Raw genomic sequence first — 285,701 nt, 5'->3', positions numbered from 1 at the left:
AAAGTATTTCTAGGATGATTTGTGATTTTCCTTGTGACGAGCGCCGCCGTGTTGGTTGTCGTGAAGTCACACATTTGCCGCCAGTTTTGCTTCAGAAAGGCCCTGTAACTTTTATACCCAGAAGCGCTGATTTCCTTCCAGGCTTAAACAATTTAACTAGAGGTTTTTGAAAGTAGTTTTTAATAGGGTAACGCATATTAGGGGGGAGAGTTTACAAGCGGCATTGAAACACTGTTAAGAAGTGAACTGACAAGACACGACTAAGCTCAAGTTAGAGATATACTGTAACGAAACTTCACTTAAGTTAAATGTTTTGATCTACACTCTTTGACTTCAAGTACAAGTTTCCGTGAGCAAATCATCTGAGAACCAAAGAAGTCCAAACGAGGTAGTTTCTTCGGCTAATACAGAAGCTCATCAGTAGGAGTGTTCAACTCCCATAGTAAGCTTATTTCATGCTATTTTTACACACCGGTCTAGTTTTAGGCTTCTTTTCCCGCGAAACAGGTCAGTTCCGGTCTTCATGAGCGCGCATCGGTAACGAAAAAATGGATTTTTTTTCTTTCTAATCTTACGGTGAAATGATGGCGTCAGTTAAAAATTAAGTCCGTGCTTGTGATTGGTCACTGAAGTTTCTGTGGGAGCCTGAATTCGTCGGTCTGTGTAAACGCCATGACAGGGATATATATGCGGTAGTTGCACGCTCCTAGTGGTGGGCTCCTGGTTAATATTATTGTTGTAAAGATCAATGTTGAACAAGATCAGTAATCAAACCATACCCATAACATAGATATTAATGGTCGCTTTCTTCACAATGATCTCTCCTTCCTCATCGGTGGCGTCATTTGAAGCTTCGCAAGTAAATTGAGAGATGTCTTCTAAGCCGAGATTCTCCAGGTTTATTACACTTTCGCCGGGTATTTTCTGCGTGTTTATAAATCAAACAGATAAAAGAATCAGTCCTCCGATGGAAAAAAATGACGGCTGTACATTTTACAACAATACCATGCGAGCCTTACACAGCCCATAAAGTACAAGGAAATAAAAAGCATATTTTGGCAACGACAGTAAAGATTATCGTTGTTGTTCTTGTTGTAATGTTTGCTCTTGTGCTAAAGACATTGTGTATGCTAGTTTTGAAGATTTTAGAGCTTTTCTGTACGTTTTTATGAGCGTTGTTAAAGTTTTCGTACGCTAGGAATTATGGGTAAATGTATCAGTCGCCATTTTGTTTCCAGTACGAAGGATTAAACAATACAAAATAACCAGGCTGGAAGCATAAAGAGTGACTTTTGCAACGTATGGCCACACAAGCGAGACCAAGAATGATTCGCTCTCGACTCTCTTCTAGAAATTCCAAGCAAACTACATCCGTAAAGGACGGTAAGAGGTCCAACGATCCTTAACCCTGCATGTAAGAACCCACCAATTGTCCTGGATATTCTTCGTTGTCCTTGAACCAAACCACAGTGGGAAGTGGAAATCCAGAAGCTGTACAGTTAAGCACTTCGTCATCTCCTTCGTTTGCGGTGATATTTGAAAGCTGGGGAATTTCCGGTGGCACTGTGAACAATGGAAAGGATCTAACTAACATGCAACTAGCAAGTTTTTCTGTTCACAAACCCAAAGAATGGATCGCATGTTCACATTTTTTAATTTCCAAGGGGTACTCCCCTATATGGGCTATATAGGTATGTGCAGCCCCAAAGGGTATGTTTTTCAGCCATTTTGGTCATCAGTAGGGTATAGATTTTGGCCATTTTGGTCTGAAATAGGGTATGGTTTTTGCACTTTAGTCTTGAACTCGGTTTGTTTTTAGAAGAAGACACTTTTTCATCATTATCGATAAGACCATCACTAAAAGCCCGTAACAATGCCTTTTAACATCGGTCTGAACAAGTTTTAAAATCAAAACAGGGTATTGATTCAAGGGTCAGGTCTTAAACAGAGTATCAAATTTTTGGTCAGGTCATAAATAGGTTAGGGAAAATCACAGATCTTGGTCTTAAATAGGGTAAGAGTTTTGGGAAGCGGGGCGCACAGCCCCACATGATTTTTCTGAGAGTACCCCCTCCCCCGGTATCAATTTAAGGCGATGTAAGATTATAAATCGTTTTAGTTAAATTACCAGTTCTTTGTGCGCTGCAATTTAAAGTTTTGTTTATTAAAAAGAAAACTTACTATATATAGCCTGGATTTCGATTTGTCGACTGGCAGTCCCCACCGCGTTTATCGCCTCGCAGGTCCACGGGCCGATATCTGAGAGCTGTGCCTGAGAGAGTATCAAGCTTCCCTCACTGTCAATTGATATCCGGGAATTTGACTCGGAGTCTATGACTGGTTCTTCATCTGGGCCCGTCCACGTGATTTCCGGTTTAGGTATACCAGAAACTAAACATTCTAATTTTGCCGGATAACCAAAGGTTAGATTTCGTTCTGATGGGCGTGTCGTGTCGATCTGCGGGGGGTCTGCGAATGTAAACATGAATGACAATGACAATGATTTCTTTAATGTGGTAATGTTTGAAATATCTTCGACCTCCTTACCTAAAGAGCACACAAGGTATTTCCATATTCAATTTTGACAACTTGGTAGTTACGTACAGTTGTGATCCGTCTTAAACAGTGCATGTATTCAACGAAGCTTCATCAAATATTGGTTACTATCAGCATATATAACAAGCGCATTAATAGGGTGTCGAGCAGTTATGTAAATCGACGTCAACCCGTCCCGGTTTCAGTAGAATTAAGCGACTTGGAGTGTCTCCTCTGGATGTGATAGTAGCATATCGCAGGGTTACCCCCATCATTAAATTCTCCGGGACCCATTTATATACCTGGGTGGAGAGAAGCACTCTGACGTGCAGTAAAGTGTCTTGTTCAAGAACACAACACAATGTCCCCGGCCAGTGCTCGAACCTCCGGAGGCGAGCGCACAAACCATGGAGCCACTTCGCCTCCTCTGGTTCCTTGCTTGGCTCAGAGCAAAAAAACTAGCGAGTAACAATGTACAATTTTTCGCGTTGTAAAGTAAAAAACAAAAGTAAGCTCTTACCAACCACCACGACTTTAATTCTTTCGGTGGTTTCCCTTCGTCTGTTTAGTTGTGATATCCTCACGGTATAGTCCCCGTCATCTTCAGCTGATACGCTGCTGATTGTGATGGTTCCGTCAGGTTGAAGACTATAGCGACTGGAGTTTGCGTCAAATTTGACGCCATCTTTCTTCCAGAGGTACTCAGGAGCAGGATAGCCGACCTTGACACCAACGAAGATCTCGCCTTCCTTGTTTAACCACAAGACTTGTCTTGCAGGAGGATCGTCAACAGAAACTGCATGGTTGAACGTTAGCAACACATGTCTTAACATCCACAAACTGGGATAACAGTACACTTGAAAAAAAATTCCTGAGTTCAGTTGGACTTAGAAAAGGTTTGCAACCTTTTTTTAGCTGGTTCCAACCTTAACAAGCCAAACTCGGCCATACAAACCAAGATGAACAAACTCAGGGTGGTTTCCATTATGCCAAAAATTCCGGAAATTTCGGTCAAATAAAATGGATAGGTCCGTTTCAGTTCCTTCCGATCGGAAGATTCGGGATCAGCTCTGATCTCACTTTGATCGGTTGGACCGGTCGGACCGGTCGTAGCGAAATTTGTCATTCCATTTCGACAAACTGGTTCATTACCCTTCTTTCCAGTAGATCTCACTTAAATGGTGAATTGGGGAAAGGAATAGAAAATGGTAAGAGTCATTCCTCTCGGTTGGCCCGGTTTAATCGGGAAAATGTCGTTCTATTTCTTCGGTTAGTCCCGCTGGTCTCTGACCGCTCGGTCTAGCATAATGAAAGCACCCTTAGTCTGTGAGAGAATCGAGTGAACTCAAAATCTTCTCCGAGACAGTGAGAATGTTGTTTATGGTTATGTCGGCTGTAATTTACTGCTTTGACACTTAGGCCACCTCTTCACCAAGCTTTCGACACCAATGAAACGCGTTTGAAGTACATCGAAGTTTCCTATTGTTAGCAGCACGTTGGGATATTTTGGATGGAAAATGACAATCTGGCATCCGTATATACACCTAGGTGATATCACGTGCAACTCTGCTATTCAGAGAGGCACAAAATGCTTTACCCGTAAATTATCCGTCTCCTCTCTTCTAATTCCATTTCCAAACATAACCTCACTGAAGTCGCCTTTTGAGAGAGAGGAAACCTATCAATTTATTACCAGACGGGTAATGGAGTATATGGGGTACCTACATTCAACGTAAAGCGAGTAAGTTGCACTCGTTTTGCTTCCGCGACAAACATACTCGCCGCCATCGGATAACATCAGCCTCCGAATTACGAGTGAATAGCTGTCGTCTTCAACCTCGACGAATATTCTGTCGCTTGGACTTGTCCCCGTGATTTGCTCGCCACTGGATTTGAACCAACCGAGAAATTCCTGGCCACGAATGAAACAGATGGTTCTGGTACTCTTGTCCATGTCAGCAACCACAAAGTCGCTGTTATGAGAGAGCTGCACGACTGGATCTTTGGGTGAAATAGGAACATTGTTCGAGAAAAAAAGAAGCAATTACATACCTAAAAAATATTTAAAAGAGTTTCATCGCGTAGATGAAAAACGAAGGAAGCAAAGTCAAGGCAATTTAATTCTAAAAAGAGCGGCATTTTAGGTCTGCAACCAACTAAAGGGCGCAGCCATTAATCACAGTGACCGGGATATCCGCATGGTTAAGGATGGTCTTCGCTTCATGAGCTAGACTGAGTATGAAATGATGCAATGTTGAATGTTTTAACATTTTAGTGACTGTTTATTTTGTCTTTTTATTTGGCTCATCACATACGTAAACCTCGTTGAATTGATCGGGCAAAATATTGCTTTGTAAAGATGCGCTACTGTTTGTAAGTCAAACGGGATAGACCAAGTGGGACAGTTTGTCTATTTGTTCAATGTGTGACCTCGGAATAGAGCACTTTCTTGTTTTACCTTCAATTCTCGCTTTTATGGAAGACGTTTCACCGATAACTTCCTCCGACCATGGTCCCATTCCATACTGATTAGCAGCTGATACCAGAAACACGTACTCAGTTCCAGGGGTTAGTAAATCGACAGTCAATGAGTTCACAACGCCAGACACTTGGAGAATCTTACCAGGCCTACCTTAAAGGAGAAGAGCTACAGGCAATTCTATGCTGTTCTACGTGAGTAGTTCTTTAATCATTCGGATTGTCCATAATTTTACGTCCACTTTGAAAGGGGAAAAGGGTAAAATAAAAATAAGTGTAATAAAGGATAAATAAAATGGGGTCCATTTATCATTTACTAGTTGAAAAATGTAATATTAAAGTTTGTGCATTAAATTCTTATTTTCCTTATTTACTCTATATCCTCTAATCCCACATTTCGGCACTAAAAACGTATTCTTTCGTCCACCGTACCCTGGCCACTAACCGTGGACGATGAGTACACTGTGAAGTGCATTCATTGGAATAGGGGGCATTGTCGGAATAGTGGTGTTCACTACGTTAACACATCTAAATGGCGATCATTTAAATGATGGAATTATGCCGGGTGCTAAGTCACTGATTTCCCTTAATACCGGGGGGGGGGGGAGGGGATATGAATCGAGAAGCGGTACCAAATTGAAATAAAAGGACAACTTACAGCTCAAAATATTCAATATTTTAATGCAGAAAATACTTTACCTTCGTTGACGTTAATAACTTTAATCCAGTAAAACACAATATCTTCACTTCCTTGACGGGGTGGTTTCCAGGTTACCTCAAGCTCGGTGTCTGAGACAGCTGCGGTGGAAATATCCACGGGAACACTAGGGAGAATGGTCCGGACTGTGGTAGGTTGGCTCTACAGAATTAATTAAAGCAAACCGGTTGTTTCAGTACCAGGTAAAATGAGCCTACTGAAGACAAGAAATGCAGTAATCTTACTTTCTCTGGTGTAGACGTCTTTACTTCATCTGGCGAAGACGTTGTCCCTTCCTTCTCTTGTGAAGAAGTTGCCCCTTCTTCATCTGGTGAAGACGTTGTCCCCAATTCTTCCTCTGGCGAAGACGTTGTCGCTTTTTCCTCTGGCGAGGACGTTGTTCCTTCTTCCTTTGGTGATGATGTTGTCCATTCTTCCTCTGGCGATGACGTTGTCCCTTCTTCCACTGGCGAAGAAGATGTCCCTTCCTCATCTGGCGAGGACGTTGTCCCGTCTTCCTCTGGTGAAGACGTTGTCCCTTCTTTATCTGGTGAAGACGTTGTCCCCAATTCTTTCTCTGGCGAAGAAGTTGTCCCTTCTTCCTCCGGCGACGACGTTGTCCCTTCTTCCTCCGGAGAAGAGGTTGTCCCTTCTGCATCTGGCGAAGATGTTCTCCCTTCTTCCTCTGGTGAAGACGTTTTTCCTTCTTTATCTTGCGAAGAAGTTGTTCTTTCTTCATCTAACGAAGACGTTGTCGCTTCCTCATCTGGCGAGGACGTTGTTCCTTCTCCCTCTGGCGAAGATGTTGTCCCTTCTTCCTTTGGCGAAAACGTTGTCCCTTCTTCCTTTGGCGATGACGTTGTCCCGTCTTCCTCTGGCGAAGAAGATGTCCTTTCCTCATCTGGCGAGGACGTTGTCCCATCTTCCTCGGGTGAAGACGTTGTCCCCAATTCTTCCTCTAGCGAAGACGTTGTCCCCTCTTCCTCTGGCGAAGAGGTTGTCCCTTCTTCATGGGGTGAGGACGTCTTTCCTTCTCCATCTGGCAAAGCCGTTGTTCCTTCTTCATCAGGCGAGGACGTTGTCCCTTCTTCATCGGGGGAAGACGTTGTCCCTCCTTCCTCTGGCGAAGACGTTGTTCCTTTTTCAGTTAGCATTGAGGTTGTTCCCTCTTCGTCATGGGAAGAATTTGTTCCTTTTTCCTCTGAAGAAGATGTCGTCCCTTCTCCAACTGACAAGGACGTCCCTTCTTCCCCTAACGAAGACGTTGTTCCTTTTTCATTTGGCGAAGACGTTGTTCCTTCTTCATCGGGTGAGGACGTCGTCCCTTCTTCCTCTGGCGAAGACGTTGTCTCTTCTTTATCTGGCGAAGACGTTGGTCTTTCTTCATCGGGTGAGGACGTCGTCCCTTCTTCCTCTGGCGAGGACGTTGTCTCTTCTCCATCCGGCGATGACGTTGTCCCTTCTTCATCGGGTGAGGAAGTCGTCCCTTCTTCCTCTGGCGAAGACGTTGTCTCCTCTTCCTCTGGCAAAGACGTCATCTCTTCTTCCTCTGGCGAAAACGGTGTCTCCTCTTCCTCTGGCGAAGACGTTGCCTCTTCTTCCTCTGGCGAAGACGTTGTTCCTTCTTTATCAGGTGAAGCTGTGGTCCCTTCTTCGTCAGGTGGGGACGTCGTCTCCTCTTTAACTGGAAAGGACGTCGTCCTTTCTTCCTCTGGCGAAGACGTTGTCCCTCCTTCATCTGGTGATGACGTCTTTTCTTCTACATTTGGTGAAGATGTTGGCCTTTCTTGTTCTGGCGAAGACGTCGTTCTCTGTTCATCGGGCGCTGAGGTTGTTGCCTCATGATCTGGTGCAGAGGTAGGCCCTTCTTGATCTGGTTCTAACGTTGTTTCTTCTTGATATGACGGAGAGGTTGGTCCTGCTGGATCTGGTGAAGAAGTCGTACCTTCTAGGATTAATGAAGACGTTGCCATTTTATCTGGGAGAAGCGTCGCTCCTTTTGTTGCCAGTGCAGGTTTGGATGATGTCAATTCTTGAACTGGGAAAGATGAAAACTCTTCATTTGATGAAGACGTTGTACTTTCTAGATCCGGTGTAGATGATATATCTTCTTCATCTGTTATTGTGGATGATGTGACTACTTCTTCTATGAAAGAAATTGTCACTTTTTCTTGCGGGGAGGTTTTTGGTGTCCCTTCATCAGATGTTGTTGGTGTAAGTTCCGTTGTAGTCGCAGCTGTTAAGGTGGTAGGTGTAGCTTCCACACCTGCATTTTTCATCAGACGAAGTAGACATAAGTTATATTTATATCAGAATATCGTAGTTTCTCGCTTTCACCACTTTATTTTTTGTAATACAGATTTAAGAATATCTGAATTACCCTTTCGTTGTTGTTCTATGCTTGAATAAGAAAACATTACATAATTAAGGTTGAAAAAGTTGATTTATAGAGGCACTGTGGGAGTAAAGGTTCTTGCCTTAGAACGTGACAAGGGTACCATAAGTCTTGATATGTCGAGCCCAGCCTTAATTTGGTAGGCGTCTCCTGCGCCAACCATTTTGGTGCGGCTCTGTCCTCGTTTTGAACCATTTTAAAACATCTGTTTTAAAACTAAGATGTAAGACAGCCATTCCTTGGTCTCCTAAATTGCTAAATCGTTCCGAATAACAGCTGAAGTGGCGTAAGCCAAACCACAATTAAACCTGGTATTGTATCTGATCATCTACGTGAAATACAGTTAAAACCCGCCTGTGAGAGCCTACATTTTGTGAAGACTAGCAAAATAGGTCCTTGTATCTTGGAGTAGTTATTGGCAAGTGAGGCTAAGTAGGTTCTTAATTATGTTCTTGAAGTCTATGAAGTAAATATAGTTGGTGATTAACAGAAAAATAAATAAACTTAGGTTTGGTCCTCATTTATTCACAACTGTATTATGTATTTTCTTGTCATACAAATTTGCAATCTCAAAGTCACACTCCTTGGCTAAAATGCTGATTATAATTTAATTGTAACCAACAAATAAGAACCCGCCGTCTTGGTCTTGCTTGGCTAAACAGGTTAATATATTTTTGGGTATTAAAATGCAAAGGTCTGCCAGCAGGTTCTTAAACCACTAGGTTCTTACATGTGTTTACTGTAGTTGCAGAGGCCTACCGAAATTAAAGCAAAAGAATAATAGCAAATAAAACATACCTGGCTGTTTAATGGCCACATGTGGTGGATAGGATAAGTCATTCGCGTGAGGGAAGGTCATTAGCAGGCTTAAATCTGTGCAGAGATAACAAGCTTGGCTTCCACCCTCCCACCACTCGATAGCTCCACATCCTTCACCGCAATAACTTTTACATTTTTCTATAGTTGTGCCTCTGAGGATCAAGATTCGGCCTAATGACGTACACCAAAATGGAGAGTAATCCACCCATTTTGAATCTGCAATATGATGAAAGGTCCTTCAATCGAGTTTCATGCCAGGCGCCAGGTCTGCATGTCATCTCTCCGCCGGGATTCCAAGGAAGAATCGGAAGAATCGCGGTGGAGAGACTGCTCCTAGCCACGAAATACCTAATGATTTATTGTTGCCAAAGCTAGGATCGTTATGTTTCACACGGGCTGCAATATGACTAGGTGGTCTCAGAAACTCAATTTTACGGTGGCAGAGCATTTTTGTTTGTTTTTGTTTTTTTGTTGTTGTAAATGTTCAGTGATTGAAAAACATGCATCAATTGAACTCGTTTACTATTTATATCTATTCAAGATTCAAGGTCAACCACAATCCCTGGTAAATCTTACCCCAGTTGCAATATGATTAAGTGGTCTCAGAAACTCACTGTTATGATTGCGGGGCTTCGAGTTGTTTTTGTTTGTCTGTTTGTTTTGTTTGGGTTTTTGATTGAAAGAACACTTCATCAGTAGAACTTGATTAGGGTTCGACTAAATGGAAATTGAGAGCAGACATTACGAATTAGCGTGCTAGTACATAAATTGAACTGTTCGTGTGCCGTTTTGAGTTAGTATAGTCTGGTGCATCTTCCCGTTTATTTCATCTAAGAACTGTTGTTACATATAAGTTGCCGTTTTTGATCTCGTCACGTACTCCTCCACTACGAGCGACGATGTCATGCACGTTTACAGAGTAATTATATATTTTAAGTATTTTAGTCCAGGAGTTGCCCTTATCTGTTTCCTCTACTAGAGAATTTTATGGAGAAGTCATCTCGAAATTTCTGTTCGAAGGCTACTGATAACAATACGATATATATGATAGACGAGCATGAATAACAAAATAGACCCAAAGTATTCCAGACTGTTTTCAATCAACAAAACTTGTCCTGCGTCTTTAGCCCCCCACCTCTAGATATTGAGAAGAGAACACGCTAAAAATGGTAGTTATGTGGAAATGTTCATCAAGGGAAACCACAAGAATTTTTTCAGGCTCTCTATTTACTACAGCTTGAGCCAAGTTTTCAAAGCATGTTTTGTTCATGCTTCAGCTATGGGCCTTTTCGAGAAGTTCAAAGGAGAAAAAAGATATCCGATACGACCGATCCATTTTCACTCAGCAAGTCGCCATAAAATTCAAGATCAAATACACAGCATAATCATATAACCACTGTGGCTAGCTGTCAGCTTCTGCTGAGTTACCTTTTTCGACTCCCAAAACATATCAATTCTCTACAGTGACTGTAAACAGGACTTTTAAAGTGGGTTCTGAGACTTTGGTGGTTAATCAAGGCGACACTGAACGAATCAACTTTCAGCTAGTTCATGTATATACGCTGCACGATGTAGCCTGTGTCAGACAACTGTCCGCTCTCCTCAAGAAAAATCGGAGAGAGGAGAGAGGGTGGCTGTACACAGGCTAGCTAAACTGCTGCTAATTAGTAGTTTATCACATGACCTACTAATAAGTAGACAACAAATGGGATTTGTTATTTCAGTGATTTTGTACAGGCCTTGCAAAAATAGTTCAGTTGTCGACGTCGAAATGTTCAACGGTGTAAAGTATTATAGATATACGATGGGTTTTTTTTATCTTGAATAAATGTTTTGTTATCATGTTATATTGTTTTCCTCAAGTTTCTTTTTTATCCCCTTCCTTTGACAACTAGTATAATTTTTGCTGACTTTAGACCATCATCAGTAAATATATATAACCCTTATCTCCATGCGATATCTGTGAATATCTGTTACTGATATCTCATCAAGTGACAATTCAACTTGTATTTCGGAATTGTATAAAATATACTTGATGCCCACACACCTTGGCTGGGTGTTAACGTAGGAAAATATGCAAACGCCTTGCTCGTGCAATATTAGATTTGTTAACCCTGCCCCCTTTTTTTCTTGGCTTGTTTACTTCTCTCCCAATTTACACAAGCGCCAAGCAACAACAAACAGAAGTTAAGTACGTAACCTTCTGATCAGGCTACCCTGAGAACAGAGGAAAATTAAGCCTAATAATTAGTTTATTATATTTTGTGTTTGTCTTCTGGCTACTCACAGAAGCTAAATAAACGTCGATCGTGGAAAACAGATGCTAGTGCAATCGTCTGCTTTATTTCTCTCTCCAGGCCACTGGCCTATTTTCGACGGTTTTCTAAATCGGTTTTCACTCTGAGCTGACCTTTCAATCGGGTTGGGAGACCAAACTAACCGGAACTCACGAAGTCGTTTTCCGAATGAGTTTGTCTATGATAAGAATATTATTTCAGACAAAGTAGCTTACCTTTGGATGCGGATAGACAGAGAGGCGCGCAACAGATTAAAACAATGAGCAACTGCAGTGAGAACATTTGCGCCATCTCGACGGTGTACTAGCACTCAGTCTTCTTTCCGAATGTAGACAAGCCTATATGTCAAAATCACAACATATGAATAGAAAAATGGATTAATATAGAAAGAAAAACGTTTCCTGAGCTCCAACCGCAAACAAAAAAATATGCCTTTACCTGATGTTGCTTTTGGAAAACGAAGCACTGATCGGACCTCGACTGAAATGTGAAATGTGAAAGGTTTCGGGCGGTTTGGAATTTAATCCTTTTCGTGCAATATCGCTTTTCCTTCACGAATCCAAATTATGTCGTCATGGTGTAAATTTTCTTCAGATGGAGCGGCTTCCAGGGCTGAACAAACGTTTGTTTTATGTCAACGATTGCTTTTTCAAACCCCTGGTTTGATGCACAATTTATACTAATCCTTTTGAGTCTAGACGTGGAGTAGAATAAGTGAGTGTTCATATTTTGTTGGAATCTTTTTTTCTCCGATTCCTTTTTTGAAATTTCGCTAAAAAATGTAAAAAGTAAGTCGATCGTCGCAAGAAGTACTTCACTTTCTAAGGGTCGGTGCTGTTTTCTCGCCTGGCCTTGAGTAAAACGAGGACTGGTCATTTTTCAGGGAGTTTTCTTGTTTTTTTTAATATTTCTTCCCTGCCGTGTCGTGGGTTCTGACCCAATGTTTGAAGTCAACATGTTGGATTGATACATTAATTATCAGTTCAGCGATAAATGTGTAATAATACATTGAATCTCTCAACGATAATGTCGTTTTAAAAGGCGACATGCTATGCCAAAAAAACATGCAGCTATGTTTGGCATCCACGCGAGAAATTCCTCTTAGGTCTTCTGCATGAGGATTCCTCCGAAACAGTACAGGGTGTTCAAGGGCACAAGAATTCTTCCAACGACAGACAATGTAAGAGAGTATAACTGTTATTCCGATGCCTGATGAAGTGACTGGAGACAGCTTGTATGAAAACAGTTGGCTGAGGAAGGTAATATTTTTCCGTATACGCACAGGGCACCATGAAATAAGGCTCTTACTAAGATTGATTTGCTGCCAGAACTCGTCGTGACTTTCGATCAGACATCTTGAGTTTATTACATATTTTCGTTTATTTACAAACACGGTTTGCTTCTTGACGGTTCAGCCCTAGAATGTTTATTTTTCGTCTGAATGTGTAATTCGATTCGTTTCATTCAATTTGCGAGTGATTGATAACCTAATTAGCCACATATCACACTTCCATCGATGGGCTGCTGGGCTGATACGATTTAGCATGTCGACACCATTATCACTTCCAGCTCAGTAGAAAAACATGGCGATAGCATAAATAGGGTAAGAGTTTTGGGAAGCGGGCCGCGCACCCCTACCCGAAAACAAGCTTCAATTTGACTTTATTTTCTTTAATAACTTGTACCAAAATATTACCACTTACTATTCTAGAGACATCAGTCATTTCAGTTTTTCATCTAAAACTTTCAATTCTTCAAGTCATTATTGGCCCTCTTGCTGTAGTTTCAACAAAGTGCAGTACCCTTCTAAATACTAAAAAAAGTCTTTTATTCTTGGATATATTCAGTACTTTGAAATCCAATTTTGGACAACACAACACATAATTCTTTTAGTATTGTTCAAACTTCCCGATCCCGGGGTCAATATTTATGTTCAAAGTTTGCTAAAATTCCCCACGTGGGGTGCGCACGGACGTTCAAAGTCCCCACCTCATCCCGTGGGTCCCCCCCCCCCCCCCCCCACCGTGGGTATGGCTGGTTTTCACATGGCGTCACTAAAATTCAAACTACAAAACTATTGATCATCCTGAGATTTTACTTTAATGATTAGTGAAGACGTTGCCATTTTATCTGGGAGAAACGTCGCTCCTTTTGTTGCCAGTGCAGGTTTGGATGATGTCAATTCTTGAACTGGGAAAGATGAAAACTCTTCATTTGATGAAGACGTTGTACTTTCTAGATCCGGTGTAGATGATATATCTTCTTCATCTGTTATTTTGGATGATGTGACTACTTCTTCTATGAAAGAAACTGTCACTTTTTCTTGCGGTGAGATTGTTGGTGTCCCTTCATCAGATGTTGTTGGTGTAAGTTCCGTTGTAGTCGCAGCTGTTAAGGTGGTAGGTGTAGCTTCCACACCTGCATTTTTCATCAGACGAAGTAGACATAAGTTATATTTATATCAGAATATCGTAGTTTCTCGCTTTCACCACTTTATTTTTTGTAATACAGATTTAAGAATATCTGAATTACCCTTTCGTTGTTGTTCTATGCTTGAATAAGAAAACATTACATAATTAAGGTTGAAAAAGTTGATTTATAGAGGCACTGTGGGAGTAAAGGTTCTTGCCTTAGAACGTGACAAGGGTACCATAAGTCTTGATATGTCGAGCCCAGCCTTAATTTGGTAGGCGTCTCCTGCGCCAACCATTTTGGTGCGGCTCTGTCCTCGTTTTGAACCATTTTAAAACATCTGTTTTAAAACTAAGATGTAAGACAGCCATTCCTTGGTCTCCTAAATTGCTAAATCGTTCCGAATAACAGCTGAAGTGGCGTAAGCCAAACCACAATTAAACCTGGTATTGTATCTGATCATCTACGTGAAATACAGTTAAAACCCGCCTGTGAGAGCCTACATTTTGTGAAGACTAGCAAAATAGGTCCTTGTATCTTGGAGTAGTTATTGGCAAGTGAGGCTAAGTAGGTTCTTAATTATGTTCTTGAAGTCTATGAAGTAAATATAGTTGGTGATTAACAGAAAAATAAATAAACTTAGGTTTGGTCCTCATTTATTCACAACTGTATTATGTATTTTCTTGTCATACAAATTTGCAATCTCAAAGTCACACTCCTTGGCTAAAATGCTGATTATAATTTAATTGTAACCAACAAATAAGAACCCGCCGTCTTGGTCTTGCTTGGCTAAACAGGTTAATATATTTTTGGGTATTAAAATGCAAAGGTCTGCCAGCAGGTTCTTAAACCACTAGGTTCTTACATGTGTTTACTGTAGTTGCAGAGGCCTACCGAAATTAAAGCAAAAGAATAATAGCAAATAAAACATACCTGGCTGTTTAATGGCCACATGTGGTGGATAGGATAAGTCATTCGCGTGAGGGAAGGTCATTAGCAGGCTTAAATCTGTGCAGAGATAACAAGCTTGGCTTCCACCCTCCCACCACTCGATAGCTCCACATCCTTCACCGCAATAACTTTTACATTTTTCTATAGTTGTGCCTCTGAGGATCAAGATTCGGCCTAATGGCGTACACCAAAATGGAGAGTAATCCACCCATTTTGAATCTGCAATATGATGAAAGGTCCTTCAATCACCTAGGGGCCAAACCACCCCCCTAATGTTTCATGAAGGCTATATTTGCTTGGTTTATATATTTCTGAACCAAGTTTGGCAGATGAGCTTTCTTTGTTGTCCAGTTTATTTTAATTTGGAAGTTGTGACAAAATGTCAGATTATGACGTCATAATTGATGACGTCACCAAAACGTGCTATAATTTTTTGTAAAATCTGATAAAAAGATTATGTCATTGGAAAGACCTTGACTAGAGGAGTAAAATGCCGGAAACCGTTTTTTGCTACGACGATTATTTTTCGAGATATGGTAAGTTAAATATTTTTTTTGTTGTCCCCCCGGAATTTGCTTAACCATACTGTCCTTCTTAAGTCAGTCTCTCTGGTTTACTTTTTTTCAGTTTTATTATAGGAAGGCTAATAATCTAGAAAAATAGAAAGCTTGATGTTGTCAAAAATCGTATGGTTTTAGAAATTTGATTTTCGGCTTTGTTAGGATGGTATTAACAGTAAAAAACGGGTGACGTCATAGGTTATGACGTAACAAACTAATTTTAACGCAATAACGCTAGAGGGATAATTTTTTATTCCGATTTTCTTCTTTATTTTTGCTTTAGTCATCTGGCACATCACATGTGCAACATAGCTGCATTTGCTGGAACAAAAGTACGGCTCCAATTTGGGGATTTTTCTCAAGGGGGGACCCCATATTTTGCAGAGTTATTTTTCAAATTTAAAAATGCCATATTTCATTTAATTTTTGTGATATGGACAAAATTTTTTCAGATTCCAACTCCCCTTGATGTGCTCTTTCGAACACATTGTCAAAAATAGGCATATTAAAAACTTCAAAAATGGCAAAAAACATGACGTCATCGCTGTGACGTCACAACTTTGACATTTACTGACATTTTTCACGTAAATATAATTGGCAATAGGTCTCCTGCTCATCTGCCAAGTTTGGTGTAGAAAGAGTCAATACTTTTTAAGTACTGCGAAATAATGTGAAATACCCAAGAACTGACGAAACAATTCGGGGGTGGTTTGGCCCCTACGTGAATCGAATTTAATGCCAGACGCCAGGTCTGCATGTCATCTCTCCGCCGGGATTCCAAGGAAGAATCGGAAGAATCGCGGTGGAGAGACTGCTCCTAGCCACGAAATACCTAATGATTTATTGTTGCCAAAGCTAGGATCGTTATGTTTCACACGGGCTGCAATATGACTAGGTGGTCTCAGAAACTCACTGTTATGATTGCGGGGCTTCGAGTTGTTTTTGTTTGTCTGTTTGTTTTGTTTGGGTTTTTGATTGAAAGAACACTTCATCAGTAGAACTTGATTAGGTTCGACTAAATGGAAATTGAGAGTAGACATTACGAATTAGCGTGCTAGTACATAAAGTACATAAAGTACATAAATTGAACTGTTCGTGTGCCGTTTTGAATTAGTATAGTCTGGTGCATCTTCCCGTTTATTTCACCCAAGAACTGTTGTTACATATAGGTTGCCGTTTTTGATCTCGTCACGCACTCCTCCTCTACGAGCGACGATGTCATGCACGTTTACAGAGTTATATATGTTAAGTACTTCAGTCCAGGAGTTGTCCTTATCTGTTTCCTCTACTAGAGAATTTTATGGAGAAGTCATCTCGAAATTTCTGTTCGAAGGCTACTGATAACAATACGATATATATGATAGACGAGCATGAATAACAAAATAGACCGAAAGTATTCCAGACTGTTTCCAAACAACAAAACTTGCCCTGCGTCTTTAGCTCCCCACCTCTAGATATTGAAAAGAGGACACGCTAAAAATGGTAGTTATGTGGAAATATTCATCAAGGGAAACCACAAGAATTTTTTCAGGCTCTCTATTTACTACAGCTTGAGCCAAGTTTTGCCGGGTTTGATATACCTTACAGTCCAAGAGTAATGTGATTCGCCCTTTTTCAAAGCATGTTTTGTTCATGCTTCAGCTATGGGCCTTTTTGAGAAGTTCAAAGGGTAAAAAGATATCCGATACGACCGATCCATTTTCACTCAGCAAGTCGCCGTAAAATTCAAGATCAAATACACAGCATAATCATATAACCACTGTGGCTAGCTGTCAGCTTCCGCTGAGTTACCTTTTTCGACTCCCAAAACATATCAATTCTCTACAGTGACTGTAAACAGGACTGTTAAAGTGGGTTCTGATAATTTGGTGGTTAATCAAGGCGACACTGAACGAATCAACTTTCAGCTAGTTCATGTATATACGCTGCACGATGTAGCCTGTGTCAGACAACTGTCCGCTCTCCTCAAGAAAAATCGGAGAGAGGAGAGAGGGTGGCTGTACACAGGCTAGCTAAACTGCTGCTAATTAGTAGTTTATCACATGACCTACTAATAAGTAGACAACAAATGGGATTTGTTATTTCAGTGATTTTATACAGGCCTTACAAAAATAGTTCAGTTGTCGACGTCGAAATGTTCAACAGTGTAAAGTATTACAGATATACGATGTTTTTTTTTATCTTGAATAACTGTTTTGTTATCATGTTATATTGTTTTCCTCAAGTTTCTTTTTTATCCCCTTCCTTTGATAACTAGTATAATTTTTGCTGACTTTAGACCATCATTAGTAAATATATATAACCCTTATCTCCATGCGATATCTGTGAGTATCTGTTACCGATATCTCATCAAGTGACAATTCAACTTGTATTTCGGAATTGTATAAAATATACTTGATGCCCACACACCTTGGCTGGGTGTTAACGTAGGAAAATATGCTCGTGCAATATTAGATTTGTTAACCCTACACAAGCGCCAAACAACAACAAACAGAAGTTAAGTACGTAACCTTCTGATCAGGCTACCCCGAGAACAGAGGAGAATTAAGCCTAATAATTAGTTTATTATATTTTGTGTTTGTCTTCTGGCTACTCACAGAAGCTAAATAAACGTCGATCGTGGAAAACAGATGCTAGTGCAATCGTCTGCTTTATTTCTCTCTCCAGGCCACTGGCCTATTTTCGACGGTTTTCTAAATCGGTTTTCACTCTGGGCTGACCTTTCAATCGGGTTGGGAGACCAAACTAACCGGAACTCACGAAGTCGTTTTCCGAATGAGTTTGTCTATGATAAGAATATTATTTCAGACAAAGTAGCTTACCTTTGGATGCGGATAGACAGAGAGGCGCGCAACAGATTAAAACAATGAGCAACTGCAGTGAGAACATTTGCGCCATCTCGACGGTGTACTAGCACTCAGTCTTCTTTCCGAATGTAGACAAGCCTATATGTCAAAATCACAACATATGAATAGAAAAATGGATTAATATAGAAAGAAAAACGTTTCCTGAGCTCCAACCGCAAACAAAAAAATATGCCTTTACCTGATGTTGCTTTTGGAAAACGAAGCACTGATCGGACCTCGACTGAAATGTGAAATGTGAAAGGTTTCGGGCGGTTTGGAATTTAATCCTTTTCGTGCAATATCGCTTTTCCTTCACGAATCCAAATTATGTCGTCATGGTGTAAATTTTCTTCAGATGGAGCGGCTTCCAGGGCTGAACAAACGTTTGTTTTATGTCAACGATTGCTTTTTCAAACCCCTGGTTTGATGCACAATTTATACTAATCCTTTTGAGTCTAGACGTGGAGTAGAATAAGTGAGTGTTCATATTTTGTTGGAATCTTTTTTTCTCCGATTCCTTTTTTGAAATTTCGCTAAAAAATGTAAAAAGTAAGTCGATCGTCGCAAGAAGTACTTCACTTTCTAAGGGTCGGTGCTGTTTTCTCGCCTGGCCTTGAGTAAAACGAGGACTGGTCATTTTTCAGGGAGTTTTCTTGTTTTTTTTGTAATATTTCTTCCCTGCCATGTCGTGGGTTCTGACCCCATGTTTGAAGTCAACATGTTGGATTGATACATTAATTATCAGTTCAGCGGTAAATGTGTAATAATACATTGAATCTCTCAACGATAATGTCGTTTTAAAAGGCGACATGCTATGGCAAAAAAACATGCAGCTATGTTTGGCATCCATGCGAGAAATTCCTCTTAGGTCTTCTGCATGAGGATTCCTCCGAAATAGTAGAGGGTGTCAAGTGCACAAGAATTCTTCCAACGACAGACAATGTAAGAGAGTGTAACTGTTATTTCGATGCCTGATGAAGTGACTGTAGATAGCTTGTTTGAAAACAGTTGGCTGAGGAAAGTAATATTTTTCCGTATACGCACAGGGCACCATGAAATAAGGCTCTTACTAAGATTGATTTGCTGCCAGAACTCGTCGTGACTTTCGATCAGACATCTTGAGTTTATTACATATTTTCGTTTATTTACAAACAGGGCTTGTTTCTTGACGATTCAGCCCTAGAATGTTTATTTTTCGTCTGAACATGTAATTCGATTCGTTTCATTCAATTTGCGAGTGATTTATAACCTAATTAGCCACATATCACACTTCCATCGATGGGCTGCTGAGCTGATACCATTTAGCATGTCGACACCATTATCACTTCCAGCTCAGTAGAAAAACATGGCGATAGCATAAATAGGGTAAGAGTTTTGGGAAGCGGGCCGAAAACAAGCTTCAATTTGACTTTATTTTATTTAATAACTTGAACCAAAATATTACCACTTACTATTCTAGAGTCATCATGTACAATCGTTCCAGTTTTTCATAGAATCTAAAAATTTCAGTTATGAACGTTAAAGTTTATCCTGGTTCTTTCTTCAAGTCATTATTGGCCCTCTTGCTGTAGTTTCAACAAAGTGCAGTACTCTTCCAAATACTAAAAAGTCTTTTCTTCTTGGATATATTCAGTACTTTTAAATCCGATTTTGGACAACACAACACATAATTCTTTTAGCATTTTTCAAACTTCCCGATCCCGGGGCCAATATTTATGTTCAAAGTTTGCTAAAATTCCCCACGTGAGGTGCGCACGGACGTTGAAAGTCCCAACCTCATCCCCGACGTGGGTCCCCCCCCTCCCTTGGGTATAACATTGATAACTGCATAAGGAAAATATGGCTCTTTTTCTCTTCAATCTTCCAGTGAAATGATGACGTCAGTCAAAAATTAAGTCCGTGCTTGTGATTGGACAGTGAGGTTCCCGCGAGGGCCTGAATTCGCGGTACTGATTCAAACATTAACTAAGAATGGAGCGGTCTTTTAAAACACCGCGGCAGCAATATGGGGCAGTTGCATGCTCCTAGTGATGGGCTCCTGAAGCTATTTATTTTAGTTTGATAAGAAATAAAACGCAAACTGCGGTGATCATGATAAACATGGCAATAAAACGCATGTTAAAAAACAAAGTTCATTTACTTGACGTTTCGTATGTTTCAACATACATCTTCAGAAGTAACCGTTAGGAATAGAAGTAACAACTAAATTTAAATTTAAAATAAGTAACTAATTAACAATTAGGAGGGGGGATGGGGGTGAATAAAATCTGTAAATTAAAAGCAGAAAGCAATGAAAAAGAATGACCGGGAAGAGACTGGACCGAGAAAGTGTCAAATGAATTCGTCCCCAGTTTTCTCCGTGTCATGATGCCAGGCTACTCAGGAAATTTCTTGAGCGGCAAAAAAAACTTTACTCGGGAAATATCGACGTCTTTCACGTTAAAAGTTGGATCAATTTTGTTTCCTTCATCGCATGCGGTTACTTCATTGACATCATTACCTTCATGGAACGATAAAGGCTCTCTGAAGTGCTCTTTTGTGGAAATGTGTGAGTTCTGAGCGATATTTATTCGAAGTTGTTTACCTTGGTCACGAGTCGTCAAGGACCCGAACATATTTGCATCTGGGTTGGAAGACGGCTGAAAAACATCAAATATGAGGTTCAAGACTCATATGCTCAAAGAATCCAAGCGTATCTTTTTTGTTTAAACTGTTAGTACGTCAAGTAAAGAGTAGCTATAGCTGTTTTTGGAACGTTTCACCCTGGTCTAAAAGTTCTGTATTTATACGAATTGAGCTTGGTATTGAGCTTTAACTTAAAGCACTTTGTGTTCTCTTTCTTTAATTGAACGTATCGTTTGGTTCAGTACAAGCAATAAATAGCAGGAATTAAACAAAAAGATGTCAAGTTTCCTATAACACCATGGCTTTATCAAGGGCTTAATCAGTCTTGTGAGATAACTGCCTGTTTTGTGGTGTTGTTACCTTCTTGACTAATGTCAAAACAGATAAAGATCTAGTCAGTTGTGTTGGTTGGACAACTGCTGACGAACTGTACTCTAGCGGGTATGTTAGACTTAGTTGGATTTATTACCCAGTCAACTGCATTATTGTTCTCTGTAATTTTGTGGTGCCCTCTCCAAGACGTGATTTATTTTGTAATACGAAGAAAGTCCTTGTCTCATAGAAAAGGTACCATGTGCACCTTTGCACCCTGAAGAAGTTATCTGATCCTGGACACAGGATGTTTGCTTTTACAGTTTATGTTTTGTTTTTTAATTTTACTTGGTATTTTCATGTATTACTATTTATACCATGCCATAGAAAATACAGCCAATCAGAGTACAGGAAAGCCGCTGTATATTCGACAGTATTACGTCCAACCTTCACATGACATGCTCCACGCATATGTCGTTTTGACTGTGCTGGCCACTGTATTTTCTATGGCATGAGAGCATTGCATAACTAGTATATAATTATACCAGAATAAAGTGAAATGCTATTACTGTACCATGAGTAAAATTGAAATCACAACATATGCATTAATGTTGCACACTTCTTTTACTGTAATTAGCGCCCCCTCCCCCCTCGAATAAGAGCCCCCTTTGAAGAAGTGCCCCTCCTATCGGCCGAAATTTTAAATAAGTGCCCCCTTGAATAAGCGCCCTCCTCCCCTGCCCCTCCATTGTGTGGATGAGTATTGAGACAACAAAGGATGTATAGTTTTCGTCATGTGGTATTAGATTTGTACTTTGTTTCAGTTTGTAAACACATTTAGTGAACACATTGAACACGTTAAGTACTAATGGTGCCGCGATTTAAACTTTAGGATCAGCTTTTTATGTCATTAAACAGCTTATGTTGGTGTTTACACGTAGATGATGGATTTAAAAAAAAAAAAGCCACCATTTGGGAAAAATTAAATAAGCCCCCCACCCACCCCTCGAATAAGCGGCCCGTCTTCTCCTAAATTTGAAATAAGCGCCCTGGGCGGTAATTTGAGGATTTACGGTATGTGATTGTTTCAGTGTTTGGAGTCTATCTACATGTATTTACAGTAAACTTATTTACAGCTGAAGTGTGATATAATTGCCTTGTTGACTGTCATATTTTTGTGTCTACCTGACAGCGATGATCATAGTATATTGAAATGGAACTTGTTATCAGATGAAACCACACAGGTAAACATGCACATTATATTTTGAGTTGATTAGACTGTTTTTTTTCGTCTGATGCATCAATTCAAGTATTACACTTTTTTTAGAATGACTTCTGTTTTTCTTTCTTAATCACAGGTCATTAAATTACCAGCAGAAATCTTCCCAACTGATATACACTGGTTTCCACGAAGTGCTGGAGGCAAAAAACAGAGCCAGTCTGAGTTGTTCGTACTTACCTCTACAGATGGTAACTAAACTGATAGCCAGTATTTATATTTTCATATTGCAATGGATGTCTGTGACAGAATTATAATCATAGTTTTCCATGATAGACAGACTTGACCACTGGAGTGTACAGTTGAACCTCAGCTAACGGACACCTTACATAGATGGACACCTTGGTAGTGGACCCAGCCACATACAAACACTGCATTTTTACCTTCTACACCCGGACATTTCTCTTAAGTGGACACTTTTTCTAGTCCCGAGGGTGTCCACTTATAGGAAGTTCAAGTGTATCTGACTGAATTAATGGTACTTAATCTAGCTTCTGTGCATTTACTGTGTGCATCAGATCTTAGATTCATTTATCATATTAAGCCTTGGAAGCACGTGGATGTCAAAAGCGCCTTACTTTTGAGTTTGGGTTACTGGGAAAACCTAACTTTTCCATATAAGTTTAGGTGCTGGGCACCTAGGATTTCATGGTTAGCAATGCTCGGGCTCCTCAAAATGTTTCTTAGACAACAGCCTTGGCTCTGCTTACTGGAATGTTTCTAAACTGCAATTGGCAAGCATCCCATTCAAGAAGAGCTACATGTGTTATACCTTTGCTATAGTCATGTGCAGAAAAATTTTGAGATAACTTAACTAAGCTGTCTCACTCTGGATGAATCTCCTGACAATTCAGTACAGATCCAACTTTGTATTAAAATAATTTCCTGCAGGTAAATTCCACTTGATCTCTCGGAATGGTCGTATTGAGAAGTCTGTGGAGGCTCACCGAGGTGCTGTGCTCAGTGGAAGATGGAGCTTTGATGGGTCAGCCATGGTTACAGGTGAGGAAGAGTTCAGCTGCCCGAGCTGAAGGTTTCATTGAAGTGATCATTGATTGTTTTTTGTCATGCAATCAAGAAAATCAAATATCTTTTAGTTTTAACCCATTGGCTCCTGTGCTGCCCGTAACTGGCCGTGATGAGTGTTGGCCTTTGTTCCACTTCTGATGTCATCACCTTTGACCAAAATTGGCATTATCTATACTCAAGTTCTGCAGGGGGAAAAGATATTTGCAATGATACGCAGATCAGAGTGATTAACCTAGTGGAGCCTGAAATATGTACCAAAATGCTGAGAAATTTGAGTGAAAAACTCGGAGCAAAATTTCCTGTGGCTACACTTAGCTGTACTCCATGGTAAAAATTGCCCGTCTCTGTGATGCCTTCTCAGAAATTTTTGAACTGGAAGCAAGCCCAGAAGAAGGTCAATCACTGCAGCAAAAAGATAAGAAAAGGAGAAAAAGGAAAGGCCAAAAAAATAGAAAAAATTAAAAAAAGGAAAAAGCCTAAAGATGTACATGTAGGTCACTTTCTTGTCCAAAAACTATCTTGAAATTTTGATTTCTGCATGTGGCCAAGCAAAAATGTTGTAAAACACGATGCTAGTGGAAAGAAAGGCATGCTGTCATGTTGTAAATGCCATTTTGAGTAGATTGGAGCTAATTTGGCCCATATCCAGGCTGAAAATCTCCAAAATGTCCAAAAAATGTGTTTTTGGTAGAAAGCTCCGGGAGTCAATGAGTTAAGTAAACCTGTTAAAATACAAAGCATAATGCTTTGGCATTGGTGGGTGAAATTCTCTAGGTGACCATTTTGCAAAAAAAATGGCAGTTACCAAATGATGTCAAAAATTATGGTAGAGCACGCTTGACAAGCTCAGTCTAAGACCCAAGATTATCTTAGTACTATTTTAAATCTAGTTTCTCTCACACTGATCATGCATGCATGTTTTTAATCTTTTTTGCTCAGTTGGAGAGGATGGTCAAGTGAAGATCTGGTCCAGGAGTGGCATGTTACGGTCAACTTTGGTTCAAACAGGTTTGTGTATTTGTGCTTCTCAAACTTTCTTAGTTTATATCATCAAGCAACTACATGTATTCAAAGAAAAGCCACTAACTAAAGTTACATGCATTTTTATCACGGTGAACTTTCCTAAGGGTTAGTGTGATGGACTCTGGATTGAGCAGGCCATTATTTATAGTTTACACTATGCAGTGTCTCTGATTAGTAAGCTTGATGGCTGGCTAGACGACAAGACACTGTGATGAAGTTGTTGACTTGGTTGATTGACTGAAGGAGCGATTGATTAATTGATTGATTAATTGACTGATTGGTTAAATGAATGTCTTTTGTTGATAACAGTATTTCCCAAGACTGGGACAACATCACAAGTCAAGACAAAACAAGTCATTTTCATGACAATTAGCCAACATATGTTTTTCCTTACCCTTTCCTTTTTTTCCCAGCATATGACAGAATCACCTTAATTAGCAGAATGCACCTATAGTGTATTTAAAATTTACAATTGAGTTTTGTCCAAGTATCACTTTGAATGGTTGAGATTCTGTAATAATCCTGTGATGTCTACAGGTACCCCAGTGTATTCTGTTGCCTGGAGTCCTGACTCAGACCACATCCTACACACAAGTGGAAAGCAACTGGTTATTAAACCTTTACAAGCTGCTGCAAAGCCAGTCCAGGTACATGTATGATCAAGTTGGAACTCATACATCATTGTATACTTATTGTCATTGTTCTCATTGTTGTCATTGTAAAGAAGATTTAAAGTGAATTCCCAATTTTTTTTAACCCCACAAGGAAATCAAAAACTGGTTAGAAAATCAGGTACTTCAAGTATTCAGGGGTAAAATTACAGTGCTCATTGGATGGGAGGGAAACAACTTTTTGTTCAAGTTATCAGAAAGTTAAAAAATTGAGGATTTGAGAAATCGGGATTCCACTGTACTGTAGTTTCTGTTTATTATTTGAAGCTTAAAGAACTGATTGAGCGAATGGGAATGCCATAATGATCTTGTACAAGGCTATCAGGCATGGCAAATAAATCCATTTTCCATTTTATCCATTTTCCTTCATATGAAGTTTTCGACCATTACATGTACCATTTGCGGTTATAGAGTCAACTACAAGCTCTTGCTAAAAATGTTTTGCCAGGAATTTAATTTTAATTTTACATGTAATTGTCTTTAAAGACAATAAATTACTACATAAATATAATCATGGATCTGTACACTGTACTTTTAAATGTTTTTTTCAGTGGAAGGGTCATGATGGGATTGTGTTAAAAGTGGACTGGAATCCTATCAATAATCTAATTATCTCTGGTGGAGAGGACTGCAAATATAAGGTTTGTTCTTGAAATACTGACATAAGGAGACTTCAGTAGGTTCAGTGATAAAGAAACAGCAAATTGCAATATTCAGTCATTAACCTTGATGTGGAGTCATAAATTAGAATTATGTTACATAATAATTGATTTGAAATGTTTTGAAGATTGTTGGGGGCAGGGCCTTAATTAGCTGTTGCGTCTGCTTGAGGATCTTATTAGCCTTGGTGCAGTTTATCATCATGTTTTTGGGCAAAACACAGTACATGTACATACTCTTTCAGTCAGTGTTTCTTGACACTGTTTAGCAGGATCAAAATATACAGCTGTTTTGAGAAAGGTTTTCCTAGCAATGAAGCATGAAAAACATGCCGAAAGTATTGTGGGTGGAGGCTGAGATGGTTTGCTGTTGTTTGATCAAAGTGTACGGCACTTTCAGTGTGAAGGAAGGAGCAACCAGATACAAGTAAAATCATTATTTTTCCGTCATTCATGCTGAAACACCATTATCTTCGATCAACCTTTCGCCATTGCTGGCATAAGCTTTTATGCCTTTGTAAGTTAGACAACCTTTCTCGAAACAACTGTGTTTATAATAAGTGGGTATCAGCAAAGGGTTAGGCCAACTAATTAAAATGTTGGGAGCTAACCTGTGCTGAACTAGCATACCAATCAGGGGTTCAAGGCACAATTTACTTCTAGTCACTTAATGTTATAGCAACCAACTTTAAACGCTGGACAACTTGTTGAGCCATCTGGCTGCACTGATCCCTGGAATTAGCCTTTTTAATAATATTTCAAATTAATATCCTGGCAGGTGTGGGACAGTTATGGCCGAGTGTTGTACTCCAGTATGCTACATGAGTATCCCATCACTAGCATCTCATGGGCCCCTGATGGTGAGTGAAATGTCGTCAAAGTTTGCTGAAACTAATACATTTAGTAACTATTTCTTAATAACTAAAGATTGTCACAGATAAGAAAGTTCAGATCTGTGACATGAAAAGGATGTCTGATAGCAATCTGTCCCTGAAATAATTTTTACAAGGTTGACAGTAATTTTCAAATCATATGCCAGATTTATATGATATATTTATATATTTTGTATAATTTTATTAACTTAATATTAATTTAGCTGTGTGCCTCCACTTTTACCAGTTTGTAATTATTTTGATTCAGGTGAACTGTTTGCTGTTGGTTCTTTCAATACTTTGAGGCTCTGTGACAAAACTGGGGTAAGCATTGTGAGTTGCAAGTATGAGAAGTTATTGCTTGAGAAAAGCAGCAGCTTTGTTTTAATTAGTTTGCACATTTCTAAAATAACAGTGAGATTACTGGACTTTTTGTATGGTGTAAATCTTTGAGACCAAGTAAAGGTCTGTGTAATTCTTTGTTAGTGGTCCTACACATTGGAAAAACCAAATACCGGCTCGATATTCAACATTGCATGGTCCAGTGATGGTACTCAGCTTGCTGGGGCTTGTGGAAATGGGCAGGTTATCTTTGCTCATGTGATTGAAAGGTGAGTAAATATTGTTGGTGTCAGGTTCTCATTCTCTGCATATTTCTGGTGTCAACTAATTATTATAATTATAATGTCAAGCAGAAAATGAAGCTCCATGTTTCTTTTTGTTGTGGCTGATTATCACCACTGTTATAGAGTCTGACTTGCTATGAGGTGAAAATATGAGCATAATATATTATTTTTGCCATCAGAGTTTCCCAGTTCCTTCTTGTTGGCTGCTCAAGCTAGGCTGTACTTGTTTCTATTTCCCAGTGGATAAACTTGAATTTTTGAGCTGTATTTTTTTTTAAGTGTGAAATTCTGTCATGTATCTTTTATAAGGTGTCTTAACAAATGAATATATGAAAGACCATATATTTGAACTGCGGAGAAAGATGTGAAGACATGATTGATCATGGCAGTTTATGCACACAACTTAAGTAGTTGTGAAATTAAAGGAAAAGCCTGAAAAAAAAAAAGTCAGACCTGAAGGGGATTTGAACCCCTGACCTCTGCAATACTGGTGCAGTGCTCTACCAGCTGAGCTATCAAACCATCTGGGAGCTGGTCACATTGAGAGTTTGTGATATACCCGTAGATGATGAAGAATACAAATGAATATATGAAAGATCATATATTTGAACTGCGGAGAAAGATATGAAGACATGATTGATCATCGCAGTTATGCACACAACTTAGTTGTGATATTTAAGCCTGAAAAAAATTCAGACCTGAATGGGATTCGAACCCATGACCTCTCTGATACTGGTGCAGTGCTCTACCAATTGAGCTGTCAAGCCCTCTGGAAGCTGGTCACATTGAGAGTTTGTAATATACATGTACCCGTACATGTAGATGATGAAGAATACAAATGACTATACATGACAGATCGTACAGTCGAACCTTGATTATCCAGACTCGTCGGGACCTCGGTAAATAGTCCGGATAATCGAGAGTCTGGATAATCGAAAACATGTTCATTAATGAGATAGAAATGTAAATAACAAAAGGTATACAGGAAAGAAAACATCATTTTAATTATGAAATCTACACAGCCTGTATGTATTTACAACTAAAAACTTTCAGTGCAGGTATTTACAAAGGTCTAAAATGTTCAAGCATGTTTGTTTGCTTCAAAGACTTGTAGCTTGATCAGGGACTTTTGTTTTAATCCTTCGCTTGTCTTGATACTGTCAGTAAATTTTAGGATCTTGTCTTTGTTCTTCCGTATGTCAGAGATCTGCTGCTTGCTGATGCCAAATTCTTGAACTAAATTTGTTCCTTTCTCTCCTGTATCCAAACGTGAAATAATTATCTGCTTATCTGTAATCGATAGAACGGCTCGCTTTCGCTTTGAAGACATGTTTTTAATTAACTTGAGTTTACGATAAATCGCTCGTGTGTTTACATAACCCACGGGAAGGAACTAATCAAGGATGAAATTCCCTTGGTAACAAAACAATTGAGCCAATCAGATATCAGCTGAATACATCAGAATATTTCTTTGTCTCATCGCACTTGTGAATTTTGAAAAGCGTACAGGATAATATGTTGTTTCAACAGTCTTTTGAAAGGATTATTGGGTTTTTTGCGACTTTGAGTTTTCAAGATCACAACTAATTAATATTCATGAAAAAATTGGGACCAGCAAAAAAAGTCCGGATAATCGAATAGTCCAGATAATCAAGCTCCGGATAATCGAGGTTCGACTGTATATTTGAACTGGGGAGAAAGATATGAAGACATGATTATGGACAAGACATAATATATTATGAACTCTCAATGTGAGCAGCACCCAGATGGCTTGATAGCTCAGTTGGTACAGCACTGCACTGGTATCACAGAGATCATGAGTTCGAATCCCGTTCAGGCCCGATTTTTTTTTCAGGTTTTAATTTCACAACTGCTTAAGTTGTGTGCATAACTGCGACGATCAATCATGTCTTCATTTAAAAGTGTCTTTATTTTCAATAATGCAGCATTCTTGTGCTTGGCAGGCGTCTTGAGTGGAAGAACTTTGAAGTTACTGTCACAGATCGCAAGAGTATTGTAGTGAGAGATGTAACCAATGATGTTAAAGAATCATTAGGTAATACTTTGACCTTGAGTGTCTTTTGATCCTTGTTGCACAATATTTGTGTATTGAGGTTGTATTAAAATGTTCTTTCAGACTTCCGAGACCGCATCATCAAGACTTCACTAGCTTTCAACCATCTTGTGGTAGCAACAACATCACAGTGTTATATCTACAGGTATTTACCTATTGTCAATGAATTTATTTACCAATCAACTGATTTTAATGAGGGTGATGAAGTTTATGATGATTATTTAAATAATCAACAAAAACTTCATTTCCTTTATTATCTTTGTTATCATCATCATCATCATCATCATCTTTGTCGTCGTCATCATCATCATCATAATCATCATCGTCATTGCAATCATTGTCATCGTTTCTTTTCATGCCAGTAGGCGTATGAGGCTTTGAACTGAATGATGGAAATGCCATACAGGGCTTGAAAATAACCCCATCTGCTTGTCCAGGACAACTACATTTTCCTCTCTGGCAAGTAACCTTCCCTGCTTTCATGCCCCATGGGCAAGAGTCTAGGCAAGCTGTTCAATGACTGAATTTTTGAAAACTAATTTTGAAACAAAGAGTAAGTTTTAGGCACATGGGTATAATTAAGTGTTTAATTAGAGAAGCTTGATGAAAATTACAAATTATAGCCTTGTTTTGTTGATTGCATGATGTACATCGACTGTTTAGAAGTGGTTACCCAGGCCATGATCAAACTCTGCCCTAATCAAATTTCTTTCCATGAGTAAAAATAGCTGTGTTTGGCACGAAAATGCTGTGTTAATGTATTAAAAGTTCAACAAGTTTTGCAGAAATTTTCCAGTTTCACTGTATAAAACCACACTCGACATCAGTGTATCAAAGCTGTAGACACTGTATGCAAAAAGACGCCACAATATTTCTACAGCAAAAACAAAGCCCTCTCCAGCATTTTTAATCATGAACAAATCCACAATCATGGACAAAAGCAGTTGAGACACTCGCCGAAAAAGACCTGTTTTGTTGAACGCGCGAGTTTTTTAATCTCCAATTTTCACATTTTGACCCCCTCTCCCCTTTTCAATGTTGTAACCATGTTACAGTGTCCACGGAGTGTATTTCAACATTGAAATGGGGAAGAGGGGGGCTTGACTATGGATGAAAAAGATGTTTTTTGAAACTATGGAAGGACGCCGATAGAAAGCGACTGTTTTGCTGAAATGTGTCAACACTTTTGTCTTAAATTGCCTTTCAGTGAATATAAATAGAAATTGTGCTATATATGTGTTGAAAATGTGAAAATACCATAAAAATTGCAATAGAAACCGTCTAGTTGTAGTTTAGGTCAGTATTTGGAGGCTTAAGAGCTGTGCAGAATAGTTTTCCGCAGACTCGTTTCCAGTCTCTGTGTGTTAGCGGCCGCTTTAGCGCGCTGGAATATTTCATGGTCTCACTAAGCACAAATTGAGTCCACACACGTTAGAAAACAACAAAGCGTGTTTGTAAGATAATATGGTAAAGTAAAGATCCAAATTTACGTCCATGTAGATTTTGATTTGGAAATTTTTCTGAATGATTTTGCTGATAACAAACCCAGTGATTAAACTCAGCAGCAGAAGTCTGGCATGACACAAGCTATCGCTGACAATGTGACAGTTCTCAGGAACAGTTGCCATACATAAAATCCAGATTTTCTGCGTCTGTCCATGATGTTGTTAGCAGAATATATGCCCTGAGGTGGCTTTGCAACAATTCACAACAGTTCACAACGGTTCACAATGGTTCACAGCGGTTCACATAACGAAAATAAGGAATTTCTTTCATTCTCTTTAATTGGGGATGTGAACTATTGTGAACCATTGAAATCTAATGTCTTGCTCATGTGAACTGTAAAAAACAGAATTTACGTAAAAAACAAAACATAATTTTGCCTTTCTACATCAACGGCTCCTCGAAAACCATTTGTGAAATAATTCTTGCTAATAAGTAACCTATGTGACGTAATAATTGCACTCTACTGGTGTGTGACAGGATTTATAGTTTGCTAAACAATGATGCTAAGTGCTACTGAGTAGACGGAACGGTGATGATGCTGGGAAAGCTTCACACTGTGTAGAATATAATTCAGACAATCCTGGACAAAAGCAGTTGAGACACTCCCCGAAAAAGACCTGTTTTGTTGAATGCGTGAGTTTTTCAATCTCCAATTTTCACATTTTGACCTCCTCTCCCCTTTTCAATGTTGTAACCACGTGACAGTGTCCATGGAATGTATTTCAACATTAAAAAGGGGGAGAGGGGAGCTTGACTATCAACAAAAAAGATGTTTTTTGAAACTACAGAAGGACTCCGATAGAAAGTGTCTGTTTTGCTCAAATGTGTCAACACTTCTGTCCATGATTGCAGCTAAATCTCTTCGGTGAGACATTCAGGTTCTCTGGTAGAAATATACTTGGGTGCTGCGGAAATGAAAAGTTTCATTATTATTATTACTATTACTATTACTATTATAATCATAACAATTACAATTTCCTCAAGTGTGATTGGTGCATAAACTGCTGTATTTTGCTCTAATTAATCTGCAAAGTTGTAATCGGACAGTGTATTTGGACAGTTGGCTGTAATCGGATGCCTGTAATTGGACAGTTACATGAGCCAATCATTTTAAGTCCTCTCCACTAAATCCACCAATCACAACATCAATTGTCTATTGATTGTCCAGTGTCCATGGAATGTATTTCAACATTAAAAAGGGGGAGAACATGAACATGAAAGTGATGAACACTAACAAGACTACAAACAAGTCAGATGGGTTTATTTCATTCCAACACTTTTATTTTGGGGTTCATGAATTATTAATTAGTTTGAAAACCTGGGCAAGCAGGGAAGTGACCTGGGTGAGCAAAATTTGAGAATTACTTGCCCCAAGGGAAAACTAGCTCTTGTAGGTAGACATTTTTTCAAGGGCAATGCCACTAACACTGTACAAACACTGTAAAAAGAGAACTTATCAACCTCCCCATTAAGCAGAGGTTTGGGTCCCAACTGGGTGTCCCCTTTATAGCCTGCCAAGACAATATTGCAGGGGTAGATCCAGGATTTTTCTTAGGAAGGGGTGCACCACTAAGGAACGGGAAAACTATTTTCCATCAAGGCTTTAAACAGAGATTGTCAGGTTTTTAATCACAAGTAATGTGATTTCAAGGATGCTATCAAGATTAATCATAACAATTACAATTTCCTCAAATGTGATTGGTGCATAAACTGCTGTATTTTGCTCTAATTAATCTGCAAAGTTGTAATGGGACAGTGTAATTGGACAGTTGGCTGTAATCGGACACCTGTAATTGGATAGTTACATGAGCCAATCGTTTTAAGTCCTCTCCACTAAATCCACCAATCACAACATTGATTGCAATCACCATAGTAACTACTGACTGAGATTGACTTTGTAAAACTGTGGAGGTTTAGTCTCTGGTGAATGTTTTGAAAGAGACTTGACAGCCATTTTGCGAGCTGTTCTCCATATTTTATAGTTGTGATATTTAGAATGACAGTAAAAAGCTCTTTATCAACTGAAACTTTTACTTTTGTGGGAAATTGTAATTGTTATGATTAATTGGTAACAGGACATCGTGTCGTCCAATTCAGTCTGTAATCATACTCATGATTAACAAATCGGACTCCCACTTTGCGGTCGTCCAATTTTGTTAATCACTCGTATGATTACAGACTGAATTGGACTCCACTCAGTCCTATTACCATTATTAATGGTACTGCCTACTGAATCAGGTGCCAAATTTATGCTCACTTCAATCCTCTAGCCACTTCATGTAAGAGTGCCATGAAACTACATGTAGATGCAAGCAATATAATTATTAATCCAAATAAAGTTTTTATCCATGCAGAGGCACATTTTGTATAATTTAGTAGCAAGTTGTATGAGCAATATGATTAGAGTAATGTATGTTACGTCAGTTACGCCGTTCCTTAGTGGTGCACCCCTTCGTAAGAAAAATACTGGATCTACCCCTGCAATATTGTCTTGGCAGGCTATAAGAGGGACACCCAGTTGGAACCCAAACCTCTGCTTAATGGGGAGGTTGATAAGTTCTCTTTTTACAGTGTTTGTACAGTGTTAGTGGCATGGTCCTTGAAAAAAAATGTCTGCCTACAAGAGCTATTCATTAGTGGAAGTTGATCAGACTGAGTACTACAGTATATTTTGATCCTCTGTACAGTTGGTAAAAATAATAAATTATTATTGTTTGTTATTCAATTCCATAGTGTCAGAAACTGGAATACACCTATGATATTTGACCTCAAGAATGGAAACATTACCCTTATTGTCCAGACTGAAAAGTGAGTTTACTCATTAAAATTATTGCATTACAAGTCAACTCTCATTCTTAAATTTGTCATGTGAATAGTTGCCTTTAGTTAGTTTGTTAATATTTTATCATGTGTTGCTACTCAATGATTCTCGATGATTGCAAATTAACTAATTAACTGCCTATTTCTCCTCAATGAACGATCAATATATAGGGATTCAGATTTAGCTTCTATTAACCGTGCAGGAGGTCTCTATGCTATGGGAGAATCTTGACCAAGGTTGTGAGCACCAACCGTGGGCAGTTAGGTCTGTACACACGACCAAGGTCAAGATTCTCTCATACAGACCGACTAAGCTCGGTTAATAAGATGTTTATTACATGTACATGTATATGGCAAACAAGAACAATTTAATTCAGTTAATGTAACTGGTTTGTACAAACTGACATTTTGTTTGCAAGTGGCGATGAGCTGAACTTAATTCTGCTGAAGTTTGCTCATCCTCTTTACTTTTTTTTCTCATCACACTTTTTGGCACTTCCATTAACAAATATTGGTAGAAGAAAATACATTGTACTCAGCATTTTTGCATTTTAGTTTGCAACTTTTCACCACAAAACATTACCAGTCTAGATGCCAGTCTAAATGCTGGTCTAGACTGCTTTCAATATTGATTTCAGCCGATCAAATTTGTGAATTCGGTAGTTCCCAGTCCTTGTGAGACACAGCCATATATAATAAAACAAGGTATGACTAAACAACAATACTAGCCAGTAAAATGAAATTCTTAGTTGTACTATAGTTACAGGAAATGTAAAAATGACATTTAAAGTTTCAAAACAAAAATTATTTGTGATCTCGAGGTTATAGCTATAACTAGCACCAAATGATGAGATACATGAATAAACTATTATTCTCCTTGAAGAAAAATCTTGAGATTGCTTTAATTTGCACTGTTGTTACATTTCTACAGGCATTTTCTATTAGTTGATGATGCCGGTCTTCAAGTTTATTCATATGAGGTTTGTATTTCAGTACTGCCTTATTCCAACCATAAAAAGTAAAAATGTTCAATATTTTTAAAATTTTAATTCACCCATTTGCCCGGGGAGGGGGAGGGGGGGGGGGGGGAGCTGAGAGGGGACTCCGTTTTTCAATTTCCATTTTTAGGCTCGATTTCTGCTGTTCTCTTGAGTCTGGTCTACTGGCTTGGGCTCCTTTCCTGAGCAGTGGCCGGTAATAAAATTAAGCCTATTTTGTTTTAAGAGGTATCTTTTAGGGGTTTAATAGAGTTAGAGCCATGCCCTGATTAGTCTCCTCTAGGGGTTTGATTCAAATATTTTCCGATGAGCGTCCCTAATGGGCAACCTTTTCATGTGGGAGTCCCGCTGGGCCTACATGTATTTGTTACTGGTATTCCTTATATTTTGGTGTCATTGTAACAAGAAAGCTTATGGTGTTTGTAGGCCTGATGTCAGGACAAGGGCAAGCAAATTCAGCTATCCTTTGAATGCATAATCTGTAATAAAAGTATTCATTTCGTCTCCTTTCTTTGTGATTTCTTTGTTAATTATATCTTTTCTTCCTAGAGCTGAGGGTTTGATTTTCAATACTTTTCTTTTTGAACCCTATGAATTTTGTCCTTCTTCATGTACACAGTGAACTAACCTTGGTTTGTTACAATGTACTCTAGCTTAATGATCAAATTTATAGCAAGCAAACTTTTGATATTTTCTTATTCTGTCATCTTTGCATCAGGGTCGTTTAACATGTGTTCCAAAGTACCAGGGTTTAAGAACAGACATTCTGAATGAACAGACTTGTACATTGAGTAATGACACCTTGGCAATCAAAGATCGGAAAGATGAGAAAGGTATTGTAAACAAATTTATATATTAATTCTTAACGATGATAATAATATGAAGTGGAGTTTTATGTTAGTTTTTCTGTCGAAAGTGATCAACAAAATTGAATGGTTCAGAGCTCGAAAAAATGTGCCGTTTGGTCATCCTGGACAAGTAGATTTTCCTGCTGGGTAAGTAACTTTTCAGTCTTGCTTGCCCAAGGGGCAAGGGATCAGTCAAGTCATCTGCTAACTAAATGAAAAAAGTAAACTAAGAGTTGCCCAGGGCAAACAAAAATTGAGAGCTGTTTGTCCAGTGTGAAAGGGCTAGATAGAAGTCAATTTTTTTTTTTTTCGAGCCCTGAGTGGGTTATGGAGCAAATCTCCATGTAATGTGCTTGTTTTGTCATGTGTACAAATAACTGAGTACAAAATTATTTTTAACATTTGTATGCAAATGATTAAATGGTGCTCTCAGAGTCAGCATTGTTTTATTTATTTTGTTTCAGTGATCCATTTATTTGAAGCTCAATCAGGAAAGCCAGTGGGTAGTGGACAACCAATACAGCATTCTGTAAGTATTTAATTCTATAAATACCCTTCAAGGGTTTTATCAAACAGGGTAATGTTCATATCCCTGTACATGTAGATTCACATGCATGTCATTCTTTGTTCATTCAAGAGAATCTGCCATTTAAGTCCAACTGGTGCTATACTCCTCTGACTAAGAGATTGTTGTTAGGAGCTTCTTAGAGTTATGGTTTGCGGTTTTCGACAGAGCCCCAACCAACCACAGATACTTCAAATTACATCTCAATGTCTGTAGACCTGTTCAAGTAAAGAATTTTCCTGGTTGAATCTCAATTCAAATCTCTGTTGAGTGGAGGAAGAATGCTTACATGTATTTCTTTGTGTTGAGTTTCTCCAGCTTAACTTGTCCTAATCTGATTATACTTTTTCTGGTTCTAGCTTGAAGTGATGGAGATTGCCCTTAGCCAGTGTGGTCCAACCAGTGACAGACAACTGGCAGTTATTGACAAAAACAGGGATCTCTATCTCACCCCAATCAAACACATTGGCCCTGCAGAAAGGCTGGTTAAACTTGGTTAGTTTAGATGACTTAACATCACTTTAATCTGTATCTGACTACATGTAGATAGTCCCATTGTGATAATCACATGTAACAGGGTGCCATCCATTTCAATCTGTAGATCAGTAAGTTAGTCTCACTAGTGGAATGCATGGAATAGCATTTCATGTCCTTTAGCTTAAAGGACCCTAATCAGCCTCTGCTGTTTTCAATGCCATCGAAATTATTGATATTGAATAGTGAAGTGATATCTTATTGTTTTTCTGTAAGTCATGTTCCTGAAAGTAAGTTAATAATTATTTTTATTTAGTAGTTTCACAGTGATTTCCTTCATTTCAACATGCTCCGATTAAAATTCTGAATAAGACTCTTTCATGTAAATAAAAACAAAATTCCTAATTTCATGCTTGTGTCAAGAAAAAAGAAACTGTTTTGTAACTAGTGAGACAATCTCAGATAGTGCAGAGTGTAATTTACGGCTCTGGTACAGTGGTCACACAGGTCCTCACCCCTGCTGTTCTCTCCCTTGGTAGTCAACTAGGCCTTTTCCCCATTGCAGAATATGAGCAGACAAAAACTTGATAAGACATAATCTTAGCAGTGTGTGTGTTTCATGTTTGTGTTTTGCCCAAAAATAACTTACAATTACCGTTTGTCAAGATGGTTTTAAATTCATTGTGGTATTTTATGTTGAGTTTCGTTTATTTTGTAGCATTACTTTTCACACCAACGTTTGTAATTTGATACTTTTGTTTTCCTGGCCAATGTATGCAACAAGATGCCTTTGTTTCAACAAAACTATATGAAAGATGTGTATTTTTAACTCACTGCTGAAGATAAATGGAATATAAAGTTAAATTTCTGCTGAAAAGTCGAAGAGGAATGATTTTGTTTTATTCAAAACGTAAATTTTCATTTCACTTATAAACAAGAACTAATTATCAAATAGCCATGTTGAATCGTGGAATAGTGCGTTCTAATTCTGTTGCCAGCTGAGTTGGTGTACTAATACACAATGCTATCGAGTAATAGCATTGAGGAGCATTTCAACAAGAAGTATTGAAGGTAGAGATCTTTACTTGACCGAAATTATATCCCACATCGGTGAGCGAGTCGCCTCATGGACTGATGAAATTAATTGGAGGTTTCAGTAAGTGCCACGGAGTCTGCGGCAATAATAACGAAGTTTCTTTTGTCACAAATTTACTAGTTTTACATGTAACTAACACGTGAAAGTTTCGGCTGAATGTGAACTTTGGGCTCTCTTTTATAGAAGAGGAAACAAACAAGCTGCTAAGGAGAAGCAATATGTTCCCATTCTCTATTTCAACCCTGGCAAATGCAATAGTTATAAAACAGCAGACAACATTTCTTGAATCGAGCTAGGGAAGATTCCAGAAGATACACAGTCACAGTAGCATTCTTTGCACTAAAAAAGGAGAACTGACGTTGCCTGAAATATAACTGCTATCCCCAGCCAAAACGAGAGTGTGATATCACTCATTACAGAAAATTAAAAAAGCATGCATCTGAACTTGAGAACGGAGTTTACCACACTAGCAATGATTGAGCACATGCGTCTGACATGTTATGCTCTACCACAAGGGAAAGCACTCAACGTTTGTGGGTAGTCCCGTATAAAATGTATCTTTCACCTATCATATAGTTGACTTTGACGCTAACTAATTTGCACATGCGTTTGGAGCAAATTGCTTTTGTTCTTAAGAGAATGGCACCACAAGGATAGCATGAGATTTGCAAAACCATGTGATTATATATTTTTGTCATGTTATCAAGGAAAGCAACGTAAGTATGACACGTTTTGCGTAATGCACTCGGATACCTACCCCACCCAGCCCCCCTTCCAGCATAGCTAACTGATTAATTGAAACTAATTAATTAAACAAACATTAAAGTTTACACCTTATGGCATTATGGCATTATTGTGTTAGTGCCTTAGCGAACAACAGCCCCCTAAACCATCACAATAGTGCACTCTGCACTAAAAATGTGGTCTGGAATGGAAAATTTCAGTCTGACATGTCTAAATAAGAAAAGATGTCAGCCTGAAAAGTAGATATAAATCTTTCAGCCACGTTCCTCAGTCTGCAGTCTCCAGTTATTTGTCCATTGTTCCTTCTAGCTGAGGTTTGTGTTTTTGTTTTTGTTTTTGTATTTTTTTTGTTAGGAACAATGATAACCACAATGGCTTGGAATGACAACACAAACATGTTGGCAGCATTCCAGGATGGCAGGTTTATTGTATGGTACTATCCCAGTGCCGTGTATGTGGACCAGGACATCTTGCCAAAAACACTTCTCGAGAAAGATTCCAGGTACACACACATTCATGGAACAAAATCCCGGCCCTCACTGGCAGATGATTATACAAGAATTAAAATGCCCAACTACCACATACATATTGTTTTAAATTATCTATGAACTTGTTTTGAATTATCTATTAACAATTCTATCTGAATTGTGCTTAGTTCTTGGATCATTGTGTTCTGTTTTCAGTGATTTTGGAAAGAGTCCCCAGATTGTTAGCTTCTTGGAAAACCATTGTACGATGAGAAGGGCTGATGGTTCACTGTGCAGTACAATGTGAGTTTTACATATTAAGCAAAAGGACCACAAAATATGTATCGACACCCACCTTGCTAAAATGCCCTCTACAGGCTTTTAGGTACATGACCGTATTCTCAGTCTCGCTATTTTCTTTTTCTGATTTTAAATCTTGGACTCACAAATGGTCAAGGTAACTAATGTGATTTATACATCGCCAGTAGTTAATGTATGGCAGCATTAGCAATGTTTAACTCTTTAAAAATGTTCGCAACCAATTGTGACCACAAATAGTTTCATACAGTTATTAACATGTCATCTCTATCACCACTGCAAGTAACACTCACTTACCTTGATTCTTCACATAATTTTGACAGAATTTCACCGTATCCATCCATGCTTCACAAGTATGCCAGTGAATCTAAATGGGAAGATGCGATTCGACTTTGTAGATTTGTGAAGGTAAAAACAATTCCTGTTTTTCTATGCTCACAGTTTTTGTATACAGTTTTAAAAGTCTAACTGGTATTTCTCAACAACGACAACAACAACAACAATACTTTATTTAACCATGCAACACCTAGGAGCGCAAGCGCTCATTAAAACATGTGCGTGAACTCAAAATTGTGTAAAGGAAGAAAAAGAAGAAATAGGATTATATAATCTATGTAAAGCCTGGAAAAGCTATAGAAGTTGTTAATTTTCACAGCGAATTGGCCAAACTCAGCTTTTAATGTTCATTGTCCCCCATTGTGTCATCTTTTACAATGTGGGTGAATTTAGTCTAAAAGAAAAGGGTAGTGGCAGGCAAAATCATAAATATGCGCATGCAAAACAGTGCACAAACTCTATATAGTACAGTACCGCTCAAAAGTAAGTTACCACCTCTCGTCTCGTTTCTCGCGAGACGAGTCTCGTTTCTCTCGAGACGTTTCTCGTTTCTCTCGAGAATCACTGAAGCGTTTAGTATGGCGTATATTACGCGTAAGAAACCGGTTACGGGTAACGATTGCTGCTCTGCAGTTCGTTGTCAAATCGATGGGACCGTCCAACATAAAATATGCATCGATCGTTTGCTCGATTCATATCGAACAAAGGTAATATCGAACAACGAACGTAACTACAAGTAGAGTTACATGCATTTCAATTCGTGCGATCACGGGGGCAAAGAGTTGATTTTGCGAATCTTGCTCACTCTGAATGATTCAGTTACCTACATTTGCTCGCTCTGCAATAACCGCTAACTCAAACAAACATTTAATTTTGCATAGGAGAAAAACGTTCCGGCTTTCGGCATGCGCCAGCGAGTCAATTGTGAATGGGAGTCATGAAAGCGTCACGGAAATTGTTGAAAAAATGATATCTCCGGTTCTATTTGGCATAAATCGTTCATTCAAACGCTGAAATACGATATCTTTGAAGACAGGAGTTTTTATCAAGGTTTCTGAGATGCGCCGTAAACATTACATGTAGTTTTAAATTTTTCTGCCAGCGCGAGTTTTGTCTAGCGGCACGCGTCGACAAGTCGACAACATACAGTAATGAACTTTTATCGTTCTCCAAAACGTCAAGGCAAACACTAAAAATATATTTCCAGTTCTATTTGGCATAAATCGTTTATTCAAACGGCAAAATACTATATCTTTGAAGACAGGAGTTTCTAATAATGTTTATGTGATGCGACGTTTACAGTAACTCAATGTTTTTGCAAGGGAAAGGTCTGTCTAGCGGCAGTCGATTTAATACGCAGATGAAGTTTGTTTTGCAAAGCGTCGCGGCAACAACATCGCCGGTTCTATTTGATATAAATCGTTTTTTTCCAATGGCACAATACACTCTCTTTAACAGATAGAATTTTTGTTGCTCGACAACGAAGATCTCGAGCGGTATGTGAATAAACATTTTATATATCGGTCGATACAGCGGTCTAGGCCTTCCATAAGATACATGATCCGACTTCTGAACACTGAAACACACTTTTATTACCACATTTGCACATAACTATTATTATCATTGGCCAGCTAGTCTAAGAGTCGTGATCTTTTCTAAATTACATTCATGACAACAGAAACTTTCTCTTCGAACGGCAATACTGTACTTGAGCGCGCTCAAATCCACGAAACTATGTTGTTATCTCTCAATCTTTCTTATATGAACTTGAACACGTGAGAATCTCCGATTTTAAGACTGATGAATAAAAAGTTAGTCGAGGTTTCATGATCAAAACGTGGTTTAGCATTTTTACGAGTATGAATAAAAAGTTAGTCGAGGTTTCATGATCAAAGCGTGGTTTAACATGTTTAAGAGTATGAATAAAAAGTTAGTTGAGGTTTCATGATCAAAGCGTGGTTTAGCATGTTTACGAGTATGAAAAGTTAGTCGAAGTTTCATGATCAAAGCGTGGTGTCGCATGTTCACAAGTTTGAATAAAATGTTAGTTGACGTTTCATGATCAAAGTGTGGTGTCGCATGTGTTCACAAGTTTGAATAAAATGTTAGAGGTTTGATGTGGCAAAAAGCGTGTGAACACAAATATGGATAAAAAGTTGGTCGAGGCTCAGTGATTAAAGTGTGTGTTCAAAAGGTAGTCGAGATTCCTTATGTTTACAAAGCGTGTGTTGTCAAGCGTACACAAGTATGAATAAAAAGTTAGTCAAGTCGGATTTCATGTGCAAAGCGAGCGTTCACAAGTTCGAATAAATTAGTTATTCGAATGTAAAGTGAAGTGAAGTATGATCAAAGCGTGGCGTGCTCACAACTTTTGAATAAAAAGTTCGAGGCTTATGTGCAAAGCGTGTGTTCGCAAGTTTGAATATTAAATTATTCGACGGAACACTTAGCGTCGTTTCATATGTTCGCAATCTTTGGATAAAAAGTTCGTCGAGTTTCCCGACAAATCAGTTGGGAGCGATAGTTGGCAAAACATAGGCGGCGCTGCTGTGTTGACTTGGTGATCTCGATCGCTGCTTTAACTTCCCACACGTAGATCGGGTGACAAAACTCCACAACTTTTATCGTGAATGTATTTACAAAAACTAAACGTTAAGCAAGTCTGGCTGGAATAAAAAAAGGTTTGGCCGATGTATATGAAACAATACTGGACGCTTGAGAATTTATAATAAACACATGGTACACACGCATTGCTGATGAGAATGAAAATCGTGTCTACCACGCTCATCGATACGATACGATACAGACGTCTTATTAACAAAACAGGTTTCGAATACCGACGAATGCGTAGCATTGGTACTTCCAGTGCACTCGCGAGAAACGAGACTCATCTCGTTTCTCTCGAGACGAGTCTCGCGAGAAACGAGACGCGTCTCGCGAGACGGTGGTAACTTACTTTTGAGCGGTACTGTATCTGTGTTTATGTAAGTCACAGTTGTCAGCAAATAAAATTAATGTAATTTGCATCTTATTTCTTTTTCAGGACACCATTTTGTGGGCATGTCTGGCCACAATGGCTGCCTATGCAAAGGATCTCAATACAGCGGAGACAGCTTATGCTGCCATAGATGAAGTATGTAATAAGCCTTTTGTGACATTGTAGAGAATGTGCTTCCAGTTAGTTAATAATATTCAACAACTAAGGAAAGGTTTGACTATCAGATAATCTTCAGATTGTATCAGTTAGATATCTGTACATGGAATTAGTCAGAGAGCAAATGGTTAGTGTGTTAAGATCGAGAGTAATGGGCAGTGTAATTTTGTTTGTTGTTGTTGTTGTTTTTATTCATAACATTGTCGTTTTTTGAAAGTTTTTGATCACTTCCATGGTGCCTCTTCACCTACATGTACCGTAGGTGTATTAGTATCAGCTAATTGTTGACATCTTGGCAGAAGAACAAGGGGTAACGTCTAGTTAAATAGTATCCCATTTAATACAACCCAAATCATATTTTTTTTAATATAATGATACAAGCGTAGTATCTTCACCAACTTGTCAGACAGAGAGCAGTAGATCAGTCTAGTTCTATGGCTTTAACAAGTTATTGACATACATGTAAGTGCTTAATGTTAGAACTGTGTTTGTGATCAACAGGCTGACAAAGTCCAATACATCAACCACATCAAGGAGATTCCTACCAAGGAAGGAAGAAATGCTGCCATGGCTCTCTTCTGCCGACAGACTCAAGAAGCAGAGACCATACTCTTGCAAGCTGGACTCACGTACAGGGCAATACAGATGAATATTGACCTCTTCAACTGGGACAGGTACACAACATGCTATGTATAGTAGAGATATGCTGTCAGATTCTTTTTAATTTCAAGGTTTGTACAAGCAGTGTGCCTTCTGGAAAAATTCAAAGAAAACGCCTTGAATCTACAATTCAACAGATTGTATAGCAGACCAACTTTTTAAGGTTTCTTGTGCCAAAACCAAAGTGGATAATTACAGATTGAAGTAAAAAATGAAATGATGTTCTTAAAATTCCTCTGAAAATTATTGAATTTAAATCCCAGCTAGTTAGCATAAGAACAACTTGATTTACACAACAAAAGTGGTGAGGTCTGCATCAAAACAAGGTCACCCCTGCAGCCTCGCTGCCATTCAAAGGCCAGGTCACTGAACAGACAACTGTATAATGGTCTATTACTACCTTCAAAACTCTTCTCAATGCAGGGGTTTCATTAAGGGCCAGGCACCGAGCAAATTGACCAGCTGTGACTGGGGGATCTTTGCCTGCCTGGTTTGACCATCGGGCAGAAAGTTTTTCTAATAAAGAAGTTCAGTTCAAATAGTTTTGCCCGCCTGTGAAAACTAGTTGCCCTCCTGCTGAAAATGTTAATGAAACCACTGCAATGTTGCTACAAGTCATTCCTAAAATTTTATATAATCCAAAAAACAAGAAACATTTAACGGCACCATTCAGGAGGCAACTAATTTTGCTATCACAGTACATATTTAATATCAAAGAAGCTAAAAAATGGGCTACGATTTATGTTGGAAGGTCCTAGACCCTGCACATCTTTTGTTTTAAATATGTTTTATAGACTATATGCACGAATTACATAATTGATAGGCTTTAGTGCAAAAAGGGGGTATATAGCATTTTGGGCCGATTTTTATTTTTTGCAGGATCAAGCTAATTTTTGGCAGACTGACTTGTTTTGACATGAAAAGCATTGTTGCGTAATTGTTTTTGTTGATTTGTGCTTCGTTTTTGGGAAATAACGTATGCAAAAAAACTCAGTTTTCGGAGTGGTATCTTTTGGAGTGAATCCTTCAAAGGTCGATTTCGACGCAATGCGAACTTAAACGGTTACTTTTAGCAGCTTCGAGAGCACAGTTTTTTTTTAAATAGATGTTTTTATTTTTAAAAGAAGTGGAGAAATAGACCGGAAAAAAATAGACCGACCTTGTAACGAACCGGTGTCATGACAAAACAAACTCGAATCCTACATGGTCAGCGCTTTATTTGTTTGCACTAAGGAAGCAACAGTAAGAGAATAGTGTGATTATATGAATTATAAAACTTCTATCAATTCAAACAACTAGCGGCAAATGCCACACTTCGGTGACTTCATCGTTTAGCAAACAAAAAGTTTCTTTTGTTTTTCATTCAACAAAAGATCTCCAAAAGATACTCTTGGAAAACTGAGTTTTTTGCATATGTTATTTCTCAAAAATGAAGCACAGAACAACAAAAACAATTACGCAACGACGCTTTTCATGTCAAAACAAGTCAGTCTGCCAAAAATTAGCTTGATCCTGCAAAAAATAAAAATCGGCCCAAAATGCTATATACACGCTTTTTGCACAAAAGCCTTCAATTGCAATGCCTCTATTGGTTAGTTGTAGGAGCACACATAACCACCTTTTGTATTTTGCCCAGTTTTGTGCGGGGTCAACCCCCAAAAATAACCAACAAATAACTTTGCCAGGTTTCATATTTAGTTTCATACTTTGCCAACTATTTCCCGCTATTAACTATGCACAGTATGACAGTATGAAAGGAAACAAAACTGTTATCATTGTAAGAGGAACTGACACTGGTTTCTTCAATCAATTTTCAGGGCCCTTGAACTTGCTGTTAAACACAAGACTCATGTGGACACAGTTCTGGCATACAGACAGAAATATTTGGAAAACTTTGACAGAAAAGAAACAAGCAAACGATTTCTGCAGTATGCACAAGGGGTGAGGCTAAATTTAGAGTGAGTTAAATGGTAAACTTGGTGATAAATCTTATGCAAGTGTGATATTTGTCCTTCTCCATAACTTGCCGCCTTGCCACTTGCTGCAGCTCTTATCCATACATTGACCTTTATCTTTCTTTGGTCATTTCTACTTAACAGCTCAAGAGTTCTATTGCAGCCCTTGTCAACTATCACGTGCAGAAATCGAGAGCAAATAATCCATTTGTTTTAGTGTAAACCTTCTAGTCATTCAAAACTTTATCTAATTTTCTTCAGAGACACTTCGAAAACGCAAAGTGGCCGTCAGTTTTTAGGACAGATCTACTAGTATTCTATCATGAATGCTGTTCTCTGATTGGCTACGCTACTCACTATCTATTCTTTTGTAGATAGTGATCAAGTAGCCCTGCAGTGTGCACTTGTTTAATATCTAGTGGCTGCTTCTTTGTCTTTTCAAAGTGTCTGTGAAGAATGTGAATGACTAGTAGATTTACCCTAAAACACTTACAAATAATATATTATTTGCTCATAGAAATCTCGAGTTCAATCTGATTGTTGAATAGAATGCAGTGGAATAGTTTCTTGGTAATTGGTTGGTGTGTTGGTGTGTGCTCCACCTGGATAAGTCCTGTTTCCATGCAGGATTATCAATGTTTACTGGCAAACTGTTATCATGGCAATGAAACAAAATAGTTATATTGAAATTTTTTGATTATGTTTTACCTGCAGGTCGAGGTTGACTGGGAGAAAATAAATGCCAAGATTGATATGGAGTTACAGAAAGAGGCAGCAAGACCTGGGGCAAAACCCTACAATGGCTGACATGGTTTTATTTATATTTGTTTATAGACTGATCAGTATTTTGATGATGCACTGCAAACAAGCTTGTAAATATTTCAATCATCATTTAAGGTAGCACTTTTAGTGCAGAACATGAAGTTTACTATGGTCACAGTATGGCACTTACAGTTAACACAAAGGAGTCTTTGTATTTAACAAAATAGTTCACAAATTGAAAGAGTCCTTTCAAAAGATGCACATGTAACATATTGTTCAGTAGTTGTCTCGCAGAGCACAGAGAAATAACACAGATCTAACAATGAATTGATAGATTGCCTTCCATGATGAAGTATTAGTACTTAGTACCATAGTTTAGAGTGGTTTTCAATTGAGTGTCGAAAGTTATTAGACAATTACTTTGGTTTTGGTTTTGGTTTTGGTTTTACTACGGTTTGAGATCGGCTGGTTAGTCTAATTGGTAAGTAATTAGTTTGGTTTTGGTTTTATGACACTCAATTGAAAACCGCTCTATACATCCTGTAATAGGTCTTGCCTTTCTCTAGCAAAGGATTCATAGTTAAGGGTTCAATTCCAACCCAAACCCTGTCTTTATTTATTTGGTAAAGTTTTGCTGTGATATTTAAAGCAATCGCTGTTCTCTCGGGGATTGTGTAGTGATCAGCAAAATGGAAGCTCAAGAGAAGAACAATATCTGTGTTGGCTTATTTCTCAGGTAGCATCCACTCTACACCAGAGACATTTGAAAACATAGCTTTATGTCTACGGTGGCCTCCCGTCCACACCAATCAGTCACAAAAATGGAGCGTTATTAAAACGCTCTTCAATCCAGGGGAATTTAAATTGCCGGCTGCTTTTCGTTTTTGTGTGGACAGAAATTGATGCCGTCACTATAATGTGATTTCCCTGACTGAGCAGTGTGGACAGAAAATATTTGACGCGTTTTCAGAATGAAACCTCTGTTTTCAAATGCGTCAACGTGGTGTGGATGGGGCCTCACTCCTTGATCCATGAAGGAAATTAAAGGGGACTGTCCTGATCAGTCTAATGGTATAAAGTCTGATGCAATTACAAGGTGAAAAATATTCATCTTATCTTGAGTTTTCAAAGCATTGCTCTACTTTCACGTGTAAATTACTTGATAGTTGGTAAAACAAAGAAATAAATAACACAGAGAAATGTAACAGTTTCTTTAATGTTTCTTGTTTTTTTTATTGATAATTGGTAATAATAATAATATTAATACTGTTGCAGAATTATCTAGCAAACAAAATCCCTATTTATTTAACACTGTTTTCTGTTTACATGCATTTCTTCAAAAACTGCTCAACATTTGAATTTATTTACTGATGGAAACTTATAAAGCGATTTTCAAATGCAGACCAGATCTTTCTGACTTGAAAATAATTCCTGTCTCTGATTTGCATATACAGTTGTTGTAGCAAACTTCACCATGTTACACATTATCGCACCGCAGCAACCATTCTTGACTTGAGCATGTGACCTCTTCTCATAGTCCTTGTTTTATAGAATTCCAAACAAAGGGCTGGAAGCCATTCCTCTAACAATTACCTCTACTTGCATGACTCTTAATGATCTCAGACTATTTTGTTGCAAGTTTTCAATTTGTTAGTGAGGGTTTTCATGGCGAAGTATCTCCCAGGTCGTCAAGGGATAAATTCTGTGTCCATTCATACAATTTATCAGCTTGATCTTCCCAGTCGTCATCCTCAAATATATCCTCTACAGGCACTTCGACCTCTGGCGTTATTCTTTGCAGGTTCTCAGTCTGCAATACAAATGTAGATGTAAACAGCAATGAGAAATGGAATGTGTCTTAGGAGAATGTAGCCTGTGTAACAAGTGTTACTGAACAAATCAGATTTTTCCTCATCTAGCTATAGGCTGTACAAAGGTCTAAGCAAGGGTGAAAAAAAGGGATCAGGAGAGGTGAGGAGAGAAAAGAGAACAACATGGTTGCTACAGATCAGGAAATGGTCAGGGAAAAAATTCTTCAAGGTCAGGAAAAAGTCAGAGAATGTTTTTTTTTTCTTGAGTCAGAGAAATATTTTCAAGAAAAGTCAGGGAAAATTGAAATAATTTAATTTGGCTGATTTAATACCATTGAAGGCTGGAAGAAACATTTGGGGTCACTGTGATCTCAACGATATTTTTCCTTAATGAAGAAGAAAAACTTGTTGAAAATTATTGCTCTTAATGAATGAGTGGAAGAAGAAGCTGCTGCTAGACATCACATTTTGCATTTCTTTGGTCAAAAATGTTATTTTTATCAGGGAAAAGTCCTGGTATTTTGAAAAGGAATGTCTTTAACAACCTTGAAAAACCAATAATTAAGTTATTTATAAATGCTCTTGTCTGAATTTTTGTGTGTGCATGACCAGTGTTTAGGGCAAAGCTACTGACATAGTAACTACAAGGGATTATGTACTAACCTGTTTTGGAGAATCCAATCCAAACATTTTTCTCATTTTTGCAACTCTTGCTTTAGCTTGACGCGACCTCCTGATGGGAGATGGGTTATTGTAGTCTATTTGTGGCTTTTTCCTGTGTGTGAAAAAAATTCTGAATATTTTTTTCTTGGCAGTGGGGCACTGTAATTGAACAGTTATGAATATTAACATATTTCAGATTTGTCATACCTGTACATAGGAATAGCTCTAATACTGGCCACTTGAATTTCCTGAGTAGCTGGTCTCAGTGACAACAGATCTGGACATTCTTCTACCAGTCTAGGGGTTGTGACACCACATGCCACAAAACTAAAGATATCATGCACTATATTCTGCCTTGGAATAGCTACAATGAAAAAAAGTAATATTACACCCATCAGAGCTGAGTATAAAGATGATATCATATCCTTTTTGCACCCTCAAGTTTTCACTTGCTCAAAAATCCCCGAATTGGTTCAACCCCCATAAGATAGCTGTCATGTAAGAGGACACAAAAAGAAAACCTGGTATAATAATTAAAACTTAATAAAGGAGCATTGAGCTAAACGTACCATCAAGAGTAAGTCTTCTCCATGTGTTGGATTTTCCTCCAGTTTCCGCTGGACATTCATCCACATGGCTTAAATACTGACAAAAGGAATATAACCAGGAAGAAGATGAGATACATGTAATGGGTTACTGAACACATAATTTATTGAATTGGCTGTTTGTTACTTACTACATGTAAGGGGGGAAAATGTTCCAGCCAGAAAATACTTTGCTTCCAGTTTGTGATCATGCTGTACAGACTGAAGCACAAGGCAGAAACTGATGTCTAAAGAGCTAAACCAACCTTGGATCAAGTCTGAACAGATCAATTTTAAGCTTATGGCTGGTTTACCATAGTTGATATCAACACTGGTATCCCGATGGATCAAGACAGTGGTCCAATCCATCTAAGTTTGAGGACTACAGTAATCTTGCTGGTTGGGGCCTTCTCTAGTGAGGAAAGGCTCTATACTGACCTAATTTACTCTAGATTTCAAAGTGCCTCTCTGCCCACAACATTACATGTACCATTCACTGGGTTGAGGCGAAGGGGTGCAACCAGCCACCAGGAGAGATAATTAAATTACTGATTTAGAGTCATTTCATGCTATACAGCTAGACATCAGAATCAAATAGCAAGTAATCAAAGCATTTGAGCTTTTCTTTTCCTCTAGTACAAAAATACAGTCAAACCTCCCTTAAGTGACCACCTGCATGTACATGTACAATGTCAATGTCAAGCCTTGGTGGTCGCTTATGAGAGCTTGGATCATATTGGGTCAAAATTTTGCCTCAATAGCATATGTTAATTGCAGAGACTTACACCATGTTTTAAAAGTTTTATTCATGTGAAAAGTCAATTTTGAGAAAAAAAGATCTGATACTTCCTAAGTTGAGACATTTCTGCCTCTTGTGCTATCCAGGAATATGATAATGTTACAACACCTTATAATCCAATTTCTGCTCTATTATCTGTCAAATGGTTGCTTATGAGAGGTTAAAAACAAAAGAAAATTTCAAACTTTGAGCTCTAAAAGTGGTCGCAGTCGCTTCCAAGAGGTGGTCGCTTACAAGAGGTTCCAAATATAGTGATTTGAATTGGAAACTTTTGGTATTTTGGTAAACTGGTTGCTTGTGGCCTTTTGCTCCACTCACGAAGGAGCGAAGAGGATGAGTGAGTGAGTGGTCGCTGAGGAGAGGTGAGTCACAAGAGGTGGTCGCTTCCAGAGGTTTGACTGTGGGAACAGAGTGAAACTCGCCAGCCACATACCTGCATATAGTCTTTCATTGTCGTCACATCAATTTCATCTGTTATTCTGTCTTTCTCATGCTGACACATGTCGGCTATTAACTGATCATAGAACTTTCGATTTCCCATGAGTCTCAGGGAATCACTTGCTGCCTGAAACGTAGAAAATGGAAAATCTTTAAAACACCACTTGGGTCCTTGAAATCTCTTTAAGTATATTGTGTTCTTGACCTAATATACATTGTATACTGGACATTGGTCGCAAGTGGATTTTGTCTACAATCAAATGTAATTTGTTCTTCTTTCATAGTTATTAAAAAACAGGTTTTTCAAACCTTCAAATTTGAGCTGCAGTTAAAGTAAATGCAAAGGAGCTGTGCCACGCTTTGCGCATCAAAAGTTTAGCCTAATATTTTTCAAGTTTGTTGTTTGTAATCCATGTCAATCTTCTCCATCCTTAACTATCCTTGTTCCTTTATGGCTTACTATCATTTTTTTATTTGGTGTTTTTCTCTCAGTAAACTGCTACAGTATTTTCAGGTTTCCTATACATTACCTCAGATGCTGGTTTAATGACCTTTTTACCACAGTAATACTTGACACCTTGCCCTCCACTGTGAATGAAAATCTTAAACATAATAATGGGTGGAAATTCTGCTCCTCCAAATCTGTACAAGAGAAACAAATAAAGCATGCATGTATTTTATCATCATGTCTCCCCTAAAGACATACAGAGTTCTATATACGTCAAATTGAAAATACAATACAATGTTCATGTGTTTTAAGATTCCTGGACCCACTCATAAGATAAAATCATCTATTTTAATTAGCTCACATTTCACGTATTCCTAATGAGAGTACCCAACTACCGAAGTAAGCCTGGGGGATGACAGGCCAGGGTGATCAGGGGTTCCATTAAGGGCTGGGCACTCAGTGGGCAAATTGAGTCGCTGTGAGGATGATTTTGTCCACCTGCTATGACCATCTACAGGAGAATTTTTCTTATAGAGAAGTTAAGTTCGAAAAGCATTGCCCCCCCCCCCCCCACCCCCATGAAAACCAGTTGCCCTCCTGTTGAAAACCTTAATGGAACCCCTAGGTGATGCCCCTTGTCATTCTACGAAGGGGTCTACAGTGTACATGTACCCTTAAGGAAGCTGTCCCACTAAACCAGACCAAGAAGTTCGCATAACACAAGTTTCTTCTTGGTCTGATGTGATGCAAAGTTTAATTAATCTAAGTTAATACCTAAACCTCACTCTGGCCTGGATCACAGGATCCCGCAGAAGATCTGCTTCAAGGGGCGACACTTTTCTCAACACTTCATAAGTGAGAGAATGTTCCTACAAACAACACGTCAAAATGTTAACTTTGGCGTGCAAGATCAACAACAGTTCCTTTCAGCTTAAAATTATAAATTTTTATACTTATTCTTAAAATCATTCAAACTTAAAAGTTTCCGTCTAACAAACCAAAAGCATATTCTGAAAAAACGGATCAGGATAAGATAAGATAACCTTAAGATAAGAACTTTATTAATGTGTCGAAGTCGCCACCATACAATGTAAACTACAGAAGATTTTGTCCACTTACCGCTGCACATACGGCATATTTAAGCAACTTGAACATTTGTTTGTCACGATACGAATACCAGAACCGCTCGATCTTTCTTGTTGCTTCAATTCTAGTAAGCCTGCAAAAAGATCGATCACACTGATATAATTTCTGAAAGCTGCTGAAAGCAATACGCTTGTATTCTGTTATATTCCATTCAATGTCGATTGAAACCCACCGTGAATCGGGAGGAGCTTCGTTAACATTTTGCCCCATATCTTTAGATGGAATCCACAAATCAAGAAAGTCAAATGCTCAAAAGTTTTGCACCGAAAAACATTTAGCTTGCAAGCAAATCAGTCAGCCATATTTGTTATTGACCCACAATGCAGCTGGTTACTATGGAAGCGAATGCAGGTTCATGTCAGCGTAAGAGCTGTTGCTCGGGAATCACTTTATATACCGTAAATTTTTTGTCCTGTTTGTTACAAAATTCAAAATGGCGTCCAACATTGCTGGACCTTTGGGACGTAAATTATTTTGCCGTTTTCTCGGCGCTAACAGGTATATGTTAGCTCTGAATTCAACATCTATAAACTTTTATTAAATGCTTGATGTCTGATTGACATGCCTTTTGTTTGATTACAAGTAGAAAACAACTTTGGTGGACTATCGGTGCCCAGTACACCAGTGGTAAGTTTCTGTTCAAAAGTTCAAAAATAATTAGTCCACGAGTAGTCCCTCTTTCGCTTAGTCCGTCTTGCAAAAATTGCCGCACGAACTCTTGGGGTGAGAAGCACGCGAAAGGAGGGACTACCCACGATAAAGCCAGAGGGTTTGACCTTTCACGGCCGAGTGATTTTCAATCTCGTTACACGTCTCCAATACGATTCCTTATCTTGACGTCCTCTCATTGTCGCCTGGCTGTTCCGAAAACGCGGAGTGCGAAGTGCGGAGTGTTAAATTAAATTTTAAAAAAATGAGAAAAATAAAGAAATAGAAATAAAGTAAAATTTGAAGGTGAATTGAAAGAATAATTTTAAAAACACATAAATAATCTAAAAATTGAATTTTGAGAAATACATATGCTAAAGATGCATTCTCCTTCTGGACGGAAAATGTGACCACTAGTGTAAAAACGGGCAATGCGTCTTAAGTATAAAAACGGCCATTCCAACAGAAAGGACATGGACAAGCAGTGCTGTGTGGTTGAATAGCTTTTTAGGTGAAATATTCGTTATAATTTGTTTTCTGAAAGTGCAACTTGACCTGTGTATTTGTATTTGTTTCTGTATTTGTCAATCTACAGTTTATCTTTTTTATCTTACTATTTTTTCTAATTTTTCAAGTCAACTGGGCTGTACTTTACTTTTTCCTAAATGTTACCTTTTACCTGTTTGCGTAATGGTTACATTTTACACTTAATTTGAACAGCAGAATAGTGACATTAAGTATTCAATTCACTTTCAAATTTTATTTATTTCTAATTTTTTAAATTTTTTTAACACTCTGCACTCCGCACTCCAGGTTTTCAGAACAGCCCAACATTATCACCTGTTGTCAATAACCCCGGGAAACATCTTGAAAATCGCTGTTCTCTTCAAGAAGCAATGCAAAGCCATGCCATGAGAAGTAAATCTTAGTTATGGTGTTTGTTAAGCAATTTAACTGCTATTTAAGAAGTTTTGAAAGAAGACGGCAAAGGAGCATCTTGTAAGGACTTTTGTGGTGTCTGTAGGTTTAAGTCTAAAATTTACTGAGAGATTTTCAAATGCGAAGTTTCAACCCTGAATTTACATGTATGTATTTGACATAGGAGATCACCCAAGTGTGGTGGCATGTTTACCGATAGCAGTGGAAAGTTTCTAGTGAATGCCCTATATCAAGTGAAAGTCCGGTTCGATCTTTCAAATGGATGGCAGAATGGCCAAGCTCAGTCAATTCATATTTACAGAATGGTTCTTCAATGTTGCTGTTGACCCGGTGTTGAGGTCAAAATGAGTAACACGCTGGTATTTGGGTTCGAGGCGAAAAGCTTTGCCAAACAAAGCACTTGATAAATTTAACTCTTTCCATAGCCTGTTGGCAGAATTGCAAGAACATCATGGGCTGTGAGATACGATTCCAACATTTTTATTAGCACCAGTTCCAAAGCTTTCTATTTTCAGAGAGTGAGATAAACATTCCTCCAAGATGTCACACATATCTCAAATATTGACAACGTGTTGTCAACGCTCCTAACATAAGCCAATCATATTTTTTGCATTGTGAGAGCAATAGATAATTCAAACTCTCTGGCTTAGGCGGTAGTCCCTCCTTTCGCACACATCTTGCCCCGAGCATTTTGTGCAGCCGCTTTGTTCCTCACAGTTTATTTATGGTCTCATTCAACAGACTACGTGAAAGAGAGACTACTCATAGTCTATAAAATAATAAGTATTTTGCTTTACTACCTTGCTAAGCTAAAGGTAAAATTAAATACTTTATTCAAATTTTGTTAAGAATCATCAAATATAATTTAGAAATTATACTGTCTAGAAAAAGTTTAATATAATTAAAAAAGAAAAAGAAAAAGTTAAAAAATAATGATGAGACTTAGTTAATTAGCAAATAATTCAGTTATAACATTAATTCAAAACTTTGGTCAGTTCTTATGCAAAATTCATCTGCATCATTAGTAGATTATTTCATCATTTTACTGGAGAATTTTATAAATTATATTTCAATAATAAATAATCATTTATCAAGTATAAATTTTGTTCATGTTGACCTCACACTTGGTCGATAACCTATTATCTTGTATGTTGTTCAGGTCCAAGAGCTATCAAGAAGGTGGTTGTAGCCAACAGAGGAGAGATTGCTTGTCGTGTGATGAAAACAGCAAAGAAAATGGGAATAAGAACTGTGGCAGTTTATAGTGATGCAGATGAAAATTCCATGCATGTAGATGGGGTGAGTTAAATGCTGTGTAATATTTTGTCTCAAATTACTGTTAATTAGTAAATTTTCTATCTTGCATTGTGTGGTTAGCATTGGTGATCTTTTGATGTTGAGGCTTGTCAACTATATGTTATTTCTGGTTGGGAGGTCCATATAGTGAAAATCTTTGACTGAGGTCTGAGCATTTTTAAGTCCGAGGCCACAGCTTTTCACTATACGGACCGAACCTAAGGTAGTATGTAACTCAATATTTATTTTTCTTCTCTCTCTCAAATCACTTTTAATTAATTTATAACTTTTGACCTTTTCCAAATACATGCATGCACATTACTATGACCGTGGTCAGAGATAGGAAAATCCAGACTGCACTAAGAACCAATTGGATTGCAGAATTGATTACTGTGCCCTCTTGGAAAAAAATAATAATAGCACTTTATTATGCTACCAAGTACAGCCTGTGTTCATTCCAGAAAATATCCATACTCCTCCCACAGAGTTCTGTTCAGATTGATCCATCCCATCCTGCTAGAAATTCCAGTTGTGGTTCATACTTTTGCTTTTGAGACCTCCCTCCTCATTGGCAAATTCATTTCACAATAAAAAATTGTATTGTACTCCAGGCGGATGAAGCTTTCCACATTGGAGCAGCAGCATCAAGGGAAAGTTACCTCAAAATGGAGAAAATCATTGAAGTTGCTATTCAGAGTGGAGCACAGGTAATGAACAAATTAAAGTAGACACCTTCATCTGAATTTTATTTGTGTACAGGATAAGTTTTACTATTGTTGATTAAGAACTACTGGTAATTAAGAAGGTGTACAAATTAATATACCTACTAGACTAATATTTATAATCACACCCTCCTCCCTCCTTCCTCAATGCAACACACCACCCTGTATAAGTCCAATTGCAATTAGTAAAAAGAAACATTCTCATTCTATATCAAAGTAAGTATTGCAAATTACCTGATTCTATGTGTATTGATCAAGTATGTGTATGTTAAGAAATTTTCATTTTTTGGATAATTATACTCTGTAGGCTATTCATCCTGGGTACGGCTTCTTATCAGAGAAGCCAGAATTTGCAGAACTTTGCGAGAAAGAAGGTGTGATATTTATTGGACCACCAGCCTCGGCCATCAGAGATATGGGTATTAAAAGGTAAATATTAAGTGATTTCCTTACTTCCTTGACTTCCAGCATGGGAACTGATGGGATACCTAATTAGAAGAAGACTATTTTTAGTGGTCTATTTGACTCTACTCTATGACTAGTCAGAGTCTCTAGGCATCCTAAATTGATTCTTCCCCCACAAAGAACACTTCTTTTCCCCACAAAGAAAGACATCTACTCACTTGGTTAACTCTCTCCAATCAATGATTGTTAAAATTGTTAGATTTAGCTACAGAAGATATCCATACCTCCCTCATGGAACGAATTTCGTCTAAGACCCCCACTCCTCTGGATATTTCAATTGAAGTCTCATACATTTCTTTCCTCCCGAAAATTCCATTCCCTTCTGTGGGGGGTGTGGATACAGTCATGTATTTTCTGGAACAGCACAATACATACATGTACTTGAAATAGTTACACTGACTAACATCAAGTTTAGAGTAATAACAAAATTATTATTAATAATGATTTTATAACATTTGTTTTTGTTAACTTGCCATAATATTATCTATAACACTTCATATATTCCCTTGTTTTGTTATTGCAGCACATCCAAAGAAATCATGGGAACTGCTGGAGTGCCAATCATTGAAGGTTACCATGGTGAAGACCAATCTGATGAGAGATTAAGACAAGAAGCGGAAAGAATAGGGTGACAGCAACTTACTGTGATAATAACAACTCGCTTTCTTCATTTTTTTTGTGCTGAATTCCATGTTAACAATGTTGTTTGTAATTTTTTTATTTCAGATATCCTGTTATGCTTAAAGCTGTAAGAGGTGGTGGTGGAAAGGTATTATTTTCTTTATTAACATTAATTACTTGCGGCACTTATTATTCATAAATCTTTTTACTACAATGACAGTCCAGTGCCACATCATGTACATCTCGTCAACTGATAAAGATTTTATTCCATCTTGTTTCAGGGAATGAGGATTGTTATGAAGCCAGAAGATTTCGATGATGCTCTGGAATCAGCCAGAAGGGAATCTCTTAAGTCCTTTAATGATGATAATATGTTAGTGGAAAAGTTTGTCGACACTCCAAGGTACTGGCTGGCACTTCAAACTAGAATCATCATCAGTTGACATTCTACGTATACATGTAGGTCTGCAATGCATGCTAAAGGCTACACCTTTTTAATGCTTGGCTTGCACTGCAGCTGTCTATGTATAATGCTGGCCAATATTATTGTCTTTCCTATGTGTATTTCCACTTTGCTTTCCCCACTTACTGTGCAGTAACCCCTTGAAGGAATCTCACAGTAATATAAGCTTAGGCAATTTCATTAATGTTGAATTACCTTGAGTATAATTGCATTAACTGTCTGAGAGTCTTCTTCTACCCATAAATTTACACCATGAACATTATTTAGTTGGAGGACAAACTAAAACATTACAATTTATGATGGACTAACATCCTAGCCATGTGGACTGGCAATATTTAGGTCACTTCTTATAAATGGTACAGAAACTGGATGTTTTAGATTGTCATGTTCAAATCTCTTTGTTTAAGTTTTATTTATTCTTACTAATGATACATGTTTTAATACTATCTAGTCATCGAATCTTTTCGTCTGATACTCTTTCCAGACATGTAGAGGTTCAAGTATTTGCCGACACCCTTGGGAACACTGTTTACCTGTTTGAGAGGGACTGTAGTGTTCAGAGGAGACACCAGAAGATCATTGAGGAGGCTCCTGCTCCAGGGTTATCCTCTGAGGTGCGGCAGAAGATTGCTGAAGCAGCAGTGAGGGCAGCAAAGGCTGTTGGCTATGTTGGTGCAGGTATGATATGCAACTGACTCTTCATTTTCATCAAGATCTTATTTCTCCTTGTAATTTTAATATCTTGTAAAAACAGATGTGACTCAGGAGAATAATGCAAATCATCATTGCATTGTAACTGTTGACAGCAGGATGGGATGACAATGCAATCACAGGTTCCCTTACCCTCAAGCATTTTTGTGAGTTTGCCCTTAGACTAACAATTTGCCTTTACTTTGTTTCGTCACCTCTGGAAGAAGAGAGGAACTGCAAGAGCTATATGCCCTATCCAAGAGCGCAATGCAAAGTTCTTTGCCATTTGCACTCACACTAAATTGACACGCACTGCCTAAAAGCTTGTCCCAGTTTAAGTCATTTAGAGTACTGCTACAGTCCACGGGAATGGGGTGCTAATTCTTCACTGGCTACTCTCCCACCCCTCCCCTCCAGCATTTTGTCAGTTTGCTAGTAACAATTTAAGAGGCACTGTGAGAGTAAAGGGTCTTGTCCAAGAACACATTATGCAGTGATCCCAGTCAATGCTTGATCCCAGACCATTTAATTCAGTCTGACACCATAATATTGACAAGGTGGCTAAAGTATATAAAATAATGAGATGACTTTGTGGTGAATAATCTGGGTTTTTTTCTTTAGGTACTGTTGAGTTCATTATGGATAAAGATCAAAACTTCTACTTTATGGAAATGAACACTCGATTACAAGTAAGAATAATGCACTAAATGCTATATTTTTATGTTTGGTACTGATAGTTAAACTATTTAATTGCAGACAATAAACAAGATGCAACAAACAGTGAATGATTTTTAATTTTACTTTAATTTTACTCTCAAGACCTTGTATCTCACTTTATCTTCTTTAAATATTATTATTATCCTAATGTTGAAAAAGATCTTTGACTTAACAAGGCCATTTTGTGTCTGTTAGGTTGAGCACCCAGTTACAGAGATGATCACAGGACAGGACTTGGTTGAGTGGCAGCTGAAAGTGGCGTCAGGAGAACGTCTACCACTTGTACAAGAAGATATTAAACTAACGGGGCATTCTTTTGAGGCCAGGATTTATGCTGAGGATCCTGAGAGGTGAGGCATCTCTTTTTTACAAGCAACTTTGTTATTTGTTGCCCTCAGAAGTGGGTTAACAAGATAACAGTGGCAAGAAATGATGCCAAGCAAAATGGGAAAAGAGATTAATGTAAAAATTGTAATAGCAACACCTACTACTTGGAACTGGCTACCGATTGGGACATAGGAAGGCAAAAAGAAACTGGCAAGTGGAGCTGAGTTGTGTTAGAAACAAAAAATTTCAACATGACATTCGCCATTTTGGGTTTTAAACATGCCCAGCAGAGCTAACCAAGTGTGATCTAGGATAAGCAGAATGTGGCTAGAGCAGTGCAATTCTTTTTTTTTTTTGCACTTGTAGGAGCCTGTTCACAGGCTGCCAATAGCTTAAATGGTAAGGCATGCAACAGATGTGTAGAGGGCCATTTTATGCTAAGTCCTTTGCAACACTGATTGATTGAATTCTTTCAGGAATATGGTTGATTTGTCTCTTTTACATGTAGCTTCAAGTCAGATGTTACAAAAAAATGTCCTAACTTGACAATTTTTTTTTCAGTGATTTTCTTCCAGGAGCTGGCCCTCTGTTACATCTTTCAACACCTCAACCATCTGACAGAATCAGAGTAGAAACAGGAGTAAGGCAAGGTATAGTTATACATAATTTAGTTCTGATTAACTGAGCGGAAGGTCTGTATGGGAGAATCTTGATTGATGTCATGAGTACAAATTGAATGCAGTGACAGGATGAATTTCAAGTCTAACAATCCAACCCTTTTAGGTGTCTAATTCTTCCTGTCTCAACAATGCTTGGTGGCTTCCTTAGGAAGTTGAGGTTAAGTCTGCATACGAGCCAAGTGGACTATTAACTGGAGCTTATCCCAGTTGCTGTAGCATGAAGCAACTAGTTGTATTTCTACTCCTCCCTGGATGGGATGCTAGTCCATTGCAGGGTTACACCCCAGCATTAAACTCACTGGTACGTATTTGTACACCTGGGTGGAGAGAGGCGCTGTGAGAGGAAAGTGTCTTGCCCAAGAACACAACACAATGTCTCTGGCCAGGGCTCGAACCTAGACCGCATGATGTGGAGTCAAGCACACCAACCATAATTTGACCGTGCCTCCGCAGCTTCCTAAGGAATCGTCCATAAAATGACCCTTACATGTCTTTTCGGTGATTCTATTTCACTGTTATCTTCATAGGTGATGAAGTATCAGTTCATTATGACCCAATGATTGCTAAGCTTGTGGTGTGGTCAGAAAACAGAGAGCAGGCCTTGAGTTTACTGAAAGAATCTTTACAGCAATACAATGTACGTCAACTATAACCTATTGATCCTCGACTACAATCAATTCCTTACTTCTGTTGACTTTATCTTCTTAGTTGCACCACGGAGGCATGCAGCAGCACCATGACCCACCCTGAAAATCACTATCTCAAATAAATTTCCCGGTGGGCACTCCGGTGTGAGAAGGTCGGGGATGCTCGTTGGAAAATTTGAATTAAACCCCTAAAAGACACTAATCTGGGCGTGTTTGGATCTTTATTTGACCCCTAAAAGATACCATTACATTCAAGTGCAACTTCACAAGATACCTTGTCGGTTAAAAAAAGAAGTGTTTCGTCCTGAACACCTTATAGGGGACTAAAATCCGTGACTTACATCCCAACCTTTTCACATAATTATATATATGTTGTTTTATTTGTTCATTCAATTTTTGGGTTATATTTTTTCACGTTCTTGATGTCTTTTTACTGAAGTAAAGTGTCGTTATTGCGATTTCATTTGATTCAGTGAAGGAGTTAACTCTACGTAATGGGCGGTTTCCATTCGACCTAACATTTCGTAACTTTCGAATAGACGAAGATGGTACGGAAATTTCCCGAGAAATTGTCCGGAAGATCCACGAATTGTTGAATCTCCGAAATGCGAACCATTCAACCAAAATTTCCAGAAATTCCGGGAGCAACATCCAATGGAACGGAAATTCCCGAGACGTAATTTTCGAAAATTGGGGCGCCCTTTTTTCTTGAAATTCCGGAAAATGTTGTTCCATTCCTCCCTGGAAATTTCTAAAACTTCAAACCCCAAGTTTTGGTCGAAGGAAAAGCGCCCAATATGGTTTAGTATTCGTCATTCATCAAGGAATGAAAATTCTTGCCGTAAGATTTACATAGCCTGCTTTATTTTTCACTGCTGCAGTTTTTGGGGAGCTAGTGCATCTGACTTCTTGCTTTTATTTTTTCTTCACCAGATTGTAGGATTGAACACAAACATTAGCTTCTTATCAAGTCTGTGTGAGCACGGCCATTTTAAGGCAGGAGACGTTCACACTGACTTCATAAAGGTATCTTCAAACAAACTTCTAACTGCTGAAAATGTGCTGCTCTCTTTACTATTGCTTTCAATTCTTGTAAATGCATTTGAATTGTAGAAGATGAGAAGTCCTTGAAATCATTTTCGGACAGGGGAATGTGAATCAAACTTCTCAAACTCATTAACAATTCATCAAGTTATAATGAAGAAAATCCCAACCGTGAAGGAGGTTTGAATACCCGGTCTTAATTAGCTGAGCATAGATTTTGACAATTTTACTTCTCCGTTTACTCCTTAGTTTTTGTTTCGATGGAGGAGATATACAAAGTCATGTATCAAACACTCAAGACAGTGTTTCATCGGCTATCCAAAAACACCTCGAATCTAGTCAAAACTACTCCGCTGCGCGTCGTATTTTCCACTCTCTTCTCCCTGTTTGGATATCCCGATGAAACACTGCCTCTCGTGTTTGATATATTACGTGAAAACCTGACCAGGAGTTGTTTTTAAGTGTGTCCTTTTCAACCCATCCTCAGGTAAACCATTAGTCATTCTTACTTTTTGATAAGTTCTTCTCATTTTCTTTAAATTGTATAGCTGTGATCTGGCTGTTCTAGAAATCGGTTTTAAACCGATGATCATTTTTCAATGCCTATTCATACTTAGTTTCTAAACTTGGCACTTTTTCTATACTTGGTAATTTTATCAACAATGACAGTGACTTTTAATCTCCTACTGCAGCAACACTATCAAGATCTGTTCCCTGCGAAGGTACCGCTGAGCCATGAGATGCTGGCTCAAGCCAGCTTGGGACTTCTTCTCTTCGAAAGACAAGAGCAAGAAAGTCGAGCTGCACTCTCGAACGGTGAGGATAGTTATAATTTAAAATTGCACAGGAAGGCAATAACTGTACAGTTATTTACTTTGACATCAAGTCGGGGTTTTTTCAACGAGTCGATAACGATATTCTGTGGATAATCACTTACCAAGTGTATATGCATTAATTTATTTACAATATTTGGGTCTTGTATTTTTTTTTTTACTTCGTTGGTTATGATGAGAAGTCCCCTGTGCATAGCCCCGGAACGTCTAACTTCTGGTCCGCTTGAAATGCGGTTTAAAAACGCGTCCAGATATTCCCAACCTATAAGAAACGTCCTTGAAACACTTTTAACTTATTTGGAACCATCACAACTTCTCTTTTCTTTGGGGCAGCACAGTCTTGTCAGTCCAGTCCAGGACTGATTCGCAGGTTATGTTATACTTGAAATATTTGTTTATTTATTTACAGTGTCCCCAGTTAGCACATTAGTGCTAAATACATCGACACTTAAATAAGTGGTTATTATTATTATTATTATTATTATTATTATTATTATTATTATTATTATTATTATTATTATTATTATTATTATCGTCCTCACGTAATGTTAACTTAGAGTCCTTAGGGCCGAGACCAAACCATGGTCCTGGGGCACTAGGGGATAGCCAGTTTTTAGCTTGATAGCACCCTCCTCAAAATGTGCGCTGTACCTAGCAAGGTTATCTTTTGTAGTTCACTGATGCTTAATTGGCCGGGAATTCTTCCAAGATAAGTTTCTAGTCCCTTTTTGATAGCTCCAAGTGCTCCAATGATAACTGGTATCGTTTCCGTTCTCATGCCCCACATTCGGCTTGTTTCGATTTCCAAGTCCTTATATTTGGATAGTTTTTCACTGACTTTCACGGATGTGTTTCTGTCTGATGGTACTGCCATGTCAATAAATTTACAGGTTTTCGTTTTGTGGTCTTTAATCACTATATCGGGTCTGTTGGCTGTTATTTTCCTGTCTGTGTGTATTGGCATGTCCCATAATATCGTGACATCCTCGTTTTCGGTAACTGTTTGCGGCTCATGGTCATACCACTTTTCTGATGTCTTTATATTATAGTTGTGACAGACTTTCCAATGTATATACGCGGCTGCTTTATCGTGTCTGTGGGTATATTCTGTTTTCGCAAGTTCAGGACACCCAGACACGATATGGTCAATTGTTTCGTCGTATTTGTTACACATCCTGCATAGGGGGCTAGTACCGTCTTTGATAATGCTGGCGTGGTATGATCTGGTAGCTAGGCTTTGGTCTTGGGCTGCGATTATGAATCCTTCCGTTTCTGCCTTCAGTCCACTGCTTTTGAGCCACTGGTTGGTTTTGTGGTGGTCAACATCTGCCTCCTTTATTCTCTTTGGGTATCTTCCATGTAGGGCTTTGTTCTCCCACTGCTTTGTTAATTTTTCTTGGGTCTTATTTCGTGCCATTTGTTTGGTTCTCTTTGCATATTTGGTGGTTGTTTCTTCTGCTTGTTTATCTGGTATTGTTAGGTCTAGTTCTTGTTTGAATTGTTCTGCTTGCCTTTGTATAGAGTACAATTTCTTTCTGCCATCATGTTCTTGCACTAGTTCGATTAGGGCATCATCAGTGTTCTTTAGGTATGTATCGAGCCCTATCGTGGTTGTTTTGTACGAGGCTTCTAATTGGATAAGACCCCTACCACCAGCATTTCTTGGGAGGTAGAGTCTGTCTACATCTGCTTTTGTGTGATGCATTTTTGATAGGGTGAGTAGTTTTCTTGTTTTTGTGTCTAACCTCTTGATTTCACTCATCTTCCAGTCGATTATGTTAAAACTGTAGGTCACCACTGGGATAGCTAAGGTGTTGATTGCCTCAAATCTATTGGCAGCACTGAGCTCCATTTTTAGGACCATCCTCACTCTGCGGTAGTATTCCTTCCTCACTCTTTCTTTCATCTTGGCATGCTGTATACCATCACCTTCATCCACGCCAAGGTATTTATATGTGTTCTCTTGGTCTAGTTCCTTGATACAGGTGTCAATGTCAAGTTGTAAATCGGAAGTTTCTGTCAGCTTTCCTCTTTTGAATGTGGCCTTAGCGCATTTGTCCAGCCCGAATTCCAACTTGATATCATTGCTGAATGTCTTTACAATATTGAGTAGGCCGGTTTGCTGGCTGTCACTTTTTGCATATGTTTTTAGGTCGTCCATATAAAAGAGGTGGCTGATTGTTCTACCCTGGGCTTCATATCCATAAGCGGTTGCCTTTAGTAATGAGCTCAGTGGAGCAAGGGCAAGACAGAACAGGAGTGGAGAGAGAGAGTCTCCTTGAAAGATTCCACTTTTGATATTGATAGGCCTTGATGTTATTGACCCTTCAGCGTGGTTGAGGTGTAACGTTGTCTTCCAACATTTCATGCTTTCTGCGATAAAGTTGACAGTCACAGGGCAGATCTTATAGATTTCCATGCACTTTATTATCCACGTGTGAGGTACACTATCAAATGCTTTCTTATAGTCTATCCAGGCTGTGGATAGGTTCTTTTTCTTGGTCTTACAGTCCTCCAGAATCATCTTGTTTATCAGGAGTTGGTCTTTGCATCCGTAGCTCCCTCTCTTACAGCCTTTCTGCTCTGATGGTAGGAGCTGGTGTTCATTCAAGAAAGTGTATGTTCGTTCTGCTATGATGGATGTCAGAATCTTATACATCGTAGGAAGACAAGTTTATTATTATTATTATTATTATTATTATTATTATTATTATTATTATTATTATTATTATTATCATCTGATTTTTTTAATGTAAACCTTAGTCTGTTTTTTTTTATGCTTGATGTAAACTTCACACTTGTTGATGTGTATTAGTGCAGTCTTGTTTATTGGTTGTCGCTCTCCTTCTAACAGATCCCTTTTCAGTGTGGAATTCTACCACTAGTTTCCGAATGAACAACGTCGCTAAAAGGAGAATACGCCTCGATGATGGCGAGAAAAGTAAGACAATTATCTGTTCTGTTCTGTTTTACTTTTTTGCTTCGCAAAATGCACATAAGAATTATTCGTATGGTTGTTGCAATTCTAAAAGACGATGAAAAAGTTAAGTAAAGATTTGAAGTGACTAACATGTTGAACGCTGGTAAAGTTTCTTAAATACAATAAACAGTCTCCAAAACAATTAGGGAGAGGGGTGAAACATGAAGGAGCGTTCTTGTCGGTGTAAGTAGAAATTAATTGGACGTCCGCAACAATACTCTACTGAACTAGAACTGACACTATTTTTCCATGTTATATTCTTTTTTTTCTGTTATTTTCCCCCATTTTAGAGGTTTATGTTATTGTTTCTTACAACAAGGATGGCAGTTTTACACTAGAGGTAAGTTTGAACAATGGTGTAGTCTTTTAATTTGTCAACATCCCAATCAAGGCATTTAAAAGTTTCAACATGGCCAGAGTTATTGTCTTTACTCTTACTGTGCCTATCTCCACCTGGTTTGGTTAAACCTTCAATGAACTAGCATTCTATCCAGGAAGAGTAATGCAGTTTTTAATTGAACGTTGTGAAAGTCAAATTACTCTGGCAACTCATATACGACACAGACAATCCAGTAAACCAATCAAAACTTAACGCAAACACATATAGCTGTCGCGAAGCGCGGGAAAACGTGCGCGAGCGAATCATAGTTGATTTTGGTTTTACTTCTCCTGATTGGATGACAAAGTGGCGGGAATTTTTTTTTAGCCAATCGCTTAGCGTAGTATTGCAAAACGTAAAATTACTGTCGACGCTTAAAAGGAAAAAAAGGGCTCCAAAGGTACAATGCCAAAGACAAGTAATAGTTGAATTTCATTGTATGATATCTTTTGTCCGGGTTGTTCAAAGGCCAAAGCTAACTTAGCATCAGTTTTGTAATATTTCAGTGAGGTTTTCGTTTTATATTGTTTGGCCTTTAGTCCATAGCCTGCGAACAGGCTCCCGGCGAGGACGGAAAAAAATTTCGGCGAGCGCGAAACAGAAGAATTCGGAGAGCAAATCGATCAGGACGGGGACAGGGGAGCCCCCTCGCTTCGTTCGGGCTCACCGGGAGCCTGTTCGCAGGCTATTAGTCCAAAATATTCAAAACATAAGCAGTGAGAAACATTTTTATACAGCAAAGTTAATCCTTCGGTGAACTTTTAATCCTGGGTTAAGGTTAACCGGTCTTTGAACAACCCGGCCCTGATCAGTAGCAGCAGGTTGGAAATGTCGTATTCCCTTCTTTTTAATGAGAAATTTCACGTTGTCGATTTTCGGTGAAGGCCTGAAGGTAATTGGTTTAAATTCCTGATGATTAATGGTGATTCCATGTCGTGTTTGATAGATCGAAGGTCGACGCATGCTCGTGAAAGGAAAGCTACAATCAGAAGGCTCAAAGATCAGCCTCAAAGCTAATGTAGATGGACGAATCTTTAAATCCTGGCTTGTCGATCAAGAGGGAACCCTGCATTTATTCACCAAGGTAAATTATTTACCATATCTTAAGGGACGTTGAAGATTCAGCGAGAAATATTCATACCAATGTGATAACTCCGCAAAGATTCGTGAAGTCCCAGCAGGTGGTAGTTACAAGGTTCAATTACTAACCCGCTGTTCAGGAAAAGAGCCTGCACTAGTTACCCAAAACGTAAATAATAGTACAATTGGATTATGCAACCAAAAATGTCATGTTTTATATGGGTGGGTCATATAACTTTCGACCATCATTTTGTCGTGGGTCACTTAGTTTTGTGCCAAATAGACCATTTTACAGTTGTCTGCTCAGTGACCTGGCCTTTGTATCGTAGCGAGGCTAGAGTTGACCTTGTTTTGATACAGACCTCACTGCTTTTGTTGTGCAAAACAAGTTGTTCTGATGCTAACTAGGTGCATTTACATGACAAAAGCAGTGAGGTCTGTATCAAAACAAGGTCAACTCTAGCCTCGCTGCCATACAAAGGCCAGGTCACTGAGCAGACAACTGTAAAATGGTCTATTGAAGGGGTGGGTCATGTGTTTTGTTACCACCACATTTTGAAATGCTCCACCTCCCCCCCCCCCCCCCCCCTTGTACTGTTTGACCAGTCTCTAATGACTTCATGTTGTTTTGCAACTTCTCCGAGACTCGGTGACGTCAAAAACGTTACGCAAAAATAATCACGCACACATCGACTTGGGCTAGATTCTGGCATTTTTTTCTGAAAAAGATTAATGCGCAGATTCCTGACTTAACAGGGTTTTATTTCCGTTTCTGTTCTCAAATTCAGGATGGTTGTCACAAGGTTCGTCGCCCGGTTCCCAAGTTCCTGAGGGGTGGTCTCTCAGTAGCTTCTCAAGGTTCCGCCATGGCACCAATGACTGGCACTATTGTCAAGGTAAGCGAGAAAGTAAATAACGGTAAGTGAGGGAATAATCGCAGAGGTTTAGAGACTATTGAATTTGGAAGGGTTTAAGAACTTAGAGACGATTGGAACCGAATAATAATTATACAACAAGAGTCGGTATCTCCTCGGGTACTTTAAGGAGCAGTCGGAAACTCTTCAGGAAACTCAGTGGATAGTAGCAACCTCCTCGGGAAATTCGGATTCGTTTTGAAAGAGTCAGAACGTCTTCGGAAAAACTCAACGAATATCCAAAATCTCCCTGAATATCTATATGTGACGTTCAAGCTTCATAGATTGCTTTCGGTCTCTGTCCTGTCCTTCATATTTTAGATAAATCAGTGGCTTTCCAAATCGAGCGAGATTTTGGAGCAAGAGCATGGAACACACATGTAGTTAAGCTGTAATTCTTTTCATGTTATATCGTCGACCACAGATATTTGTTGAGCCAGGACAGAGTGTCGAAGAAGGAGAAACGTTGGTCGTTATGGAGGCAATGAAGATGGAGGTATACTGGCGTATTTTTTTGTGTGTGAAATTCTCATTTCAAAGATGTTCGTAATCATCTAGTTTTTGTTCACTCTTGGTCCAGCCGGGTCATAGAGTGAGAAAACAGGCGGCTGAGAAGAAAGGGAGAAAATTGTAGTCTGGAAAATAAGCAGAACAAGAAGCTATTTCTCAGAAAGAAATAGGGTTTCGTTTCCGAAAAGATATTCAAAGTCTGAGAAAGGCTGGGGTTTTGAATCTCGTACATAAGAAGTCCTGGAGTGAGGGGGATATGTGCTAATGTGCCGCTTTGCACCGCACTGATCTGCCCAGTTGCCAGAGCCTGGGGTTTTTCGTCCAGGTGAGGTTTAGTACTTAACCTATTGTAAAAGAGCAAGGGCTAATTAATTTAAGTTCTCTACACATGTATCAGTTATTACAGTCAACGCGCTTCGAAATGTATTTACTTGTTATACTTCACTTTGACTCTGCCCCAGGGGAGGGGGGTGCTCCCTTATATCGGCTATATAGGTATGTCCAGCGACAGAGGGACATGTTTTTTTAAGGCATTTTAGTCAGAAGTAGAGTATTGATTTTGGTCATTTTGGTCTTAAACTGGGTATGGTTTTTGCACTCTAGTCTTGAATTAGGTATGTTTTTTAGAAGAAGCTACTTTTTTCATCGTCGGTAAGACCAGCAACTAAAGCCATTCACAATACCTTTAACATCATTGTGAACTTGAGAAATACGGCAGGTCTGAAACAGGGTATTAATTTAAGGGCCAGGCCATAAATAGGTTCGAAAAATCGCAGACTTTGGTCTTAAATAGGATAAGTGCTTTGGGAAGCGGGCCGCACAGGCCCGCCAAATTTTTCAGAAATTCAAAGTACTGTGTGTGAGGCTAATTAAAGCTAAGAGGCAAAAGCATTTGACGCATAATTTTTCCATTTCTGTGCCGGGCAGTCCTTGATTCGAATGGATGCGGCACTCTACGTTTCGTTGTCAGTGGCACAGTATATTTTTCTTTTCAAGAAGGACGTCTCATGTGTGACGACAGTTGTGCAATTATTCCTCCACTTTCGCTTGAATATTATGAAGCTAAAATACAAATGCTATCGGTGTTTTCATGGAAACCAGCTCTTGAAATGCCGCGGTATGTCGAAATACAAATTTTCTTATTTTTAAAAGTGCGCTCTAAGAAGTAAAACTGCTGGAATTGCAACTAAATCTGCAAATAAAATTCGAGAAATGCAACTAAATCTGGAAAACAGCGACACCTACGATATGAAGAAAACGTCATAAAAAGCCATATTGTGCCTATTTTGCAATATACCAACGTTAATTAAATTACGATATGATGAACTAGTCACCTTCTTCATCGTATTAGCCTGCGAACGCAGACGTATTTCCGGCTGTCGCTTGTCTCCGCCGAAAATAACGTCTGCGAACCCGAGCCAGGAAACGATTTCTGTGACGTAGGCATTTTAAGCCAATCACAGTTTAGCTCAAGTAGCCCCAGAACTACTGCGCGAAGTATTCGCTGCGAGGAGCACTCGAGTTTCACTCTATCATGGAATCTGATCGGCACAAGAGAAAGAAAAGTCATTACGTCACAGAAATCGTTTCTTGGCTCGGGTTCGCAGACATTTTCGGCGGAGACAAGCGACAGCCGGAAATACGTCTGCGTTCGCAGGTTAATATCGTATCGTATCTGTAGTATCGTCCAAACGCTCCAAGTGCGTGTTCTTTTCCCGTAAACAGCCACAGAAAAGGGGCGGGATTGTTATTCCTGACAAGTTTTCTGATTGACCAAAGTTATTTCGCCGTAGTTGTGATCTTAATCACATTTAAATCAAACACGGAAATAGATATCTTCGTTTCTCTAGAATACATCGTTTCAGTAAGACTTAGGAACATTCAAGTCGCTAATTATTTCTGCCTGCATGACATTTTAATTTCCTTTTCTTTCCGTGTCACGAAATAGAATTCACTTTCGAGAAGTTATTTTTGCTGAACATGTTTACCTTGTGAATTACAAGCGTTTACCCTGATAAAATTCATACTCACTATGTCAATAAATTAATCTGAAACGGAAAACAGGACCATTTCTCTGGTGAACTAAACAAAACGAACTGCTTCCATCGGCTTAAAATATCGCATTGGTGGACAAAGCGCGTGGTGTCGCGGTGTCTCTACTTCGAAAGTATATTTCTTTTTCACTATCACTATCAAGTCCAGTTCGCAGTTTTCTTGTGTGAGATAATACCGAGAAACGAGAGTTTCACTGCAATGTTGCACGTGACACATTTTGTTGCGATGCACCGAGTTCTGGCTGAAATTTTGCCGCCGTGTTTACATTAACAATTACGAACTTTACTCTGGTTGGATATTACCCCCACTATGTAAATAGTTCACCTCTGAACTGAAAACAATACCATTTCGCTTCTGAGGAAACGAAACAACAAGTTATTTTTGTTGAACATGTTTACCTTGTGAATTACAAGCGTTACTGGCCGATAACATTCATACTAACTATGTCAATAAATCACTCTGAAACAGAAAACAATACCATTTCTTCGTTGAACTAAACAAAACGAACTGCTTTCATCGGCTTAAAATATCGCATTAGTGGACAAATCGCGTGTTCTGGCGCTCTCTCTACCTCCAAAATAAACTTCCTTTTCACTATTACTATCCGAATAGAAGTCCAGTGTGTAGTTTTCTTGTGTATTTTAATAACGAGAAACGAGAGTTTCAGTCGTAATTCCTCATTTTCGAATAAAGCAGCAATTGAAATGTTCGGAACGCCACATTTTGTTGCGATGACCGAAATTCCACCGTATTTACATTAACGATTACGAACTTTACTCTGATGGGATACTGCAAATCACTGTGTAAATAGTTCACCCTTGAACTGAAAACAATACCGTTTCGTTTCAGAGGAAACGAAACAAAAACTGTGACTGCTAAAAAGAGCGGGAAAACATGTGACGCATAATTCAGTGACAAGGTTCAGTGTTTCTCCCAACTGGCGCCAAACGACTTCTCTGCTGTGTTCAATGAGAACATGATTTTTCTCAGCCAATCCCACAGCAAAGTTTTATCTAAGAACCACTATTTGCGCCGTGTTTCATGTTGTCCAGCGTACACTTTACAAAAGCGCGGGTAATATCGTAGTCAACCAATCAGAACTCAAAGCACTTTCACGTAACCAGCGGCAAGCGCGGGAAAAGGCGCGCAAGTCAAATCACGTGATTATGATTTTCTACCTTATTGGCTAATAAAAAGACCATTGTTGCTGCGATTGGTAAAAGAACTTGTAGCTTTCTGGAAACGGTTAGTACTGTTTTCAAGCTGTAAAGCGCTCTAATGTTATCGTTTTCTCAGAATTCCGTGTGCATTAGATCATATTTTAATGAATTTTGCGCTATATAAGTAATAAAATGATTATTATTGTTATTATTGTTTTGTTTTACTTCTTTAGCACGTCATTAGAGCACCAAAAGCGGGCGTAATAGAAAAGGTACTGTATGATGCTGGCCAGGCCGTGAAGAGACATGCGCAGCTGGTACAATTCCAAGAACAAGGTCAAGAACAAAAGGAGGAGGACGAGGACGAGGAAGCGCCTGAGGCCGAGTGAGAAGAAAAAACAATACAGCGGGTGGACTGGTACAAGGATATTTCGCGGGGAAGACTGTGTTTCAAGAATTTGGTGTCAAAGACAAATTTATATTCAAGACTCTAATCAATACTACGGTGACCTATCGCTTTCGCACTTACTTAGTTAACTTGGACCCTTTGAAAAGAGAAACAAAGCTCGCGAATGAAGTATGAACAAGAGGGGAAATAAATTAAAGTATATTATATTTATATCACGGCAAAGATAATTGAGTGTATCGATGTGTACTGGAGGATTGTAACGAACCATTTGGTCGTAACACTGATCAGAATGCAATTCGTCCTGGTGTTAATGATGCGTGAACAATCATACAGCCAAAAAATAACCTAAGTAACATTATTAACATTGCGTTATAGTTAAAGAAATTCCCTTAACCCCGACTGTAAGACATGTATCGAGACAAATAGGGAGGACTTGTTTGTTGAGTCGCGATTTAAACCATCATTCACATTTTAAACAACACTGAAAATAAATATTTTAAAAAGGAATTGTTATTGGCTTGCTTGTGAAAAACCATATGGTATCTTTCAGCTGTACAGAAAAGTTTTGATGTTCAGCTACCACGAGTAGTCCCTCTGTCTCTTAGTTCGTCATGCATGACGCGAAAGAAAACCACGCGAATAAAAAAAAAAATGGCCGCGCTAAGGGCGGCATGGACCACTGTTTTATAGGTGATTCAGTCAGGAGAGACACGAAAATGATCCCTAAGTGTCCATTTCTGTCAAAAACCTTTACTCTACTCTCCTCACTGTCTGTTACAATAAACTATCCCTTGGAATTCGTAACCATACCATACCGTACGGCTTTTTAAGCTTGTGCTCCCCAGGTTTTCTCCGCATTTCAACCCCTTAATTGTACGACGAGCACCCCAGTCTTTTTTATATGGGAGTCCTCCCCCGGGATCCAGACCAGTAAGCAACACGTTTCTTATTCCTTCGGCTAAATCAAGCGCTTCTGCAAAGGCTGCTTCTACAGGTTCATCGCTGCCCACACTCCTGGACCTTGCCTCATCAAACACTTCATACATCAGTTTGATTCCTTACTAGTAACCTTACTCAAAGAAACTGATACTCGTTAACAAATCTTTCCTTTGCTCCCATTGTTAAAACGTAACTCTGTAGAAGCTCTAGTGCAAAGGCTGTAGTTAGAGATCAACAAGTGGATATTTCTAAGAATAAAACCAGTATTGATTTAGCTACTGTACAGGAAAGTCTTCAGAGCCTCCTTTTCCTTGCACCCAGGCCCCGCCGGCTAAGAAAGACGGGCAGCCCTGGCACTCAAATAGTATTTGCATTGCAAATTAGTTACGTCCCCTCGTTTACACGATGTCTTGGAAGCTTCTTTCTTCAACGCTTTGGCTAATGCTGTGTCTATATCACAAGAAATGTTCCTAAATGTGTCCCAGACGCAAAAGTTTGCTGATGGAACAAACTTATTCAGTAACCAGAAGCAGCAAGCGACCTCAAGATGGAAAGTCGTGTCGTTGGCCATCGTCGGTATGTGCATGTAATGAAAACATTATGTTCTATTGCTACTTTTGATTACTTAAATGGTTGAAAAGACCTAAATATGTTTTGAGACATTTATTTAGCCAAAATAAATCGATATCTCGTGAATTAGATTCTGGATAAAATTAAATCTTAAGCCCTGGCCAATCAGACACTGTAACAATACTTAGCTCTTATTAACCGAGCAGGAGGTCTGTATGGGAGAATCTTGATCGCGGTTGTTGGTACAGACTGAATTTTTTTACCTTGCAAACCTGTTCAACAGTTTTGCCTCCTCATCTGTTTTAGCTGTCACTTTGGGGAATTTGTCCTCTAGTGTAGAGATGTCAGGGCTCCTGTATAATGAGTTCTAAATTTATCTTGATTTTAGAGTTAAGTTTGTTCCTTCATCTAGTGTTCTTTCGAGTGGGGTGTTTAATACTGTATAATTTACTCAAGTCAAGTCAATGATGCCATGGATTTGTGAAAGCTTGGAAAATTGACTTGACTAAATAGAGTAGTTAAGGCTTCATTCAAAAGAACACTGGATTATCTTGATGTGTTGAGAAGGTTGAATGATGAACTTATTTAGCTTTTAAACTCAGCTTGGGAAAGGTGCCTTAGGGATGGTAGAGCCGAGATACAGAGCAGAGCATGCAGGTATCCACAGCAACCTTGAGAGCGACAACCACCAGGCAACGTCACACTGACAGAGTCAGTGGAGATACTTACCACCTCGTATACTTACCCTCACCAGCGAAAGGGAGGGAGGTGAGGGAACAAAAGCTTGCATTCAACAGGCACGAATGGCACTCAAAGCCAAACTGCATGTTCCCACACAGCTGGCAAGCAAAACACATAAGCCCTGCAAAACCCCATAAGAGACCCCACCGAGCATGATTGCCCTGAGAGACCTCTGACCAGCACTGACTCAACTCAAACTTTGCCTAAATTACATTTAGTCTCATGAAACTGCAATGCATTATGGGTTGCTGGAGAAACATCAATAGAGCTGTTGTTCAGATGATTGCCTTTATTGATACATTGTTTTTTAATGCTAGTTTCAATGTTGCTTGTAATAACTTCTACTCAAAAGGAAACTGCAACTAATAGGTCTTTCACTGAAATATTTTCATTTATTATCAGGCAAACAAGAAGTAAACAGCAACATGGGACAGCTAACGTCAATGGAGGAGTCAGATACAGCTAGATCAGGTCAGTTTATATTTCTGGTATCTGCAAATTAAAGGTGTTCGCAAGTTTATTGAATGTGATATTATTACAGACTACTTTACTTATTAGTTGTTATTCCATCAGTTAAATTAAGAATGCTAAACTATACCAATAGTAAGAAATCGTAAGTAACTCAACAGTATGTTGGTATCTCTTATCAAGGCAAACAAGAAACACATAAACATCAAAAGATCAGTGGAGGAAGTGAAATACATCAGACGTAGCAGGTCAGTCTAAGTTTTTCTTTACCTGAAGTCAGACGATTAGTGTATTGTCATTATTATTGTAATCATTTTGAAGAACAGTACCATTATAGAATGGAATTCAGTGTTGCAGAATTTGGTTGAATGGCATTTGTTGGTGTTAAAATTATTTGGGATCTCCTATGCCTTTTTTTGAAGACAAAGAAATGGCGCTTCTTTGTTTCACTTCAAGCAATTAATGGATTTAGATCTAGTCAATTTTTTTTACAAATTTCTAGTTTCTCCTGAGGTTCAAATATGAAGAAGCTAGTCATAAAAGGGGATAAGTGACGATTTTGGTTGCTTTTCTTTTTTCTTGCTCCAAATTAGCTGAATTTTTGCATGTGGTCTTCAATGTAATAGAAAAACGTGTTCCTGTATTTTTGCCGCTGGTTTTTGCTTCGCTTTATAAAGACGCCGCTAGGAAAACCGAGTGGTTTTTTGCATACGCAATATCCTGAAAACGAAGCAAGGTTTAGCGCAAAAACTACGGGACATTGCTAAACATACCTAAACAAAACTCTATGCGAAATTTGGAGCGTTTTCGACAAAGTTCACTTTTGATTAAAATACCTAACGCCCTTTTCCCGCCGAGGCTGCAAATAAACGAAGCCGGGCCTTTGTTATGATAAACAGAGCCGATCCTTTGTTATAATAACCAAGTCAAGCCTTTGTTATAAGTCGAAGTCTCGCCTCGGTTTATCATAACAAAGGATCGGCCCGCCGCGACCGCAGGGACTTTGATCTCACTTAGAAAGCAGCAAAATGTCAATTTCACGCAACGTATAAGCTCAAAAATGTTGATTTTAGGTCAAAAAAGGTTTAAATGTTGATTTCACGTTAACGCGTGACGGCAAGGATGTTGGTTTCACTTAGAAACCAGCAAAATGTCAATTTTACGCAGCGCATAAGCTCAATGATGTTGATTTCAGGTCTAAGTAGGTTGAAATGTTGATTTCACGTTAACGCGTGACGGCAAGGAGGTTGATTTCTCTTAGAAACCAGCAAAATGTCAATTCCACGCAACGTATAAGCTCAAAAATGTTGATTTCAGGTCTAAGTAGGTTGAAATGTTGATTTCACGTTAACGCGTGACGGCAAGGAGGTTGATTTCTCTTAGAAACCAGCAAAATGTCAATTCCACGCAACGTATAAGCTCAAAAATGTTGATTTCAGGTCTAAGTAGGTTGAAATGTTGATTTCACGTTAACGCGTGACGGCAAGGAGGTTGATTTCTCTTAGAAACCAGCAAAATGTCAATTCCACGCAACGTATAAGCTCAAAAATGTTGATTTCAGGTCAAAAAAGGTTGAAATGTTGATTTCACGTTAACGCGTGACGGCAAGGAGGTTGATTTCTCTTAGAAACCAGCAAAATGTCAATTCCACGCAACGTACAAGCTCAAAAATGTTGATTTCAGGTCAAAAAAGGTTTAAATGTTGATTTCACGTTAACGCGTGACGGCAAGGATGTTGGTTTCACTTAGAAACCAGCAAAATGTCAATTTCACGCAGCGCATAAGCTCAATGATGTTGATTTCAGGTCTAAATAGGTTAAAATGTTGATTTCACGTTAACGCGTGACGGCAAGGATGTTGGTTTCACTTAGAAACCAGCAAAATGTCAATTTCACGCAGCGCATAAGCTCAATGATGTTGATTTCAGGTCTAAATAGGTTAAAATGTTGATTTCACGTTAACGCGTGACGGCAAGGATGTTGGTTTCACTTAGAAACCAGCAAAATGTCAATTTCACGCAGCGCATAAGCTCAATGATGTTGATTTCAGGTCTAAATAGGTTAAAATGTTGATTTCGCGTTAACGCGTGACGGCAAGGATGTTGGTTTCACTTAGAAAACAGCAAAATGGCAGGAGCCCATGATGGGCTCCTGAAAATGGTAATTTCACGCAACGTATAAGCTCAAAAATGCTGATTTCAGGTCAAAAAAAGGTGTAAATAAAAATAAAATGAAACAAATAAACATTTTAATAAACACTTTTTCAAATACGGCAACGTCTTCAATGGCTAAAAAATCACGAGATAAAACATAGTTTTCGACAAACGCGATCGTAGCTTTATGTCACGCACCGCCATAACTTCCAAGTTCAAAATGCGCTGGTACCTCTTATGCCTGATGAGGACAACAACTTTGGCGGCTGTTTAGTTTTGGATTTAAGAATTTGATGACTCCACGTGAAAACGCTCTATAAATAGGGCTGACAGATTAACAGATTAACCCTTCTGCGCAACGTACGGGTCTCCATACATCTGCATGTCCCCTGATCCCAGAAGCTCAAAACACTACAAATCATGCCGATTTGAAATAAAATCAACGCAAACTGGATCACAGATCTGTTACAATCGATCGCCACTTGCTGGCCATTATTATGTTTAAATCTAGTTACCAGTTCGAGAAACGTCCGCAGAACGTAATCGCAATGCATGCCGGGAAGGGTCTTTACACCTCGTGCGCGGGAAGACATGGCGGTCGATACAAGACAAATTTTATCACTCTAAAACCAGTTCTCGCTTTCCAAACTTTGACGCTAGCAACGCTTGGCAAATGGGCCACAACTCACCAGAGGGTATTTTTCTTGGGCAAGAACTGCTCTTGGACTTTGCTACCTGGCTCGATCTGACTTCGAACGCCGATAACACGATTACGGTATATCAGCTGCCTTCGAAGTTTCAGAACACATTTTGATTCTTTAAAACGTGCTGATGACTTACGGGTTTATCGAGGCTTTATGATGCCTCTCAACCACCAGGTAGGCACACAAGGTACTTTAAAACAATGCTTAAGATATTAGTTGACAGAGCTCTAATGCGGCACATCTCTTTTTTGTTTGATGGCATTTCGTTTGACGCTCGATCGATTCACGTGTTGTGTTCACGTCACAATAACCGGTGTAAACAATCCGTTCCCAGATTTCCGCTCTATATGCTGTGGGATTTGGTTTTGACTTCATACACTATAAACAGTCTGCCTGTTTGCTGTTCAACAAATAAACTCCTAAAGACATGGTTAGGAAAAGCCAAGTTTTTTGCCTACGTTCTAACTCGAAAACAAAGCAAAAACCAGCGACAAAAATACAGAACCACATTTTTCTATTACATTGAAGACCACATGCAAAAATTCAACTAATTTGGAGCAAGAAAAAAGAAAAGCAACCAAAATCGTCACTTATCCCCTTTTATGACTAGCTTCTTCATATGTTGACCTTCATTAGGAAACTTAACTGAACAGGCTTTGAAATTGTACAGGCTCAAAATAATCATGAATTCTCCCCACTTATTGTGATATTTTGGGGGTGTGAGTTTTGTAAATTTGTTTGCTGTATAATATTTTCTAGTTGCTGATTTTCGTTATTCTCGTCACTTGTCTTCTTGATATAGTATTGATAGAGAGAATTTAATTTCTAATTTGGAATGAGAAAATTATTGACAACTGACAGGTGGCTCCAAATTTTTAAACAAATCATGCTTTTATTTCAACATCCTCACTAACAACTGACTTGTTAACGATTCCAAATAATACCAACAAGTCGTGTTTCCATTGCAGCATCTGAACTAGCTACTGACTGATGATTCCAAATTTTGATCTTGAATGTCCTTATTGAGGACTGACAAATGATTGCAAATTTTAACTGACATAACATGCTTTAATCCCAATTTCTGCACTGACAACTGACAGAGGATTTCAAATTTTAACTGACAAATCATGCTTCAATCTCAGCATCCTTATGGACAGCAGTGACTGACAGATTATGTGTGACAGTTTCAATCTCAACAGCCATACTGACAACAACAGATGATTCCAAATTTAATTGACAAATTATTTTTGATCTAAGCATCCTTACTGACAACTTATGACAAGTCATGTTTTGATCTCAACATCCTAATTGACAACTGACAAGAGTCCAAATTTTATCGGACAAATGATGTTTTGCTGTCAACCTGCGCACAGACATTTGACATAATATATCAAACATAAAAGACCGTGTTTGACCACATTTCCAAACACCGAGAAGAGAGTTGAAAATACGACGCACAGTGCAGTGTTTTTGATGAACTTTAAGATGTTTGGAAATGTGGTCAAACACTGTCTTAAGTGTTTGATATATCTTCTTAATCGAAACCAAAACTAAGGGGAAAACGGAGAAATAAAATCGTAAAAATCTACGCTAATTAAGATCATATATCCAAACACTGTCACGGTCATGATTTCCTTTGTTTAATCTTGATGAATTATCAATGAGATTGATAAAGATAATTCCATCTTGTAACTGACAAATATGTTTTGATCTCAACATCCTAACTGACCACTCATGACAAGTCATGTTTTGATCTCAACCTTCGTACTGACATTTAACAGATCATTCCAAATTTGAACTGACTAATCATACATTTTGATCTCTACTTCCTAATTGACAACTGACAGAAGTTTCCAAATTATATCTGACAAATTATTTTTTGATCTCAATATCCTTACTGAACACAGACAGATGATTCCAAGTTTTTACTGACAAATCCATTGCTTTGATCTTGACATCCTTATTGACAACTGAAAGATCTGTGATTCCAAATGTGATCTGACAAGTCACGTTTAGATCTTTATATCTGCACTGACAACTGACAGAGGATTTCAATTACTAATTACTTGTCAAAACACGCTCTTTACTGACAAGTGACACATGGTTCCAATGTTTAACTGATAAATTGCGTGCTTCAATTTCAACATCCATACTGACAACTGACAGATGGCTCCAAATTTTATCAGACAAGTCATGTTTTGATTTCTGCATACTGACATTTGACAAATAATTCCTAATTTTAACTGACAAATCGTGTTTTTATCACCTCGTCCTTACTGACAACTGACAGATGACAGATTATTCCAAATTATTTTTTAAAACTGATCCATATAATTTGACCACTGACAGGAATTGAAATTTTCAGTGACCATTCATATTTCATTTGTATTGTTGGCTTCGAAGCCTGTGCTACATGTATGGTCTACTTACTCCTCTCTGTTTAAAGAGCAACGAAAAGCAGGAAGTCCTCAAAGCCATTATTAATTTAATAGTTACTACAAATTAATCTTGAGGTTTTCAGATCCATTATTTTACAAAATCAGTTCATTGTCAAGCAAACAGGTGATGAGAATTAAAAAACCATCAATACGAGATAGGATGAAGAAAGCTTTGTGTAGTTGCAAATAAAGTGTCAGTACATTACAAAATGGTACATTACACAGCGAGGCATGGTGGCTTCATGATTGAGCAGGCCAGGGACATGGTCTTGCGGCATGGAGGCATGGATGGTCGTCTCCTAATAAATACACTCTTTTTCAGATCGAGCGGTCTGAGTTTGAGCCATGGCCGAGGACACTGTGTTGTGTTCTTGGGCAAGACTGTTTACGCCCACAGTGCCTCTCTCCACCCAGGTGTATAAATGGGTACCTGCGAATTTAATGTTGGCGGGGTAACCTGCGATGGACTAGCATCCCATCCAGGGGGTAGTAGAAATATTCCTAGTCGCTTCATGCTACAGAAACCGGGATACATGTAAGCTTCGGCCTTATGAGCTATTTAAAGGCTCGTATGTAGACTTTACCTTTACCCTTAACTACATTGCAAAGCTCAGTGTAATATAAATCAAACACTTTTTTCCTCTCTTTTTATCAGGATTTCTTTGTGACGAGACGACTGAGGGAAGTCGAAGGCAAAAGCAAAAGCAAAAGCAAAGACAAGGGCAAGGGCAAGACACTGGAGGCAATATTAAGAAGTCAGGACACTAAAAACAGACATACATGAAGTACGCCAAGGACCAACGTAACACAGATTGAGAGATTTTTCAAACCAAAAAGTAGGACGTATAAGATAGATTTTTTCCGTGGACTAAACGTTAGGATCGGCGATGTTTTCCTCGCAAAAAAACTGTCCCGAAGAATGATTTACAGTTAGGTTTTCGAGAAAATGTTTCGTCGACTTTGCTTTACAAATTTTAATCGTTTTGCCTTTGTTCACGATGCAAGAGCTTGGTGGATTGTGTGACTGACGCGTATGTGTCTCTTGGAAATCAGTGGTGTTGCGTTACACTAGCGGCCGTTGAGAATATGGCATTGCAACGGGAGATTTAACTATTAATGTAGCAAATAAAGATTGGGAAGTGCCTTTTGGTATTCTGTTGGCTTGTTTAGACAAACAGCAAGGCAGCAGGGTGCCAAAAGAAACTTTATTTTCTTTATTTTCTGAGATAGCAGTTAAAATACGGCAAAATTTCCTGAATTTGAATAATTCCCGTTCAAAACTTTTTAACATATTCTCAACGGTCGTTAGTGTAAGTAACACTACTGTTGTTCAATAGTCAAGTACGTTTCTATCATACGATTCACCGAGTTCTCATATCGTGAGCTTCGTAAGTCTTCACAAGTCCTCGTAAATCAAATTTTCTATAGTTAGTCTTCGTGTTTAGAATCGCAACTTTTTGCTAGTTTTCTTTTACGGACCAAAATTATATACAAAATCAGTTTCTCTTGATTATTAAATGTTTTTAAACATTTGTCTTGGCTGCCTAAATTTTACTCTTGAGGTAACCCATGTCAAAATTTTTAATTTTCCCGCCAAAAAACTTAGAAAAAATACGGGCGCTTAAAATACGCATGCGCCATTTTTTTTTCAAAAAGAATCTTTATACTTGGTGTAAGTAACTTGTGTTAAAAAAATTAATTTTCCCCGCTAAAAAACTTAGTAATAATACGGGCGCCTAATATACGCATGCGCCGTTTTTTTTTTTAATTTTCTTTTTCTGATAATATTTTTAAATACTGTTTGTCATTACTCATAACTTTTGTTCCAGAAAGTATTATTTCATTCACTCAATAAAAGTAATACAACATTCAAACTTGTTTTGTCTTCTTTTGTTTCTTTTATTGACATCAAATAACTTTAATTAAATAATAACAAATCAATAAGTCAAAAGTTTTCGTTAATTAGTTTATTGAAATTCAATTCAGTTAATTACAAAGGTGTCATCAAAAAAATTGCCCTATATATACTAAGACTTTTGGCGGGAAAATTGGAAAAAATTTGCACAGCGTTTCCCCTGACAACTTTTTTGACAAAAATTTTAAGAGGGTACCCCCTTGAATTTTTCCCGCCAAAAAAATTCAGCATATACCACCTTGAACACAAACTTACGAAGAAATTTTGATTCCAGTCATTCGAGTTCTTCAAAAACTAAGATTTTGAGTTCAGTAAATATTTGTTTGTGTTCAAGATGGTATATCCCATGGTGATATCTTTAAACAGCCGTGAAACGACGAGCAGCAAGAAACCTATTTATAAAAATGAGAAGAGCAATTTAAAATTTCTACAATTGCAACGTTTCTACACAACGTTAAAAGGGGGAAAATATTTCCAAATCGAAATGTTTAAGAAAGTTTATACAGCTAGGTAACTTGCAACCCAACTACTTAAACTCTCTTAACGATAGCGATTCTAAAATGTCACCATCTTCTCAATGTGGTGCAGAAACATAACAGTTTTAGACATTTTAACTGGCTCGTCTCATTTCTATATATAGATTTCAAGCTGCCCGTCATTCACAGCTTAACTATTTAACGTGATATCATCATGCGATATATTTCAAGAAGATAGCAAAGGCAAGCCATGAACCCGATTATTCCGACGAATTAATAAAAATTACCGCGAAAACTTCAATCTAGTCCTGGCGTTTGAATAATTTTAGAACTTCCGTCACTTTTAGACATAAAAAAGTAAAACCCGACAAATCATGTATAGGACAATTTAAAAAACGTTCATGGTTTGCTTCGTTATCTTCTAGAAATTACTTCCAGCGGGGTGTTAAAGATTAATGTCTGGTTATCAAACTTCAAAATGTATCACTATGTCCTATGGCTTCTGTTAAATATTTTTTTATGAAAACTTGGTCAGCTACCATCGAAAGCAACAACGTTTTAGAAGAATCAGACAATTGAAGCTGCAGCTTTTAAAAGCAATAGTGCTAATAGGAAGTATGTTGTAAATTTTATTCCGTAGCAAACGATTGCGATAAAAATTTTAGAAGAATCAGACAACTGGAGTTACCTTCGTGATAAGAATTTAATTAGTGGATACAAACGATGGCGATAAAATTTTCAAAGAGTCAGAAAATTGGAGCTAAGTGTTGAAATTCAAAGATGTAATACTGAATACTTATAGTAAAAATGTCTGTCAGTTGCAGACGAAAGTAATATCATTTTAGGACAATCAACCAATTGGAGCTACAAATTTTTGAAAAGCAACAGATTTATTCGTGAATATTTTTGGTCCAAATGTTTTTCAGACCAAATAGTAGCTTTAACATTTTAGAATATTCAGGCAATTGCATGAAGCTAATTTCTGATAGTGCAAATCGAAGACAAAACAATTTGAAAAATCAGACAATTAGACCTACATTTTTGGAAAGAGTTGCTCGATGCCAGACATAGTTCATTACAGCCTCGCTGGAAGTTAAACAAGAGGATATATTTGGTTTCTGATTGACCTCTTTGTGCTTATTTCCCTTTCGAAGAAACAAAATTTAATCCGAACGTTTTCCGTACAGAAATGTATAAAGAATATCTGCTGATAAATTAATCTAGTATTTTAAGGGTACGAAGATCAATTCAGAAACCCAATATCCTCTTCTAGAGTTATTTATTTGCAAGGTGGCACTGCATGTCAATACACATTAAACGTCAAAAAATGATCGCGCCTTTTACTATAACGTATAAAACGTAAAAAAAAAAAAACGAACAAAGCGTCAAATGATATGTTAGGATCATGTCAACAAATGTTACAAATATTCAAAAGTGAAGTTGCGAATTCAGATTTACAAACGAATTGTTGATTATCCCTGAACTAATTTGAAATGTTTTATAATTTCATATTGCAAAGAAGGAAATGACAGAGACTGTTTGATAGTTATACTGAACAATTTTAATTAACTTCAATGCAACCTGCAACGTTTTCAGATCATTTAGATCACAAATTTATTTTGAGAAAAGAAATTGCTCTTTTAACATGCACAATTGACACGAGATGAATTAAAAAAGGAAAAAAATATATAAACATTCACGTCTATTCGACTGATATCGAAGAAGCGATCAAAACACTTCTTTAATTTCGTATCTGAAAATGCCAAGATCGACTTGAAAAGTAGAAATAATTCTTCAACGACATAAAGTTTGATAGCTCACTTGAAACAATTTTCCACCACCAGTCATGTAATGTTGCTTTTGAGCCAGGGCATTGCCCTCCAACAGACAATTCACATCATAAATTGAAACTAGGCCTCCGTAAAACTTAGAGCTTGATTAATGCGGTTTTGGAAATCGAGACATTTTAAAATGTTCAGCGTTGAATTGTTTGTCCAATTTTACATCAGAACGGAATTTGCTATGACTGACATGATCACGTAGCCAACAGTTACCATCATGGTTTTTCATTTTCAACATGCAGTGCCACCTTAATAAAATCCTCCACAACGTTTATCGCTTAGTAACATGTTTTCAAACTAGGGAGAGTTGGGCGATTGTAAGACAATTTGGAATATTCAAAAATAAAGCAAAAAATACTCGACTTAAACAAAATACACATAGGAAAGCATGCAAATGCCGAACCGATAAAATATAATTTAATCACGTTGATGATCGCTCGAGCAAAGAAATGAAACTCCCCATAATTTGAAAACATGTACTAAATGATAGCTCGAAAGCGGTTGAAACTTTTCCGTTAAAAATGGCAGGGTTCATTAACAATCACTACCGAATTTACTTTTTTTCGCACCCGAATGTCACTCCAGTGCAACTATTTCAGCCGAGAAAAAATGATTTTGAACTCGATTATATCTCCACTCTCAAGAATGCCATTTCTTATCAGAGAGATTTCAATTTAACCAAATTCTCAAACGCTATTCTCAACTTTGTCTTCATCCTCCCTGCTTGAATCCTTTTGATCTCCTTGTGTTTTCCCGACGTTTCTGTCTCCAGTAGTTTACTCCCTGAAAATAGAATCGATAAACTTACGTAAGGAATAACTTAAAGTGTGGAAACGAATGAGTAAATGAGGAGTAAAGAATTCGCAGCGAATTTTTCAACACGAGTGGGCGTTGACAGGCACAAGACAACGTTTGACAAAGAAACGCTACTTTCAAGAAGAACGCTAAATTCTCGTCGTAAAAAAAACAAAAACTTAAAAGCGTCTCGTATGGTTAATTAAAGCTATATGGTTGTTTTGAAGTTCAACGTGAAATGTAAACCGAGTCCAGCGAGCGCACATGGTTGAAATATTTCTTCCGAAGGTCAAATGCAAAGAAATTGATACTAACCATTAGCAGAAATGGATGTCGACCGTCTTCTCTTCCCCAAACGTCGACGCCATTCCTTCTTCAAAGGAAGAATTTGCTTCTCGTGTAGAAGGAACTTGGAAGTACACATCTTACGCCGACGACAAACATCTTAAAATGACAAAGAAGCACCTCAGAACAGCAATAGTCATCATGAATATGCAAAATGAGATTACACCAATCGGCTAACAAATACGTCACGAATTTTTAACAAACAACACCCTTTGCACGCTTTCTTATGTACAACTTTGCATTTACTTTGTTCATATGGAGCCCACGGAGACCCGTCTGGACTGTATAAACGCAAAATGAGCGTTTTTCAAATTGTATTAAGCGTTTTTGTTGTTGTTGTTGTTGTTGTTGTTGTTGTTTTTTTGCAGTTATCGGATGCCAAGATCCGTTCATATCATGGCTCACTAAAACCGCCGGATGGCCCAAAGCAATGTTTTTAAGTCATTATCAAGACGGAGTCTCGACAAAACAATCAAAAAGCTATGGCTTGATGTGCTTCGTCTTTCGCGGGAAATGCAAGATTTGTTCACATAACATTGGTAGTCCTTGCGAAACTAGTGTCGGTCCCAGGCGTAGAGAGTCGCGCGGTTGCGGCGGGAACCCAAGGGGAAAGCGGGGGGGGGGGGGGGGGTGCGAATAGTGGAACGCAGGGATCGGAGAACTTGCGATGAAAACTTTCATATACATAGCTGATGACGGTTTGTTTTGCGTCAGAAAAAAAAAATATTCAGGTCTTTGATTAGCCCGACATCTTTATGAAATTTGTTTTTTTAAGTCCATTGTTGCCTCTCGTTGTCTTTACAAAGATTCGTGTCTACTTTGCTCTCGTTTGCAAAAGGTGATTCACTCTTTTTTGAGTCTTCTCATATTGGTTACCAGCTTACTCAAATGTCCTATCGGCCGCCTCGAGTCACTAGTTTAGTGTGAAGAAATCCACTGCTAAACCAAACAAGTGTAATCCAAGCATAACGCCAGATAAAGTAAACAGGAGTGCATTTTCATTTCCGGTAATTTTACAATTCGATCTGCCGCGATCTGGCCCGATTTGACCTTTATTGACAATTAAGTTTTGTGATTAATACCCGTTTGCTTATTCTCGTAAAGTGTGCATTACATGTTAGTTTTAGATCAGCTCATTGCAGTCACTAGAGCTTTCTTATGTTTGGGTTACATTTGGCTCTTCGAGACTTCAGTAATTTCGAACCTTCATAAATAGAGTTACCTACATTCTCACCCCCAGTAGCCTGCTTGGTAGCCGTTCAAATTAAAAGAGAAAGGAGAGGAGAAAACTAGAAGCACTAAGTGGGAATCTTACACTGGGCATGCGAAAATTCCTTACCCAGGAATGCAGCAGTCCCTCCATATCCTCGTGTCTCTGGTCACCTGGACACGAGGCAAAAAGGATTCGCGTGGAAAAAGTAATAGAGCATTCACGAGTGCCACGCAAAATGAAACAAGCGTAGAGCGCACGAGGGAACAGAAAAATTTGTGAAAGGTCGAAGGGTCGGAAATGTTCTCAGAAAATGAAGGTGGAAAACATCCGTGAAAGCCAGAGGACCTCCAGGAGCAGTGAAAAACAAGCTGATTCTAAAAATCCAAGTGAAACGCGCGTGGAAACTAAAGCAAAGTAATCGCTTGTAGCACATGAATTAACGCGCGCGGACCTGCATTGAAAAAGCCTCTCAAACTTTAGGTGTGACGCGCGTAAAACGCTCGCAAGAACGCAAAATTTAAAACAGGGGGCCAAAGCTCGCAAGTTGGTGTATGACAGAAGACGTTTGTGACACACAGTTTAACGCGCGTGCATCTGGGTGGAAAAAGCCACAGTAAACGTGCGTTGCCGTTAAATCCCACGTTTAAAGCCCCCCTCGGATATAAGCCCTTCTACTTGCTAACAAAGAGTATTTTTCCGTCCATCTAATGTATGAGTGCGATCCTTTTGCGTTTCATTACAAACACCACAATTTTTAATCGAAGGTTATAGGCTAATAAGGTGATAATAGGGTAACAGCTTTAAATGTAGTGGTATGTTAGCTTTAATTCGTTTCTCAGATACGTTTCATCTCGCCGTTCCGAAACATTTTTTTTGTTTTCCGCTTATATAGCCCCCGGATATAAGTCCCCTGTTTATAAGCCCACCCAAAACCCCTTATGAAGTTATACAAGCCCAGGACTTTAACTTGGTATTTTACCGTATTTCACGAGGAAATGTTTTCAAAACCTTTAAACTTGAATGTCAATATTTTTAATCCTCTGGAGCATAGACTTAACTTGCTTCAACTTATAAAAATATTAGATCTAAAATCACTTTACAGATCTTACAATTTTAACTTTGCGTCCTTTCCGGCCGCCATTTTCCTTTTCAATTATACGCGACAGAAGAAACACATGAACTTTAAGCAAAAGAAAGAAAAGTAAAGTACTAACAGCCTTGTGAAGTCCTTAACCAAGACGTTTAAATGACAACCTGTTCGATTGCCACCGGAAACGGTCATCAATGGAGTGCTTACGTGCCTATTCCTTAGCCAATCGAGAAGCAGAGTTAGTCTGTGAGGCTGAGATGTCAAAGAAACGATACACGTGCAATGGTTTGTGCTTTGATTGGCTGAAAGGTTTGGAAAACCAACAAAAAGTTGTCACAATAAATTAATCAAGGTAGACGTTAAGGTGCAAAGTGGTTCACTGGAAGATTTCAGAAATGAGACAAAAGACGAGCTTTCTGACAATAACAAAAACACATGCAGGACACGGCGGTCGGCTTTAGTAGCGCGTAACATTGAATAAACAAGATCTGTTTTCACTTATAAATTAGTTGTTATCATTTAGTAGATAGAATTTCTATCTGTCTGTACAATTTTCTACATCAGCAGAGCTCAATACTCCCGTATGCGTTCAGTTCTCTTGCGCAGATTCCCCTTTCGCCTCCGTACTCTTAGTATGCCCCGCGTTTGTATCAGCTGGCTTCTCCTCAGTCACAGGCCTGCTCGGTTTCTCATCCGGGCTCTTCGCATCGCTATTTTCTTTCCCCTTCTCTTCTCCCTTCGTCTCCTTTTGTTCTTCTACTACAGAAACGTTAACCTTCTGTTCCGCATTCCTTTCACTGTCTCTTTTACTCTCGGCCTCCTTCGCTTTGTCTTTGGTAGACGCCTCAGGTTGGGCTTGGGACCGCTCTCTCCAGTTGGCCGATAGACTTCCGCTACTCGGTCGGAATTGGTTGCCGCTGTTTCCGCGGGGCCTGTAACCTGACTGTGATTGTTGTCTTTGTTGTTGATTTTTACTTCCGGTTCGTTGTCTGTGGTCCTGTCGGCCATGTTGTCTATTACCGTTGTTTTGGTTTGTCCTGGCGTCGTTGTGGTCGCTGTTTTTCCGTTGTCCTTCGTTTCTTCTGTCATCTTTTCCTTCGCTGTCCGTTCGTCGATTGCCTCCCGTGAACCAAGGCAAAGGTTTCTTTGTCTTTCCTTCTCTTGGTGGAGAAGAGGCTGGAAAAAATCAAACCACAGTAATGTCATTTACAAAACTTCCTCAAACGAAAATATCAAAACTTCTTACCAAATCTAACTACTGTTAGATGTTACTGAATAAAAGAATTCTTTCTCTTTTTTTTTTTTGGGGGGGGGGGGGGGGGGGAGAGGTTCGTTTGCTAAGTTCTGTAATTAATACGAAGTCGTGGAAACTGCTTTTTATCAACGAAAGCTGCCAAGCTATAGAAAACCAGTCACAACTCGTTTTCACGCGTTCTCTTTTCACTGGTCGCTTGTTTTCCCGCGCTTTCTACTGGTTATACGTTTTCCCGTTCTTTTCACCAGCCGCTTGTCTTCCCGCGCTTTGCACCGGTCATACGTTTTCCCGTTCTTTTCACTGGTTGTTGTTTTCCCGCGCTTTAAACCAGCAACTTCTTCCCACCGCTTTAAACCGGTTGCACATATGTTCCCGTGCTTGGCACCGTTTACCTGTTTTGCTCCGAGTTCCAATAGGTTCTTTGCGCTAGTTTAATTTGTTACGGTTGAAAGTCTGAAATGTAAACATTAAGGTTGCGTTTTAACCCTTACATGTTACAATCTCCTCTTTCTCATTTACTGTCTCCCCAGGCTTACTCCTGCCTTGCTCACTCTCCTCAGTCTCCTCCTCCACGATCCCTTTCAGCTCTGACGTCGGTGTAGACGCTCGCCGGTTTCCAGAATTCTGATACAAAACACGGCATTCAAAACATTGCAAAACATTGCAAAAAAGATGTTTTACCATCTGCTAGCCCTGACCACCTTGAGAGAACTGGATCTGGTTTAAATCACACGCTCGCATATTTTTCTATTCTTTTCATTCTGTAGGACGAAGAATTGCACTGGTGTTGTCGGTTCACCACTGACCGCTTCCTAGAAGACACGTGCGACAAATGCTTCTCAACGCATCGGAGAAAATGAAAATCAGAAGCTCGTGATGGTAGCACGAAGCAGATTGAGCCGTTTAATGGGCTAGGTCATTGTATTTGAGATAATTCTGTTTATTTTCGTTAAGTATGAGTTCTAAACGTCAAATTTACAAGGTACCAATCTTTTTTTGGTAAAATCAAGACAAAGAAAGATGATTTCGTAGCGCGATATATGAATTTTTCAAACAAATTGAGATACACTTGCAGACGTTTTCAAGTTGACTCCATTGCCATTTGTGTTAATCTTCTCTAATATGGTTTTTCAGTGTTTCTTTCAAATTCCTCTACAGTTTTCAGCCGTTACCGAGAGATGTGACCATTCTTGAAATTGGCCAAAAATTGTACCCCTCCTCTTCAGCATCAAGAAATTATGGGAGAATCTTTGTTCACATTAGCATAAGCGATACAGTTTTCGATGGAGCTACAAAAACATTAGTTCTGAATATTGAAAGGGCACAGCACAATTAACAGTCTTCTCTGCGCAAAGTCGTATGAGGAAATTACGTAACCAATGACGTCAGCAACGATTCTACTCTATGCATCAATCACGTTTTCTCCAGTCCATGCTATCGACCATGCTTACTCCACAAGTAAACTTCACTTCAATAAACTCACCTTAGAGGACTGCTGTGAGTTAGATTTGTTTTCGGGGGGTTCGGATTCACTGCTCGATCTTATTCGTATAGTCGGCTTGGTTTTCGGGCCGTCCTTCGTGCTAACGAACATCCCTTCGCTCAAGTCCCCGGCGAAACTCTCCGAAGTCAGCGACCTGTCACGCAGGCTCAACATGTTGTCCTGACCAATAAATGAGAGACTCGGCCCAGGTCGCATCTCGGCCGGTGTGGGTATGTACGCGGGGCCTTGGGGCGGGTTGATGCCCATACTTCGGAGCTGTTGATCAAGGCTTTCTTTCTCTTTTTTCATCAGTTCCACGTCCTGCAACATAATTAGATTATTGTTTAACTAGCGCCTTACATCAGGCTGGCGCGCCTGAAATTTAAATTGACCAATCAAGATTCAGCAGGCGGGAAAAACTGTACTGTCCTGGCGTCAACGTATGCTAAGAAGAAAAGCATGGCATTTAGGCCACTTTTCCCACAGGAGACGGCATTAGATATTCACGAAATGGGATTTGCAATTCCAAAAACCATACCAGGTTGTGCCTCCAAGCTTCTAATTTGGCGCCAAAAATGGGTTGCCGGCGTCCAGCAACTCACTCGTAAAAGGCGCATTGCACGATCCGGTCACATGGTACGAAATTAATTAAGCTGGGACGCAAGTTACACCGTGGGATTTCCAAAACAAACGAACTCACATCAGTCCAGCGCGACTTTCTTTTGTTTTGAAAGTCCTACTGTGTAACTTGCGTCCCAGCATAATTAATTCTGTACCATGTGACAGGATCGTGCAAAGGGCCTATTCCTGGCGTGTCGCCAGGTAGGAAAATAGTTATGTTATTCTGAACAAAAGATCTTGTCTCGCGTCAAATTAAACCAAGAATTCCCAAGTTAAGTATTAGAGGAGGCCAAAGAAACTTTAGGATTGTCTCCGAAGAAAAAGACTTTTAACGCGTGGTTTCGGTAGAACAGCACGGTTTTGACTGCCGCCTTACTGCGGACGCAGTCACCGTATGCAAGGCGCGCATTTTACATCACAATCTTTGCCAATTTTCAGCCGCCATCTACCTGTAGCAGACAGGGCTGTTCGACTCTCGCAGAAGCGTTTGATGACATCACCTTTGAGGCTGCAAAACACAGCGAAGAGACACTCATATAATCTTCACTTTACAAAGAAAATTTTCATCTGGAAATGACGGAAACATCGGAGTAATAACGAGTTGATAAACGCCACCTCAGAGTGTGGCTACTTGATCGGCCGAGAGGTCTGGAAAACCACTAGAACGGGAGGCACCGGTATAAAGCGGTTTTCATTTGCATGACGAGAGTTACTTGGTTTTGCGTTACCACGCTACACCATTGGCTAAAAAAAATTGCGCCACTTTGCCATCCAATCAGAAGTAAAACTAAAACCAATCTTGATTCTCTCGCACACGTCCCCCCCCCACCCCCCCCCCCCTTTTGCGTCAGCTAAATGTATTTTACTTCGAGTTTTGATTGGTTCATTGGATTGTCTGTGTCCTTGTGATTGGCCTAATGCCCTCCATAAACACATCCAATAGCTCAATCAAAAAGATATATGTACCTTAAGATGTGACAAATGGTAGTCCAACATCATTCGTGCATTAGCGATGCATTCTTTTGTTCCAACGAACAGGAATGAAACTTCTTTCTAAAAACAGAAAAAAATTTTAAAAAAGTTTAAATCATGATGATTTTCGCGCTCGTCATCGCACTTCGGTATCAGTTTAGAAGTTTTCCCGCGCTTATCACCCATTGCATGTTTTCTCTCACTTGTCACACACTTCACGTTTGCCCGCGCTTGTCACCCACGCTCAATATCGCAATTTTTGCTTCTTGATTGGTTTGTTCGAATCCTTCAGTTTCTTGTGATTGGCTGGATTTGGTTGAAACACACTCATTGACGAGAGCTGCCACAAGATCTCGATAAGCTCCAGTTTTCGGCCAACATCGCACAAGAAAACAAACAAAACCAAACCAGGGGTTAAAGATACCTTAGAAGCTTTTTCTTCCATGGACGATCTTTCCTCTGGTGGTTCAATCTTGACACGGGTAACGCCTGAGCGATCCACAATATCCTGTATAATACGACCACTCTTTCCTATAACTTTGCCTGTAACATGAAATAATAATCCATGCAAGTCTTTCAAAGTTATTCATGACCGTGACGGTGTTGGGATATCTCTTCTTGATTAGTATAGATTCTTTCAGTTTTATCTCTCCGTTTTAGTTTCACTCTAAGTTTCACCCCAGAAGATATGTCAAAGATTCCAAACAGTGTTAAACCACATTTCCTAACACCTTGAGGTTTGACCAAAGTACTTCCCTACACGTCTTTTTTTCAAATCTCTCCTCGTTGTTTGGAAATCTGGAACTGGGTTGCGTTACGTTTCGTATCGTTTGGGTTGTCCTAATGGCCAGAATGCCGGAAACCTAGGAACCTGGTAATCCAAAATCCCAAAAACTGAGAACCGGAATTATCCTAAACCTTGGTTTCTGGCAATCTGAATTTCTGGCATCTAGGACCACAATCCCGTTGCATTGCGTTGCGTTGTGTTGCGTTGTTCCAACTGTTCCAGTGATCATTGATTAATCAAAGACAACAAACCATAAATTGTACATAAATTTCAAGGTATTACTATGGTAGTTATAGGCTTTTGATAGTTTTTGTAATGTGCTTTCTTATATTTATGTTTTTATTTTTGTATATATCTTATTATTGTGTAATCTATGTTAGGTAAAAGCTTCATGGCTCCTATTGACAGCAGAGATGCTTTGCAAGCTCCCTGAAGGGACAACCCTGAAAATTTTAACTTTAGATATTTACTTTTAAGTGAAGGTGTCTATCTATCTAAAGACAATGTGGAAACATTGGCCCTTTTTTATCTGAGGGAAAGATATCTAGATAAAGACTCTCTTGTAAAACACTCAATTTTACTGAACGTTAACGCAAGTCAGGGTTTCGACATTCCCAACCTTACCTACAAGCGGTCTGGGCACATAAACAGTTTCTTCTGCAAACTCCAATAACCTTCTGGCTTCCTTAACAGTTGCTTCACTCTAAACATAAACACAACCAGGTTAACACGAGCTATCAACCTCCCCACTCTACTAGCCCCCCCCCAACCATTCCCCACCACCTCCTCCCCCCCCAAGAAAAAGAAAGATGGACCTCTTGTAGGGTAGTCATTTCTTTGTTAACAACTGCACAGCTAAATCGAGCTTGGCTGTGTGAAATGTCCAGGAGCGTCCACTACTGTCAGCCATCTCCTAGAGGAAGAATTCTCTTGCGGCTGGCAAATCCTGGCAACCCAGCCCCCACGCAGACGGGGACAACAACAACTTATCATACTGATAAAACAGTGGAACGAGTGAGAGGGAAGTGGAGGACCAGCCTATGAGAAGAGATCCCACGCCCAATAAAATGCTCACTCTGATACAACGCACTTTCGTGAAGAGCACTTGGAATCCTGGTGCATACATGTGCATATCTAAACCCCACTGACTGCAAAGATAAGACTGGTGCTCTTTGTTGAAGACTCCTTAAAATCACATTTAAATCCCTATAAACCTTGACTAGAAAGCTTTTCTTTCCAAGATCTTTCACTTATATGTACAAAAAATAAATAACAAAAAAATAATTCGTGAACCTCCACATTCTTCTATGGCATACATGTACTCACATCTCCGCAAATATGGAACGTACAGTTTTCCTCATCAACTTCAATAGAGATAATTCCAGCCAGTCTTCTGGCCTGTTGTATATTGGCACCCTGAGCACCAATGGCAAGACCCATCAGATGATCTGGCAAAGTCAGCATGTCCACCACACCCATCTGTTTCTTTGCCGTCTGGGAAGTGATGAGAAAAAAACAGGCACCACAAAAAATAAGGAACTTCATTCAATACAAAGGCTTCTATCATCTGTCTGATAAATATGGTACAGTGCCTGCCTTTGTTAAAAGGATTATCCATTAGTGCAGGAATGATTCAATGGCTAAAGGGTAATTATAGTATGTTCCAGCCAAAACTGGGGAGCTCTGTATCAAACGCCCAAGCTCCCCCCCCCCCCCCCCCAATTTTCAGCGCATGTTTAACATTAAGCCAGTTTCCACAAAGAACGATATCAAATTGTTAATCACATAGTAAATGGTTTGAACCCAGGAGTATCAGTAGTTCGTATAGTGTGATCGTCCGGGTGAGTGTAGTTCTGAAAAGAACTGTTGTTAGTGACTGACGTTTCGACAACCTGAGCGGAAATCATCTTCAGAGTCAAGTGAATAGCGTTTGTCAGTCGATGATGTTTAAGTCTGGTCCGTTGAACGTGATTGGTCAGTATAGCCATGATGGTATTGGCTGAAAGACTCGTGTAAAGTTTGTCATCAGTCATTGGTGGGTTTCGATCCGTCTGTTGTTGGTCAAATAGGTCGGTTTTTGGTCCGTGTATTGTTAAGTCGGTCTGTTAGAAGTCCGTTTGTCGGTTTCGTTTCCGTCGTGGATAAGTCGTTTGTAAGGCGCCGGTAGTTGTTGACATCTGTTAAGAGGCATTTGTTCTAGGTTAGTGTACCAGCTTTCCAGAGTCAGTCGTTGAAAATAGTTTGTACTGTAGGTTAACTTTACACGAGTCTTTCAGCCAATACCGTCATGGCTATACTGACCAATCACGTTCAACGGACCAGACTTAAACATCATCGACTGACAAACGCTATTCACTTGACTCTGAAGATGATTTCCGCTCAGGTTGTCGAAACGTCAGTCACTAACAACAGTTCTTTTCAGAACTACACTCACCCGGACGATCACACTATACGAACTGTTGTTAATCATCAAAACTGCTCAATTTATGACAGTAAAAGCATACCTCTAGCTGTCTTGCTGTCTCATCTGTCCAGGACTGTAACAACATCTTTGTTCTGAGACTTCTGAAATGAATCTCACTAAGCATGGCTGCACACTTCACTGGACGTTCAGAACGAGACTAAAGAAAACATAGGATGTAAGGATGTGTTCCTATGGGATGATCTGGATCAGGATAAGTGACCCAAGATCACTCAGATCATGGTGCATCAAAGGAACCAATGAATCCACTCTGGTCACAGAATCATCACTTCCTTTGATGCACTATGATCCGAGTGACCTTGAATTACTGATCCCGACCCAGATCAACCCAAAGGTTTGCACCCTCTGACTTACAGGGCATGCTCTAGCTTTAAAAAAAACACTGGTCGTAAAATTTTTCAACCGCAGAAAAACTTCCAATTTGTGGTCATTAAACCCCGGAAGAACAAACTCATATATGCCAAAAATATCATTTCAACCTTATGGAGGCTTCGACAAAGATTTACTGAAATGGGACTTGTCTGTCTTGTCTCCCTGACTGTTATGACTGGAATTGACTAGCAAGAGTTACAAAGGTTACAACAAAGAGGGTGTGCATGTGAGGGAGAAGGCAACTGTGTCCTTGCAACCATGTGTGCATCTTATACCCCAACATGTTACTCCTGTGATGTAAGGGCTGTACTGTGAGTTGTTTTCAATTTATTACAATCACAAATGAACATCCAGTGACAAGCAGTGAGCCTGATAAGTTCTAGTTTGCAAGGCTGTGCCATCCCTAATTTAAGTCAAATATTGTCAGGAAGTCACTCACCAACACAACAAGAACAGCTAATTCATCATTATAATAAACACAGGATGCACCACATTGTTTCTTGAATTCTCGATGTGTCCCTTCATCTTTACAGCTATGAATAAAAGTTACAAGTAATGATGTCATAATCTTCTCCAACCCACATTTAATAGTTAGAAAATAGCCATATGAAAATATACATGCTGATTGGTTTAAAATCATGTTTCGATAAATTGACAGAAACACAGAACTAGCACAAGCTGTTGACGTAGTGATGGCATGAGCAAAGAGAATTTACATTTTGATGATCAAAGTAAACAAGTTGTTTTCTTTTTCCGTCACCCAGTTTTCTAAAAGAAATAGAAAATATGTTCTCCATGTTTCTACCAAGTTATAAGAACATGCGTGGAAGTTTGGGAGAACTCAAAAAAAGCAGTGGAAATACTTGCTTGTTGGCCCATGTTCCTTCAGCATTTCTCGTTCTCCCAAACTTCCACTAGTGTTTCTATAACTTGATAGAAACATGGTACATGTTTTCCATTTCTTAAACAACTGTTAAGAAACTGTACCTGGCAACAGCCAGAAATCTTACACAGTTCTGAGCCTTCATTTTCCAACCTATGTCTAGAATTCTGCCCAAAATTCCTAACGACACTTGACAAAATACCAGCCATAATGGCATGTTACATTGTGAGGTGTTAAGTCATTAGTCCAATTTACGATCCCCTCCCCCTCAAGGTTGAATAGATCAACATTAACATGTTGTTGGAGGTAGGGGATAGTGTGGGGTGGGGGGGGGGGGGAGTAAAGGCAAAGACCGTTTGTTCCCTTTGGCCTCAGCAAGTATCACCTTTTGGCTAGAATTATACTAGTTTACAAATGCAAATGCTGCCATCTCAATGGCTGAGCAATGGTTCACTATCAACCACTAGTGTACAGATTCTGGAGGTGGTCCACATAATGGCAATGTTAACTCGTTTCTCTTAAGTTTTGGAGAAAGATTTGGAAAGATTACTTAGTAATTCAGTTTTCAAGAGGAGTTAGGAAAGGAAATTGGCAGTAATGCCACTTTAAAACCCCAAAATTGTTGTGATATTACAGTATGTACAGTATCCTAAAGTCCTTGTTGGGTTATGCAACAGTTATTAATTATTACACATATTGATGTAAACTGAATAGAACCAGTATCCTACATACAGTTGTCTCAAATCTTGTGGCACATCAATCATGACCTTGTGGTACATATTCCTGGAAATTGGCCCACTGAAAAAAAAACAGCAAATAATTTTATTATCAACAATAATTTATCAATGAATAAAATAACATTACTATTAACAACAGTACAATCCATCTAAATTGGCCATTTTGCAGATGAGTACTCAGTAACCTGGCCTATGAATGAAAGCAAGACTGAAGGTGACCTTGCTTTGACACAGACCTCTCTGCTTTTCTCATTTAAATGCCAACTAGTTAGCATAAGAACAACTTGATTTATGCAACAAACGCAGTGAGGTCTGTATCAAAACAAGGTCACCTGCATCTTCGCTGCCATTTAAAGGTATGGTCACTGAGCAGACAACTATAAAATTGCCTAATGGACACACTGCATTTGCAAAACAAAATAGTATAATCATATAATTGAAGGGGTGAGTGCAAAACCATGCTAAGTGACGATTTGGGCGAAAAAATAAATTTTCGCGAAAGGGCTTGAAGTTTTGCATGTGGTCTTCAATGTAATAGAAAAACGTGGCTCTGTATTTTTATCACTGGTTTTTGCTTTGTTTTCGAGTTATAACATATGCAAAAATACTTGGCTTTTCCTAGCCGTGTCTTTAGGAGTTTATTTGTTGAACAGCAAACAGGCAGACTGTTTATAGTGTATGAAGCCAAAATCAAATATCACAGCATATATAGAGCGGAAATCTGGGAACAGATTGTTTACATTGGTTATTGTGACGTAAACACAACACGTGAATCGATCAAGCGTCAAACGAAATACATTGAACAAAAAAGAGATGTGCCACATTAGAGCTCTGTCAACTAATATCTTAAGCATTGTTTTAAAGTACCTTGTATGCCTGCCTGGTGGTTGAGAGACATCATAAAGCCTCGATAAACCTGTAAGTCATCGGCACGTTTTAAAGAATCAAAATGTGTTCTGAAACTTCGAAGGCAGCTGATATACCGTAATTGTGTTATCGGTGTTCAAAGTCAGATCAAGCCAGGCAGCAAAGTCCAAGAGCAGTTCTTGCCCAAGAAAAATACCCTCTGGTGAGTCGTGGCCCAATTGCCAAGCGTTGCCAGCGTCAAAGTTTGGAAAGCGAGAACTGGTTTTAGACTTATAAAATTTGTCTTGTATTGACCACCATGTTTTCCCACACATGAGGTGTAAAGACCCTTCCCGCCATGCATTGCGATCACGTTCTGCGGACGTTTCTCGAACTGGTAACTAGATTGTTCAAACATAATAATGGCCAACAAGTAGCGATCGATTGTAACATAGATCTGTGATGCAGGTTGCGTTGATTTTATTTCAAATTGGCATGGTTTGTAGTGTTTTGAGCTTCTGGGATCAGCGGACATGCAGACGTATGAAGACCCGTACGTTGCGCAGAAGGGTTAATCTGTCAATCTGTCAGCCCTATTTATAAAGCGTTTTCACGTGAAGTCATCAAATTCTTAAATCCAAAACTAAACAGCCACCAAAGTTGTTATCCTCATCAGGCATAACAGGTACCAGCCCATTTTGAACTTGGAAGTTATGGCGGTGCATGACATAAAGCTATGATCGCATTTGTCGAAAACTATGTATTTATCTCATGATTTTTTAGCCATTTAAGACGTTGCCGTGTTTGGAAAAGTGCTTATTGAAATGTTTATTTGTTTTATTTTATTTTTATTTACCCCTTTTTTGGCCTGAAATCAACATTTTTGAGCTTATACGTTGCGTGAAATTACCATTTTCAGGAGCCCATCATAGGCTCCTGCCATTTTGCTGTTTTCTAAGTGAAATCAACATCCTTACTGTCACGGGTTAACGTCAAATCAACATTTTAACCTATTTAGACTTGAAATCAACATCATTGAGCTTATAAATTGCGTGAAATTACCATTTTGCTGTTCTCTCAGTGAAATTAACATCCTTGCCGTCAAGCGTTAACGTGAATCAACATTTTAACCTATTTAGACCTGAAATCAACATCATTGAGCTTATACGCTGCGTGAAATTGACATTTTGCTGGTTTCTAAGTGAAACCAACATCCTTGCCGTCATGCGTTCACCTGAAATCAATATTTTTAACCTATTTAGACCTGAAATCAACATCATTGAGCTTATGCGCTACGTGAAATTGACATTTTGCTGGTTTCTAAGTGAAACCAACATCCTTGCCGTCATGCATTAACCTGAAATCAACATTTTAACCTATTTAGACCTGAAATCAACATCACTGAGCTTATAAGTTGCGTGAAATTACCATTTTGCTGTTTTCTAAGTGAAATTAACATCCTTGCCGTCAAGCGTTAACGTGAAATCAACATATAAACCTTTTTTGACCTAAAATCAACATTTTTGAGATTATACGTTGCGTGAAATTGACATTTTGGTGCTTTCTAAGTGAAATCAAAGTCCTTGCAGCCGCAGCAGGCCGATCCTTAGTTATGATAAACTGAGGCAAGACTTCGACTTATAACAAAGGCTTGGCTTGGCTATTATAACAAAGGATCGGCTCTGTTTATCATAAGAAAGGCTCAGCTTCGTTTATTTGAAGGCCTTGGCGGGAAAAGGGGGTTAGATATTTTAATCAAAAGTGAACTTTGTTGAAAATGCTCCAAAATTTGCATGCAGTTTTGTTTAGGTATGTTTAGCAATGTCCTGTAGTTTTTCCACTAAGCTTCGCTTCATTTTCGAGATATTGCATATGAAAAAAAACCACTTGGTTTTCCTAGCGGTGTCTTCATAAACAAAGCAAAAACCAGCGGGAAAAATACAGGACCACGTTTTCCTATTACATTGAAGACCACATGCAAAAATTCAAGCCCTTTTGCGAAATTTTTTTTTCACCCAAATCATGGCATGGTTTTGCACTCAACCCTTCAATTATATGAACAAAAAGTTATGAATCACGCACAATAATACATGAAGCACTTACTAAATTTAAGGCCTAATATACAGTCGAACCCCTATTGAACGGCCACCTATTAAACGGCCACCCCTATTAGGCAACCAGTAACCAAAGTCCCAATGAGGGCTTTTCTATTGTTTTTACCTCTGTTAAATGGCCAGCCCCCATTAAGCAGCCAATATCCATTTCTCCAAGGGTGGCCGTTTAATAGCGGTTGAACTGTAGTAACAATAACTTAGAGTGCTAGTTGTTGTTGTTGTTGTTGTTGTTTTGGTTTACTTACTTGTGACTAGCTGGACGAATTCTTTCTCTTGGGACAATCTCATTAAAAGTAGCATCCCATCCAGCATATTGAATAACATAGTACTAAAAGAAACAGAATTTACAGTTCAGGAAATTGTTCAGTTGTTATATAACTAATACATTCCATATTTTCCCAATGAAACACTGGGTGTCCCAGGTAGATTTGTAAATTAGACCCTCAAGGATTTCATCTTTGAGGTATGATAAACTTAGGTATAATTATCAGATATTTAGCTTTCACAAAAATGAATAATAATTCTAATTAACTCCAGCCTAAAAAAAAACAACAAAAGTAAAAAAATAAATGCTGGAACAAAGAGGCCAAATTTGAAATAAATGACTGGGGCACTTAAGGTGAATGCTCAGTATCCCTAATGCCCATGATTTTCGTATCATTAGCGCGTGCACACGAGCGCATATGCATAGAAAACGTTAGAGATTTCCCTCAAGCTAAGCTCAACAGCAAAATAAAATAATGCTCGTTTCCTCTTAAACAAGCACGGTGACAACCACTTTTTAATGTATGAATTTAAATTACACAAGGATATCTACAATGTATCTTGATTTGAAGAAAAGTTTAAAATTCTACTTAAAAATATTTTGATTTTAATGCTGTAAAGAATATGCCATTAGGTAGTGCTGGCTATGTGCAGCATGCAGAAAATTCTTAACTTTGTAGTATAATCATAACTCCTGTATAACTAACATGGTTTAAAATGTGAGTTCAGGGTCTATTTTGTTTAACTTCTCTAATAAATTAATTCAATGAGTGCTTTTCTTAGAATTTCTACTGTCCCTTTCTGCTGACTTAGGTTAAGTAATTAACGACAACCTCATCGGTTGCAAAGTTGCTATAAAGGCCATCCATGTTGTGCAAAAATGAGCATGGTAACCCCTATTGTTAATTGCATTTTTCTGATAAACATAAACATGATTACCAACTGGATGAAGTTTGAGAAATTTTTTATTATAACTCCTTTTTAAGTGGAATCACCTTTATCAAGAAAATACAGTACATTGTACAAGTAGTGTACGTAGTACAGTATAATACAGCAAAATACAGAAAATACAGTATGTTGAAGTGTAATTATACCAGCATTTTGGAAACAGGTGTGAAAAACAAGGATAAAAGGCTTTTTCTAGAGTCATTATGTTCATTCCTGGACAAGAACTCTGTTAATGAAAGGGCACTCTTCCCAAGGGTTTATGCATCACTGGTTTCCTCCCCAAGGGGCAACAAACAATGATGTCTTGGCTACATATTTGCATTCCGTGACTCTTACAGAGTACATTTCTCTGAAGAAGACTGCAGAAGGCGCTCAAAAATTCAGTTTTAACGTGTTTTAGATCTGTTTCAAACTCCCTTTTTAGAACTTTAATCATGGGGGTAGATTGCTCCAACAATTTTATTGTAGTGTACGGTGGTCTTCAATTGATTATCACAAAACCAAAAACAAATTTTAATCACTATGACTAATTACAAAAGACACAAATAATCCATTAAACCAATCAAAACACCAAGCAAATACATGAAGCTCACTCAAAGTGCAGGAAAACATGTGCAAGCAAGTTACAATTGGTTTTGGTTTTACTTCTGATCAAATGACATTTGGAGTAGCAGAGTCCTTTTTTAAGCTAATCAGAAGGCATAGCAAAGCAAAGCCAAAGCAATTACTTTAGACACTCAAGTGGAAACTGCTCCAAAATGTATTTTAGGTCAAAATGATTTCAAATTAGTTTGATTTTCAACTCTATAAAAGGAATCCTAATTTAACAATAATATGAAAATTTAAGAGAGCGGTTTTCAATCGAGCGTCAAAAAGTAATTTTAGTTTTATATCTCTACGCTACATGATTGGCTTAAAAAACTAGCGCCGCTTTTTCATCCAATCAGAAGTAAATCCAAAACCAAAACCAATCATGACTCATTTGAACATGCCTTCCTGTGCTTTGCGTCAGCCACATTTAATTACTTTGAGTTTGGATTGGTTCACTGTATTGTCTGTGCCCTTTGAAATTGGCTAGAGTGTTGACTTTGATTTTGGTTTTATGACACTCAATTGAAAACTGCTCTAATATAACAATTTAATAACAATATAATAATATAATTATATCATGACTATTTTTTTAAATTTATTTATTGTATGGCCGACTAAATTGTAATTTAGGTGAGGGCCATAGATTTGTCAGTACACGACGTTAATGTGTTTTCCCTCAAAATAAGGTTATTACAATGTGTAGTTCCAGAAAATATCCATACCCCCACCACGGAGGGAATTTCATGAAAGCCCCCAACCCCCTCCTCCCCCGAAATTTCCATTTTTAAACACAAAAGTAACCCCCCACCCCACCCCTCCAGAATTTCTACAAGTATTATGTACACCCCCCATACCCTCTGGAAAAAATAGTTTTGGCAAGAAAGTGTGTTAAAGTTGAAGTAAATACTCCAAGCACTTAGCTGTCTTTGTTAGGGGATTAGACACCAGTCTAGAGTTTTATGGGATGTAGAGAGGGAGCACACGAGATGGAGATTAAACGTTGAGTTAGCTTATGTGTCGTCATCTCTTTCACGCAATAACAGTCTGCATTGCACATCCCTGCTGTTTATTCTCAATCGATCGTAACATCTGAAGATACACACAAAGAAAACTTGCAGAAATTTATTGCTTTAACAGAAAATAGATAAAAAAGGTAACTTGTCAAATTACCTTCCTATATGACTGAGTCCCTTTGTAACTGTGGTACAATTTCCATTGAAGGACTGATAAGATGAGTGTGGATGAAATGGACACCATACTTTTGTCGTGAACATGATCGCTAACACACCCACGACAAAACCCAATTTTACAGCAAAATTTATGTACAAACAGACAGAGATAAACAAGAATAAGAGATTTTTAAGTTTGTGAAATGGTAGCATTCTTTTTACCTTTATAAAGAAACTAATTTTTATGATAGAAATTTGCTGCCACTCTACAGCTTTGAAGTCCGATGCGAAAACAAACCAGGCTAGTCACCAATGCTTTAGGGTCCACAAGGTGACCTCATTTAGACTGGTAACAAGTAACAGCAGCCATTTCCACGCAACGGCACGTTCTTTGCATTTGTTAGCTTCCAAAGTGCTTTTTGAAGAAGGAAAATATATTTCAAATATAATGCAATTCAAATACAAGTACTCAAGCTACTATTTTTTCATGTGAAAGATCAGGCTAGATCTACTTCGCAGGTAAGAAAGGATTTTTAAACAGGTAGATCAATACTTGAATCTGTATCGAATCGCAGAGCATCTGGAAACTAAATCGACCATCCAACCCCCGTACCCCCACCATGGAGGGAATTGGAAATTCCGGAGGGGTGGGGGTATGGATATTTTCTGGAACCACACAATTGTTATTATTATTAGTAGTAATAATAGAAACTTTAATTTGTTATTTAAAGTGGGATATGGTTCTCTGTGACCTTGCAGGTGTATTCTGACCCCAAACAGAATAAAAGAATAACCAAACACTGATAAATAAATTTGAAAGGCTAAAATTTTAGTTCAAAGCTACAACCTCAGACACAGGGCGAAGCCTTCCACCAGGACAAAGGAATATGGTAAACCTCTGCCCAAAGTTTAATTTGGGGATGGGGGGGGGGGGGGTGGCAATGTGTCATTATCCTTGCTTGATTACATGAACATGTCCCAGGACTTATATTAATTTATAGCCTTGCCAAAATTGTGTTGATTACGTCTAAAAATTCAACACAAAATGTTTTCAAATACCTCTCCCTTTTTGTGTACAATTCTTGCCAGCCACCATCCACACGGTTCGCCATCACTGTCTCTTGTGAACACCTTCAGTTGATGAACATACACAACAAATTAACTTTGTGGATGCTGACAAGGGCTAATGAAAAGGCAACAACAGAGTCCATTGTTGTCGTAGGTGTCAGAATATCATATGATTCATCAGTACCACAATTGTATCATGGTGTGACAAGAAGTGTTTCTACTCCCCCGTAATGGGATGCTAGTCCAGTACATTTTTAAGGTTACCTTATTCCAGACCTCAATTTTATTATTAACTACACAATAAAGTTAGTTCAGGGGGGCAGCAACTAAGATCAACCAATCAGATCGATCCAAAGTCAGTGTCTCCAAAGCATTGGACCAGGCACTGTCCCGAATGATCCCACACGTTCGCTCTTAAAGATTTGCAAGGGAAAAGTTCCGGCATAGGTGTTTCACTTAGCAAAACACACCCTGGGACTGGAACTAGGAAATGTTTGAAACACCTTCTGGACATCCTCTAAGATCTCAAAACAGCTTTGTATATGATCAGGTCATCTTCAAATATCCTACATGTGGTACTACCACAATAAACTTTCACACCCTTGACTCAAAGAAAGTTGAAAGGTATATAATCTTGAGTAGATTATTAACTCCCACTACAACAAAGTGGTACCAATCATGCTCAAGAATGAATACAGATCACTGCTATCACCCTCCACCTCACACAAGGCAAGTATATGTATCTCTACTCCCCCCTGGATGGGATGCGAAATCAACTCCAAACTAGTAGAGATACTCTTCCCCAAATTGAATTTTTCTTGTACAACATACTGGCATTAGAGGAATAAACAAAGAATTCTCGTTCTGACCCCAACTCATCCCCCTTAGAGCTTTGAAGTTAATCCTGAAATGTAGATCACATTGAAGCAGGGTCCCAAGAGGGGGGACATGTCTAATGTGGCCAGCCTGTCCAAGAGTTGCACGTGGTTGCAGTCTAACCCAGGTTATTACTCAGCAATTTCTCAAGTTCCAGCACACCAATACTTATTTATACTACTGGGTGACCAGGCCAAGGGGTGTGTTAATGGTCACCTTTACTAGAACGGGTAATTGTTTTAAATTGCATCAGTATTGTTATTAACAACAGAATTGTAGCCAACCCGTGTTTGACAGTCATTGTACTCATCACAACTGCAGTCAAGCTAATTTCAGTATCATGAAAGTAACATACTCCAAAGATGGCTTGATTGTTAGTGGAGTATAGTACCAATCTAGCCCACAACCCCCTGTAGATAACAACTCCACTAAAAATGCCTTTGCAACAAAAACTAAGCCAAGCGTTGCTTCATAAAGTCGTATAATTTTTGTTTTTAGTCAAACCAAAAGCAAATACATTATCCTCCAGGGGCTGTCTTTATACAGGCCTGGACATCCTATGGGGAATTCATACCTTCCCGTACATGCAGCGATGTTTTAAAATAGTGTAGGAGATATTTAACTTCACTTCCCAATGGTGCTAGCCATTTACTAACATGACAAAAAGATCGACATTCACACAAATAGATTCCCACAGCTGAAAATTCCCCATCTGATCACACGAACCGCAAATCCAATTAACAGTTTGACCCGATATTAAAGTTCGCACGTGGACATCTCGTAGTAAACAGCACCAGAAAGGTGCCAACCTTTACGCAACTTGTTATTGCACAATCCCGCAAAGTTATTGACGAAAACTAGCGAGAAAAATGGCAAAAATATCCCATGTAGGTCATAAGATAATTAAAGATGCTAGCAACCAACGCCACTGATACAGACATTATCTGATTGAAAACAATCAAAGCCTTTCACAGCCGAGTGACCTTTTTCGCCATTCGATCACATGGCCTGGCTCTGCTCGGTAACCAAACAGGTTTTCCCAAATAGCCTCACCTCTACTTCATCGTCCACATATAAATCACATCTTTGGTTCGTAGATGGAGGCAGACGAACTTCTTCATAAGCAACCCTCCTGCAGTTATTCAATCTGTGAGGAACCAATACGTAAAGCATTTGTAAGCGAGCATTGCAACAAGGTAAACAATGTATACAGATGAAAAATCTCGCGCCACAACCAAAATTCTTGCTTACGTACTCGTGTTGAAGAGCGATCGTGACTTGGTCTTGATGAATGTTCCTCACATAACCCTGGGAAATAATTGTTCAATAAGTACCTAAGCATTTCCTGAATTATCTATAAATTTCGTGGTCTTCACCTTGTAATAAGCCCCATTTTTGCCGCAAACTTCTACGGACAAATCCTCCATGTTTTCTTGCTCAACTTGCACTGCTGTCCCAGAGGCAGTCTGGGATATCAACAAATTGCGCAATCTGGGCGCGAAACCACTCGACGCCATGTTTGGGTGAAAAACGTCGGTGTAAGTCAGATCAACTCAAAATATGAATATTTTCCTGCATTATTTTAACATCTGCAAAACAGTTATAATCTAATACGCGAATTTCAAAATAATTTTGGCTTTGATTTGCGTTTGTCACTGTTGATCAAGGGTGGTTACGATGTTAGTTCTCGAGGAATTTGAAACAAAAACAGTGTGAAATTGTTAGTCTTGACTTGTCGCGACTCCGTCACTTAGTGTCACATATCAAATTCAAAGAAAAGACACTCGTGCGTTCGCCTTTCCACAAATATCACGTAAAATCGCCTGGATAGAAATTCTCAATAAATCCCTTCTAAATGTCACAAAAATGTTCTAACTTTCTCGAAAAACCCTCTGAATATCAGTCTTATTTTTGTCATAAAAATACAAGATCTTTTTAAAAAATCACATGGGCCAAAATTTTCAAAATTTTCTTGCAGTAGCGGAACATGTCGAGGAAGAAGGTTCAAGCACTTTGATGGTACCAACGTCCGTCATTTTGGAAATTCAATTGCTGTTTTAGCTGAGCGCTGTTAGTGATATGGAATGCATTTTCGTGTGGAAAATCGCTGAACTTGATTGTTTTTAGAGTGTTGTTTCAGTAAAATAACAAAGAAAACGCAGGACTAAGGCAAAAAAACTATGAAAGCTTATGAATATTTCTAAATATCCCTAAGTTTTCTAAATATCTTAATATTTTCTAGATACTCCGAAACTTCTAAATATCCCAGAAAATATCCCGATATTGGTGGAAAGGCCCACCCTTGCGGCTACAGAATCACACGGTCGAACCTCCACTATACCAGCCACCTCTCCACAACGGCCACCTTTTCCCGTCCCACCCGGACGGTCCATACCTTCACTCTTACTGTAACTTCTCTACGTCGGTCACCTCTCTACAACGGCAACCAAAGGGCACCCCGACTGCCAAAATAACCTCTCGACAACGGCCAGTTAAGAATGGTGTTTACAAAACCCAATGTTATATTGTAAAAGGTCACCAACTTCATCCTTACCACACGTCGTAGGTCTCTGTTGCTGTTTGGTTTCTGTTTTATTGATATATTTTGATTTTGTTAGGTCCTAAAGTACGCATTTTTTTAAATATAGAAATTTTGTATCCTCCAAAAAACAGGTGCCATATTACATAGGGGCGTAGCTTGGGGGGTGCGGGGGGGGGGGGAGGACATGACAATCTGGTGAGTACCCTCACTTTGACACAATGTGACCCCCTTTGAAAAATCTTGACTTCGCCCCAATTACAGCCCTTCCTCTCTTTAACGGCCCTTTCTCTACAACGGCCATTTTCCTCTGTCCCCAAGCTGGCCCATTGTGGAGTACTCTGGTAGTATGCGAGACAAATACAGTACGTAGAACAAGTTGATAAATTGCAATTGCATGTTGTGTCTCATTTTTTTTTTTTTAAATCTTTCACCATGATTGCTGTTGATTATGTCACATGGGTGCAAGATCCCTGGGGTGCCCGTCGGAAAATTTGAATTACCCCTCAGGGAGACCCATCTGGGGGTGACTCGAGCTTTATTGACCCTTAAAATATACCAGTTTAAAACAGACAGACAACGTTTTTTTTAATTATTCCTTCGAGTGCACCCTAAAAGATGCCTGAAAAGCCCGGTTTAGAAGTAAGACTAAACATCATGATTTGCACCACTAAATGAGACGACGAGCACACCCAACCTCTTCTACATGAAAGTCTACCCCCCCCCTCCTCGAGGGGGGTGCAAGATGACGGAGACGCGTAGTTATTTTATTTTATTTTATTTTTTCCTATTGTTATTTTTATTATATATATTTTTTGAGGGGCTGGGGGGTGGGAGGTGAAATTCGTCGCGAGGTTTACTCTGGTCTCACAACGCCTAACTGCCTCTGGGCTCGATGGGTGTGGTAGAAAAAACAGACTTAGTTAAAACAAACCAAAAAGGGAAAGAGATGGCTGATTAGACTGGAAAAGATTGGGACGAATTACGAAGGACTGACATGAAAATTTTAAGCCATTTGTTTTTCAAAGCATCATCTGTCGCGTAGCTGAGGTAACTATAGTTGACGAGGTTGAAAGAACTCAGTATTCGATATTCTCCCAACTAGTGCTGATCGCCACGAAGGTAACTAGTAGAGAGAATTTGAATTTTGATGTTAGAGTTTTCCGGGTCGACGGAAAGATCTTTGCATTTTCAATTTGGAGGAGTACATGAAACTTCTAGCAAAAATTCAAAGTATGAAAAATAATAATGGAGTAAACCACGCCCTGAAAATAACATTGACAATGCAACAGGTTTGAAATATATGGGGAAGATATCTGTTATGGTAATCATTGTTTTCGTTATTAAATATTAATGTGCGGTCGAGCAAGAGAACTCGTTTTTTTTTCCCTGCCAACAGCTAGCTCTCTAATTAGCAAATTAATAACAGCGCCTGATATTACTAATATCTTCGCTTTAACGGCCTTAAAGAAAATTGTCTTCTGTTGTCACTTTTGTCACGAAAACGCACGCTTATTAACAGTTAAACGGTAAAAAAAAATAATAATAAACCAGCAGGCGAAAATAACAGCTGATGTATAACTATTCAATTAAAAGTTTACCTGTTTGTTTTGGCGTCATGGTTCCCAATGGAACTAATGTTGCGTATAGCATTTCCAAAACAGGAAAATTGAGCTAACAGCTGCCACGCTGTGGATGTTAACGCTAAACGAGCACGCGAACATCGAAGCTTGTTTATTTTCGTTACGACAGTGAAAACAGCCGTGAACTTTGCGTCCAAAACGTTAGTTAGTTAGGGATCTTTTGTGAGTTTATATTGATACGCTACAGTCATACAACAAACTTCCAAACCGCTTCTTTGCGTAGCGTGCGGTCTCTAAGTTTCATAACTAGCTATATATTGATACGTTTATATTAAAAAGGTTTGTCATACCAAATTGAGGCAAACCGTTGCGTGAAATGATTGTTCACTTTAACGGTAAAAACACGCAAAAATGACATGATAATGGAGTTAGTGCCATGTAAAACACCAGCAAAACTCCTGTGCACCTGCGAAGGGTACTTTCGTTTTTTTTTTCAAATTTTTTTTCAATTTTTTTTTTTTTTTTAGATTTGACTGAGACATAAAGAAGACTACTTTCATACTTTCTTGGCTCTGATCATTATTAGCAACACAGAATTAGACGATGCTAGGCTTAAAAATAATTAGTGCAAATTAAGGGTCGACTTTTGACCCATGGGAAGGATGTGTTAAGAGAGATTAAATTGTATATTCAATCTTTCGATTATTCTTTGAATGTGGAGCGAGCCAGCGAACGTATCTTTGTGACAAGACTTCACCGTATTCGTTACGAGTAAATGGCATTTATACTTAACCACTCTCGTCTCCAGAGCCTTCTACTTCTATCTGTAGCGACATTTTCAAGGGAGTAGCTCTGGGGACGAGAATAAATCATTGATTGAATCTTACTCACTCTCATTCCCAGAGCATCCGTTTCTTTGGTCACGTGGTCGTCAACGAAATTTTAAGACGAGTAGTACTGGGGACGAGAATGAATCTTACTCAGTTCCCTTAGGCGGTGACTATGGACATGCGCAGATATATCCAACTCACACATGAAAGACCTGAGTAGAAGTCCGTTTGGACCATTCCTAATTTGCCCAGTGTGTCAGTTAAAGTTGTATTGAACTTCTCAAATGATTCAGCAAGGCGTTAAATTTTAGTTTGTAGGAGTGAGTGGGCGCGAGATTAAAGTTGTCGACCCGCGGGCGCGAAACTCCAGTAGTTAACAAGTATATCAATTATACAAGTGTCAGAGCGTCGAAGGTTTTCTGTTGTCAGTATTGAGTTTACATCATTTTATTTTAATTATTTTCCGACTTTGATAAAAAAAATTTGCTTTCATGTGGCAATTTTTGAGGTTGATGGAACAATATCCTAAAAGCTTTAAACGTACCGGTAACGGACATTTCACAGAAATATTAATTACCTGGTAAAGAAATAATTATAGATCGATTTGTTCTTACCCAAGTATAAATTTTAAAAGCGTTTATGAAAACTGATCACTCTCTAGTGTCAGCTTCACAAACAATCATTCCTCAATTGTCAAGAAGCAGTTCCTGTTTTTTTTGGTTTTTTTTTTCCTAACTCTTAATATCACAGTCGGAGTAGAATATAAATTCGCTCTCATGTTGGGAGACTAGTATATGTCATGGAAAGGGTAAATGGAATTTTCGAGTGGGTCTGAGTGAAATGCACTTCCTATGAACGTACTTAGACAGCTTGAATTGTGAACCACAAATATTTCCTTCAAAATTGGCTGTAATCAAAGAACACAATACATGCAGCACTTTAACTATGGTGCCACTGTTCACATGTGTGGTTCATTTCATATGTTCATCGATCACTGAATGTCGAAAAAACATTTCTAGTGGTAGTTACCACAAACAAAACGGTGTTAATCTTTATTTTAAAGTTCTACCAAGGGTACACTCATGAAATGGTTTAATCCTGTTTATATTTCTTGTTAAGCTTATTCCCTAAAACGTTTTTCTAAAAGAAACTTTCGAGGATACAGTAGTTCCAAGATATTGAAATAACAATGAAATGCAAATCGGTCCAACTTGAGCCGAATTGAACGTTTCACGCAGATTTTCTTCACAGCGGAAAGTTCTATGTCGGAAATGTTTGCTGCCTATTAGCATCTTGATGTCTTAACGCAATTTTATTCTTTTTTCACAGTCTTGCCGCCGAACCAACCACATTGTACCACGCAGCCCGCCGCATATCCATTTGAACCACCGATAATTTTAACAGCACAGCTAATAATGTTGGCTTGACAGAAGCCAAGTGCACCTGTGCTCAAGGTCAATTTACTAACAACGGAGTTGGCCAGCTACTCGCGACATAATTCTTGTTTTCTGCACTTTGTGACATAAACAAGACATTTCGAAGCCTTTTACAAGCTTCTTTTCTCCCCTTCCCATGCACTTCTGCCGTAGTTAATACTCCCGTTCAACGGAGAGAAAATACCAAACCGTCGACCCTGCTAATTTCCTCGCGACGGCGAACTAAGAACTTCCTGTTTTCCTTTTTATAGTCTAAGTAATTTGAAAAGGACGCACTCGTTTTGTGTGTTGCATTTAACTATGCATCGGGTTGTTAACAAGTCTAAATAAAAAACACAGTTCTCGTTCAAGTGCACAAGTGCACAACGGCAGTCTTTTAGTGTGTTAAATTGTGGGTTACTGGCAACGTTAATATTATTTTTTGTCTGAACAATGGCCACACCACTTGAAAAACACGCAGCGAGAAGCGCCGTGAATCAATGGTTTTAATTATTTATAAATGGTATTTAAATTTCCCAGACAGAGAGATAAACAGCTGATAAAATAGTAAAAATCGTTTAGATTAGCATGGGATGAGTCATTTTTCAGATAAAAGCACATTTGAACTTGCTTTGTCTTCGTCCATTGACTTTCGCCTTGTCTTATTTTCTCACTCCTCAAAGTGGCAAGGCAAACTTTTTGAACTTTTATTGGTAGATAAATTTGGGTTCATGACGTCTGTCTCCGTGTACTTTGCCAATACGAACTAATGATCGTCTATTTTGTCGTAATATGTGGGTATTTTGTTAAATGTAGAATTCGCGAAGCCATCAAACGTTATTTATAGTGCGCAATTACCTTCCTACGGTGAATACATTTCGACTTCCGCTTGGCTAAGCGACTTTTTATTTCGTGATAAGCGATTTTTGATTTATCCATAGAAACATTCTAGATCAAAAAAACGCACGCGCCACATACATTTAGGTAAGTTATACTCACAAGACAACATTAAAACTGTCGCGCCGTAATTTTGCCAAGGTGTAAAACATAACAAAGGACGTCAGCATAGTGAGTCGCTTTTGTTTGCAGAAGTGCAAGCTTCAACAAAAAAGTAATAAACAGTAAACATGTCTTAATTTGACTTTCAATTCCTGTTTAAAACAATAGGTGACCATTAACACCGCGGCTGTGTATAACCAATGCGAGCAGCTTGACGTATAACTGATTTTTTTATTATTAAAGGCAAGAGCAACGTATTGCTAGCTCATTCATTGAAGAGCTACAGCGCGCGCGATACGCAACTTTACAACCATGTTTAATTCACTCCAACTTGCCATTTGCATCGGGATAATTCTCAGACCAGTGTCTTTCGCAAGAAAGATTTCACTCGAGGTGAGTCCTAAAAAGTGTTTTGTTCTAATGTTTTTTCATGTAGAGCCTCGTGGTAAGATTTCTCTCGAATCTTCTACTAAAAATTATTCATATCATTGTGTTACTGTCTTTTATTTTTATAATATTACTTTCATTTGTAGATGGTTGCGAAAAAGAAAAGTTTTGTGGAGCCAATTCAAGTCATTTAAAAGCAAATGCAGTCCTTCGATTGGCAATAGACAGAATTATGATTTAGAATTTTTACCTCATAAAACAACCATGAAATTTGCATTTTATTTTTTCTTTTAAATACTCTGTTTGATAACCTGTTGCACGATATTAATTCAGAAGTAATATTATCCAGCTTTTTATATATTTTTACTGTCACTTTTTATCCTTGTAATGCGCAACTAAAGGAAGATAAATTTTACAGATAAATCTTCTTCAGGCAATAATGTTTTTATAGTCTTCAGTACCAAAGTAAACTGTGGTTTGAACTTGGTTGGGTAAAGTTCGTTCTAAGATAAGAATGACTGTGATCAAACAAGGGGCTATTGTAAACACATGTCACCAATAGCATGTCGTGACTACATTATTCTATAGCTCTTTCAGCGGCGTCACGAGGACAAAATTTTCGTATAACCTTGTCACGTTCAAAAGATGTTGTTAAGAAATGCTATGCTACGAGAATTAGCATTCGAAATTCATGTTATGGCGCCATTCTGTCGTCCATGGGCTAATGTAGCTTAGCAACACGAGACTTGCGTCAAAAACTGCTAATTGCTTTCGTCCCAACACCATTCTCGTCCCCAGAGCGTTCAACGACATTTTTTTAAACGAGTAGCACTGGTAGACTGATAGACAAGAATGTCCCAACACAAGATATCCTCGCCCCAGGACCTTCTGAGGTGTTCGTTCAAATTGAAATGGCTACCAAATCCAAGATGGCTGCCTAGCGAATTCAAGATGGCCTCCCAATGCTAAATCCAAGACGGTGGCCAAATACAAGATGATGGCTAGTCGAAACATACAGACTGTATGAATGGCCGCCATCTTGGATTTACACCCGAATATCTTTCAACTAGGTCATTAGGATTTTTCCTCTGAGCTCTTAAACTCAACGAGTAGCTTTCAGGAAAGATCTCAAAATGACTGAGGAACTATGGGAAAAAAATTGAACATACCGAAGTCTGAGATAAATCTTTTTCCTCACTTGCACATTTCGCTTTGTAGGACGAAACTGCCGTCATCCGGGAATTCAACGAATTTACTCCAAGAAAGATACCCAGGTACAACCTTTTCCAGCAATCCAGGAGAGGTAAGAATCTAGTTTCTTTTCTGTGTGTGGTCACCATGGAAATCTACACTGCACACTTACACAAAGGTCAAACTCACTGTGGGTCAGCAGTTGCCGCCAAAAACTCCACTTACAAACATCTAAATTTCCAAGAGTCCTCCACTCAAAGACCAAAAGTTAAGACAAACATCCACACGCTACATATTTAATCCACGTAGATTTAATGGCTTGTTATTTGTTTCTCCACAGCCTTTTCTCGCTTAAAACCTTCACAAACTTCGAGCTAGTAAAAACCGGAAGCCCGGCGATGGCGTTTTTCGTTTAGCCGCTTTGAATATGAGACCAAATTTCGTCAAAGTACAGACTACATGGTCAGCGGTATAATGCTGCTGCACAGAGTCTTTTCTGGAAAATATCGCTGACAGAGTAGCCGTGCTTCATCTTTTTTTCTTCCATTTTTAATCAAATTGTGTAATTAATGAGAACTTCCTTTTTCAGATGGAGGACAGCTTCCAGAAGTCGCTTGCCTGCCTCATCCTGAAGTTGTCCAAGTTGAACCCAATGTCAAAGACCAAAGAAACACACCACAGTTTGTCACGGTTAACCGCTGCAAAGGGGCGTGTGACCTACCTCTCAACACGGAGACCTGCACACCGATTAAGAAGCGAGATATTTCTGTCGAAGTGTCATTCGCTGATGGCACAAGCCAACCCCAGTACGTTGAAGATCATTTGGAATGCGCGTGCAAATGTCAAAAGGGGTTGGATTGCAAAGCACACCATGAATTTGACGAACAGAGCTGTCGATGTGTTTGCAAAAAGATGTGCGGAGGGAATGAAAACCAGGATCCCGTGACATGTCGTTGTACTGCACGAGAAGGAAAACGAAGATACGAGATAATAGAGTACTAGTAGTAATAAACTGATATTTTATAGCTTAAAAGCATGCTGGTTTATAATTAGGAAAAAAAATTGCTGAACACTTTAGTCCAGGATGCAAACTACGTTATAAGCTGATTAAGAGATGGAAATTATGTTCCCGCATTTTTATAATCAAGAATGAAATAAAAAGCCGATATAATTGTAACAGTAAGTAATAAAAGAACAATAAATGACTGACTTTATATATTGCTCCTAATTCTGCATTATTTTATATACGGCCTGCTAATTATTTAACATGCATGGTAAATAAAAAGTTGGAAGTCATCGCGTAAATGGGTGAAATTTCATGAATTACTTGACTTCTCTTGTGATCAAACGTAACAGACAAAGATTGCGATCATCTACTCCGCGAATCGAATTTTAGATGTAACATCTCGGCGTTATCCGATAGCTATATCGAAAATTGTTCTGACAATGTTAAAACGTTTTTGCGAAAATGTTCTAAGATTCGCGGCGTGTAATGGCTAATGCTCCTGTGCTGAATTAACGATAAAAAGATCACAACTGCATTTCCTAGAGGGACAAAATCACAATCGCAAAGCCAGCTCAATGTTGGATTTTAAATGTCTGCTACATGGCCTTGAGGCATTCACTCTCGTTAAAACGCGAGCGTCTAACGTCTAATTTGTGTTTTCAGGTTGTTTTTGTGAATGGTGAAAAATTTTGCCAAACATGTATATGAAGGAAACAGAACTCTAGTTGACGGAAAAATTGCTTCTTCTTGCATATTGTTTTCAAAAGGCGATTCGCCAAAACAAATTCGTCGTATGCTGAAGATTAAATGGTATCCGCGTCGAATTGTCACCATGCGCGCATTGCATCTACAAAACAAAGGGAAATAGTAATGGTTTGCATCTTGTTGTCCTTGCAACGCATCTTTCTGGTCTTTTTTCTCAGATTTTTTGCTAAACTCGAAGAAATTTCTCTCGAACTCAACTTGTATATTTGCAGTACAGTAAAGTCGAGTGTTCCTTAATATACGTCACAGTTACTTGTTAAGCCGAGAAGAACTAAGCCAAAATAGCGGCAAGTTTGAACGTTTTCGAATTGTACTTTAACATTGCTTTTTGCTGAAATCAAAATTTTTTTTGCGCATAAGACTTTTAGATTCAACAAAAACGTAAAAACAAAAATCCGAAGACAGGCTGGTTAAAAATCAGCTTCCCTTGTGGACGCCGCTGAATAATTTATTATTTATTGGTCTAACCCAGCAAGAAACTTTCTAATTTAAATTAATCAATATTTAACAATGTTTTCTGAGTTTTCCAAGACATTCAACTGAGAGAATACAAATTCACTATGGGTTAGTGCCTTTGAGTTTTTCTTTAACAGCAACAGGACTATACAAGCTTCTCATCTGACATGATCTGTTGAAATTTTCCGCTTGTCGTGTTAAAGCGAACGTAACCCTTTTCCACCTCTTCTGGCAGGTGACTATTCACCTGTTTCCAGTATTACTGGATAAAATTTCCTATGTTTATTGTCAGAATTTCAACTAATGATCTCCCAGCGTGTCTAACTAATTATAATACATGACCTTCAGTTTTGTTGAAGGCGAATTTTAATAAGCATAACAGACGCCATGTAGTAACTCTTTGCAAATAAGGGTAGTGACTCAAATTAAAATGTAAACCAAATTCTATGTTGAAGATCAGTGAACCATCCCAGAAGCGTGTGCTTTATCCAGCTCCATTTTCTGTAGCATGAAAAGACAAGGAGATGTTTTTAGTAAGGGGTAGAACCTGCAAGTAGGCTCTCCTTTGAGTCACACACGCTAGCGAAGAGCGAGTCGGCCAACGGAGCGATCCAGCGGGGAGGAGTCTGGTTCCAAAGCACCAAAAAACTCAGTTCTCGCAGAATAGGAGTATTTCCCCAGCAACGTTAGATTCGCTGTTACCCGTTTATACAGCTGGATGAGGAGAGACAAAGCAAGAACAGAAATGCAACATTGTGAATTTATTTGTGTGATAGAATCTCTTCGGGTTGAACGTGGCCACTACTGGCTTGGCGGGGTGGCTATTACAATCAATACAAGCAGCCGAACTTTTTTATAATTTACTTGACCTTTTTACGTTTTGCCGCTGGGTAAAAGCTTGTTTATTAATACCTCTTCATTAAAAGGAAAACAGACGCCGATTAAAATCATTCAGCCAAGTAAGACAGCCAAGCGGGAGCTTTGTTTAAAACTTCATTCCAAATCGCATGTTGAATCGTAATAACTTTTAGAACAGAGTCTTTCGCAGAAGAGCTCTTGCTAGGGGGGATTGAAATGGATTTTTTGTCAGGGGGATTCCTTTTCTTAATACAAAGCCTCGCGCGTAGTACGGTTCCCTCCAAACCTTTAACCATACTGTTTCTTGTTTTATTGTTATTTTCTGGGTCGTTACAAGAAAATATTGAAAAAAAAAAAATTCAAGTTAAAGGCGTTAGAGATCTTCGCAGTTGCGTAGGGACCTTTTAAACAGTTCAGAAACTAAACCCTGAATTTTTCAGGCTTTGAAATTAATTTCACAACTGCTTTTAAGTTGCTTACTCAACTGTGAAGATCTGTCAGCTCTCTTTATCGGCTTTCCCTAGCAGTTCAAATAAACGATGTTTCACATATTCACTTGCAAACTAGCAAACCAAAATTTTCAGCTTATTAAACAATTGAAGGAATTTGGAGCAAACCAGTTTGGACAGTTTGAAGAATTGTTATTGGTTTTTCGTTTTAGAAAACTCTGTTTCACGATGTGTGGAATTCAAAATTAGAGTTATTATTCTTTTTTTTTTTTTATGATAATTACCTCTTTAATTTTGATGTGTGACTTTATAACCCTAATTTCAATCCAACGTTAACCAAGGACAAACTACCAAGCTGTTAATTCAGGAACTTAAAAAACTGGATGACAAAAGACTGTACAGGCTTATTTGAATGGCCATGAACACATGATAGAAGGGTTATTTACCAAGCGTGAGGTCAAGATAGCCAGATGTTGTCCAATATCCATAAGCGCGCAATAAAGAACGAGGCCAATATCCGGTCATCTTGACTGAGCACAAAAAAACAATATTTCCCCGCGGGACACAGTGGGTAATCCCGAACTGGCAAGTCGTTTCAATCCTGCCCACTCAGGTAACCAATCACAATCCAGGGCTTGATTCTAATTATCTGCTGATTCAGCCTTTAGGATCCGGAGGAAGTCAACAGTCCGGAATTCAGTGAACTTCCTTCAAGAGGGAGGCCTAGGTACCAATTTTCCCATGAATTCAAGAGAGGTAAGAATCAAGAATCACCTAGCCTATTAGGGCTGTGAATGGTGACCATGGAAACCAGGCGTTATCCGCAGGGACAGACGCCTACGATCAGGTCTGTCAACTACCGTTGACAGGAGAGACTTCTGTTTCAGTTTTCTCTGTATTTTGAAAATAAAGGTGTCTGATAAATCAGACGTTTTTTTCTTTTTTCCTACCATTTTTTTAGTTTTTAAATCAAATTCCCGTCTAATTAGCAAAATGTTTTATCTTCAGAGAAAAGCTTCCAGAAGTCGCTTGCCTGCCTCATCCAGAAGTTGTTCAAGTTGAACCCAGTGTCACAGACGAAAGAAACATACCCCAGTTTGTAACGGTTAACCGCTGCAAAGGGGCGTGTGACCTACCCCTCAACACGGAGGCCTGCACACCGATTAAGACACGAATCTTTCTAGATCTGTCGAAGTAACATTTGCTGATGGCACAAGCAAACCCCGGTTCGTTGAAGAGCATTTGGAATGCGCGTGCGAATGTAAAACGACATGTATTTATGAACATCATTTACCAGACGAAAAGACTTGTCGCTCTAATTACATGGAGAAGTATGAGGAAGATGAAAACCAGGATCCTATGACAATATGCGCCTGTGCTCCGCGAGCAGGAAGTCGAAGAGAGAAAATAACGGAGTATTGATAAATTAAAAGCGAGGACGATGTAAACTTTCTCAATCCTATGACAATATTGTCCACTTTTGTAGTTAGAACGTACGTAATTAAGTTGCTCAATGATTCCAGCGAATAATAAAAAGAAATGAAATGGATAATTGCTTCCAATTTTGCTTTAATATCACCCTAACTTGGCGTGCTTGATGATTCGAAATACATGTTGTTGGATGAAAAGTTTAAAGAGTGCGTGACATCGACCAAAAAACAAGTAAATTTGCGTGTTATTAGCCCTAGACCAAGGCCAAAATCGTGGAGCACATCTTTATTGATGTTTAATAAGGGTCTATTTTAATCATTTTAAAATTAGTGTCACATATTGCCACAAGCAGAGTCGCCCCTCGTCCACACTAAGCCACATAAATTTTAAAACGCTGCTTTGTTTCTACGGTTGGGCCTGCCGTCCACACTTATCTGTCACGAAAGCGTAGCCTTTCTAAAACGCTCTTCAAACTGGAAGAATTTGAAAACGCCGGCTTTGCGTTTTAGTGTGGACGGAAAACATTTTGAAAGCGGAGAATTTCGAAAACGATAATCATGTGATTTCCCTTGCAGAGTTCTCCTCAAATACAAATCCAAAATGACCGGTGATTGTTGCGTTTTTAAATTCCTCTGGCGTAGTGTGGACGGAAAACATGTGATGCGTTTTCAGAGTGAAAACGCCGATTTCAAAATTTCTCCGGTGAGCGTGGACGGGGCCTTGAACCACAGTATGTTTCAATTTTTTGTTCTATAGAAATTCTTCTTAATAAAGCTACAATGCCTGATCCACTGCCGACTCGCAGGTACAGGAGTCGTTGTTCCATGTTTTATCAAAATTGCAATCCAAGGATTTAATTGCGCATACACATTGACACAAGTGTCCATCCCATCGCTTGTTTGCCTTCTCATTACATTGGCTTTCACCGTTAACAATACACACGCAGTTGCAAATATCGGCGTCGAAACGTTGCCCGCTTTGACACCTCTTTGGCAAGCACGCGCAATGACAAGCCGTGTGGTTGCTCATTGTCACTTGTTTGGTATTGTGACCTTGCTTTACAGCAATGGTAATTTTCTCTTCTGTCGACAGGGCACAATATACAATCCCTGTGAAGAAATACAAAAAACGCTTTTCAATATTTAAGAAAAGAATCAAACTCTACAAAACTATCCAAAGACTCATAAACTCAGGCTCGTAGACTGGAACAATTATTAGTAAACCTGCGCGTATTTTAGATTTAGAAACGACGTAAGTGTTGTTGGTTCTCCAATTGTTGCCAATGCGCGGAACTAACTTTGCTCCTGAAATGGGTAAATTGTTATTATATTTTTTATTTTTTGGTTCAAAAATACATGGAAAAAATTGTAGATTTTGGACTACTACCCTTCAGAGTGTCCATATCTTGGTTTCCTTCTGACTCTAGTTTCCTGAGTGATAGTTTAGTTTATGGCTCGTGGCTTAAGCTTGAGGCAGTTCGTGGAGAGTCAAACATAGACCCCCTGCATCCGTTGTCTGCTGCAAAATAGAGACACTTAGCACTTAGGTTTTCGTGTTTACCTCGAACAACAAACGGCAGCTTCAAGTACAGTTAAGGTTTTGGTGTTTGACGTTTGGGCCTTCTACCGGTTTAGCTACGAAAACATGACACAATTATTTCACTCGAAGAGAGGACCATATTGAATTTCCGGACAACAGCAGCGTTTAATTTGATTTTCAAAAGACAACAAAAAGTCCTCTTTTAATTTCACTCATTCGCTAAAAATTTCATCTAAAATTATACCAAAAAGACTGGGTTGCATAATTTTTATATTGGTAGGCGGTGTAAACAGAAATTCAGGATAAAAAACGTTCATGTAAATCGCTTGCTTGAAAATCTACTTCTTGGAGTAGAAAGCCCCCGTTGAGAACTCCGAGCCTGGCCGCAGCGTTAGGTCACATGACTTCTATAGCGGTTTGCTGTTTGAGGTTTCCGCTGAAAACCGTGGCATCGAACTGTGCGTTCAGTGGCAACGATGACAAATGTTCAGATTTAGAATTACTAATCACGGTTCACTTACGTGGAGATATAGAACAGCCTCCAGCACAACGATGAAGCTCGACAAAGCTTGGCAAAAAGAACTGCCCCCAGTTTCCAGACTCAGGCACTTGTACAGTGGTCGGGTAAGGCTTGCAATACTTCATCTCCAGACTAAGAACTTCTTTATTTTTCTCTTTACCAAGGGAAATCATTGAATAGACAAAAAAAGTCAAACTTTGCATGTCCAAATTGGCGTGGTTTTCTGTCTCTTACTTAAAGCTCATTTCCGAGTTGCCTATTGCCTCTGGGTCAATTGGTCTTCGTTTCAGTCGCACTTTCATTTTCGTGCAAATCAAACTCCTCTCCATATGAAACGTTTTGCACGAGGACTCGTTTTGAAATAGAGGAAATGGTCTACTATAATGTCCGCCACACCCCTCCCCTTTTCTCGTTTGCGGTTTTCGTCACCTCGTTTCTCTCTTACGGCGTTAACTGTAAATTCTTTACGTTATCTGAGAGACACTGAAATCACTGGGATTTAGCCAAAATAATCTTTGTTTAATGAACAGTGTTTTGTGAAATATTCTCTCGAAAGGTGTAAAATTACTTCTACTTACTTTGTCTTACAGTGCGGTCATTTTCCTGAGTTCGTTCGCTCTTCTGGTTCCATTTCACGGAAACCATCTTCTTGTCTCTTGGAGTTCCTATCTCGTCATCAGTGCGCTAGTTTAAGAAGAAACTATAATTCAGAGCACAAGAATTGCTCCATTTTCAGCTTAAAGAAATAATAAACTTAACCCTTTTCGCAGTAGCTAGTTAATACAAGCCGGTAATTAGAACGACAAGATTGCAAAACTTCCTCTCAGGACTACATCTCAAAGAACACTGCAACCTCAAATGGAAAATTACATTGATTACACACATCGCCAGTCCAGAAAAACTAACTTTAAAATGACTTTAATAGGATCGTAATTGTTGTAACCACGAAATTGAATGTCCTCACAACTGAAAAAGGACTGAAAAGAAAAGCACAAATTAAACAGTATTAATTCAGTGTATACCGGTGAACACGTAGGTTTATTTTATGTTGATTCTTAAACTTTCACTATGGAAAAATATTTTCTCAGGAATTAAACTCACTCCGTTTAGGCTAACATGTGGGCGGCTTTAAACTTTAGATAGCTTTGAAACCAACAGACATTTGAAAATTGTGTTGAATTGACGTGAAGTAAGTTCTGTTACTGCACCCAACCTTTTCTTTTCAGTCGTCCACCCGCCCCCCCTCCCCCCCGTTAACCCCGAGGGAGGCCTTGCATATTTAACTCCTCCCCCGCTTTCTCAGACGGGAAGCCAAACTAATTTACCACCGAAATTGCTTTTCATTTGTGATAAAAGTATTTGTTTTTGGCGTTTCCTCACTCGTCAGTCAATTTTATTGTAATCTTTGTCAGGTTGTTCGATCGCTAGACAGATACAAAAGTTAATGGTTAAACAATTTCACAGTGATCTGATCTCTCTACTTGTGTGCTTTTGTAAAAGACCGTCTGGTGTCGTAAAACGAATATTTCAGTGACTCTTTCACACGCGCTCTTGTTAAACAGAACACCATGCTAATGAATGAATGAATGAATGAATGAATGAATGAATGAATGAATGAACGAACGAATGAATGAATGTAGAACAATTTCGTTGTTGTTTCAAGTATGAATTTGTAGGTGAATGAGTGAAATTAAAATACATAATAACGATAGACTGATTTCGTCCTCCAATAAATTGCTTCTCAGAGGTAAGAAACAAAACTGCGTTGAAAGAACATTAAAAACTGGTCAGAGAAAGGGAAATATCGAATACATCGAGGGTAGAATTTACAGAAGTAACGAAAATAGTCAGGTCCATTTTATCTCATATTTGGTCATCAAGTTTGTTAAACTCTTCGTATCGCTTTGAAGAAATTCTTTTGAGGGTTTAGGTAAATTCCTCAAGCTTTATTGTTTTTTTATCATAGAGATAACATTTCAACGGCGGATGTATTTCCTCTCTTGTTCCACATATTTCTTTTAGCGCGAACCTTGTTGAGAAGGATTAATTGAAATTTAGGAGTAAAGCGTATTCTCGTGAAGTAGGAACAGAGTGGGATCAAAAATGTATTTTACAAATGTTAAATGAACTTCTTTTTGTTTTCCACTTACCTTCAAGTAATCAAACGAAGTCGCTTTTGGTTTGAGTCTCAAAGGGACCGCCATAGAAAACAAGAAAGCGAAACTACATATAATCGTGACGGCCTTCATTGTTGTGTTTTACCGTGGAAAGGAAGCTGATTGTCCAATATATAAGATTATATGAAAAATGATATGAGGTCATTTTAATTAAGACAAATGGCATCGCGGGGCGATCGTAGAGTTAATTATGTCGAACAATTATGCTAAATATTAAGCATATCTTATGTATAATTTATGTACGCGTTAGGACATCTAGGTTTTTTGTGCCTTCAATTATACCTAAAGATATATGTATAAAGCAAAGGATGTACCATTTGGCGGCAAAATAACTTAGTTAAAAACCTGAACGAACGTCGAACAAACACTGAAAAATGAAAAACCGCACGAAAATTAGCCTCCTGCCTTGTGTTTCAGGCATGCGTTGGTCTCAATTAACCAAGCGAAGGTTTAAATTACTTTAAACGTCATCTGCTCAGCAATTAATAACGACGCTGTTTAATAGCTTTTCTTTGGCAAAAAAAAAAACTATTCTGATATATCAAAACTGTAACTAAACTCCTGGGATCGAAAACCACAAAGGAAAAATCATACTGAGTGTACGGGCCGAAAGAAAATAGTAGTTGTAAGTTATTGCACAATGTTTTGGTCAGCTATGTTAGAATTTTGATATATTGGTCCGATGTATTGGAAAAGTATCACAAATTAACATCGACAGTTTTTCTCTATCGGAAGTATAATGTAAATTGCTAAGCAGGTATGTAAAAACTAATGCCGTGTGTTCTCCACCCTTTGAAGGGAATTCTTTACCACAACACTGATATGATGATGGTGATGATGAAACTTCATTTAGGCTTAAACCCTGGCCAAAACATCACAACGTGTCAACGCAACATTGTTGGGCGCAACATGTTGCGCGCGTTTGACCACCCTGTTGCGACATGTTGGGAAAACAACACCCGACATGTTGCAACACGCCGCAACAGGTTAGCCAAACGCGCGCAACATGTTGCGCCCAACAACGCTGCGATATGTTGCGTTGAAATGTTGCGATCGTTTATTCGGGGCTTATTTATGAGGCCCCCCAACTTAAACAGCTAATACGCCGAGCTACGAAAAGAAAAAACTTAGAAGTGTGCTAATCAACTCTAGTGAAACATGCATAGTTCTAGATGTAAAGTTACATTCTCAGTAACTCTATCGAGGTTGTATATACCAGCCAATGCTAGCCAAGAGCGGGATTTTTTAGGAACATTTCCTGAGCTTTAGTTAACCTGTGTTATTTCATAGATCATGTGTCATTTCATTCACGCCTTTTGCCAAAGCTACTTGTTTTAAAAGCATTACCTCTGGACTTAAGTAAAAATTCGAATGTTTTCATTGGCTGCTGGAAAAAAAAATGCGCAGTACGAATACAAATAACACAAACTACGCACAGCGTTCTGCTTCCCGACCGGAGATTAGTTATGGAAGTGACCGCGTCAACTTTGCCCGGCCGAAAGAGCAGAACCTGAATTCAGGACTTGCGCGAAACTGAAACGAGAGTACTGGGAACGAGAATGGAGTCTTAAAATAACGCCGCTGTTTACACTATCGCGGATGCTCTTCAATGGCGTCCAGGCTGTCCTCGCTCCCTAAAAAATTACAGGTTTCTTCTAACTTTACTTATCACATTTTTGAATATTTAAATATTTATATTAGTTGGTCCCATGACTCACGGTCGCCTAGTTGGATCTAGATCATACTCATGACAAACAAATCAAATTCCTGCTAGTAAACTTTTCAGTGAGAGTTAGGGATTTTTCATGTTACCATGGTTACGTCACTTCTCATCCTTTGCTACGATCGAGAAAAAAAATTAAGACACTTTGAACGAAGTGCAAATGGACAATGCACTAGAATGATAATTTATCAATTTTAAACTGATATCATTTAATTGCTCTTTCCTTAATCGTCTTTATGAGATCCTTATTGTAATTTCCCTTTTGTTAATTGAACTCTTTGCCATACTGTGTGAATTTATGATCATGAAAATAAGGCTTAACGTACTGTGTCCTTAAGTCATAGAAGTGATCCTATCAAGTTCCCGGGCTTCACGATGCGTAGTTAAATTTAAAATTTTAGAAATTTCTTTAATCTGAAGCAATACGCGTCATGACACATGACTAGATTCTAAACGTCCTGTTGTGAAACGCCTCCAGTAATCTGTTACTTGACATCGAGGCAGGACATTCCTCATTCTTCATATCAAGCATAAATAAACGCCTGATATGACCCACATAACTTCTTGCAGAAATGTTATTAGCATGAAACGGCTAGTACAGTGCAGTTTTTGTCACTTTTTGGCTAGTTTAGCCCTTTAGAGAGACGACAAATTTTATACGGTTTAGTATTTTCAGCCACATTAAAAAACGTATGTTTGTATTGTATTGTATTAAAAAGTTTTCAACACACAAAATTATATTCTTTTCAAAATATCAGTCCCGGTTTATAAAGAGTGTATCAGAGGCTTAACTACATACAAAACATATGAAGCTGAGAAACACTCGAGAAAAGAGATCAGGCAATGATCAACAGAAAAAGTTGGGCAGATCATAGAGCAGACGGTGGGAAACGAAACTATTTTTTTTATAGGGATAGTCAGACTATATTTCCGTTCATTTCGTCATAAATATCACGATGAACATAATCGGTACAATTGAATTGCATTTCTTAAATAAACCTTGCATCTCAAAACTAGCTGGAGACCTCAAAAGCAAGTTCATTTTGTTGCTCGTTTAATTTTCGTAAAATTTGGAGGAGTTCTACGGTCATACCAGGATCGCCTTTCCATTTGTTATTGATACGAGAAACCTCTTCAAAGGAAGAGCCAAAACAATACGACAAAGTCCGATCGGAAATCGAGCAATTTCAGTTTTTAATGGACAAAATTTTAATTTTGAAATTTTTTGAATTTTATGGAGTGACCTCGGCCATAAGGAGCGCTATGAAGTCTTTGAAATTGAAGACGCAAGATGAAAAGATCAGGGGTTTTCGGTGCGAAAACTGAATGCAGCAACCAAGCCGATTAAATTAGCTTATAAAATTCCCATAGAAAAAATTCTACTAGCCCCCAAAAGAGTCAAGAAAAATGGGTAAAGGACTATGACCTTGAGTGGTGGAGGATTTGAGCTGGAGATCGATTTATTTACTACCAAGGTTGTGTACGCTCAGTACTAAGATAAGGAACTTCCAGTTCAAATTTCTCCACAGACGTAAAGCAACGAATTCCTTTCTATCTAAAATAGGAATTTCAGAGACTGCTCATTGCTATTTGTGCAAAACAGACAAGAAAACATTAATCCATCTTTTCTGAGAATGCCCGGTAACGAAAACCTTCTGGGGAAGGGTTCATCGTTTTTTTGTTTCAGTCCATTTGATACCAGCCTCACACGTTTTGGATATCTATGAATGTTTAGGTTTTAGAGGAGAGAAAGATGATATTTTAGTAAGCCACTGTTTGCTCCTCGCAAGGTATTTTATTTATTGCTGTAAAAATAAGAACATCTCTCCATCTATCAGAATAACTTTAAGTATATTGCAGCCCTGTTTGCATTTTCTAAACTCCCGAGCTGAAGATATAAACAGTTGTCTGAAATAACACCAAAAACAATTTACTATGGGAACTAGTACTCGAGAAAATGATTTTCAAAGCTCAGAGAAATTGTGGAAATGCAGGTAACATTTCACCATCAGTTTCATTTCACCAATACTTTCAAGTGTTTCATAGGAACTTCAAAATTTAATTTCGACATTTGGTGCTCTCAGACTGATTTCTTTTGAGACGATATTTAAAACAGTCGCACAGACGTTTGCAATACAATGTAAATAAACTCTGTACAACGTGTTTGTCCACTAGCTAGTCACTCGAACTTGTGGTGGATTCCCTCTTAATCATTTCACTTTTAAAAGTGTTTTGGAAGTGAATTAGTCGTACGGAAATATAGAAGAGATTATTATATTTAGTACTGAAATTTGATAAAAGCAGGAATACATAAGTTTTATATTGTAAACTTGTACCTACATTATAAAGCTATTCTAAAAAGGATGTTTACAGAATGTCTAGAAGAAGTTGATATTGTTGTTTCTTCGGAACTTGTTCATTGTCAAGTTTCACAAGTAAGAAAAAGCAATACGTAATAAAAAATATGTATATAAATTAGGTGGGAAGTTTATTTAAATCACGAGAAACGATTGGAGGCAATGTGATAGATAAAATGTTTACCGAAAACTGGTCAGGATTTATAAAAAGACAGTTGTGTGTTTTGTCGTTAGCCAGGGCGGATTTTGACAACTTTAAACGTGACCTTCTTCCCATTTAATGTTTGTATAATAATTAAGGGACAGAGGGAGTGTTAACTTAGATTTCCCAAAAAAGGCTCTTTGAAACATGCGACGAAGAATAAGTTGTTCCCGGCAACCATTTGATTTGACGTAATGAACTTGTTTAATTATCTCTCAAATAAAACGCCTATTATGTCAAAATCACTTTACATCCTGTTTATGTGACCGCAAAATACCACTATTTGGAAGACAACATTACTTAATACCAATTGCCAGATATTGCTTGTTAAAAATCTCTGTATCCTTAGTTTGCTGGGCTTTCCTTTCCTTGTCTTTTCGGGCTTAAAAATTTCCATGACATTACCTCTAGTAGACAGTATGGTTTCCACTTAAGTTTGATTGCATAAAACGTGACGGTGGATCACTTTGATTTCTAAGTTACAGTAACAAGCCGAGAGTAAATAGTTTTAATTACTAATAGTTTTCTTAAGTAGTTAAAGTGTTCCGTTCCCTTTTGTAGTTGTGTTAAAATAAACAATTTGAGAGGAGATTGTTCCTCTGTTAATGGTATTTTTGTTACAAGTATTCGTTATCAAAGAGAAATAAAAATTAAACCGCAATGGGTCGGGTGTTGTTGTTGTTGTTTTTTTTACGCTTATTGCAATTGCATGAAAATGAACCCTACTAATATGATGTTTTTATTCCTTACATAAGAATATCTACGTGTTTTGATTCACAGGATGTGGTTCAGCTCGAGATGTGCGACGGCAAACCATTCAGTATTTTTAAAACGGAGGGGTTTCCTTGTATCGAGGATTCGTACAAGCGACATTTTAAATTCAAGTGCCCTTGGAAACGGCCATCACTCATAAAAAAGCCGATGTCATAAGATTTAGTGACGCAATTAGCTTTAAAAGCTACATATATCCTTGTTTAGTATCAATTTCTCTTTGCAAGCATAAAAAGAGCCTCTTATGCTCCCGGGCTTGGACTTACTACCCTAGAAGCTAGCAGCAGTCGGGTGATAATTTCAAAGTCTTGCCAACATGTTAAAATTCGTGTTTATTGCCGCCTTTCTATTCCACGCAGCTACATCAAGTTTACATCAGGTAAGATAGAACAGTTAAAAAATTTCGAATCCGAACTCATCGACCCAGTAGCGCTTTTCACTACTAAAGTCTAGTACTTGTGCTTAACAAAGGCGGTTTGTGACAGAAAATTCTGTTGAGGAAACCCATTAAGCTCGGTCACGTGACAAATAAAATACATAATTTTGACATTCTGTTATAGATCGATCGAATGAATTCGTGGTTATGTATGTCAAACCAACACATCTTACTCCAAATATAATTTCTGTAAATAGCATAATTTTTGTAGAAATAATTCTATTTCACTAATTTTGTTTTCTTTAACTGAATGTGCGAATTCAAGCAAATGGGAACAGTTGTAAGAGTCAAGTCTTTCCAAAATACTGACTCCAGAAAATTGAGTAAATTTCGAATAAAATTTAGAATTGGACTAGGGCAGATTTTTACATAAAAATCATTAGAAGAGTAGAGCAGTGCTCCTTTCAAAGAATGCGGTGATTCTGTATAATACAATTTATTCCGTTCTGTTATTGTAATTTTAACATTTTAGTTGTTTTTATGAACGACTGAATGTAAGAATTTTACATCAGTTTTGAAACCTACCATGATTTTTGTTCCAACACTGCGACTGTTTCTTAGCGGAAGAGGGCAAAATATCAACTATTTGACATTTAACTACACTTCGTGTATATTTATTTTTCTCTCATCCCGTTGTTTATGATTGTGAATAATGTCATGTCATATAATTCTATGCTATTAAAAACTACAAAGTGGCAACATGCATCAATGTATCTATACTTACAACAGTTTTAGAACGTCGTTTGAATGACAAAAGACGTGTTAGATCTTCCTCTCCGCATGGGTACGAAAATACCTTCAAAAAAACCATGAAACATACTCGTCAGGGGAGAGGGGGGCGGGGGGAATAGCGTTTGGTAGATGGGGGAATATGTGTTTTTGTGACGTTTGCCTAGTCTATCACATTTGAATCAATTAGTTTATAATTTGCATAATTTGCATAATCAATTAGTTTATAATTTGCGCGTGTTTAGAACGGCGTTGCTGAAACGCCAAACCACTGTCGTATTATCCGACTTGGCAAGTCGAACTTATCCTAGAGCCAAACCAATTAATTTGAGTCGAACTTAATTGCGGCAAACGTCGCACTATTCTTGCGCCTATTTCAAATTTATAGGTTCGAGAAATTAAGTTCGACTAAGATTCGACGTTTGCCCCAGGGCTTAGTTTCTTTTACGCAGACTGACTATTTACTTGTGCGCGGGCTGTTATAAAGACGATCGAATTAGCACTGTCATAGAGTTTCACGTTTCCACGACGACACACATAACCACAAGAGCTTCGCAGTTTTAAAATAGCTCCTTGAGAAGTTTTGGCAGAGTGCAGGGACTGGTTACAAGGCACACTGAATTTTCTCGGAGTTCCATTTGACGATAATCAATGAATATTGAAAATACGTCCAATACGTGCACATGTGACTACTTCTCCTTAACATCAGTGGTTGTTTATCAATAGCTCAGTGACGTTAAAGACAAACGCGTAAAATTCAAGGCCAAGTCAATCCAACCATCTATGTCTGCGTTAGAGAAGGTGCTAGTCTTACAGTTGGTGTGCGCTTCGAAAAAGTTGACTGCACGTGGATAGTTTTCATTGAGAATAGGGTTGTGCAATAATACCTTACATTACTGTTCATAAGGTTTCATGTTTAGCACGCGAAAGGTAAATATAGAATTTATTCGCATGATCTTTAATAAAAAACAGTAGGGTTTATTTTCATGTAGTTACTATGAAAAAAAAGTAGTAATAACAACACTCGACCCATTGCGGTTTAATTTTTATTTCTCTTTGATAACAAATACTTGTAGCAAAAATACCATTAACAGAGGAACAATCTTTCCTCAACTTGTTTATTTTAACACAATTACAAAATGGAAAATGATCCCAAACGAAGGAGCCTGAGCACGTTATTCAAGTTTTAACTGTTTATCATCAAGATGCAGATTTAAAATTTAAAATTAAAAATTCAGTTGCAGGAGTCGTGGCTTGATGATGTCGACGGACCAAAATTCCTGAGAGGAGCCGAGGAAGAAATCCAAGAGGAAGGACGGGTATGAATATTAATTGCAAAACATCTATACATCTACAGTTGAAATGTATATGAAAAATAATCATTAAAAATCAAAATTAATTCAAAGCACACGAATATCTCTATTCACAAGACTATGCTAAGAAATGTTTTTTTTTTTTCATGGCCGAGCTAAAAGAACCAATTGTGTCCTTTTCATGTATTTCTAGAGGAATTCCATTCCAGAGCTTTGCCCATGAACTTGAACTTACGTTTCTCTATTGCACCGAGGACAAATTAAATGATAATTTGCATAACGACAACCCTACTATGCGAGTCTGAATTTCTAGGTATTAGTTATGTAACTCGGACAGTCAGCCTGTGTGAATACGCCTAAATATTAATTTCCACTTAAAGAGATTTATTTCATCTTTCAGCGGCAATCAATTGAGTCCTTCAAATAATACTCTACTTCTCTCTCCCATGTCTGCATTCAGGATAGCAAGAGCTGGTCGCTTTAGCAATTTGAACACTCTTTTTACATTTTCTTCCGATGCAACACTATATGCACACGATCTAAACAACATTACTGATAAAAATGCTTGTAAAGCCACTTGGGCTATCCCCAGAAATTTTCTATTTTTAGACGCTCCTGGATTTCAGACACTGAGAGTGATCTAAAAATAGCTTGATGAGTGATCAACTGTCTCACCCTTCATCTTCTCTTGGCTACTTCTCGTGAAAACAACTTCTATATATTTTCTCTTTATAATATTATTGCATAATTAAGTAGAGTGGCAATGAAAACAACGCAGTCATATGAAGACTGCAAAACAAGTAAAAGCCGCTACATTTTAGTGTTAGTTTGACGAAACACAACTCCTATCCGAAGAAAATCTGGGACGAGCGCGGGGAAAAAGTTGCGAGCGTGACTAGGGAGAGACGTTGAATGCTGCTTTCTCCTTCCCAGTCCTACACTACTTCGTAATCTCTCTTAATCTTCTATGTAATTCCTAGAACTTAAATTAAAAGAAATCCATAGCAGTTGTTTTGAACTTGTGACGTGTCTCATCTCATTCCTCATCATGCCCTGCAGGACACTTAAGGCGTGTAGTGTTAAAATACTACTGGAACAAGGTTAGAACAAATGAAACGTGTCTGCTTTGAAATCAGATTGTTCAACTTCAACAAGAGTCTAAGGCGTTTTTCTTTGGAATTTTGGAATAAGCAAAGTTCGTGTAGATGTGAACTAGTTTATCTTTTGTGATCGTTTGGGTAAGGGTGGGTCTGAAATGACCTGTTTTTGGTCAGTGACTGACATTTTAAGTGAAAAGTTTACATGTTTGTCTGTCGATGGCCTCAAAAGTAGTTCTGGTCCGTTGAAACTGAGGGGTCAGTTTAGCCGTGTTGGGTGATTAATTACTTCATTAGTTAACGTTTGCGACATCACGCCTTAACCCTCTCTCTGTCATGCAACGTTACGCTCTCGGGAGAGCGGGTCCTTTTGTCTCGAGAGCGTAGCGTTGGGTGCCAGAGAGAGGGGACCAGGACTGGATTACATCACGCCCAGAAGAAGACCACGGTGAGGGTCGAGCCAATTTAAAAAGCAAGAATAAGTGATATTACTTCTGGATAAATGCATGCAGTGTATTTTAATTAACGTTTGAACAGAATCATTGCATGTGCACCAAAAGTTGAAACTACCTCATGTAATTTCATATTTTGTTTAATATTTTTAGCGCTAACACGTTGAAGACAATTTTACAGCATATAAGCAATATATTTGTTTCCAGGACTTTCCCGACGATTTGAAAGGAGTGGCGCGAGATGTCGACGTCATTACAGCTACATCTATCATCTGTGACGTGGCTGCCCCTCCTAATGGGACTAATACCACTAAATGTAAGAGAAATGTCTTTAAAGTCACGTAGGCGATTAAGTCTGTATACGAGCCAAGTCGCTCATCAGGCCGGAGCTTAGCCCGATTTCCGTAGCATGAAGTGATTAGAAGTATCCCGTCATGTATGAGAGCGCGCGCTAAGTAATAAAATGAACAATGATAGCGCAGATGGCCATTGCTATAGCTTTGCCTGGATTTAACAATCTTTGTCGTTCAGTGACCCCTACTTTTCTTTCCGGAAACAGATTTTATTTACAATTATCTCCACATTGTCCAAAAATGAACAAAAAATCAATGCGGGAAGTTGAAAAAATTTCAAGATTTCTGTCCAGGGGACATCGAATCCTGCCATCTTGCGGCTGCAAGGCGCGTGAAACTATGGTCGGTAAATGCGAACTTGTTCTTTAAGCAACCTCACCAATTGACTAAATTCACTTAATAGGTCCACTTAAACAATAACGGGCAGAGAACATTTCACTTCAAAGATCTAATTGCAATATCTTTGGGTTTACAGACACTGGCCTTATTCGCTAACGAAGCCCGATTTTTTTTCCAGATTTAGGGTGTTCTTCCGGGCATGTTCTCTCCAAAACGAAGTCGGTGACCCCCCATGTTTTACATTTCTGACATAACTAACTCGTCGTCTTACAGTGGCAAAAGTCTCAGAAAAAAATCAATGTTGGAAAATTTCGCGCGAATGTCCTTAAGTTCGCCGGTACCTATTTGTACATCTGGGTGGAGAGAGGCACTGTGGGAGTAAAGTGTCCAAGAACACAACACAGTGTCTCCGGCCAGGGCTCTAACCCCTCGATCTGGAGATAAGCGCATTAAGCAATGGTTTTTACTTACTTAGAAGTATTTTAATCAATCATTCCAACACAGGGAAAACAATACAGAAGTTATAAGTACTGTGAACCTATTTCCACAAGAATGCAAATTATGAGGACAATGCAATTTGTTCCACTCCTCCATGAACGGTTCTCCCTTGCAGTGTCCATCCCTGATTATGGGTCCAGTTGGCTATTACGAAAATTCTACCGTCTTTTTGTCGGCTTTTCCCTCGTGTGTTCATGAACAAGACTTTCAACCGTCTCATACTGCCTCTCTGCTAAGCGTAACCTGGGACTGGCTATGCTACTGAGCAATTAGGTCAATGCTAAGACAATTCCATTCAACTCACATAAAATCGTTACAGTGCGGGTACTTCCCCCTAGGCTAACCAAGCAAATTCTGGCAAATCGACCAATGGCATTAAAGTGTTCAACGAATGAACATGACCATAAATTGCCTTTGTAATGTGCAATAATTTGTTGAAAAACTATTAATGTCCAAGGGTTTTTCTCGTTAAATTTGTACAAAAATTTTATCGTGTGGTCTTGGTTGGAGTGTTAGCACTACAAGAAAGAAAAAGACCTGAAGAAAAAGATGGAGAAGAAGAAAAACTAATTTTATAACAAGTTGCCTCTTTGAGACGTGCCTGCAAGGAATCATGTTAGTTGCATTCATCAAAACAAATATCCAGTCCAAGATGATGAATACAAATACCATGAGTCCTTGCAGGCGCATGTGGAGTTTGGGACGCCCACATAGTTTGTGAAACTGATCGAGTAGGTGATCCGAAGAAGCTAAGAACTAAACTTCAGCAACGGAATACAGCGTTGATTGACAATTAAAATAAAATGTTCCAGAGGAAGGGGAAACTGGAGTGGCAATACTCACAGTAGGTTTTATATGCGAGAACGGCCGGATTATTATTATTATTATTATTATTATTATTATTATTATTGTTATTGTTATTGTTATTGTTGTTGTTGTTGTTGCTATTGCTATTGCTATTGCTATTGCTATTGCTATTGCTATTGCTATTGTTATTGTTGTTATTATTATTATTTAACCTCTTTTTTGTTTACATGATCAGGGGATAAGAACAATACCGTACCACTGGCTACACAGCATGCGTGCCCCACCAACCCGCATCCGACTATGGTTGAATTGGACTGGCCAGATGATAGCGTTACACTTTTACCCTCAATAGTGCTGCTTCATCGTTGCGTGGGTGAATGTTTAGGAATGCACAAAATCCAGAGCTGTACAGTCATGGAACAGGAGGAGGTTATGCTGAATGTGATTGTAACAACAAATTCCAGCCATTCAATCAAAACCATCACAGTCTACAATCACACTAAGTGCGGATGCGCATGCAGAACTCGCAAGTCTGATTGCGACACAAAAATCCACGACTACTTCAACGGGACCTGCGAATGCAAATGCAAACAAGCCTTGAGCAAGTCGTGTAACACCAGTTTACAGTGGTTCAACGACAAGACGTGCACGTGCGAGTGCAACGGCGCACCGAAGCATTGTGACGGCCGCAATAATAATGAAGAATGGAACCCAGACACCTGTGACTGCGACTGCAAGAAAAAAATAAAAAATCGTTGCAATCGCAAGGGCAAGGTGCTCAACGAATCCAAATGTGAGTGTGAGTGTCCGAAGCCATTACAAGCATGCCCTACTGGCACCTCCTTCCTGAAGTACAACTGCACCTGTGTAGACACTTCCGTAAGTAATAAGTGAAGCGATGGTCAATGTGAAAGCTCCAAAGTGAAAAAATTAAATATATATTTTCGGTGAAGGGAAGTAGGGGCGATTTTAAGGTAAAGGACACAATATTGATTAATATGTTTTGTGAAAATATGTAACGCGCACGGTTTCCTTTGCAAAACAGCATAAAATAAAAGTGCGATCTTCACTGTCAACGTTGTGTTTTTTGAATTGATAACTCATCATTAACTCTTTCAGGAACATCAGGGACGTTTTTTTTTTTCGAGTCCGCCAAACTCTCACGGTACGGACATCCTGTTAACTGCAACTTTACTTTCGGCGGAAGTTTCAGAAATTGTTCTGCGTAAACAAAATTTTCTCGCCAAACTGACGTCACATCTTAACTCGACTCATTCCCTGACCATTTCTGAGGGAAAAGAGGCACAACTGACTTAAAGGGCTTGTCAAATTGTTAATTTCCTCCTAATAGGTTTCTCAAACTTTGGAATCGTGTATTTATGCCATATATTTCAGAAGCAATTTTCTGTATTACGGACTTTCACCACCATAGATTTTCCGTTCAACCGATTTCTGTTCACCCAGGTGGTGGCAAAGTCGGGATTCCAATGCTCGTTTGAAATGCTAGATGTACGCGGCTTGAAGAAAATATCTGTATGACAAGTCCCTCTCTCCCACTCACACGAATATCAACAGCAACAACCAAAAAGAACACCCAAAACGCATAAATCGACCATCCGCGAAATGCACGCTTAGCGTACCTACTTTAACCTCTCCTCTTACCCGTAAATAGAACGGTACATAACAACAGCCTGCGCTCATTTGCAGTGGCAAAGAACGCGGTTTAAAAAAACGAAAAAAAAAATCCGTTGAAATAAACGTGAAATGCAAAAACGTGAAAATAAATCGAGGAAGGGTATTTGATTTCCCTGAACGTTCTGGAGGAAGGCTTAAAATTAGACACGGTAGTGTAGGACTCCATCGCACTATTTCAGGATTTCGAAAATGGTATCACAAGTGAAGTCTTCAGAAAACGTACCGTTTTGAAAACGCTCCGTTTCCAGTGTTGAACGCATTTAAAAACGGTGACGAAAAAATCCCATCAGCATTTTCGGTCGTTTCATTGTGGACGATAGTCGAAAACGCATCAAAAAGTATGCGTTTTTCATACGAAAATGGATTAGTGTGGACAGGTGAAAACAAAACGAAAACGCTAGTGTGGTCGAAAATATTTCGTTTCGTTTTCGTTTTCGTTTCAACGGGTACTTTTTTTAGAGCCTTTTTCGCCAGTTTGGCCGCGCGCAAATTGGAGCGAAAGCGAAAAAACAAAACAAAACAAAACAAAACAAAACAAAACAAAACAAAACAAAACAAAACAAAACAAAACAAAACAAAACAAAACAAAACAAAACAAAACAAAACAAAACAAAAACAAAATCGACAAAACAGGGCCGGGGTATCCACCACTCCCTGCTTCGCCGATATTTTTTCTCCCTTTTCAATTTGCCAGAATGCGGAAACGGCTCTAAGTACAGGATCGCTTGCATGTTACGCAGGCTACCTTTCATTCCACAGTGTAGTATGTGAAAATGACAGGCTGGCAAAGAGCGACACATCTTTCACATCATAGCTTCCTAAATCTTTCACCATCTTGCATCCGTGTCGCATCACCGTAGTCGAGTCAGGAATAGAGGCAATCTACTTTGTCCATATTGACCATGATTTATTGTAAACTAGTAGTTCCTCATACAGGACTGAGAAAACCTTCTGCGCGTCTATTAAAGGCCCCGACCAGAATAACGCGTTTCCGTAGAAAATGCATACTTTTAAATGCGTTTTCGCCTTTCTTAAAACGCCGGGAAACGCTGATGAAAACGGAGACTTCCAAAAGCGGTTTCAAAAGTGGAGTCTTTCGAAAAACGCATCGATTTGAAAACGCTCCGTTTCTAGAGTAGATAGGTGAAAATGAAGGTTTCAGAAAATGGTAAGGAAAAAAATCGTTCTGTCGCTTCTATCGGTGGTTTCGGCCGTTTTAGTGCGCAGACGATAGGCAAAGGCATGCGTTTTTGAATGAAAACACATTAGTGTGGAGAGGTGAAAACAAAATGAAAACGCTAGTGCGGGGAACACATATTTTGCGAAAATGGAAACGGATACTTTTAGGCCTCGACCGCACTAATGCGTTATTTAATGCTGTTTCTTCTTCTTCTTTTTTTTTTTTTTTCAATACTAAAGGAATACATCAGCGCGCTGATTTCCCAACTTCTGTGGTCGATGAGGGTATAGACCAAGAAAATGACATAACCTCTAACGCGACGAAAAGAAAGTTTCGGAAAACTTGAGGAACTGTCCCGACGTTTTTAAGAAACCGAAACCGGCGAGAAGCACTTTTTTTCGAAGAACACGTTGTCTTCGAAAACGGAAAAGTCATCCCACATGCGTGCTTCCGCGCTGATTTTTCTTCTAGGTCGTCGGTGAATTTTCGATGCCACTGGGAAAAGAACTGACAAGTCGAACTTGACGGCTCATTGTTTCATATTGGAATAGTTAGGCAAACCCGAGACGTAGTCGAATTCTCTCAACCCGCCTCGTGTTTAGAAGGGGCTATGTAAACACAGGAAAAATGCTCTATTGCTTAAATACAGATGTTATACTAAATCAAAGGAAAAACGTTACGAGAAGGAACTTTACAAAAGTTCTGTATCTACTAATGTTATTACTTTTAGCTTAGTTTTTCTTTCTTTGTTTTTCTTTTTCTTTACTTAACAAATTCGTAATGAATTGGTATTAATAACATTCAGAAATAATGTCAAACAAAAGGAGTGCATGATACAAAGTTGCACTCAAACAGAAACACGAAAGAAAGCTACGCAACAAAATGTTCGGGTTTATGGAAATATTAATATTAATTTTAATTATTGATTTTCAGTTCTACATGTATTCTTGATTTACTTTAATATATTGCGAACAGTTGGGATGTGTTTCAGTGGGTTTCCAAATGAATAAATATTTCTTCGCAAGCTAGTTGTCCACAGAAGCTTTGGTCCAGAGTACAACGTAAGCTATTAGAATTTGTGGTTTAGTAGAGAATATCTGCCAGTTCTAATGGCCTTTTATGTTTTATGTTTTTCTTCCTCATCATTCTGCTGCTCTTGCCAAGTGCAATGTCCTCACGCTGTATGTTACTTTGGTATTAATCACTTTTAAGAATTGTTTAAACCTAAGTGAGAGTGAAATAACTACCATACAATCATTTCCATGATATGTCCCAAGTTAAAACGCAAATGCTAGCCAACCAGCCATAAGAAGATACCCTCCCACTGGAGCCAGTTTTCCAAACGACTTGTCGTGTCTGAATCCAACTAAATAACAGCTGAAATGAAAAAGAATGGCAATCATTATTTACAGTTTCTTGGAGCTACTTTGAAAATTCACAACAGGTGCAAACTGATTGACACCATAATGCAAGCAAGTACAGAGATGGATCTAGAGGGAGGGTGCAGGGGGTGAGCACCACCCCCTGAAATGAAGCCTTCTTCTTCCTGTTCGCTTTTAAAATTTGTTTACCTTACCAGTCAGTTACACCATTCCTTAGTGGTGGTGCACCCCTCCTAAGAAAAATCCTGAATCCGCCCCTGAAGTAATGCCCACAAACAGCTTCACAGATTTAGAACCCCACCCCCGCGCCTCATCCACCTGGCATGTACAGTGTGCCTAACTGACTCTTCACAAAAGAAAGCGCTAGCTGGTGTATTTACCCAACGTCACTGAAAACAAGTTCCAATACTATTTTTCATCTTCATGTATAGATCAATCCTTTTTTCCTTTTGTTTTTCATTTGAAAGGTTTTTCACAAGTCATGTTCTGAAGCAGAGCCAAAAGGCAACATGGAGATAGATTACAGAAAAACAGATCATTCAAGTACAGTAATGCATGCACATGGTTGTTGCCTGCCAACATGTATGATACACAATTATAGTGACTAAGTGTGTATTAGCCTGCAATGCAGGCATATTTTTGCAAGCGAGCACATTTTAATCAAGTGTACAAGAGACTTGGGGAAAGATAACAAGGTGTCCAATGGAGAAGGAGTGAGGCTAAAAGAGGAGCATGGGGGAGAGGGAGAGGAAGGAAAATTTTATTCCCTTCCTTCCCTCCTTCTGCCCCCATCCCCTCCTTGCCCACTTTTCCTATGAAAACATGACAACGAATCTACTCGATCGCGAGCTAACACCAAAAAACTTGTGAGCATATGGAAAATGCTTGCACCACAGGCTAAGTGTTTATAAATCTACTGAAACAACCTCACCTGCCTGAAAACAGAAGAATTCCACCACAAATCAAACTGCCAACCTGTACAACAAGGACTCAAATTATTATACTTCAGCTATAATATTGCTCAGTCGAACAATTAGACCAGGCAGTATGCATATGGGAAAGACAAGCTTTCTATAGCAAACCAAACAAACAGATACTTGTTCCTGGAAAACATTTCTGTCACTAATAACTGTACTCAAAAAAAAAAAAAAAATGTTGAAGGAAAACAAAATGAATGACAAGTACAAAAATAAATGACCAAGCTGTCATGTATTATAAAAAAACAATGGGCCATTGGAGTAAGCCATTCAAGGTGGACAGCATCTACACTATAGCTAGGAATTGGAGTTAGGAATTGGACCAGCTTGGTATATGGTAAAACTTCTCAGTGGTGGCTAGATTTTACTTGCATGCAATGTTTACAGAATTCACTCTGTATGAAAGCGTGCACTGAAAGCTGATCTCCTATTAATTCAATAGAAATACAGAGCTTAATAGCACGTGATGTTGACGATATGGTGATGTGACCAAAGAATAAAAACCATGTCTGTATCAGAAAGTTTGGGAGAACTTGAAAAAGTTGTGGAAACACTCACCTTTGGTTCACGTTCCCTCAGAACTTCTAATTCTCCCAAACTTCCACTTGTGTTTCAATAATTAAATAACTCCAGAGAAACACATGATCTTTCTTTCTCTTAGAAATTCATATTAATAATGACTGTGTGGAACGTATCAAGATCAGACTCCTTCTAACATCACTGCACTTGAGATTGCATCCGTTACCATTCAGTATCCATTCATTTCTATTCGGTATCCATTCTATACTCATTTGCAAACGTATTCCCTGTTAGGTTTCTTCTGAGTGGTACTGTCATCAAGTGCATCCATAATTTATAAATTATCAGATGTCTGGCTATTTAGAAATTTGTCCCATGGAGTTTAGATAAATGGACTAGATCAGTGTATTAAGTGTAATCTGCACAATGCATGAGAGTGATCATCGGTTTACAATAGATTTTGAATTTAAAAATATTTTTAGATATAGGTTTCCCCAATTACTAGCTGTAATGAAGCTGGAATGAAAGACATTATAATTATTATTATTATTATTATTATTATTATTATTATTATTATCATTATGATGTAAATCCTTAAAGTCTTGTTATAATGATGATGATGATGATGATGATGATGATGATGATGATGATGTAAATCCTTAAAGTCTTGCTCTTTTCACTTATGGTGCTCAGTTCAATCCATTAGGGCAGTCATAAGTCTGCTGGATTACTTGATGGATAATAACAATAATAATATAATATATTTATATGCTAAAATTATAAAATATTCTAAAGTGCTTTACAACAGACTCCTCCTAAGGATAGAGTCCTCCTAAGTATGTGAGCAGCTCCAAGGAGGACAATCTTCTGTAGCTCTGTCATTCTGATGTTGCCTGGGATCTTGCCTGGGATCTTACCCTTACAGGTAAAGTTGCTTAACTGCATTGATAAGAAATTACCACAACATTTGAATGCGTGCTTACCAAGTTTGGTCGTTTGGCAAAGGGGACTGCTAACAATGCCAGATTATTTAAATGATGGTAGAGATTCCCAGTCATGAAGGACTGAAATAAAACATACATGTACACAGCTAGTTTTTTTTTTTAAATAATTATTGTCTTGTAATTAGTGAACTTGTACTATTTTCTATAGTGTCTGTAACCCAAAGCTGTAAGTTAAAGTCCTTTTTTCTGTAGTAGCATACCGTAAGTTGGTTGTATGTTATGTGTAGATATGTACTCCATAGACTGTTTTTGTAACTGTTTTGTAAGTTTAGATGTAATTGCTGTAATTGTTTGAGCAACTTTGAAAAAAAAATACATGTACACATCTGTGGAGAAACGTAGACTAGCAGCTGACCACTAAATCTCTAAATAAGAAAATACTCTAGATTAATGACTGATAAAGTTTCTTGCTTACTCCACCCCCACCACCACTCCCTTTCCCCAATGCAGACTGTACAGTGTTAGGGCAATGCCATACCCACCCCAACAGAAGACATTGGAAACCATGAGAGCATTCAGCAAGAGAGATTTTAAAAGCCAAAAATTTAAATGAAAAAAAAATTTAATAAAAATAAAATAAAATAAAGTAAAATAACCATTTCAAAATTGGGCAAAACAGGCTGTTGTTGCACTTGATAACTCAAGGAGGCTTCTTTCATGGAGGGCTAGAATAGACTGCCCTGGTCCATGGCCACCAGCTGATAGCAAGCAGGGCCCCAAGGGTCTAACTCCAGGGGGTGGGCTGGGTCACAGAGAGAGGCATTTTTGTGAGTAAAACTGTTCATTTCCTTTGCAGGACAGCCTTAGCTGACCATGCCGTGTAGGCTTAGGGGTCAGCCACACACAAGCAAGGTGGCTGACTGCCTGTGATTGATTGAGTGAAAAATCATGTATTTTCATAGAAAAGTGGCAGGATGGTTGTGTTTAAATTGACATGGTTTCCATAAATCCAGAAACATAATTATATGTACAGTAAGTGTATGTGTGTGAGTGTCCATGTTGATGATTACATGTAGATACAAACAAAGGTACATGTAGGTCAGTTTTATACCAGCTAGCCTTGAAGTACTTTGTGAATTAGGCATAGATATAGTCAATCTTTGATACTTTGTCCCTGGGAAATTAATAATACATGGACTACTGGTAAAAGTTACGTCTTGTAATACTCTGATTAGGTGTTATGTGGTGATAATACATGTTACTGCAGCTTCTCTTCTTCTACATGTACACATATGTAAATTAACTGGTGAAGGAATCATTTAGAGGGTAATTCCCTACTAACAGTTAGAAAGTGTTTTAATTTCTCACCTCTTTGAATTTTTTGGCATCATCTTGATTAAGCCATGAAGCTAGCAAAAAAAGTACACCACAATAAGGAAATCAGAAACAAGCTTAATTAAGACATCAGTGTGTTAACACAACTTTTTGTAAACCATACTCTTCTGGGGGACTTCCATAAGCTACTTGCTACAAACAAAACTACAGAGACTTAATCCGGGGACTCAGTGAAACGTTTTGGTAAGAAATAAAAAATTCCCAAGTAGAGGACATAGCAGAGTTACCCCTAGACCTTCCGTCAACCCCACCGCCTCTCCCCTCCCCATCCCCTGGCTCTTCTTAGAGCCGTTTGGCCGTTCACGCCGATCCATTTTAAACAATCCACAGTCCCTTCCCCCTGCCCAAAGCAGATGACATTTTCTGAGTCACCCATAGACAAGATTTGCTGAGGGGTTATTATCCAAAATGTTCATTTCAGAAGGGGTACAATACCAAGAGTAAATTTCTGTGGGGAAGTAGGAAAGTTGTGTCATATTGTACAGGGATAGTGCGATATACTCTTTTCTGATGAAAGTATGACAAAACACAAAATTTCTAAAGCCCTTCAGTTAAATAGGATATTTTCTGAGCGGGGAAAAGGGTAACACCAGGAGGAAAAACGCATTCTTAAGGGGTCAGGAAAAATAAACACACCTCATCAATTAATGGGGGGGGGGGGGGGGGAGGGGGGGAGGATAGTAAATGGAATGGCCCTTATATCCGACCTTATGTGCATATTCATATCCATGTCGCCGCAGAGCTGATGTAACTTTGGTATAAACAAGATTCAAGACAGGGCAGTGTAAGTGAAACTAAATGACTGACCTAAAAATACCACGTCTGAAACCAAGCTACCAAAGTCCTAACGTAATCCAGACGGGTCCAGAGGAAAGTCCCTATTTTGTCTTACGGACTACCATTAGCTTTAGACGTTCCCACCAAACTGGCTGACTTCAATAAGTAAGGGGGAAAAGATGAAATTACCATGCGCTCCATAAGCTCCTAATGCTATGGCCAAAGCTCCAGAAACGCCGGCAATTTTATGAAAAATGGAAGCCATCTTTTACAATCTTTTTACGATGTTTTTGGATTTGGTTTGTAACGCCGGCGCAATCGCAGACAGCGGTAATCTATACAAAGGAAGGCGCAAAACTCAGATTTGGCGGGAAATCAAGATGGCGGACGATGAAGAACTTTACCTTGCAAATCTCGATGAATTTGTTAACGACGAGGATAAAATAGTAAGCCCTTTATTGGTATATGGAAAACCAGCGCATTTTAGTTTCGGAATTGTTTATTTTCCTGGTTGATTTATTTCAGGTTACCTACAAATGGTTGAGTCGTACCTTGTCAGTGCCCGTCAACAAAGCTAAACAGTAAGCGAAAATTAAAACTTGTTTTAACGAAACTTTCTAATTTCCGTGAATGTTAGCGTACTATATTTGATTTTTGTTTCGTTTCGTTTCAGACTTTGAGCATAATTTTAACAGTGGTGTGTAGAGTGCTTCCTGGGGCACAAGCAATTTTAGTGACTTTCCATCTTCTCTCTTTACAAAGTCTAATTTCCTTGTTTTTGAACTAAAATATTTGATCAGCAGCAGAAACAAGTGTCAAGAACGGATATCATCAGTTAGATATTCAAACTGGCACTACCACTTATTCATAATGTTCAGGACTGTCATTAAGTTTTGAGTCACCCATTGTCTTCACACCCATAACAAACTTGTTACTTTGTGGGTGAATTCTATTAACAACAGGCAATTTCACCCATAGCATCAAGGGATACTCAGCTGTAACTGGTGTTACAGGTTATGGCTCTTATTGACAGCCCTGGTGAAAAAACATGTATCTTAACAAAAAGAAAACAACTCAAATTATTGATTCCTGCCATACTTATCCCCACAGAATGCTCTATGCCTTTGCACAGAAACAGAAGACATCAAAATCTGCTTCTCATCTCAATATAACATATATTGTTGGAGGAAGATGTTCTTTGGATGGAGAAAAAGTAAGGGTTTGCTTATGGTAACAGACACATGAACAGTGAACAACCAAAAAAATCAGTCATCTCTGATCATTTTTCCACTTTTGCTCCTCACTCAGGGCTTGAAATAAAACTTAGCCTTAGTTTGCTCTTTTAATGATTTAGTTGGCAGACAACTTGCCTGATCCCAGTTGCCCATCAGGCAATTGAAAATTTATGAGAAAAGTACTTGCTCGAAAGGAGAATCTACTTATCTCAGATGACTGGATGGCACTTTTTTTCGAGCCTTGTCGCTCTCTCTCTCTCTTCAAGCAAACCCATGGAAGTGCATTTGTGTAAATGTTAGATGTAAGTAGTTAAATTTTATTGAGTCAATCTGATGTGGTCTGAATACCCTGCCATTTGCAGCAGTTAACAATGACATGTGAACATATTATTCAGAAGTCTTTGTAGGTTGTATTTTATTGGACTGTGAAGACCTGCAATTGAAAATGTTCCTTCAATTTGTCTCAGGTACATCGGTATGTCATCACCCAGGATGAAAACCTTGAAGGTACAGTAGCTTGAGGAAACAATGTTGTGTGGGCAGTGTAAATATTGCAGTATTATTATGTTCATGTATGCTAACTAAACTGGGGAGAAAATAGCAACTTACAACAACGAACTTGTTAAAATTTTTACACAAATTGTTCAGGGAATATACATAGGGTATATGGTTTTCTTTTCACATGTATTTTTAGAGATTTGCTCATGTATTACATCTCATTTGGACATTTTAATGTTTATATTAAATGCAATGCACATGTATGTTTTTTCATTCAATTTTTTGTGCAGTTCCAGAAAATATCCATACTCCTCCCACAGAAAGGATTGGAATTTCCTGTGGGTAGGAGGGGTTCTGTAAGGCCAAAAAATTAAAAAAATATAAAGAAATGTATCAAGCTTAAATTGAAATTTCCAGAGATATTTCCAGAGGGGTAGGGGGGGGGGGATTTTAGAAAAAAATTCCTTCCGTGGGGAAGGTATGGATATTTTCTGGAACTACACATTTTAATCATGAATACAAGTGTTTGCATTTTTTTAATTTTTGTTTTCTTCCCTTTTCAGAAACAAAGAAGTCTTTCTCTGTAGTGACGTCGTTACACATTTACAGCATACAGAAATGTCAATTAAAGGTCAGCTTTAAATTTACAAATGATAAAAATTTAATATCTAACATTATTAAAAACTGAATCATTGGATGATAAATGCAAGAGTTCTCATTGGCTTACATATAGCCATCATGGTATATGAGCCATTCTACCATGCTCTGCAAATATTTTTTTGGACATTTTTATTTTTATTTTATCCTGTTTTAGTTTTCTATATTTTGGGGGCATTTTTAGTAACAATATGATTCCACTCGCACTTGTTGGATATCAGATGATTATACCCAACTTGCCCCTGCTGTAGTTGGCTATCTACCATCTTATATCTTACGCACACCCATGGATTAATTGTCAATTAAACTGAATTTATTTTGACTGGGCAATTTTTGATATAGACATATAGTTGGACATATAATAATGTATAAAGCTAAATGTGGGGTCGTAGATCTGATGGTCTGATGGTCAGTGAGCATTTCAGGAACTTGTGTCCTTGCCAGGGATAATGTGTTGTGTTCTTGGGCAAGGCAGCATCCTGGTGTAAAATCCAAGGATGTGGGGAGTGGAGGCCAGGGTTTAATTAGATTTATATTTACCTTCATGCAAGAGAAACCAGAATAAACCACATATAATTAAGCGCATGCCTGATTTTCTGGCCTGACATGCCACTATATACATGAAGGCATGTATCCAGATTTTACCTTACCTGTGCTTATACTGCAGTGTCTTTGAGTCGGAGATGCTAGCACTTTTGTCTGCTAATCAAAAATCCAAGATTTAAATAAAGATTTAATGATGATGATGATGATGATGATGATGTAATCATTACATGCTTGCCTTAATATTTCTAGGATTCCAATTCATTATACACTGTTGACTACGACATGCAACGGCAGCATAATAATGAGAGTAACAGGTATGTTTTAAGCATGAAAAGTATTTTAAGAGTGCCTGCCTGTAAAAATCAGACAAATTCTTAATTTCGCGGCAAGGGTCGAAAATTCGATTTCGCTCATATTCTTATGGTAGATAGGCTAGGGCATGACAAAAACTACTGGATAGTTTTTTTGGCAAAATATCTTTTTATTTCAAAGAAATATACAAATTACCAAATGCCGTTAAAATCATCATTTGAGGCACCATTTTGTTAAGCAAGTTTGAGAGCCTCGCATGCAAAACCACACCATTCTTCCGTCTTTAAAACACTCAAACATTTTTGTGCAATGTTTAAATGTGTACTGGGTTGATTTTAGGGAATGTTGCGTTGTCTTTTTGGGCGCAAAATAATTAAATTTCGAAGACATGTATTTCATTCACTTAAAAGTACTTTGTGAATATAATTAATTTTCACCATGTGCGAAACCTTCAAATGGATTAAGCTTCTGGTGGTTGAATAGCAGAAGGATGGTCTACAGATTCCTGTATAAATTTCTTTGGGCAAATGATTGTGAGCGACACGAGAGCTTTTCAAAGTACGTCAAGAATGCAAATATTTGACCATCCCTCGTCAAATTTCAATTTACGAGTTAGACGTATATTTTAGCATACGCCACATGACTTGACCTATAATAAATTGAAATAGACACAGAGCTGATAATTTTGAAATGTTCTAACCTTATTTGTTGTAAAAGGCAGGTCCAAAGCCGATTTGACGTGTTTCTAGTTGATCTCTCACCATTCGTCGCACATAAAGCAGACGTTTGCTTTTGTTTACAAAAGGTTGACGTCCGATGTACATCGCCTACTGTCAACCTATTATTGGTCGAATACCATGAGTCTGTGACCATCTTTCTGCGGATATGAACATCACTACATCTAAGTCAAAAACGGCTAAGTCATTTGTAGATAGTTGCTTGCTTTGCACTGCGCCAAAATATTACGTTTGATCGATTGCTGACCATTGCTGATAGGCCTGTCGGCGCAGCACAATCTCACAGCCGCTATCTGTTCGTCACGCAATGCTGTCACAGCATATGCTGCGCATGTTGATGTATTTTGTATAGAGCACTCTCACGATAAGTGAAACAATTTAATCATTGTTCATCTGTTTGTTCATATATATAAGAATATGTGTATATTTATATAATCGTATTCTATAGTGTACGTGGCCTCGGTCCAATTCACATTTGTTGTACGTTCTAATGTTTCAGACAAAAGCTGATAAAGCTAGTGCTTGTACTCACTAGAATTTTAAAAAAATCGCCATAAACAAATTATAGATCAATGAAGCAAGAACTAGCTGAATTAAAAATGGGAAATCAAAACGTGTCTAATTCGTGAGAAAAACAGACCAAATTTAATTAGTAGTTACGTGAGTAAATAGCCCTGGCCATGCCATTTTATTTGGCGTATTTTGTTTGCTTAGTGGCGAGGCATTGGTATATTTGTAACAGAAAATAGAGGACTGTTGTCAATACAGTCCAAAATTATTGTCAGTAAAATATTGTAAATAAAACACCTATTGACCGGTTACCTCCGCAGTCACCATTTGTCGTTCCAATAAGGGTTTCATTATTGTCTTTTCCCCTATTAAGCGGCCAGCCAAAATTTAAAAACTTTGTTAAAGGGTGATGGCAGATAAGAGTCTGAAATTGAAGGTGCATGACGAGTGATAATTCAAACACACGTCTATCATGATTGTCTTGAATTGACTCCATGTTCACCAAGAAATTTATAGCCCGATAGTGAAAAATTAAATATTCAAGGTACACCAACCTCTATTTAAGAGGCTAGCCCCATTAAGCAGTCACCACCCATTTCCCTGAGGGTAGCCCACTGTATTACATGTAAACCAAAAAAAATTGCACATCGCGATGAGTTGAGCGTTACAGCATTACACAGGGCATGTAGGTAGCGGTGGTCGAGTAAAAGATAACAACAGGGGCAATGGGAAACTATTCATTCTTTTCATTTGTTAATTTAATCTCTTCCTACTCAACACGATTGTGTGCTCCCAGTGGTTCTAAGCCTTATGGAGCCTTACGTATTAGGATAGAAATTGTCCTACCCCTACCCCCTAAAATGGGATGACAGCATTGCGTGACAAACAAGGCACCGCTGCAAGCAAGCTAGGATTCAAGCCATCAAACATGATGATCAAACGTAATCTTTTGGTGTAGTGCAAAACAAGCAACTATCTACAAATGGCTTAGCCGCTTTTGACTTAGATGCAGTCGTGATTCATGGTATTCGACCATTGAATAAGTTGACAGTTGGCGACGTACATCGGACGTTATGTAAACAAAAGCAAACTTCTGCTTTATGTGCGACGAATGGTGAGAGAAACACGTCAAATCGGCTTTGGACCTGCCTTTTACAGCAAATGAGGTTAGAAAAATTCCAAATTATCAGCTCTGTGTCTATTTCAACTTAACATAGGTCAAGTCATGTGGCGCATGCTAAAATAATTATACGTCTAACCCGTAAATTGAAATTTGACGAGGGATGGTCGAATATTTGCATTTTCAACGTAATTTGAAAAGCTCTCGCGTCGCTCACAATCATTTGCCCAAAGAAATTTTTACAGGAATCTGTAGACCATCCTTCTGCTATTCAACCACCAGAAGCTTAATCCATTTGAAGGTTTCGCACATGGTGAAAATTAATTATATTCACAAAGTACTTTTAAGTGAATGAAATACATGTCTTCGAAATTTAATTATTTTGCGCCCAAAAAGACAACGCAACATTCCCTAAAATCAACCCAGTACACATTTAAACATTGCACAAAAATGTTTGAGTGTTTTAAAGATGGAAGAATGGTGTGGTTTTGCATGCGAGGCTCTCAAACTTGCTTAATAAAATGGTGCGTCAAATGACGATTTCAACGGCATTTGGTAATTTGTATATTTCTTTGAAATAAAAGGATATTTTGCCAAAAAAACTATCCAGTAGTTTTTGTCATGCCCTAGCCTATCTACCATGAAAATATGAGTGAAATCGAATTTTCGACCCTTGCCGAGTTATTTTCCATTTTTATGGACAGGGACTCTTAACAGGATCTGTAGTGTATTGAGCCAGTGGTTGACATTATGAGCATGCGCACTTATGCGCATTCTGTTCCATGTGCTTCAATTTGCAATAAACCTAATACATGACAGGATCAACATGAATTTATCTTCACATTTCATTTGTTTATGTTTCTTTTTAACCAAACGAGAGGGCTATACATTGCACATTGAGAATAGAACAGCCCAAGGTCTTGATGGTACAGACTGACTGCAGCAAGGTCTGTACAAAAAAGGCAGAGGGCTGACATTCCCCCAATATGGTCCCAACTAGCTTGGTTTATAAGAGATTTATTACATAACTAAAAATGTTTGGGAAAAAATGCCACAATCACAGACTGAAGAAAACAACATTGCAAACTTGAAGCATGCAATTCTGATTGGAAGAGGTGTATAGTCACTTCTGATGTTAAACAAAACAGAAGGGAAAGAGGATTGGAAGAAAAAGAAAAGAAATCTGTTATGTGAAAGCAAGTTCTGTCGGAGATGTCAACCATAAAACTGCTCAGTCCAATATTGGCATCATGATGTGTACTAAAGGCACCCGTGGTCAAGTGTCAATGGATACTCTAGATGGATTCCCATTGATCAGCGTCATGATCGATACTTGGTCAATGCATACATAGTCGGCTGGGTGTCAACCGGTTCATATGCATCGATTGAAAAATGGTCAACTTCCGACCCACTGTTTAACCAAGATGTGGATCGAGCATCAATCAAGTATCAACTGAGGTGTCAATGGAATGTTGATTGAGTATTGATCGAGTGTCTATCGAGAGTATCGATTGAGACTATTGATCGACACTCAACCGTGGATGCCTTTAGTATACATGATCCTAATATTGGACAATTTGGAGCAATCTGATTGGTGGATTTTAGAAATTGGCCCTCTTAATTAACATAGTCTGTTGTGTTAGTAATAGGTTGACCGATAGGTATTTCAAGATGCATGTGAACCTACCACTGGTTCAGTTTGAACTGGACTGATTCTTCAATTGTCTGTTGGGTGCATTATAGGTGGAGTCATGTTCACTGTTCAGCTGCTGTTCCTCTGGCAGATAAAGGTGTCAGTAGAGGTACCCGGAGAATTAATGGTTTGGCAAATGGCGAGAAGTGTCCCACCATTAAACTGGTTAATGGAAGCTGTGAGCCTGGTACAACTCAGAAAGGTATAGACAACCATTGGGAGTCACTCTTGAGTGCACATACTTATGAACAGTCAAAATAATGATATTCTCTTTTTGTTTTATTTGTAAGGTACTTCTAATTTGGCATCTGAGCAAAAAGGGAAGGTACTAGTCAACTTGTTTGTGATTTATACATGTAGCACTTGATTTGATTTGATCTGATTTTAGTAAAACCCAGTAATTGCAGTTATTTTATGTTCATTATTTTCTTTAGTTGCTCTTTCCATTTACTATTAATTTACTTGTCAGGGGCACCCAACGACCGTTTTCTCTCTAATGCTGTTAGATGCTGTTTTAGGCTATCTGGAGTACTGTTAAAGCTCTGTAGGTTAATTTTAGGTTGCACTAAAAAAATTTTATCTGTTCGGATATTCTAGGGGAACTTGAGTATTCTCGAATTTATTAGGGCTTTTTTGTCCATTTCCCGAAAACCTTAGGTCTTATCGCCTTTCCGAAAATGATAGCTGACCTTTTTTCGGTACTCAAAACGACATTTTCAACAGTCCGAAAACAACAGACATTAAATTTCTCATATCACGAAAGTTCGAGGTGCCAATTCTCTCAAGAAAATCAGAGGGGATTAAAGGCCTTCTGAACAGATAATTTACCGAAACGATCCGTTGGGTGCCCCTGACTTGTTTGTTTGTTATTATTTATTCATTTATTTTTTTTAAATTGAAATTATTTATGAATTTTTTTTTTCATCCAACCATTAAATTCTCTTTTCTGTCCATCCATCTATCTGTTGTTTCATCCATCTTTCTGTCATGAGAACACTTACTCCACATGCATGTATACATGTTAGTTGCATTACAACTTTCCTTACCTGTGCCTCGAAACTTCAGATACCCGGCCCAAAATCAAAGAAAGGACAGATGTCAGCTTTGGAATCAATGTTTGCAGCAAAACCATCATCTTCGAAACCAGAGAAAAGCAAGAGTGAAAAACCACAAGATTCAAATGATGCTAGTTGTGAAGAGGTGAGCCCTAAGTTGAATTGACTGACCATGATTGACAATGGCGGATGCATGGCAATGTACAAACTGGGTGAGGGAGTAGGTGGACTCTCATATAAAACTGACATTAATAATAATCAGACTTTTCAAAATGAACCATGAAAAGGTACCAGAATTATGTGATATTGTGTCATTTTCACATCTAAGGGGAACCAAGTTTAAAACAGAACTAGTTCCTGTCTTTGTTTCTCACTGAAGTCAGTCATTTTGATTGAAACAGGTGGCTCCCTAAAGAGCACCGGGTGGCACGGTGGCCCCATGGTTAGTGCGCTCGACTCCAGAGCGAGTGGTCCGGGTTCAAGCTCTGGCTGGGGACATTGTGTTGTTTTCTTGGGCAAGACACTTTACTCTCACAGTGTCTCTCTCCACCTACAGTAGGTGTATAAAAGGGTACCGGCAAATTTAATGCTGGAAGGGTAACCATGCGGTGGACTAGCATGCAATCCAGGGGGAGTAGAAATACTCCTAGTTGTTCATGCTGCAGAAAACCAGGATAAGCTCTGGCCCGATGAGCCACTTGGCTTGTATGCAGACTTCACCTTTTTTTTTTTACCCTAAACAGCACCAAGTCATACATTTTACACTTTAAAGGTGCTTATACAACAATCATCCCCCCACCCCACCCATGCCCCCTTGTCTTGTTTTGTTTATTTTAGACAGTGGACTTGCCCTGAGATCAGGTCTGGGATGAGGGAGGTGAAATGAAATAAAAGGCCTTGCTGTAGGGTTGGGCCATTAGACTGTGCTGTGGGCTTAAGTGTACAAATCGCAATGTTCAGTTATAAACCTCATGGCCAAAGCTGAAGCTCTATGGATGTATCCAGAATTGTGACATGGAAAGTGTTGATAAAATTTAATGGTATGCTCTCTAACTAAATTAATGCTGTTAACTGGTTGTTATGAAGCCAAAGGTTGGACAAGGAAAAACAGACAGCAACAAAGCTGGAAGCATTAAGTCATCATTTTTTGGAAAAGCTACAACTGGTATGTGAAATAATTATAATTATTAGCTTAGGTATACTTTGCAATCATTACTTCAATCCCTTTGCTCTCACTAAACCAAGTGACATTTTTAGCGACATTTTTCTCCAGTTTTAATTTGTACAATGTACCCATACACTAGGGCTGTAAAAGTCAGGCAAAAAGGGCATAAGCACCCCTAGCCCCTAGATACACATGTAAGTAAGCATACAGTCTTAATAGTTGGCTACAAATAAGATGTTTACTCTCATCATGTTACTTAAAAGGCATGTGATACACATTTACATGCTAACAATACATGTTTGGTTTTGCAAGTGGTTTTTACCAGTCAAACTATTCTGTTGTTGTACATACACATATAGCTTTTTCCAGTGCAGTATTTCAGCAATGTTGATCCTTACTTGTACATGTACATGTATGTCTATAGAACAACTGTAGTTTATACATGTAGTTTTGAAATTACATATAAATTATAAAGGAATGATATGATTGAAATTATATGTGTGATTATTTTGATCCTTAGGCCCAGTTCAGATGCTGAACTTTTCATGAGCCAAACTTAATTCAAATTTGGACCAACCCACCTGTTGATTCAGACGTTGAATGTAATTCGCCGAACTTAATTTAGTTTGAACCAAAACACATCGAAATGTCAGCGGTTTTCAAGCAAGGTGTATGCATTGGGTTCGGCGCATGAAAAAGTTCGATGTCTGAATCAAAACCGTTCCAAAGCCGAAATTCCCTACTGAGCAAGGCGGGACAAACGGCTGAGCCGTTCCAAATTCAAATAGCTGTTCTTAACTGCTTCAGGCGCTAAACTTTTCATGTACTTAATTCAACGTAGTAGGTTAAGCTCATGAAAAGTTCAGCGTCTGAACTGGGCCTTACATACATTTTAAAGTGTATTATATTCTTAGTACCTTTTTTTTAATTGTATAAAATTCAATAAAGTCTATGCTGTTTTGTTGCTCTCATAGTCAAAAAAGCTTCAGAAAAGCCAGGCAGTACAGAAAAAGACAAGGAAGTTATTTCAAAAAAAACAGAAACAGTACCAAAGAAGCAGAATGATACTGCTAAAAGTCTAAGTGAAAAGAAAAGGTACAAGAGTATGTGACTTGATATGGACAAGAAAAATAAATTATAGATTGTAACCTAAAAAATCATTCAAGAATTTTATCAGAATCATGTAGGAAGGGGTATAAATTGGTATGTATTTAATTAGAACTTATTTAAATTAAGTCAATTTAATTACAGTAGGGTCCATTAGTATGTGTTGTAGTTATTGTTTATCTCAGTTTGTACTGAGGTAATTTTTTTTTTTATTTCAACCATGTGTGGTTTGTTTCCTTCTTGTTCGTTAACCATATTCAATAATGATTATTGACTAGGGATAAATTGAAGTAAAGGAACTAACTAAAAGAAACCAAACCACATATAGTTGAAAAAATGAACAATTGACTGAGATCAAAAATTAACTATACAATTTATAAAGAAGTCGGTTAAACTGGCATAATGTTTTGTACAGTAGCGTACATGTATGTTGTATACATGTACAAGTATGCTCTGCATTAAGATAAATTATACTCCTGTAGGTTTGTGAGTGTATTGAAATGCACTCTATCAATAAGGCTTTATATATTATTTAAAACTCACCTTTTGGGTTTTATAAAGCATAATTTTGAAAAATAAACTACACCATTGACAAGTAAACTTCACAAATAACAGGCTCATAATTGCTTTTTCTCTTGCAGAGAATTGCCTCCTGAGGATGATGAGGAAGTAAGGCATTTAATGATTAGTAAAAAATAAATTGATCACAACATAGGAAATCTTTCTTTGCTATTATTCACACAGAAAAATTGAGTATTTCTTATCTATTTCAAAATTGCCACTTCAGTGATTTTTGTGAGATATAGTATTTCCTGTCTTGAGAGGCAGATCAATCAATCAATAAATAAACAAATATTAAATAAATAAATAAATAAATACATACATAAATAAATGAATAGATAAATAAGTAAATAAATAAATTAGTAAATAAATAAAAAGTTACAATAGAAGTAGTAATAAAAAGAAATAATACTGCCTCTTGATTCAGTGTCTCATATAATGAGAAACTCTCCTTGAAAGTCTAAGAACTCATCTAAGAGAAATGAGATGAGATATAGACAAGGTTAGCTTTAAGTTAGCCTTGTGTAGGTATCACTGATTTCTCTTTAGCTTTGACCAGAACATACTGTAACGTATGTTATGTCTAGAACTCAAGGCAATGTCAGTTGAGATTCTACATTCTTTGACAAGTTTCCAGAACGTGAATTCATACCTCATCTATTAAGTGGCCATCTCTTTTATCTTACTGATGTATAAATTTTCTCTGCTGTAGATAATGTAATTTTATATATTTATCAATCTGCTAATTTATCAATGTAATTATTTATTTAGTGTCCACAATTAACCTTCAAGACTAAATCTCTTAGACACTGAAATAAAGTTTATGTATGTTTGTATGTATGTGGCCACTGCCTGTTAAGTGGCCAGTCATCGAAATCTTGAAATTGTTGTCTGTATAATACTGTAAATAAAGCCCCCACTAACCAGGCACACCTATTAAGCAGCCGTGGTTACCTTCTCGTTGTTGTCGTGAGGGTTTTTTATTGCCTAATGCCCTATTAAGCAGCCACCCAAAATATAATACACATAGTTTGGCTTTGTTTTGGATGAGGGGATGATAGATAAGATTCCAACATAGAAAGTGATCACCGATAAAAACATTCAAACACACATTCATTATAATTGTCTTTACATGATTTGATGCTACCCTAAAGCATGTTTGTACGTGTTAATGAATAAATTGACATTTCTACTAAGCGTGCTTATTCCTGACAAACCCCTTTTAAGCGGCAACCTCCCATTTCTGAGAGGGTGGCTGATTAATAGGGGTTCAACGGTACTTTTTATTCCCTGGCAACTGATGAAAGCCTGCACACATGCATAACAATGACAATTGTAGTTAGCTGCTTTTAATTAAACTGGAACATTGACAGCTATGTGCAGTTGACAGAAACTTTCAACCAGAGGTAGATAAGGAGCTGTTGGGATTTGCTGTTCATGCTTGCCAGAGCAAATGTCACATGTTTGTTTGTTTGTTTTATTTTTGCCAGTTATAAATATGATAACAATACATCAATATATATATTATAGGTAAGGGAGCCCAGAGAAGTAAATAAGGCTTATATAAAGGACTACCTTAAATACTTAAGTCTTAACTTGTACTTCCTTAAGTCTTAAGTCTTAACAATGTGCATGAACATTGTACTTTAGGCTTTGCTTGTCACTCCTCGGTGTCATACACAAAGTTATGAAATGACTTTTTGAAGTGGTAGTCTACATACTTAAGTCTCTTTTCGATAATTCGCTGTTGAATTTTTGCAGGATCCTTTGCCTTCAGAAATTTCAAAAGCTATCAAGTCGGATTCTGCAGGTAAGCCATATCATTTGATGCATTTTTCCTCCCTTTCAATAGGCCGAAATCCTACACCACTACGTGACCGGGAAACAACTGCCTACAAATATAGGTCTGTTCATGAATGCGTAATGCCGTCTAAATGTGTTCTATTGCAAATAATGTTCTGCTCATGCATAGTTGTAACCACACTCTTGTAAGAAAAATGGCAGATCTCCTCCCTGAGCTGTCAAAGAGTGATTAAAATAATTATGAAAACAAAACTTGGTGATCGAATGATATGTGTAAAAAACAATTATTGAACTCGGTTATCGCAGATTATCGCGATTTGTCAGTGTCTCGCAGATCAATTATTAATTAATTAGTTATTGATGTGTGTGCTTCTGGCAAATCACGATATTTTGCTCAGCCTCTTGCAATAATTGTTAATTATCTGAATACAGTCCCAACTAAAGGAAGGAAGCAGGAAGTAGGGAATGAAAAAATTTTGTTGTTGGTGGTATACCACAGTTCTGTAGGAACTGAAGTCAGTGAGCTTTGTAATGTGGAATACAAGAGAAAACAGTCCATCCCTGGGACCACAAAACGCAACAGGGATACAAAACATTATCCGAAAAGGCTTGTAAGTTTCAACATACAACAAAATGATGATGACAGCAGCCTGAGACAAGTATGCTAGTGCTTCAGATCTCCCCGCTAAGCTTTCGACTTGGTTTTCAAGAATATAGACAACTTAGGGGAGATTATGCAACGGACATTTCAGAAATCTCTATTCTCGCTCGCTTTCCACTCATGTTTCCTTTGACTTCTTTTCAATTTTTCACTTGGTGTAGATCAAACTGAAATGTCCACATCATCCAGCCAATTAGAAAACAAAAATAAATAAATAAATAAATAAATAAATAAATAAATAAATAAATAAATAAATAAAATAATAGAATAAAATACGAAAACAGTTATCCCATTCACCCTTATTTTATTTTAGATGATTGTTAACAAACTCAGCAGTACGCATCTCATTTAGTCTCCTTTGTTATTTATTACCGCATCCAAGGAGGACTTATATAATTTTTTTTAGGCATTTACATTTTGAGTGCTTGCTTAGAGAGCATTACCTATATTTTGGTGTTTTAGGGTTTCATTTGCATGCCAGAGATTACTGCTGGCCATTTACAATAGCCACCGCAAGTAGCTGAATGATCTCAAACACTTGTGTCCAGAATAAGTTAGGGACGTGAACGTCTTGGATTGTCTGTCTGTCTGTCTGTCTTTCCTTTCAAAGGCATTTCCTTTACTTTTTTCAGAAAGCAAAGTTGTAAAGGGTGACAAGAAAGAGGTACTAAGAGCATTTTGTTACTGTTAGAAAATCTCTGAAATTACATTTACATTTTTTGTAATCTGCTGCAGTGATATACATGTGAGAAGTAATTAATGTTCAGACACTCATTCTGCACTACAAATATGATTTGTATCGTCTTTGACTGTTTGAATTAATAGTTCCCGACTTTATTTATTTATTTTTTTTTTTCGTAATACTCAGATACAGAAGAAAGAGGAAAACAAGGCTGAAACCACAAAAAAGTAACTGACATTTGTTAGCTTGCCGGTGCTTACCTATTTGTTGATATTATTCCGACAAACACAGGGCTCGAAACCCGGCGGGGGGGGGGGGGGGGGGGGCACTGCCATATATGGGCTATATAGGTATGTGCCGCTATGAAGGGTATGGTTTTCAAGCAGTTTACTCTAGGATAGGGTATATAAATCAGAGCGTTTGGGTTTAGAATAGGGTATCATTATTCCCAAAACTGACTAGTTGGTTGAAGATGTTATTTAGACTAAGGAAACCAGGAATTGCCACTCAAAAATATAAAAGAATCAAATCGGCAAGTCTAAATTTACGCAGATCAGCCGCAATAGTGTCGATAGATGAGGGAATTTGGGGAGTTTACTCTAGTATAGGGTAGCAAAATTCAGCTGAACTAGCTCTGGTATGGGCTAAGGGTTCCAGGGTCTCAGCGGCACATCCCCCCCCAGAAATTCCCAAAGTACCCCCCCCCCCCCCCCAGGCTCGAAATTGCGACTCACTGGTCGCCAATGCGACCAAAAATTGAGCACTGGCGACTAAATTTTCAGAACTGGTCGCCAGCTGGCGACTCGCGTTTTGTCCGATAACTAAAGAAAACCACGACACAACTTTTGTTTTTAAATCTTTATATTAGGAAATCAATCGGATATGGTAGCTAGTATACAACTCACCTTTCCGTCCCCAGTAAAGTAATGTCTGAATATTACAAGATAATCGAAAAAATGGAATGAATTTCGACGCGTCGATACTGCGTTCACGGCGCGCCACATTGTTTCAGCGGCTTCCTCTGAAACTGGGATCGCAGGCGCACTTCAACACCATGTGCTTTTCATTTGCCGCGAAAATGGCGGCAGATACCAATCAGTTAAAGGAATTACGTGAGCGAAAGGCGTCGAGGAAAGCAAGTTGAAAATAAAGAACGGCATTTCGAAGAAGTAGCAAATGGAAAATACGCAAGGACCCGTGTTTGTCTCACAATGAAAACCACGGACTTAAAACGTTTTATGTTTCGCTTCATTTAGAATGACTGTGGAGACAACCATCACCTTAGACATATCACCTGAGAACAATGGTAGCTTTATAACTAAGTGTTACTCGTGTTATTTCTAATTGTTTTCGCTCTTCAATTGTGACTTTTCTCGCATGCAAAGTAACGTATAAAATCGAGTTCTTGTGTAAGTTATATCTAAAATAAGTTGGCGACCAAAATTTTTCCGTTAGTCGCCAGCTGGCTCCAGAACGGAAAAGTTAATTTCGAGCCCTGCAAACAGCTAGGTCTTACATGTAGTTAAACAACTTTTTTGCAAACAATTTTCATTTGTTTTTAGCAGTGAAGTGGGAAAAAAGAAAGCAGTGAACGACGAGCCAGGTAAGAGGAAACCCACTTAACAAGACAGCACTTATAATGTTAAAAAACGTTACGAAGTTAAATAGATAAAGTGACAACTGAAATACATGGAAGATTTTTTCATAGCCCATTAATGAAATCTGATGCCACTGGTTATGTCATTTAGTCTCGAAAGGTCAGATAAGGGCTGGTTTCCATATGATCGTAGACGATCGCAGACGATCGCGGATCGCAAATCGCAGATCGCAGACGATCGCAAAGAGAGTTGTTTCCATATAATCGCAGACGATCGCAAGAGGTCGCAAGGCCGACTGTTGCATACATTTCGGGCAGCGGAAGTGTCAAAATTACACGCGCGTTGTGCTGTCGGGAAAATCGCAGCAAACAATATGGCGGATGTCGAGGAGGAAACTTTGCTGCAAGCAAATTTATTTCTTCTTTTAGTCAACCTATTTTGAAATTCCCTCGGCTCTGCATCTCGCCCCGATCCAGAAGGTAGCGTTTTCAATCGCTTCAGATAACGACCATACGCAGTTCTTATGTTGCGGTATTTGACCTCCGCCTCAGCCGCCGATAAACTAAATTTCTCCCCGATTTTTTCCCAGCAGTTAGCCTTTTTGTTTTTGTCTTTGAAATCTTTACTGTTACGGTGGTAAACGCACTGATATCGCGCAAATTCCTCTATAAATTTCTCGTTACTAACGTTACCTTGTTCAACGCCAGCCATGTTTACAACAAATAAGCAGTTGCTTTGTTGCAAAGAAACGTTGAATTATGGGTCGGAATTCAAAATATTATGGGATACGTTTCGATCGCAGATCGCAGAACTTTGGTTTCCATATGATCGCACGATCGCAATTGATCGCAGACGATCGCAGAAGATAGAACTCTGTTCTACCTTCTGCGATCGTCTGCGATCGTCTGCGATCACGATCGCAGATGCGTGTTTCCATATGATCGCAGACGATCGCAGAACTTTTTGCGATCTGCGATCCGCGATCGTCTGCGATCATCTGGAAAACAGCCTTAAGTCATTGCACAGTGATAAACAAACAAATAAATAGCAGTATCAGAGTCTTCGATTATTAAAGCTACCACGAGAGTGCATGATCGGTTATAACAGATTATAAAAGAATCTGTCCGTCGCAAATTAATTTTCATCATGGCGGGGAAAGCTTTTGATCTATATCAACGGGAAATGTGCTGATTTAACCTTTTTTAAACAGAACATTTTTGTTTTACATCTTTATGTGACTGAGACAGGAGAGTGGCTGTGAAACTGAGCAAGTTTAACAAGAGCAAAAGTAGATGCAAAGAGTTAGTTGTATTGGATGCTCCACAACCGTGCATCTTGACATCTTGAAGTTTGTTATACGTAACCGTAACCCTTATCGATAAGTTGCTTGGGCTCTTCTCAAAACCTAGTGTCATTTGTGCATGGTCAGAAAAGTGGACAAATACAAATATCAAATAATTTTTCCGCATTTCCCTCTATTAACTTCTGTTTCAAATATTAATTTTTAGACATATAATTTTTTTTCTCTAATATGCGTCCTTCCGGGCTGTAGACGAAGAACTAGAAAAGAAGCCAAAGAAGAGAAGAAAACGGACAAAGGAACTTCCAAAAGAAGACAGCAGTGACGATGGTAATATACCACCAGAGATCAACACATGACCTTTCCTTAAAAAAAGAACGAAAGAAAGAAAGAAAAACCAGTGGCGGATCGTGTAGCCAAGCCAGTCGTGTAGCGTAGTTAGTGGAATTCGACCACTCTATACCGTAAAATGCTGGTTAGAACGCTCTAAGCTAATACAACTTCATAAGGGAATCCGTTTACCCTTGTAACTGGGGAAGTTTAGGTTTGGGAAGGAGTAGGTTTATAAATGAAGGTGGTATAGAAGAAGCCGTTTGAAGATCAATTGACAATAACTTACCAGGATTTGGATGTGCGACCTATTAGCGATAACGATCCGGACCGTAATTTCTTTCTGTGCGAACGAAAACTGTAATCCTAACATTTTAGTTATTGCTCGAACATTACACGGCATGCGCGTGTAAGGGGCTATAATATAATGTTCTGGGGCACGAAATTTTTTCTCGCCTTTGGGTAGTGCATGAATGTGTTTCTTGTTTTGTTCTTTTGGTGGGCAGTAGCTTTTACAAGAATTATTTTTAAAGTCAAACACAGGACCTAGTTAGTAGAAAGCACTTGCTCAATTTTTTTTTTCTTATGACTCCCGTTGCACAATTTTGTTGTAATTGCCCAACCCCACTCCCCCCCCCCCCCACCCCCTCAAATAAAAAATAATGGTCTGTTTCTTACCACAGACTTCCTAGGACCCTGATAACTGTTAGTCGAGATAATTTATGAGAATAAAAGGCATGCTTTTCGCAAGCATCGACCCATTGTATCTCACTTGTACTTTTCATTTTCATTCTGTCCACAGAGCAAGCTGTGACGAATGATGAACAAGACAAAAAGGTCGCCTCCGACCAAGGTTCTTCAAGAAGTGACAGTCCATTGCCGCAACAGCAGTCTCGGCAAACAGAGAACGGCACGGCAAGACGACGAAAGAGAAAAAGACAACTTAAGTCCAAGACCTACATGAATGATGAGGGGTTTATGGGTAAGAGATAGAGTACTACTGTATCTCCTCCATTTGCATTACAGAAAAAATAAAGCGATTAGCGACACCCCCTCCCCCTGCCTCCCCGGGAAGCGGAGTACTCTACAAAGCTTCATACGGGGAGGCTCCGCCCCGAGGTCCAATCCGTTGCCATTTAGTGTACTATTTTGACAGAAGAGCTACCCCTTTCTTATACCTTTTATTAAAAAAGGAACCCCTCTCACATATGTTTATGTTCGAAAAATCGCTTTAAGTCCCTTTTTCGACCCTTTTAAATACCCAAATGACAGATCTCCTTACCCTTTCATATACCTCAACTTGTAAAATCCCTACCTTTTATATACCTGAAGCCAACAAAGAGATTCGAAATAGGCAGTATTATTCAGAGTAGTTTTTCAAACGCGTTCTGTTGAAGATGTGACTTAAAATAACGGATGATAACTTGAGCTCAGATTTTGACCGGTGTCTTTTTGAACGTAATACAATTCCGCTCTACTTTGGTTTTGTGTTTTTTTCTTCTGGTTTACTTCATATCACTTTTGGTTTGTGTTTGTTTCTTTGTTTGCCTGTGTATTGGTCCGTCCGTCCGTCCACCGCCCGGCACGTCCACCCGTCCGCCCGTCCGTCTGTTCGTTCATCCGTCCGCCTGTCCGTCCGCCCGTCCGTCTGTCCGTCCATCCGTCCATTTGTCCGTCCGCCCGTCCGTCTGTCCTTCTGCCCGTCCGTCCGTTCACTTTTTTGTCTGTTTCTTTGTGTTCGCTTTTGTAGCAACCTGTTACTATTAATGAGTCATAACTGGAACAAATAAAGTTACGTTTGTCGTTATTTCTTTTGTAGTCACCGAGAAAGTCTGGGAGAGCGACTCGACTGATGCAAGTGATGATGATCTTCAAATAACTAATGATCCGCCAGTGAACGAGAAAAGACCGTCCCCAGCAAAGAAAGCAAACAAGAAGGCATATACAGATACGAAGAGCAAATCCACCAAGCAAGCTTCTTTAACAAGCTTCTTCAAGAAATCGTGAAAGAAATTTTCTGTAAACTAATTGTACTGATATTTAAATACGAAAATGAATATGCAGTTGTACAATGACAAAACCATACATTCCATTCTTTGGAATCAGATCCTTTCCCATTTCATTTCTTTGACAACGTGCTGTCGGCCTTTTAGCCCAAGTATTGGGTACTCGTTGATGGCAGGGTCTGTGGTTGGTCCCCCGTGGTGAGGTAACTCCCATATAAACAAAACGGGGGTGCTCGTCGTATCTTTCAGGGGTTAAAGAAGCGGAGTTGTTACCTCTTAGGATGTTCAGCCTCAAAAGGTCCACGACGTGAGAATTCCCGGAACCTTTTAGGGTATTAATCGGAAAATATGACAGCAGATTATGTGTTTTTTTTTAGAATTGATACCTCTAAGGGGTGAAAAAAATTTCAAGCCACGCCCACAAAACAGGATCTTGGTACCCCCAAGGGGTTCTTTTCAAAGAGTTCGACGAGCATCCCCGTCCTTTGCATATCATTATGGGAATCCTCCCCTCCCTGGTCTGGTCGTTGTGGGAGATGGCTCTTTTACTGGGTCAAGAGGGGCTCAAATGTAGTTGCCTAGAGTTGGTGGGTTTATTTTAATTAGCCCATAAATTCGCTGGGAACGTCACTGAATGGGATTACGGCTTGGGGAAAGGAGAGGATTGGTGCGAAGGGTTGGGTAAGGAAGTGAAACCTGTAACATTAAGCAGCAACTGCACAGTACCACGCAATATTCCAACCGTCAAGGTTAAGAAAAAATAACAAGTGAATAATTTCTTTTTTTGTTCATTCCCTTAGCCTCAGAGTCGAGTTAGATTTGTAATATATCGAGCCTGCCGTATTATTGGGGAAAAAAATCTTGCTGGATAGAAAGCAACTGTATCAAGTCACTGACCTGATGTTTTGCGCTTTTATTGACAGAGTGGGAAGTAATTTTTAAAAAGACAATGTCTGCTTGATCTTCCTGAACTATACTTTGCATTATGTATTTCCTGCTAGAGAGGCGCTTTTGCTTAGTGGGTGTTGGAAGGTTTTGTCCGCGTGTCTGGCGGCCATCACCATGATAGAGGGATTTGGGACGAGATTGCGAAGGCTTGAAGTGGGTGAGGAAGAGATAGGAATAACGGCTGCCCGCAAAGCCTGAGAAATAAACAAGTGCACACTAATTTGTTTCGCTTGATCGCTTTTTGGGCGAATTCTGTGTAATCGCTTATGGGCCATTCGAAATAAATCTTTGTTCGTCACAAGGGTCAAACAAAAGAGAGCTTGTCAATTTCAAACTTTTATGCATCGCACTGCCAATACTTTAGTTAATAACTATTTCAACTGCACAACCTGAAATCCACAGCTCGTTCTGGTCATGACGAGTCCTGACGGTTTCTGAAAGATTACTTTGATTTGTAGCAAAGATCCTACCATGCACTGACAATCGAATTCGATGGAAATTGTTCGTCGTCCTATTGATCCTGCTCAAAACAGGATGAAAGGTAAGGACTGGTTTCACCGGCGCATAAGCCAGCCTCGTTCCTGGCTAGGCTTTTCACTTTTAAAAACGCCCTGGGAAAGAGGCTGCGTAGAAGCATGAACAAAGAACGCAGAGGTAGCGAGGCGCTGTAAAGTTTCAAAACTTTCTCCTGTGTAACACTGACCCGAAAGTTAAAAATAATCTAAGAGTGATGTCGTGTTGGCGGATATTCCCTGAAAGAAATGAACATCCAATAGTCCTAAATCGAGTTACACAATTCCCCAGCAAAATACCGTTCTCTTCAACTGATTACTGAACATTGGTTACATGTAACTGAGCTCCTGTGTCTGAGTTTGGGGACGTTGTATTGCAAAGCATCTTTGGCATGCCTAATCTGGCGACCGAAATGCACTCCAGGAAAAGCAATGCTCGGCAAAATTCCGTGGCGCCCCTCATGCTTATATTTATAAGAGTTTAGCTGCTGGAGTTGTTTTTCAAAGTTGGTGAAGGTTATCGTTTGTTTGTTTTGTTTGTCCGGATACAGACTGTGGGTGTGTTGTTTGTTTGATTATTTTCTTTGGATAGCTTCTTCGACGTGGTAGCTAAAGATGAGTAACATCTCTCCCCAGTCCATTGCATGAGATGACTAAATAGCTCAACCAATCAATCAAGCTATATTGCTATTTGTTATTGTAGTGTATTGAGCCAGCGGTTGACATTATGAGCATGCGCACTTATGCGCATTTCTGTTCCATGTGCTTCGATCGAAATAAACCAAATACATGACAGTGGCGACGAGGATGAAGTCGTAGGAAAACGTCGAAAATATGACTGCTGTCGGGAAGATAGAGAGTTTTGATGAGACACAAGAGAAATGGGAAACTTATGCGGAACGTGTAGAACAGTTTTTCTTAGCAAACAGCATCGATGAGGACCGCCAAGTGCCAACCTTGTTAAGCTTGATCGGCAGCAAAACGTACACATTGTTGAGAGACCTTCTTTCACCGGATAAACCAGCCACGAAGAGCTTCCAAGAGATCGTCACGACCCTTCAGCAACACTTAAGTCCTAAACCATTGGAAATAGCAGAACGCTTTCGTTTTTACAAACGAAATCAGCGAGAAGGAGAAACCGTGTTGCTTACGTAGCAGAACTGAAGAAACTAGCGACTCACTGCAATTTTGGCGGGAACCTTAACGAAGCTTTACGGGATAAATTGGTCTGTGGCCTTCAAAATATGCAGATACAAAGGCGTTTGCTTTCAGAAGCAAAACTGAAATATTCCAAGGCTTTGGAGATAGCCGTAGCGATGTAAACTGCCGTTCGTGATGCTTCGGAATTGCACAGTGAGCTGCACGCAGAACCTCGAGTTGACAAGATCTCAGATAACAGCAAACCACCGCCAGCGCCAGCGCCACCGTCACCGCCACCACCACCGCCACCGCCACCGCCACCGCCACCGCCACCGCCACCGCCACCGCCACCGCCACCGCCACCGCCACCGCCACCGCCACCGCCACCGCCACCGCCACCGCCACCGCCACCGCCGCCGCCACCGCCGCCGCCGCCACCGCCGCCGCCGCCGCCACCGCCGCCGCCGCCGCCGCCGAACCTCACGCCTAAGGGTTGCTATCGATGCGGAGGAGACTCGCACGCATCACACAATTGCAGATTCAAGGACCAGACATGTTATCATTGTGGGAAGGTGGGCCATATTTCCAGAGTTTGTAACTCGAGACGACAAGGTAAGCCAAAGCAACCACTCAAAACACCACAAAACACTCAAGTCCATACTGTTCAGTACAGTGAAAGTGATGAATTTGAAGATGTGTTAGGAAGCATGAAGATACACAATGTGAGGAAACCGAGCAGTAATGTAATCTGGGTAGATCTGAAAGTAGAAGGGAAACCGTTGAAAATGGAACTGGACACAGGCTCGGCTGTGTCGATCATTCCACATGATTTGTACGAGGAGAAATTTAACGACAAATCCTTGCATAAAACTGAACTAATGTTGAAAACCTACACGGGGGAAAGCATTGTTCCACTGGGAGTGCTTAAGGCAAATGTTGAGTACAAAAGTCAGCAACCTTTACTGTTGGATCTGTATGTGGTTAACAATAAGGGCCCTGTGTTGATGGGAAGAGATTGGCTCTACAAGATACGCCTGGATTGGTATGCTATTAAATCACTGAAAGCTTCACAAACCCCACCAATTGCTAACGAACGTCTGCAGACCATGCTAGACAAATACTCTGATGTTTTTGAAGATAAACTGGGAACATTCAAATCAGCTAAGGCAAGGCTAACCCTCAAAGAAGATAGCCAAGCTCATTTCTGCAGAGCTCGTGCCGTACCTTACGCCTTGAGGCCCAACGTTGAAGAAGAACTGAGAAGACTTCAGAATGAAGGTATTCTCACGAAAGTTGAGTGGAGCGACTGGGCAACGCCCATTGTACCTGTCCCAAAGAAAGATGGGTCTGTCAGAATTTGTGGTGATTACAAAGGCACAGTGAACCCAGAACTACAAACTGAGCAGTATCCTTTACCCCGCATTGAAGATATCTTTGCAAAGCTTAGTGGTGGGCAGAAATTCTCAAAGATTGACCTTCGTCAGGCATACCACCAACTAGAGATGGAAGAAGATTCCAAGAAATACCTCACCATCAACACACACATGGGCCTGTTTCAGTACAACAGACTGGTGTTTGGCATTACATCAGCGCCTGCAATCTGGAAGGAACATCTGGCACAAGCTGTATTCTTGATGATATGATCATTACTGGCAAGGATGATGCAGAACACCTGGCTAACTTAGAAGAAGTTCTACGACGGCTTCAGCTTCATGGGTTGAGAGCAAACAAGGCAAAATGTGAGTTTTTCAAGGATAAGATAACTTATTGTGGACATGACATCGACAAAGATGGCCTACACAAGTCAGCAGAGAAAGTAGAAGCAGTATTGAATGCGCCACGTCCAAACGCAGATCTTTTCTCGGGCTAATCAATTACTATCACAGGTTCTTGCCTAACCTATCGACAGTAGTACATCCCCTGACACAACTTTTGGAGAAGAATCACCAGTGGAAATGGACAGAACAGTGCGAGATAGCATTCTACAAAGTGAAAGAAATGATCACGTCAGAGCAAGTTTTAACGCATTATGATCCCAGCCTACCACTAAGGCTTGCTTGTGATGCATTCCCCGTCGGTATTGGAGCGGTGCTATCTCACGTGATGCACGATGGTACCGAGCGACCCATAGCTTTTGCTTCAAGGACACTCACCAAAACTGAGCAAAAGTGTGCACAGATTGACAAAGAAGCCTTGTCAATAATCTGGGGGGTAAAGAAGTTCCATATGTATTTGTTTGGCCGCTCTTTCACATTGTACACAGATCATCAGCCCTTAACGTCAATCTTTCATCCGCGGAAAAGCATCCCTGTGGTCACTGCAGCTCGACTGCAACGTTATGTCTTGTTCCTGGCGGGCTATGATTACACCATTGAATACAAGAACACTAAAGTTCACAGTAATGCCGACGGTCTTTCCCGCCTTCCACTCGTAAAGGAATCCAGAGATGAAGAAGTTGTCGACCCTGTGGGTGTATTTAATTTGATGCAGTTTGATCCACTGCCAGTCACAGTGGATAACGTTAGACGAGAAACACAGAGAGATCCTGTTTTGGCTCAAGTGTATGAGATGACCAGCAAAGGTTGGCCACACAACACTGCCCCTGCACTCAACCCCTATTTTGTTCGCAAAGATGAGATCACATTACAATCAGGCTGTCTGATGTGGGGAATAAGAGTCGTAGTACCTCCAAAGTTGCGCCCTCAAGTTCTCGAGGAACTGCATCAAGGACATATGGGGGTCGTGAAGATGAAGGCCCTCGCCCGAAGTTACATCTGGTGGCCTGGAATCGACAAGGAAATTGAAATGACGATTAAGTCCTGCTCAGGTTGCCAACTAACACAGAGAGAGCCCAGTTCAGTACCGGTACACGCATGGGAGTGGCCTTCGTCCCCCTGGCAACGAATTCACATTGATTTTGCAGGTCCGTTCCTCAACAGCATGTTCTTGGTGGTAATGGATGCACATTCAAGATGGCTAGAGATAGAGAGAATGACTAGTACAACCTCAGAGAAGACCATTGAAGTCCTTCAGAAATTATTTGCCAGATATGGAATACCAGCCTAGTTGGTAAGCGATAACGGGTCGCAGTTTACATCAGAAGAGTTTCAGCAATTCCTTAAGAGAAACGGAATCAAACACATCACGTCAGCACCTTACCACCCTGCCACCAACGGGCTGGCGGAACGCGGTGTGGGGAGTTTCAAAAGTGCGATGAAGAGCGAAACTGAAGTGAAATCCTTGAATCTTAAGTTGGCAAGATTTTTGCTGGCTTATCGGAACACTCCCCACACAACCACTGGAGAGCCACCATCCCAGTTGTTCTTGGGAAGAAGATTACGCACTCGACTGGACCTTTTAAAACCAGATCTCAGCGTCCAGATAAACAACCGTCAGATAGACCAGTCTGTCGCCAAGGGTGGTTCTGTAACGCGGCATTTTTCCATTGGCCAGAGAGTAATAGCACGAAATTACAATGGAAAATCAAAGTGGGTACCAGGTATTGTGCGTGCACAACTAGGACCCCTGTCTTATGAAGTGGAGATTGGTCCTAACTTAGTTTGGCGTCGACACACAGACCAAATCAAAGATTCCAATGTTCCTGTTGCAGACAACCGTACGCCAGTTATCCAGCCGTTGCTGTTCCCGCCCCCAGTCGAATGCCATGGTGACCAAGTAGCTGAGCCGCCTGAGCAGACAGAAGCCGTCCCACGGGAAACGGGTGTTCAGCCATCCAATCCAGCGGCTAAACCTTCAGTTAGCAGCCCGCCGAGCCAGATTGAACATGTTCCTGTTAGAAGATACCCTACCAGAGAGAGGAAGCCCCCAGCCCGACTGGACCTTTGAACATTGAACTGCCCATTTCTAGGGCTCTGACTTTATTTTTAAGAATAGCATGTTGTGTTGAACTTTTGGGGTACGAGACTGGCTTAAGGGGGAGCAGTTGTAGTGTATTGAGCCAGCGGTTGACGTTATGAGCATGCGCACTTATGCGCATTTCTGTTCCATGTGCTTCGATCGAAATAAACCAAATACATGACAGTTATCAAAAGCATCTACCATCCTCTAATATACAGCAGACGAAAAATTTGCAAACGTTGAAGCGAAAGAGCAGCTTGCGGTGATGGAGCCTTTGGTATATACCTTGTATTATAATTGCTTTTGTTATTATGGTTTTATTTCTGGTATAATATTCGAGCTCATTCATTTGTGGGTGGGCATTTTATTTTCTCAGAATGCCAAACTGCAGACGCGGCCAGTGCGAATTCCAATAGAACACAATGAACGTGGAAGCACAGAAGGTAAATTGGGATATACACTTCTTGAAACTCTAAAATACTGAAAATAAGACTTTCTTGTCGCATGCACAATGGCGACACTTCAGGATTATGAACATAAGCTAAGCGTAAAGAAAGATGGTGACGTTAACTTCGTTTTAGAGCTAGTGACCCATAGGCGTTCCTGTGTGCTTTTTGTACTGGTCAATGTCAAATCATTTATCTACCTATGAATTCCTCACGCTTAAGTCAATATTGAGATCTGCAAATGATTTTGAAAGGGACACAGTGCGTAAAATAGAAATAAATATTACGAGCATTTTGAAAACCGTTAGTGTACTGCAGAGTGCATGGCACGCCAATAGACACACGCTAATCGCCTTCAGTGTAAAAAAATAAGAATTAAATTGTGTAATTTGGAAAACCACCACAGAGTTCTCAATCTTACATTGTTGAATTTAAGCAGTCAAAGGACATACATGTATTTAGTTTCGAACTCCGTTCAACTATCGGTAATTGCCACGATCACTGCATGACCCTACATTGCAGTTTTACAGTGATAATTGTTTTGTTAGCAAACGGTCCAGATGAAACCGATTTAGATATTTCGCACAGCAGGGCCTTGCCGAAACCGTTTAGGTACAACAGCCAGGTATAATGTTCCTGAATCGAAAAAATCAAAAATTGTACCCAATTTTTACTTTTGTTGTTGCATATTTCCAGTTAGCTTCCTAAAGTAGGCAAGGTCTTTATATCTAAGATGGCGACTTCTTGGAACTGCTTGAAAAAGAACCGGAGTGCCTTACGTCCTATTTTATCATTGTTCAAGTGTCTTTAACATCCTAAACTTGAAACAAGTTGTTTTTTATTAAATAAGTTGCTCGATGAATCAGCTTTGTGTGATTAATTTAAACACAGCTGTTCACAGTATAAAGATTATCTAGGGCAATGGCTCGCTTTCGTCATTTCATCTCGTATAACATCCTTCAAAACGTTCCTAAGTTAACTTTGTGAGGTTAGGCAATTTATCACTGCTTGTATTTTCTTTAAAATATTTCTTCTTATTGCTACATGCCACTCCGCAAGCAGAGTAGTGAGTAAATAAAATACGTAATTGAAAGCATTAACATGTGCCTCTCTCTGAACTTAAGTATGCGGGCGTTAGTCTTTCAGATGAACAATTTAGTCGAGTAAACACGATGACACAAGCAAGCATAAATAAAAAGGCAACGGTATTCGATAATGGTAAGGGCCCATCAGTTCTTTTGTCACCGAATCACTACCGAAGCTTATTTATGATCCCCAAACCTTCGATATATATATATGTATATTTTTTTATATGTATTTTTTGTGAGTCCTAAGAATCGTAATTCACCATTAAGCTCTGAGTGAGTGCAATCCATCTCCCTTACTGACTTCAGGGTATGTTAGAGCAAGGATTGTTACTGTAGATTAACGGCCTCAGTAGCGGAAATAAGTGTAAATCGATGTAGTCGAGGAAAGTATTTCAATTGTTAGCAACTGTGTGTGTAGAATATGCTTCCAAGCAGTTATCATTTTCATAGTCAACTGTATGCAAACTAATGACTATACATATTGGCATATTGCTATAATTGTTACTTGCAATCAAGAGACTATGTTGTTATCAAAGTTGAAAGAGAATGGTACGTTTCAAAAACAAGCTCTGTTGAGCCAAATTGAAGAAATAGTTGCCACACTTTATTTCGTGACTCGGTTTCGGCCATTACTTTTCATCCCAACAGCAGTGGGACTTTAGCGGTTTACGTTTTCCTCGCTGCTCACATATTCCCCCACGGTAATGATGTACGAAGGTATCAAAGCACTTCATTCATAAAATGCAAGTAGGTTTATCATCGGGGGAAGTTATGATACACATTTTGTGCTGACAAAGAAGTGCGGAATTCGAAACGCTTTTACAAACTGATGCGGTGTCAAACGATTTATTTCATAACTTCTAAGATAGTGAAATTAATGATATACTCAGTCTACTAGAGGACAACACGGTTTGAAGATCTTAAAAGCCTTTGAAAGGCCAAGCTTTTTTAAGTTTAATTGCTTAGCTAGTCAAATCAGAGAGTTAAACCGTTGCCAATGATATTTACGAAAACTGGCCAACGCGGAATAAAGAATTTCCATCGATTAACCTCGCCACGGTCAAAATACAAAATCATTCAAGAAATATCAAGTCTACTTACTTTTATTTTCTTTTTACTTGAATACTTTAATAAATATTACTCTGCCTTGCTTTGACTCTCACGATTCAAGCACCAGCTGTAAACCACGAGGCTCATGACCTCTAAAGTCCAAGATTGACACACAAGTGGATGCATAATAAATACTTTGTATGCATGTTAGGGGAACTTGGCAGAGAATAAAAAAGAAATATCAGATGTTGCTCTTTAACTAACAAGCTCTTCTCTGAGGAAATCCATAAATTTATTATTTCACGTTGCCAAGGTTTTCCTAACCATTTGGTGACCCCGGATTTTGATGTTGTCAGTCTTCCACGTTGTTACGAGTGTTGTTGTAGAGCAGGGTTGGTCCCAGACAGAACTCAGCGAGTTGCCGGTAACAGCAACAAACTAGTTTATTTCAGTTGACTTCTCGAATTTACAGCACTAAGCTTCTTCTCATTTACATCCCTCTCCTATACAGACGAAACTGTCGCTCTTATATACATGAAGTTTAACTGAGTTCCAGAAACTTCTGTAAAGAGCTAAATTATGTAGTTTAGTACAGTTTCTAACCTTATAGAACCTTGATAATTGCCTAAAAAATTGAACGTTCCGGAATGTTCTAATACAAATAGAGGTGGGTATTGAATGGTCTCCTTCAATTTAAAAGTGCTTGCAAAATTTGGCCTTTGCTCGACTTGTTCGCTAAAATTAGATGAGTGCTCGTTTGCTCGTGCTCGCAAAATTTTTGCCACTGCTCGCATGCTGGGATTCTCGTTAAAATGTGCTCAATTCCTGTATGGCAAAACTGGGATCGGAAACATTGGGGAAGCATGCACGCGCTATGAATGTTTCCAGCGCAGGCTTTCTCGTTTTGCTGACCTGACGCACGGAACAATTCTTCGCGAAAGGCCCCCTCAAAGGTAGAAAGTTATCTAGACACATGAAGACATGTAGAGATTACTCTTCGACCTTCAGAGCGTGTGAGGGCTGTATGGCTTCAATTGGTTAGATCCTAGAAGCCTCCAAATAAAGCATTCGTTGCGTTGATCTATTTCAGTCAGTCAGCGGGAAACCAGTTTGCCAATCATCGAAACCGAAGCTCGAAATGCTTGTTAGACTAAATGCCAGGTTGTTTATATTTCCTAAGAATAATATAACCAAAAAACCTTCCATGTCACAACACTTGAAAGCCTGGTAACTCTTCTTTTTCTTGTGATGTGCTCACAACGTCGGATTAAAAAGCTTTAGATCTCTTTGAGCGTCCACCCTAGCGTACCAAGCTCACGCGAAGCTACCTGACGTAACGGCTGTGAGCTGCTAGGATCAGTGATTGAACGGTGCCTGCCAGATTACTTGGCGCAAACGTTTCCTTTTAATAAAAGAGAGATTCCTCCTAACGCAAAATTTACGAGGTGCTCGCTGCTCACCATCTGCGTTTTCTAAAGTGCTCGCTGCTCGCAAGACAAATTTGATCTCCGCCCTTGCTCGCAAAAATAAACGCACTGCCCGCATGCTCGCAAATGCTCGCAAAGACCATTCAATACCCCTTTAATTGTTAGCAAGTGTGTGTATAAGCATTGCATGATCATTTTCATAGTCAACTGTATGCAAACTATTGACTACCTATATTGCCATATTGCTATAATTGTTACTTGCAATCAAGAGACTGTGTTGTTATCAAAGTTGTAAGACAATGGTACGTTTTAAAAACAAGCTCTGTTGAGCCAAATTGAAGAAATAGTTGCCACACTTTATTTCGTGACTCGGTTTCGACCATTACTTTTCATCCCAACAGCAGTGGGACTTTAGCGGTTTACGTTTTCCTCGCTACTCGCATATTCCCCCACGGTAATGATGTCCGAAGGTATCAAAACACTTCATTCATAAAATGCAAGCAGGTTTACCATCGGGAGACGTTATGATACACATTTTGTGCTGACAAAGAAGTGCGGAATTCGAAACGCTTTTACAAACTGATGCGGTGTCAAACGATTTATTTCATAACCTTCAAAAGAGTGAAATTAATGATATACTCAGTCTACCAGAGGACAACACGGTTTGAAGATCTTAAAAGCCTTTGAAAGGCCAAGCTTTTTTAAGTTTAATTGTTTAGCTAGTCAAATCAGAGAGTTAAACCGTTGCCAATGACTGATTTTGGAAAACTGGCCAACGCGGAATAAAGAATTTCCATCGATTAACCTCGCCGCAGCCAAAACACAAAATTATTCAAGAAATATCAATTCTACTTACTTTAATTTTCCTTTTGCTTTTAGCTCGTCATTGAGGTTGTTATTGCTTGAATAATTCAGGCCGGGCTCAGTAATTGACGGCGGCGTGGTACGTAGTAATCGATGGAAATATAAATGTGGAAATACAAGCCACGAATCCCTTGATGAATTCCCCAAAACTTTCCTCAAAAGCAAGACCAGTGTAAAATAACGACTATTAATTTTTAATGGCATAAGTCCATGCAACGATGCACGTATTCAGACCTTTTACATTTGTAGACAAATAATACTCTACCTGCCTTTGACCCTCACGATTCAAGCTCCAGCTGTGAACCACGAGGCTGACCTCTAAAGTCCGAGACTGACCCAAGTAGTTGCATAATAACAAGAGAAAATGAGGAGACATAGTATATATTATGCCTGCAGGGGAACAAGCGTTTTGGCAAGCTAAGGATACAAAATACAGTAATTTGGAATAATAAGTTTATTTGTATACAAGGGAAGTCTGTTTTCTGCGAGGCACTGTTTAAAAAGAGGAATAATTACACTTGAAGATCTACGACTGAAGAAAATGGGGTTATCACAGGTTTTCAAATTATGGCAAGTGCATCATTTACACCTAAAGAAAAGTTTCAGTTAATGGCGATTATAGACGCAATTCCAACGCAGTGGCGACATCATTTAAATGCGTGCAACAACTATCAAAATAAATCTTCATGTTCCAATGGTGCTCAGGTACAGTCTCGATGGTAATAGTATTTGTCTCGACTGTAAAGCTACCTCTAAAAAAACAGCTACAAGGAAGTCCGTTCAAAGGTCGAGATTATACCAACCGCACAATGTAAAGTATTCAGAAAAATATAATAATCAACTGGATTGGAAAGAGAGATATCGTATTCGTGTTCCCTTCAGAGTGGGTATTGATTCTAGATCACGCGAATTCCAGTTTAAAGTGCTACAAAGGTACATTTAGCGACGAATAATTTTCTCCATAAATTTAAAACGGCCTCGCACCTTCGTTTCTATATGTACATTTTGTAAAAGAGAAAGCGAAGCTATTGAACACCTTTTAATGGAATGCCACTGTTCAAACAAGTTCTGACAGAATTTAATTAATTGGTTTAATATGATGGGTATAAAAGTCGATATTGGTGGGCAACATAATATTTTTGTAAACTCATCTGTGGCGTGTAAAACGTTTTTAAGAGTCCCTGTCCATAAAAATGGGAAATAACTCGGGAAGGGTCGAAAATTCGATTTCGCTCATATTTTTATGGTAGATAGGCTAGGGCATGACAAAAACTACTGGATACGTTTTTTGGCAAAACATCCTTTTATTTCAAAGAAATATGCAAATTACCAAATTCCGTTAAAATCGTCATTTGACGCACCATTTTATTAAACAAGTTTGAGAGCCTCGCATGCAAAACCACAACATTCTTCCGTCTTTAAAAACACTCAAATATTTTTGTGCAACGTTTAAATGTATACTGGGTTGATTTTAGGGAATGTTGCGTTGTCTTTTTGGGTGAACAATAATTAAATTTCGAAGACATGTATTTCATTCACTTAAAAGTACTTCGTGAATATAATTAATTTTCAGCATGTGCGAAACCTTCAAATGGACCAAGCTTCTGGTGGTTGAATTGCAGAAGGATGGTCTACAGATTGCTGTAAAAATTTCTTTGGGCAAATGATTGTGAGCGACGCGAGAGCTTTTCAAAGTACGTCAAAAATGCAAATATTTGACCATCCGTCGTCAAATTTCAATTTACGGGTTAGACGTATATTTCAGCATGCGCCACATGACTTGACCTATGTTAAGTTGAAATAGACACAAAGCTGATAATTTCGAAATGTTCTAACCTCATTTGCTGTAAAAGGCAGGTCCAAAGCCGATTTGACGTGTTTCTCTCACCATTCGTCGCACAAAAAGCAGAAGTTTGCTTTTGTTTACATAACGTCCGATGTACATCGCCAACTGTCAACTTATTTAACGGTCGAATACAATGAATCTGTGACCCTCGTTCGACACATATGATCACCACTGCATCTAAGTCAAAAACGGCTAAGTCATTCGTAGATAGTTGCTTGCTTTGCACTACACCAAAATATTGCGTTTGATCGATTGCTGACCATTGCTGATAAGCGTGTCGGCGCAGCACCATCTCACAGCCGTTATTGTTCGTCACGCAATGCTGTCACGGCATATGCTGCACATTTTGATCTATTTTGTATAGAGTACTCTCAGGATAAGTGAAACAATTAAATCATTGTTCATCTGTTTTTACATATATATAATAATATATGTGTATATTTATATAATTTTATTCTTTTGTGTACGTTGCCTCGGTCCAAATCACGTTTGTTGTACGCATTGTTCTGATGTTTCAGACAACAGCTGATAAAGCTAGTACCTGTACTCACTAGAATTTTAAGAAAATCGCCATAAAAAATTATAGATTAATGAAGCAAGAACAAGCTGAAATAAAAATAGGAAATCACAACGTGTCTAATTCGTGAGAAAAACAGAGTAAATTTAATTAGTAATTACGTGAGTAAATAGCCCTGGCCATGCCATTTTATTTGGCGTATTTTGTTTGCTTAGTAGCGAGGCATTGGTATATAACAGAAAATAGAGGACTGTTGTCAATACAGTCCAAAGTTATCGTCAGTGAAATATTGTAAATAAAACACCTATTGACCGGTTACCCCCGCGGCCATCATTTGGTCATTCCGATAAGGGTTTCATTACTGTCTTTACCCCTATTAAGGGGCCAACCAAAATTTAAGAACTTTGTTTTGGAAAGGGCGATGGCAGATAAGAGTCTGAAATTGAAGGTGCATGACGAGTGATAATTCAAACACATGTCTATCATGATTGTATTGAATTGACTCCATGTTCACCAAGAAATTTATAGCCCGATAGTGAAAAATTAAATATTCAAGGTACACCAACCTCTATTTAGGCGGCTAGCCCCATTGCGCGGGCGCCACTCATTTCCCCGAGGGTAGCCCACTGTATTACATGTAAACCAAAAATAATTGCATGGCGCGAAAAGACCTAGGTATGAGTTTAGCGTTACAGTATTACGCAGGGGCATGGTAGATAGCGGTGGTCGAGTAAAAGATAACAACAGGGGCAATGGTAAATTATTCATTCTTTTCATTTCTTAATTTAATCTCTTCCTACTCAACACGATTGTGTGCTCCCAGTGATTCCAAGCCTTACGGAGTCTTACGTATTAGGATAGAAATTGTCCTACCCCTACCCCCTAAAATGGGATGACAGAATTGCGTGACGAACAAGGAACCGCTGCAAGCAAGGATTCAAGCCATCAAACCATGATGATCAAACGTAATATTTTGGTGTAGTACAAAGCAAGCAACTATCTACGAATGACTTAGCCGTTTTTGACTTAGATGCAGTGGTGATCATATGTGTCGAACGAGGGTCACAGATTCATCGTATTCGACCGTTAAATAAGTTGACAGTTGGCGATGTACATCGGACGTTATGTAAACAAAAGCAAACTTCTGCTTTTTGTGCGACGAATGGTGAGAGAAACACGTCAAATCGGCTTTGGACCTGCCTTTTACAGCAAATGAGGTTAGAACATTTCGAAATTATCAGCTTTGTGTCTATTTCAACTTAACATAGGTCAAGTCATGTGGCGCATGCTGAAATATACGTCTAACCCGTAAATTGAAATTTGACGACGGATGGTCAAATATTTGCATTTTTGACGTACTTTGAAAAGCTCTCGCGTCGCTCACAATCATTTGCCCAAAGAAATTTTTACAGCAATCTGTAGACCATCCTTCTGCAATTCAACCACCAGAAGCTTGGTCCATTTGAAGGTTTCGCACATGGTGAAAATTAATTATATTCACGAAGTACTTTCAAGTGAATGAAATACATGTCTTCGAAATTTAATTATTGTTCACCCAAAAAGACAACGCAACATTCCCTAAAATCAACCCGGTATACATTTAAACGTTGCACAAAAATATTTGAGTGTTTTAAAGACGGATGAATGTTGTGGTTTTGCATGCGAGGCTCTCAAACTTGTTTAATAAAATGGTGCGTCAAATGACGATTTTAACGGAATTTGGTAATTTGCATATTTCTTTGAAATAAAAGGATATTTTGCCAAAAAAACTATCCAGTAGTTTTTGTCATGCCCTAGCCTATCTACCATAAAAATATGAGCGAAATCGAATTTTCAACCCTTGCCGCGAAAATAAGAATTTGTCTGATTTTTTCAGGCAGGCACTCTTAAAGGAGAAGGTCACTCCAAAAACTGTGTATTTTTTTCCATCACCAATAAAAGTTCACATTGAGTTGAGTTACTCACCGTTGTTTTAGCTTCTGAAGTGGATGCGATCCAAATGAAAAAGAAGTGAAAAGTTCGACACTGGACGCCGCCATTTTGAAAGGATCTTGAAGGTTAGGCCGCGTATCCGTGACGTCATTCAGTCCGAATTGGCGCAAAGCTCAAAGGCTAAAGCTCTCCTTTTCTGTTCTAAATTCGTTTATTCAGTTGTGAGCTAAAATGTTGGGCCCCGGGCTGTAAAACCCGAACCGAAAAGGATAGGGAAAGAGGAGTGACTTTCCTTAATTTGCCTGCAAGGAACAAAAAATTGCCAAAGAAGTTGCTCGAACAGTTACGTCGGGATGAGAGATTCATGCCAAAAAACTCTAAAAATGTGTATGTGTGCAACGAGCATTTCACAGACGACTGTTTCAAAACTGAATACCGATTTGAGCTTGTGGGTGGAAACAAAAGAAGTAGGTCATTGAAAAATGCTTTCCGACAAATTTTCAACGGAAGGCCCTTGTAAAGGCACGCGTTGCAAGGGAACCGCGCATCGCAGGAACGAAAAGAGGTAGCTATCAGTTATACTTTTCATTTTTTTTAAAATATTTTTGCCCGGCAGAACCGTCGTTGACTTGATTTGGTAAATATTATTTCTGCGCAAGAAATTGAAGCTCCTCGCTGGACGGGGATTCGAATTTCAAGAAAAAACCTTGGGGCCAGCTGGCCCCTAAGTTTTCAGGTTTGGTCACCAGCACAAGTATTTTAGTCGCGAAAAATTTTCAACCCTTCAGGCTTAATATATTTTCAGGAAAAGACGCTAAAACGGCATGAATGACGGGTTTTGCATGTATATATCAGTCTGCCGCTCTTTTTTTCTATAATAACAGGGAAAATGGCTGAATGAAATTCTATTCTTCATTTACCAGTCTTACCAGTATTTATAAAAAAGATTCCATGTTGCAAGCTTTGATTCATTATTTTTCGTAGACTGGCGCAAGGTTTTTTGTGTTTTCGTGTTCATTGATGCATAGCGACTGCACAGATTTTTTTGGGTGAATTTATTAAATTTCTTAGCCCGTTCCAAACGCCGCTCCATTCATGCGCCGAACCTAACTGATGAGTTAAGTACGGCAGAAGAGCGGCGTTTGAATCAGTTTGGTTCGGCAGGTTAAGTTTGGTGCGGCAAACAACATTAAATTCGGCAAGGTCTGTCGCACTATGCGACGTTGGAGCGGCAGCTGATTCATACGGCGTTCTCCTCACGGCGTCGACAAAATCTGGATCGGACAGGACCGGATCACGGATCGGATCACGGACAGGATCACGGACTGGATCATGGATCGGATTACGGATCGGATCACGGATCGGATCAAGGAAAAAAATTCAAAATTTTGTTGAGTAAATTGCACTAGAGTGACTACTGTGAGCAGAACGTTTTATTTAATTCAGGTGTGATATTCCTTTATTCTTTTATAATATCAAGCCAACTGGGAGCTGGTCACAGATGAATTTTTTTCAGGCTGTTGGGTTTTGATTGCGATGATCAATCATGTCTTCATATCTTTCTCCGCAGTTCAGATAAATGATATTTCGTGTATTAACTTGCATCAAAGGTAAACTGTCATAAAACGAGTCAGTATGGTAATAATAAGATGAACGTATGAATAGAAATACAAAAACCAAAAACAATAAAAAATTAAACACCTGATGATTTCAAACAATTTCCGTTTTTGAGACAAGTCTATACTTTTACAAGATGTGAGTTTGGAATACGGTATTTCGCACTGGAATAAAACGAAACAAACCATCTGCATTTCAAGGAAATATAGCTGTTTTACAAAAAATTCTAGGAATAACATCGATAGTGTGAACGATAACGTAACCCGAGAATAAACAACATTTTAGGAGTTACGTCACGATTTTTAGAGTTATTTTTAGGGTCGTAAAGAGTTGCCTTTAAATAGAATAAAAAATTAAAATGATCGTGTTCTAGGATAGAAAACACTTAAGAGGCAAGAACAAATCAAAACGGAATGAGGATCGTTAAGGATGGCAAAGATTAACGGGGATTGCAAATGACGAACTTGAAAAACTAGGCTAGTTTTTTCAAGATGTGCAAATCGTGACGTAGCTCCTTCAAGCAAGTCATGTCCTTAAGCTTTCGTACGTAAGTTTTCTCATTAACTGTAACGCCAACTGTAACGCTCACATCTGACACGAAAATGTAGCCGAGAATTAGCCACTGATAACAATTTCAAAAACGAGAATGGGAGGTTCACGCAAGCTTCGAGCCAACTAACGTTCAAATATAACTACATCTGCCTGTTCATTACAATTTAAATTCGTCGTAAATTAGGCGCTTATGTGGCTTTTTAAATGACCTCTTGTCATTCTCTGTAATTAACATGTCATTGCGTCAAATTCGGGATTCTTATTTTCATTTAACATATTTTAGTTTTCCACTTTTATTTTTATTTATTATTATCTTATAAACGGTTTGATTTTTGTTTTTGATTTTTTTTCTTTAAAACTTTGTTGTTGTTTTTTCTGTGATCCGATCCGTGATCCGATCCGTGATCCGATCCGTGATCCGATCCGGTCCGATCCAGGTTCTGTCGACACCGTTCTGCTCATGTGTCGAACCTAATGCATAAATTACTGTAATGTATTTTTCATATAACGGGACTCGTGATTGGCTCAAAATTGAGTGGCGTGACCAGTCATCCATGAAGCTCCAAGTCGTCGGTAAAATTAAACATAAAGACAACAAAATACCAGGATGCCTTCGATTTATGAGAAACGTAAACGGGACTGTATAAGCGAGTTTCTTTAGCGCAAATTCATTTTTTGCTTTTTCTTCGTGAAAATAGTCCAGCTTATTAGATTTCCCTTTAACAAGTCGATTTAACCGGGAGAAAACCTGTCTAAATGCAAACACTGAACCTTGAGTTTGAATTTGCTTCCCTAAATATTGCTATAACAGCATGATAACAGCGAAATGTTATTCACAGCTTTTCTATTTGGACAGAGTTCGTGAATTCAGAACGCATATTTTCTCGTCGAAAATTGCTACCACCGGCTTCCCGAAAAAAGTTCGACGCAAGTACGCCGTCTGAACCAGCCGTCGCTCCAAAGTCGATCTAAAGTCGAACTTTATCAAGTTTGGTTCGGCACATGAGTGGAGCCGCGTTTGGACCGGGCCTTTTAATTTGATTTGAAATATATCGGAAGAAGTAGTTCATTGTACGGCAGTCCTATCTATATATCGACAATTACCGATAACAAGTCCTGCTATAGCGAAATCCCATATCCGCATGTACATCATATGTTGACTGAAATGTGTTGCAATTTGCTTTCGATTTTATCAACACAATTCATCATTAATTAAGGACGGTTTTTTTTTTTTTTCATTCACATTATTTTTTGGAATTACAGTTGCTAATGAAAGCAGTGCTACGGTAAAAAATGAAGCTGTAATCTTACTGCATGCTTTGTCAAGTAACGATGCCAGTGAACACGACACATGCGATACGAAAAACACACTTGCAGAGTCAATTTTCCTTCCGCTGGTTTACACATGTAAAAGTTGTATATACTTTTTTATTCTACCCAAAATTTATTACATATGCTTAGGCCCAGTTCAGACATCGTGCTTCTGCCGTGCCGAACTAAATTCAGGAATTAGGTTCGACAAAAGCACGGCAGAAGCACGGCGTCTGAATCAAACTTTTGAATTAAGTTCGGCAAGCAATTAAGTTCGACAAGCTCTGCCGTGCTACACGACTCTGGCACGGCAGCGATTCAAACGTCGTGCTTCTGTCGCGCCAAACTAAATTCATAAATTATGTCAATGTGTTTTGGCGAGATTTCGTTCCCTCGGGGAGTTAGGAGGAGAATTGTTACGAGGCTTCAGTAAACCCTGGCCCAGGGATTTGATTCGACTCTGGCACGACGTCTGAATCAGAGTTGATTTCCTGCCGTGCTACAGTCGAACCAAATTGCAATTTAGTTCGGCACGGCAGAAGCACGACGTCTGAACTGGGCCTTAGCTTTCCAACAATACAAATTACAATTCTCACAAAAAATCTTAGGTACTGATAAGGAATGTCGTCAATTTCACATTTCACGTCAAAGACGTCGATTTCACTTCACATCTTACATGTAAAGTCATTACGTATTTCACAAGAGTCCACGTAGTCCATCAGTGTAAAGAAACCTAGGCAAACACGTACGAGCACGAGCAAAAAGTATCCAAATCCTATAAGTAAAAACACAGACATGTGAGGTGGAAAGCATCCGCCCGATTTAAACACACCTTTGAAAACTCGTCAGTTTCTGTGATACCAGAACTCCCTCCCCATTGAACCGCCAGTAACATATAAATGAAGACAAATCAGATCAAAAGCACTAAACTGAGGATTTATTTAAGCCATCAGTTCAATTCTGAGAGCAATTTACAATTAAAAATAAACCTGCTCTTCCACTAACTGCGTCCATTATAAATGTACTGCAAAATGTACCTTCCATCTTGGTGACCTACTCCGGCTGTTTTCGGCAATAAACACATTCTCTTTGCGTCGGTATGGTTGTACATCTCTCACAAGTACACCACAGAGCATTTTCCAACCGATCATTCAATTCAACTTGATTATTATCTCCCGCGGAATCACTAGCACCTTCTGGCTTCAAGAGCAGCCATACTAAAGCTTAAAAGAACAAACACACTTTCGGACGGAATGACGTCAAGGATATGCGGCCTGGCCTTCAAGATCCTTTCAAAATGGCGGCTCCCCGTAACGACCTTTTTACTTCTTTTTCATTGGGATCGCATTCACTTCACAAGCTAAAACAACAGTAAGTAACTCAACTCAATGTGAACTTTTTATTGGTGATGGAAAAAAATACACGGTTTTTGGAGTGACCTTCTCCTTTAACAACCAGTTTCCGTCTTCAATACAACAGGGATCAACAGGGAATTCAAGCTCCTAATTGAAGTTGTTTTGTGGTACGTGAGTCTTGGAAAGCAGTACGTCAAATAAATTTGTATTTGGTTGTTTCGGCCGTTATTGTGTTAAATTGCAAAATATTTTCATCGGCATAGATCTAATTTTATTTTCTGAGTTCCCTTGCGAAATGAGTTCCCAGCTTTCTAGAAATTTCTAGGATTTCTAGCAACTCCTTGCTTTTAATTCGCAAGGGTTTAGCACATGTCGGTTAAACAACTTTTATTTCACCACTTAGACAAGTCACGTAACTTTGAGAGCTTAAAAGTACGATTGCATCATTTCCCCCTTGCAAGTCACGCTTAGAGTCGAGGAGTAAGGTTTGTAAGCACGAGGCTAAATTGAATAGAGCTTTTGCTGTCGACAAGTCGTTTTTGACGTTGCTCAGTTATTTTGCCAGCCTGGTTTAGTATAATTATACAGAACAAAATATCAAAAGGAACTCCATTCAAAACATGCATGCTAGATTTTCAACGGTTGTAATGTCTTGCCACACGGACTCAGTATTTCCGCTCCTGTCATTGAATCAGTGGCTAGTTCCGTTCCTGAATTTCAGATGTCCTTATCAGCTTTAATTTGTATATTATAGAGCTGCATCAAAATCCAATATTGCCGACAAATCTATTTTTTATTAATTTTTGCCTAAACTGTCTAAATTTAAAACAAATTGGATAGTTTTTGTTCGAACGTTTAGTTTAGCTTTGAACAAACTGTCCAATTTGAGAAAAATCTGGATACTTTCCGTCGACCAATCAAATGTCAAGATAAAAAAAGAACCGAGTATTGGCCAATCAGGTTGCAGCTATCATCACTGCCATCAAACGTCAGCTAGCGATTGTAGCTCGCTAAGTCTTATTATGGTTTCATAATGGCGGAATTTCCCGACTTGTTCGGTCTCCACCTTTTGGAAGTCTCAAACTTTCAGATGGAGTCTTTAGCTAGGTTTCCAGAGATAGATGCTACTGATTTACTCGAGATGAGGGAGAACAATCAGAACAAGAACACTCAAAGAAGCACAAAAACCTGGGTCAAAGTGTTTGACCTGTGGCGTGCTGATCGAAGCGAAGTGAGGAAGCTTGAGGAGATTCCCGAAGATGAGCTTGACGATGTTCTTTGCCGATTTTATGCAGAGATAAGGAAGCAAAACGGACATAAATACGAGCCAGATAGCCTTGCTGTTATGCAAAGCTCCTTAGATCGTGAGTGTGATCTGCGATAAACACATCAGATATTCAAAGAAATGTGTATTTCAAATTTTACTGTACTTTAGAGGGTCAGATATTTTCCTTATTCATCTATTTTTGGATGCTATAATATTAAGGACTACATTATTATTAGGACTACATGCTTGTCCAATTTGGAAACGATTAGATGAGAAAAATTCCGAGGACTGCCAAATTGGACGAGGCCGTAGACCTTGTGGCGGAAGTCTTCGGCATTTTTCTCATCAAATTATTTCCAAATTGGACAGCATGTAATCCTATTACGTATTGGTTTAACTAAGTACGTCCGCCACAAGGCAACCGGGATTGAAGATCTTGAAAGCCTTTGAAAGCTCAAGGTTTTTAAGTTAAATATGTTAGCATAGTTAATTGAGGGGATGTTAGCAAGTCAGACAAGAGAGCTTAACTGTTGCTAACAAAAATTCACATTCAGGAAAACCCCTTTTCCCACAGAACCAGGCTCACAAATTACTCATTTTAAAGGAAAGTCAATTTACCTACGTACAATCGAATTCATTTCCGCTCTTGTCACTGAATTTGCTGGTTCCTTTCCAAAATTTCAGTTCCCCTCATATCGCAGAAAAAATGTTTTAAGTTGAAGTATACACTTTTAGATAAGTCCATCGTCTTGTTTATTTATTCATACACTGAAACATCATGAGGTCGACTTGTAGCAAATCTCTCTTTTGCTCGAAAATCCGTGGGAAACAACGCAAAGAAGAGCTCTGAACCCACGCGAGAGGTGGGCGAGCGTGATAGGCGAAGCGTGCTATACACGACCAGCGGCTTCTCCGCTCGCCACTTGCATGTCACACTCGCATGCAGTCAGACTTGTTTTTGCTCGTTGACATTGGATAGCCAATCGATCACTCTGTACTTTCTTTTAATTATAATTATTTCTTATAACTATTAAATTATCTTCTATGCTATAACTGAGTCACTGATCATGAAAGACACTATTCAGTCTTTTTCTTTACATGTGTTTGCCCCTCAGGTCTCAACGTGAAATATGGTATTCAGTGCTCAGAGGATATCGACTGCTCTTCAAGGCCAGCTGCTTTTCCTCAGCATCGACGTATTGCAAGCGAAAACGATGAGACTACTAACATAATAGGTAACAGCTTAGAACTAGTTTTAAAAACCTGAAGACATTTATTTCTACTTGTTGTCGCCTAAGAAGCTCTAAGAGTAACAAACCTACCTTCCATTCTGACTCCAGTCCCAAACGTTGGATGAATCTTTTCAGTAAGTGCCGAGACACTAACCGCACAGCCTGGTGAGATATAGTGTATGTGTAAATTTATAACGGCGAACACGCAAGGCATATGCTTCATACAACCCAAATTTTATTTCGTGACTGTTTTGGCTGTACTTTTATTTCAAAAACCTTTATTTCCGTCTACATATCCCTGATCAGTTTCTTCTTCTTCTCACCTTGCCCCCGGACCTTGCCACAGAAATCATGTGAATAAGTACAACATATATACTTCAATACTTTTCCTAACTGATCCCATCATTAAATTGTTTCTCACAGAAGTGAAGCATTCTGTACAGTGCACAGAACACTGAAGCTGACCGGATCTGGCGGCCAACACGACGACAAGTTCCTCAGAGAATACAGTGATGGGTTAAGGGCCCATTAACCGATCTTTTCGAGCCGTTGCTAGGAAAAATTTATTCTCATATAACCTCGTCATTTTTAGTTACTTCAGAGTTATTTCATGTGTTTTAACTTTTTCATGATCAGCAACACTAGTGATGACGTCATCAGGCCACGTCCATGGTCATGTGACTAATACTGAAAAAACGCAAAGGCTCCCAGGCAAATTACTTTATCGGAATTTTTTTCATTGATTTAATATTTTAATTTAAATTCTCATTACGCTATGCATAAATTTTGTTTCATTTCTAAAAGGTCAGATTTTGAGAGAATTTCAAAATATTAAAAAGCTGGTAATTTTCTGGAAAAAGCATGATTTTGAAGAAAGAATGCATAGCTGTGTTTCCAACGTTGGTTTTCATCGAAATCCGTCAAAAAAAGGCTGGATTTAAGGAAAAACTGCGTTTCCTTTAGCATTTCAAGAAACCGGAAGTGCGCCCGATATATACTGGAAGTTACCCTATCAGCGCGTGCGCAATTTACACTACCAGCACACTTCGGTAAGATCAAACAAAGCCACACTGAGTTGGTTTTTCTCTTTCTATTGCTCTTGTTTTTCTGTCTTTCTCTTACTTCGTCTTTGCTTGTACTTTTTTTACTTTGCATTTTGTGAAACACAAAGAAAAACATCTAAAATGTGAGCGAATTTGGAAGTTATTGAGTTATTTTCATTTTCTACGCTCAGGCTGACGTAAGTAACCGGAAGTGAAATTTCACCTCCTTAGCAACGCGCGCGAGCGCGCGCATAAATCGGTTAATGGGCCCTAACTTGAGAAACAAAAGACTGAACTTATTTTGCTATAAATTCGCAGTTTCCTTTGAATTGCTTTATAAATGCACATAGACTTCTAGCATTGAGACGAACTGAATAAACCATGCAGCTGGACTGAATCTTCGATATGCAAAAATTCAGGTGCTATTTCAACTACTTTTATCTACATTGTAGCTATAGTAGCCATCAAGTTTCATAATCCTTCTTTATATGCTATTGCCAATTCATGAGGCTGGTTGCCTCAATATTGGAGGGCAATAGGTTTTTTTGTAATCTCATCTGTGGCGTGAAAAAGGTTTTCAACAACCAGTTTCCGTCTTCAATACGGCAGAGAATTGAAGCTCCTAATTGAATGTTGTTTTGTAGTACGTGAGACTGGGAAAGCAGACGAGTACGTCAAATAAATTTGTATTAGGTTGTTTCGGCCGTTAGTTTATCCGTTAAATTGCCGTAAATATTTTCATCGGCATAGGCCCAAATTTTATTTTCTGAGTTCCCTTGCGAAATGAATTCCCTGCGTTTTGGGATCCTAGCTTTTATTTTATTCGCAAGGGTTTAGCATATGTCGGGTAAACAACTTAATTTTACCACGTAGACATGTCACTGAACATTGAGAGTTTAAAAATACAATTGCATCATTTTACCCCTTGCAAGTCACGATTAGAGAAGTAAGGTTTATTAGCACGAGGCTATACTGAATAGAGGTTTTACTGTCGACACGTTTTTATACGCTGCTTAGTTATTTTCCCAGCCTGGTTTAGTATAATTATACAGAACAAAATATCAAAAGGAATTCAATTCAAAACATGCACGCCAGGTTTCCTACAGTTGTAATAACATGTCTTGCCGCACGGACTCGGTATTTCCGCTCTTGTCATTGAATCAGTGGCTCCGTTCCCGAATTTCAGATGTCCTTATTTGGTTTGATTCTTTTTTCAATCTAAGTACGTCTGCCACAAGGCAACTGGGTTTGAAGATCTTGAAAGCCTTTGAAAGCTCAAGGTTTTTAAGTTAAATATGTTAGCATAGTTAATTGAGGGGATGTTAGTTAGTCAGATAAGAGAGCTTAACTGTTGCTAACAATAATTCACATTCATGAAAAACCCCTTCTCCCACCGAACCAGGCTCACAAATTATTCATTATCAAGGAAAGTCAATTTACTTACGATCAAATTCATTTCCGTCCTTGCCATTAAATCTTCTCAGTGCTTCCTTTCCGAACGACGCAAATCAAGCACACAAAGCCTCTGGGTAACGATTGCGGAATTTGTCCATTTTGCAACGTGGGAGACAGAACGTTGCCCATTTTTATGACTGGATTGCCAGTAATGAACCATTAGAGATGAACGCTTTTTCCGTAATCCGACTAGCCTGCAAACAGGCTCCCGGTGATACCTCACGCTCGTCAGCATTTATGGCGTTAAGCGCCACGAGAATTGACAGCTGTGCAACGCAGCAGTCGAAAGAGAGTATGGAGCAATCACACTTCATTTCAAAGTGGAAACCTCGATCAAAACAGTTTTACTCAGTAAATCAGCTTTAAAGTGAAAATGATCTCAAAAGCTACTAAGGTGGCAAAAAAGAAACCGTTTGAAGATGAACTGATAATAAATTACCAGGATTCGGATGAGTGACCTGTTAGCGATAACGATCCGGACCCGAAAGGATGTCCTCAACTTCTTTCTGTACGAGGAAAAACTGTAATCCGAACATTTTAGTTCCTATCCGAACATTCTAGAGCATGTGTTTGTAGGGGAATATAATATAATGTCCTGGGTCACGAATTTTTTTCTCACCTTTATGTTGTGCACGACTTTTTATTTATTTATTTATTTATTTATTTTATTATTATTATTATTATTATTATTATTATTATTATTATTTTTGGGTGGGCAATAGCTCGTGTAATTAAAGTCAAACACGGGACCTGGATAGTAGAAAGCACCTGCTTTTTTTCTCATGGCTCCCCTTGCACGTTATTTTAGTAATTGCCCAACCCCCCTCCCTCCCTCGAAAAAATAAAGGCTGGTATAACTCGAGGTAACTTAGCCTGCAGAGCAGGCGAGATTTTTTCCAGCGAGCGCTCACATCGTAAAAAGTTTAGCCGCCATCTTGAATTTTTCATGCAGTGGAAGACTGGGGAGAGAAAGAAAGTTTTACCAAGGGGGTGAATGATAGGCAAGAGGAAGGATAGGGGAGAGGTGGATCATGAAGAAGGTTAAGTTATCGCTTCTTCAAACTCTAACCTAAGCCTTTCTTCTTACAAACGTTGCAGTTGTTATCCCCAATTAGTTTTTAAAGCTAAATACTCTTTGACACTAAGTCTTTCATTTCATTCATTTCATTTCTATTCTACGGATGTTTCAGGATTATAAATACACGCATACTGCGAAGAAAACACGCATAAAAGTAAACTACACGTTTACTCATTGCCAAAAGTGACAACTAATTAAAGCTTGCTATAGAGTCATTTGTGAGAACTGCAAATGATCTTGAAAAGTATCCAGTGTGGGAAATAGAATTTCTCTACTGAAATAGTGAGGAACATTATTAACCTATGCGATCAGTTGTGCACGCCAATAGACACACACTAAGTGAAGCTGTCAAAATAATTACGAATAAAATTGTTAAATATCATATGCCACTCGTAAGTTCAGCTTAAAAGTCCGTTAAGTCATCGGTAGTAATTGCAGTGACCTGCCCAAGTTTGGGTTAATATTGTGGTTGTCCATATTCCCGATTGGCCTTCCTAAAGGATACAATAGTTTGTTTTACTACCCGTATGTTGTGAAAACTTGCTGTCTCTGGAAGGTTACCACTTTAAGAGGTTATCCAGATAGCCTCCGTCTGCGATGAGCTCCAGTGATGATGGCTTGGCCAGTTTACTATAGCTAATGATGTGAATTCGAATTGTTTTTTTGTAATGATATTCCTTCCATTTTAATTTCCTGCCTGCATGGTGTAAAAAGGTGCTGTCTCTGAAAAATTATCCCTTTAAAAGGTTATCCAGATATGCTATGGTCTTTGAAATGTTGCAGCGATGGCTTGGCTAGTTTATTGATGATGCCGTAAATTAGAATTGTTTCTTTGTAGTGATTCTCTTTCGATTTTAATTAACTACATGAATCTTGTACAAACGGTGTTGTCTCTGATAAGTTAATCCTTTAAAAGGTTATCTAAATAGCCTTCGTTTGAGAAGAGTTTCCGTGATGGCTTGCTAGTTTACCTATGATGTGAATTGGATTCCATTTTTCATTTACGTCCTTCATAAAATGGTGCTGACTTTACAAAGTTTTAACTTTAAAAGATTATCTAGATAGTCTTCCTCTATGAAGAGGACCAGTGATGCCAGCTTGGCTAGTTTACTGATCGTGTGAATTCGACTTGTTTGCTTTAACAGTGATGCCGTCCTTGTTATTTGCTTTTACTGATGCACTGTGCTAAATAAAGCAAAGTCCCGTCATTTCCAGGATATTCTCTGAAACTCTTCCACTCTTTCAACTCCCCCAAAGGCTCCTATCTAAACAACGCAAGTTACCTTCTTTCTGCTATTTATCTAAGCAACACAACTTTCTCTCGCAGGAACAGCTTGAGAAATTATATTAGTGAGTCGATAAGTTGTTCTTAACTGCATTCAAAATATTACCATGCTATGCGGTTTATTTGATAACTTTATTTTTGCCATTATTGCTCAACTGTTCAGGAGAAATCATTTTAATCATCTTAGTCTTTGTAATGGTCAGTGTTCCTTCTGATTTGCTTGTACTAATGCACTGTGCGAAATAGAACACAATCCCGCAGTCATTTCCGATACTCTTCAAATGTTATCCCCTCAATTATCCCAATTTAAGGCTCTCATCTAAACAACATAAGTTACTAAATACTCATAAATAACACGTTTTTCCATGTTCTAGTTAATGAAATTGAAACTGCTCACCGGAAAGCATACGTGGGAAATGGCATTTCCGAGCCCCTAAAAATAAAATAATAATTTTTCGAACACTCCGTCATGAATTTTTTCTTAGATATATTAATTTACTTCTTATAACGATAAGCCATTAAAAACATGATTTGGTTTTTAATTTACATGAATTTTTCTCACTGTTCAGTGCTCAGAAGATCACGCCAACTGGTCCTCGAGGGCAACTGGGCTTTCTCAGCGTCGACGTATTGCAAGCGAAAACGACGATACAAGCATGAAAGGTAACGAAAAATTGGCCCCCAAGGCTTGGATTGACTAATTAATTTTTTGAAAACTGCAAAAAGACACGCACGCAACCTGCTTCCTGACAGGGAATAATTATGTTGACCTTTGGTCGTTGCTTTAATCTTGGGGAAGAAAATCCAATAGTTACGAAATCAGTTAAAAACAATCACAGTGAATACTGATTCAAAATAATGACACGTTGCTATTTATTACTTACAAATAAAATTACGAGAACTTAATTGATGAGAAACCTGCAGGGAGGAATGTTGCATACTAGGTGAAATGTGGATGAAAGAGCATTTCGTAAAAAATATGTAGAAAAAAATTATTATGTAGCGGAAACATTCGGCATGAATGAAATGTTGTTTATGTTTATGGTTATGTGATGATATGTGTCAAACAAATTATGTTGAGTGAGAAAGAGTTGTTGAGTTCTATATGTTGAGTGTGAAACAACAGTTATTCGTTAGCGTTGTTACTTTTCCAAACAGAATCCTAAATTTCCGGCTGTCCCATCATGAAAACGGCCATATTAATTTTTTTTCCTTTAGACTACAAAAAAGGTTGTCGAAATGAGGCACCATTTCCTTCAAACTCGTCCCAGTAGTAGATAAACAATCGCTATATCTTCTACATGTAGAATGAACGTTTCAAAATGAACAGGTTGACGCAGTTGAAGTAGGTGCCTCGCCACTTATCCTACAATTGAACGCGTGGAGCATTCAGTCAATTATTTCAGTTCGGAGAAGTTCGTTCGCTCGCTCTAGCTTTTATAGAAGAGCATTAGGATAAACTATAATCTATAGTTATGCGGTGTGCTTGTTCATAAAGTCCGCTAATAATTATTGTGTTGTTTCACACAGAAGTGAAGTATCCTGTACAGTGTACAGAACACTGAAGATGACCGGATCAGGCGGACATGCACTGTGGCCAATGCAACACGACAACAAGTTCCTCAGAGAATGCTGACGGTTTAACTTGGGAAATAATAGAGTAGAACTAATTTTGCTATAAATTCGCATTCAAATTTCACTTTTACTGCTTTAAAAATGCTCATAGACGTCTACCATTGGGGGAAAACTGAATAAACCTGCTAGATTGAATCTTCGATACGCAAAATTCAAGGTATTTATCCACAAACATCAACGATGTTTATGTAGTTATACTCTATCGGCCCACTTTAGTTTTAGATTATATTACTCACAAACGTTTTTTTCTGTTATTAGCAATTCATGCGGCCGGTTGCCTCAATGTTCATGGACAATAATTTTTGTGTTCATAAATCCGAAGTAAATAGTCATAATAGTTTTAAATCAAAGAGTAAACTTTTACCCTTGGGAGATGCACAAGCACGCATGCCATACATGTAATCAAGCTTTTCTTAAGCATTTGGCATCGAAATAAAACTGTTATAAGACCAAAACTTCTCTTGTGATGTAGAAGCTTTTCGGGGAAAAAATTTCCGAGAAAATTTAAAGCCCTAATTTAATTTTGTTTTATAGAGAGTAGGCGAAAGCAGTCCTTGAAAAAAGTTTGCATTTTAAGGAAGGAATTAAGGAAGTGAAAATTCTAAATATTTTCTTTCGACGAGCTAGGCATCCTTATCCCGTCATTCAGTTAACGGCTGCCTTTCCTCCAGCTCCAATTCAAGCTTAATTATAACTACTTTAAAAATTGATCATTTCACTACGACGGTTTTTCTTCTAATTAAATTCTTCCATTTCCTCGGTTTCTCCTTGGATAATTGGCAGCTCATCAGGATCACTTGTGGCTCATTTTCTAGATCATTTCCGGTCTGGGGATAATTTTGTCGTCAGGGATAATTACTTTGGAATCTCGGGGTTACCCCTGATGACAATTGTTAAAGACGCTATTTAAATGGAATATTGATTTTCTCCCAGTGTGTGGGCGGGTTAGAGGAGGATTCCAACAGAATTCGACGAGATGGCAAAGGGTATACTCACATGAACAACTAAATATGTCTCAGCAAAAGCCAAAGGCATTCTCAAACAAAGTAAGTTAGAATCTACACTGTGAAATAATTTTGGATAAAAATTTGTGCAAGAACTTCCAGGTCAGTGTTGACTTCCCGGGGGTTGACTTTCAGACCCTCAAAATGTCTACAACTGAGAAACATGTGTTGCCCCAAGAAAGGAGATATCTCGAATGTGAGATGCCTTTACTCCAAGAGTGCTCTAAAACCAGGGTACATATATCAAAGATGAGTTTAATTGGTGCTTTGATAAGCAGAAGGAAATGCAAGGTCTAGTTTCTTCCAATCCGGCTAGAACGAGTGGTAAATGGTAAATGAGACAAAAGCAAATAGCAATTGCCTCAATGTTTCTGGAAGATTGAAATAGTTGAATTTTTTTCTTCTCCTCTGAGGCGGAATGGAATTTAATTTCATGGGTTTGGCAATAACCTATGGTGAGTAACTGAAAGTGTATTCGCGTCTTAAAATTACGTTCTATCCACAACTAACGCTAACGCTGGTCTACCGTAAACTTCCGAAAGGAACAAACCCTTGAAAGTAACGTAAAAAAAAATGGCCGCCCATAAATCCCGAAAGTAGCGACTCCCCCCTCCAAAAAAAAACCAAGTCCACCCCTACACCCGCCCCTTTGATTCAAATTAATATCATTTTCAACAGGAGCGTATTAAAAGGAATGCACTGAGATATTAAGAGTCCCTGTCCATAAAAATGGAAAATAACTCGGCAAGGGTCAAAATTCGATTTCGCTCATATTTTCATGTTAGATAGGCTAGGGCATGACAAAAACTACTGGATAGTTTTTTTGGCAAAATATCCTTTTATTTCAAAGAAATATACAAATTACCAAATTCCGTTAAAATCGTCATTTAACGCACCATTTTATTACACAAGTTTGAGAGCCTTGCATGCAAATCCACATCATTCTTCCGTCTTTAAAATACTCAAATATTGTTGTGCAATGTTTAAATGTGTACTGGGTTGATTTTAGGGAAGTTGCGTTGTCTTTATGGGTGAACAATAATTAAATTTCGAAGACATGTATTTCATTCACTTAAAAGTACTTCGTGAATATAATTAATTTTCACTATGTGCGAAACCTTCAAATGGATCAAGCTTCTGGTGGTTGAATCGCAGAAGGATGGTCTACAGATTCCTGTAAAAATTTCTTTGGGCAAATGATTGTGAGCGACGCGAGAGCTTTTCAAAGTACGTCAAAATTGCAAATATTTGACCATCCGTCGTCAAATTTCAATTTACGGGTTAGACGTATATTTTAGCATGCGTCACATGATTTGACCTATGTTAAATTGAAATAGACACACAGCTGATAATTTCGAAATGTTCTAACCTCATTTGCTGTAAAAGGCAGGTGCAAAACCGATTTGACGTGTTTCTCTCACCATTCGTCGCACATAAAGCAGAAGTTTGCTTTTGTTTACATAACGTCCGATGTACATCGCCAACTGTCAACTTATTTAACGGTCGAATACCATGAATCTGTGACCCTCTTTCGACACATATGATCACCACTGCATCTAAGTCTAAAACGGCTGAGTCATTTGTAGATAGTTGCTTGCTTTGCACTACACCAAAATATTACGTTTGATCATCATGGTTTGATGGCTTGAATCCTTGCTTGCAGCGGTTCCTTGTTCGTCACGCAATGCTGTCATCCCATTTTAGGGGGTAGGGGTAGGACAATTTCTATCCTAATACGTAAGGCTCTGTAAGGTTTGGAATCACTGGGAGCACACAATCGTGATGAGTAGGGAAGAGATTGAATTAAGAAATGAAAAGAATGAATAGCTTACTATTGCCCCTGTTGTTATCTTTTACTCGACCACCGCTACCTACATGCCCTCCGTAATACGCTAAACTCATACCTAGGTCTTTTCGCGCTACAAAATTATTTTTGGTTTACATGTAATACAGTGGGCTACCCTCGGGGAAATGGGTGGTGACCGCTTAATGGGGCTAGCCGCTTAAATAGAGATTGGTGTACCTTGAATATTTAATTTTTCACTGTCAGGCTATAAATGTCTTGGTGAACATTCAAGACAATCATGATAGACGTCTGTTTGAATTATCACTCGTCATACACCTTCAATTTCAGACTCTTATCTGCCATCGCCCTTTCCAAAACAAAGTTCTTAAATTTTGGGTGGCCGCTTAATAGGGGTAAAGACAGCAATGAAACCCTTATCGGAATGACCAAATGGTGGCCGCGGAGGTAACCGGTCAATAGGTGTTTTATTTATAATATTTTACTGACGATAATTTTGGACTGTATTGACAACAACATACCAATGCCTCGCCACTAAGCAAACAAAATACGCCAAATAAAATGGCATGGCCAGGGCTATTTACTCACGTAATTACTAATTAAATTTAGTCTGTTTTTCTCACGAATTAGACACGTTGTGATTTCCTATTTTTATTTCAGCTAGTTCTTGCTTCATTGATCTATAATTTGCTTATGGCGATTTTCTTAAAATTCTAGTGAGTACAGGCACTAGCTTTATCAGCTGTTGTCTGAAACGTCAGAACGTATAACAAACGTGATGTGGACCGACTCCACGTACACTATAGAACGCGATTATATAAATATACACATATTATTATATATATGAACAAACAGATGAACAATGATTAAATTGTTTCAGTTATCCCGAGAGTACTCTATACAAAATAGATCAAAATGTGCAGCATATGCCGTGACAGCATTGCGTGACGAACAAATAACGGCTGTAAGATTGTGCTGCGCCGACACGCTTATCAGCGATGGTCAGCAATCGATCAAACGCAATATTTTGGCGAAGCGTAAAGCAAGCAACTATCTACAAATGACTCAGCCGTTTTAGACTTAGATGCAGTGATGTTCATAAGCGCAGAAAGATGGTCACAGATTCATAGTATTCGACCAAAAATAGGTTGACAGTAGGCGATGTACATCGGACGTTAGCCTTGTGTAAACAAAAGTGAACTTCTGCTTTATGTGCGACGAATGGTGAGAGATCGACTAGAAACACGTCAAATCGGCTTTGGACCTGCCTTTTACAACAAATAAGGTTAGAACATTTCGAAATTATCAGCTCTGTGTCTATTTCAACTTATTATAGGTCAAGTGGTGTGGCACATGCTAAAATATACGTCTAACCCGTAAATTGAAATTTGACGACGGATGGTCAAATATTTGCATTTTTGACGTACTTTGAAAAGCTCTCGCGTCGCTCACAATCATTTGCCCAAAGAAATTTTTACAGCAATCTGTAGACCATCCTTCTGCAATTCAACCACCAGAAGCTTGATCCATTTGAAGGTTTCGCACATAGTGAAAATTAATTATATTCACGAAGTACTTTTAAGTAAATGAAATACATGTCTTCGAAATTTAATTATTGTTCACCCAAAAAGACAACGCAGCATTCCCTAAAATCAACCCAGTACACATTTAAACATTGCACAAAAATATTTGAGTGTTTTAAAGACGGAAGAATGATGTGGTTTTGCATGCGAGGCTCTCAAACTTGCTTAATAAAATGGTGCGTTAAATGACGATTTTAACGGCATTTGGTAATTTGCATATTTCTTTGAAATAAAAGGATATTTTGCCAAAAAAACTATCCAGTAGTTTTTGTCATGCCCTAGCCTATCTACCATAAGAATATTAGCGAAATCGAATTTTCGACCCTTGCCGCGAAATTAAGAATTTGTCTGACTTTTACAGGCAGGCACTCTTAAGAAGGAATCCGCCAGAAGTTCGAGTATTTAGTGGACAAAAACTTTGTACCGACATTGTTTAACTTGTATTGCAAATTTCTATGCGACTGTTTTAACTTTCTTCTTAAAAGAAATCATTTCTAACAACACCAAATGTTGAAAACAAATGTTGAAGCTCATATGAAACATATGAAGATACTGGTGGAATGAAGCTGATGATGGAATTTTACCTGCGTTTGTCAATTTTTCTGCACCGGGAAATTGTTTTTGGAGTTATTTCAGGCAAATATTTATATCTTTAGCTTTTAGAAAATGCAAAAAGGACTGTAATATACGTAGAATTTTTCTGGTGCAAGGTTTTTGTCCACTGAAAGTTGAAATTGCTCGATTTCCTATCGGATTTCCTCTTAATGATTCAGGGGACTATCATAGCAGTGCGTCATGAAGTTCAAACAGTTGAAGATATCTGATTTACTTTCCTGCCAACCAACAACATGATTTAGATGTGAATAGCCTACTCATGTGGCAGCAACTAAACATAGATTTAAAGTGGAACAAGGAATCAATCTTGCGAATTTCCGTCTTATATTTCGTCAAAAGAGCTTAGTCGTACCGATTTTATGCAATGTTTTTTGCTCCCCGAAAGTAACGACCACTCGAAAGTAACGACCTCTCAAAAGTAACGTGCCCAAAAGCCGCTAATTCCAAAAGTAACGATCCTCGTTACTTTGGGAAGTTTACGGTAGTTTGAAATGTCACGTCAGCGACTTACAAAACAATAGAGGTTTCAATAAATAGTAATATAACAAAAAAAATTAAAAGGTTGAGCGACAGATCTTGACAACGATGCAGTCAGATAACAGCACGTCTCATTTGTTTTTGAAAAATTATTTAAGCATAACAGCACTTTTATTTTTACCGTGTTTAGATAGCCTCATCTAAACACTAGGAAAAATGGGAGAATTCGAAACAGTTATGCAAACCCCAGACTTTGTCGCTGGTTTGCATAAGTTTTGAGAATTCTCCCAGCCCCCCGAGTGTTTAGATGAGACTATGTAAGAGTGAAAAAAGCTCTATTGCTTTTATAAAATAATTCTCAAAAATACGCGCGAATCTGAAACGTCACAACCGTGTTTACATACTCTGATCTAAACACACCTATCGACCAATGAGAGCGCGCGCAGTAACTCAGTTCTTTTACAAAATGTAATAAATATAAACTAAATATAAACTAAAAACTGCTCCCATTGTCTGGAACATGACACTGATACTAAACTGTTCCGAGATATCCTTTTGGAAAAGTCACCATATATGGAGTTCAGAGCTTTTATAGATGCAAGCGTTTAGAATTGTCTTGGGCCTCTAAAGCAACCCCCTTAACCCCCCACCACATCAAATCACCCTAACCACCCTCTCAGAGATCCTGGCGCCCCCCTGACACTACTATGAACGGCACTTCGCCCAATTCTTAGTTTCAAATCGCCTTTCTCCAGAAGATAGAAAGAACACGCGCAAACTTAACAGATATGGCCTGGTCACTACGCAAGTGTTTCCGACGCTGTCTTCACGCAATATTATGGCTTTTTCGTCTGTGGGTGGTCTTGTTTTATTCTTTAGGATTAAATGCGCTCGCACAGCATGGGCGCTGTCCAACTGAAATTCATGAAGCCATTGAAGGTACAAAACTCCTAAAACTAAGTTCTAATCACGAACTAGATCAGATAAGTGTTTATAGCTATTATCACTAGAAGCTTATAACCTAAAGAAAGCAAGTTAATCCTTGAAATCAGAGATTGATCTAATGAAATCTTCCTTAGGAAAGGCAAGACACCCCGTTTTGACGTAGAATCACTAATAGATTTTTAGTTTCACCTTGATCTATACACCTCCATATGTGCGAATGCATGCAAGAAACGGGTTGCATGGTCTAGCTGTTCCTTTGCGGTTGGACATGTAATGTTTATTTTTGTGTGGATCGGAATTTCATTTCAATACATGATTACAATAGTCTCACGACTGAACTTCTACATCGATACAGCCTGTTATAATACCTTGTAACATGTAGTCATAAGCACAACTGACGCATAGTGTCTCGATCCAACGATTTGTCGTTTATTTCTCTCGTCATTTGATGCTTCTGGTCTTATCATGTTGCGAACACGAATTAAAAGAAAATTTGAAATCAATTTCTTCGAGGTCTCAAGTCAGTAAAATTTGTAACTGAAATTTAAACCTGTCTCTCACAGATATGGAGCTGGGATATCCCGTTCCATGTTCCGAGGACCTTAACTGGCGTATTCCAACACAAAATGATGACAGAACCGATGCAGAAGGTAGCTTCATTTCAATGTTTCTACTTGTTGTCATATTAAGCCCATATCTGACTCAGTCGCAACAAAATAGATACGTTTCTGTGGTCCTCAGGCCATGGTTGATTTGTCGAAGTTCTAAAGCAAGAAGCTTAACCTACAGTACATTGTGCGCTGCCGATACATAAGGGTATAATGGAGCAGTGGTGGTAAAGATCTGTCTTTAAGCATTGCACATTACAGCTCTAGAGACAGCCACAAAGGAAAATCAGTCTAAGTTAGAGAGTGTATTAGGTCTGGAATCATTTGCACGTGTTGACTTAACAGTGAAAACACGATGAATATACAAATAATCATACTATAACTGCTTCCTGCTATCGTTTATTGCAACGAACGGTTATGAGACACATATTGAAGATACACCTAAAGTTTAGAATGATGAGACTGACCCTTTAATAAAAAAGTACCATGTAAAAATTTGATATTATTCTTCGACTAACACATCTTTATGGCCTATGTTGTGTTGTGCGACTGCATGGTTATGCAAGAAGTACATCTCATAAACTTAGGTATATTTTTCCAACTTATTTCACCATTACTAAGTAAAGAGATACTCAAAATGAGCAAATGAAATTATGTCTCACTATTTGCAGTTGAGGCAGTATAACGCCCATAATCGACGGGAGAGGAATCATCAAAATATAAAAGTATATAAAAAAGAAAAATATTCATCTGAGGGATTCAAGTAGTGAAATCATTATGCAAAACAACTTCAAGATCGCTGTTGCTATTTACAATCATCGGTTCCTTACTTTCCACGAAGATTCTCTAGATATATATCATTTGAAAGGAATTATAGTGTTGTACGGGCGTTTTATTTTACCAGCTGTGCTAATCTTGCTGAATTTTGGAAATAGGTTTCCGCAGTGTCGGTTGGTTGTTGTGTTATGAGATCAAGTTCTATATAAGTAACTTTGGAGTTAAAACCTGTTGTTCGAGTAGAAGGAAATATCTTGAATCAGCTGGAGTGTAAAGAGTCACTGTACAGCCACTCTTATGTGTTTTCGAGTTTTATAGTTGATGATTTCTTCGATCTGTTTGAGCTTGTTGTAAGGTGAATTCATATGCAAAGTGAAGAAAGAACTAACCATGAGTTTCGATGAAAACAAACCAAACTCACTCGTTTCGTCCAGTCGCTATTTGATAATGCTCGTTAACTCACGACTCTGACTAACAGAAAAAAATAACAAACTACCGTCATTGCTAGGTTAAAATATTTGAAACCAAAAGCAGACTGATGACACTCTTGAGTTCCACTGGAATCTTTTTATGAACCACTCGCTAATTCTAGTATTACTACTGCGCGCCACATGGCTTGCTTGCAAGAACTCGGAACTCGTCGATTTCTCATTTTAAGAAATGAATTTTTATTGAAGAACAAGTAACTTTAGTTGTATTATTAAAGAACATTTTCCATTCTTAATACTCATCAGATAAGGCACGCCGCCCCTGAAACACGAAGTGAAAATCCAAGTATTTAAAAATGATTTACAACGTTTGAAATCAAAGATGTCCGCTACTAGATCTACTATACTTGTAAACAAACTGCGTATATACGCCCGTAACGTGACATATTTAAAACATATTAGGTCCACAATCGAGTTTTCTTCTGCACGAAATGTTTACTATCATCATGCATGAAAGTTAAGCATTTTCTGTTGAAGTTACATGTTCTGTCTCGCTGATTAAAAAGCCCGGGCTGTACCGGCTCGAACATTCAATTTAAGTAATTCACTCGCTGTAGCTTGCATGGTTTCTTTTCAAGTCAAGTAGATTCCTCTGGATTCTTAGTCTTTGTTGTTAATAACCGGTGAATAACATTCTTTAAAGTTCACAATTTAAATGTATTTTTATCTATATTGTTTCTCACAGAGCTGCACTATCCCTTGCGGTTTACAGATCAAGGCGACTAACTTGCACAGCACTGACACAAAAGGAGAGACGTTTCACAGAGCCTGAGGAGAAAACAAGTTTGAAATAAATCACACTTTTGTTCATGGATATTTACACGGATGCTCAGTAAGAAGATAAACTGAACAGACTAGACTGGCTGAATACAGCTGTCCATTTTCAAACAATCGATGATATTTTAACAATGTTTATTTCTAGCCAAGGGCTTCGATATAACCTCATTCGACATGCTTGTCTTGTAATAAAGGTACTGACAACGTATTTGAGCTCGAAAAAAGCTGTAATTTATTACGATTTATAAACATCTTCCCTTCTGGAGTATCAATACTTTGGAGGTCAGTTTATTTCTTCTCTTTAATTCGACAGAGAATTTAAAACTCCTAAATTATTTTGTTTTTGTTCTGTAAACAGAACGAAAGCGAAAACGAAAGAAAAAGCAGATGAATTTTCAATTGATTTTGTTCCCTGTTCCCTGTGATGAAATTATTCTCTTTCTTTTGGTAAATTAAAGTGGATGTGGACTCCAGATTTTACTCGGGTTAGGGCATTGCAGATGGCGAGCGTTTAAAAGTGCAGTCACATTCAAAAATATTAAATATGCACAGACTTCACGTTGCTTGAGTATGACATAACAACAAGAGGTTAGATTAGATGGAACTTTTAAGCGGTTATGTTTTCCAATATATTCAATGTTAAAAGCTACAAAGCTGAACCCGTGTAATACAGCAAATTGAATTGGAAGATTGCGTTTAGAACAAGCACGATTTTTGTTTACATGCTTGTAAAAACCGTATTCCGTTTTCAAAATGCCGGACTGGTTCAAACTGATACGCAGCGGAAACATGGACAAAGTGTAAAGAAAAAAAAAACATCGACGCTAGATCTAACTTCATTTAAAAGTCCACGCTTTAGGGAAATTAAAAGAAATATTAAAACGGTTGCAAACTGATTCAGGAAAGAAAGAGGAAAACCTTTGTCGACGAAAGTATTTGCATTAAGCCCATCAGCGTCGAAAGATGGTCGATAAATTATTCAAACAGTGATAAATCTACTTACGTTAAAATTCCTTTCCACTATCGTTGTTGAATGCACTGGTTCTATTTCAGATACCTCTTTCTTCACAACATAATGGATATCTCTCGAACTCTCAAGTTCAATCCGAGTTCTTAGGTCGTTGTAATGAGGTTAAACTTCGAGTGTTCCTTCTGCTTGAAATTCAAATTAATTGTGGAAATACAAGCCATCCATCCTGTGAACAAATTTATTAGACCTTTCCTCGAAATATAGATCAAGGGAAAGAAAACAGAACGAACTCGTTGCCATTTAAAATTTTTAAGTAACATACGTTCACGAACATCTGAACATTAGAGCAACAGAAGTGATTTATTTGTATTCTTATATTGCCTTGCTCCTTGGGAGACTCAAGCTCCAACTGTGAACCACGAGGTACTGTCTGAAGTTAAAGATGCATAATGAATGTTGTAGAAGGGAAGGGGAGGAAAAAAAACACGAGATCAAATGTTGCTCTCTGAGACTAAAAGCTATTCACTGAAACATCCTCGCATGCCTTATTTCGGTTGTAAGATGCTTTATTTTGCCGTCACGAAATTTGTCCTTAATGCTTTTCAGACTGGGCCTTTACAGACAAACGAATTGTTTCACTTTCAAAACCATGTTGTCATAGCCAGCTGAACGTAGTGCCATCTGAACACAGCTCAGAAATTCAAGCGCGATTTTTAAACCTACAATTGTTTAACTTCATCTTCCCCGCGAGAAACGTGGGAAATGCGGAAAACCTAATTCAAAATTGCAACGGAATGTAAAAGCAGTACTAATTGAATTCTGTCGAAAGAGAAAGGATTTTACTCAGAAGTTCATGTCAAATCGCGCTTGCTATGGCAGGGTCAAATGAAGTGGAGAAACAGCCGACGTATTGGAGTTTAGGCGGAGGATGAATCAACTGCTTTTGAGAATTTCAGCAAATTCTGAATACGCCGGCTAATCGTTATTGTCGGGGAACATAACGACCATAACGAATTGGGCTCAGGAAAGGTGGAGAGAAGTGGGATTTATATATGAATTATGTATTTTACCGTGTAAACTGAGGGTGACATTTTGTTAAACTTTTCATTAACGTTTGGAGAAATTTCCTTAGTCGGTCAGAATCAATCACCTAAAATTGAAATTAGTTTTGAATAACCCGAGGGCAGCATGAAATTTAGCCTATCCTATTCACTTCAGTAAGCAAGTGGACGTTCTTTAGGACGGTGCCTACTAAATACAAAGGTCTTCAGGCGCAATTAGGACCATATGGAACAAGTAGATCTTAGCAAGGGGCTATTGGAATCCCAATAAAATGGGGGATAGCCACCCATTTTCCCAATATAATTAGCCTCGAGTCTCGAAAAAACTGCTGACGTCAGTATTTTTCTAAAAAAAAAGAAGGAAAAGATATTTTTTAAAACACAGATTTCCTTAGAATTCGACTTAACACATGGAAATGCAAACATGTCTATAAAGATCTTTAAACCACATGGTAAATGGTAACACAAAAACCACTTCTGTTATTTTATTAGTAATGGTGTAAGTAATAGTAATTGGACCGAGTGGATTATAATAGATCAATTTCGATGTATCAAAATTCAGCCATAAACAATAGACCTCAGCACGAGGTACTGGCTACAAAGTTGGTGGGGTTTTTCCCCCACAGCCTCGTGCTGAGGTCTATTGTTTTAGGCTGAATTTTAGTATATCGAAATTGGTCTTTTCAGAGAGTAATCGGGCGAGTAATTTCAAAATCGGACGAGGCCGATTTGAAACTATGAGCACTATTACCGCCTAAATTGTACGACACGAGGTTCAATTACTAATTAATCGTATTTACAACAAATTTCGAAATTAAAAACAGTGTTTTGAGAACTTCCCTTGACCGAAAACGTGAGTAGCACCTTCCATAGCTGTAGGAAATATTAAAAGAAAAGCCATTAAAGTGCGCGTAATTGACGTGCAAATCACGTGGTATTCAATTACAGGTATTCAATTACAACTTGTGAAATGTGGATACCTGTAATTGGACACCAACGTGACCAGGCGCCGATTACGTGACTAATTATAACAATTACAATTTCCTCAAATGTGATTGGTGCACACATTGCTGTATTTTGCTTTAATTAATCTGAAAAGTTGTAATCGGACAGTGTAATCGGACAGTTGGCTGTAATCGGACACCTGTAATCGCACAGTTGCATGAGCCAATCATTTTAAGTTCTGCCCACTAAATCCACCAATCACAACATTGATTACAATCACTATAGTAAGTACATGTACATGTACGCTAGTACTTCGAATCTCCCCGCTAGCCTTTCGACTTGGTTTTATAGAATATAGACAACTTAGGGAGATTGTGCGACGGACATTTCAGAAGAAATCTCCATTCTTGCTCGCTTTCCACTCATGTTTCCTGTGACTCCTTCTCAATCTTTCACTTGGTGTAGATCAAACTGAAATGTCCACATCATCCAACCAATTAGAAAACAACAAACACAACAAATAAAATAAAATAACAAAACAGTTATCCCATTCACCCTTATTTTATTTTAGATGATTGTTAACAAACTCAGCAGTACGCATCTCGTGCAGTCTCCTTTGTCATTCATCACTGCATCGGAAAAGGACTCATATCATTTTTTAGGCATTAACATTTTGGGTGCTTGCCCAGAGAGCATTGCCTAGTATATTTTAGTTTCGGGATTGCATTTGCATGCTCGCAACTACTCCTGGCTATTTACAATAGCCACTGCACATAGCTGAATGATCTCAAACACTTGTGTCCAGAATAAGTTAGGAGGTGAACCTCTTGGATTGTCTGTCTGTCTGTCTGTCTGTCTGTTTGTCTGTCGGTCTCTCTGTCCTTTCTTCCATCCTCCCAGTTTTCAAAGGCATTTCCTTTACTTTTTTAAGAAAGCAAATTTGTAAAGGGTGACAAGAATGAGGTACTAAGAGCATTTTGTTACTAATAGAAAATCTCTGAAATTACATTTACATTTTTTGTAATCTGCTGCAGTGATATGCATGTGAGAAGTAACTAATGTTCAGACACTCATTCTGCATTACAAATAAGATTTGTATCGTCTTTGACTGTTTGAATGAATAGTTCCCGACTTTATTATTTTGTTCCATATTACCCAGATACAGAAGAAAGAGGAACAAGAGGCTGAAACCACACAAAAGTAACTGACATGACATACATTTACATACATACATTTTACTGTGTTTTAAAATCAAAAGTACAATTGTAACATGCCCGCGGGTGGCTGAGCTAATCTAGGCGGGTGATGTTTACAGGAGTTATCTACAACTAAATACAACTAAATACAACTAAAGGCAACAAGAGAACTAAAGAAACTAAAATTGACAACAATGACATTTGTTAGCTTGCCGGTGCTTACTGCCTATTTGTTGATATTGTTCTGACAAACAGCTGGATCTTAATTAAACAACTCTTTTGCGAACAATCTTCATATGTTTTCAGCAGTAAAGTGGGAAAGAATAAAGCTGTGATCAACGAGCCAGGTACATGTAAAAGGAAACCCACTTGACAAGATAGAACTTATGATGTTAAAAAATGTTGAGATGTTAGATAAATTTGTAGCTGAAAAACATGTACATTGAAAGATGTGTTCATAGACCATACCATTAATAAAATGTTAGTCTTGAAGGTTCAGATAAGCAAATCAACAATTGGGTAGTATGAATGATAAACAAACAAATGGGTAGCAGCTCTATCAGAATCTTTTATTGTTAAGCATGATCGGTTACACTTGGTTACAGAAGATAATCAGTCCGGAATATCCCGATAAATTAGGACAGTCATGACGTCAAGAAGCTATTGTTAGCAGGGAAAATGGCGGGCCTTTTATGCGGACGAAGAAAATATGTTGTTTCCAGTCTCGCATAGAGTCTGGCCAGCATTATCCAGGACTTTTTCCGACCAAACGTTGAGAAGGAGAATAAGTGGCCATTTTGGTAGTGGGAGGACGTTGACTGTCCTCTAATCATTGAGTTTTTTTCGTGTCAAGCGACGATGTAGACGCGATTTTGTGTCCAAATATTAAGGTTAGTAAAGTGTACGCGTTATTTTCTAGTATTCACGTATTTTTCATTGAGCTGTGTATATTTTTTACTGGTTCTAGTGTTGTTAAAGCTTCATCATGCCAAATTACACAGTTGTAAACAACGTCGATATTTTGTAAACTCTCTTTGAATTTGAGGCGTTACAAGTGTACCTGAACTGCTGTTGTTATAAGGCTTGAGTAATGCATCATTCGTTCATTTTTATGACAGTTGTTTTCAGTTTCTCCTTTTTAAGTACATGGAAGAGCATACTCGACTGCTCGAGGCACTTTGCCGAATTTTTGGGGGAAAAAACAAAGGGAAAAGAGAGGAAATAAGACGTCGCTAAGTACGCGGACGAAATTAAACAAATTTAGGAGGTCTCTGTTTTGGTGGATTCACCGAATGTGCACCCCAGTTTTATCACTGGAGAGCCAGCAGCCTGTTGAAAACCACCTACAGCACAGAAGTGGCAGCGAAACAGACAGGCCAGGGGTACTGCAGTGATTCCCTGTAAATGGATGCTATCAGTATCCCAAGGAATGGCACAAAGGGTAGAGAGATTGTTTGTGCTCATTTATGAGACGTTGAGGGCCATGCAAACATATAAGTTAAGGTTTGTAGGGTGCATTGCACTCTTTTTTTTTTGGCATTTTTTAAAAACTATACACACTGCAGCTGTTCCTGGTAGATGATGATTCTTTTCACCTCCCCATGAAGTTTGAATGTACCAGAAAGTAATGTTTTTGCAAAATAATTTTTATGAAGGCGAAGACTAAAAAGGTACGAGAGTTCAGAGTGTAGTGTCGAGTGTTGAACATTACTAATTGTGAAACCAATGCAAAACATTAATTGGTTGTGAACAGGAAACATATCAGTTTGGTTGAGAATATGTAATAAAAAATAGAAAACATAAGAGTTATCAGACCACTTGAGGACAATCTCTTATTTAGTTAGACTAATGTGGTAACTACATTCAAAATAAATTCATATGTTAAAACGAAAAATACATTTGTAATAAAATTGACATCTGTAAGCAATGTAATAATCTTCTAAGTGCTTGTGATTTGTTTCAGGTCCTGCATTCTGCTAAGAGGCAAATTCAAGGTCGAGAGTACCTAAAGAGTGAATAAAATAAAATGGATTTCACTTTCAAGACTGAATTTGTTTTGTATACTTTAAATAAATATATAATAAAACCTTGGGACATGTGGATGGATTGTGAATGCTCCCTTGTCAACCTGTCCAGGAATTATATTTTGATATTTTTGGGTAAATAACTTGTGAAAGTCAGCAATTATATGTAAGTTTTCATAATTTAAATGTGGAAATCAGACATGATATCTTTTAGCACAGTAACAAAGGGATACAAGAAATATTTGAAATAAATACCAAAATGGAGAAATTTCAGATTTACAAAGAATATATTAACAGAATTTTTGGCTATCCCTGCATCTGATAACACTAAAATTTTGGATACATTTTTTTCTAGCTCAGTTTATTTTGTATAAAAGAACAAGAATTTCTCACTCGTATGCGTTATTGAAAATTCTGTTTTAATGATGATTTCATTTCCTCGATTTAGCCAAAACGTATAACATTTTGGACATCTACAATTTATCTTTGCCGGCATATAAGAACATGCGCGTGCTGTCGATTTCGGCCCGATAATCCCTAGATAGGAGGAAAGCCTCAATTCTCATATCGATCATTTCTGTGCTTAGAAAAAGGCAAAGTAAAAATGATTACCGATTGTACGGTCTCTTTCGAAAGAATGATAACAGCAGCTCGTCAAACGTAGCCCGCATTACGTTCTGTGGTGCTGCCTTCGGTCCGAGGATAATCGTTATCTGGGCAGAATTGTCTGTGACATGGAACGCGAACACAAACTTTCCTTTTATTTTATAATTTGGACAGTATTTAACTCAATTCGAGATAAATATATACCTCCTGAAGGCCCGCATTCATAGCATTGGAAAGTATTCGCGACTCTCTTTGTCCGCCATCTTGAATCTCTTGGTTTGTTGTGAAACACAACACTCCAATCAAAACACGCATTCTCATTGGTTGAAACGTGAGTTTCGTGACATCACAGATGTCCTAATTTATCGGGATATTCCGGACTGACAATGAAACAGGCTCTCGGTCACAAAACGATGGGGAAAGCTTTTAATCTATATCAACGGGTAGATGTAGTGTCGGTGCTGATTGAACTTTTTTTAAACTTAACATTTTTGTTTTACATTTTTATGTAACTGAGATAGGGGAATGGTTGTGAACCCGAGCAAGTTTCACAAGAGCAACAACAGATACAAAAGTTAAATGTGTTGGATGGTCGATCCACAACCAACGTGCGTTTTGATATCTCAAAGTTTGTTCGAAATATGTAGCCGTAACCTTTTTATCGGTTACTTGTTAGGACTCTTCTCAAAACCTGGTGTGATTTGTGCCTGGTTGAGGCCAGAAAAGTGAACAAATACAAATACAAATATCGACGAGTTTTTCCGAATTTCTCTCTATTAAAGTCTGTTTCAAATATTTTTTATACATGTTGTTTTGTAATACCCTTTCCTTCGGGCTGTAGACGAAGAACTAGAAATGAAGCCAAAGAAGAAAAGAAAACGGACGAGGGAATTTCCAAAACAAGACAGCAGTGATGATGGTAATATGCCACCAGAGATCGACACGTGACTTCTCCTTAAAAAACAAAGACAAAAACAAAACAAAAACACCAATACAATGCCAGTCACTTAACTTATGAGTTTAAAGCAAGTGATCAGAGACTTGGATAGAGAAGTTTTCAATTGAGTGTTGTCAAACCAAAACCAAAGTAAGCACCCAAGCCAATTACATAATGACTCTGACAATACAGAGAACCAATCAAAACTCGAAGCAATTACATGTAGCTGACGCAAAGCGCGGAAAAACGCGTACGAGGGAGCCACGACTTCTGATTGGATGAAAAAGTGGCGCGAGTTTTTTAAGCCAATCGTGTAGCGTAGTTGATACAAAACCAATTACTTTTCGACACTCAGAAGAAAACCGCTCTATACCGTAAAATGCTGGTTAGAACGCCCTAAGCTGATACAACTTCATAAGGGGATTTTCGTACACTTTGTAACTGGGGGAGTTAATAAGTGGGAAGGAGAGGAGTTATAAATGAAGGTAGTATAAAAGAAACCGTTTGAAGAAGAACTGATAGTAAACTACCAAAATTCGGATGAGCGACCTGTTAGCGATAACTTGCTGGTGACAGCTCCATGTAGATCAAATAAACAAAGCCACTTATCGACTGTTAGAATCAAACCTTGATAAAAGTAGGCTTGATATTATATATCCCAAGGTTGTACATCGCTGTACATCGCAACCAAACAAAACTTGTTGGATTAACCTTATCGTAACTGTTAAAAAGAGTCCACTGAGTGCTGCCCTTTAGGGGCTTGTAATTCCAACCAAAAAAACTCTTGCACGCCTTGCGTGCCTATGTCTTCCCATGCCTGTCCATGCACGATATTATTTCAGCAGTTTTTGCTGTGCAGGAATGTTTTTTTTTTTTTTTTGGTATTTGCCCAAAACTCCCTCCCTCCCTATCCCCTCAAAAAAAATAATGGTCCGTCACATACCACAGACTTTGCAGGACCCTGGTAACTGTTAGTCGAGATAATTTATGAGAGTAAAAAGCATACTTTTCGTAAGCATTGACCCACTGTGTCTCGCTTGTACTTGTGATTTTCTTTCTGTCTACAGAGCAAGCTGTCACGAATGATGAACCGGACAAGAAGGTCCCCTCCGACCAAGGTTCTTCAAGAAGTGACAGTCCATTGCCGCAACAGCAGTCTCGGCAAACAGAGAACGGCACGGCAAGACGACGAAAGAGAAAAAGACAACTTAAGTCCAAGACCTACATGAATGATGAAGGGTTTATGGGTAAGAGATAAAGTACGCCTGTATCTCTTCCATTTGCAGAGTTGCATTACAGAAAAAAGCGTCAAACGACCACTTCCTGGGGGTGGGGGAAAGGGGGGGGTACTCTTCAAAGTTTCATACGGGGAGGCTCCACCCCGAGGTCCAACCCCTCACCCTTTTGGATACCATTTTGACAGAAAAAGCTACTCCTTTCGCATACCTTGTTAGAAGCATTGCATCTCTTCTCTAAATCCTTGAAACGAAGTTATGTTCGAAAAGTCCCTTAAAGTGCCTTTTAAATACCAAAATGATAGATTTCCATACCCTTTCATATACCTCAACTGTAAAATACCTACCCTTGTATATACCTGAAGCCAACAAAGAGATTCAAAATAGGCTCTTACATTTGTATTATTCACAGTAGTTTTTCAAACGCGCTCTGTTTAAGATGTAACTTAAAATAACGGATGATAACGTGAGCTCAGATTTTGACGGGTGTCTTTTTAAACGTATTAAAATTCCGCTCTACTTCTTAAAAAGTGCTGTGTTTTGATTTGTTTCTTGTGCTTTATTTCGTATCACTTTTGGTTTGTATTTGTTTCTTTGTTTGTCTGTTTATTCGTCCTTCCGTCCGTGCGCCCGCCCACCAACCGGCCCGGCCGCCCTCCGTCCGTCCATTCGTCCGCCCATCCGTCCGTCCGCATATCCGTCTGTCCGTCTACCCGTCCGTCCGTTCGCTCCTTTGTCTGTTTCTTTGTGTTCGCTTTTGTAGTAACCTGTTACTATTAATGAGTCATAACTGGAACAGATAAAGTTACCTTTGTCATTCTTTCTTTTGTAGTTGCCGAGAAAGTTTGGGAGAGCGACTCTACTGATGCAAGTGATGATGATCTTCAAATAACTAATGAACCGCCAGTGAACGAAAAAAGACCATCTCCAGCAAAGAAAGCAAACAAGAAGGCATATACAGATACGAAGAACAAATCAACCAAGCAAGCTTCTTTAAAAGGCTTCTTCAAAAAATCGTGAAAGAAACTTACTGTAAACTTATTGTACTGATAGCGCAATACGAGAATGAATATCCCAGTTATACGCTTATAACAAAAACATGCATTCCAAGATCCTTTCCCATTTCATTACTGTGAGAAAATTATGTCGGCCTTTTAGTCCAAATATTCTATACTCTTTGATTGCAGAGACTGTGGGAGATGGTTGCTTTATTGGGGTGAGCCTTAATTGAATAGTACATGTAGCCATTCATTAGTTGGGTAAGAAACTTATGCCGTGTTGGGTTTCGCCTGGTTTGCATGAACATGTTCGACGGATTTAGAAGCGCAAGAAGAGCAATTACGTGAAGAACACGTCTCGCTAGCACAATTTTGGCTTTGTAATTGCAAACCAAAAAACACAAAACAGATGTTGGCCTGAGTTTCACAGCGGAAAAACGTAATAAGCATGCGCGAGGTCTGACCCCGCGCCAGTCTCCAAGTTTGGAAAAATGGCGGGAATTTCGTCGATAGTGTAAATAAAAAAGGTTATGAACTTTATTTGCTCTCCCAATTTTCCTGGGTAAGCAGTAACATTTTAACCTCACTAATGGAAAGTTGGTGTATTGTTTTCGTGGGGAATCAATTTTTTTTGGGACAAAATTAACCTAAAGCAGGTTTCTGAACCCTTTATTTCCCCTCGGTATACAATAAATTTCGGTGCCAAGACACATTTTTTCCACAGACACTCCTTACATATTGCATCCATCTAAGCATATAAGTACACCACTGAATATCTAAGGAAGAGAGCCTCCCAGCAGGCAGGGGAGCCTTTTTTTTAAAACAGTGTAATGCCGCAAAAAATTCATGCTTGCCTAGATCAGCTGAACGGCATCCTCAGTGGCGAATCAAGACCGTGAGCTAGGGGGCGGGTGTTTTGCTTGCCCTGCCGGCTTTACTTCCTTCTGTGATTTTTTCTTTTTTTACCCAAAATAGGCGGGAAGCCCTAGATTCGCCACTGATCCTGGCCTGCCTTATTAGCAGTCCACTGTTCTCTCCACCATTGCAGCCTGCATTATTACATAAACCTGCAAGTGGTATGGACTCGCAGAAAGCTGCGCAGTATGTTTATGTCGCAGGCCTGTCGTAAGCTTGTCGCATTCGGCAAAGTCGTACCGTGTAAATCGGCCCTTAAGTATTTGGCATCGAAATAAAACTTATAAAACCAAAACTTCTCTTGTGATGTATAAAAGCTTTTCGTGGAAAAATTTGCGAGAGAATTTAAAGCCCTAATTTATTTTTGTTTGGTAGAGAGTAGGCGAAAACAGTCCGTGATAAAGGTTTGCACTTTAAGGAAGGAATTAAGGAAGTGAAAATTCTAAGGATTTTTTTTCGACGCGGTGGGCATATGTGGCGGAGGGTTATCAAAGCTGAGTGAGAAAAAAGAAGGAATCGTATTCAACGCGAGAGAAAACAATTGTGAAAATTTTGAAATCAAGATTAAGGTCCGTTTTCTTTTGGATCGCCACTCAACTGACTCTGGAACCAGTTATCAGGGAGAGAAATTGTGCAGATGGTCTTGCACAGGTCAGTCCAAGAGCAAATCCTTTTCAGCAGAATATTCAATACACGAGTGATTACAAAAATGCACAAATAGAGTAACGTATGTCAAATAAAGACGATGTGTTTGGCTTTCAAATTGACCCGTGGTCTTGCGGTGGTCTTTATTTTTCCTGAATGAAACAGGACTTTTCAAGTTTCTTTTTATGCTGTTTTGTAGAAGATGCAGTTTTCAGAATTTATAGGGGAAATTAGTTTGTTTCTCAAATGTTCATTCTCCCTTTATTTTGTTTTGTTTCTTTTTACAATGGAAAACGTGTATACGAATGGCCGGAACGTAATTATTGAAACCATAAGTTGTACAATACCGCAAATTATCTCTGACCGCAAAATGATCCCCAGACTGGAACTTATCTTGAAAATGAGCCGCAAGTGATCCTGAAGCGCCAATATTATAATCCTGAAGCCTTCTACGCAGACGTTTTAACAGCTCGCCGCGTTGGAGGCTAATCATCCCACAGAAAAGCAACGCGGAAATAGAAGGAGTTTGGCAGTTGGATTTCGTGACCCAAGAATGTGACCACAGCGCGAATGTTTTCCGATATAAAATGTGCATGCGAATGGCCGTAACGTGATTACTATGAACAACATTGTACAACACCGCAAATTCACCTTGCTCTTGTTGCTTGCTGCTTTTGATGATGATGATGATGATGATGATGATGATGATGAGACTTAATTGAACACTCCTCTGAGGGGCTTCTGGGTCATCAATACAAATTATGTTAAAAACCTAAAATAAATTAATACATATATACACAGAAACGACGCATGAAAGGGAGAAAATTAGTAACTAAATGTTTAATAATATTTGCTTTTCATAATAATCATGTTACGGCCATTCGTAAGCGCATTTTTTTTCCCAAAAAGAAAAACAGCTGCAAACGCAAACCATCTCTGCAACTTTATTCGGGATCAAAGAGATTCTTTTAAGAGATTGGAAAATTGATTGAAACCTGATTGAGGTACATGAACGTGGCTTGGACCTATAAATTCGCGCCCTGGACACATTCTTGAATCCCGTCATCCAGTTAACGGCTACATTTCTTCCAGCTCCAATTCAAGCTTTATCATAACTACTTACATTGTAAAAAATTGCTCATTTCACTACGACGGTTTTTCTTCTAATTAAATTCATCCATTTCCTCGGTTTCTCTTTCTATGCAAGAACGTCCAGGTTAGTGTTGACTTCCCGGGGGTTGACTATTACCCTCAAAATGTCTACAACTGAGAAACGTGTTACCCCAAGAAGGGAGATATCTCGAATGTGAGACGCCTTTACTCCAAGAGTGCTCTTTGAATTGGACCGAAGCACATGATTGATAACAATGCATGTAATATAGGAACGCCTCTTGGCAAAGTACGCGAGCGCTTTGAGAGTTCTGACCTAGCTTAAAATAGGGTACATATATCAAAGATGTGTTTAATTGGTACTTTGATAAGCAATAGGAAATGCAAGCTCCATTTTCTACCAATCTCTAGAACGATTGGTGAATGACAAATGAGACAAAAGCAACAAGAAATTGCCCCAATGTTTCTGGAAGATTGAGATGGCTGAATCTTTTTCTTCTCCACCGAAGAATTCCTGTAGAATTTTTATCAAGAAACAGGATCGTTCCATCGGAAACTTTGATTCAAAGTAATATCATTTTCACCAGGAGCGTATTAAAAGGAATGCACTGAGATATTGTAACAGAGGACTAACAGCAGTGCGTCATGAAGTACAAACAGTTAACGGTATCTGACTTGCTTTCCTGCCGACCAACAACATGATCTAGAAATGAAGAGTCCACTCATGTGATAGCAACTGAACATAGATTTGAAGTGGAATGATGAGTTGTCTTGTTTTAAGAATTGTTTTTTACGAATTTTCGTCTTTTATTTCTTAAAAAGAGCTCAGTTGTACCAATTTTATGTAACGTTTTGTGCTCCCCGAAGTAACGACCCCTCGAAAGTAACGAGCCCCAAAGGCTGCTAATTCCGAAAGTAACGACCCTCGTTACTTCCTGAAGTTTACGGTAGTTTGAAATGTCACTTCAGACACTCACAAAACAATAGAGGTCTAAATAAATAGTAATAATATAAAAAATGAAAAGATAGCATTACGGAGCTCGGCAACAATGCAGTCAGATGACAACCTATCTCATTTGTTTTTGAAAAACTATGTAGTTTAATTCAATATAAACTAAAAACTACTCATAACGTCTGGAACTATTTTTGGATAACCTTTTTGAAAAGTCACCAAAAATGGCGGTTCACCCCTCCTCTTCCCCTTCCTCTGCTGAAAATAAAAGACAAAGCAGGCCAGATCCTACCCTGGGTACCAGAGGTTTTTTCTCGCGCGTAGCAGGCGGAAATACTTCGCTTCGCTTCGGCGGCCTTCCGACACCGGAAGCCGCGCAAGAAAAATCTCTGGCCCCTAGAGTAACCAGATCCACGAGGAGTGTGAAAACGATTTTTCTATCCTTACAAGCGTTTTTTTTTTTTTTTTTTTAGTTTGTACCTGGAACAAAACTTTCACGAATGTCTTAGGGGTGTCATCAGCGTTCTTTTTTTCGTTAACCCGTAACATAAAATCATGCTATTCCACCCTCTCAGAAATCGTGGCTCCCCCCTGACACTGCCATGAGCGGCACTTTGCCCAATTCTATAAGTTTCAAATCGCCTTTCTCCAGAAGATATAAAGAGAAGATCTCGAACACGCGCAAACTTAACAGATATGGCCTGGTCACTACACAAGTGTTTTAGACGCTGTTGTTACGCAGTATTATGGCTTTTTCGTCTGTGGGTGGTCTTGTTTTCTTCTTTGGGATTAATTTCGTTCGCACAGCATGGGCGCTGTCCCACGGAAGATTATGAAGCCATTGAAGGTACAAAAACTCCTAAAACTAAGATAAACGTTTACAGCTATTATCACTAGAAGCTTATAACCTATACAAAGCAAGTTAATTTTTGAAATCAGCGGCCCTAATGGTTGATATCTGAAGACGGGAGAAATTCGTAAGTCAGCTAGCCTCCAAGACACTCCTGCTTTTTCTTTATGTCAGATAAAAGCGTCATCCCTGCAAATAAGTCACTGCCTGTTTTTTGCTGAGATTGATCAAATGCAATCTTCTCTAGGAATGGCATGACACACCGTTTTGGTGTAGAATCATTGACGGATTTTGACTTTCACCTTGATACATATCCATGTGTGCGAATGCATGCAAGAAACGGGCTGCATGGTCCAGCTGTTGCTCCGCGGTGGGAAATGTAATGCTTACTTTTGTGTGGATCGGAATTTCATTTCAATACATGATTAAAATGGTCTCACGACTGAACTTCTACATCGATATAGCCTGTTATAATACCTTGTAACATGTAGTCATAAGCACACCTGAGGCATAATGTCTCGATCCAAAGATTTGTCGTTTATTTCTCTCGTCATTTGATGCCTCTGGTCTCATCATGTTACGAACACGAATTAAAAGAAAATTTGAAATCAAGTTCTTCGAGGTCTCAAGTCAGTGAATTTGTAACTGAAATTTAAACCTGTCTCTCACAGATGTAGAGCTGGAATATCCCGTTCAATGTTCTGAAGACGTTAACTGGCGTATTCCAACGCAGAATGATGACAGAACCGTCGATGCAGAAGGTAGCGGCTTCATTTCAATGTTTCTACTTGTTGTCATGTTAAGCCCACACCTGACTCAGTCGCAACAAAATAGATAAGTTTCTGTGGTCCTCAGGCCATGGTTGATTTGTCGAAGTTCTAAAGCAAGAAGCTTAACCGACAGTACATTGTGCGCTGCTGATACATAAGGGTATAATGGAGCAGTGACCGTAAAAATCTGTGTCTTTAAGCATTGCACATTACAGCTCTAGAGACAGCAACAAAGGAAAATCAGTCTAAGTTAGAGAGTGTATTAGGTCTAGAAGCATTTGCATCTGTGGACTTAACAGTGAAAACACAATGAATATACGAAATAATCATACTATAACTGCTTCCTGCTATCGTTTATTGCAACGAACGGTCATGAGACACGTATTGAAGATACACCTAAAGTTTAGAATGATGAGACTGACCCTTTAATAAAAAAGTACCATGTAAAAATTTGATATTATTCTTCGACTAACACATCTTTATGGCCTATGTTGTGTTGTGCGACTGCATGGTTATGCGAAGAAGTACGTCCCATAAACTTAGGTATATTTTTCTAACTTATTTCACCATTACTAAGAAAAAAGATACTCAAAATAAGCAAATGAAATTATGTCTCACTATTTGCAGTTGAGGCAGTATAACGCCCATAATCGACGGGAGAGGAATCACCAAAATATAAGAGTATATAAAAAAGAAAAATATTCATCTGAAGGATTCAAGTAGTGAAATCATTATGCAAAACGACTTCAAGCTCACTGTTGCTATTTACAATCATCGGTTCCTCACTTTCTACGAAGATACAGCGATTCTCTAGATAAATATCATTTGAAAGGATTTATAGTGTTGTACGGACTTTTTATTTTACCAGCTGTGCTAATCTTGCTGAATTTTGGAAATAGGTTTACGCAGTGTCGGTTGGTTGTTGTGTTATGAGATCAAGTCCTATATAAGTAACTTTGGAGTTAAAACCTGTTGTTCGAGTAGAAGGAAATATCTTGAATCAGCTGGAGTGTAAAGAGTCACTGTACAGCCACTCTTATGTGTTTTCGAGTTTTATAGTTACTTAATTCTTCGATCTGTTTGAGGTTGTTGTAAGGTGAATTCATATGCATAAGTGAAGAAAGAACTAACTACGAGCTTCGATGAAAACAAACCAAACTCACTCGTTTCGTCCAGTCGCTATTTGATAATGCTCGTTAACTCACGACTCTGACTAACAGAAAAAAATAACAAACTACTGTCCTTGCTAGGTTAAAATATTTGAAACCAAAAGCAGACTGATGACACTCTTGAGTTCCGCTGGAATCTTTTTATGAACCGCTTGCTATTTCTAGTATTACCACTGCGCGCCACATGGCTCGCTTGGAGGAACTCGGAACTCGTCGATTTCTCATTTTAAGAAATGAATTTTTATGGAAGAAAAAGTTACTTTAGTTGTATTATTAAACAACATTTTCCATTCTTAATACTCATCAGATAAGGCACGCCGCCCCTGAAACACGAAGTGAAAATCCAAGTATTTAAAAGTGATTTACAACGTTTGAAATCAAAGATGTCCGCTACTAGATGTACCATATTTGTAAACAAACTGCGTATATACGCCCGTAACGTGACATATTTAAATCATATTAGGTCCACAATCGAGGTTTCTTCTGCACGGAATGTTTTATTTTCATCAGGCATGAAAGTTAAGCATTTTCAGTTGAAGTTACATGTACTGTCTCGCTGATTAAAAAGCCCGGCCTGTACCGGCTCGAACATTCAATTTAAGCAATTCACTCGCTGTTGCTTGCATGGTTTCTTTTCAAGTCAAGTAGATTCCTCATATTTCTTAGTCTTTGTTATCAATAACTAGCGAATAACATTCTTTAAAGTTCACAATTTAAATGCATTTTTATTTATATTGTTTCTCACAGAGCTGCACTATCCCTTGCGGTTTACAGATCAAGGCGACTAACTTGCGTAGTACCATCACATTAAAAGGAGACGAGTTTCACAGCGCCTGAGGAGAAAACAAGTTTGAAATAAATCACACTTTTGTTCATGGATATTTACACGGATGCTCAGTAAGAAGATAAACTGAACAGACTAGACTGGCTGAATACAACTGTCCATATTCAAACAATCAGTTTTTTCAACTCGATGATATTTTAACAATGTTTATTTCTAGCCAAGGGCTTCGATATAACCCCATTCGACATGCTTGTCTTGTAATAAAGGTACTGACAACGTATTTGAGCTCGAAAAAAGCTGTAATTTATTACGATTTATAAACATCTTCCCTTCTGGAGTATCAATACTTTGGAGGTCAGTTTATTTCTTGTCTTTAATTCGACAGAGAATTTAAAACTCCTAAATTATTTTGTTTTTGTTCTGTAAACAGAACGAAAACGAAAACGAAAGAGAAAGCAGATGAATTTTCAATTGATTTTGTTCCCTGTTCCCTGTGATGAAATTATTCTCTTTCTTTTGGTAAATTAAAGTGGATATGGACTCCAGATTTTACTCGGGTTAGGGCATTGCAGATGGCGAGCATTCAAAAGTGCTTTCACATTTAAAAATATTAAATATGCACAGACTTCACGTTGCTTGAGTATACCATAACAACAAGAGGTTAGATTAGATGAAACTTTTAAGCGGTTACGTTTTCCAGTATATCCAATGTTAAAAGCTACAAAGCTGAACCCGTGTAATACAGCGAATTGAATTGGAAGATTGCGTTCAGAACAAGCACGATTTTTGTTTACATGCTTGTAAAAACCGTATTCCGTTTTCAAAATGCCGGACTGGTTCAAACTGTTACGCAGCGGAAACATGGACAAAGTGTAAAGAAAAAAAAAACATCGAGGCTAGATCTAACTTCATTTAAAAGTCCACGCTTTAGGGAAATTAAAAGAAATATTAAAACGGTTGCAAACTGATTCAGGAAAGAAAGAGGAAAACCTTTGTCGACGAAAGTATTTGCATTAAGCCCATCAGCGTCGAAAGATGGTCGATAAATTATTCAAACAGTGATAAATCTACTTACGTTAAAATTCCTTTCCACTATCGTTGTTGAATGTACTGGTTCTATTTCAGATACCTCTTTCTTCACAACATAATGGATATCTCTTAAACTCTCAAGTTCAATCCGAGTTCTTAGGTCGTTGTAATGAGGTTAGACTTCGAGTGTTCCTTCTGCTTGAAATTCAAATTAATTGTGGAAATGCAAGCCATCCATCCTGTGTACAAAGTTACTAAACCTTTCCTCGAAATATAGATCAAGGGAAAGAAAACAGAACGGACTCGTTGCCATTTAAATTTTTTTTAGTAACATACGTTCATGAACATCTGAACATTAGAGCAACAGAAGTGATTTATTTGTATTCTTATATTGCCTTGCTCCTTGGGAGACTCAAGCTCCAACTGTGAACCACGAGGTACTGTCTGAAGTTAAAGATGCATCATGAATGTTGCGGAAGGGAAGGGGAGGGAAAAAAATGAGATTAAATGTTGCTCTCTGAGACTAAAAGCTATTCACTGAAACATCCTTGCATGCCTTATTTCGGTTGTAACATGCTTTATTTTGCAGTCACGAAATTTGTCCTTAATGCTTTTCAGACTGGGCCTCTTTGAATCCGTCCGTAACTTCAGGAATTTTGAATCAACAATAATAAAATTTGGAGAGTGTATAGTATACGACCAAAATAGTTTACTTTTAGCTGAGGAACATGAAGTAAAGGCCACATATCACGTGGTGAGTATGTTAATATCCAAACAGCTGCCTTATTTCCGCCATCTTGAATTTCTTGAATTTTCAGAAATTTCAGACAACCACCTAGAATGACTCAAAATAGATGAAATCAATGCAGGACAAGTCCTAAAAATGTTCAAAAAACTCTATTAAAGTTAAATTTTGTTTAATAAAAACAATACAGTTACAAATTTGGAAAACATAGCCTGTCATTGTGATACGTCATGTTTCAATCAGATTGAAATGCCATGCCATATTGTTCCCTGATAAACACCAGACCTGAAAAGAAGTCAACAATCAAGGAAATTTAGACCAGAATTGAAATTCAGACCTGAAACAGCATACACATGTTATGTTGTGGAGGATTTCACTGTAATTTTTCACCTAATGCCAGTTTTAAATACTTGTGCGGCAAGGAAAACAGCATTAAATTAATGAACAATCTTAGTTAAAATAACTAGCCAATCACGTCATGTGTCTATAAAGCAACTTTTTTCCATGCGCCAAGGCCCCACTGGTTGAGAAGGACAGCGCGCCAGCCAAGGTACGCCCCAGGCTTTCTGGTTAGAAAAACACGGACCTTTTTACGTCGTCCTGGTAGAAACAGGAGATATCCGTGTGAGACCATAGAGTACATGTGTCTGCGTGAGCAGACAGAATAGACGAGTGCTGTCAAAAGAATCAACGGAAAAGAATAAAAAAGCAAAGGGAAGGGCTAATCAAACTGATCTTAAATACAAATACAATCAAATATCAACGGGTAGCCAAGGGTTTAAAATTGATGGAATATTCCCAGACCTAAGAAATGCTAGATTAAAGCCATCGGTATAGCAGTTCTCGACCCACTGGTGCTCTTTACTCCTGCAACTTATTCAGACTTTTCCTATAATGCCGCAAAAAAAAAATGTGATGAAAAACTGGATGAAGGTATACTAGACATAAACGCATGAAACTGAAGACAGGAAGAGATCTCCATGGCAACCATTCCTAAATCTATTGTAACTGTTGTTTGGTGTCAATTGTTGCAGCGCTTCCGTGAAACAACAAGAAAGGCTTAAGCTTGCGCCACTGTTATTTACATATCATGCCGGGTGGTATAATCTGCTCTTCTCCAAATCATACCTCATTCGCTCCCATGGAGAAATTCGGTTAATTTCTCACTTCTTGCAAATCGAGTGTGAATGGGGTGTAGAGTAGTCGCACACAAATGCAACGTTCTTCATCTTAACTCATAAGATTTTCACTTAATATTTAATGTGTTCTTTTTTTTTACTGTATCTTCGCACTGATTTTCAAATTATTTGGTACCTGTATTTATTAATGTTTCAAAAAATCTTGAAATCCAAGTGTGTTATTTAAGACGATGCATTTTTTTGATTAGTGAATTGTTGATTGCATTTGCAAATGTTTACACACCGTGAAAGCTCTGTTTTAACTCATATCGACCATATCGACCTTTGTATCAGCAGAAAAAGTTGGACTGGGCCCCACGCTTGACTTTCTCTTTGTAATCATACTTCTTAAAATTGTTTTCCGCTTAATATTGTAAATAACTTTCGTCTTGCCTAACCTCGTTACCAGATCTCTTGTGGGCAAAGATCTGTTCAAATCCGTTTGCATTACGTCATCGCCTTCATCTTCCCCGCGAGAAACATGGGAAATGCGGAAAACCTAATCCAAAATGGCAATGGAATGTAAAAGCAGTACTAATTGAATTCTGTCGGAAAAGAAAGAATTTTGCTCAGACGTTCATGCCACATCGCGCTTGCTATGGCAAAGTCAAATGAAGTGGAGAAACAGCCGACGTATTGGAGTTTTGGCGGAGGATGAAGCAACTGGTTTTGAAAATTTCAGCCAATTCTCAATACGCCGGCTAGCTGAGGGCTGTTGTCGGGGAACATAACGACCATAACGAATTGGGCTGAGGAAAGGTGGAGAGAAGTAGGATTTATTTGTGAAAAAATGTATTTTACTGTGTAAACTGAGGGTGACATTTCATTAACTTTTCATTAACGTTTCGAGAAATTTCCTTAGTCGATCAGAATCAATCACCTAAAACTGAATAACCTGAGGGCAGTATGGAATTTAGCCTATTCTATTTACTTCTTCACTAATGACGTCATTAAGTGGACGTTCTTTAGGATGGTGCCCATTAAATACAAAGGGCTTTTCGCAATTAGGACCATATGGAAAAAAGTAGATCTTAGCAAGGGTTATTGGAATCCACCCCCCCCCCCCCTCTCAAAAAAAAAAGAATGGGGATAGCCACGCATTTTCCCGATATAATTAGCCTCGAATGTCGAAAAAAACTACGGACGTCAGCATTTTTCTAGAAAAAAACAGAAAGAAGAGATATTTCTTTATTCACGGATTTCCTTAGAATTCGGCTTTACACACAGAAATGCACACACACTTATAAAGATCTTTAAACTACATGGTAAAGGGCAACATAAAAACCACTTTTGTTATTTTAATAGTAATGGTATAAGTAATAGTATTTGGGCCGAGTGGATTACAATAGACCAATTTCGATGTATTAAAATTCAGCCAAAAACAATAGACCCTAGTACGAGGTTCTGGCTACAGAGTTTGTGGGGTTTATTTCCCAGAGTCCCCTGCTGAGGCGTATTGTTTTCGGCTGAATTTTGATATATCGAAATTGGTCTTTTCAGGGAGTAATCGGGCGTGCAATTTCAAAATCGTACGATCGAGGCCGATTTGAAACTATGAGCACTATTACTGCCTAAATTGTACGACACGAGGTTCAATTACTAATTAATCGTATCTAGAACAAATTTCGAAATTAAAAACAGTCTTTTGAGAACCTTCTCTTGAGCGAAAACGTGAGTAGTGCCTTCCATAGCTGTAGGAAATATTAAAATAAAAGCCATTAAAGCGCACGTAATTGACGTGCGAATCACGTGGGTATTCAATTACAGGTATCGAATTACGATTTGTGAAATGTGGATACTTGTAATTGGACGCCCACGTGACCAGGCGCCGATTACGTGACTAATCATAACAATTACAATTTCCTCAAATGTGATTGGTGCACGAGCTGCTGTATTTTGCTCTAATTAATCTAAAAAGTTGTAATCGGACAGTGTAATCAGACAGTTTGCTGTAATCGAACACCTCTAATCGGACAGTTACATGGGCCAATCATTTTAAGTCCTCCCCACTAAATCCACCAATCACAACATTGATTACAATCACTATAGTAACAAATTTAAGAGACTGACTTTGTAAAATTGTGGAGGTGACTGCTCCGGTGACTGTTTTGAAAGAAACTTAACAGCCATATGCATTTTGCACACCAATTTCCACATTTTTAATCATGATATTTAAAAATGACCATTAAAAGCTCTTTTTCAAATGAAACTTTTGCTTTTGTGGGATATTGTAATGGTTATGATTAATTGGTAACAGGACATCGTGTCGTCCAATTCAGTCTGTAATCACGCTCGTGATTGACAAATTGACAATTGGCAAATCACTCGTATGATTACAGACCGAATTGGACTCAACTCAGTCCTATTGCCATTATAAATAGGCGCGCGGAGAGCCAATCACTATCGAGAATTTTGTTATAGATACGATTGATTATAAAATCGTCACACCAGCGGTTTTAGCGTCTCTGACAGCTCTCCTCTGGTTTAGCCAAAATACAGTCTAAATAGCATTTTTTCACAACCAGAAACTAATCACTTGTTGAATAGGCTTGCCGCTTCCATTTCACATCATAAAATGTAGGGGAGCCACGCGTGTTTAAAAGTTCATCTTTTTTTGGTGTCCGTTACATTTTTTCCCTGTCACCTCCTCAGTAAGTCAAACACTAGCGTCTCTCGCCCTGGTTTAGGCCGCGCACTACGCCATCTGCAGGTACATGGTGACAGTTGGCTTTCAGTATGATTTTCTACTGATAACAGCTAGTATTTCAGATGGAAGACGCCAACAGTAAATAGTTAAAGATCTGCTGCTACTCCCTGGTACTCTGGTGTTCCTGGTTTAAGTACAAGTTCATAAAACTTGATTCGGTCACAGTACGAAAATTTTGCTTTTAAACTAGTTGCTTTTAAACCACGCGCGCGTGGTGGTTAAACCATGCATTGCGTGATGCGCAGAACGAGTGCGCACTAACAAAATTAAATGCCACAAAAAGGCGGCTGGAGAAAGCATTGTCCTCAGAGGAGGTTGGTCACGCGCCGAACTGCATTTTGGGTAAATATCACACTGTGCTTCAGTTTACACGTTCTCTCATGCTGTTCGGATCTCTGGAAAGGCGACTGAAGATCCGTTAAAAGCTGCTCCTCAACTCCTTGGATTACCTTACCTACGCACGATGATCGATAAAGACTAGGAAAACGTGGGGGTTTTTTGCGATCGAGTCCCAGAGTGAAGGTGAGTCCACGCGAGATCGATCGATCAATACTACACACACACAGATGGATATTTGCATCTATTTCCTCCATATATCCTTCCTTGTAACATCTTATATCGATTCTTGAATAATTGTTCTCCCGTGTACTGCAGCTTTACGCTTCTCAGCCAACAAGATATTCAGCATACGAAAGCTTGAATGCAATTTCTTCTGACTGCGTGTTATTGTTTACATTTTTGCTTATGGCTTGAAAATTGTACTTTATTATTTTACAGTGAACTGAAGAGATATAGTTTATTTAATCGTAATTTGTCAGACTTTTTGTGCACTGTGTCAACGTATGTCATATCTGTATCATAGCCTGAGATTATAGTGCAGTACCTTTCTGTACTACCGAAAAATTGTCTGTGTACTCATCTCTCATTACTGGTCAATGGGGTGAAACTCTCGTATGATTTGGAACACTTTGCTAGAATACCTGTTACCGGTAAACAGGTCATCAACAGTGAAGTACTCAATTAATTAACTGATAAACCAGGCTTTACATCTAACTGTTACGAATTATTTCGAATTTTGTGACAATGAATATTGTTTTTGCATGTTTTCACAAAATTCCAATATCATAGCTGGTTAGTTCACAATGTGTGAGAGAGAAGGCTCAATTTGATGACAAACACACTCTAGCTAGGACATGTAGGCATCCCAAAGGGTGGTCCTTGCTATATTATGAGCAGAAGATATTTTCATAAATGATGAGGGTATTATGGTTTGTCACAAGGACTGGTTGCTTACTAGTGTATCACTGCATGTACCCAATTATCTGTGCACTGAAATTATACATCTTTCAGTAGCTAAAAAAATGTTATAATATTATAATAAAATTGAGTCTAGGCAGCCTTACCACACCAAAGTTCTGAAATGGTCACTTTGCTTTGAAATGAAAATCCTGGTCCGTCCTTGGAGAGAATAGGGCATTAAATAATAATTTTGCAACAAAACAGTGATTATCATGCTTGCATTCAAGGCCCATTTACACTTCAGTTCATTCTTAGTATAAAAAAGACAATAAATTATTATTGGGACAAGCTATCCCACCACTTTATCTGTATATTAGGGTTGGAAATCGATTTTTGTGTCTAGATGAGCCTAAGAATAACCTTGTGAAAGAAAACTTGACATTATTGTAATCCAGAGTTTCAATATTGACTGTGGAGTGGTTTCACATTGTCTTTGTTTACTGCCATAAAGTTTATAGACTCAGGACTGAATAGTTACCATAACAATAATAAAAAGTTGTAAGATTTACACAGTATTTGACAAAACACCTCAGTTGACTATTATTTAGGGTTTATCTGGGGCCTCAATTGCCTCGACAAATTGGGCTGTCCTTTCAGAAAACATCAATAATCATTCGGTGATTCTGGACAGCCACAAAAGTGATGATTTTGTACCAGGCCTTGTACCAATATGAGATAGGTACATAACACATGCACATAAGCAAAACAGATGACAACAAACAAATAGCTGTACATTACAGAAACAAAACAATACAAAGCAATATCTTTAATTGAAATTATTTTATTATCAACATTATATTACAGTCTAAAACTGGTAGTCAAGAAATGCATCATTAAACAATCATATGCTAAAATTATAACATTTTGGAGAACAGGTCTCCAAAACATGAAAGTAAATCATTGATACTAGAACTTTTCTCCTCATAAAGGAAAACTCATCAAGCATACACAAAGCTACAACATAGTAGAGACATTGAAGATGGACTATCTCTTTTCATTCCACAGCTCCTGGTTAAAACACCAGTTATTAATATCCACAAGGAAATCAGTTGTGTGAACTCTGATCTCTGTTGAGAACAACAATTGTAAAGAAATATTGAGCTATGCCTAGATAAATGATGCAACAAGAAGGCTATTGATCTTGAATAATTCAAGGTCAATAGCCTCGTTGAGTAACATTAACCTGCAAAAATACAGTGATCTACTAGGCACCAGACGTAAAAATAATAACATCAATGTAATCTTGCAGCCGCAAAAATATAAATCGAGTTAAAAAGAAACAAATACCCTGAAAACAACTAAGTTTCCCTTAGTGTTTGACGATAGTGCTGTCTTGTTTACCGCAAAAGAAATGTCAAACTTTAGACGAATATTGCGAGAAAACGGTAAGAGGTGCGATGGGGTGCGACGTCTTAGAAACAAACTATATCTATTCTTGAATACGAAGGTACGTTTTTCTTGGTTGAAAACTCCATTGTTTTGGAGCAAGAATTGGTTGATTATGCACACCGTAAATCGTGACCACGATCCGCCATTTTGGACTCTCCTACAATTGAATCCCAACAGTGGCAGGAAAATTCGACAAAATGGTCGAAAAAAGCGAAAACTTAAATCTTTAGACCCTTACCTTTCTTTTTCGTCAAGCAACTGGATCACTTAACTCGTTAACGCCGAAAAAACACCTCAAGAAATCCTCCTCATCCCTCGAACGACGATCCCTTCCAAATCGACTTGCAAGAAAATAGACGCTGCTGATTGGTTAATTACCTCTACCATAATGCAATTCGGCGCGTGTCCAACCTCCTCTGCATTGTCCTCGACCGTCTTCAGCTGCCTTTTGTTTGGAACTGTGATCAGCTAGATTATAGCACCCACAATGAAGACTGAAAAGTGAATTCATCTTTGATATTTCCTCACAATCAATTTTTGCTAGAATGGTAAAATCTTGCTCATTCGTGGCATGCGTCGTGTGATTACAGTCTCAGATCAGATGACAGACTGTTTGAAATCAAGATATCCGTCTCTCGCATTCCAACCACTGCATTCCAGCACACTCGCCGGTACAAATAGAAAGTCGAGTGCGATTTACGAATTCTATCTTGGTCAAGGGAATGCACTTTTTGTTACGCATTTGTTTCAGCATTAATATTTACATTGCAATGACCGATGTTAATGTGGCTTCTCTATCTTCATAAACATTTGGGGCTGAAATGGTCTGAAATTATTCCGTGGGTTTTCCCCCAGGCATGAAGAAGTTCGGAGAAACCGACAATCAATCAGTCAGTCAATCAATCAACCATGGAATCACACTTACCACATCACATGACTTAACCTATTTAGTCCAACAACTCGTCGAAGGATACTAATCACTCTACGTCAGTACAACTAATGGTTGGAGAACATCATGACTCTAGAAAAGTTGTTTTCACCTATCGCTCAGGGAATAATTCCATTGCAGTTTAAGGTGAGTCCTTCGTCGTTAATCACACGAAAGCGCTTCGGACGACCTCACGTTTGTGTTCTTTTATAAAGAGAACATACATATTCGTGTTGCCTGTTGCAATGCATTATTTAATTTCGCTACTTTCGTCCTGAGGATATGTATTGTTTCTGGGCGGGAATTTTGATGCTTTTATTTTACTATTTCTACAGATTTTCCCTCTGTACCGATGAAGAAACGATGATTCAATACTGCCTTGGTTCAAATTCCTTCGTTGCGTGCGAAGACGCGCATTCCTTGGACAACTTGCTCTCTGCAATCGGCAGCAATGACCTTTCGATTTCGCTCAGTATCCGGTTTTACAAACCCGTTTAGATACGTAACACGCCAAGTATGTGAATAATTCGAGGAAAGTGGCACCAAGTAACTTCATTAGAATTTATATAGAATCATTCAGAGCAATTGATTTGAAATTAACGTTCGTTAAATAAAATTCCACGAAATTTTAAAGATTTTAACGAAGAAACGATGATTCAATACTGCCTTGGTCCAAATTCCTTCGTTGCGTGCGAAGACGCGCATTCCTTGGACAACTGGCTCTCTGCCATCGGCAGAATTGACCTTTCGATTTCGTTCAGTATAGTTTTACAAACCCGTTCAGACACGTAACACGGCAAGTATGTGAATAATTCGAGGAAAGTGGCAGCAAGTAACTTTATTAGAATTTTATATAGAACCATTCATAGTTATTCATTTGAAATTAACATTCGTTAAATAAAATTCTAGCAGATTGTCAAGACTTTTCTTGTCTGGGTGTTTCATCATATTTCTGCATGCTCAAATCCTGGGGCTCAAATCAAAAAATGAATGTTTGCAAAATGAGAAACTTCACTGACATTCTTAAGCAAATTATATCTTTTTTACTCTGACTGTTTGCTTTCCGCGCACTGGACTAGAAGCTTGTCCGAAAAGAATATCTACGACTGAGCTAAACGAAATCTTGTTTACTTGAAATTTCCAAACAAGCTATCAACTGGAAATGTTGCAATGCGCTGTGCTGTACTGAAAACTTGCTCATCCACTCAGTGAGCGCTTATCTTCTGTAGGCAAGGAAATTTCGGTGCACTGTGTCGGAAACTTATCTAAATACGAAGGTAGGATGCTCGTCGATAGGAAATCTTGTACAGGCGGGAACATTTCGGTACACTGTATCGGAAACTTGTCCAAATACGAAGGTAGTGTGCTCGTCAATAGGAAATCATCTGCAGGCGAGAATATTTTGGAGCACTGCACAGAAAACCTGTCCAAATACGAGGGTAGTGTGCTTGTCGATAGGAAATCATGTACAGGCGAGGACATTTCGGTGCTCTATATCGGAAACTTGTCCAAATACGAAGGTAATGTGCTCGTCGATAGGAAATCATGTGCAGGCGAGATTTTGGTGCACTGCGCAGAAAACCTGTCCAAATGCGAAGGTAGTGTGTTTGTCGATAGGAAATCATCTGCAGGCGAGATTTCGGTGCACTGCACAGAAAACTTGCCCAAATACGAAAGTAGTGTGCTCGTCGATAGGAAATCATCTGCAGGCGAGAATATTTTGGTGCACTGCACAGAAAACCTGTCCAAATACGAGGGTAGTGTGCTTGTCGATAGGAAATCATCTGCAGGCGAGAATATTTTGGTGCACTGCACAGAAAACCTGTCCAAATACGAGGGTAGTGTGCTTGTCGTTAGGAAATCATTTGCAGGCGAGGACACATCGGTGCACTGTATCGGAAACTTGTCCAAATACGAAGGTAATGTGCTCGTCGATAGCAAATCATCTGCAGGCGAGGTTTCGGTGCACTGCGCAGGAAACTTGTCTAAATGCGAAGGTAGTGAGTTTGTCGATAGGAAATCATCTGCAGGCGAAATTTCGGTGCACTGCACAGAAAACCTGTCCAAATACGAAAGTAGTGTGCTCGTCGATAGGAAATCATGTACAGGCAAGGACATTTCGGTGCACTGTATCGGAAACTTGTTCAAATACGAAGGTAGTGTGCTTGTCGATAGGAAATCACATGTAGGCGAGGGAATTTCGGTGCACTGCACTGGAAACTTGTCGTAATACACAGTTCGTCCACTGAGCGATAAGAAAGCGTCTTTAGGCGAGGAAAGTTCGGAGCATTGTATCGGTAACTTGTCCAGATGAGGAGGTCGCGAGCTGAGCCATGAGGAGTTGTCCTTGAGCGAGCAAATTTCTGTGCACTCTACTGGAGGATTGACCAACTTCGAGGATCGGTCACTGAACGATGTCGAAGCTTCCTTAGACGAGGGAATCTCTGTGCACTGTACTAGGTTATTTGAATACGAAGATCGTTTACGGAGAGATAGCAAATCGTCGAATTTGGGCGAGGAATTTTTTTTGCATTCGTTCAGATACGGAGATTGTCCACCGAGCCATGGGAAAACCCGTCTGGGCAACGACATTTCTGTACACTGTGCTGGAAACTTATCAGAATACACGGATCCTCCACTGAACGATATAAAATCGCCTTTACTAGGCGAGAATATTTCTGCGCATAGTACGGATCGCTGTGCTGAATAGGACAGTGTCAAATATTCTCTGGAAAAGGACATTTCGCTGCACTGTAGTGGGCGCCACTCTAAGTATGGGAATATTCTGTATGGCATTAATCCAAACGTTGAGGATGACTTTTCTGTACACTGCACTGGAATCTTTGCAAGACTGAAAGATCTGTTAGGAATCACTGCATCTCCTATAATTGATGGAGCTTCTGTGCACTCAACTGAAAGCTTTTCTGAATTGAGACAAAACAATACAGAACTAGTCAGAGAATATAATAGTCCACTCTGTATAACACTGAAATTTAAACAGATTTCTCTAAAGTAAGACTGCAATTTACGAGCAATCGTAATTACAAGTTCTCAATTCGTTTTTGTGGCTGTACTTGCAGTCTTCATTTCAAAATCTTCTGTAACAGATCTTATTTTGCTGGCATTTGCTGGAACTGAAAAATAATCTCCGAAGGCAGTTTTCACTTTTCGATTTTCAACTGGATTAAAGGTTGAATAAAAGTTAACTAAGGGAGTATTTTGTACGTTAACAAAATTACCTAAATTATTCTTTGAAGATCTTACAAAGTTAAGAATAACTGCTATAGCTGATATAATCAACCGACAGGAAAGGATGACAATATTGTTTTCTGATCTCGGTTCAACAGCAAAGAATGTAAAATGTCTTCAAGTGGGTCAGTGATAATATGCTCCCGCTGAAAAGTACCTTGTACCCTGAAAAGTATCTTCTGGCAACAAAACTGACCTGAGAAATTAGCAAAACAAAATAAATTGCACAATTACCTACCTCTAATTGTAAGCGGCTGATCGTGATAGTGGTCTCTGTTGATAGTGGTCCTTTAAAGCCCTTCGTGAGCCCATCTGTAAGTCGCCCTAGAAAGTCAGTGGAGTAAAATCAAGAACTTCAACCTTGGAGGATTCTTCTTTGACCAATCTTACTAGTCTGTCCACAGACCCTCTCTTTTGTCTTGAGTTCGCCGAGATCAGGGAAAATTATTAATCGCAGGGGATTTGAAAAATGCCCGAACGCGAGAGAGTGTCCCTAGAAAAAGACTACTAGAATCTGACACGAAGAGGGATTTCTGTTTACTTCCATCTCAGATAACATACATGGTAACATATATGGTAACATTACGTCATAGATACACGAACGTGACAAGTGTGCCATTGTTCTTCAAATAAAATATGGTTCTGGGAACAAATTTCTTGAAAACAGTAAACGAGAACTAGGCGCTTTTCGTGGCAAAATGTCTTCAAAACCTGGCAATCTGACTATTGATAGCCAGAACTTTCAGAAAAGCATCGCTATGTTTTTGTTTTTACTTAGCTTATTTACGAGTTTACCGCTTTGCCCCAATCCACCTAAATGCGAGAAGAGAACCTGCAAGGTTAACTGACGTGTAGTTATTCGACTTGTCTGCCCATATTCGATGAAAGGGCAAGAGCACAGTTGTGCGCTCAACTGAAGTTCACAGAGGAACGTTTCTTCCTCACAGCAGACTGGGTCTCCTCTACTAACTATGTTGTGACTCAAACTGAACAGCTGCCGTATGCTCGACAGCACATATGATCATATCCCCAGCAATCATTTGATGGCAGAGAATGTTTTAAAACTTTGAGTTATTTACTAACATTGAAAATGAGAGTCTGTTTTACTATTATATTAACTATCGGATCTGATGTATTTGTTTAGAAATCGAATGTAGAGAATTGAAAATCTTGAACGTTTTTGATCGAATATATTACTAAAATGGTTAATCGAGATTAACAAAGATACTCTGACATGCCCACCCCCCCCCCCCCCCCCATAAAGGGAATCGTTATACTGGTTACCCTAACGAGTTCGAGACGAGTTCAGAAGCACACGCATGGCGTTTTGAAATTTTCCGTATTATTGAAACCATACACCCTGTTTGCAAAGAGTTATTCATTGCCCTTCAATGCAACACGTAAATTATAGTATTTATAGAACGTCGCCGTCAGTAATAGCCGATATACTGTAAACTGCCGCTCAGTATAAGCCCCTGCTCTTATAAGCCCTCCCCTGGATATATAAGCGCCCTCCAGTTTTCCTTGTTTTGAGTTCCTTTCATTATGATGTTTTGAAGCTCAATTATCAGATATCGGGATCCAGACTAGCAAAAGACACGGATCAAGAGACTGCACCATGGCGGCTTCATTACACTGTTAGAAAATCATTGTTAGAAATAGTACTTTCATGTAAATCACCGCTAAAAGTACTAGATATACACGTTGAAAGGTGAATATGTGTGCGAAGACATGGAGGGAATCACGAAATTTATCAAGAGTTATGAAGGGGGAGCACTTCAATAAAATAACATTTAAAGGGAGGATCAGCTAAATGTTACTGTCTTTAGCCGAAAATCCTCCGACTTCATTGGGTGGTAACAAGGATGTAAACACGTTAGCGAATCCGTACGCGGCGACAAAATCAATAGAGTGTGTTCACGTGACGTCATCAAATTCTCAAATCCAAAACTAAAGAGACCCTAAAGGTTCTATCTTCATCAGGTATAAGAGGTACTAAATTTATATCTGCTTACAACTTTCCAGCTCAGTAGCGTCCTTTGTTCGGAAACCAGCGCATTTTGAATTTCGAAGTTATGGCGGTGCGTGACATGAAGCTAAGATCGCGTTTGACGAAAAATATACACTTATCTCGTGATTTTTAGCCATTTTAGGAGTAAAGTATTACGAAAAGTACTGGTATAAATGTTTTCTTGGTTCGGTTGAGATAATGAGTTGCCTAGATAGCCAAATAAGTTCCAGATGTTTACACTATTTTCCGGCCGCCATATTGGAGGACTAAGGAAGCGTTTGGCCCTTGATTGACGCTTACAATTTGACATTTCGAGAAAATATATATCGTCTCATTTATAGCTGAACATAGCGATGAGCACATGAAGCACTTGTACTTAGGACTTTCATTTACAATTTTTTTCGTCCGTCATGATCGTAACCTGCGAACACCGCCTATTTTTGGCGACGTGCGGCGTGAAACAAAAGCCAGAAATTCCTCGCGTGTTCGCACCGTAGACCTTCCGCGCGAAAGCTTACGTCATTCACACTTTGCTATTATGTGATTGGTCTGTTCAACGGAGCGCAAACAAACCACAAACACAAAAGGAAAAGAATGTGGTTCGGATGTGAGCAGCCGTTTCTTTGGGGGGAGCGTTGCGTGACATCCCAAAAAACGGCTGCGGAGGAGACTATACTAGGGTTTAATATAGAGATTTCTCTTTAGTGGTTTTCTTTGCATGAGTAATGGACCTTTTAAAATATTTCCAGAAGAGATCAAACAAGAAGTTGTAATTGAAACGTTAAACAGCGAATCTTTTGCTCGGCTTGTTGCGGTCTTTGGTTGATATGTTAGAACTTCAGTCTGACCCTACGAGCAAGAGTATAGGGTTTCGCTTTGACTGAAACCGGTTTCGATTTCACGAACTTTGATACTAATGTCAACATTAGCCTTTCGAATTTTCATCCGTAAGCTTTGAACTCTTTGTTTTGTAATTTCCATTGGAAAAGTGTACGTTTTCTTGAGCAACCATGCGGCTGGATTCCACTGGATAAGAAATTATTTTTAGGTCCGTACTTTTAAATTAAACTACAAAGCGAAAAAAGCGAACTTCGAAGCGATCGTTCTTCTCTCGAAAGCCACTCGAAACCGAAAGTAGCTAAAGTCCAGTTTGTGATTGACAGCTGTTGTCTCATAATCCAATCAAATTATTTGAACATTTCTAACAAGGATTGTGACTAGCTTATTTCAGCGTGTTTTATTAGAGTGCAGATGCACGCTTACACCACTTTTCCTCGGTAAAAAAATAACGTTTGGTTTGAAAATATTAGCTGAATGTGTAGGGAAATTTGTGAATACTTTATAATAAAATCACTAAAAAAAGCCTCGACTGTGCTCTGGTCTGTTGTAAAGCACTTAGGAAGCGGTAGAACATGCAGGAAATAGGGAAAAACACTCCACCTCGTCTCGTGTTTATCCCTAGACATCTTTCGTGCTTTACCGCCTCCCAAGTGCTTTACAACAGACCAGAGTACAGTCGAGGCTCCTTTATTTGTTAAATAACCATATAACTATAGTAATAATAAGCTCAACTGTCTCATTTTATACTTACAAATTATGATGAAGTTATGGAGTATGACTAACCGTCGTGGGTCGCGGGTCGTGGGTGTGGGTGTGGGTAAAAGTCGTGGGTATCAAAAAAAATTCCCCCCCCCCCCAAAAAAAAATAAATAAATAAATAAAAATAAAAATGATTAAAAAATAATTAAAAAACATAAATTAATAAATAAAAACAAATAAAATGAAAAAAGTAATTAAAAAAACAACACTAGTTACCTCAGGAGCCATAATCGGGGACGGAGACCGTAAGTCTCGGGATTCGCGCGCACCTATGATATGGGACAATTTTTCTATTTTTAGAACAAATTGCGCCATCCTGACGTCATACATCCGCGCGTATTCACGCACATGTCAGGGGCTCTCGCGTGGATGTTGTCACGTTGTGTGATCAAATGGTGAGAGCTGAGAGATTCTCTTGCGTATTTTGCACAGCGATGGCAGGGAATAAGGCAGGGAATACGAGCCAGGGCGCTTATATGTAGTTTTATGCTCTGAGCTAACGGAAAAGGTGGGTTTTTCAGGGTCGAAAACAAGACTTCAATCTCGCGCTGGGAAGGAATAATAAGATCTGCTCACGCTAGTTGTAAGCTCACGCGTATGTTTTTGTGTTTGTTCTGACTTAAGAATATAGCAAGAAAGCTCTCTACTCTGGTATCGAGTTAATTTGTCAGTTTTTCAGACAATGGTTCGTCATAACAAAAACCTGTTTTGATGGTTTCTTATTGTTTCTGCTTGTTTGGTGAGTTTGCAAAAGTTTTTGAAAGGAAAGTCTGACGCGTACAATTAGCTCATTTGCATAGTGCAGCTCGTGCACTTTCAAGTCCGAGTCAGTGTTTTCAATTGTCAACAAATCTTGACAAAGATTTCTTTCGTTATCTTTTGTGCTGAGATGCAGTAACAAATTTCACGAACGCGAAAAAGGCTACTAACATCATGTGTGTTTCTTCAACATAAGCATAGTGAAGTTTTACACTGCGAAAATGAAAATAGACAAGGAGTTTTGATAACTCGATCAACCAAATCGAATTCGCTATTCCAAGTTGATTAAAGAAAGCATCATCGTAACTTTACTGATTATTTCTGCTTTATTCACATATTTTCAGCTTAGCTTTTAATATGTTCTCAAACATTTATCAATCTTAAACATATTTAAAAACTGTAGAGTTATTGTTTGAGTTCGATGTACGCTTTCACACGAAAGTGCAGCGGAAGTACAATTTGTCATGTTTACTGACTGTACAAAACACGCATCGGCGGGCGCTCTCATTCATCGACAACAGAGAATTTACTGGATTTTTACACGAATAAAACTGAGCAGTATCTACGGACGTAAAGTTATTGGGCCTTTATGAAACATCAAGCGTTGCTTACAATTCAAGCGAAACTCAAACTAGCAATTATTTTGTTTTACTTTTCGGTCGCGATAGACTGACAAATTCCTCGCAAGCGTGTGGCAAGAGGAACTAGGAAACTATGAAGTCCTGAAGCTCAGCTATATCTAAATATATCCAGCTAGTTTTTTGCTGTGTAATGGAAAAGCGGTTAACCTTCAACATATGTGAAATTTAAAGTGGAGTAATATACAGCTCATGTAAAAGAAGCATCCGTCGGAACACAACTTGGTCAGCGATATATATAAGCTTACAGCGGAACATACCTAAATTCGACACTGTCTTACTTCACTCAAACTGGAGCAGCTTACGACGAAAATACTTAAGCAAAATTCCAACAGACGTAAACGCGCTGAGTTGTGGGCCAAAAGCATGAAAAATTTCGGGAATTTCAGATGCCATTTCCCCCGCGCGACATCCGCAAAAATCCTCGCAGCGTGTACGCGCGTGTGCCGCAGGCGATGGCGCAATTTGTTCTAAAAATAGAATTATTGTCCCATATCATGGGGACAACCCCAATACTAGAAATGGCGCGCGCTTACGGTCTCCGTCCCCGATTATGGCTCCTGGTAATAGTCTATGTGATATTTTTTGCTTGTATCAATATTTCCTTTTGTCCCGTTGTCAATGTTTTCCTTTTGTACAACGCACTTTTTTTTCGTCCTCATTAAAATGCAAATCACAAATGATATAGGCAACTAGTGTTGTTTTTTATTATTTTTTATTTTTTGTTTCTATTTATTTATTTATTTATTTATTTATTTATTTTTTTTAATTATTTTTTGATTATTTTTATTTTTATTTATTTATTTATTTTTTGGGGGGGATTTTTTTTGATACCCACGACTTTTACCCACACCCACACCCACGACTCACTACTTCCGCCCACGACCCACGACCCACGACAGTTAGCCATGCTCGAAGTTATGTCTTCAAGCCCGACCCTATGTGTTTACTTGATTTAAGACTCGAAATTCGATTTCAGAACTAAGAGACAATAATATTCACGCCCAAGGTAATGGTAAATTTATAGTGATATTAAGTAATATTTCATGTTTACTTTGAACTAATTAATTGCGTATTTCGTCTGTATAATATCCCAGATAAATTAATCTCTGTGAAACAAACTTACAATTAGGACAATTAAAATGAATTAATCTCAAAGTAATGTTTTAAAAAATGCTCTGCTTATATCAAAAATACAAATTTCGTCTCGATATTCTACATTTCTAAGCCCTGTGAAGCTAGAAGAAAAACCAGGGTACCATGATATCCTACTAAAAACTTATATAAGCGTTTGTGACAGTGTTGTCGAATATCTGAAGAAGGAAAGCACTTAGTTAAACATGTCTTATTTCTCGCAGTAACTCATCCAAAAGCACATCACAGAGATAAGAAATAAGTAGAAAGTTAATGTAGTCTTACCACATTTATAATTCTATAACTAGAAAATTGATTGAAGCTTGAGAAATCGTTGTACAAATATTTTAGACAATTTTTTTAATGTAAATGTAATTGTAGTTATAATTAATGACATGCCTCGCATGCAATATTTTAAAATTATCAGGTATATATCACTGCCCTTGCTTTTCTCCAACCTATTCCAAATTGGTCCTTTCTTCACATAAATTATAACTGGGCCATTGGCCTGGAATTATCACACAGAATGACTAACTAGACCACCGCTTGCTTATTAATGATGCCTAATGGAGAAATACTAGCTGAGCACCGTCAAATAAACTTAAATTTTGCACACTAAAAAAATAAAAATATATCTGCTGCCTTGTATCATTGCATAAAAAACAAACAGTTAATATAGAAAGGTTTAGTACTGACCTGGATATACAAAATCTGGACCAGTTTACAGTTTAATTTATTGCAGTTACACTACGACATTTCATACAATTATTTTTTTTTAGTTTTCAAACAAAATATATGTACCCGTCCATAACAAGCAGTCATTAATTTAGAAGAATATACAATATAAAAGAAGAGCAGATGTTATAAACAACCTTAATATAGTACTTTTAAAGAATATCAATGATAAAAATATTGTTGTTCTAAGTGCTTGTTATAAAAGGTGATTCCTGATAATGTCTACCATCGAATTAGTAAATTGTTAATAACTGAGTCACAATTATCGAATTCAATTGACAAGTGTAGCATAATTATGATTTTGTTCCCCCAAGACATACAGTGAAGTTGAGCCTATAATCGTAAGTCCATTTCTCAAGAAAATTCCCTTTACAAGGGTTATTTACTAAATTAGTGCAGTACTTCGATAGATGGACTCTGTCCTCTTGTAAATGTTCACAAAAATTACTTTGAAAAAGCTATTTACTAAGTCAGTGCAGTATTTCGATAAATGAACCTTGTTGAGATGTATTCAACTTTATAGTGTTCAAATTATGATTCACTTGTCTTTTAAATGAAGCTGACTATGGATGGCACATATCTCTAGACTTGCATAGCTGAAGAAGTTGGGTCAGGGGTGTGATTTCCAGTGGGGGCTCTCTTTAGGAAGCATGACCAGCAAAGGGGGAATACCTGCCTCACAGTTGAAGGTGGATCTGTGCATTGAACTGGTTCAGTGAACCTCTGAAACAGTGGAAGTCTGGAGTGCTCAATTGGGCCTCTTTCTGACACTAGGGAAAACACTGGTAGTATAGTACTGTCTTCTCTGCTTTCTGGTGACTCACTGCATAATGTTGATTGTTTATCTGAAAAGAAAATTGATAAGAAATTTAGACTTTTTTCTTCTTGGTATGAACCCAGGAACAGTTATTAAACCGTGCTATTTTTAGGTATAGAAACACCACGAGATTATAATGAGACCAAGGTTTGGTTGTGCAAATTCAGTCAAGGCATAGTTTATAACAGCACTAAAGACTTGTAACTTGGGGAATTTCATGTTCTGTTGTCTATTATTTAATGAATTGCTCTTCTTCGTTTTCTGCAAAGAGATAACAATATTAGTAAATTCAATGATGTGTACTCGTACCTTCGTCGTGCTCGACAGCAGCCTTTCGTGGACTGTAATTCTTTCTCATCTTGTCGTAAATTTTTTCTATCCAGTAGCTGAACACTCGTGTTAGACACTGAATAACGCTAAGTATTTTTCTCGCAGCGTTCTAAGTGAAGGTCATTTTTTTTGCAAAACCTAGTCTTCTAAAATGCTAGCCGCGAAGATTTTTCGGTCAAAACGTTGCCGACAGCAGTTGTTTTTAACGTCACGTACCCTTCCCAGTATTTCGGACTAAATAGATCCAAGGCCTGCTCGAAGTTTCAGAAGCCAGTAACGATTATTGACAGTCTAGGAAATAATCTCCCTGTTGTCGATATGTACATGTGTCTCAAACAACCGTGAGGAAAACAAACTCTTAGGGAAAACTATCGATCATTTTATTAAAAAAAGTTCCATTTTAACATGATATATTCAAACCCTTCGCTAGTGATCAGCCTTTCACTAGCAACGCTTACCAAACCGGGCAGCTGTGTTTTTAAACTGATTTAAACTGTTTTAAAGTATTTTGACGATTTAAACAATATTTTGAAGCCAACATAGGGTACTTTTGCTTCTTGTTTGTAACTGTGTATTTCAGATATAGCTTAAAGGTATTTCATAACATTGGAATGATTTTCCCTCTATGTTTAACACAGTTTGTACTCAAAACAGGGTTGAAATAGGGGATTTAAAATCTATTTTTAACACAACGGCCAAAACAATTTCGTTCAAACAGTTTAAAAATATACTAGTTAAACATTGTTTTGAATGGTATGTTGCAATGGTCGTAGATTTAAAAAGTGCTTTAATACTTAAAGGTTTTAAATATTTTTCTTTAAACTTCTCCATCGCCAAACGAAGGCCGGTTTATCCCCCAGATGAAACATAATTTATTCGACTTATCGGGTCAAACTAAAATCTGTCTGACAAATATCGATTCTTAAGCTTAGTAACATAAACTCACTATGATCATCTAGGCTACCATTATAACTTCAAGAGTAAGATGGTGCTTGACCCATAGAATTTAATTTGCTTCCTTGTCAAAGAAGTCGTAAGATTGTAAAGTCACTGATTAAAACGGCTGAATCGTGAAATTTTCAACGGTTGGTTGCCTTATGCTGAGGTAACTAAGATCGTATTTTATTTAATAAAATTAGAGTTCTGTAAGTTCAGCTATCCCATTTTCTACCCCATGATGAAGTAATTTATGCTAGACACTACATGTATGTTTTTAAGAAAACAAAGGCAACATAATACACACGCAAAAGCAATGGAAATTTTACAGTACTAATCAATCATATTTCTCGTATGCCTTGATTTATTAATTGCTTTTCGTTTAAATTGATATAGGACTCTGTAAAATAGACTCACAACGAGGACAAGTTAAGAACTGAATACGTATTTTTCAAATCTATTTGATTAAAATTATCCTCTTATATTAAATATACAGATAACTCTAATATTCCTCATTTCTGACCCCTGTAGGCTAGAAGATAAAAAGTCAACTTAGCATGACATTCTGCTATGAAATTAAGGGTTTGTGGCAGTGTTATGGAACATTTAAAGACGGAGAGTACCGTCGTAAATATATTTAATTAAGTACAGTGACCCATCCAAACAAAACAGAGATTAGATACAACTACGACCAAAGATTGAAAGTTAAGCCCAAACAAAATAGTTCTCGCAAAATTTATAATTCTATAACCATAACAACCTACAAAGATTGAAAGGCAAACGTTTTGTAAAAAAAAAATTATGATGCCAAATGCTTTTTAGTTTTGTAGATGACATTTCATTCGTTATTGCCTGTTGTCTATTGACACTATTGTCCTAGCTGTTGTTTAATTTATTCAGAATTGGACTTAGTATTCATTGTATATGATCTACTTATACTACACGTAAATTATGATTAGACCATTGGTCTACAGTTTTTACACAGTAGGACACTAGAATAAACTACAGCTTGCAATAGACTAGCTGGGTATCGTCAAATCGTCTAACTTAAATTTTGGAAAAAAAAAAAACATATCAATAAATAAACAAAAATAAGAAGATATGTTGTACACTATATCATGATTGCGATTTTTTTTTGTATCAAAATTAATTAGTTGCAGGACAATTTGATGGTAATGGCTACAATCGTCTGGCCAAACAAAATCTGGACTTTACAGTTTACTGCAGTGGCACTTATTAGCACTGATTTAATTTCTTCACACCAAACCTTGAAATAATACTTGCATGTATCTGTATCTAATAAACAGTCGTGTTTTAGTAGAAAATAAAATGTTGTTTTTTTTTTATTAGTTTCCTAGCCATATTCACACAGGAGATTCCATTCAAGGCCCTCGCTATGTAACTCCTATAGTATATACTTAATCTATGACAGTGAAACTTCAGTGGAGGACTTAAAGCATGTCCAAAATTATTCCCTTTGTGGTCCATAACATTAACATGGGACGTTAATATCCCATGTCAGAGAAATGACTTTTGAATTTGATGATTTTTGTAAAAAGTTCAAAAGGCTCCAGATTAGTCAAAACTGCTATAAAGAAAGTTAAAAAAAAAGATAAGATTCCTGCAAACAGTTAACAAATGCAACATTTAAGGCAATACAATTGAAAATTTTAAACATGCCCGTCAAAACATGGTTGCCAGGTAAGAATAAACATATCACCATGACGCATCCAGATCCTAGACCAATAACATATCATACTAAATTGTTCCGAGAAAGAAAAATTAGGAAAAATAACCCCCGAGTCTGAACAGGGTTAGTAACATTATTTCAGTAAAATAAAAACAACAGCTGCAACATTCCTTACAGAAAAGCTACACTTGAAGCAAAGTGAATTCTACCAATAAATTGAATCCAACTCATATATGGACCAGTCTTCTGAAATTAGCAATATTTTCCAAACATAAATTTTAACTGGATGTATCTTTTTAATAAACGTTCAAGTCCTATTATCGAAGATAAGCAGTTACAAAAATATTGTTATTCTACCTAACTGTTATAAAATGTGATTCCTGATAATGTCTGCCATAGAAATACCTTAGTTGTTGCAAAATGAGTCACAGTAATCGAATTTAATTGATACAGTTAGCAATACATTTCCTAAGATATATAGTTCAGATTAAGCTTTTCTCAAGAAAATTCCTTCGAAAAGTGTTATCTGCTAAGTCAATTCAAATCCGCAACAAATGGCCTTGTTAAGATGCATTCAGCTTATTATAAATGTTCCAATCAATGCCCAACTTCTCACAGTGATTTCTGATGGCCGTCTCTCTAAACTGGCAGCAAATCTTGCATAGTCGATGGAACTGGATCATTGAATGCTGTAATTACGAGTCAGGGCTCTGTCTGGAAAGAATACACAGTAAGAGGGCAATGCCTGCTCCAGAGCAGAAGGAGGTTCTGTGCACTGAATTGGCTTACTAAACCTCTGCCATGGTGGGACTTTGGAGTGCTCAACTGGGCCATTCTCTGGCACGTCAAACACCTGAAGCATGATGCTTCCTTCCGTAGTTTCTGGGTGATCACTGGACTGAATAGGCTGTTTATCTACAAAGAATAATGTTAACTTGGCATATTGCAAAGACTACCGATTGATCTTTTTCCGCGTATGGAAATTCATCAGATAATAGCCACAAAAAGAGTTGACTTAGGAGGAATTATTTATAAAATTGCTAAAGGCTTTGTAGCTTTGGTGGTTTCACTACAATAATTATCTGCTCTTCTTATGTCTTTGCAAAGAGATATCGACAATAATAAACCTGCACCTTCATCTTGCTCAATGGGTTCCTTTCTGGTACTGCGTAATTTTCCAATCCAGTAGCCACATACTCGTACTAGTCGTATTAAAACGATGCGAGCTTTTCTCGCTTGGTTGCAAATAAACGACATGTTATTTTTCCAAACTTGTTCCTCAATCAAACAACTGGAGGATTTTTTTCAATACCGCACCAAAGTTCTTTCGTCATCATTTTTACTTTCTTGAGGGAGGTAGAGGTGAGGGTGGGGTGGAGGGACTTAAAGTGGTTTTGTTGCAATACTGTAAATATATGTCTAAAAATTCTCTAATGGTATATTTGTACTTCAAGTCATAAATTCCCTGAGTGACGGTTACCATTACAACAAAACTTGCTTGAATATCTTTAGCAACTCCACATAATGTGTGTGAACCGTAGAATCGTGTGCGGTTTTTGCTAAATATATATTGAGGATCTGAAACACGAATCCATCTAAAACAAATTATTGCTTATGTTTTAATTAAGGTGGTTTAAATACAACTTTCTAAGTGGAAATATTTTGCATAATGAGCATTACAAACATTGTGGTATTGATGAATTTTTGTGGCAAGCCACCAAAATATATGACATTATTCATATAGTATTTTATGGTTATACATCTTGTAAACTGACGGGAATCAATCTCCTTATAATCAAAAAGAGAGCTCTATCGAGATATCCTTCGTGCTTAATTTATTGAGACAAGATCCTTAATTTAAGCGAAATCTGTCACATGGAGAAAGACTTTGCAGTGTTTTTTTCCGGGTCAACAGCAATACCGACGATAATCTATTGCTTAATTGATTTAGTGGCACACTATTCGCAAGAAATAAAGAAGTACAAGAGTTATATACCTTCAACCTGGACCTTAGGCTACAACAATCAAAATGTTTTGTTTTGATTTTCTTTATTATCTCAGGCATTTGCTACTCTGAATTTGCTAAAACTTAATAGTTAATTCACATTACTATCCATATGTAAATACAGGACTTTCTACTTAACCATCGCGAAGTAAACAGAACTTATATATTTTTATGTTGATAAATGAAACTATTTGTTATTAAGCTGCTGTTATTGCTGTTTACTTTGCAATGGGGCAGTTCATCCATTACAACTACTCGAAGGAGTGGGCCAATGATATTATTTCTCACGACTGACTTATGGAAAAATCCCGGGGGGGTACTTTGGGAATTTCTAGGTGGGGATGTGCCGCTGGGACCCTGGAACCTTAAGCCTATACCAGAGCTAGTTCAGATGAATTTTTCTACCCTATACTAGAGTAAACTCTCCAAATTTCCCCGTCTATCGACACTGTTGAGGCTGATTCGCGTAAATTTAAACTTGCCGATTTTATTTTTTTTTATATATTTTTGAGTGACAATTCCTGGTTTCCTTAGTCTAGATAAATTCTTCAACCAACTACTCAATTTTGTCAAAATTCTAGACCCAAACGCTCTGATTTATATACCCTATCCTAGAGAAAAATTCTTGAAAACCATACCCTTCACAGCGGCACATACCTATATAGCCCATATATGGTAGTACCCGCCCCCGGGGAAAATAATATCCAAATCTCCATCTTTGACAAGGTAACTCTCAGTTACTTTAGGATTTAATATAGAAATTTCTCTGATTTAATGGTTTTCTTTGCTCGAGGTATGGACTTTTTAAAACATTTCCAGAAGAGATCAAACTAGAAGTTGTAATTGAAATTTTGAACAGGGAATGTTTTGCTGGGCTTGTTACGGTCATTGATTGATATTTTAGAACTTCAGTCTGACCCCACGCGCAACAGTATAGGGTTTCACTTTGACTGAAACCGGTTTCGATTTCACGAACTTTGATAGTAATGTCAACATTAGCATTTGGAATTTTCATCCGTAAGCTTTGAGCTCTTTGTTTGGTAATTTCCATCGAAAAAGTACACGTTTTCTTGAGCAATCATGCGGCTGGATTCCAGTGGATAACATATTTTTTTAGGTCCCGTACTTAAAATTAATCTTCAAAGCGAAAAAAGCGAACATTGAAGCGACTGTTCTCCTATCGAAAGCCACTCTAAACTGAAATTAGCAAAATTTCTGTTTGTGATTGGCACCTGTTGTCTCGATAGTCGATTAAATTATTTGGACAGTTCTAAAAAAGATTGTGACTGGCTTATTTTAGCGTGCTTTATCAGAGTGTTTTTTTCTCCCTACACTTTTTTCGTGCTCCGCCGCTTCCTGGTGTTTTGCAACATAACAGAGGACAGTGGTGAGTCCTTCATTTATTAAATAAACAAATAGGTCTGTAGTAATAGTAAGCTCAACTACCCCATTTTATACTTATGATCTATTATGAAGTAATTCAACCCCATGTGTACTTGTCAACTGCTACTGCAGAACTAAGAGCCAATGATGTTCACGCCAAAGGCAATGGAAAACTTACAGTGATATGCAGTGATATTTCTTGATAGTTTTAAACGATTTATTGCGTATTCCGTTGTATAATATCCCACTGGAAATAGTCTAAAACTCTGTGAAACAAACTTACAAAAAGGACAAATAAAATAGAGTAATCTCATTTGTTTTTAACAAATATTCTTTTCTTATATCAAAATACAAATTCAATCTCGATATTCTACATTTCTTAAAGCCCTGTGAATCGTTTTAAAGTATTTTAGACATTTTTTTAATGTTAATTTAATTGTAGTTATAATTGATGACATATCTCTCATGCAATATTTCAAAATTATCAGGTATTACTGCCCTTGCTTTTCTCCAACGTATTCCAAATTGATCCTTACCTCACATAAATTAATTATAACTGGGCCATTGGCCTGGAATTATCACACAGAATGACTAACTAGACCACCGCTTGCTTACTAATGATGCGTAATGGCGATATACTAGCTGAGCACCAGTCAAATAAACTTAAATTTTACAAAAAAAAGAATGAAATTATGTCCCCTGCCTTGTATCATTGTATCAAAAACAAACAGTTAATGCAGAAAGATTTGGTACTGACTTATAAAACGCCCTGGACATACAAAATCTGGACCAGTGTCAGTTTAATTGATTGCAGTTGCACTATGACATTTTATACAACTATTTTTTTAGTTTTCAATCGAAATGTCCATAACAAGCAGTCATTTTAAGTTCAGCCGTCCTATTTTCTAACTCTGATGAAGTAATTTATGCTCAACGCTATCAGTATTTAAGCTTCTGATGAAGAAAGTAAACTTCGATTTGAAAACTAAGACGTACACGAAAACAATGGAAACATCACGGTAATGTTCAGTTGTATTTCTCGTATACCTTGATTTGTTAATATCTCTTTTTGCCTTTATTATAATAAACTAAATACTTAACTGATATAGGACTCTGTAAAATGAACTCACAGCCAGGAAAACCTTTAAAATTGAATACGTATTTCTCAAATCCATTTTCTAAAAAAAACCATCTTCTTGCATGAAAAATGCAGATTAACACTAATATTCTACATTTCTAACCCTGGAAACTAGAAGATAAAAACAATCAACTTAGCATGATATTCTGCTAAGAAATGTAGAGTTTGTGGTAGTGTTATGGAACTTATAAAGACGGAAAGCACCATGGTAATTATATTGAACTAAGCAAAGTAACCCATCCAAAAAAGTTAAGCTCAAAGAGAGTAGTCCTCGTAACATTTATAATTCTAGGGACAGGAAAGCATACAAAGATTGATAGACGAACATTTAAAAAAATGCCTTATCATGTAGAATTTATTGCAGATCCACTATGACATTTCATACAACTATTTTTTCACTTTTTAATCGAAATGTCCAGAACAAGCAGTCATTTTAGAAGAACGTACAAAAGAGCAGATGTTATAAAGAACGTTAATATACACGTAATACTTTTAAAGAATACCAATAACAAAAATATTGTTCTTCTAAGTGCTTGTTAAGAAACGTGATTCCCGATAATGTCTACCATCGAATTACTGCCTTTGTTAAAAAGTGAGCCACAATTATAGCATATGATTTTGTTTCCCCATGACATAGAATAAAGTTGTGCCTATTGTAAGTTCATTTCTCGAGAAAATTCCCTTTAAAAGGTTTAGTTACTAAGTTAATGCAGTACTTTGATAAATGGACCTGTTTTCTTACAAATATTCAGGAAAATTACTTTGGAGGAGCTATTTACTAAATCACTGCAGTATTTCGATAAATGAACCTTGTTGAGATGTATTCATCCTCTATAAAATGTTCAAATTATGTTTCACTTGTTTTCTAAATGATGCTGACTACGGATGGCACATATCTCTAGACTAGCGGCAGATCTTGCATTGCTGAACAAGTTGGGTCAGGGGTGTGATTTCCAGTAAGGGCTCTCTTTAGAAAGCATGACCAGCAAAGGGGCAATACCTGCCTCACAGTTGAAGGTGGATCTGTGCACTGAATTGGTTCACTGAACGTCTGAAAAAGTGGAAGTTTGGAATGCTCAACTGGGCCTCTCTCTGACATTAATGAAAACAATGGCAGCATAGTACTTTCTTCTGTAGTTTCTGGTGGCTCGCTGCATAGTATTGATTGTTTATCTGGAAAGAACATTGACAATAAATTTAGACTTATTTCTTCTCGGCTTGTACCAAGGAACAGTTATCAAACTATATGTAAAGACACCAAGATAGTAGTTGTGTAAATTCAGTCATGGCATAATTTATAACAGCACTAAAGACTTTGTAACTCGGAGTGTTTCATGTTGTATTGTCTATTAGTTAATGAATCTCTCTTTTCAGTTTTCTGCAAAGAGATATCAAAATTAGTAAATTCAATGATTGTGCATTGTACTCGTACCTTCGTCTTGCTCGATAGCAGCCTTTCGCGAACTGCAATTCTTTCTCATCTTGTGGTACATTTTTCCCATCCAGTAACTGAGCACTTGTGTTAGACACTGAATAACGCTTAGTATTTTTCTCGCAGCGTTGTAAATTAAAGTCATTTTAGTTTTCAAAACCTGGGCTTTTAAGATGCTAGCGGCATCTACTTTTGGTCAAAACACCCATGTACAGCAGTTGTTTTGAACGTCACGCAATCTACTCCGAATTGCGGGCTCAGTGGATCCGAGGTTTGCTGGAACCAGTAAGAATTATTGACCAGTTTAGGAAACGCTCTTACTGTTGTCGATGTGTTTCAAAGCACCGCGAGGGAAACAAACTCTTAGGGACAACTATCTATCATCTTTGTAAAATACTTCAATGTCAACATGATATATTCAAACCCGTTGCGAGTGAGCCTTTCGCTAGTAAAGGCTAAATTTACCTCTTTAAACTGCTCCATTGCCAGAAGAAGGGTGGTTTATTCCCCGGATAAAAAAAAATAATTATTTATTCGATGTCTCACAAATATTTCGAATTTTCAGGTTCAACCCAAATCTGTTTCATAATTATCGATTGTTAGAAAGATAAACTTACTATGATTATCTCGGCTATCTTTATACATCAAGACGAAGATGGTTAAACACAATCTGGGTTGTGCTTGAACTATCGAATTAAAAATGCTTCTCTATGAAAGAATTAAGAATGCCTGTAAAATCACCGATTCAGTTGGCTGGATCGTGAACTTTTCAACCGTTGGTTAGCTAATATTAAGATCATGACTATGAGTCATATTTTACTTAATAAAATCAGAGTTTTGTAAGTTCGACTGTCCTATTTTCTAACTCTGATGAAGTGATTTATGCTCAACGATATTTATTTAAGCTTCTGCTGAAGAAAATCAACTTCGATTTGAAAACTAAAACAAAAGCAAAAGCAATGGAAATTTTTACGGTAATGTTGAGTCGGTTGTATTTTACGTATCCCCTGATTTGGTAATGTCTTTTTTCACCTTTATTATAATAAACTGTATATTAAACTGATCTAGGACTCTGTAAAATGGACTCACAACTAGGAAAACCTTTAAAATTGAATACGTACTTCTCAAATCTATTTTCTAAAAAGCAGCTTCTTGCATGAAAAATGCAGATAAACTCTGATCTTCTACATTTCTAACCCCTGAAAAACAATCGACATGATATTCTGCTAAGAAATTTAGAGTTTGTGGCAGTGTTATGGAGCTTATAAAGACGGAAAGCGCCATGGTAATTATATTGAAGAAAAGTAACCCATCCAAAAACGTTAAGCTCAAAGAGAGTATTCCTCGTAACATTTATAATTCTAGGGACAGGAAAGCATACAAAGATTGATAGACAAACATTTCAAAAAATGCCTTATGATGTAGAATTTGTTGTAGTTTTGTAGATGACATTTCATTCATTATTGCAAGGTTATCAGATACTATTGCCCTAGCTGTTGTTGAATTTATTCAGAATTGGGCCTTAGTATTCAGTACGTTACTGTATATGCATGATCTACTTAGACTACATGTGAATTATGATTGGACCATTTGTCTGCAGTTTTTACACAGAAGGACTAACTACACTAAAGCTTGCAATATACTAGCTGGACATCTCCAAATTATCAAAGTTAAATTTTACATAAAAAATAAATAAAAAAATAAAGAAATGAAGAAATAAATTAAAAATGTATCTGCTACATTTTATCATGATTGCAGCGTTAATTCGTATCATAAAGGATCAGTTTAAGGCAATTGGGCACTGGTTGCTACAATGGTCTGGCTAAAAAAACCTGGACCTCACAGTTTACTGCAGTTGCACTTAATAGCACTGATTTCATTTCTTCAAACTAAACCTTGAATAGTATATTTTTGTTTTTATGATTGGCTTCCTAGCCATAGTCACACAGGAAATTCTTTCAAGGCCCTCGCTTTGTACTAAATCTATGACAGTGAAACTTTGAGGATTTAAAGCACGTCCAAAATTGTCCCCTTTGTGGTCCATAACATTAACATGGGACGATGATAGGCGATGTCACAGAAACGACTTTTGAATTTGATGATTTTTGCAAAAGAAGGGTTTAAATACGTAAATAAATAATTTAATAAATAAATAAATAAATAAGGTTCCTGCAAAACAGTTTACAAATGTCATTTATTGAAGGCAATGAAATTGAAAATTTGAAACATTCTTGTCAAAATAACAACAACAACAAATTTGATTACAGAAAAAAACTATATATATGTACTTGAAGCAAAAATGGGTACTGCCAATAGCCCTTTTTACGGTTAATTTTTTTCATTTACATTACAATGTAATCCAACGTTGATAAGAGGCAATTTCGGGTTAAAACTTACAAAATAGCCCGAAATTGCCTCACATTCATGCTAGATTTTATTGTAATGCAAATGAGCAAAGGTAACCGTGAAAAGAGCTATTCACTGAATCTAACTGGTCCATATATATATGGACCAGTTTTCTGCACTCGACAATTTTCCAAACATTTTATAACGACTGGATGTATCTTTATTATAAACGTTCCTGTCATATTATTCTATGTAACGGTTATAAAACGTGATATTTCCTGATAATATCTGTCATAGAAATACCTTACTTGTTGCAAACATGACTCACAATAATCGAAATTAATTGATACATTTAGCATTCATTTCCCGAGATACATAGTTAAGACTGAGTCTAATTCAAGTCCATTTCTCAAGCAAATTCCTTTGAAGAGTTTTACCTACAAAATCAGTTCAACACCTCAATAACTAGGCCATGCTAATTTGCATTCAGCTTATTAGAAATGTTCCATATGCAATCAATGCTCAATTCCTCACAGTGATTTCTGATGGCACGTCTCTCTAAACTGGCATCTTTGAGTGCTGTGATTACACGCCAGGGTTCTCTCTGGAAAGAATACACTGCAAGAGGGCAAAGCCTGGTTCAGATCAGAAGGAGGTTCTGTGCATTGAATTGGCTTACTAAACCTCTGCCATAGTGGGACTTTAGAGTGCTCAACTGGGCCTCTCTCTGACATGTTAATCATCCGCAGCATGATGCTTTCCTCCGTAGCTTCTGGCCCATCGCTGCACAAAAGAGCCTGTTTATCTAGAAAAAAAATAATTTTTCTCTCGGTATATAACAAAAACTAACGATTGAACTTCTTCCACGTATGGAAATTCATGAGATAATAGCCACACAAAGAGTGTTGACTTAGGAGGAATAATTTATAACATCACTAAAGGCTTTGTAGCTTGGGCAGTTGCACTGCAATAATTTCACTCGTCCTATTTCTCTACAAAGAGATATGGGTTTGCAGTGTACCTTCATCTTGCTCAACGGCTTCCTTTCTGGGTCTGCATATTTTTCCAATCCAGTAAACACATACTCGTACTAGCCGTATTATAACGATGCGAGCTTTTCTCACTTGGTTGCAAACAAAGGACATGTTAGATTTGCGAACCTCGCTGGCCTTTCAAGCAACTGTATTCCTAGCGAGCATCTGTATTCTTTTTCTTTACGTCATCATTTTTCTGAGGGAGGTGGGGGTGAGGGTGCAGTAAAGGGGCTTAGAGAGGTTTGTACTTTCATCCACTTTCGTTTCCTTGAAGGGTTAAATCCTTACCCACCCCCACACAATCAAGTTCGTAATCATGATCACCTGACAACATGTGGAATCGTCTACCCCATGGATTCGAGAGCGCGAACAAAAAAAGCAAAGATCTAAGAGTTTAACAAGGCTTACAGTTTCATGCAACAACCAGGACTAACACTCGCATAGTAGAATGTATTACAGTTTAAGGTCTGCACGACGTTTCACGAGTGATATTTAATGATGACACTGTAATTATATGTGTAAAAAGTACTCTAATGGGTAGATTTATAGTTCAAGTCATAAATTCCCGTAGTGACGGTTAACATTACAACAAAACTAGCTTGAATATCTTTAGCAACTGCACATAATGTGTGTCAACTGTAGAATCTTGTGTGTTTTTGCTAAATATGTATTGAGAAGCTAAAACACGAGTCCATTTGATATAAATTGTTGCTTATGTTTAATTAAGGTGGTTTAAATACAACTTTCTAAGTAGAAATATGTTGCATAATCAGCATTATAAACATTGTACGTTTGATAAATTTTTATGGTAAGCCACCAAAGTATATTCACATCATTCATATAGTAGTTTGAAGTTATACATCATCATCTCCTTATCAAAAAGAGAGCTCTACAGGGATATTCTTCGTGCTTAATTTATTGAGCCAAGATCATTGATTTAAACGAAATCTGTCACATGGAGAGAGAATTTGCAGTGTATTTCACCGGGTCAACAGCAATATCGACGATAATCTATTGCTTAATTGATTTATTGGCACACTATTAGCCAGAAATAAAGAAAAGTAGTGGAAGAGATATATACCTTCACCCTGGACCTTAGACTTCAAGAATAAGAATGTTTTGTTTTGATTTTGTTGTAGTATCTCAGGCATTTGCTACTGTGAATTTGATAAAACTTAATAGTTGTTAATTCACATTATTATCCGCATGTAAATACACGGCAGAGTAAATTGAACTATAGTCCAGTATTATATTTTGTTGATGTTGATAAATGAAACTATTTGTTATTAACTTGCTGTTGCTGCTTTGTCTGTAATTGCTGTCTATTTTAACTGCATGAGCACTGTTAGTTGGATTTATAAATGTCATCGGCATAATTGTAGCCAAAGATCACATATGTCCACAAAAACAAGTGTCAGCAGCGTTTAAAAGATATTAAATAAATCGATATACCTCAGGCATTTACTACTCTGATTTTCCTAACACTTGATAATTGTTAATTCTCATTACTATCCATATATAAATACACAACATTCTATTTAAAGATGGCAAAGTAAAGTGCACTATAGACCAATATTATATTTTTATTATTGTTGTTGATAAATTAAACTATTTAACAATTATTCCATGAAACCGCGTTGGATATGAAGTGATAAATAACCAACGAGCGCGTAGCGCGAGTTGGTTATGATCACTTCATATCCAACAAGGTCGAATGGAATAATTGTTTTAGTATATTCTTAATCGGGTTTTTGCCGCCGATTTTTATTTCAACAATTTTACAGAGCGGAAAATTTTTAAACTTGGCGCACTGTTTTCCATATAAGGTAAAACTCCGACTAATGGCTCATAGTCGGAGTTTTTGAGCCAATCAGAGAGCTAGAAATGCAATAGTCGGAGCTGAGAATATACTAATTGTTATTAATTTGTTTTGCTGTTTTGTCTGTAACTGCTGTCTATCAAGTACATAAGCACCGTCAGTTGGACTTATAAATGTCATCTAACATAACTGTGGCCAAAGATCACAGATGTCGACGAAATCAAGTGTGCAGCAAAATTTAAAAAGATACTAAATAAATCGATGTAATACCCTTGTGTAAATTTAACCAAGTTTGCTGTTTGATTAATTTTGGCGTGCCAATTCCTTTGTAACGCCTGATTGTTGTAAAGTTGATTTGATGATATGTATACTGAGTTGCTTCTCTGTGGGTTGAAATTATAATATCTTGCATTTGCTTAGAGATTCTCAATCACATAGAGAACATTTATTTAATACAAACTCCATTGTATTGTTAATAACACTTTATTGACCTCTAAGCTAAGCGCTTCCTGCACAGACAGTTTTTTAGAGTTTAATTTAGTTTCATGTTCTCTTACAGTGAATATAAACGTTGGAGCCAACCCAGTCCAGAGATGAAGAACCACGAATATTTCATGAGAGCACAAGAAAAGAAGCATTAAATACACCATCCTCACGCACAATTTAGATGTTCCGATTCAACTGGAAAGAAATTTCATTACAGACTATAGACTACACCTCATGGACTAGATATTTTAGTAAAGATTTTGAATAGGTAAATAGAAAAGCTTCTTCTTCAGTATGCAAGGATTTCTGGAAGATCACATTTCTCCCTCCAATAAACTGAATAGACACAACCCAAAGTATTTTTAGGAGTTGCTTAACTTTAGTTGCCTTTAGGTTGTTTTCAATATGGCTTCTGAAACATAACGTGACACAGTCTACTTTTACACACGGTGTGCGGCATTGCTTTTCTTTTAGAGAGTTTAAGGGAGTCAAATACCGCTATTGCCTTGCTGATCGATTTTTTTTAATCATATAGATATTTCATAAACAAATGTAAAATTTCTAGATCATATTTCTCGTGTTGTGAAATTCTATCCTCGCGGTAACGTATACAGCTGTGCGTCAGGCGACAAGATCTACCTTCGCTTTTTAAACTCATACAATAACTCACACAGACAATATTTTAAACGTACACAAATCAGCGCGGTCACGAGGATAGTTCATCATATGGCCTTTCTTAAGGAAATCGATTGGTTCGGTTATGGCAATATTGGACTTCAAGTTAATTATATCCTTTAAATCCTTTGAACCCTTTGCATGTAACTTTGGGAATTCAGTGTTTTTTCAGGACGGTGTTTTTGTTCATTTTACGTTCAAGACTTGTGAGCGTGCTGTTGACCCTTTGCTCGAATTACAAATGAAGAAGAAATACTTTTGAAACGAAAGTAACACACTCTCCCAAATCCCAAAACATTGTCCCACATCTGGCTTCAACCTCAGATTTTAGCTTAAAAGGAATAGAAATTCGATAGCCATTGTTTGAACATGGAAGTGACGAAGATTTATACCGGATATCGTTGACATTGAAAGATACTGGCACCGAAGGGTCTCTTCTTAGCGAGGAGGTTAGTGTCACAGAAATGGAATACTACGGTACTAAGGGGCGCACACTTAATTTACTAATTAAAACCCCTTGTCAAGGAGTTTCCCAGGGCTTTCTAGATTAAACAGTCTTAGTATAAGGTTGAGATACAACTTGATTTATTTTTGTTGTGATATCCACGCCAGCGGACAAAGGATTGTCTCGGACATAAGTTGTCAGGACATTTGTTGTCAAATCTACGTGTGACCACATTCAAACTATTTTCCACTCTTCGAATGTGTTCTTCTGGTTGTTGAAAGTGTGACTGCTGCGTCCGCTGAAAGATCAGGTCATTTTCTAGTGGAAACCGTTTTCTCTGAAAGAAAATAAATCCACGCTCGAGTGTCTAACGGAGTCGGTTCTGTCATCAACCGCCGGGCTGCTCCGTGAAGCCATAAGAATAGGGGTTTAAGTTCCAACCAGGGTTTATCTAGGCCGATTACCAGCCATGAGCGGTGGAAATCAAGCCCAGGACTCGGGCATCGTGGATCAGTAAAACTCAAATCAGAAAAATGATTTCGCAACCGCAAACAACAGATCTGATATTGCCGTGCGCTAATGGAGAGGCTTTTCATTACGTCTGACAAATGAGTGACAAGAAAAACGCTTCCTTACAGTCGATTTGTTATGGTTTGAGGGAACCACGAACATGACCCACTTTGTTTTAAAATATGCCTTGACTGGATTCCTACGATTCTTTGTGCCAGACATCAAAATTCTAGCCCAACGAAACGTGCCAGGTGATGTGTTTTAGAACGAGTTACATGCAGTTTATTAAACGGAGGTCTATCTTAAGGCTCTTGTTTGAAGAAAATCGCTCCAAACGCCTCTAAGGTGAAAATAACATCCTCGTGCATTTGTCGTAGTTTGTAACGGTAGAATGTGAAGTAAGTGATGTATAAAGTTGGTGAACCATTTAAATAAGCGAAATTAAAGGAACTGTACAATACAGGGTCTGGATTAAATTGGATAGAGTTGTTCCAAAGCTGATTTGAGCTGGAATTGTGATGGTAACATGTTCAACCAAGAAAATATCTTTTAAACTTAAATGAAATAGGTTACTCATTTTGGCAATGCAGGAGTGACATGCCAAACGTCACCGCAAGTCTCAGTATAGGAAACGATCACCAAGGGCACAATTTGAAATGTTAGCAAACAGAGAAGTGAAATATTCTGTCCAGAAAAAATACCACTGAATAAGTAAACTTACAGGTTTCAAGAGACCATGATAGATCATGCTCTCTTGGACTGCATCGTTTTTCGCTCGATCCCTTACTAGAGTAACCAAAGATCAATCCTCCCTCTAAAATACAGATTGTAATCCTATTTAGATTCGAACTTCATAAACTCATTATCATAGTTTCAACATTATTGAAGTTACGGGGGACGTAGACGACCAGAAGAACCAGGTCCGTACAGGGGTGATCACCTCTATATTCGCACTGAAGGCCTTACATGTCTGTAAAAAATTTATCCTATTTCATTTGAAAAACAATAAGTTAATTAAGAGGATACCCAATTTTCCCTTACATGACATATAAGTTTTTAAGAAGTTAAGCTACGTCATTTTTCCGCGTATAAAACAAGAAGGAAACAAGTAATCCCGTCCATGAATGTTTAATTATTTTAAAAGTTGCATTACCCCATTGTTGCCGTACACTGTGTAAATTGTGAATATATTGCAAAATATTATGACCATAAAGGCCATAAGATTTGTAAATTTCATACTGTTCTCGTATTTACAGAACAAAAACTAATAGAACATAACAAACTTTCGGAACATAACATCAGTCATAATTAAGTAATTGGCAATTTTTCACTTGTATACTTAGCGTACATTATTCCAAACTTTGTGTAAAACAAAGTCAAACATTCAGCATCGAATTCCAAATTTATATACATTATTTTAAACTTAGTTTGCAAATTTCTTACAATATACTTGCATTCCAGGGGAACTCAATCGAATATCACATTCAGAGATGTTGCTAGAAGTAGTTCTAATATTATTTCCAACAACACATTGAACGAAATGTCAAATAACCAGACCTACGAGCTAATACTTAATCCTTAGAAATTTACAGATTTCTTACTATATTTGTCAAGATCGATATCATGATCTTTTATATTTGTACATTTTCTGAAAAGTTTCAGTTTATAATTAATCCCCTAATTTTAGAATTTTTAAATTGCACTTAACTTGAGCACTTTTTAAATTGCACAAATCTTTATTTATGATATCTCTATTTCCTAGGGCCCCTATGGATACCAGCCTTGTTGCTGAATGGGCTACCCTTGTAAAATAAAGTTACTAAAAAAAACACTCATGTTCAAACCATGCAGTGGAAGACTTGTAACAGTAGGCTACGCCTCTCATCAACCCGGCACTCTTTTCAGTTTATTAGTCAATCACTCACGGCTACAAGGTCAAAAACACTGTAGAGGACTATAGAGTGACGACTTAAACTCGAGAAGCGAATTACATAATGTACGTAAAAATATATCCCAGAGAGTTTTTTCAATGACTACTACATCATAAAGCTAAAACTAATTGAAAATGGTGGGACGGTGCTAAGCCCCTTTGAAAAGCACATGAATTTCAAGTTGCGAAATGTGGAATTGGTCACAGAAAGTACCCTTAGTGATCGAACATGACACTATGGCTGGTCAAAAGTCTAATACTAATTCTAAATATTAATGTTGAAGTGGTCATTGAACAAAACTCTCAAAAGAATTTTAACTATATGATATGCTTGATACAAGACATACTTATAATGCTTCATAGAAGCTACTCGTTTCGTTCGATTCAACAAGCACGCTGAAATCGAACAACTTTATCCCCCAAAATCCCGCCCCGGGGTCACAAAAACTCTCTCCTGTACTCAAAATTCTCTCCCTCATGCAACGAAAGTCCTCTCTCATTCCCTCTAATCCCTCTTTTGTTCCTTCAAATACCTCCCGTGAACCTTTAAAACCCTTCCCTTCCTCAGTTCCCCTGAAAACCTCCCCTGTTTCCCCAAACCCATTCCCTCCATCTGTGCCCCCGAATTCTCTCTCTGCATCCGACAATACCTCCTCTGTGGCTTTAAATGCTAATAGAAAACCCTCCCCTGTGTTACAGTATCCCTCTCCAGTACCCCTACAGCCCTCTGTTGTACCCCTTTGTTCTTCCATCTGCCCTTCAGACCCCGCCACATCTACCTCAACTGAACGAAAAACTGTAGATGGTGTAATTCCAGGCTTAGAGAACTTTGTGTTCCTACCCTCTGTAATCCTGCCCACTGGATCATAGCCAAGGATTGCTGTAATATCCATGACGAACTCGTATGTGTATTGTTTTCCTCGAGACTTCTCCATCATTGACTTTCCGTAATAATATCGAAGACCTCGGGACAGCTTTTTGAAATTCATGGCAGGCTTTTTCTTAAGCGCCCCCCCACAGTCTCGCAAGTTTATCCGGCTCCAGGATTCGAAATTCGTACTTCCGCTCTCTGGTCCATTCCACTACACGCTCGGAAGGTGAAGAAACGAGCAGCGAAAGAATAAACTGCCAAAGCTGCATTGGACCATTTCCTACGAAATGAAAATAAAAAAAAAAACTGTCAATTCAATTCAGAAAACAACTAAACTGACGAAGTAATGTGCCAGCAGTTAGCCAGATTGGGAATGGCAACCTTCGGTTAATGAACAAAGGCTGAACCGCATTACGTTGAGGAGAAGAAGAAGAAGGATTGCAGTATAAATATACTGTATAGCGAGGCTGGGGTGTAGCTCGCGCCGCTGGGAAAAAAATAAATTACGATACTTAATAAGCTAATAGAAGGAAAAGGAAATAATATATTTAGGTTTGGGTCACCAAATAGATTTTCAGCTCCTGTTCATTTTTCTCTTAGTACTACCTTTGAAACCTCTATATCAAAATCAAAGTATAAAAACAACTTTTCCCCTGTTTTGCGCAAACCAGCTCGGCAATTGAAATCCCCTTATCACGTACAGTTTGAATAATGCACAGCTCGTATTTTACTAAGTGAAATAGTATAACATTGACGGGATTCTCAGATACTCCGTAACCACTCTCTTCCCCCATGTTTTCTCCAATTTCAAAATGAAGCCAGCCTATACTGAAGTAGAGCGGTACCTTTTGTTTTACGCCGTAAAAAATGAGCGGTGCAAAGATATCGCCCGAAACCTCGTCTCTGTTTGTAAATGAAAACCACGAAAAGTATATAACCTTGACAGTAAAGAGCGACGACTTCTACTGTATAGCGCATTCATTATTTCTTTGTGGACAATACCTTACCATCATACATTATCCTAGGTTTGGGTCCCCGGTTTCGTTTTCCTCTTGAAACATCCTGATTATCTATAACCTCTGAAAAAGAAGAAAAGGTTACAAAAACTGCAACGTTAATATTTCATGTTATAAGTTCACGGTTTTGCTTTGAAAAACACGATGGCAACACCTATTTTAATATTAGATATAAGTTTCTTCATTGCACCAAGTTACATCCAAAAGGTAACCTGGAACCTTAGTTTTCCACCTGCTTAATTCTCTAATAATCTGACTTCATAATGCTGTCGCAGTTGACGAGTAAGAAATGAACGGAATAAATGTGTAAACATCGAACTGATTTTACGTTCTGTTTCAATGCCGGTTCCGTTTGCTTACCAAATAGTTTGTTGACTTTGTTCATTTATAGAACTCAGTGAAAACTGACTCAAATGCAACCAAAACTAACCAAATCTGTTTTACTCTAGTTTGTTTGTTTGTCAGTATTCTAAAATTGCAAACGTCACAAGAAAGTCGAAGTTCTTCATTACAAAATATCCACATTAAAAAAAATGTCCGCCAAAATTTTGTTGCCTTGGCAACATCAAATTTCGTAAACATTGACATCTCATCTCACCAAAGTCACCAAATCGTTCATCGATAAATGTCAGAAAAAAAAAAACACAATTTGTCCCGGGATAACTCTTGTTGATTATTATAAGTTTTGTAGGGTAGTTTTCTTTTTCGGAAATTTAAATAGTTCATGCATGGGCTTTCTCTAACCAGCGAAAAACTATCAGGCATGGCTGAAGAGACGCTACATTTAAGACTCGAACTTGAAATAGCGAAAATATCGTTCCAGAAAATAGGAGTATTTTTTCAAGGCCCAACCTCTCCATTCCCAATAAAATAATAATAATAATAATAATAATAATAATAATAATAATAATAATAATAATAATAAATTAAGATACCAGTGTCTGTAAAATTTAACGATCCCTTTGTTTGTGCTTTTCTGTTTGTTTTGTCCTGTTTTGTTCATTTGCTGTTTTTCTTTTACAAAAAAGAACGATCCATAAGATGCTATAAGATACTTGGTGACGGTGCAGTACTAATTTTGCAATGTTGTTATCTGCAGTCTCGACAAATTTTCTCTATATTATTAAGACTTGTAAAAGAGGTTGTAACGTTTATCTATAGGAATTGTCAAGAATATATATTTTTTTCTTTTTGGGGGTAAATTTCCCTCTCAAATAAATAAATAAATGCTGGGATGTCCGCGAAACAAAGAATCTTACCTGTATCAAAATCCAACAGATTTAGAAAATTGGTGACCGCATTACTTGTTGGATTTTCGATCTCGTTCAAGCTGTCCATGCCATTATAAGCTGAAATCGAAACAAAGCGAGACCGAATTAGTGTGTAAAGCTCACACAATTAGCCTGAATTTCAACAGTCATCTTCTGGTCCTTAATCCTAAACAAAGACGACGTCTTTCTCAGAAGTGACAGCTGCAATTCATTCTCACACTGTGAATGGTTGTGAAATCGCTCGAATGACGTTAACAATACAGTCATGACGTATGCTTTCTATTTTGCAACAAAAATAGAAAACACGGAAAAGTCTCTTCCTGTTTAAAAGGTCGTCGAAAATTGAAACTATTTATGTTAACTAGGCCGGCGCTGAAAGAAACTTTCGAATTTACTCAAAATTTATCTCGTGTCTTTTTTACGTGAAACGCTAATTGGTGCTGTTAGCATAAATTATGAGACAACTGAGTACTTGTTTAAAGTGGTAAATATTCATCATTATTGTGTATTTCATCTTAAAATACCACTATGATGCTAAAAATTGCCTTCCGTCCGCATTCAGGCCGAAAAAGCTCAATTAAAAGCTAAGAGAAAAACATTCGTTTGGGCTTTTAGTTTCGGCTATTAGTTTCTTTTCGTTGTTTAATAGACTTAATTTATAAGATGATTTTTATCTCTAACCGCTGCCCCACGGACTAAAACGTTGAGACAGTCGATCGATGGCAGTGAAAACATGCTAACTGTGATTAAGGTCAAAGCAAACCAGAAAACTGATTCTTACCTGTTTGGGAATCGGTTGGAGGGATTCGGTGTGCATCCATTTGTGGAGCTAATATCGGCTGGGATTCATTTCCTTTATTTGTAGCTCGTTCCTGCTGGTGCCATGATTGTGATGGACCAACCTGCAATAGGAAGGAAAACGAGTCAGAGAAGTTTATAGATTTCAAGCGTTAACAAAATCGTCTGGTACGTGCATAGAACACATAGTACAATGCCTGATTCGCAGACGGTCTGAGGTTGCTCGGCCAGTGCATGAGGCTAAAAGTTAAAAGTTTAGTCACTCAATGTTCGACAGTAAAGGCAAACTTTGCAAGTGTCTACAGTTGCTGCTGGAGTTGTGAAGCGTAGAAAATTGATTGACTAATGTAAAGCAATTAACGCTCTTCCAAATGACTCAATGGAAAATATAATTCCCAAATATCTTACGGGATCACTGTTTTGTTTCCTAGACTCTTTATAGCACATTGCATTGAAAGTACAGACCGCAAGTAGAAAATTGCATATAAAAATTCTGAATTTAAAGCGTTGTAATCTACAATCAATTTCAGACTTGCTGTTGCTGACAAACAAATAGACAACTAAGCAAACCTACCCTAGCTAACTGGACATCAGACACATCCAAAAGAACCTTCGATTTCATCCTCGTGCCTTTCGAAATTGTTTATCAGCGGGAGATTCGCTTGGCGTTATATTGCACTCGACCCCCATTTGAAATGACGTCAACGCATACGTCAATGTCACGGTTTGTTTGTTTCCAGAACTTGTTGAAGACTCCTTGGACGTAATTAAGTTCTATTTTTACTCTCAGTATTTCCGTTACCTTTAACCACATGACTTGTAACAGTAAATTAAATTCATGAAATTTGAAGTGGAATAAATCACGTTATAAATATTGACAAGATATAATGACAAAAAAAAGGCTGGCCTCTTTCACAGTCACCGATGAAAAGCGGTGACCTCGGCCCAAGATTAGTGGCAGATATTATGAGGGGCATGGGTAATAACAAGCGTGTTTATAATATAACCGTGGGCGATCAATGATAACAAGACACACAGGGGAAAAAGTCACGGAGTAGTAATTGAAAACGAAGATAGTTATATAAATTGTTTCAATCCGAAAAATGATCTTTTTGTAAAGGAAGTTTGATCTGGTTATTTTTCTTGTATTCGAATGAGAAGCAGTCACAAAGTTCTGCAACCACACAGCAAAATAATAATAATAATAATAATAATAATAATAATAATGATGATGATGATGATGATGATGACATATAAATAAAGTAATAATAATAATTATTATTATTATTATCATTATTACTTTATTTATTTGTCACCATTTAATGCCTGCACTCCAGTCGCTCAGCGAATTCTCCCTGCACGAAACCCCCCTCCAAAAAAAGCCTCTGCGGTGGAGAGAGAATCAGAGCTGAGATCATGCAGGGCCCAATTTTTCAATTGGGGAAAACTCTCTCTAGCGGATAAATAACTGTTGGATTACAATGGTATTCCCTCAATTATAATGTACACATACAGGTGACGTAAACATTGCTAGTTTTATAAGCAGGGCAGTTGTTCTTGCACAAAGAAGACACTATGAACTTTAACCGACGAAGAAGATTTGGATTTTTAGTGCTGGATAACAACAACTAGCTTTATTTGCATGATCATAAATACATAGTGTTGCAAAAGCTTTTATAAACTAAAACGAAGGCAATTATGATTATAGTGAACATACAATAAGGTTATAATATAGTGATCAAGTTACACTGGTTTGATTTGAAAGAAGAATATTCCGTAGATCAAAGCAAGATAAAATGAATTTTGCTAATTAAATATTAACATAAGAATCGTAGAGGTCACAAGTTCGCCGATGGCTGCTTCCGGAGAAAATTGTAAGATTAATAGAAGAAATATACGCCCAATTGCAAGCGAGGACAGCACTGTACGTGCGCTATCAAGTTGTTGCATGCGGTTTAAAAGAGCTAGAATACCAGATGTGCTACGCATTCGAGTGGTAGACCGTGGAGTATCATTTCATTTTTAACGTCTTATTTATTTATTTATTTATTTATTTATTTACTCAAATTCAATTGCACAGATGATCAAAACAAAAACAAAAACAAAGAATTAAATATATTTACAAGTATAAAAAGGAGATATCTGAGCAATTAGGCCAGTTTATAGAGAATTCTAGATTCCTTATTTTAAATAAACTGCCCGAGATAAAATGCAAAATTCATAGAAGACTAACATAGACAAATCGCAACAACAATTAGTGATCAGAAAACTATAAAAATTTATCCTAACTGATCTATTACTGAACAGACGCACGGCGTCACGCCCAATCTATCTGTGTTGTAATGTGAAGATGGCTATATTGAAGTCTCCCAACTGATACAGGAGTTTTCTAAATTAACATAGTTTGTTAATAATAGTAATCTAGTCGCTTATGCATGTGCACATTACACTGTTACTTTATTTTAGATTACCTGCAGTTATTCTCTATTGTTTATTTCTATCTTTTGTAATGTTGTTGTAAATTAATAAGTAATATTTAATGGATGTACAATATTTAATGGACGAAGTATTTAATGGATTTAACATATATTACAACACGTGTAGGATCTGGATACCAAATCTAAACGTAAGTAAAGGTATAAAAAAAGTTACAACTGATTCAAGTATCGAACCGCGGACTCGTATACGAAGTATACATGGGCAGGTACAACTGTTATTGAATTTTCTTAGAAAAGACTTCTTTAAAGCAACCTCGACAGAGTGCAAAAAGTCATAAGTCTTGTCGCTGCTTTCAATAACATATTGAAAATAATAACATGAAGTGCCAAATGCAACAAAATTCCCAAGCACATAGAAAGCAGGTAAATCTCTCACCCGTTTGTCTTATCTGATGTTATATGAATTCTGTTTCATTTTTAAATGTTAAAAGTTAAAACTTTTAACTACACGTAGTTACACATGGTACATGTGAAATAACATAGAGAGACTTCCCAATGACTGTACGCGGAAGAAACTAATTCGAATCACTAATTGCAATGAGACAGAAATATCTATCAATGAAAGTATTTAGAAAACTATGCAAACAACTCTTCGAATTCACTTATTGTTTTCTAGTCTCATTTAGTGAAAGAACTCTTCAACACCACTGTACATGTCTGAAAGAGTGCGTTTAGAATTTTATGGCTGCTCAATTTGTGAAAAAGTTTGAAATCTCTGATTGGGAAGATAATGCGGTCCGTTCGATGTCGGTGATCATGGGTTAATTTTAGATTAAGTTGGTAATTGCTACTTCAGGTTTGACGTACAGCCCTTAATAAGTCTCTTCTGGCTTTAGGAAACTTTTTGACACGCTTGATACAAGACGAACTTATAATGCTTCATAGAAGCTACTCGTTTCGTTCGATTCAACAAGCACGCTGAAATCGAACAATTTTATCCCCGACAACCCCGCTCCTCTACTCAACAACCCCTCCCCATTTCCGCTACACCCCTTCCACTGTCGTGCAGAATCCAGCACCTGTAACTCGTCTGATGGAAGAACTTCAGATGGTGGAAATACCGCGTTAGGGGGGTTTGCACTGCTAGCCGCACCCTCTGCATTCTCGCGCACTGGATCGTAGCCCAGGATTGTGGCAATGTCCATGACGAATTCGTACGTGTAATGTTTTCCACGCACTTTCTCCAACACCGACTTCCCATAATAATATCGAAGACCACGGGAAAGCTTTAGGAAAGTCATGGCAGGTTTTTTCTTAAGCGTACCCCACAGCTTCGCTAGTTTATCCGGCTCCAAGATTCGAAATTCGTACTTTCGTTCTCTGGTCCATTCCACTACACGTTCAGAAGGTGAAGAAACAAGCAGCGAAAGAATAAACTGCCAAAGCTGCATTGGACCATTGCCTGCAAGATCGAATTAAAAAACAAAGAATCAAGCTACTGGAGAAATTAAAAGGACTGGAATCAAAATATATTTGAAAGTGGTCATTTATAAAAGAAAACGTTAGTTGCAAAAGATTAACGAACGATTGTAATTTCGGACAAACAAAGTGTCCAAAAATATAACCGTCCGAAATATTTACAATACAGTATAAAACTTGGAAGTAGTTCCAAAGTTCTTAGTTTCCTTCATGGGCTTTATGAAGCGAACTCTAGTTGAGACAGCCTTGACATACGTAACAGCTTGATAGAAGTCGCGTTATTTTCTCGTCAGTGTATTCATAAAACCTTGAGACTGCAGTAAAACTATCGTTTTTGTCGATGTTGTTTAGTCTAATTCGTGTTTTGAAGGGGTAAATTTACTTTAATTATGTTACAGCGAAGTGTCAGCAATTCTTGTCAGAAATTCTCCCGAAATGAGTTAAAAAAAGTGTCCGAAAATTTAACGTCCCGAACAAAACTTCCGGAATTTTAACGTCCGATTTTTTTTCTTTTGCAAGTAATGTACGTCTTTTCTGGTAGGCCTCAGAATTCTCTTCAGAAAACATACATGTACTGATATCTCTGTTACAAATTATAATAGGATTGTCTTTCATACGAATGAATTTTAACAGTGTCTCTGAGACTTTCACAAAAATATCTCACTTCTAAGAAACAATACCAACGGTGAAAAGTTTAGGTTTATACTCAACCAGAAAGCCAGCTGACTTAAGTCATTTTAACGTACCATCATACATTATCTTTGGTTTGGGTCCTCGATTCCTTTTTACTCTTGGAGGTTCATCGTGTTCAACTTGATTAGCAGCTCCTGAAAGAGATCAAAAGAATAAAACATCAACAATTAACGCCTCCGAAATTAAACCAGAGAGAAACATTACTTCTACTTTCCCTGCGTAAATACTGAATCTTTGTAGGTTTCCCATTGCTTTTTACCAAGTTGTCCTAACAAAAAACCGTACAAATTTATATACGCTTGTATAGAGGGAGGCATGGTGCAGTATTCAGGTATTTTGGCCCAAGGACAACACAATGGCCCCGGCCTGAAAGTACCCAATAGGGTTTTTTTCCCTGCTTGATACGGGAATTAGCATATTTGAAGGCTGGGATTCGGGATTTTGAAGGAAAACGCGGCGAGATTCGGGATTGTAATTGTATGAACGAGACAGGGGATTTGGCATTTTAAAGAAGCAAGAATCGGGAATTCGAAATTTCACTTTAAAGCAACCGAGTATTGAAGTGCCTAGGTTTGCTTTGAGAGAGTCTGGCCCTAGACTGAAAAGAATCTTTTTTCATTGAGGTAAGGAAAATATTACCAGAATCGGGATTGTCGTCGGAATTACGGGATTAAGGGGAATTCTGGTCGGGATGTCAGTAGGAATTGATCATGAAGAACCCTCTCGCCCGGCGTCCAACCCCGATTGTTCGACATCAACAATGAGCGAAATTCTCCCCCACGATACCCGAACATGACAAAACTTTTTTTTTTATTATTTATTTTTATAATTACATTGCGTTCATTAAGTTACACCTACATTGTATATAACACTACCACACACTTCTACACTACATAGTAATTTACTTAATTACTTTACATACTACTTTTACATCCACATTGTATACTACACTACTTCACACTACTTCACACTACTTATACTTAACACCCGAAACGGAAATAAATCAATAAGGTTTACAACGCTTACAACACTACATAAGTTTTCTAACAATACAGAAAAAAGTGTGTATACAATAAATATTCAACAAAAAATATACAAATAAGTGTCTCTAATTGATGAGAGGCTTCCACTTTCCTTCGTGGATTTTAAGTCGGTTGTTCTTTATGGCTATAGATCGTTCAATGGATTCTATGTGATCTAATTTTATCATGAGATGACGCAATGATGATAAAATATTCTTCAGACGACTGTGGTAAATAACTAGCTTTCCAGCGATGATAATATGATTTAAAAGCAACCAATGAGACTGTCTGTTTTACTTGCCTGTTTCTAGATTGGGGTTCGCTTGTTTGTTACACCAAGCTGCATTTCGTTTGTAATTTGGTAACTTTCGTTTTCGCCTGGAGCCTTCTGTAAAAAAAAATAAATAAATAAATAAAAATGAAAAAGAATAACAAAAAATTAAATATCACAAACTGAGGGATTATGGCATCTATTTTCAAATATTTCAAGATTTTTTGTTTAGTTTTGTCTTAGGATCAGTGATTGGTTCAGAAAAACATTGTGTTTTCTTAGCCAGTCAGATGTAAGCGTAAAGAACCAATCATAGCTTCGTTTGTTCGTACTTTCCCGCGCTTGGCGCCGGCTACATGCTTGGTTTACAATTAACAGTCCGCAATCACTTTGCATTGTCCCGTCGCTGCACGTTTTTTTTTTTTTGAAATCTAAACTGAGTTAATTAATAGCAAGAGAGTGTAGCCTAACATATTTTTAAACATTTCTCAATGAGATTTAATTAGACCCCATCGTTAATTTTACTTCTCACATACCTTCACCTGGTGAGTGCGGTGCCCTGCCCTCTGACGATGTTTGGGGTACAACGCACCTTGCATTACTCAGATGTCCTAGCAAACAATAGAAAAAAAGAAAAAGAAATATTATTAGTGTAAATCTACTAGCGTTCTATCTCAAATACCGTTCTCTGATTCGCTCTCGATTTCTATGTGTGATAGTTGACTTGGGCTGCGCCCTCGTCAACTATCACGCGATAGAAATCTCCAGCTCATAATCTAATTGTTTAGTAGTCACGTAAAAAAGTCGCAGAGGTCAAATTTTAATCTTCTTGACAAGATGGGCCATTTACACCGAGCGACCTGTCCCCGAAACTTGTTGCAGCTTGCACTGCTAGTAACAACTTGTCTCCCTCGTTTGTAACAAACACCATTTTGTACTTTTGGTTGTAACACGACTCGCCCGAGATTCCTGAATTTGCTTGAAGGAGAGAGGGCCAGAACAGGACCACGTGACAACCCCAAGACTGTTCGGAAGAAAGAAACCATACACTGAGTTTCAGGCTCGATTTTCGGCTGGTTGTCGAGCCAAATTGATTTAGTCACTGAGCGTTCCGAGTGATAAACACGATTTTGAATAAAAGCGTTTAAGCGTTAAGACGGCGCTTTGTACATATTGTACCTAGCGAGGTATCGCACATAGAGAATTTTGAGGGACAGGGACAATGAGTGCGTCATTATCGACATTTTAATTCAAAAAAAAAAAAAAAAATACAACAACGAAATGAAACAAAACAAAACAAATCATACCTGGTTCGCACAAAAGACTATTTGAGACGTCAATCTGTGAATGTTCAACTCCATTCAAGCATTCCGTAATATTATAACCTTGCGTCATGCAAACTGAAATCGAAACATAGCGAAACCGATTTATTTAAAACAGCATGATGTCACCAATTGTTCCACTTTTTCGTTACCATGGTTACTCAGTTATAACCTGACAAAAAAAACATACTCTTTCACTTTCGAGAAAACCTTTTTAACAGCTTGTTGCTATAGCTAATTATGTTCAAAACGATCGAAGGCTTTCCAAGCCGAGTGTGATCCGATGTAATCCAGAGAGTGAAATTAAGATTTATCTCAAGATTTCACTTAAAGTTACCTTGTCAAAATAGTTATTCGGCCTTACTGATTTGAATAAACATTACGTCAAATCTATGTGGGTTGCACTAATTATAGCTAAGAAATGTCGCAACATTCGCACTCTTTAGTGTAATATGTTTACCTGTTTGAGAATTATTGACAGAACTTTGGCGCAAAATACTATCCCTTTGACAACGCCACATCGGCTGGTTTTCCATAACAGCAGCAGCTTGCCTCCGAGGTAAATTTGCCTGTGAGTTTAGCTGTTGATGTGGCATTTCTTGATGTTCAGATTTATCTAGCAGAAAGTTCATTATCTGCGAAAAGGTCCACAGATATACAAACGTTATTACTGTAAAAGCAGGCTAATAAATCATGTCTCGCAAATTTATCAGGATTAATGTTTCAGATTTTTGTTAAAAGTCGTTTGCATGAAGTCAGTTAAGTCAGAATGTTTTTAAAAGTCAGTTAGCGCTAATAAATTTCGCCGGATAGAACTGTAAGTGACGAAAATCTAACTCTTGAATCGCGACATCGGCAGGTTGAGATGATCCAAAATATGCGTAAAAAAATTCATTTGTGATACAGTGCATTCAGTTACTTGCGTTTCGGTTAATTGCAAACAAATATACTACAAATAAACTCACCCTTGTAAACTGGACATTAGATCCATCCATAATTTCATTTGTAAGCTAAAATCGGATGCATGCGAACGTAATTCATCAGCAGCGAACAAGCTAAAGTCTTTCGTTCATTTACTGAAACCAGCATCGCGTGATGTTATTTAATGGAGGCCCTTGAAGTGACGTCAAAACATCTATGACGTAAGAAAAAAATCAACTGTCACGGCATTCCACAACGTGCACTCGCCAAAACTACTTCAAAACCACCTGAGACGCGGGTAAACCGCAAAGAATACAACACGGCAACAAGGTGAATCAATTTTATTTGCAGGACATTTCATTTTATACCTTTTGAAACAAAACCTTTTAGTTCCCGTACAAACCCTTACAATGGCGTCTTTGTACCACAACAACGTTCGTATAACTGAAGTTACGTTCGGGTTTACTTCGAATTCGTGTCGTGGGCTTAGGCCACCTAAATGAGCACGATGGTCTACATCCAACAATCGTAACGATCACTGGAGAGTAATTTCCATGTGATTGCAACAATCGTTGAACATTTTTACAGCCATCGTAGCCATTACAAAAACACAAAAGCGAGAGGACGTGACTCAACATCCACGTGCTCGTCTGCATGTACGCCGCAAACTCGCTGACGTCAGTGAGACTTCATCATGATTTGGGGGCCATCTTGATAGGTGGGCAATAACGTCAGAAATTAGTGTGTGTGTGGCAATCCGATGGCAGATAATTTTCTTAAAAATCAAATTCTGAACAATTTATGAATAGCAAAGTAAAGATAAAAAAGTGTACACGAAAATCATGTACCGAGTGGTTAGGGCGCCGGACTTGAAATCCGGAGTTCGCGGGTTCAAGTCCCGCTCTGACCACTTAGCTACATGGAGTTGTTTCTCGGTAGACCCTAGTTCAGCTCCTCGGGTATGCTTGTATATAGCAAACTGGTCTGCCTCCCTCCGGTTGGGATTTTTAAGTCTATTACGTTTAGTTGATATATTTGTTTCCTTCATTTCAAGTGGCATGCCTGTGAACTAGAAGAATACAAAAGCAAAAACCGACACAACGTAGAATGATTTTTTGAAGGTGTACTATATTTCGGCTGGCCAAACCAGCTTTCTTCAGGTACCCGAAGAAGGCTGGTTTGGCCAGCCGAAATATAGTACACCTTCAAAAAATCATTCTACGTTATGTCGGTATTTGCTTTTGTATTCTTCATTTTATATGTAAAGCCGATTAGATCACTATTGATCCAACGTATACCAGCAGGATCATCGTTCCGGTTGCTTGCTTAAACATTTTATAGTCACTGTGAACTAGCTAGGTGTAGCTAAGCGCATTGACCACTATAAACAACATTTGACATTTTTGACATTGACATTTGACAATCAAAGAAGGGTGACATCCACCCCCTTCCCCGCCTTGTAACCCCCCCCCCCCCCGTGATTAATTTGTTTGTTTAAATTTTTTTTCTGGTATTTTTTTTTTTTTTTTTTGATTGATCTGAATGTGGCTCTTGACCGGTCTTAGCGTCCATACTCTGAGGCACCCCTTCTTCTTCGTTTGGCTGATTAACCTGACGACTGAATTCCGGGACCTGGACTAATCATGCCTGCAAATGTGAAATTAAAGTTTATAAATCGAAATCGTAAATCGAAGTTTATTTGTGTATCATAAAGAAGAATAATATTACTGATATCTATACTAACTGCCTGACTGTTTTCTTTTTTCTTTGTTGTTTACAAGAGACTGATCATAGTCTCTTAGTTTTAACATATTGGGTAATCCACTTCAGTTAGTTCAGTTCACGTCTAAGCTTCCAGCAAGTCGATGTTATGATTTTTACGATAACGAAAGAAAGATTTTCATTGCGCTCTATTCATAATACACACTTTGATTGGATCGCATGGGAATCCCGGTTAATACGCTTGCGAAGCGCGAATCCTGAAATGGCCCCATCTTCATGAATTGTTTGCGTGTGTGATAGCCGTTTCTACGTACGCGACATTGTCGAAAGGTATTAGGGGGACTGAAATATTCTCTGTTCTAGCTTGATCCTAGCTCATGGTCAGCTAAGTGTAATCGGAGGCCGATGTATCGCGATCAATGGCTTCTGCGTCGATCTAGACTACGAGTAGTCTCTCTTTCGCTTAATCCGTCGTGCGTGACGGGAAAGAAAACTGTGGGAAAGAAATGGCCGCGCGAAGTCCTCACCCCCAGGATTTCGCGCAGCCATTTCTTTCTCGTGGTTTTCTTTCGCGTCACGCACGACGGACTGAGCGAAAGAGGGACTACTCGTAGCCTAGCGTCGATACGCTGTGTTCAAATGCTATGACCTTTGATCAGGCAATAGTGAACTACAGCTATCTATAATACATGCATTTCGATACTGTCGCGTAAGAGTTTACGTTTCGGTATTAGGGACTTTAAGCAGCGGGAACGCGGACGGCGACGGGGACGCCAAAACCTGTGAGAAGGCTGGGGAGAGAACGCCGTTGTCGCGGGAATTCACAAACAGGCGGTTTCCGCACTGAAAGCTTATTGACATTATCGATATTCGTCCTCTGTTTATCAGGATGAACTAGGATCACTTTATTGAAAGAAGTTCGCAATCAACTCTTGATAATCCACGATGAAGGTGTGTTAAACGATCACGAGCTTCTACTCTTGTACGATTTAAACCGGTCGAATGATCTCGACCAACCTTATGATTCCTTTCCTGATTTTAACTTCGATGGTTTGAAGACGACGAGTGCCGGTCTGAATTTCGCTTCCACAAACGCAACTTGCCCCTTCTCGGTGAGTTGTACAATGAAGTAAACGAACTTGTTATCAGCAGATGTTTAATCAGACTGGCGCGACAAAACAGTGTGCTGACTGATAAAGATCTAAGTAAACCACTGATCTTACGACTGAAAATGGCAACAGCTACGCAAGTTTTAATGGTGTCTACCCTTTTAAATGTGTTAGAATTTCACCATCATGAGCCATTTGACATTTGAATACTTCTCGAAAGGAAAAATTTCGATTGAAATTCATGTAAGTTGTCTTTATTTACATTAGCTTTCAAAAAGATATTTCACGGTACTCACATGTTCGCCGACTGGCTTGAGTTCGCTTCAGATTTCCCGACGTTTCTTTAAAATGAAATATCTCACATAACAAGAGAAAACAAGCATTAAAGTTCCTCGAAATTAGTAACACGGGTTATTTAGCGTTGACACAGCAGAAGAAACGAAAGCGAAAACTCACGTTTTCAGACAACGCGAAATGAGCTTCACTCACGTCGGGCCCGAACGCAGAACGTCAACTTGTTTCCCGCCAGTCATGCGCAGTGGACCTTTTGGCTTTTCCCTGATCTTATGGCGTTCCCGTCGGCGTCCGCGTTGTCTTTGCTTAAAGTCCCTATTATTAGTGGACAACTTTGTCGGAAACAGACGTAACAGAAATGACCAGTATCAGTTTTGGGTATTCTATGGTATAGTTTCCTCAACAGAGGCAAAATCCTGAACAGTACCACTCTAGCACAGACACTCAAGAAACCCTTTGCACCATTCGTCTTACGACCATATTTAATCATTAATAAAACTTGATTACTACATATTTACATCAAATTATTGTGCAGTAAAATACTGATAAATCTAGCTTTCTCCTGAAATCTTTTAAAGCCGGTCTGCAGAAGTAATGGATTTCTTTTGTTCCACAACCAAGTTTGCAAGACTTCCAATTCACAAGTCTCTGAAGTAAAGATTAGGAAGAGAGCAGACAGTCCATTCTTCCACTGGATGTGCTTGTAGAAAACGACCGAATTGACAGGCTTCCTGTTTTAGTTTTAACGCGGCCAGGTCTGTTTCACAGTCAGAACTCTGCCTGTGAAGGCTTATCTCATTGTTTTGAAGAAGTCTGTAAAGGAACAAAGACGAAAAAGGATTAGGCTAGCATATTTTGACTGAACAGGTTTGCGTTGCTGGGGAATAAGGTTAACGAACAGACTGCGTGGTCGTCATCTTCTAGCCCAATTTTCTCTCTTCTTCGTTTGTCAATCATAGCACTGCTTCAGCAGGGATGGATGTTTTTGGAGGGGAGGGGGGTAAATTTGGTGGCTAACCACCCACCCCCTTAGTAAAGCAAAAAATGAAAAAGATTGTGAATATTTCGGAAAAAAATAGAGGCAAAACTCAGGACAGGCACCTCATTACAATTTCTAGTTTGTGTCATTGCTAGTACTTCTGGTAAGAGATTTTTAAATTAGGTTTCAATAGGCGATTTTCATGATGGAGTCATTTGACTACAACTATCCTTCACTTTTTCGTTTTTCGTGTCTTATGTTAATTAGGGCAACTATTATTTAAACCTCACTGGGAATTCAAAATTTAAATAATAAAGAATAAAACGAAAAGAATAGGGTAGCGCTATTTCCGAGTTACCTTGTGCCTTTGTTTCATTCAGAACGAGTCCGCGTGCAAAACCTTTCATATGACAATGTGTTTGATTTGCATGAAAATGGACCTCAGGTGGAGCACATTGTCATATGAATGGCTTCGCACGAAGACTCAAGCAAAAGGCAACTCGAAAATAGCCTCTTCCGGTAGTCGTAGTCAAATAACGACAACGCGCAAATCTGCTATTCTCAAATTGCAACGTTTTGGAGTCATGCTCCATTGATTCTGCAACCCAAAAGTACTAGTCACTCCCCCCACCCTCTAAATATCCTGGATACGCCCTGTTCAGTCTTTTAATGTATTAATTAATGGATCAAAGGGTAGGGATTCAGAATATCACGTGACCCAGAATATATAACCCATCACATCAGCTCGGAGCCGTCAATTCACTAAGAGCTATATAGAGTTTTACCTGAAGTTCCTATCTAGAAAATCACAGCGCTCGTCTGTAACATTAATTGCAATTTTCTCAAGGAAAAGCTTTCGCTCTAATGCTTGAACCTCCTCCTCCATTTCAGCCACCGCGCAATCTGCATCATGGGCTGTTACAGTATCCGGCATTGATCCGGTGAGGTGGCAGCTTTGATTGAGTAACCTACAGAAACGTGAAAAAAGAGAACCTCCATTGAATTTCTTAGCCATACAACTGTCATTCACACTTCTAAGAGAAAGGATTATTGCTTCAATTTCAGGCGCCCAGTTGCCGGCAAAATCATTTATCTGAGTTAAGGTGATCATTGTCTAAATCCGTTACACTCTTTATTTTTTATAAGAATATGTTTTATTTAACAAATTGACGTCAGTTTTTTATGCGTCTGTCCTCTTATTGATGATAAATTGCGTCACAACATTGTCAAAGTGGCTATGGAACCACGAGCCGCAGGCGAGTGGTTTCGCAGTAAACTTTGACAATGTTATGACGAAATTTATCACCAATAAGAGGAAAGACGCATAAAAAACTGACGTTAATTTGTTTTTTACAATTACAAGACCTCAAAATGGTCAAATGCCGGGAATAAATGAGGGGAAAAGACGCCATAAACTTGCGTGAAGTGTATGTTATTCAAAATGACGCGGGCATTGTCAATAGCTTTTCTCACTTTTTGATTGGCTACTTAAAAAAGTCCATAAAATCTCATTGGTTAAAAAGTTGACAGCTTGACAGTTGAAAGTTGACCTTGAAAGCTTACATAAATTAAATTTTATCCGTCTGTACTCTTATTGATGATAAAAATGAGCCAATCAGCGCGTCCGACAAATTAGACAGTTATTGTAAAAAAGAATATCGAGGCTTAAATTTGCGAAATTTTAAAATGATACTTTTAGAATAAACCCGAGGCTGAGATTCTGAAAAGAATATTAATTGTGTTAAAAATTTGTAAATACAACACAATTATATACCTTTTTAACTAAACCGTATAAAATTCTTCCTTTCTCTAAATGGCAAAACTAGCCAAAAAGTGACAAAAACAGCGCTTTAACTCTACAAGAAGTTATCAGTGTGCGTGATACTTCCTGCAGGCTGGCTCCAAAATTACTTCAACATCAACCAGACACCAAATACATTCGAAAACAATTTTGTCATAGGGTATAACCTAAGGATATTCACAAGAATATTTTCAGCCTATAATCGACGGAAAAATAAGAATATTCAGCCTCGACCGGAAAAACAATATTCTTATAAAAAATAAAGAGTGTAAAAGCTAAAATACAGTGAAGAGCTTTCACTTCATTACTCTTTCCATTGTTGTGTAGCACATCCAAGCATCGGTGGCCGGTCCCATCATTGGCTGGGACTAGGCACTAGTACTTATGCTTTCTCAGCTAACAAACTATTTATTCTCGTAATAGAAACATGAAAGGAAAAACAAAAATATGTCCTTCATTTTAAGGTTAAAATTGTAGCGCTGTAGAGTTCATATGGTGACACACGTTTAGAAAACTCACCCATTTTCGAGCTGCAGTTGTTCCTGGAGACGAGCAATACATTCATCTGCTTCTTTTAATTCCTTTTTTAGCTTCCTGATCGATAGCAAACCAAGAGGTACTCTATTCAGGGTTGAAATCTTAAAAAAATTTCTATCTAATAAAATAGTTCTATGCCTACAAAGGGGTAAAAAAAATTAAAATAAGCAAAGCGAAAAAAGAAACCCGCTTAAAGAGATTTAATTAACTTTTTTTGTAATCCGATCTATGATTTTTCTTTACTGAATTTTCGGTGGCCTCAGTCCATCTTCATCAGAGTTGTAAAAGTTCGTTATTGCCACCAAAAACTTCAGTCGGTAAAGAAAAATAATAGATTCGATTACAAAGAGAGAGAGAGAGAGAGAGAGAGAGAGAGAGAGAGAGAGAGAGAGAGAGAGAGAGAGAGAGAGAGGGTGTCTATTACAGATGGCAATACTGGAAGCAGTATTTTCAGTGAAAAACAGATATGATAGCTAATTCAGTGTGAACGATTCGTTTACTTATTTTCCAAACTCTGCATGTGTTGTTATAACCGAAGTCAATTGTGCTACCAGTAAACATTGAATTCCAGGTCTAATCAAGTTTGAAGGAAAACTGACCAAGAAATTTGTATGGGCGTAATAGAGTTTCCCTTAAATTGAGGCTTTATGCGCCCCATGCATGCCGCACAAGGATTGATAATAAATAGAATTTCACTTACCTTTCATAATCTTTTTTCTCTTTTCTCTTCAACTTATAAGAGCTCCAGGTTAGACCCATCTCAACTGTTTACGTCGTTGTATGTCGTTGTTTTATAACAAGATTTAAGAGTTTCAAAAGGCACGGCTAATCAGGCGCTTGTCTCTTTGTGAACGAACTGTTTTGCTTTGTGACATAACCGAAGGAGAGTAAACGCGCGCGCTGTTTTAAACCAATCAGATTCAGTTTCATCGAGAGACCATTTAAAGACCATGACCTAGATGTCTATTAGTGTGCAAACACTCGTTTAATACTAAAATTGCAGTCAGGGATGGGAATCACTACCATACTTTTGACCGCTGTGTTTGCAGACAGCACACTAATCCGTTACTAGCTACTTTAGCTGACTGTAGCTACAGCACAAAAGCTGCGCGTGATCCTTGATACTAAAAGCAGCGCGCGCTACAGGAACAACCTTACACGCGCAAAATATCGTGCATGTTTATCACATGGTGATTTTAGCTGATTTATGCTCAATTACTATAGTCAGTGTAGTCTTAAGAGTACTATTTTAGTTGTTGGAAGTCTCAGAAAATTCAAAGCCTCAGAACATTCTCTTGCGAATAAAATTAAACGTTGTTATGTAATGTTATGGTATTTTTTTTTCAGGCCTTCCTGTTTACTCGCGATCTATCCACTTTGCGCTTAATAGGCCACTTCCGAGTTGTCTTTTGTGTGTCTCAAAACGAATCTCTGAGTGAACCATTCATATCAGGGAAATATGTGCTTCAATTTCAAGCAAATCAAACTCATCTTCATAAGAAAGGTTTTGCACGAAGACTCCTTTTGAAACAGAGGCACATGGTAACTTGGAAATGGTCTATTTGTCGTTGTAGGTGCCTTGGTTTATTAAATGGCATAGTGGGGGCGGAGGTGGGGTTGGGAGATTTCAAAGTTTAAGCCGCCAACTCACCGGATTGCAATTTTTTACAACAATGACTAATCCGAAAGAAAAGACGGGGCGATTTGAAAACGCTGTTCGGAGTCAGTAATTTAAGAACACCGTTTTGCTGTTGCTGTGGGAAACGGATTCCTTTCGACAAGGTTTTTTTTTTTTTTTTTAAAGTATTCAAACTCAGCGCATGCTCGTCCGACGTTACGCGTTTTCAGGTGGTGTTTAGCGTTATAGTGTGGAATGGCTATGTTATTGCTAATACATTGTACGGGTCCCCTGTGGTGTGGACAAGAATATGTGGAGAAATTGCCAGAGATGCTTTTTAGTGCGAAACTCCGAGGGACGGAGAACTCTTAGAATATTGAGCGCGGTAGTTCAAGTAAGCTAAATGTTAACGTTAGCTGTATAGTTCCTTGTCTAAAACACGCGCATCAAATGTCAACTTGTCATCTGTTGGACAAAATATGAAGATGGCTGTAAAGGAAAAATGATAAGGTGGTCCGATAGACTAAACAACGACGACGTTCAGGAAAAATGCCCTTTTTTTTAAAAAAAATATATAAGATTTAAAGCCCTTGAACACTTGTAAAAAGCATTTTGAAACGATCTTGCAGAATTTGCTTCTAGATGAGTGTGAAATTCAAGGAAAGTACACAGTGGTATAATTACGTAGCAACGGCCATAGCGACGGTTGTTTACAGTCAGAAAGTCACCACAGATATAGATCAGTGTTCAACAAAAATGAACAACAGTTTATAGAAACGCTATTAAGACATGTACAACTCGATGATTGTAATTACCTGCATGTGAAAAGCGGTGCCTGAATCACCATCACAGGCTCATTCATTTCCCTTATAAAAAGTGATATTTCCTACAACTGCGGTAACTTTTTACAAAATGCAACAACCATTACACTCCCCCCGATATGCAGCCTGCAACCCTCCCCAATCCATCGTGTAAGAAACTTTAAGTGCATTTTCCCCAAACGTCTACTTTTGTACTAACTGTCTTCACGCCAACATTTCTACTTTGGAAAGTATTTAAGAGGAATTCTTGAAACTTGGGGTACTCAAAGTCTAATAGTGTCGTGATGCAATCAACAAAAAAATCGAAACATTTTAGCATCTGTCACGTGACACTAGATAATTTGTTCGCTGGGCTTGGTGCAAAACAAGGTTATTTCGAAATAAAGCTTGTAAAAAGCACTGAAAACAGCTTTGGTTGATTGCACAGAACGAAACAGAAACTTACAAGATGTGCTTGTTTGAAAGTCAGATCAAATGCTTATAAATTAAAAGAGCAGGAACTGTTGGCGTCAATGCTATAAATTAAAACCTCAAAAGGGTGTGGTGGTTGCCATAGCAACCATTTTAAGTAAGACCTTCAAAATTTATTTTCTTGAAGAAGCCACATCGACAGGGGGCCTGAGAACGACTTTCTACAAAACAAAGATGGAGCCAGTTTTGGTTTCCAATTTGAACGATCCATCTTCGGACATGAATTGTTTAGTTTGCAATCAAAGATTGGTTTGGCCATATATGGAATTGAAAATCCGGATTTGGCTTGGTTGAAAGGAACGCTACCTGAGCCTGAATTGCCTCTGTCCTTCTCTCCGGTGTTACAAGGGCTCTATCGTGTTTGTTAATTTGCATATTCGACGGGGTACGTATTTGGATCGCAGCGTCTCAAAACAAAGATGGCGTCGTATGCCACGGTTTCATGATGGTAAATTTCCGTACTAACTTCCAAGTAGAAGCGCGAAGGCAATTTTAATGAGTTCGAAATATGGAAAGGAATAAACGTAAAGAAGACTCGACCGATGAGAAGGAGGGTAAATAAATAATATAGAAGCAATGATATCCGTCCTCTTCCGGGTTTATTACACAGCGTTTCAGTCGCAAGAAACTTTTAAAGTCTGAAATCAAAGGTCTCCCTGAAAAAACCACCGTACTACTGATCATCATGGACAACCAGTATTAAATGTACTTTCACGTTTATAGTATGGATATACCGCTGTTTCAGCCAAATTTATCGCTTATTAAATTAACATTCTGGTCTAGAGGCATTGTTTTGGTGCAACTTTTGCGATTTCAAACTTGGATAGCACAATTGAATATAAGCTTATTTTGGGAGTAGGCTTATTGAATAGGTATGTGACAATTTTTCATGGAAACGATATCTGATATGTTGGTAACCCAGTTACTTTATTACCCTTATCGAGCAGTGTATAACTGAAGCTTGATAATTTCACGCTTTTCCCGTTCGGAACCGCTCCGTTCTTTCGATACCGGAAGATTTCATTTTACATGTTAACGAAAAACATATAAGGTGAAGAGTGGACAGCGGCTGAGATGAGGGGATATGCAACTGAACTAAAACGTGTACATAGATTTGTCTGTGTTTCGATAAAATTCGACTTTGTTTCGAGCTGAAAATGATTAAGCTGCATCACGTTTTGAGGAAAATAATAAATTTTAAAAATAGCCAAAAAAAAAAAAAAAAAAAAAAAAAATGGCAAAACGATATATATATATATATATATTGATGACGCCACTACTGCTCGTTAACGTTGAAATACAGTATAGCGCTCTACAGTAAGATGAGTCACGATTTTTGACAGTCGATTCGGATATAAAATTACCGTCGTTGAAGTGCTTTCATGATTCCACCTGTGTGTCGATATCATTTGTCAAGACCCACGCCAAGGCAAAACATTGTTTACATTAGCCCTCCGCACTCATGTGACTGCGTGGATTTGTCTGGGAAGGAGAGGGGAGGCCAAGTGCAGGGTCAGGAGTGTCTCTGCAATCTGTTCATAATTAATTTTCGTTTCAGTTTCACAAGATAAAACGGGGGAATTGTGATAAGTATACTCTGGAATAAAATAATGTATTCGGAGCTCTGAATTATTTTTTCTGAGTTACATTCGGGTCTGTCTAATTCTCAAAACATAAGAACCTACAAGCCGCCTAGAATAATTACTACCCTCTCTTCCCCCCACCCCCCCCCCCCCAACAAAATGACGCTCACGGACATTGAAACAGACACCAGGTGAACGAAAAATGTTGGTCTGATGCCGAGTGCGAGAGACATATCAAAGTATTTACGGTCAGTGTTTATAAATACAATCCAGGTTGTTTATCATTCACATCACGTACGCAGCATTCTTGGAAGAGGAAGTTGTTTGCCCTGCATTAATATTTAAATACGTTTTCGGTTTCGCCTTTCTATGAAGCACCGGGCTATTTTTAGCCATTCTGAGAACACTAAAAAATATTACCGCGAAAAAGTTGGAATTCTTAGAGAGTCCATCTGACCAGTTCGTTGTTTTTGGTAATTTTCATCGCCGGCTTCAACGGGCATTATAGTGTTGTCTGAGCCGGGACACAACAGCAAAATGTTCCTGAATTTGGAGGACAAGATTTACAATGCTAAAACTTTGAAATAAAGACTGTCGTGTGACGTTCATGACAGGGCTGTATAGCTTTCGTACTGAGCGATATAAAATTAGTCTTGACCCTTTTCCAACAGATAACTCTCAAATTGTATTAATTTTAGAGTGGTTTATGTGGCATGACTGATATAATTTTCGTGCGCAAAAGTTTCACGCTTTTGTTTTGCCCGTTCTATTTTCTGAGAAAAGGGCACAAAGGGCTTCATCCATCGTTCTTAGAACTGTCAATCATTGTTGGAAAGCGAAAGCATGCGTAGTGGGTCATTATACCGAGAATTGTCTGACCGAGAGGACTTTGCATTTACGTGCTCCAAGCTGAAATTATCTCCTAGAGACTGCTCCTGATTGGTCAATGAGACAATGCTATTTCCCCCGCGCCCATTCTTACGTCAATGATCTCTGACCTGCATTACGTATTTGAAGAACTAACCAATCAACAACCAGGATCGACATTATTTTTAGCAAAGGGAAAGTCCCTGTCAAAACGATTGAAAAATGCTCAAAACGCCCTCGCAGAGCACAAACTCATCCAGTTTACATCGTGTTGTTGAATAAGAAGGAAAGCCCTTGTAGTACCCCAGAGACGAGCAAATTTTGACCTGAGAACGTTTTCACACGGTTAAATTTTCATCACTTCGAATTGCAAGGTAAATGGAGTTTCTTGCAGAGAAATCTTATGCGAATTCGTTGTGCTTTAGCCGTTGTTTTGCAGCCATCAGTTCGAAATAATCTTCCAACTTCCTCTTTCGAAAACGTGCTTCGGCAAGCACCCACCTCTGTCGTTTTCAAAGGTTTTGATCGATTTTAAAGGTTTAGATCGTCGAAAAACGTTTATTAATGATGACGTTGGCTTCTTTCCTTCTAGATACTTTTGATAAAAGATGGCAAACATGGTTGGAAGCACGCCGCTACTCGATCAGTTGGAGGTAAGTGTTAATCTTGTGTTTGTCGCTTCAGCGCGATAAGATTTTTTTCACCCAGGGTGTCTAAATGCACTCGTTTTCGTACTAGAGTACAGTTTCTACAGTGTACATCGAAATTTAACGAATTCTGATTGCTTTGAATCGAAAACAAGACCTCAGACTTAAGGCCTACGTGTCGATTGCGATCGCGTGCCCCAACATTTCACATCACACCCACGTTCGCGGAAACGTTTCAGGCAGGGAACCTTATCTTCATGGCGTCGTTTTGTTTTTGGTTTCTTTCAGGTATTCCAGTATCTTAGAACGTTCCAACTGAATCACTTGACGCAGATGAACCAGTGGAACATTCTGCACGCCAATCAGCCAAGCGTACCAGAAGCCACGCCAGCTCCAGGATTTGAACGACTCGTACCTACTCAACGAGCAGACCAGCTTGTTCCCTCATCGACTGCTCAAGGTAAAGGACGTAAACCCGTCATAAATTTGTAGAAACGTACAAGCTTTCAATTGCGGCACACCCGAAGTTGTTGACGATCGTTATCGAAAGCGGAAAAAATGCCATGTCTTCTTAGAAGTCTTATCTCGTTTCGTTTTGTCTTTCAGCAGTGGACGGCGTTCCTCACATGTCTTACATGGAACACTTGACGAACGAAGAGGACGAATTTGATAACATTTTCAATGGTGCGCCAAACCTTCCAGACTACGCTGTTTTCAATTTCGATTTGGAAAACGGTGAGCGCCGGATTTCTTGTCTATTTTTCCCGTTTTGATAAGCATTCTTTAGACACCCCACCGTTGTAAAGTGAAACCACTCATTATGCAGATTCGGTTTCGAAACCCATCTTGTGACTTACATAATTGACATCTGTCAACCACTGGCTATTGTTCACTTAAATGGGTTTTGTGTGGGAGGTAAGAGTTAATATTCACCCCTCTGGGCAAAAAAAAAAAAAAAAAAAAGATGTGAAATATTGTGCAATTAATTTGCATGTCTTATTCCTGCAGATATTGATCAGCCGCCTGACCTGTCAGTTTTTGACAAGTTCCAGGACCAGGATGAAGTAGCCAATGAAGTACCAAGGGAACAGTATCCACTCACAGTGATACCCACAGTGCTCCCAGTGCAGATGAAGATAGAGGCAAGATCTCCGAGTTGCTGTAACTCAGAGTGTAGTTATCCATCTGCCAGCCCACCCCACAGCCCGTCCATCAGTGAAGCTGGTTCAAATGCATACAGCACTGACGAGGGTATTGTGGAAGACATGAGCGACCTTAGCGACCTTGAAGGTGAGTCGGAAATTGCAAGGAACATAATTTTGATGAGAATCTTTACTAATGTGGCTTCCTGACTTCTTTTTAGGTGTTTCACACATGCTCAATTGTTTATTTTCCTTTTACTTTACAGAAATCTTGAGCAATTTAGGTTCCCCACATTCAGTACACGAAGACGCTGAGAAACAGCCCCAAGCTGATGTTAAAGAAGGTAAGAACTATCTTGCTGCTTGAATGTAGCTCAGCTGTCTGGCAAATTTGTGGAAGAACTGCTGTTGCTGGTGTTTAATCTCGGGTTTTAATTATCTTTGTTATTTCCCTCAGAACCAGCTGTGCCTGTCACTCCACCAAAGGGAAGAAGAAAGCGTGGACCCAAACCACCAGTCAAATATCGAGGTGAATAAATAATACAATGTACAGTGTTATGCTGTTTTGTTTTCAATTGGATGTGAAGCCCATGTTTGGTGTCTAGATTTCTGGTTTATATATTTATTATTCTTTTAACCTGTATCTCAGGTGATGGTCCCATCCAGCTCTGGCAGTTTCTTCTTGAGCTTCTTATCAACGTTGAATGCACGAATTTGATCAAGTGGACCCAGGAAGAGGATTATGAGTTCAAAATCCTTCAGCCTGCGACAGTGGCAAAGATGTGGGGTAAGAAAAAGAACAAACCTACCATGAACTATGAGAAGCTGAGCCGTGGCCTTCGCTACTATTATGGCAAGAATGTCATTGAAAAGGTCCATGGCAAAAGATATGTCTACCAGTTCATGTGCAATATCCCCAAGATCCTTGGCTATGATCCCATGGTTAACAAGTGTGAAGATTTCGTGGAGGACTCGGTCTGTGGAGAACCAGTGATGTCGCCTGAAGTTGAAGGTCTACTTGTTTCCTCTTCAGTTGAAGAGGGCAAACTTGCAGGATCTCTCGACTTTAGTCTTCTGTTCTAGTTTTCCCTTTTTTTTTTGTTGATAACCCAAACGTGTTTTACTTCGGTAATAGTTTTTGTAGCTTGTATCAAGCACTAAATAGGCAGTTAGCCTCTTTTTTATGAATCGTATCGATTCGTCCCCCAACCAAAATTCTGAACAGCAAATTGTATAACTGAGCTTAAAGTTGTATCTAGTGAAACAGATATTTATAGGGTCATATAGTTTGCTTGTCACAATTTTCATATTATGCATACTGTGTATGCTCAGATTCTCCATGTTAAGAAAGAAGAAATAAATACCAAAAAAAAAAGGTTTAGTAGGTTCCCGTAAGATGTCCTAGTTCATAATGGTCCAAGAAAGCTTTAAGTTGTTCATAAAACCACAGTTGTGAGGTTGTTTTAAGAATTTTTGCAGTTATTAACGTAGGTGTTTCCAATGTTAAAAACAAAGTGGCCAAAAAAGGCCAAAAAAGTTTGCAGTTAATTATAGTTAACAAGTTTCTCAGGTTGGAAGTGATAGGTGTTGCTTCTGCTAATGAGGAATCTTTCATAAAAGGAATCAATGAATTTGTAAAAGGAAGTATTTTCCAGTTTATTCCATGAGTGTTGATATTTTAAAAGTAAGTTGTGTACATTTGCTCTAAAAGATACAAAACAATTATTAAAAACAGTAGTTGTAAGTTCTCATATGTATACATGTTATGTTATGCATGCAAAAGAGATTTTTAATTCAAGTTGTATTTTTACCTGTTTTCCCCTCTCTTATTGCTACTGGGTAGCTTGTATATGTCAGTAAAAATACAGTTGTAAAATTAAGGTCAAGTAAAATAAAAACATATATAAAGTAAATAATTTGTGTTGACTATTCAATCTGATTAGAAGCTTCTTAAATCTTGCCTGGGGTTGCCATGCTCTTAGAGTTTTTAGAGAGTTTGAAAAAAAAAAAAGGATATTAAATAGCCCTTGCCGGGTGGGGGTATCCCCCATAAGGGACTGGACAGGTCGCTTCGCCCACGAGTTAAAGTACAGAAAAAAGCAAGGGGAAGGGCTTTTCCAAATCTCTCTTACAAGTATGAGGGGTTGCAGAGGCCTATTTGGGGGTTTGAAATTACAGATTTCAGAATTTTTTAAAGAATAAAGTTTTTTGTTGAGTGAAACGATTTCTGCGGGACTTACTTTCAGGGCCGGTTAAAGCGTATTGGAATGGATATGTGGGAAAGCTTTTCTGTCACAAATGGAAGGAGTTATGGTTCTCAGGGCGGGGAGAGCATCCCATAAGCACCCCCCTCTCCCCGCCACAGGAAGCCAATTAACACGAAGAGGTGAGAAAAAGACACCTGGTTCATTTGAAAACAGAGATACAGAAACAATGTAAAATCGAAAAAGGTATATATGGAAAATAAATAAATGGCTTTACTCACATGATCACACACAAAAATTCGCTCCGGTATTCGAGCCTCCTAGTTCCCCTCCCCGACTCGAAATTAATATTGCACAGGCTCGAGTTTTTATCAGGCATCCACTAGGCATCAGTTTTCCGCTATTAAAAAAGGATATTTTTAGGCATAAAAATTTTTATGACTGCGGGGTACTGGGGGAGAGTCAGTCTGACTTGAAACCAGCCTCGTTCCCAGATTTCTCTTTGGGAACGAGGCTGATCTGAAAGAGGAAGTTGGTGTGACGTCACAGGTGTAGCACCTTGCTCTTCAAACTTTTTACGTGGGAAGGAAATCTTCACAAAAGTGACCGACTAGTTTGTTGTTGTATATGAAATCACGCGTTAGTCATATGAGCAGTTCATTCTGTCCAGTCTGGTTCGAAGAGAAGGGTCGATTTCGAGGAGAATTTGAGGCAGCAGAAGTGTTTCCAGCGGAAGACTCGATGAGTCAGGTAAGATCGCGAGGCAAAGCGTCTCATTTTGTCGAGCGGAAATCGCCTTCTTCGCCGATTTCTGTTCTGTTTTTGACACTGAAACGCCAATCCAGCGAACAGAGGTACAACGAGGCATTGTCTTGCTTCGTCTGTGATGGTTTGTTGTGCTTTTGCAGTGGTTTTGAAGCCATATTATTGTAGAGAACATGACACATTGAGCCATAGTCCAAGGAAATAATCACATCTTTGTAAAAAAGTCAATGGGAATGTCGCTCTCTCCCCTCCCTCCCAGTTTATTCTTGAATCAAAGCCTTGTCACTCTCTACCCTCCCCTCCCTCCCAGTCTAGTCTTTAATCACGAGAGTTATAATAAGGCCCTGTTGGCTCTAAGACAAAACTTATCATTTGGCGACAAATGTGTCAATTACGATGACCTGAGGAAGGATGAATGTCAAGAAACAAATGAAGGACTTTCTTGCCTGTTAAAAAAAATCACTGCCTCCAAAGCTAGTCGATGACATCTTTGAAGTTTGGTGGCACTTGTAAAAAAACTTGTGGGTGGTTTGTACAAACACTCTTTAAAATAGCCTCCCACCCCCAGAGGGGGGAGGGGTACTTTGGGAATTTCTGGGTGGGGATGTGTCGCTGGGACCCTGAAACCCTTAGCCTATACCAGAACTAGTTCAGCTGAATTTTGCTACCCTATACTAGAGTAAACTCCCCAAATCCCCCCATCTATCGACACTGTTGAGGCTGATTTGCGTAAATTCAAACTTGCCGATTTAATTTTTTTATATTTTGAGTGGTAATTCCTGGTTTCCTTAGCCTAGATAAAATCTT

The 285,701-nt window shown here is 38.4% G+C and overlaps 20 protein-coding genes and 7 long non-coding RNA genes across 38 annotated transcripts in view; 13 read left to right on the top strand and 14 right to left on the bottom strand.

The window, feature by feature from the left end:
- LOC110057966 (uncharacterized) overlaps positions 1-13,237 on the bottom strand; it is a 29,116-nt gene extending 15,879 nt beyond the window's left edge. The window contains exons 1-11 of the mRNA XM_089294177.1: positions 11,660-13,237; positions 11,437-11,559; positions 8,904-9,140; positions 5,956-7,976; positions 5,713-5,872; positions 4,994-5,167; positions 4,261-4,536; positions 3,056-3,331; positions 2,182-2,469; positions 1,427-1,563; positions 780-924 (exon numbers count right to left, since the gene is read on the bottom strand). Of these exons, the coding sequence (XP_089150303.1) occupies positions 780-924; positions 1,427-1,563; positions 2,182-2,469; positions 3,056-3,331; positions 4,261-4,536; positions 4,994-5,167; positions 5,713-5,872; positions 5,956-7,976; positions 8,904-9,140; positions 11,437-11,512 (3,790 nt within the window). The 5' untranslated portion in view covers positions 11,513-11,559; positions 11,660-13,237. The remainder of the gene's footprint in view (positions 1-779; positions 925-1,426; positions 1,564-2,181; positions 2,470-3,055; positions 3,332-4,260; positions 4,537-4,993; positions 5,168-5,712; positions 5,873-5,955; positions 7,977-8,903; positions 9,141-11,436; positions 11,560-11,659) is intronic.
- Positions 13,238-19,143, bottom strand: LOC149109051 (uncharacterized). The gene is made up of 4 exons (XM_089294204.1): positions 18,190-19,143; positions 17,967-18,089; positions 14,567-14,803; positions 13,238-13,639 (listed from the first exon to the last, which is right to left on the bottom strand). Exons 2-4 carry the CDS (start codon positions 18,040-18,042, stop codon positions 13,296-13,298), a joined length of 657 nt encoding a protein of 218 aa, XP_089150330.1. The 5' UTR covers positions 18,043-18,089; positions 18,190-19,143; the 3' UTR covers positions 13,238-13,295.
- Positions 19,144-20,359: 1,216 nt separating this feature from the next.
- Positions 20,360-47,068, top strand: LOC110057939 (intraflagellar transport protein 80 homolog). Its single transcript, XM_089293151.1, has 25 exons — positions 20,360-20,682; positions 20,999-21,056; positions 22,120-22,171; positions 22,286-22,397; positions 23,098-23,208; positions 24,175-24,243; positions 24,796-24,905; positions 25,481-25,570; positions 26,367-26,448; positions 26,729-26,784; positions 26,947-27,071; positions 29,051-29,142; positions 29,224-29,305; positions 33,400-33,474; positions 34,418-34,466; positions 35,203-35,317; positions 35,797-35,861; positions 36,257-36,392; positions 38,566-38,713; positions 38,895-38,981; positions 39,320-39,404; positions 42,376-42,465; positions 42,988-43,160; positions 44,964-45,087; positions 45,816-47,068. The coding sequence occupies exons 1-25, from the start codon at positions 20,646-20,648 to the stop codon at positions 45,906-45,908; spliced, it is 2,316 nt and encodes a 771-aa protein (XP_089149277.1). The 5' UTR covers positions 20,360-20,645; the 3' UTR covers positions 45,909-47,068.
- Positions 47,061-52,084, bottom strand: LOC110057940 (uncharacterized protein CXorf58-like). Its single transcript, XM_020764549.2, has 9 exons — positions 51,925-52,084; positions 51,726-51,825; positions 51,381-51,475; positions 50,689-50,800; positions 50,154-50,285; positions 48,907-48,982; positions 48,545-48,701; positions 48,338-48,449; positions 47,061-47,673 (listed from the first exon to the last, which is right to left on the bottom strand). Exons 1-9 carry the CDS (start codon positions 51,960-51,962, stop codon positions 47,527-47,529), a joined length of 969 nt encoding a protein of 322 aa, XP_020620208.2. The 5' UTR covers positions 51,963-52,084; the 3' UTR covers positions 47,061-47,526.
- Positions 52,085-52,166: 82 nt separating this feature from the next.
- Positions 52,167-71,838, top strand: LOC110057938 (methylcrotonoyl-CoA carboxylase subunit alpha, mitochondrial-like). 2 transcript variants are annotated; one of them, XM_089293153.1, is made up of 21 exons: positions 52,167-52,250; positions 52,339-52,379; positions 54,499-54,638; positions 55,247-55,342; positions 55,665-55,786; positions 56,346-56,450; positions 56,549-56,591; positions 56,725-56,846; positions 57,391-57,584; positions 58,218-58,285; positions 58,509-58,663; positions 59,202-59,290; positions 59,848-59,957; positions 60,901-60,993; positions 61,704-61,827; positions 64,699-64,785; positions 65,115-65,164; positions 66,150-66,287; positions 67,072-67,179; positions 67,622-67,693; positions 71,156-71,838. In XM_089293153.1, the coding sequence occupies exons 1-21, from the start codon at positions 52,186-52,188 to the stop codon at positions 71,309-71,311; spliced, it is 2,178 nt and encodes a 725-aa protein (XP_089149279.1). In that variant the 5' UTR covers positions 52,167-52,185; the 3' UTR covers positions 71,312-71,838. The 2 variants fall into 2 exon arrangements, with proteins under 2 accessions (XP_089149279.1, XP_089149278.1); XM_089293152.1 differs by having other exon boundaries at positions 52,336-52,379.
- Positions 62,383-64,503, bottom strand: LOC149109050 (uncharacterized). The gene has a single exon (XM_089293702.1). It carries the CDS (start codon positions 64,501-64,503, stop codon positions 62,458-62,460), a length of 2,046 nt encoding a protein of 681 aa, XP_089149828.1. The 3' UTR covers positions 62,383-62,457.
- A 783-nt stretch (positions 71,839-72,621) lies between the features above and the next one.
- LOC149109049 (uncharacterized) lies at positions 72,622-80,875 on the top strand. Its single transcript, XR_016208247.1, has 4 exons — positions 72,622-72,846; positions 73,984-74,052; positions 74,233-74,297; positions 79,999-80,875. It is a non-coding gene; the product is annotated as an uncharacterized LOC149109049 (long non-coding RNA).
- Positions 80,876-81,295: 420 nt separating this feature from the next.
- LOC149109048 (uncharacterized) lies at positions 81,296-84,812 on the bottom strand. The gene is made up of 2 exons (XR_016208248.1): positions 84,686-84,812; positions 81,296-84,358 (listed from the first exon to the last, which is right to left on the bottom strand). It is a non-coding gene; the product is annotated as an uncharacterized LOC149109048 (long non-coding RNA).
- Positions 84,813-86,937: 2,125 nt separating this feature from the next.
- LOC110057960 (fragile X messenger ribonucleoprotein 1 homolog A-like) lies at positions 86,938-106,018 on the bottom strand. Of its 2 annotated transcripts, XM_020764569.2 has the most exons (15): positions 105,863-106,018; positions 105,742-105,794; positions 105,540-105,633; positions 103,602-103,673; positions 99,816-99,898; positions 96,606-96,671; positions 95,430-95,523; positions 94,641-94,757; positions 93,463-93,630; positions 92,761-92,839; positions 91,774-91,892; positions 91,344-91,430; positions 89,757-90,077; positions 88,765-88,897; positions 86,938-88,194 (listed from the first exon to the last, which is right to left on the bottom strand). In XM_020764569.2, the coding sequence occupies exons 1-15, from the start codon at positions 106,001-106,003 to the stop codon at positions 87,608-87,610; spliced, it is 2,214 nt and encodes a 737-aa protein (XP_020620228.2). In that variant the 5' UTR covers positions 106,004-106,018; the 3' UTR covers positions 86,938-87,607. The 2 variants fall into 2 exon arrangements, with proteins under 2 accessions (XP_020620228.2, XP_020620229.2); XM_020764570.2 differs by lacking the exon at positions 88,765-88,897 and having other exon boundaries at positions 87,756-88,194.
- Positions 106,019-112,093: 6,075 nt separating this feature from the next.
- Positions 112,094-114,658, top strand: LOC110057947 (uncharacterized). Its single transcript, XM_020764556.2, has 3 exons — positions 112,094-112,245; positions 113,458-113,542; positions 114,020-114,658. Exons 1-3 carry the CDS (start codon positions 112,165-112,167, stop codon positions 114,430-114,432), a joined length of 579 nt encoding a protein of 192 aa, XP_020620215.2. The 5' UTR covers positions 112,094-112,164; the 3' UTR covers positions 114,433-114,658.
- A 4,007-nt stretch (positions 114,659-118,665) lies between these two features.
- Positions 118,666-122,720, bottom strand: LOC110057967 (uncharacterized). The gene is made up of 4 exons (XM_020764575.2): positions 122,605-122,720; positions 121,033-121,138; positions 120,456-120,608; positions 118,666-119,504 (listed from the first exon to the last, which is right to left on the bottom strand). Exons 1-4 carry the CDS (start codon positions 122,701-122,703, stop codon positions 119,170-119,172), a joined length of 693 nt encoding a protein of 230 aa, XP_020620234.2. The 5' UTR covers positions 122,704-122,720; the 3' UTR covers positions 118,666-119,169.
- Positions 122,721-127,932: 5,212 nt separating this feature from the next.
- On the top strand, positions 127,933-134,784 carry LOC149109047 (uncharacterized). Of its 2 annotated transcripts, none has more exons than XM_089293930.1 (4): positions 127,933-128,063; positions 130,094-130,168; positions 131,919-132,027; positions 133,944-134,784. In XM_089293930.1, exons 1-4 carry the CDS (start codon positions 128,001-128,003, stop codon positions 134,600-134,602), a joined length of 906 nt encoding a protein of 301 aa, XP_089150056.1. In that variant the 5' UTR covers positions 127,933-128,000; the 3' UTR covers positions 134,603-134,784. The 2 variants fall into 2 exon arrangements, with proteins under 2 accessions (XP_089150056.1, XP_089150055.1); XM_089293929.1 differs by having other exon boundaries at positions 130,088-130,168.
- A 2,684-nt stretch (positions 134,785-137,468) lies between these two features.
- On the bottom strand, positions 137,469-142,887 carry LOC110057951 (transmembrane protein 256 homolog). The gene is made up of 5 exons (XM_020764561.2): positions 142,767-142,887; positions 141,774-141,814; positions 140,445-140,525; positions 138,897-138,940; positions 137,469-137,960 (listed from the first exon to the last, which is right to left on the bottom strand). The coding sequence occupies exons 1-5, from the start codon at positions 142,840-142,842 to the stop codon at positions 137,861-137,863; spliced, it is 342 nt and encodes a 113-aa protein (XP_020620220.1). The 5' UTR covers positions 142,843-142,887; the 3' UTR covers positions 137,469-137,860.
- Positions 142,888-142,942: 55 nt separating this feature from the next.
- Positions 142,943-163,321, top strand: LOC110057950 (DNA polymerase delta subunit 3-like). 2 transcript variants are annotated; one of them, XM_089293973.1, is made up of 19 exons: positions 142,943-143,023; positions 143,103-143,158; positions 143,688-143,790; positions 144,280-144,319; positions 144,874-144,941; positions 145,763-145,827; positions 149,936-150,087; positions 150,176-150,210; positions 150,951-151,085; positions 152,027-152,105; positions 153,080-153,200; positions 153,854-153,881; positions 155,535-155,583; positions 156,870-156,901; positions 157,106-157,146; positions 158,485-158,522; positions 160,070-160,147; positions 160,950-161,129; positions 161,967-163,321. In XM_089293973.1, exons 1-19 carry the CDS (start codon positions 142,958-142,960, stop codon positions 162,152-162,154), a joined length of 1,554 nt encoding a protein of 517 aa, XP_089150099.1. In that variant the 5' UTR covers positions 142,943-142,957; the 3' UTR covers positions 162,155-163,321. The 2 variants fall into 2 exon arrangements, with proteins under 2 accessions (XP_089150099.1, XP_089150098.1); XM_089293972.1 differs by having other exon boundaries at positions 158,482-158,522.
- Positions 163,322-168,826: 5,505 nt separating this feature from the next.
- Positions 168,827-186,861, top strand: LOC110057952 (uncharacterized). 2 transcript variants are annotated; one of them, XM_020764563.2, is made up of 4 exons: positions 168,827-168,888; positions 168,988-169,054; positions 184,999-185,118; positions 185,539-186,861. In XM_020764563.2, the coding sequence occupies exons 1-4, from the start codon at positions 168,877-168,879 to the stop codon at positions 185,571-185,573; spliced, it is 234 nt and encodes a 77-aa protein (XP_020620222.1). In that variant the 5' UTR covers positions 168,827-168,876; the 3' UTR covers positions 185,574-186,861. The 2 variants fall into 2 exon arrangements, with proteins under 2 accessions (XP_020620222.1, XP_020620221.1); XM_020764562.2 differs by having other exon boundaries at positions 168,877-169,054.
- A 3,183-nt stretch (positions 186,862-190,044) lies between these two features.
- On the top strand, positions 190,045-192,066 carry LOC149109046 (uncharacterized). The gene is made up of 2 exons (XR_016208698.1): positions 190,045-190,639; positions 191,507-192,066. It is a non-coding gene; the product is annotated as an uncharacterized LOC149109046 (long non-coding RNA).
- Positions 192,067-200,068: 8,002 nt separating this feature from the next.
- LOC149109045 (uncharacterized) lies at positions 200,069-202,131 on the bottom strand. Its single transcript, XR_016208231.1, has 2 exons — positions 201,693-202,131; positions 200,069-200,680 (listed from the first exon to the last, which is right to left on the bottom strand). It is a non-coding gene; the product is annotated as an uncharacterized LOC149109045 (long non-coding RNA).
- A 3,280-nt stretch (positions 202,132-205,411) lies between these two features.
- On the bottom strand, positions 205,412-208,305 carry LOC149109044 (uncharacterized). Its single transcript, XR_016208546.1, has 2 exons — positions 207,498-208,305; positions 205,412-206,866 (listed from the first exon to the last, which is right to left on the bottom strand). It is a non-coding gene; the product is annotated as an uncharacterized LOC149109044 (long non-coding RNA).
- A 41-nt stretch (positions 208,306-208,346) lies between these two features.
- Positions 208,347-210,784, top strand: LOC149109043 (uncharacterized). Its single transcript, XM_089294584.1, has 3 exons — positions 208,347-208,410; positions 209,496-209,675; positions 210,496-210,784. The coding sequence occupies exons 1-3, from the start codon at positions 208,347-208,349 to the stop codon at positions 210,681-210,683; spliced, it is 432 nt and encodes a 143-aa protein (XP_089150710.1). The 3' UTR covers positions 210,684-210,784.
- Positions 210,785-223,829: 13,045 nt separating this feature from the next.
- On the top strand, positions 223,830-230,624 carry LOC110057969 (uncharacterized). Its single transcript, XM_089293974.1, has 3 exons — positions 223,830-224,037; positions 227,059-227,278; positions 227,467-230,624. Exon 3 carries the CDS (start codon positions 228,414-228,416, stop codon positions 229,359-229,361), a length of 948 nt encoding a protein of 315 aa, XP_089150100.1. The 5' UTR covers positions 223,830-224,037; positions 227,059-227,278; positions 227,467-228,413; the 3' UTR covers positions 229,362-230,624.
- LOC110057971 (uncharacterized) lies at positions 225,576-227,059 on the bottom strand. Its single transcript, XR_002297608.2, has 2 exons — positions 226,442-227,059; positions 225,576-225,881 (listed from the first exon to the last, which is right to left on the bottom strand). It is a non-coding gene; the product is annotated as an uncharacterized LOC110057971 (long non-coding RNA).
- Positions 230,625-231,623: 999 nt separating the features above from the next.
- On the top strand, positions 231,624-254,762 carry LOC149109042 (uncharacterized). Its single transcript, XR_016208547.1, has 2 exons — positions 231,624-244,421; positions 252,746-254,762. It is a non-coding gene; the product is annotated as an uncharacterized LOC149109042 (long non-coding RNA).
- A 652-nt stretch (positions 254,763-255,414) lies between these two features.
- LOC110057963 (uncharacterized) lies at positions 255,415-268,506 on the bottom strand. Its single transcript, XM_089294583.1, has 8 exons — positions 268,379-268,506; positions 267,874-268,048; positions 267,399-267,491; positions 266,628-266,702; positions 266,122-266,208; positions 264,852-264,932; positions 263,565-264,088; positions 255,415-257,314 (listed from the first exon to the last, which is right to left on the bottom strand). Exons 1-8 carry the CDS (start codon positions 268,406-268,408, stop codon positions 256,580-256,582), a joined length of 1,800 nt encoding a protein of 599 aa, XP_089150709.1. The 5' UTR covers positions 268,409-268,506; the 3' UTR covers positions 255,415-256,579.
- Positions 258,816-260,868, bottom strand: LOC110057944 (uncharacterized). Its single transcript, XM_020764552.2, has 3 exons — positions 260,763-260,868; positions 260,172-260,292; positions 258,816-259,468 (listed from the first exon to the last, which is right to left on the bottom strand). The coding sequence occupies exons 1-3, from the start codon at positions 260,808-260,810 to the stop codon at positions 259,287-259,289; spliced, it is 351 nt and encodes a 116-aa protein (XP_020620211.2). The 5' UTR covers positions 260,811-260,868; the 3' UTR covers positions 258,816-259,286.
- Positions 268,507-271,924: 3,418 nt separating the features above from the next.
- LOC149109041 (uncharacterized) lies at positions 271,925-273,393 on the bottom strand. Its single transcript, XM_089294093.1, has 2 exons — positions 273,224-273,393; positions 271,925-272,272 (listed from the first exon to the last, which is right to left on the bottom strand). Exons 1-2 carry the CDS (start codon positions 273,370-273,372, stop codon positions 272,098-272,100), a joined length of 324 nt encoding a protein of 107 aa, XP_089150219.1. The 5' UTR covers positions 273,373-273,393; the 3' UTR covers positions 271,925-272,097.
- A 6,962-nt stretch (positions 273,394-280,355) lies between these two features.
- On the top strand, positions 280,356-283,841 carry LOC110057958 (uncharacterized). Of its 2 annotated transcripts, none has more exons than XM_020764566.2 (8): positions 280,356-280,510; positions 280,729-280,789; positions 281,072-281,243; positions 281,393-281,518; positions 281,792-282,073; positions 282,192-282,269; positions 282,383-282,454; positions 282,575-283,841. In XM_020764566.2, the coding sequence occupies exons 2-8, from the start codon at positions 280,745-280,747 to the stop codon at positions 283,006-283,008; spliced, it is 1,209 nt and encodes a 402-aa protein (XP_020620225.1). In that variant the 5' UTR covers positions 280,356-280,510; positions 280,729-280,744; the 3' UTR covers positions 283,009-283,841. The 2 variants fall into 2 exon arrangements, with proteins under 2 accessions (XP_020620225.1, XP_020620224.1); XM_020764565.2 differs by having other exon boundaries at positions 281,390-281,518.
- Positions 283,842-284,654: 813 nt separating this feature from the next.
- The window catches only part of LOC110057929 (uncharacterized), a 20,685-nt gene continuing 19,638 nt past the window's right edge, over positions 284,655-285,701 (top strand). For 5 of the 6 annotated variants that reach the window (XR_016208696.1, XM_089294495.1, XM_089294497.1 and 2 more), the window contains exon 1: positions 284,655-284,879. The gene's annotated coding sequence lies outside the window, so the exon portion shown is untranslated. The remainder of the gene's footprint in view (positions 284,880-285,701) is intronic. The other variant, XM_089294498.1, reaches the window with a different exon arrangement.

Source organism: Orbicella faveolata, unplaced genomic scaffold, assembly GCF_042242905.1.
Source record: "Orbicella faveolata isolate gen_17 unplaced genomic scaffold, um_ofav_v1 contig_25, whole genome shotgun sequence".
Classification (NCBI taxonomy): Eukaryota; Metazoa; Cnidaria; class Anthozoa; order Scleractinia; family Merulinidae; genus Orbicella; species Orbicella faveolata.
Note: the sequence above shows the minus strand (reverse complement) of the source record. Positions and strands in the feature narration are given on the sequence as shown.

Bases quoted from the DNA above. Each gene is read 5' to 3' on its own strand.
- LOC149109051 (XM_089294204.1), bottom strand. From the start codon at position 18,042: ATGGCGCAAATGTTCTCACTGCAGTTGCTCATTGTTTTAATCTGTTGC. The intron at 14,804-17,966 runs GTAAGCTACTTT...ATCATATTGCAG, and splicing joins CTGTCTATCCGCATCCAAAG to ATTCAAAATGGGTGGATTAC. The intron at 13,640-14,566 runs GTATGTTTTATT...TGAAAAATGCAG, and splicing joins TGTGGCCATTAAACAGCCAG to GTGTGGAAGCTACACCTACC.
- LOC110057939 (XM_089293151.1), top strand. From the start codon at position 20,646: ATGAGGTTCAAGACTCATATGCTCAAAGAATCCAAGC. The intron at 29,143-29,223 runs GTAATACTTTGA...ATGTTCTTTCAG, and splicing joins TGATGTTAAAGAATCATTAG to ACTTCCGAGACCGCATCATC. The intron at 43,161-44,963 runs GTACACAACATG...ATCAATTTTCAG, and splicing joins GACCTCTTCAACTGGGACAG to GGCCCTTGAACTTGCTGTTA.
- LOC110057940 (XM_020764549.2), bottom strand. From the start codon at position 51,962: ATGGGGCAAAATGTTAACGAAGCTCCTCCCGATTCACG. The intron at 51,826-51,924 runs GTGGGTTTCAAT...ATCTTTTTGCAG, and splicing joins GAAGCTCCTCCCGATTCACG to GCTTACTAGAATTGAAGCAA. The intron at 50,286-50,688 runs GTAATGTATAGG...TCTACGTTTCAG, and splicing joins TCATTAAACCAGCATCTGAG to GCAGCAAGTGATTCCCTGAG.
- LOC110057938 (XM_089293152.1), top strand. From the start codon at position 52,186: ATGGCGTCCAACATTGCTGGACCTTTGGGACGTAAATTATTTTGCCGT. The intron at 58,664-59,201 runs GTGAGGCATCTC...TTTTTTTTTCAG, and splicing joins TATGCTGAGGATCCTGAGAG to TGATTTTCTTCCAGGAGCTG. The intron at 67,694-71,155 runs GTATACTGGCGT...TTACTTCTTTAG, and splicing joins TGGAGGCAATGAAGATGGAG to CACGTCATTAGAGCACCAAA.
- LOC149109050 (XM_089293702.1), bottom strand. From the start codon at position 64,503: ATGTATAAGATTCTGACATCCATCATAGCAGAACGAACATACACTTTC.
- LOC110057960 (XM_020764569.2), bottom strand. From the start codon at position 106,003: ATGGCGTCGAGTGGTTTCGCGCCCAGATTGCGCAATTTGTTGATATCC. The intron at 91,893-92,760 runs GTAAGGTTGGGA...TTCATGTTACAG, and splicing joins TGTGCCCAGACCGCTTGTAG to GCAAAGTTATAGGAAAGAGT. The intron at 88,898-89,756 runs GTGAGTTTATTG...GTTTTGTATCAG, and splicing joins ACTCACAGCAGTCCTCTAAG to AATTCTGGAAACCGGCGAGC.
- LOC110057947 (XM_020764556.2), top strand. From the start codon at position 112,165: ATGTTTAATTCACTCCAACTTGCCATTTGCATCGGGATAATTCTCAGA. The intron at 112,246-113,457 runs GTGAGTCCTAAA...TTCGCTTTGTAG, and splicing joins CAAGAAAGATTTCACTCGAG to GACGAAACTGCCGTCATCCG. The intron at 113,543-114,019 runs GTAAGAATCTAG...TTCCTTTTTCAG, and splicing joins TTTCCAGCAATCCAGGAGAG to ATGGAGGACAGCTTCCAGAA.
- LOC110057967 (XM_020764575.2), bottom strand. From the start codon at position 122,703: ATGAAGGCCGTCACGATTATATGTAGTTTCGCTTTCTTGTTTTCTATG. The intron at 121,139-122,604 runs GTAAGTGGAAAA...TTCTTAAACTAG, and splicing joins CTTCGTTTGATTACTTGAAG to CGCACTGATGACGAGATAGG. The intron at 120,609-121,032 runs GTAAGTAGAAGT...CCCTTGGTAAAG, and splicing joins TGACCGCACTGTAAGACAAA to AGAAAAATAAAGAAGTTCTT.
- LOC149109047 (XM_089293929.1), top strand. From the start codon at position 128,001: ATGTTAAAATTCGTGTTTATTGCCGCCTTTCTATTCCACGCAGCTACA. The intron at 128,064-130,087 runs GTAAGATAGAAC...TTAAAAATTCAG, and splicing joins CTACATCAAGTTTACATCAG to TTGCAGGAGTCGTGGCTTGA. The intron at 130,169-131,918 runs GTATGAATATTA...ATTTGTTTCCAG, and splicing joins AAATCCAAGAGGAAGGACGG to GACTTTCCCGACGATTTGAA.
- LOC110057951 (XM_020764561.2), bottom strand. From the start codon at position 142,842: ATGGCTTCCATTTTTCATAAAATTGCCGGCGTTTCTGGAGCTTTGGCC. The intron at 140,526-141,773 runs GTGAGAAATTAA...GTTTTATTTCAG, and splicing joins ATGCCAAAAAATTCAAAGAG to TCCTTCATGACTGGGAATCT. The intron at 137,961-138,896 runs GTGAGGTTGTTT...TTTTCATTTCAG, and splicing joins ATTCTTCTGTTTTCAGGCAG to CTGTTATTTAGTTGGATTCA.
- LOC110057950 (XM_089293972.1), top strand. From the start codon at position 142,958: ATGGCGGACGATGAAGAACTTTACCTTGCAAATCTCGATGAATTTGTT. The intron at 143,159-143,687 runs GTAAGCGAAAAT...TTATCCCCACAG, and splicing joins CCCGTCAACAAAGCTAAACA to AATGCTCTATGCCTTTGCAC. The intron at 158,523-160,069 runs GTAAGAGGAAAC...TCCGGGCTGTAG, and splicing joins AGCAGTGAACGACGAGCCAG to ACGAAGAACTAGAAAAGAAG.
- LOC110057952 (XM_020764562.2), top strand. From the start codon at position 168,877: ATGGAGCCTTTGGTATATACCTTGTATTATAATTGCTTTTGTTATTAT. The intron at 169,055-184,998 runs GTAAATTGGGAT...TTTGCCCCTCAG, and splicing joins TGAACGTGGAAGCACAGAAG to GTCTCAACGTGAAATATGGT. The intron at 185,119-185,538 runs GTAACAGCTTAG...TGTTTCTCACAG, and splicing joins TGAGACTACTAACATAATAG to AAGTGAAGCATTCTGTACAG.
- LOC149109043 (XM_089294584.1), top strand. From the start codon at position 208,347: ATGAAGCCAAAGAAGAAAAGAAAACGGACGAGGGAATTTCCAAAACAA. The intron at 208,411-209,495 runs GTAATATGCCAC...TTCTGTCTACAG, and splicing joins ACAAGACAGCAGTGATGATG to AGCAAGCTGTCACGAATGAT. The intron at 209,676-210,495 runs GTAAGAGATAAA...TTTCTTTTGTAG, and splicing joins GAATGATGAAGGGTTTATGG to TTGCCGAGAAAGTTTGGGAG.
- LOC110057969 (XM_089293974.1), top strand. From the start codon at position 228,414: ATGCTCGTCGATAGGAAATCTTGTACAGGCGGGAACATTTCGGTACAC.
- LOC110057944 (XM_020764552.2), bottom strand. From the start codon at position 260,810: ATGAAATCGAAGGTTCTTTTGGATGTGTCTGATGTCCAGTTAGCTAGG. The intron at 260,293-260,762 runs GTAGGTTTGCTT...TTCCTATTGCAG, and splicing joins CTGATGTCCAGTTAGCTAGG to GTTGGTCCATCACAATCATG. The intron at 259,469-260,171 runs GTAAGAATCAGT...TTTCGATTTCAG, and splicing joins TCCAACCGATTCCCAAACAG to CTTATAATGGCATGGACAGC.
- LOC110057963 (XM_089294583.1), bottom strand. From the start codon at position 268,408: ATGGATGGATCTAATGTCCAGTTTACAAGG. The intron at 266,703-267,398 runs GTATGATTTGTT...ATTGTTTGCTAG, and splicing joins TAGTCTTTTGTGCGAACCAG to GACATCTGAGTAATGCAAGG. The intron at 257,315-263,564 runs GCATTATAAGTT...CCGAGCGTGTAG, and splicing joins AAACGAGTAGCTTCTATGAA to TGGAATGGACCAGAGAGCGG.
- LOC149109041 (XM_089294093.1), bottom strand. From the start codon at position 273,372: ATGCCGGATACTGTAACAGCCCATGATGCAGATTGCGCGGTGGCTGAA. The intron at 272,273-273,223 runs GTAAAACTCTAT...GTTCCTTTACAG, and splicing joins TTTCTAGATAGGAACTTCAG to ACTTCTTCAAAACAATGAGA.
- LOC110057958 (XM_020764565.2), top strand. From the start codon at position 280,745: ATGGCAAACATGGTTGGAAGCACGCCGCTACTCGATCAGTTGGAG. The intron at 281,244-281,389 runs GTAAAGGACGTA...TTTGTCTTTCAG, and splicing joins TCCCTCATCGACTGCTCAAG to CAGTGGACGGCGTTCCTCAC. The intron at 282,455-282,574 runs GTGAATAAATAA...CCTGTATCTCAG, and splicing joins ACCACCAGTCAAATATCGAG to GTGATGGTCCCATCCAGCTC.